The sequence below is a fragment of the Dicentrarchus labrax genome, unplaced genomic scaffold (genome assembly GCF_905237075.1).
Source record: "Dicentrarchus labrax unplaced genomic scaffold, dlabrax2021, whole genome shotgun sequence".
Taxonomy (NCBI): domain Eukaryota; kingdom Metazoa; phylum Chordata; class Actinopteri; family Moronidae; genus Dicentrarchus; species Dicentrarchus labrax.
In genome coordinates, this window is record NW_026136718.1 from 18,033,514 (window position 1) to 18,321,871 (window position 288,358).

General features: G+C 41.3%; 14 protein-coding genes and 2 long non-coding RNA genes across 30 annotated transcripts in view; 6 read left to right on the plus strand and 10 right to left on the minus strand.

The window, feature by feature from the left end:
* Window positions 1-6,265, minus strand: part of tle2a (TLE family member 2, transcriptional corepressor a) — a 37,743-nt gene extending 31,478 nt beyond the window's left edge. For 2 of the 3 annotated variants that reach the window (XM_051377291.1, XM_051377290.1), the window contains exon 1: window positions 5,705-6,264. In XM_051377291.1, coding sequence (XP_051233251.1) covers window positions 5,705-5,728 — 24 coding nt within the window. In that variant the 5' untranslated portion in view covers window positions 5,729-6,264. Of the gene's footprint in view, window positions 1-5,704 lie in introns of all 3 variants that reach the window. The other variant, XM_051377289.1, reaches the window with a different exon arrangement.
* Window positions 6,266-21,150: 14,885 nt separating this feature from the next.
* On the minus strand, window positions 21,151-40,062 carry plpp2b (phospholipid phosphatase 2b). Its single transcript, XM_051376758.1, has 6 exons — window positions 39,585-40,062; window positions 27,427-27,578; window positions 26,902-27,164; window positions 26,708-26,765; window positions 25,272-25,448; window positions 21,151-24,218 (listed from the first exon to the last, which is right to left on the minus strand). The coding sequence occupies exons 1-6, from the start codon at window positions 39,643-39,645 to the stop codon at window positions 24,060-24,062; spliced, it is 870 nt and encodes a 289-aa protein (XP_051232718.1). The 5' UTR covers window positions 39,646-40,062; the 3' UTR covers window positions 21,151-24,059.
* A 1,334-nt stretch (window positions 40,063-41,396) lies between these two features.
* Window positions 41,397-44,889, minus strand: LOC127350278 (uncharacterized). Its single transcript, XR_007880541.1, has 3 exons — window positions 44,775-44,889; window positions 44,386-44,520; window positions 41,397-42,979 (listed from the first exon to the last, which is right to left on the minus strand). It is a non-coding gene; the product is annotated as an uncharacterized LOC127350278 (long non-coding RNA).
* Window positions 44,890-53,842: 8,953 nt separating this feature from the next.
* mier2 (mesoderm induction early response 1, family member 2) lies at window positions 53,843-67,526 on the minus strand. The gene is given in 13 exon segments (XM_051377057.1): window positions 53,843-56,191; window positions 56,193-56,611; window positions 58,232-58,374; window positions 59,366-59,496; window positions 59,582-59,676; window positions 61,119-61,200; window positions 62,143-62,294; window positions 62,617-62,686; window positions 63,193-63,269; window positions 64,788-64,899; window positions 65,008-65,121; window positions 65,953-66,118; window positions 67,373-67,526. Coding segments are annotated over 12 exon segments (1,512 nt in total). The 5' UTR covers window positions 65,980-66,118; window positions 67,373-67,526; the 3' UTR covers window positions 53,843-56,101.
* Window positions 67,527-67,683: 157 nt separating this feature from the next.
* LOC127350425 (uncharacterized) lies at window positions 67,684-74,610 on the plus strand. Of its 2 annotated transcripts, none has more exons than XR_007880564.1 (3): window positions 67,684-68,908; window positions 71,382-71,490; window positions 74,264-74,610. It is a non-coding gene; the product is annotated as an uncharacterized LOC127350425 (long non-coding RNA). The 2 variants fall into 2 exon arrangements; XR_007880563.1 differs by lacking the exon at window positions 67,684-68,908 and adding an exon at window positions 68,942-70,561.
* Window positions 74,611-85,558: 10,948 nt separating this feature from the next.
* s1pr3a (sphingosine-1-phosphate receptor 3a) lies at window positions 85,559-89,004 on the plus strand. The gene is made up of 2 exons (XM_051377464.1): window positions 85,559-85,845; window positions 86,589-89,004. Exon 2 carries the CDS (start codon window positions 86,719-86,721, stop codon window positions 87,916-87,918), a length of 1,200 nt encoding a protein of 399 aa, XP_051233424.1. The 5' UTR covers window positions 85,559-85,845; window positions 86,589-86,718; the 3' UTR covers window positions 87,919-89,004.
* A 6,657-nt stretch (window positions 89,005-95,661) lies between these two features.
* On the minus strand, window positions 95,662-120,890 carry shdb (Src homology 2 domain containing transforming protein D, b). 3 transcript variants are annotated; one of them, XM_051376772.1, is made up of 8 exons: window positions 120,761-120,890; window positions 116,894-117,279; window positions 114,859-115,009; window positions 111,918-112,139; window positions 103,173-103,250; window positions 102,213-102,387; window positions 100,115-100,234; window positions 95,662-97,230 (listed from the first exon to the last, which is right to left on the minus strand). In XM_051376772.1, exons 2-8 carry the CDS (start codon window positions 117,224-117,226, stop codon window positions 97,044-97,046), a joined length of 1,266 nt encoding a protein of 421 aa, XP_051232732.1. In that variant the 5' UTR covers window positions 117,227-117,279; window positions 120,761-120,890; the 3' UTR covers window positions 95,662-97,043. The 3 variants fall into 3 exon arrangements, with proteins under 3 accessions (XP_051232732.1, XP_051232731.1, XP_051232733.1); XM_051376771.1 differs by lacking the exon at window positions 120,761-120,890 and adding an exon at window positions 117,954-118,275; XM_051376773.1 differs by lacking the exons at window positions 103,173-103,250; window positions 120,761-120,890 and adding an exon at window positions 117,954-118,269.
* Window positions 120,891-121,047: 157 nt separating this feature from the next.
* Window positions 121,048-135,163, plus strand: ankrd24 (ankyrin repeat domain 24). Of its 4 annotated transcripts, XM_051376765.1 has the most exons (23): window positions 121,048-121,266; window positions 121,507-121,587; window positions 123,470-123,600; window positions 123,970-124,058; window positions 124,153-124,217; window positions 124,354-124,411; window positions 124,665-124,735; window positions 124,938-125,044; window positions 125,677-125,849; window positions 126,549-126,571; window positions 126,823-126,915; window positions 127,339-127,455; window positions 127,562-127,681; window positions 127,865-127,994; window positions 128,257-128,435; window positions 129,477-129,640; window positions 130,183-130,925; window positions 131,033-131,349; window positions 132,047-132,280; window positions 133,253-133,429; window positions 133,515-133,682; window positions 133,839-133,904; window positions 134,701-135,163. In XM_051376765.1, the coding sequence occupies exons 2-23, from the start codon at window positions 121,552-121,554 to the stop codon at window positions 134,767-134,769; spliced, it is 3,330 nt and encodes a 1,109-aa protein (XP_051232725.1). In that variant the 5' UTR covers window positions 121,048-121,266; window positions 121,507-121,551; the 3' UTR covers window positions 134,770-135,163. The 4 variants fall into 4 exon arrangements, with proteins under 4 accessions (XP_051232725.1, XP_051232723.1, XP_051232722.1 ...); XM_051376763.1 differs by lacking the exons at window positions 121,048-121,266; window positions 121,507-121,587 and adding an exon at window positions 122,841-123,203 and having other exon boundaries at window positions 133,262-133,429; XM_051376762.1 differs by lacking the exons at window positions 121,048-121,266; window positions 121,507-121,587 and adding an exon at window positions 122,842-123,203.
* A 203-nt stretch (window positions 135,164-135,366) lies between these two features.
* Window positions 135,367-152,033, minus strand: shc2 (SHC (Src homology 2 domain containing) transforming protein 2). Of its 4 annotated transcripts, none has more exons than XM_051376769.1 (14): window positions 151,809-152,033; window positions 149,065-149,859; window positions 145,434-145,504; window positions 142,172-142,232; window positions 141,768-141,887; window positions 141,175-141,228; window positions 140,922-140,973; window positions 140,470-140,596; window positions 139,540-139,720; window positions 138,832-138,925; window positions 138,270-138,443; window positions 137,824-138,152; window positions 137,553-137,704; window positions 135,367-137,177 (listed from the first exon to the last, which is right to left on the minus strand). In XM_051376769.1, the coding sequence occupies exons 2-13, from the start codon at window positions 149,830-149,832 to the stop codon at window positions 137,576-137,578; spliced, it is 2,160 nt and encodes a 719-aa protein (XP_051232729.1). In that variant the 5' UTR covers window positions 149,833-149,859; window positions 151,809-152,033; the 3' UTR covers window positions 135,367-137,177; window positions 137,553-137,575. The 4 variants fall into 4 exon arrangements, with proteins under 4 accessions (XP_051232729.1, XP_051232728.1, XP_051232730.1 ...); XM_051376768.1 differs by having other exon boundaries at window positions 149,065-149,877; XM_051376770.1 differs by having other exon boundaries at window positions 149,065-149,325; window positions 151,809-152,030.
* Window positions 152,034-153,702: 1,669 nt separating this feature from the next.
* Window positions 153,703-156,561, plus strand: cks2 (CDC28 protein kinase regulatory subunit 2). Its single transcript, XM_051377545.1, has 3 exons — window positions 153,703-153,901; window positions 154,407-154,534; window positions 156,023-156,561. Exons 1-3 carry the CDS (start codon window positions 153,843-153,845, stop codon window positions 156,064-156,066), a joined length of 231 nt encoding a protein of 76 aa, XP_051233505.1. The 5' UTR covers window positions 153,703-153,842; the 3' UTR covers window positions 156,067-156,561.
* Window positions 156,562-156,611: 50 nt separating this feature from the next.
* On the minus strand, window positions 156,612-159,432 carry odf3l2b (outer dense fiber of sperm tails 3-like 2b). Its single transcript, XM_051377544.1, has 5 exons — window positions 159,006-159,432; window positions 158,762-158,855; window positions 157,980-158,090; window positions 157,369-157,482; window positions 156,612-157,118 (listed from the first exon to the last, which is right to left on the minus strand). Exons 2-5 carry the CDS (start codon window positions 158,808-158,810, stop codon window positions 156,631-156,633), a joined length of 762 nt encoding a protein of 253 aa, XP_051233504.1. The 5' UTR covers window positions 158,811-158,855; window positions 159,006-159,432; the 3' UTR covers window positions 156,612-156,630.
* A 1,169-nt stretch (window positions 159,433-160,601) lies between these two features.
* On the minus strand, window positions 160,602-202,233 carry cpamd8 (C3 and PZP like alpha-2-macroglobulin domain containing 8). The gene is made up of 44 exons (XM_051376828.1): window positions 201,714-202,233; window positions 199,337-199,488; window positions 198,761-198,783; window positions 197,925-198,090; window positions 197,451-197,503; window positions 196,816-196,833; window positions 196,210-196,264; window positions 195,846-195,959; window positions 195,543-195,627; window positions 195,297-195,405; window positions 194,824-195,051; window positions 194,526-194,696; window positions 194,307-194,435; window positions 193,919-194,117; window positions 193,451-193,617; window positions 191,874-192,023; window positions 191,372-191,533; window positions 191,113-191,255; window positions 190,248-190,310; window positions 188,688-188,919; window positions 187,073-187,226; window positions 185,712-185,842; window positions 185,518-185,569; window positions 185,091-185,389; window positions 184,107-184,184; window positions 183,867-184,023; window positions 183,501-183,677; window positions 181,425-181,506; window positions 177,663-177,819; window positions 177,003-177,077; window positions 175,129-175,294; window positions 174,386-174,472; window positions 174,156-174,292; window positions 173,818-173,973; window positions 172,950-173,012; window positions 170,811-171,076; window positions 170,627-170,714; window positions 167,624-167,698; window positions 167,222-167,327; window positions 166,896-167,006; window positions 166,601-166,813; window positions 164,720-164,794; window positions 162,289-162,490; window positions 160,602-161,714 (listed from the first exon to the last, which is right to left on the minus strand). Coding segments are annotated over exons 1-44 (5,613 nt in total). The 5' UTR covers window positions 201,800-202,233; the 3' UTR covers window positions 160,602-161,713.
* A 500-nt stretch (window positions 202,234-202,733) lies between these two features.
* On the minus strand, window positions 202,734-206,550 carry sac3d1 (SAC3 domain containing 1). 2 transcript variants are annotated; one of them, XM_051377329.1, is made up of 4 exons: window positions 206,349-206,550; window positions 204,679-205,090; window positions 203,939-204,221; window positions 202,734-203,797 (listed from the first exon to the last, which is right to left on the minus strand). In XM_051377329.1, exons 1-4 carry the CDS (start codon window positions 206,375-206,377, stop codon window positions 203,331-203,333), a joined length of 1,191 nt encoding a protein of 396 aa, XP_051233289.1. In that variant the 5' UTR covers window positions 206,378-206,550; the 3' UTR covers window positions 202,734-203,330. The 2 variants fall into 2 exon arrangements, with proteins under 2 accessions (XP_051233289.1, XP_051233288.1); XM_051377328.1 differs by lacking the exon at window positions 206,349-206,550 and having other exon boundaries at window positions 204,679-206,323.
* Window positions 206,551-206,692: 142 nt separating this feature from the next.
* haus8 (HAUS augmin like complex subunit 8) lies at window positions 206,693-210,638 on the minus strand. Of its 3 annotated transcripts, none has more exons than XM_051377333.1 (10): window positions 210,543-210,638; window positions 210,112-210,176; window positions 209,685-209,711; window positions 209,363-209,489; window positions 208,858-208,968; window positions 208,663-208,766; window positions 208,374-208,532; window positions 207,526-207,667; window positions 207,271-207,412; window positions 206,693-207,048 (listed from the first exon to the last, which is right to left on the minus strand). In XM_051377333.1, the coding sequence occupies exons 2-10, from the start codon at window positions 210,157-210,159 to the stop codon at window positions 206,922-206,924; spliced, it is 987 nt and encodes a 328-aa protein (XP_051233293.1). In that variant the 5' UTR covers window positions 210,160-210,176; window positions 210,543-210,638; the 3' UTR covers window positions 206,693-206,921. The 3 variants fall into 3 exon arrangements, with proteins under 3 accessions (XP_051233293.1, XP_051233292.1, XP_051233290.1); XM_051377332.1 differs by having other exon boundaries at window positions 209,685-209,746; window positions 210,543-210,637; XM_051377330.1 differs by having other exon boundaries at window positions 209,685-209,746; window positions 210,525-210,637.
* An 8,331-nt stretch (window positions 210,639-218,969) lies between these two features.
* foxe3 (forkhead box E3) lies at window positions 218,970-220,579 on the plus strand. Its single transcript, XM_051377485.1, has one exon. It carries the CDS (start codon window positions 219,128-219,130, stop codon window positions 220,391-220,393), a length of 1,266 nt encoding a protein of 421 aa, XP_051233445.1. The 5' UTR covers window positions 218,970-219,127; the 3' UTR covers window positions 220,394-220,579.
* Window positions 220,580-226,435: 5,856 nt separating this feature from the next.
* On the plus strand, window positions 226,436-228,896 carry foxd2 (forkhead box D2). Its single transcript, XM_051377486.1, has one exon. It carries the CDS (start codon window positions 226,922-226,924, stop codon window positions 228,023-228,025), a length of 1,104 nt encoding a protein of 367 aa, XP_051233446.1. The 5' UTR covers window positions 226,436-226,921; the 3' UTR covers window positions 228,026-228,896.
* Window positions 228,897-288,358: the final 59,462 nt, after the last annotated feature.

The following is a 288,358-nucleotide window of genomic DNA, read 5'->3' on the forward strand; positions in this document are numbered from 1 at the left end:
AGTTTAAAATTCAACAAAACAAATTGCCCAAAAGCAGTCTGCAGTAATGCTAGCAACTTTGTGAGAACATACTTACAACTTAGGCATGCTTACAATGACAATTCTGACATTGTGATGCTAAGCAGGTATAATGTTTACCATGTTAAGTGTGTTCGCTTGTGTGTTAGGATGCTAACATTTGCTAATTAGCACTAAACACAAAGTATAAATGAGAATGATGGGAATATAATTTGTTTTACAGGTATTTGTTCATAGACCAAAAACTACTGTGACAGATTACAATTTTGACCTGATGATGGGGCTGGATGAAAAGTTCCGGGCATTACAAATATTATTTAAATTCATCCTGAGGCTAACTATCTATGTCTTTTTGTATGGGGCAATCCATCCAATAGTAGTACAGACATTCACTCAAAAGAACACAGATGTCAACCTCATGCTGGCACTAGAAGAATTCAGGGGATCACAAAAGCCAGTAGGACTCATTCACTGGCCACCATGAATGTCTATACGTGTCTAATGTGTGACAGTTCATGTAGTAGATGTTCAGATAGTTAATTGTAACTTTTGACCTGTTGGTTGCACAACAGGAAAAGTCCCCAGATTCCTTAGGATTCATCCTCTGGGCACCACAAATGTCTGTACAAACTTCCATCTAAAAATCAAGCCAATGGTTTTGGAGATATTTCCATCTGGACCAAAGTGGTGGATCGACTGACTTGACTCACTACTATTCCTAGAGCCATGCGGATAACATGGCTAACAAAATACCATGCCAAATGTTTAGCTTAGTTTTTTATTTGTTTAATCGGAGCTGGATCTCTCTACTGTCTACTTTAGCTGGGAAGATGCTGTGCTGCTGCCTCCCTTCATACAGCTCGGCCCATTAGTCAGGCCACTAATTACACTGCTTACCCACAAAGTCAATCATCAGAGTAAACACCCACCAAGCGCTCTTCCCCCCCCTCTCTCTCTTTCCCTCTCTCATCTAACTACCACCAAGGACGCAGTGACAGTAGGTCTAACCCAGAATAGCATTCCTGAATGTGTATCCATGTATCCACCCACACACACATGCCTAAAAACACACCTCCCCATCTCTGAGGGCCATGAAACATGTCAATACACTGTCCTCTCTCTGAAGCGTTTGAAGTCAAAGCTTCTTAATTCAAACTCGGCTGTCAACATTCAGCGGTGATTTGCATTGTTAAAACGGCTTGCAGTGAGACAGAAAAAAGACACAGGTTCATTGCCCCCCACCCCCACCTCACATCAAGTGGCTATCTGCTTGGCTTTGCGCTGGAGAAACGTGCTGGTAATCTCTCAATGATTCCTGCACTTAGAGGGGAGGGGCTGCCAGGCACCTGTTTCATTAGCACCACACATCTTTCTTTCTCAGTTTTCTCCCCCCGACCCCCTCCACCTCCTCATTCCTCTCTCCTTCCTCCCGCAAGCCTCGTTATTCAAATTTCCCTGCTGTCAGCCCACATTAGCGGAGCGCCACAGTTTGCCTGTCAGCTGGCTTAATTGCTGGAGGTGCCTTCTTTTATTAGGTAACCCCCTCCGCTCGTTTGTTCCTTCCACCGAGACGCACCTCCACAACAGCTTGTGTAAACCTGAGATCCCTTCAGCCTCTTTGCCTTCATTTTCTTCTGCTTCTTTTTCTTTTTTTCCTCCCTCTCTCTCCCACCCATCTAATCGGTGGCTGAGCAAAGCAGGCGAGCTCCTGATCGATAGCCACACTCTCACCGCTGGACAACAGTGGTGATAAAGAGCTAAAAGCATGCTAGGACTGTGGAAGTGGAGGGTTGCTTTATGCTAGCTCTGAGGACAGAGAGGAGAAGGGTTCATCTTCGTCACTCATTCAAAGTACTCTTCCTACGACAGTCCCTGTCTCATACCTGACCCTATATATCATCACTTCCTTGAAATGATAAGAAGAGATACACAGATGATGATTTAGGCCATGCTCACATTTTTCCTCACTTCCATAATGAATTTAATTTCTTGATTTTATTAAATGGACCCCAAATTCCCCCAAGGTCTAGCTTCACTGTACGCATTCAAATCAGTGAGCGAATCTTTACATTAACATTACCGCCCTATCTAGAGCCAGTGTTTGGTTTGTCCGTTCTGGGCTACTTTAGAAACATAGTGGTTAGAAAAATGTCTCATTCTAAGGTAACAAAAATATACAGATTCTTATTTTCAGGTGATTATACACTAATCAAAACATACCTATGAATATTATATTCAATTTCTGCCAATAGATCCTCCTAAATGTTACATACTGGTCTTTTAGGATCGTTGACACCCAAATACTGATCTTTAAAAAATAAAAAATAAAAAAATAAATCCATATATGGCCAATAGATGTTGTGGCAATGATGAGTACAGTGATGCCTACATGGTCTGACATAAAGCCACCAAGTATTACTTGCACTTGAAAATCATTTAAAAACATGAACAATGGCATCATAAAAGCACACATAACATTCAGTTTGTAATATGCTATTGACACTAAACCATTATATAGCAAAGAAAGGGTGTAAAGTGTTTTAGTGTGCCTGCCAACAGGTTCATTTTATAAAGAAATTCACAAGAAAGAAATTCTGACTTTGGAATTAACTCAACTAAATTTGTACAGTTTAAATCCACAGGGACCGTGCTAGATGAAATTAAGTTTTCAATATGGTCCATTGGGACATGCAAGAGCAACAGTTGGTCATACACAAATCCAGATTAACTGTTTTCTAATCCAACATATTTGGAACGAAAGATTGAGGCAAACACATCCAAACGGGCTTCAGTGTTTGACAACAACTATAGTACGTACATATAGTAGCTAAAATGTTGAACCAGGAAATAGCTCTGAAAAATCGAATGGACAGTCTGGGTAGCAACCAATTTTGGGGTTTACAGAACAGATACGACAAACATGATGACGTGTTAAAAACTTGTGTGATCACTGTTTGCTAATAGATTAGGAAACGTTATCAAGATGGGTATGAACAATGGCCTAAACTACAAATATTTAACCCAAGTTCACCCACAATATTCATCTCTTAAAAAACCCTTCCCCTAGGCCGGGGTATTGTTTAGGATAAAATGGTTGGTTGAGGACTGTTGGTGATATTAAGACCAATCTCCTACAGATCAGGTCTACTTTGGCAACAGGAAGATCTTTAAAACTTCTTTCCCCCAACAGAAGATTTTTAGATACTAGTGAGGAACAGCAAACCTGCTTATGCTTCCATTTTGTCTTTCTAAATGTATTCAGTTTATGTCTTAGTTGTGTGTTATTTCAAGTGGATCATGCATGTATATGTTAACATAGTTAGTATCATTACAGGCCAACAGAACAAATTGTTAGTTTCTGGTTTGAATACAATTGTACATTGTGCTTTGATGTTTTGCTTTCTTCTTCTTTATCCATTTCTGTCTGTGTCTACAGTGCAGCCGTGTATGTTTCTCTCACTGTGGCAGATTTTAAAGAACATTAAGGATTTAAGACAGCCAGCCATGCCTGCCACGTCCCATATACTTCTCAGCTAGTCTACTGTAGTTGGCAAAAATCCCAAAATGATGCGGGCACATCGAGGGCCAGAAGCATTTTACATCTGTAGACAAATATTTTTTATCTCAGGTGAGGAGAAGTTCAGTTTAGGTATGCACTGCATTTAGTCAGGTCTTACTAAATGTGCAAGATGTGTAATTACAAACACTGAATACCATTTAATGTTTGCCTGTTGCACTTTACACCATAGACAGTAAGCCTTATGAATCTGGGTGTGCTCTTTAAAAGGTTGAAACAGTTTAGCACAGAAAAAAAAAAAAAAAGATTACCAAGTTCATATGAACAATGCTGAAAGAAGATCTGTTGTAAGACGCTATAAACATGCAGGTTAAATTACATGCTAGAAGCCAAGAACTCTCTTGTTCAGGATATGAAAATGCACCCAATTCTTAATTATTGCTTGATAAAAACACAACTATATGTCTGTTAACATGGGTCACATGTTTATGTAATATATGGGTCACATCCTTCACAGCAGACCAGTAGCCAGTGATGACAGGTTACTGCCAGCCTAGCATTTCAGAGATTAAACAGTTTGCCGGGTTGAGTGGCCCTTCACTCCGAGGTGCAAACAACAGCTCCCGATGGCTCAAGACTTTCTGAGGACGGGTGTCTCACATGGAGCTGTTGAGCTCTGCGGAGGGTTGAAATGAAACGGGGGCCGCTGGCCTAAACATTCCACTCAGACCCGCCGCAGTCTGCTCCTCTCACCCTGGGACGCCTGCCCATACATTAAGATGTGGTTTGGAGCTCTCACAGGAACACAGCGAGGAGAGGCTGGATGAGAGGGATTGGGTTTACAGTGCAAACCACAGACCCACAGTCTGCCTCTTGCCCTGCCTTCCTGCAGTCAGCTATACTACATACACAGCTGCTGGTGTGTGATGTTTGTGTATGTGCTGTATGTTAGTGGGAACTCACAAGATCCCTGTATCACTAAAAGAAAGAATAGGCTGAAATAAAAGTTACAATGCATGATGGTAGTGCAATTTAAGCATTATGCAAACACACAACTCTGCATAAATGAATAAGTGAGAAGAATTGATTAAAGTGGCATACACACACACACACACACACACACTCACATGAAGTTATACTTCACAGTGTGCTTAATCTGGTTTCAATGTATGGGACATGAATGTCAAAACACTGTCAGGGGTGGGGTGCAGGGTGGCATGGCTGAGGGATGCAGATGAGGGTTAGGCAAATGAGCAGGTCTTAATTGATACTTCACACAGCTGGAGGACCAGTGTTTATGTATTTCAGTCTGCTCAAAAGCTCTCCACCTAACTCGACTAAAACAAATTAAAGCCATGCAGCATGAATATCGCTCCTAACCTCGCACGGATCTGTCTCCAACACAGACAGCATCCCAATTTCTTTTTCATTTTTACAGACACATTACAATTATATTAGACTTTTGCAAAGGGACAGCTTCTAGTTTTCACTCAATAAAATCTGTAAACCAGGGACATGAACCATCCCCTGATATGAATAAAATGAGATATAAAGCAAAAAAAAGCTGATGATTTCTTTTTTGAAAATGAGTGGCACTTGAGAAGGGCAGACCATTGAGTGAAGGTGTCAACAAGCCAAAGCTGACTCACCCCCTGCCCCCCTCTCACAGCCCATGAGGAAAGGGACAAACAAACACACACTTCATCATCTGGGTCAACTCCACAATAGTGTGGAAATAGAAGGAGGCTCCATGTTTCTAAACTGGTGGTGGTGGTAGCCACCAAGGACATGAGATTCACACACAAAGACACTCGGCAAAGTTGGACGTTGGGCTTTGCCTCACTAAACCCCTACTGACAGCAATCTGCCTGACCTTCATGAGACAAAGATTACACAGGGCGTTAATACAAAGACAAACAAGATGTTATGTTATATGTAACAGCACATATAGGATCATATTTCCCCCACAAAGGAGTCCCCGGAAATACACATTAAGGATGACAAAGACAAACAATTTTGGCTTGCACTTTCTTATTGAGGCTCAATACGGTTTAAAAATCAACCTGCCGCGTATCACACACACGTTGTATTTGATGGAGGTTCCGGATATAAGACAATAACCTCGCTAAAGCCGCTGTAGACGGTTACATAGTAGCGTAGCCTACTTACCGGTGGTCGGTTTTGAGGAAACATTGTAGCCGCCGACTTGTGTGTGTGTCTCCGTGTGCGTTGTTTTTTGTCCTTCTTCTTTCTACCTTTTGGGGCGGAAAGCTTCGTCGAGAAATACGAGCAGCCGATGTACTATTGTTGGTCTCAGAGAGGCATTTGGCCCGGTTTCAAAGGTAAAGGCAGAGCTAGTCTCGGCTCGCTCATTCCTCGCTTCAAGACTCCTTTGTTCTGGGTTATATCTCCAACCCCGAAACCGCACCGCACTCGTCGTGTAGTAAGGACGGGGGAGAGGAGAGGAGAAACACCCGGGTCCAAGCTTTTTCTTCCAAGTCCTCCAACTTCGCGCTTCCAGCAGAATTACAATCTCGCAATTGGTTTCCCTCTCCGATATCTCTTCGCCGTCTGTAGCATAAAGGCCAGAGAGGGGAGAGGGGGGGGTAATGTGGTTTTGCTTGTGGCTTCGGAGACGGACACACCACCGGCACATTCAATGCAGCCGCAGCCTCTTTTGTCTCGCTCGTTGGCCTGCACTCTTTTCACACAACACTCCCAGTCCCTCACTTCTCTCACTCCCCCCTGCTCTGATCCTCAATGGGACATAACATATGAGTAGCTTTCTTTAAGGAGAAGGGGGGGCTAAAGACACGGTTTACTGCTTCTTCTCCCCTCCACAGTTTTTGTTTGATCAGAATTAATAACCTCATGATTATTTGCTAATGTCCTTTTTTTTTTTTTTTTTTTACCTAAAGAAACATTTAATCCAACCAACCTTTCTTAGTTATGGACACTGTGCATATCTGAGCATTGAGCATATCACACAATGCTGATCTTCAAATAGCCTGATGATATAGTTTTTTCCCTCTTGTTATTGTTGCACTGTAATTAGCCTCATCCTCATATTGGCATGTAATTGAAAATCTATCCACACAATTAGGACATTTAAATTTTATTTAAAAAGTGCAACATATTCTTTATAAAGAAAAAAGGGGTTCAGAGGAAGTGTTCAGTGATTGAATGAAATCTCCACGTGGGGCTCGGCCTCGGCACAGTAAACACTGGTGAAATGAGCCAATCACTATCGAGAACACCCACGTGGGGCGTGCTGACCGTTCGCTGATTGGAGGGTACAGGTAGCACAATGCTCCGCACGTCAATCAAGCAGGCTACAACTGCTTGGTGAGGTTAACCCCTTCCTGGGCAGAAGGAGTGATTGAGAATGCGAGGAGTTGTGTGGTGGCTGTATCAAGATTCAGTGGTTTTCCTTTTGCTCCCCACAAAACCGTCAGTGCATTGAAAAATCTTACATTTCCCCCATTTCGTCCTTGTTGATGTGGAAATAAATAGACTCTGTTCTAACTTTTGCACCATCCTGCTCATTTCAAGATGTCAAAAAATTAATCATGACCACAGGGAACTGACCAAACATGAAAAGACTAAATAGAGCCAAAGAAGGCTCCAGAACCCACAGAAATACAATGGTGATAATGCTGCAACGCTTGCATGGCTATATATTGAATGTGCGCTTTGTTGTTACCTGGGAAAAAAAGGGGGAATTATTCTGGAGACGAAGAGAGAAATGGTGGAAAAATTGGTATTCTGGTGGCACGACCCCTTTGGCGGGGCTCATAATTAGAGAGAGAGATATTGAAAAAGCAATTTCTGACAGTGGAAATCACAACCTGCCAGAGGTGGAGTTGGAAAATATAGATGGGTGTGCGTGTGTTTGTGTGAGAGTGTGTATGTGTGTGTGTGTGAGAAAGAGACAGAGAGAGGAAAGGCAGAGGGAGGGAGGGAGGGAGGGAAGGAGGAGGAAGAGAATAAAGGATGAAGGACAGCAGGGGGGATGCTGAGAAAGACGGGCCAGTAGGAGGGTTAGAGATTGAACGAGAGGGAGAGTGCACACGGGTGATGAAAAAAAAAAAAAAGTGTGTATGTGTGTGCCCGCCTCGTGCACGCATATGTGTGTGTGTGTGTGTGTGAGTGTGTTGAGCAGGCAAGTGAGGGAATGAAAAAGAGAGAAGGGCGAGGGGTGTAAGTGGGGAGAGGTGGAGAGGGAAGGAGAGAAAGAGAGGAAGAGAGAGAGAAAGAAAGATTTTATTGCCATTTTTTCCCATGAATTTTAATGCACAGCACTGGTCTCCCTCCCGGATTCTGGGATCACATTTATTAGAAAAAAAAAATCATGAGGAATGCAGTGCTTTGCAGTCTGCTGCTGCGCAGGGCGATGTTTGGTGTGTGTGAGTGTTTTTTTCTGGGGGGGGTTGTGCTTGCTGGGCTGGGCGGTGTGGTGGAGGTGAGGGGGGGTTGCACAGGATGTATGAGGGTGCGTTACGTTGTGCTGGGGGGGGCATAATAATATAGATGATAGAAAATGATAAGTGAAGGACACATATTATTGCTATTGGCAGGTCAGATGAAGGAGCCTGCTAGGTGTGTGTGCATGTTTGCGTGGGTGTGTTGGCTGAGCTCCAGTGATTAAATACCCTACAGTGCCCTTCTCTCCTCCACAGAGGCTCAGAGCAACGGGACATCAAAGTGGCCCCACAATGGGACGGGATACAATGGTCGTAACGCTACAGGAGCTTTTGGTTTTAGCTCAGTCATGTGAGGTTGTAAAGACACAATTCTGTCAAACGTATGTATGCTGAGTGCAACTAAACACCTACACCCACACACACACCTGTCTCTGAGGGAAAAACAGTGGAAAGTGCCTAAGGGATCCGCTGCATCTCTTTATAACCACAACTTACGCCAAGGAAGAAAAACAGCAGTGCCAAACCAACAGTTATCTATTCAGCGGGCAAATTATCACCAAGCAGCAAAACATCAGGAGGGAGTGGTTTTTGAACAAGGTGATGAAAACAAGTTTGTTTCCCATGAAACTTCAGAGACAATTTCATTCCTTTGTGGTTGCCAACAGCAATATCAATGTCAAGCTGAGACTATGATATTAGCACTATATGATATGGCCCGATAACGCTGGGCAAGGCCTACCTGACAGACATCTGGTCAGAAAGATGAACTATTGTGTCTTTTCTTTTGTTCATTGGAAGTCAGCAGGATCAGTTTGGATCAATAAGCTTCACTTGTCAGGTGCTTGCTGGATTTTATACAAAAATCCTTCAAAAACAAAACTATGAGGTGCAGGAACTCTCTAAAAATGAAGCTCAGAAAGGAAAAACACACTCAAACAGCAGCAGAATGGGCAGTATGGCTGGTGTACCGTGCATTTATTTGCACCTTCTTGTTGTTTGGTGTGTTGGTGTTTTTTTATTTATTCTCAAGTCACTTAAGTATATTTCCACTAGAGCTACTTGTACAATTGATTTCTGAACAATGTTCAGCTATGTAAAACATCAACGGTAAACATCAGGACTTGACATAGTCCTTCAGAATCAAAGAGCGAGGCCTTGTTTCTAGACCTACAATTTTACAACAATCATACTGGTGGGAGACCATCATGGACACAGCAGGGACACCATTTTCTCCAAAAGCAGTAAAGCCTCTACAGACCAGAATGCACTGGAGTCACAAGACAAGCTGTATTTTGAAGGCTGCCACTTTTTTCTTGACATGGAAAAGCCCCTGTTCCATTATTTTCATTTCATTCTCCATTATTCTCACCATGCACAGTGGGTCATACATGTATGTGAATGCAACTAATTAATTCCCCTTTAAATATGATCTCCAATCAGTCAAATACATTACTTAAAGGTCCAGTATGTAACATTTAAGAGGATCTATTGGCAGAAATGGAATATAATATTCACAGGTATGTTTTCATTAGCGTATAATCACTTAAAAATAAGAATCGTTGGGGTTTTGTTACCTTAAAATTAGCTGTTTTCAAACAACAGAGTCCGCAGATTGCCTTCGGTGGTTGCAAACTGGTTGTACATATGATTGTTGTGTCTTTTGTGGCCACCGTACATAGTTTCTCCCTCACGCTTGGAAAAGGAAAGTGAGTTGCGAGATGCCTCTAAATCCTACACACTGGTCCTTTAAAATGAACATTTAATTTAAATCTAAGCCCCAGAATATGACCTCTGACCATGGAGGCAAGTTAAAGAGTGGATTTTTCCTTCAGTTCAACTCAACAGCAGACAGAGCTCCTCTATAAAAAAAACAGCACCCCGTGGGAAAAGGGATGATACTGGAGGAAGGTGCTTTAATTCAGCTCATAAACTTTTGGTTTTGTGGTGTCCCTATTTGCTCCCCACCCTTCCCAGCCCCACCTACTCTGCCCTGTTTCCCCAGTGCCTTTGGGATGGGGTTTAGAACGGCTCCTCTCCAGCGTGAGCTTGAGTGACAGTAAGACAAGGCCACAGTGTTGTCGTGTAGCCCCCACCCCCACCTCACGTTGCCCCCACCCCTTCCCTGTCCCTCATCAGACAAGCTGGGTGTCAGCGCAGAGACGGCATGGTGATTTATTGGTCTCTACTCCTCTGGGGCACCAATTCCCCACTCTCAACCCCCTCCCTTTTCCTCACACTCCCACCACCCCCCTCCATTTTTCCCATCCCCCCCTCTGCCCCCAATCCCCCACACCCCTCCATCCATCCCCTCCCCTTCTGTCCTCTCCTGCTGCATGGCCCCTGGGGGAAAGAAGGGGTAATGACCCACATCAGCAGCAGCTATGCTCACATGCACACACAGACAGAGACACACACACACACACACACACACACACACACACACACACACACACACACACACACACACACACACCCTCCTCTGCTCCTTGCAGGCAGATACAAATAAATACCCTCTGTGACACACATACACACACGTTCGCACACATAAAACAGACGCTGACACATTTACGCCCACAGGCATGTGTATCTGGGAATTCCAGTGCTGTGCTCTAACGTAAAGTCTCCCCCAGTCTTTGGACCACATAACACAACACTGAAGAGATCAATATTACACCATCTTCTTCCTTGGTATTTGCTAAATAGTTCTTTCTTTCTGTAAATAGGACACTGTTTTCATCGTGTTGTAACCTTGGGAAGAGGGAATGTACACCTCTCCTTTTCACTGGCATTCTTTTTCAAAATCAGAACAATGGGATGATTTGTGTCTCTCTGCAGTGAAGTGGAATAAGATCTCTGTTTGACTTTCCAAAAATCTGCGACTGCACCAGCTTGCACAATTTGGCCATGGAATCCTAAATTGTACTGCACACTCACAGATGTAATGATGAAGCAAGAGGACATTTAGAAAACAGAGTTTCCTCATGGTGTCTTGTTGCCAAAGGATAACTTCACATGTGCAAGTGGAATTCAGAGACGAGGTCAATGCAATGGTTCATACACTCACATTCTGTTGCTTTTTAGGGCGGAGTGAGATAAGAGCATCTTCTCAGAGGCTGATTTTGAATTCAGGCAGCCGATCCACACTGAAGGGAGAGTGAAGAGGTTAAATCTGAGCATTGACTTGCAAATGCTACTGAAAGCACTCTGAGTGTGCTGTCACTCATCTCTCACACAGCAGAGAGATGCTCTCTGGCTAAAAGTATGCAGTTACTGCCACAGGTTTCCACTTTACATGAGTGTTGGCAAGCTGGAGAGTGCGGGTCAGGTGTTAATTTGTGTGTTAAAATAGGAAGAAGAATACATAAATTATTTTTTCAGGCACAGGAGGACAAGGGATGTAGTAAAGAGTGAAATGATCTGTTGGATGTTCACAGAGTCTGGCTTCTAAATGAGGCCAAACAATATGGCTTATTTTTTTTTTGTTGTTGTATAAAAACCAGCAAGCAAGCAGCAATTAACAAAAGATAGTAGACATAGGCACAAAAATCACAAGGAAACTCCAAATAATAAAGATGCCTTTATTGTCATTGTCAAGTAAAACTCTGACATGTGAGAGTTTTCTTCACATTTTTGTGCCCATGTATCCTCATCCAAAGAGCACATCAAACAAACTAAAAGTCCAGTGCTCCTACCAAAACTTTTTTTTAGAATTCATGTTAATGGTTGAGAAAATGTCAGTAGAGATACTGAACTTTCCCTAAAATTAATAAGTAGCACCAATTTGTAAAGAGTGAGATGTTGAATAATATAATTTCATTGTTGTTGTAGGATACAGGCAGTAAACCGCTCACTTAAAATGGATCAAAAATAATGATAGCTGCCTTTCAGACAAACTCTATGCATATGTTGATGCTGAGTGTCTTGTAAATGTCTACCTGTAGACGTACAAGCAACAAGCTAGATCACTGCATGATACTGCCACCTGCTGTTCAACACACACATTGCAGCCAGATTAAACTGAATGAAGCTGATAGGATGTGTGTGGAGTATGTGTGTTAGTCAGTATACTGCAATTTCATTAGGCTTGTGGTTAACACTATAGGATAATATAGCGGATGAAGTTTTATATGTTCTCTTTTATGGCAGCAATTTGGATTTTTAATTCAGCGATAATCTGACTTCAAATGTCTGCTTTTACCTGCTGCTGAGCAAAAAGTCCAGGAAATCCTGTGGTGAACAAAAATCAAATTAATACCGTCGAACATCTCGCCACTGAGCCTGCAGAGTGATTAAATACATATATATAAAATATTTAATATCTACTTGTCAGCGTTTTTGTAAGATGTTTAAGGCAAAGCATTGAACTGGAGGATCCATGCTGTACTTGCCGTCATAAAGACGCCATTTTCCGGCAGCAGACTGCAATTATACATTTGCACCACACGGTGTCGCCATTACATAGTAAATACCGAGCAGTCTTAAGTACTCAAGCATACTCTCCTAAAAGGTACATGTGCACAAAACTGTATTTATGTGTGTGTGTGTGTGTGTGTGTGTGTGTGTGTGTGTGTGTGTGTGTGTGTGTGTGTGTGTGTGTGTGTGTGTGTGAAGATGGTGTACGTGAGCGTATACACACATGGCACACCTGCAGTTAAATATGGGAGTATGATTTCCTCACAGCTGTTTTCACAAACATGGAATCTACTGAGGGCCTTGGCTTGTTCCTTCACCGGTACCCTTCATCCATATGGTGCCTATGGACAGAGCTATAGACCGTGATTTTAAATGGGAGGCTAGTTTAATTTTAGATGAACTCAGAAACTGATTTATATAACTCCTATACCAATAAGTCAGACCCCAATATTTTCACACAATATTTATTATATAGGGTTACAATTTATTTTGGTATTATTGGTGACAGTCAAAAACTGCCTTTTGTTTACTAATAAGAAAAGTATAATGTTTTTTAATGAAAAAGTGCTTCTAATGAGCTTGCTTTACAGTAAGACATCTATGTTAAACCTGAGAGCAATTTGGTAGAGAAGCAAAACATTTTTAAACATTTAGGTTACCTGTAAATGTAAAGAGACAACATCAGCTGTCTGTGAACACCAGACTCCTCCTCTTCCTCTTCTTCTTCTACCTCCTTCTTCTTCTTCTTCTTAAACATGGAGCTGAATTCAACACTTATTCTTGAGTGAGTAATTAAATTACAATAGCCACAAGCTTTAATGAGCTCATTCTCCATTTTATAACGAAACCAATAATTGTCTTTGTGAGGGCTCGTTTTATTTTTTATTTTTTTTGCAGTGTTAGAGTTAACTCTTGCAACTATTGGTTGAAGCCATTTTATTGTGAATTTTATTTATAAACTGGTCATATAAGTAAAGCATCAAGTCCCTTAATTTGTATTGCACAGTAGAGTAGTAAATGTACTTGGTCACTTTCCAACAATGGAAATTATCCCATTGGTCACAAGTCTCGGCCCCACAGTCTATAATTAAGGGAGAACTTTTATTCTAGTGGGTTTGATTCCTGTTGTTTTACCCTCTTATATTCTGTTTTTTAAACTTTATAAGTGCTGTATCATAAGGTCAAACAGAGTTTTCAGTGACACTGCGGTCCCTTTGAAGCCATAATGTCTGCTTCATGACAGCTCAAGAAAGCAAGCATTCAATATTATAAGTTTCATCTACACCACGTTTTATAATGTAATCGGAGAACTCAGCCACAGAAGTTTTTGTTTGACTTTCTTTAACTACTTCACCTTCTTATTATTGTGGTAAATGAAGGTGATTTTTTCTTCCTTCTCCTCCTCAAGGTCTTTTTTGCGAGCATGTTCCCCTCTTGAGAAGATTGTTGAATTTTAGGAATATGAACCACCTTTTCCTTCTTGGCTGGCAGTATGTACACTAACATTTTCCCTTCTTTTGTGAACTGTTACCTCTCAATCTGCAGATTTATGGCACAGGAAGGCTTCTTGTATTTTCCAGGGGGAGACAGCTGGCTGTCTTGAGTAGACCCAGGCCTCCTTCTTTCCCTTGTGGCCCTTCGCTTTTTGCTGCAGCTACATGGACAACAGCTGAACAAGAAGAAAAAAGCCAGTTTTAAACCCATCGTGGTTAAGATTAAAGACAAATTATCGTCCGTCTAAAGAGGGAAAATAATGATTTGATGTAATTTATGGCAAAATGTGATCTGTTCCAAGACTCAGATGTCAGATGCTTGTGTTGATGAATCCTGACTCTGCTTCTGATGCTATTGTGTTAACAGATGATTTTGAAGAGAGTCCAACAAGCGTGTTGAAAGAAACTCTAGAGACTTAAAGCAATTGCCAGCTCAGCTATAGGATTTATTATCAGCATAAAAATATGTTATCACAAAGACAGAGCATATTTGGAGTACTTATGTAAACAGAAGTGTTAAATGGCAAGTTCAGATTGATATACCACACCCTTTTACCCCACTGGGGGTGAGTGAATGTGTATTCAATGCAGCTGATTTAGTAACAAGTCAGACAGTTTCGTTTGGGTTCCACAGAAATGTAGTTAAAGTGCCATTAAGAAAACATGTTGGTTTTTGTGAATCACCATCCCTAAACAGTGCACATGCTGAGTTAGAGTGTTTGAATCGAGTGTGTTGAGCTCTCTGATGGGTTAAATCCACACACACACACACGTTATACTAGGCCTGTATCTCCTCTCTGGCCTCATAAGATAATATATAACTCTCTGTAAACTAAATCTGGAAACTCAAACAAAGCAGAACAGCATCATAAAAAAATATCTATATAGAAAAATACTGTGTGAGAGACACATATAATCCTTGGCTGATGAGATGGGTGGTCTCCACATGAGGTGCAAGAGTGTTTTACAGTATGTCACTGTATATTAGTGTATCATTCTCTTGTGTAAGCATAGGACAGAAACAAAACTCCACCTTTCCTGATTATCGCTCTTGCGCATTAATAACTACAGCTTGTATTCATCTGCTTGGCCTCGGCCACACGGTGAAGGTCCCTTCAGAATGACATCATTCCAGCCTGAAACAGGACCTTGGGCTGTTTCCCAACAGAGGCCCTGTCACATACAGCCTCTAGCGACGTACCCGAGGTTTGTTTACCTCTCCATTTCGCTACTATTCCACAGCGGGACACGTTTTCCCCTCGACCATAAATCTATAAAGTCTTGCATGACTTGCATGGTCGAGGGGCAGGGGGGTGGGGGGTGTGAAGCCCTTGGCCTAGGCAAGAGGAATGGTGTGTGTGTGTAAATATATAAATATATAAATCCCTCATCAGGGTCACTGGTGGTAGTGGTGAGGATGGCTAGCAGCCAGATAAGCTGCTTCTGCTCTCTCCCTCTCCCAAGGCTGCCTGAAAGAAATGTGCCATTATCCAGCGAGTCCCCTGCAGCCGGGCCCCCGAGCACAGAGCTGCTGTCCAAGACAACATGCAAAGGCCAAGAGACTGGAGACTGGAAGCTGGAGACGAGAGAGCTTCGGATACCTCCTCAGACTGTTTACGACCACCTCTATTACGGCCAAAAGCTTGCTCCTGCTGGGCTACCTTTCCCTCACTACTTCTTTCTTTCCAGTAGGTCATTGCCAGTGAGAGTGAAACGTCTGCAAAACACACCAGCTGTGTAGGCATTCCTGATTTCAGACTAGACGGATCTCTAGAAAATGAAAAAACTTTTGAGAGTGCATGTGCATGGCTTCATCACTCCTGCCAAGCTTCTCCTGAACTCCCTTTCTGAGATGCAAAATCGCAAGAGACATGAGTACGGTAAAATAATTCTCGGGAATGAGCCAGGGGAATACATAAATTACAGATAGTAATGTGGGCTAGTGGTTGAAAATGCTTGCAGGAACCATTGGCCCTGGCTCATTGCTCCCCAGACAATAAAATATTACTTTCTCACATTGTTAAGAGCATGATAGATAAATGCCATACTACAATCTGATAAATCACATAAAGCCTGACATTATAATACACCTTAGAGTATGCTTTTTCTATAATTTTCACTGATCTCAGTATGCTTTCCTCACTTATTTATCTTTTAGTTGTTTTGAGTCACCTATCCATGTCAGAGCTCAGGTGGGAAGTGGAAGCAGATCAAAGAATGAAGCTTTGTTTAAAACCGAAGCATGAGGTCTCACTAATGGAACCAGGAGTAGTGTCTGCAGACTAGTGCTGGCGGCCCAAAGAGCTGGCTACAGCTCAGCATTGGACAATTACCTTATTGGCTGAACACATGCAAAGCAAATTAAATATCTGACTCGAGAAGGTTAGAAGGAAATTTAACCATTTGTGTTTATCATGAAGTTGAGGCTTAGGTCCTTTATATATGGACCTGGTGTTTACAGAGTTGTACCAAAAAACAAAAGCCCCTGAGCATTAAGCACACCTTTAGTGAATAATACAAATATTACAATAAGGTAATTGTATGAAATCAGTGTGACGTTTGCTGAATTTCTTCGTGCAAGGAAACAGCAGCCAACTGTATACTGGAAGAGAAGATTTAGAGATTAGATGTGGCTAATCGCTTGTTCCATCGTCACTTTCACTTTGTCAGCAGCCAAGGATGTGCTGGACGAGCACTGCTGTACATAAGAGCTGGGAATTAACTGCTTTTGACCCCTGATAATTTCTACTCAGAACAAGACCGACATTTACACATAGGATAGATACTGTAGGTTATTATAACAAGATCATTACAGATAAAACTCTTTAATAATACGATCTCAATAAGGCATCTCACAATATGCCAGGGAGGCTGGATCCAGTCTGCAGGTGCATAGTGCTGCTGAACTTCTGGCTGCAGTTGTCTGTCACAGTGGAGGGTCCCCGCTGCCACCAACTCAGGTCAAAGGTTAATATCATCATCAGTGTTGCTATCATTACCATCATCATCTCCCTCTGTCTCGATTGCAGTCTCCCACAGTTTAGTTGTGTAATTATACTTGCTACAAACTAATCATTGCTATGGAAGACTTATCACAGGTGTAGGGTCATTAAAGGAAAAAACACCATAAATACATTCAATTTGATTAAATCTATGGATGATTTCCAAAGGCAAAACAGCTGCAGGTTAGTGGGCTGGACAAAATTAAACTAAAAATAATTGCTCTCAGTGAGTTAATTGTAAATGAAAAGGAAAATAGGATGTTGTCCAATAGGTACAAACTTCATGCTCCATTTAAATGTATATGGCAGCACTGTAAATGTGGAAAAATGAGCTGGGTATTTTGAAGGATGATGCTCCCTCACCATAAACACGTATACCTAGGTAAATAACTGTGGTGGTGCTGGTTAGTTTAGACACACATTTAAATGGAAAGCTCACAAAGGAGGGATTCAGGCCAAATTGATAAAATAGTGGAAGCTGCTGTCTATGATTTTTTAAAAACTCTGATCATAAAATAATTCCCTCAGCTCAAAAGGGCTAAGGCAGACAATTCATCAGATTTGGGTCTTGTGGGCTTAATTATGAAATTACATATTCATACTGTTATTTCGAATTACACAAGGCCGTGGCATTGGCTGATGAACCTGCATTGCATAATGTTGTTATGTGTGTTTTGTGTGTGTGTGTGTGTGTGTGTGTGTGTGTGTGTGTGTGTGTGTGTGTGTGTGTGTGTGTGTGTGTGTGTGTGTGTGTGTGAATGTTTGTGTGCGGAATAGAAAAAGGGGTTAATTAGTGTGCCTCTTCGCAGAAGCAGTACTTTTGGCAGTGGAGCAGGAGGACCAGCTACTGTCTATAATAGGAAGAGAAAAACAACAGAGACTAGCTGCTCATTTCTGGAGGCATTTTAATTGCTAGAATACAGCGCCAAGCTAAAAATGTCTCCACTGGCCTCCAGCATGAGAAAGTAACTGACGCTGCTCTCTGTAACACCTCTGAATCAATGCTGCAGGACAATGTTAAGTGTCAGAATATAAGTCATGAATAAAACTAGATCTTCTGACGACTGTAACTTCCACTGTCATAAAAGTGACTGTTGTAGGCCTCTGATACTGTGCACATCTGAGTCTAATCTGTACAAATTCTTCTCTCCCTCACTCAATTCATCACATGATGAGAACAGAGGACGTGACTCCACTGTTGGTTTCCGACTACACAGCTCAGCCAAAGGCCCCTCATGTCCGGGTCAGAAGCACCATTGGTTCCTCAGGCTGCAGTATTGACTGTCCGTGTCACTGTGTGCGACTGTGGAGCACTAAGTGACTTTTTCAGAAGCGATTTCCCCCTTTGAGTGCTGAAAACGGGATGTAAACAGTTCCAGCTCAATGGAAGCCGCAAAATAATAAAGTTAAATTTAACACAGGTTGAAGAACAAGACCATGCCTGTGCCTCCCATTTATTCACTTCTAATCATGTGAACCAGCTCTACTCCATGTCTGTTTCAGTTTTACACCCCCCTCCCTCGATTTATTTTGCTTCTTATGTTGCCTCTATTTTCTCTCGTCCTCTCTGTCAGTTTCTACAGTTTCTTCAATGCCCTTAGCTTGAGTCTCAGGGCTCCCTGATTCATCTGACTCTTGCTACTGATTTATACCCATCTGATGATACCAATTTTCCTTCAACTTCAAACTCATTAAATTATTGAACGCTTTCCTCTCTGGTACACACTCTTTAACAGTTTACAAGGCTGAGAGAAAGTGTAAGAGCCATCCACACCACATAAGGGATAATTGGGAAAAAAAACTTGTCAGAGATTATAAATATTCATCACCTTGAATCAGCTTTATCCTAGAATTTCTAGCTGCACCCCTGTCCCACATCCAGTTCCAGGCTTGAAACCAAATGGCCGTCGCCCACAGGGACACTGAACAAAGTGGTTTGAAACGGTCGAGTATATGACATTCAGCGTCGCCTACCGCAGCATCCAAATACTGGCGACCGAGTCTTTTCTGTCATGCTTTACTGCTTCCAGTGCTGAGGTTTTCCCAAAACCAAAAACCAAAAAGAGACACTTCTCACCAGGCCCTGGTCATTCATATCCCTGTGGACCAGATCATTCATGATTTGTGATGGTTTCTAAGGAATGATCTATTCGCTGTGTTTCTGTCAGCTGACCAGACATAACACATTATTTTAATATCAGCCTGTTTGAATGTTGGTTTAAGACAAGGCTTTAATCCATATTTAACCTTTAATGAAAGATTATCATGATTAAGTGTGCTGACTACATGATCAAATATGCTGGTTATTCCAAAATTATAAGGTTATTCACAGCATGCTGATGGTTTGGTGACCAGTTATGGAGATAATAATGTAAAACCACAGGAGTGTGTCTATCTACTCCAGATATAGTATCTATTTCATCTGCCTCATTAACCCCTCAGGCAGATACTAGATCTGATGTATGTGTTAGATAATGCCCCTCATATAGATAGTCTATTTACAACCACAGGCGGGCATGAAGTTTAGCAAGCTCAGAAATGCCCTGGTTACCATAGAGATCATCTCTCATAATGTAACAAGGTACATTTACTATTAGGCCTGAAGTATAATATATTCAGCAAGGGTTTATTATGCATCTCTGGAGAAATTAATGATGAAGCTGTGAACTCACATAGTGTAAATCACCCTGAAGAATAAGCTAAATGGTTAAATAGTCATGTAAATAAAATACCTTAATGCTTTCCATTCCCAGTTGTTTTGACACCACGGTAAAAAATAGCCCCACGTACGCACAACTTTCACAACATGCAAGTGAGTAATATTGTTTTAAATGAAGGATGACAGTGGTTTTCAATACCGCTGCCAATGAAACTCCCACAAATGTCCCCATGGGTCTAGTGTTTATTTCGTTATAAATACATGTGTTTATTTTTGTGGAGCGTTCCATTCTCCGGCCTGGATGCACTGGGGCAGCAGTGGAGCCTTGATTAACCCCTCCTGAATCCTCAGCACTTGGTTTTAATTAGTCTTGTTGAAATAAAAAGTCTAATGCAGAAGAAAGTCATGTCATGAGTTAGTTACTTGACAGCATTTCTCCAGAGGTGAACTGTAAATCTTCAGTGTAAAAACCATATGCTCTTAACATTATACATGTAAATCTGTCTCTGAACCTGTGTTGTTGGCAAACTAACAGAAAGCAAATTTGGTTTCACATTTCACATAAATAAAGAAAATGCAAGGGAATTGTGTTCCCCACACAATGTAAAATATTGCCTGCTGGAATGATAGCTTGAACAGGAAAATAAATTCTCAAATGTATGATTTTAAAGGATCAGTTCACTCAAATTACAGGAAAAACTATGGATCAGTCAGAGCAACTCTGACTGTTTCTGGAAAGACGTATTACTGTACAATTTCCAAAGTTTATGGACTACCTTCCTTATACCAGGTGGATGCACTAATCTTAAGGAGCCAGTGTGTATTTAGTGGCATTTACTACAACTCCCTTGCTTCATCCTCCCCTTCCAAGCGTGAGGGAGAAATACAGTGGCTGTGAAATGGGAATGGCCCTATGTAGATCCAGTGTTTGATTTGTCCGTTCTGGGTTACTGTAGAATCATGGCGGTTCAACATGGCAGACACCATGTAAGGCAACCCGCAGTGTCTGTAGATTAAAACAGGCTCATTCAAAGGTAACAAAACAAATAACGATTTTTTTTTTGTGATTATACACTAATGAAAAGATGGTTATGCACATTATATTCTATTCTGCCAACTGATCCTCCTAAATGTTGCACAATGGAACTTTTATGAAGATGGATATCTTAAAACCTGAATTGAAAAAAACAAAACTGTTTGCATGGCGAAATAACACTGAGTGAAAAAAATATGTGACCTTTTATCAGGTTTCTGAGAGCAGGGGCAATATGTCAAGTTGGTGGATTCACTTTGAAGATAGTAAAAACTAAAAGAAACCAACAGTGCCATCCACGCATTTGTACAACAATTTCAAGTGTGTTGACCTTCTGACTTCTGGGCTGAAGAATTGCTTTTAATCAAGATTACAATAAACTCGCCAAGAACATCTTGAAATCCTGATGCTGTTATAAAGCATTTTTCATTTCAATGATCCCTTTCTGCTCGACATGTGTTCACAATCACCATCTATCAAGAACTGTGGACATAAAATAGATTATGCTTCAAGTCTTTGTAGAAAGACCGGAGTAATTCCATCATAACATGAGTGATATTAAATGTATAAATTAAAACAAAACAATATAACTGAATGTGGATTATATCTTTATTTAAAGTTCTCTAGTTTAGAGTCTATAATCTATATACAAAAATCAAACAACATAAATCATACCTACAAGCTGATATAAACAGGAAATTAGCCAACCAGTTCCTACTTTAAGGCACTAATTCAATAAAGCATAATAACACATGGAACCACATCACCAGCTGAGAACCTTGCTTTCCATGAAGCTGGAGGGGAATTAAACACTGTGACGTTTCTTCATCCTCATCCTCATTTGGGCCATTAGTCTGGCTGTAGTAATACACAGATGATTTAAATGTATGGAGCAGGGGAGAGGGCTGGCACAGCACTTCACCGCAACCAGTTCCAGCTGTTTCTTGTTGTAATTTTGTGTTTTTTAAATGTGTAGAAGACCCCAGGGACGGAGGTTCACCATGGGATACCCCACACCCCACCCCCCACCCCCTAAAGTACCCTGCCTTTCTCCAGTCCCAGCTCAGCTTCAGGGCTTGACAATCACTACCAGGTGAGATTCTCTCTGTCTTCCTGTTTCCCCCCTATCAAGTTTGGGGTCTGTCTGATCTGTTGTCGGTCTTCCAGGGGTCTGCATGCTGTACAAGAACTATACAGGAGACCTTATTCACAAATTAACCCCATCTATCAGCACAGGAAATGGAAAAGGAACACAGACAAATCTTTGAAGTGGGAACGGCGTTACTAGCTTCAAAAACACAGTTGGGTATGTAACTCTTTATCATTGCAACAGCCCTTTAAAAGCTCTGCCAAGGCATCTGGCTTATGTTTGGACCTGGAATTGGATCCGTTTGTGTGGCAACTCCAATCGCTGCCAGTCGTAGCAGGCATGGGCCAAAGCAGACTGTACAGGTGAAATTAAAAGTGTACAATAAAAACATACAAGCATGTATATACATCCTTCACGCATGTCTCATAGCATTAGTATATACAGTATTTGTGGCTCATAGTGGCAAGCAGGGGTGATTGCACAAAAATCTTAACAGCGCTGGCATTTCCAACCTTGTAAGAGTAAATAAAGAACTTCTTGTATTTAAAATAAATTAAAACACCATTTTCAAAATGGTTGTCTCATCCTTCTTTGATTATTATTTTTTGAGAAATAACAAAACACAATAAAAACAGAAAAAAGAAGACATGGTAGAGGCCAAATTTCTTAATATTTGATTGGCAATATAGTAGTGGTATGACACATAAAATCTGAAATTAAAGCTGCATCAATGGTTTCTTCCTCTGCAGTCCATTTCACACAGGGGAAACATAAATCATTAACAACTCCACAATTAAATTTATACATTTTAGAAAAGCATCACTAATGTTGAGGGTGAATCTGACCTAGTCTTGACATAAGTCTAGCCTTAAAGTTTAAGACTCAGTTTATGTCCTATAAGTAGGCACTTACAAAATCATTCAACAAATCAGACTCCTATCTGGACACACTTCGGCAGTGATACAACATGACACTTGAGTTGCCAGTAATGATAATTGCTGGGTGTTGAATCACTGGTACTAGTGTGAATCAGAGTTGATCAATGTAGTGTGAGTCACCAGGCACGACAAGCTTGTATAGTCACTTTTAAAAACATTATATTGTTTGTCAGAGTAGATAACCCAGACCTGTTTGTGTGGCAGTTACAAGAGCTGGCAGAAACGTGTTTTTCGGGTTCCTGGGATTACCCCTGAATGTTGCTTTGGCAAGCTGATTAAGTCTCAAAGTTTCAAAGCAGCTTTTTGGTGGCCTGCAGCTGACGTTTTTAGTTTGTGAGCCTTTCTGCCAACAGGATAACATGATATATGGAGAAATTTTGCTCCTCTACTGTGTCCTGGCTGCCATTACAATAAATTGTTATGATTTGCAAAACTCCTCTAGTGTGTAGCCAGTTTAAGGTGCACTAAGTGAAGCTAATCAATCAATAAACTGTGCCTTTACCAACACCTATAAACATTCTCATCTTTCTTTCTCCTTATTCTTACATTTCTTTCATCACTGCCAACACACTTGGTCCTCTACATACAGAAAATCTAAAACATACGAAAATTGTTAAAGCTCCATTAAGCGATATATTTGACATCAAAATAATTTCTGGTGATAAAAGAGTTGCTAGTACTATCAATCCCACTGTGAATCAACATCATCCCATCTCTGCAGTTTTCAGGCACTTTCAGGGTGTTCCACTTAATCAATCCATATGGCTAAAACCCAACCACTCTCACTGATCCACTACATAAAAACTCTGGACAGCTGTTTCCTATATCATTTCTATATCTCAAGCCAAAGAGAGCAGAGGTTGTGGCATAAAGACAAACAAATATCAGACTTTCATTTGTCAGTTGGCAGGAAAGGACTCAGGTTTGGATGTCCATGTTCCTCTGTTTCTGCTGTGTGTAACACATTAGCCACAAGCGCTTAGTGTATCATAGCTCTATCATAGCTTTGTTGCTGTGGGTTTTCGCTTAATGCAGCTTTAAGCATATACACTTCAACATCAACAATGATGTCTTAAAAACAATATGCCCCTCTCTCACTTATAGGAGAAAAGGAGGTCATCATGGTGTCTTTGAGAGGGGGCTTAGGCACCTGTAGATGGGATGCAGCCCCCTCAGTCAGTCCAGTGGTTGGGGAGTAGGTGGGGTGTAAGTGGTTGATACAGAAGGAGGGAGCTGGTTGCAGAATTCATACAGACACTTAATTTAACATCTCACACTCATAGGGCTTCTCACATAGCATAAGGAGTCTGCAGCAGGCAGCCTACAGAGTCAGGACCGCAGATGACCCAGGTTATTCCCTGCACTAAACACTGTTAACTGCACAATCAAGGTTGAAGGCCCCAGAGTTGGACCCTATCACACAGGTTTGGGGTCTGCAGGCTGCAGCCTTTGTTCCCTAGCGTCACCTCCAATCACACAGGCCCCGGATTGTGGTGATAGTTGTAATGGTTGCTGTGCTCGGAGTCTGCAATCTGCAGGCTGGGTTTCCTCTCTGGCTCTTCGCTATCAGCTGTGTCTGGCCTAGTGCAACGTGGAGGACGCTTCTTAAAGAAGTCTGACACAAAGTGCACCTGCAGAGGACAGGAGGAAAAAAGAGCAGAGAGAAGGTTAGCTTTGGCACTTTGGGATATTTCTCCCACAGAGATTGGAGTATAAGCATGTAAGGGATACAATGTAAGGGCTGGGCTGGAAATTGTGATAACATATGTCTGGACAGGTCTGTGCACAGCTGTTAAGTGACACTCACATTTACACACATCTGAGAGGAACACACAGAGAGCAGGCACAACCCCTGTAGGCCATAAAATGCTATGCCCAGGAGGGTCTCTAATTGCGCACAGCACTGTGAAGGCTGGGCTCACTTCCCAATTAATCATACATGGACACACACACACACACACACACACACACACACACACACACACACACACACACACACACACACACACACACACACACACACACACACACACACACACACACACACACACACACACACACACACACACACACACACACACACACACACACACAATTTCCAAGGTGGTGCTGACAGTGTCTCACTCAAAACAGGGAAGTGGCCAAACAATAAAGAAGCCCAGCTGGATGAAGTGAGGAGAATGGACTTCTTGCCTGAGAACATGCCAGTCTAAGTGTGTGGGTTTGTCACACTTTGCAGCCATCACACTCCCCTCATGCCTCCTGTCTATATGGATTTTACTGCAAGACTGAAATAAAGCCTAAATATGGATTCTTCAGTTTCCGCTTTAAAGGGAGTATAAAGATTTCCATCAAATAATATTTCTTATGATCTGGACAGTTCCGCCCATGTTTGCCTTTCCTTAAGCCAGAAACCACAGGAGTAAGACTCAGAGTTAAGATGTCATCAGGTCGAGGGCTGGAGCTACTTCACAGAACATTTCATTTTCTGTGTGAGCATGATTTGTTGAGATAACTGTTTGACACTATGACATCATACTATTTTCAGTATAAATGAGCAGCTCAGCATCTTGATAGGAGATCCCATCAGAAGTTATGACAGTTTTACATCATGGAAATATCATGTAGAAATTCTTAAGTTTGGCAATGTTTGCCCTTGGAAAGAAGTTGTCTTGGAGACTCACATTGAGCACAGCAACAAGCGCTCCCTGCAGCAGCCCCACCAGCACGTCGCTCCAGTGGTGCTTGTAATCAGAGACTCGGGTGTAACCCACATACACCGCAAAGGCCACCAGGAAGAACTGGATGGTGGGCCGGAGAAGTCTAGCCCACTTAGCCACCAGTCTCGCCTGCACGTAAAGCTGGAGGGGGAAATAGAGTGGAAGGAGAGCAGAGGGTGGTAGATCGTGGGAGGGTTGAGGGGAGAAAAGATGGGAGAAACATGTTTATGTAGGGATTCCTTTCTGCTTTTATTGTCAACCTGTAATTACACTGAAAAAAGATGTAAGTGGTTTTAAGCCCCCTAAAAGGTTATCACACCATAAAAGGTTAGGAGAATGTAATTTGTGTGTGGAACAACATCTGCAGCATTTCGCATTGACACAATGTGATGAAATATGCTGACAAAGCAGTGAAGTAATGCAGCAGTCAAATTTCTGCTTTGCAAAAGTAATCTCTATATTTGTTTAAATGGACAGCTCGCTGTACTGTCAGCTTTCAGATGGTATCTCACTTCAAACAAACCAAAAATAAAAAGGTAAATTTATTTGGAGCATGAGTTTATGTCTCTCTAATGCAAAAGTAGTGGCTGGTATGACTCAAATTGGATTTCTATAAAAAGGTGTTGAGTACGAATCTAATTTATAACCACTATGGACTGAAACCCCTTTTTTACTGGAAAACAGCGGCCGCCAAAAAATTATGAACCTGGCAATAGTACAGACTTCTCTGGGCTTCTGCTGGGCTGCTGTTGAAGGTGCAAACATTGGCATCACACCATAGTCCCCCTGCCACACAGCCACACTCTGCACCGAACACTGCAGGACACAGGCTAGATATCACAGCTTAGCTCTATTTGTTTGCAATATTTTCCTGGCAAAACAGAGAGTGTGAACTGAGCCACAGACAGGAATGGATGCAAGCTGGAAATGTCTTTTCTTTCAAATATTGTTTGAGCTGAACAATGCCGCTTTGCTTGGCCTCTTGAAGCTTGCTGCCTAGAATTGGTGCCTGGTTTTTAACACAAAGTGATGAGGCCAAGGGGTAATGAACTGGATAGGCCTGGAAGACAGAACACAGCACATGCTTTGCCTTCGTCGTTGCTGGGAAAAAGGCAGCAGAGGCCTCCAGATCACTTCTCTCAGTATACACATTCTTCCTCTGAACTCTTGCCTTGTCCTTTTATGTCCGCTGGCACAAACCGCCTCTATGAGCCTTTTCTCTATCTCAACAATTAGCCCTTGAGTACAGATCCAAATGCATAAGGCTGACGAGCTCATCTGGGGACTGTTATCCATGATTCACACTGAGATATTTGCATGTTTACTGTACATAGAGATGCATATTTACACTGTATTTTAGGACTTTTAGTGATGGATTTAAGCTTCTGCGCTGTACTTACCGCTAGAAAGAGCATGCAGTACATTCCAAAAGAGGAGTGACCAGAGTAGAAGGACAATCTGGAGAATAGAAAGAAACAAATGTAATGCTTCATTCAGTATATTTAAACAATAGACTCTTGTTGGCATCATTATCACATAAAATGTGTTCAAATTTAAATGACACAAGTATAATACTGAGATGTTCTCCTCCTACCTTGACTCTGTGACGTCCTGAAGCTTGCCAGTGCAGTTGATCCTCTGCATGTATCCCGTGCAGATCTTTGGGGCACACACGGCCATGAAGTTAGGTCTCGGACGACCGATGGTGAACTTGGCAAGGTCGGTCAGAGACTGGCTAACAGCTGCTCCAAACAAGAAGGTGCCCACTACCTTGTACAGCGCAGCTACATACTGATTGAAGTCAGAATTAGAGTAAATCCTCTTGCTGTAGACCAGATAAGCTTCTCCAGAGGAGATCTGAGGGAAAAGTGAAAAGAGTTTCTTTGAGACTTTGTTCCATTTCCCACCACCACAATTTTTCGCTTCATTAGAACGAAACAACTTTTTCCTCCTAATACATCTACACTTTCCTCAGTTCCTAAAAGCCATTCAGTAATGGAGCAAACAGCACAGGATGTTGTTAAATGAGTTAAGTCCCGTAAACTTTCCATGATTTTGGCAAAGGTGATGTGTAATGAAACTCGCTGTGAGAGCAGAGGGGAGATTGATGAAAACTTACAATGATAATGGTGCAGGAGATGGTGACAGCCGCTAGCATGCCATGGGTGATGGTGTCTGGTTTCATGGGGTACATGATGCTCTCATCGTCACAGTAAACCCCTCTTTGATATGGCTTGAACACGATGGTCATAATGATGAAGGGCAGTGCCGCTGTGGAGAAAACAAACCAGAAGTCCGATGAGATTGTTCAGAATATTCACCATATTTGGAGAAGTTGTGCTTTTGGTGAAATTAAATTTATGCATTGGATGTTGTCAGAGATACGTAATGTTTGGTCTCTGCTAAGATTATAACTGGGCACACAGACCACGAACAAGGTTGATCCAAGTTAATGGTCATCAATATTTGAGAAAAAAAATGTTTTGCAATAACATATTTGTCTCAGTTTCTGCAGGTTTTCAGACATTACATCATTTCCAAAGCTGGGAAGTGAAAATGTTTCTCTAAGGATAGCTAAATTGTTCTCTCTCTCGTTCTGTCTTTCTCTCAAGGTCTAAGGTCTCAAATCACAATGATGAAAACAACCCACAAAGAGAAAAAAACATTCAGTACTTAAATGCCAGGGTAGAAATGCACAGCAAGGAATTACAAAAATAAACAGTTCAAAATAGTATTTATATACGCAGACATGTGGGCATATGTAAAAAATCACACATCACACACAAGCCCAATAGACACAAGAGTGTATAAACAAGACTGTACACACATTATTGCAGACACGACTCACACAACTGCAGCTCTCTTGAATGATGTGGCTCTGTCCAAAAATAAGTCCAAATATAGCTGCTCAAGGCTCCTGAGTGCACGAATGATGTCCTTGAGATATATGGAAACATCCATCCCAAAAATACTCACTCACCCTCTTCCTCTCTGTCTCTCTCTCGTACCAGCATACACACTCACTTCACTGCATTTTGTAGATGTACAAGTATGTGTATATGTGAAATCATATGTGAAAACAGGCTAATTATTACATTGTGCAGATGCTCTCTCTGTTTAAAGTCAAACTCTTCTTAAACTGTCAGAGACTGAAAGAGCGTCGAAGGCAGATTTGTTTCTATAAAGATGAGCAGCAGAGAAGTAGACTATCGGTGCAAGGAGTTTGAGAGGTTCTTATGGATGTTATTTTTTTTCCACCAGCAGTGAAAACTTTTCACCACTGGACTCAATTGTAACTGACCATAAGCCTGCTCTTTTTTTAAGCCTACAGTGGTGAGCGTTTCATACTTTGAGTTTGAAGTAAGACTTCAGTAGACACAGTGTATGGGAGAAGACCTTACTTGATCGTTCATTTATCATTTTAGTCAAAAATTGCTTGTAATTATCCATCTTATTTAACTGTAAAATGATTGTTTTTGGTTTTTTGAGTGTCATGCGGAAAAAAGGGTACTGGTAACGTGTAATGGGTATTTGTCATTATATTTGACATTTCATATACAGCTTAAACAATTAATTAATAGATGGAAATTGAGTTGCAGCCCTACTGAGGAATGTACTCTCCACCCTGACATCCACTACCACTATTCATAATAGGCAGACAGACAGTCTTGGGGCCACTATGGAAATGCCATATGGCCACATACTAAATGCAAGAAAAACAGCCGTGAAAAAACACTGCATACACTTGAAAAGCGCTCTCACCAATAGTATTACATTCCTGTGTAAATGAGCAGTGCACCCCTCCCATTCTTTAAAAAATGTCTGCAGCTGACATAATTCCAGGAGGACTTCCAGCAAGACTGACTGATGAGAGACCAAGAGTCCACACACTGAAGACTGAGACTTAAGGAAAATATACAACTGGATGGTGGATCAGGATTCAGCTGAGGTGAACATCGGGTTCAGTTCCACCCTGAAACCTCTCAGGATGGTTATGAAACAACAGCCTACTGTAAATGTATGAATACTGACCAAAAAAAAAATACTAAAACTTATGGCACTTGTGTCTTGTGTATAAGTAAAACATGTTAATGCTTTGAATTTTGTCAATACTTTGATGTGAGACACGTCAGCTCATGGCCTGAGATTACTTTCATTATGAGAAAAAAACAACAACTTTATACTAAATTACTAAAACTGCTGAAGCTTTCAATGTCAGTAAAAAGCACAAATTAACTAATGAATCAGAGAAATCCCCCTAATAAATGCTGTGATTCACAATAAACAACAATGCACAATGACACCTGCACGATGACGTGCAGTGTGTGAGTCTTGCTCTCGTCTGACATCGCGTATATCCGAGGTGACATGAGATGAGTGCGGACATTGTTTCGTGACATGCCAACTGCACACATGTTCCACACAGACACTATACAGACAAAGAGTCTTATTGGCTCAGTAAGGAAGGCAGCAGCAAAATAGAAGCTTTGTGCTGAGAAGAGAATAAACAATAGCGCTCTATAGGATAAACACATCATTGCACATTGGACTCCTGGTAACCCGACCTTGGAGGAGCTGGGTTTAGACTAGACAAACAGGGAAGGAGAAAACACAAATTCAACTGACTTCAACACGGTATTCATACACAAATCTAATCTAATCTTTTTTATGACATTTGAAAAAGGGAGGAATCACAACTCCCAACTTCAAAATTTCAACACAAGAGGTTTCAGTAAAAATACACCTGTCTTATGAAGGGTTTACACCACCAAACTGAAATTGTGTTTGCAGGTTTCAGCACCTATTCACAATGCAAATTACAAAACAAAACTTCAGGCTGAAATAAAAAATTATTCACTTTTGCCTTCCTCTGACTTGAAAGCAGCAAGCCTGGATCTTTACAAAAGGTAAAAGAAATCTTCCTACCAGAAAAATCTATAGCTTACAAATTAACATTATATCTTTTTTGGTTAATCTGTACAAAAATCAATCATCGATGATGTGTGGGAGAAGTAACAACAACAATGGTGGCTGCAAAAGAGGTTAGCGTAGATGCTGCTACCATCAGTTCTGAAAGTTTCCACTATTTTCCAAACAGTATCCAATGGCAACTTCCCTGTGCTTGTTACCTGTGTAACTAACAATCTGAGGTTGTGCCAGCTAGCGCTTGAATAAATAAATAACTAATAAACAAACTAATTTTAGTGTTGATAGGCAATTTCAGCAGCCAACACCTGTCCAATATATCTGTTCCACCTTCCCCCCTTTTTGTTCCCCTACACTCTTGGTTCCTTGTGAACAGCAGCAGCTGGATGACACCTGTCGCTGCACGACAACATCCCACTGGCCTCCAACCACCAGACGCCTACTGTTTACACATGTACCCGCCATGTTAGGACGTGGTAAACCGGGTGCATAAGGCCTTATTCAACATATTTTCCTCTTAACACCACCAAAATCCTGTTTGTCACAACAGCACAATATAAGGTCTCTTGCATTTAATTAACAACCTGTCTCAGCCGCCCCAATATGAATTTACTGATGTGGCTTTTGGGTGGCAGTTTCTGCATCTGTATCCTGCATCCTGCTTCCGGCTGGCTAGAAACCGAGCAGACTGTCTCTAGTTTACCTTTCCATCTCATCCTAGCTGACAAGTGTTTGAACTTAAAAACAAACATAGCCATAACGGATAGAATGTCATTACAGGAGTTATTATTGTGACTACTACTCTGACATATAAGGACCAAATATCTCTGTGCAATTGCCTTGATTTTAAAAACATATTTAATCTCTGTGAGAAAACAGAAAGAACTGCTCAGAAAGTCGTATTTCTCTGCACAGTTTCTTTCAATGGCCGCCCTGATTCTAGCTCTCTTCAAAATATTATTTCAAACATTTCCAGACTGCTTATATATCCAGTATGGACGTAGATGAAATTTACACAGCATGTCAAATACCTTAAAACGTTATTTGAAAACATATTATCATCAGGGTGTTTGCATTACCACACATGAAAATAAACACTTCTTTTTTTACATAGCTTAGTATTATATTATATTATAACTGAGGGAGACACGATGACATAAAATCTCTCATTTCCACTCAACATATTACGTCAGCCGACACAAACTTTTCATACAGTGTGGAATGTTTGCCTTTACCACAACATTAAAAACAAAGTGCAGCTGCAAACAAAAGCAAAGGAAAGACTTGTTTGACCGGATACTAACACATATTATAACTATAACAGCAGGTTTTAAAGGTTTGTGTAACACTGGCCTGGACAAAGTCAGGGAGGAATGTTTATTTACTTAATACAGCATGGTAAATGTCACTTTAAAATGACAGAAAGACATAATTATTTCTACATTGGAGTCACATGGTATAGTAACTTCAAACTGTTTTATAAAGCTTTTAACACTTGCCAGAGCAGGGCCATTAATCACAGGAGGAGGGTGAGAGAAATTAAGTGAGAAGCTTCAAAGTGCCAGCAGCTAATGAAATATACTACATTTTTTCCACCTAACAAGCTCCCGAAAGGCTAAATAGCTTTTGAATGTACATCAAAAACATTACATTCTTGAGTATAATTTGTATTAATCTGTTACATGTTACCATACACTAAAGGTTTTTAGGAGGTTTTTTTTGCACTTACAAAATCCTCTTAACTAAACTTGGATTTTGCCAGAGTGCCACATGGTTCATGGACTGAGTGAAGTCAGGGCACCTGGCCTTAAACAACCCTCCCCAGGCTTGTAAAAAAGTATGAAGTTTTTATTCCTGTATTCATAAATAAAGCACTAATTCAGCTGACACTTGTTAGTCATAAATTACAAGTTTGGATGAAAATAAAAGCGCTCTAATAAAATGATGTAAAGAGTCTGGAATGCCCTCATGGGCATAACGGATGCACATCCTGAGGAGTGTCAATGTGTCTCATGAGCAGTGCCTCTGTAGATAGATATCTGCAAGAAACAAACCAGCCACTCTCTCGAAAAGCAGACACACACACACACACACACACACACACACACACACACACACACACACACACACACACACACACACACACACACACACACACACACACAAACAGCTCCCAGGCAAAAATAGACCCATCAGCAGAATACCACGAGACAGCCCCACAACCCGAACTGACTTAGAGACACTAAGTCACTTAAAGACCAAGCAATGTCTCTCTAAACTCAGACATTATGGCGGATTTTACTGTGGAGAAAACCCAAAGGAACATATATACATGGAGGGAAGTTAGAGGGGGGAGGTGGAAGTACTTATTCAGGATACAGGAGAACCTTCTTTCTAGACACCTGCCTCTACAGATGGAAGGAAGGGAAACGCTGCCTGTTTGGAATGTAGCCAGGAAGCTAATCTCCAGCTGCCAGTCAGAAATCTCCTCTAATGGGAGCCTGTTTGAAGTCGCAGGATGCCGGGCTCAGGCTTTCTTAGCTCAGATTTTAAAAAAGCCTGTTTTAGAGGCTTCCGTTCCATTTTGGGAAGTTTAAGGCTTGTCATTTGCCTGACCTGCAAATTAGCTTTCATTCACAGTGGCACCTCAGTGTCTCCCCCTGCGGAAATGGGCATTAGTGCAACAGAGAGCAATTGATGACGACAGTGTGTCAAAAGGGGTCAGAAGAGCATCATGGAAGATTTTTAGCATGAAGTGATACCAGGGACAAACAAAGATGTCAGTGTAAGAAGATATTTGCACTCTTTCCTTCATTCCTTCCACCACTGCTGATTCACATCCTCCATTCTGTTTTTTTTCTCTCTCTTATTCAAAGTCATTCATTCTTCTCTCTGCCGCTCCATCTTTCTGCCTGTCATTCTCTTGATCGCGGCGTCCTCCCACACACTTCTCCCTCTGTTGTAAATATAGAGGCCTCAATGGGATAGTGCTTTATTTAGCTGGCAGATGTGCAATTACGCAGGACCAGTTGGACCACAATCGCACTCTGGGACTGAGATTCGAGGCTCGTCACATCCTCTCTCGTTCTAGTTGTTTTTCTGTCTTTGTCCTCTCTCACATTTCAATTTGCCTGTCCTGCTAGAGAAAGGTCGAGGCCTGCACTCAAACTGCCGCAATCATCTGGAAGTTGTTCCAATGGTTAGAGAGTTCTCCCACACCTACTTGCCCTGGTTTCTCTGACATAACCTGCTGCACCTGCAAAACCATGTGGACGGACAATTATTCCCCTCAGTTTGAAAAACACACAGTCTGGTTTTTCATTATGCATATTTTCAAGGCGTGTAAAGCTGCGTGTGTGTGTGTGTGTGCGAAGGGTGTTCTCATGCCCTTGGGCTGTCGTGTTTGGTCTAAAACTTTCCTCCAGGGTCACAGCTGGAACATTTGCCTTTTAATTTCTTCCACTCTCATTTCTCGTATTTCCAGCGTGGAAATCACTCATCGAGTTGCTTCTTTCTGCATTTCTCTGCTCCCTTTCAATCCATCTTATCCTTTTGCGGATAGCTCTCGTTTCCTTGCGCATTAACACTGCTCCTTGCTTATTTTAGTTTTCATCCCTGTGTCACTCTTGAGTCATTTACTCCATCTGACTATGCCTCTAACTCCTCATTCCCTTCCACTGTGGACGAGGACAGGGGCGGGCATTTTTTTCCTTTTAGCTACAGTCAGTGTTTCCACTTTGTTTTCTTTCCTGCTCTCTTTTGTTTCCTCCCTCCAATTCAAACATGTTTTGTTGAAATGACAGCAAGACACCTATAGCAACAAGTTTCTTTGGTGTAACAACATAGGTGATGCTACAGCCCTTTAAGAGATGGTTTGCAGTAACAAAACAACTAAACTCTCCTTCTTTATGACTTCTGGACTGACTAATGTGGAAGGTATGTGCTGAGCCTACAACCTCTGCCGGCGTTGGCCTCTGGAATTCTAATTCACATGAGGAACGCCCAACTTCACCAGTCACACCAAATCCTGCTGCTGCCCATTCTTTATTTTTAATCCTGCTGTTTCGCTCTGTACATCATTTACGCATGCTTAGCTCCAAGCAGTGCAGAAGGAGACAGGGTGGAGGGCAAGGTCGTACGAGTGGTGGGAGGGCAGCTAAATCTGGGTTGGCAATCAAAGAGTCTGGAGGGGGTCAAATAAGTAAGCCACACAGGTTTAAACCTATAAACCATAGAGGTCTGCAGGAGTTAAACTGTAGAAATATCATGAATGGTGGTGAAGTACATGTGTTGCTGTGTCGTATCTTACATTTTTACAACTATATAATGATGCTTCGGTATAATTAAGAAGAAGAAGATATACTTTATTGATCCCCTGAAATTGTTCTTTTCACTCTTTTTTATACACAAACACAGGCTGAAATGCACACATCATGCTCTTGTGGACATGCAAAGGGGAGAGAGATGGTGGAGTGATGGGGCTGCAACGTTACCGGCGCCTCATGAGCAGGTTTGGGGTTAGGTGCCTTGCTCAAGGGCACCTCGGCAGTGCACAGGAGGTGAAACTGGCACCTCTCCAGCTACCAGTCCACACTCCATATTTTGTGGTCTGTGGGACTTTAACCGGCGACCCTCCGGTTCCCAAGTCAAGTCCCTACACACTGAGCTACTGCTGCCCCAAACTGAGTGCAAACGGGACTAAGTCTAACACCAGTGATCTTGTTAGTGTTTCTCCAAATTATGAACACATTTTGTAATCAGCCTTTCTTGCATGCAAATGTTTTACGACTTTACTGGAATGAATAAACATGTTTGCAGGTACTTCTGCTACATTTTAGTCATCTGGAAAGGTACATTTGTGCTGGGAGAACAGCAGGTGTGAGCTGTTTTGCTGTGGAAAGCAATTAAGAAAATTTCTCATGAAACCTATAACAATGTAAGGTGGTAGCTGTCAGTTTCCCCATTAACAATGTCTTAAAAACAATAATAATTATTTTATTTTTCTGTTTCTGAAGTCCACTGAGTTGACTGGGGGATGCGGCTTTAATGTCTCAGAACAAATGTGGTAATGATTTTGTTTTTTAAAAAACGACCACGACAAAAGATCCTCATCCACTTTAAAGTATGACTGATAATAGACTCACCAGTTTACCAGAAACCCCTTTCGTACAATTACGATAATTAGAAAAACAACAATGAGAAGAAAAAATAAACTAGGCTCATATTTCTCAGAGGGATGTGCCTGTTTGTTCAAAGGGCTTCAGTTTCCATGACTGAGCTCTCCTGAGGAAAACGATTCCCATCAAGTGTCTTCACTGCCTTTCTCTGAGAACTCGGGACAATCAGTCTTCCCAACACGACCGCATGAGAGGCCCGGCTCCCTGGAGACACTGCAGCAACGACGCTGAATCACCAACAAACTCTAACCTACATCCAACAAGGTCAAAAAACAGAATGTGGGCATTTTTACATGTAAAAAGATGAAAATAATGGGAGGAAATGCGTAGTAACTCCTTTAGAGTTCTGGGGCTTTGGGAGCAAACTCTATTGTGTCAGGTAATGTATCAGTCAATAACAAGCTGCTAATATGGAATTAAATAATGAAAACCGTGTGTAGACCGGGGTAGGCAGCTCTTTAGCCCCTCTCCAGTGGCTCCACATTTTCATTTATCATTGTTAGCCTAAAGGGATTTTTATATTCTCCAACTGTAAAAATAAAAACTGCCATTACAAACTCAAAATGAAAAGTTCTGTTTACTAAAATGTACTAAAATGTGGGTCATACCTTAGGTCTTGACCTGCCGCCTTTCTTCTATGTTTTGTCAAACCACAATAGCAGTGGCTACTAGTATTGAGTCTGCCTAGATAGGTTAGCTATGAATTTCAAAATCCCCCCCCAAAAAAGTCTCTGAGGATAATATAGAATTTGTGTTGTTTTCTGCTGGCTTATATGTATGCTTGATCTGTGGCAAGAAATTAGCATTTTAAGGCTCAAAAATCCAGGGCTCCAGAGAGGTTTTATGATAGTAGAGGCTATTGACCTCTGGTGTAGACAAAATAAACTGATGAAATACTATTACCAAGTGTCATCTTTCTAGCACTCCCTCTGAATAGAGTAAACATGTGTGTGTGTGTGTGTGTGTGTGTGTGTGTGTGTGTGTGTGTGTGTGTGTGTGTGTGTGTGTGTGTGTGTGTATGTGTGTGTCTGTAATTACATGACATAATAGACTTTTAACAGAACTGGTTTATCACAACATACTTTACGGCACAACACAGAGCACACATGGAAAAACAAGTGTGAGCATGTGTTGCACCAATGCCACAGCCATTAAGTCACATATTATTAACTCGGAGTATATAGCACATTACTAATAACATGCGGCTCATTGCCATTTATATTGCCTACAGCAGCGCCCGAATCGTGCAGAATTGTGAACCTCGCTCCTCCTCTGATTCCTGCAAAGTTTACACCTGCAGTACTGCACCTAGAAATACGAGCTGTGGGCAGGGAGAGGTTAAACCCTGGTCTTTCCTCTCTGTGCTCTCAGCCAACACCCACCATCTATTTGTGCTGAGTGTAGGCTTACACCGACGGAGGAGCACAGAGGAAGGGAGGGATACAGTTGGGAAAGAATGGAGAAGGTGGGAGAGGGAGGTCAAGAGCTCACAATGAACAACAAATACAAGACTGAGGCAAATATTGAAACAGCTCAAATATCCCTCAAAATGAATCACACAGGTTTCTTAACAATAAACTAGACAGATAATACAACAAGACTCCTTGGCTCTAGGCAGCCATTTTGCATCAGATTTCTCCTTGAACAGCTTCAGTGGTTGTGTTTTACATTGTATGAACATAGAGGGAGGCACATCTATTCATATAACATTCATGTTTGGTTTGACCCAGGCAGGGCAGGGTGTGAGTGACAGACAGCATGCCAGAAAAATTGCTTTGTGATAGTATCTGCTGCTTTTATTTGGCTTTTGAATTTCACAACAAAAGATGATTGGAGAGAGATATAGTATGCTGCCAAAGTGGAGAACAGGAGATTAATATTTAGAGGTAAAGGTGACTGTAGTGGAGATAAACAAAAGGCTCCCATTGAAGAGCAGTGAGTAGGAAAGTAAAGAAGATAATAGAGAAGAGAACCTTCAGCATCTGGAGATTAGGGCTGCACAAATAATCGAAATATGATCAAGATCCAAAAATGGCCAAGTGCAATATCCAAATTGCTAAGTTCTTTTGGTAAAGGTTAAATGTGCGACAAAACAGCTTTATATTAAAGTACTATAGTAATGCCCTGGCCTACAAATCTTGTTCTCCAGATGTAAGACCCCCCCAAAATGTCATATCATCACGATATTGTTTTTTCTTTTTTTTTTTTCAGGGAAAATTTAATTTGTGATGCAAAGATTATCATTCCCATTAATCGTGAATAATGTCACAATCGCAATATCTGCCTTCTGTAGATTTAGATAAATTTTTTGATCTACAATAAGAATGTAAATAGTCCCAAAATGCAGACAAAACCCCACTCAGCCTCTGTTTCCATATAGGCTAATGGTCAGCATAATTACAAGCTCTACCATGTTGTTATTACATGGTTGGGCCAACCTTACATAAGCTTGGGGTTGACTTGATGATTATTTGGGTAGGTGACGTGGGTGGCAAAAGGGAAGGGAGAGGCAAAAGGGTGGGATGCAGCAGCTACCCAGACCTGACCGACCAACCCAACCCAGACGTTAATCCCAGACTTGTGACAGCGAAATGGTGAGGCTTATCAAGTTCAGCAGTCTGTGGATGTTCCCAGAGATGGAAAAATACCCCTAAGCTCTCTGAAAAGCCAGGGGGGAGCTGAAAGTGCACAGCAGAGCAGATCTGCACATGCATGAGCCACCATCCCTCCAACTTTACCACTATCACCAGTACTGACACAACAAGGGATGAACACGCCGCCGAACATCAGACCATTATGCAACACACGTCTGTCTAGGGCTTGTGGCATTAATACAGAAAACCAATGCTCCACCACTGTGGTACATTCCACATAAACACATGACCTCTGGGACTTTTCCTGAGGGTGGTGGTGTGGACTCACATTTGTGATTATCAGAAGTTTATCAGTATCACTATGGAGGACCAAAGGTGTCATGTAAATGGTTAAAAAGCTGTTTGATCTAGAAATCCCATTATTTATTATGGTAGCCTTTTAATTACTAAATGCTGTGTTTATTGATTGTTTTATGTTGGTTTCTTTAAACTATTATATCAATGTAACCTATTTATTGATGGATTAATATTCATTTGTAAGAATATGTTTTATTACCCATGTATACATCCACAAATTAATCTCTAGTAACTGAATGCATGTAATAATGGATTAATTAATGAATTTGTAAAATATCTGATTAATTCCTATCCAATTAGATATCAGTGACTTGAATGCTTTCACATGACACCTGTGGTCCTCCATATGCATTTAACCCATTAAAGGGTTAACCATAACCCTTTAATAACCCCATTGAAGATTAATGGCAAAAGCCAAATGTTGACAACTATAACCACAATATGTGTCACTGATATGATTCATTTTCCAACATGTCATTATCTGTTGGTTGCTCAGGCGGAGGAGGCAAAACATTCCTAACTGAAATTAAATGCTAAACAATGGTCAGTGGAGCAAAGTAGAAGGAAAATCTTGAGAAACGGACTGTATGTGGGAAGTGGGGACATTCTTGAGAAGATTCCTGGCAGACAAAATATTGAAAATGAGGAATAAGCGGGGCGCACACATGCATATCAAATTTCCATAAACAAACATTCTGCTTCCTGAGGCTCTGTAAAGTCCTGCAAAGTTTTTTGGTGAGTATGATTGGAGCATGCAGCAGCCCTGTGAGCAGAATGAGAATATTTCCTCTTGTGTTTGGCCATTGTGCAATTTAATGTCACATTTCAGCCTGGACAACATTGCAGTTGGGATCCTGCATAAACAAAAAGGCTGCTCTTTAATATTGGACTCAGGTATGGAAATCAGTTGCCTCATTTGCCTTTTAAACGAGAGACTGGGATAAAATAGCCTCTATACTGTCCTGAGGATCTTTCGTCTCATTAAAAACATGTTTCATTGACATTTTAAGGGCGTAAATAAACAATCATAGCTGAGTTCCTATTATTTAACAAATTCCTGAGTTGCTGTCATCATGTGCAAAACACACAAACACACTGAGAGACAGGCAAGAAACTGCTGACAACACCACAAAGGTCATCTCTTCCTCTGGCTGATAACACTGAGGCGCATTTACAAGATAAAACAACGCATTATGCTGACTTACTTAGTGTCCATAACTTACCAACAAAAACGCACAGCACGTCCATCACCACGTAAAGCTTCTTCTTCCTCAGCTCCTTCATCCTCTTCCCGTTTACTTACTTTCAAATCGACAACTTTAAGAGAGAATAACTACTTTTGCAAAAGGCTAAACAAGTCCATCGGCGCTTGCTCGCTTTGAAATAAAAGTACAGGCTATGAAAACAACCTGGTAACCTGCACTACGAGTTCTTCCGGGATCCTCTTCTCTACCTGTGCTGTCATTGGCAGCATAGGTGTGTGACTCTCTTAAAAAGACAGCGTGTTAAAAAGAAGTTTCTGAGCAGATACGCGGCCCTTTTGCGCGCATTACTGCTTTGGGTACAAAACCAGAACTGGAGAGATCCTCCTATTTCACGGCGCTGAAGGCGTCCGGAGAATCCAGTTTTAAGTCTTCTCTCAGCACACACACCACGCCACTGCACTGGTCCCTCCTCCCAACTTCCTCGTCTGGCTCCTCTCTGGCTATCTGATTATCGACAGGCTCCAAGTTTTTACGCACAGGCGTGCAAAGGGGAAGACAGAAAAGCTCTCAGCGGTTTGCTTTATATTTTGCAAACCAACTTGTTAGAAAAATGTCTTATGAGTAGAGAGGACTCAGACACTGTTAGGATTGAACCAGGAGGAGGCGCCTGACAGCAGTAAACCAGTCACAAACTGCTCTGTCAGGGCTAAAATACTTAAAAGAAATTGAAAAAAAAGGGGGAAAAGTCAATACCTGAAACAAATGGCTGTCATTACACCTGACCTTATAAACTGAGGTAATATGGACTTAATCAAGAACATACAATCATGGGATTTAAAAGGCAATACAATAGGGCTGTTGCTTTAATTGAGGACTCAGCACTGCCCCCATTTCTGAAATCTTCACATAGATGAGAGCCCTACATGATCTCATCCCATCATACACTTCAATTTCCCCATGAAAGCCCGGCAGGACAAACACTTGAACTGCTCAGTCCCGTTGAGAGCTTAACCTTTCCCAGAGTGCACTCCTCTTCCCATATATGAGAGAGATTTATATTGAAGCTGACAAAACGGGTTCCTAATAAGGTCCAAACATATTAGTCAACACCTTCATGGCACTGGGAGGTGGACCCACACTGAGCACACTTGGTGGGTGATTAAAAAATATAGAGGACAAAACCTCTAGCCCTAAAAAAGCAGGGAGACTTTTATAAGCCCTGCTGGGACTGTAGCAAAATTAGCATGACTTAACACCAGCATGACTCTGGGGCCACACTGTTATTTTGCTCCAAGCAGCCAGGATGTTTCCCCACCAGCAGTCAATACCAGGCCACCACTTGCTAGCTGCACCGTGCCATGTGTATAGAAGAGTCATTTGTGTGTATTAACAGTTAACTCTGTTTGCATGACTAACACTACGTTTACCCCAAAGTCTATTAGTTCAGCAGCCTTGAGTTAAGTAGGTAATCTTACATGCACAAACTCTGTCTTGCAGCTTTATTTGACTTCCTGCACGTTAGCAAACGGTAGAATTAAATGTATTAAAATAAGATTCTATCCAGCAATGTCCAATGCCAAACGTGATGGCATGCACATGAATGAAATGTCAATAACATACAGAAGAATATAGGAAAAAAGGAACAGTATGGAGACACAAGTGCAACTGTACAATGAACACATATAAAACTGAGAACCCTCTGCCCCCTTCTGGTTGTTTTTTAACAGCAAGCTCATTTCAGCAGAATATCTAGTAAAATGACAGATTAACCTTCTGTAAAGCATCAACTTCTTTTTTTCTTTTTGTAAATTACAAAGCTAGACTTATAGACAGGGTTGAGATTCCCAGATTTATTCAGACATTTTGCAAGAAAGAACTTAACAAATATAGTCCTAATCCATAAGGGAATGCCTTTTAATATCATATTTGTTATTTTAGCAACCTAGTTTAGCTTTGTGAAGTAAAATAACACCAACAAGCAGATGGCTTGTTGAGTTAATGTTGAGAATATGCTCTACGTAAATTCAGTTTGTTTGAGTGAGCATAAACTAATCTCCTGGGTAATTTCATAGATAAGAGGAGAATGGCATACATTTGAAACTGCTGAGGCTGGGGTGGAAAGGATGGGAATAGGTCTTGACTACAGTTGTTATTAAATGTAATAAGAAAATGACAAGAATCTGCACTGATAGCACTGATCTTTAAATATCCCCTCCATACATGTATTAAGACATATATAAAATAGTCTGCTTGAAACAATAATGTGTGTCTGATCTGCTTTTCCTTTAAAAAAAAATTCTACATTAAAATCCTTAAAAAGACATCTACTCATTCTACCTCATTAAAAATTCCAGAATCTGTGAATGTGCTAATTTTGTTGATTTGGAAAATGTTCCTGCTGGACACAAGATGTCTTACTGTAAAGCCCATTGTACACCACTTGTATAATTTGCATACAAAATACTTAACACTAAATAGCTTAATACTTCCAGTGTCAAACTACATACTTCATTCTGCACAGTGAAGCCCAAACATCCAACTTTAGGAACAAGAATCAAACTATTTTTGAGTGGAGGGGGACTTTAGGCATGATTTTTTTTCCTTGGTGTGTCCTGCAGCTCTCTGTGGCATGGTTCATGTCACCTGTTCAGTGTCTCTGTGATGTCTTACTTACTTAGTTACTACTTGTTTTTGCAAAAAAAAAAAAAATTAAAAAACATTAAATAAAAATAAAATATTCCTATCAGAATGTATAGTTGTCTGTTGTCATGGCCAGCAAAGAACCGCCATCATATTAGCAAAAGATGGTCCTTTCTGGACTAAGTCAAATTTGAATTCACTGTCCATGAAGCTTTTCCCTGTATTCACCTTGTACAACAGTACAAATGATAAGTCTAAACTAAACTAACAGTGTAATGTGTTCTTAGCTTGTTTTAAAGGATGCCATATTCATTTCAGTGCTGCCTTAAATGTGAAATTCGGAGTTAAAACACAAGGGACTACATAGAAAATGGAGAAATGTTATTATTACAAAATTGCCTGAACTGTAGGCAAATTGTCTGTGATGGCACAGAAACACAAAATGTACACTGAAACTATTATTATTTTGGTCATAAAGTAAAACAAACAAACAAAAGGACAAAGGTTCACCAAGAATCCCCATGTGCTTTTCTTTAGCTATGCATGCTCATACATTTAGAATTATTTAGAGGATGCACATATATTTCCAAATGGAAAACAATGAGCTTCAACAGTGTTCTTCATTATGCAGTTCATTTGTTATTTTTGAAGTTGAAGTGTGATCCACTTCCTCAGAGTAGAAGCTTTCTGTTGCGCGTTCAGAGTTGGAGATCCAGGAGGTCAGACTGCTGAGTGCAGGGTCAGGAACCAGAGGCCAGATAGTCTGCTTTATCCTGGCAACAAGAAACAGACTATAAAGTTCAGCAGGCCATTAAATACAGCAAATATTTTGTACATTGACTTGTTAATCTTTGGAACAAATGAACATTGCTAGCTGAATGCAGGTTTTCTAAAGAAAATAATCTTTAACCTGAGATAGCCAATATTGCGGTATGCTAGGGCCTATTAGATATTGTCAATGCAAATTACACATTTCAGCATTTGTCTAAGCTATGATAAAAAGAGCAGTGTTATACAGTTCCACGTTTAGCCAATAATAGGTACCAGTCACACTGTTAGCTGTGGGCTTTTTTAGCGTCAGCTGAAATGCAATAGACTACACAGAATTACATTCTCAGTCTCACACTCACTCATACTCAGGCAACTCTGATACTTTAAGCATCTACTTTTTGCTTGTGCACAGCACCTTTATTAAAAAACATCAGAAAAACACAAGATAAATAAAAAAACATATTAACTTTATGTGTCCTCCCAGAACTGTCTAACTGTACATAACCACTTTGCATTTATTCTCCTCAAATAAACAGCTTGCATTATTAGCAGCGTAGCTCCTAATCAGCCAGAGAAACCTGGGCTGGAGAACAGGAGGCCAGAAGAGATAAAAAGACAGTTGCAATAAGGGCTTTTCCTGCTGTACTGCACTCCACTCTTATTCTCTCATATCACTCTTATGTATTAAAAACATGTGCTAATGTAGCTGAAACTAAAATCTAGAAATGAATTAAATTGTATACCTCATGCATACATTAAGGAACTTAACTGCTACATTACAGCTCTTCATTAGAGCGTATTGGTGATCACCAATACTGGATAGTTCTCTGCGAGTAGGTGAACCTGTACAACATGGACATGTACTGCACATGATGCATAATTATGACAATTTAATCAAAGTTACTCAAAGAGGTCTCAGTCTATATTTCACATTATTATATATTGCTTAATATATTGTTTTTTTTATGGTTAAAGGCGACTGGAGTTCTGGTCATCTTATAAAAAGACTAATGATCTGAAAAATACCTAAAAGATGAGACTACTTCCCTTGTTACCTTGTAAATTCACAGTTTTTCTAGTTATAAGTTGAATCAACTGCTTTATTCTGCCTTGTTTGGAGACACTTAACACTTTTCCGAAAATCATAGACTTTTTATTTTGCACAATATTGTTGCTGGTATACAACTGAAGTGCTAGAATATCACTCACTGTCTACACACAGCAAGGATGAGGAGCAAGACCACAATGAACACAGGAAGGACGACGCAAACCAGGATGGTCCTTTTTGAATAGTCGTCTTCTGACAAATACACAGATTCATTCATGAGCACACACAAAAGTACAAGGAACACAGCAGCCATGTAAAGTTTTTATTTAAAGCAATGACAGTGCATGTGTTGGTTCTTACCTACAGTAACCCACTGATGTGGACTGGCTCGTTCTTCTCCTGCCACCGTGTGAGCTGTCATATAGATCTGATAGACTCCCGATAGATCAGTCAAACGGTAGTTCAGTGTCTCATCTGACACTGTGTGCACTTCACCTGCACCACAATATTAAAAAAAATGGTCCACTTATCTGCAGTGTACTGACATTGGTTTGATAAAGATTTAGCAGAGACCTAATGAAATATATAATTTCCCCATGCAATCGAAAATAAATTTTATTACCATACAAAACAAAAATACTGTTAAAACTGTTAATATTTTCATGTCACTGTATAGTTTCTGTGGGCTGTGTGAGGCACAACACAGAGTACAGTATGTGGGCCAATTCTCTGTGTGAGTTTAAACCTACTTGTTGCATTGTTCTCCTTCTGACAGTAGAGGCTGTATTGGGGATGAAGCCATGCTGCTCATCCACAGGCGGAGGCTCCCGCACCACGAGGACGGCATTGTTGCTCTGTTCCTTCACCTGCAGCCTGGGACCAGTAGAGGGCACTACAGAGCCAGGCAGAGGGGAGCAAATGAGAGAGTGGGATAAAGTGGTGCTTGTAAAACCTAGCTTGTCCTAAAAACGTAGTAGAGCTACATCATTTGATCAGATAATTGCTACATTTTCTGTGCCCCCTTGCTGTCTGATAAAGGCGGAGCAAATCTGCATGTTAAAAGCACATTACTGCAGTGATACATTATCTCCCAGATTTAATTTAAGAATTGATACTCTTCTGGCCTAGGGAAGGCAATCAGGATTTGAGATCCATGTTGATTCTCTAGACTGAAAAAAATTAATTTGCGATGCTCCCCTAATGGCTTATACACTAACAGAAACAAACCTTACAAATGTAGGCAATATTTATGTGACAGGTAATAGATTCTTTTTTTCTCTCTCCTTTTTTAAGATATTTTGGGGGCTTTTATGTCTATATTTGATAGGACAGGTGAAGATAGGAAAGGGAGGAGAGAAAGGGGGGACACCATGCAGAAAGGGCCGCAGGTTGGAACCTGGGTGATAAGGGCTCAGCCTACAACGGGCTTGCGCTCTATCTCCACCATGCGCGCCAGGTAATTGATTCTCATGACAATTGCATAAAATTAAAGAACAGTTTCTTGCATTAAAGGCAGGTATTGCATCTTGCATCCTTAATTCAACACTCCTGTATAATAAATGTAACTGTATGATAGAATGAGTTCAAACAACTAATAGGAATGTAAGTCAGAGCCTTATTGCCCTGGCAGTTACCTTCTGAACCCAGAAGTGTCAGAAATATGATCAGAGAAATACTGTATGAGTTCTCAAATTATCTGTACAACCGGAGCTCAATGATATTCTTCATTTTTGTTTCTAAGATTAAATCTGGTTAAAGCTATGTTGTGCCGATTGATAATTAGGATAATTAATATAATTAGTATTATAATTAGGTTGCCTTTCCAGTCTTGGAAAGCCCTGGCATTTCCTGTTTTTCAGGAACAGGTTCACCTTAATAGTGGCTGGATAATAAACTTACCAGTGGCGATCATGCTGCTGGTGTTGTTGTTCAGTCTCTCCCAGTTCAGATTCTGTTTGTCGGCCTTAGTCACTGATTCCCATTCCAACAGGAAGCCAGTAAGCGAGGCATGTGTGAGTGCTGACCATGTAAGCTCCAGACTACAGTCATTCAGGGCTTTTACATGGACTGTTTTCAAGGCTCTGAGTGCTGAACAGAAAATATGAAAACATGCAGAGTATTAAAAAACACATATTTACACCAGCATTTGCTCTAAATTCTGATACATTAGTGACGGTTACAATATAAAATATTTTTGTGAACAAAATATCTTTATTTTCAAATTATTCATCTGTGAATGGAGACTTAGTAATACGTGTGTCTGTGGGTGTTGGTAGCCTAAGCCAAGCTGCTGGGGAGCTGCTAGCAGAGTTACACATAGTCAGGAAGCAGGATGTGTCTGTCATGTGGAAGCAGCTCTCAGTTTGCAATACAATGTGGGATTCTTTGGAATGACTACGCATTGAACCACAGGCTGGTGCAGGCACTCTGAGATTTGCAGGAGACTGGAGGGGAGAAAACATTGAGGTTACCACAGAAACTGACTGGGCTTTTCAACATCAGCATAGAACTTGGCTATGCTGATGTATCACCATCACTGACCATCTCCTTTGAATTCCACACAAATAAATTAGCACTACCAACCCAGAGCACATCAATGCAAAAACTCCATGACAACTTAAAAAATGCCAGATCACGCATCAACTTCTCGTTCTGTTCTAATCAGCCATCACTGAATCCATCGTCACATCCTCTATTACAGCATGGTACTGCAGCACAGACTGTATTGTCACCAAGGAATTGAAAATCATAGACAACATTCTCCCCTCAGCTGAATTGCTACATACTCAGCAAAGTATGTGTAAAGTGAGCAAAGAAAATCATCTCCGACCCCTCACATCCTGCTCATCACCTCTTCTAGCTCCTTCCCTCGGGAAGACACTATAGGTCACTGTCCACAAAGACTAAGCTCTTCATAAACGGCTTCTTCCCCTTCAGGATTCTGAACTCCTCCCTCCAGCCCCGTTCTCACATACTAATGGTTTTATGTATCTACTGTAAACAGCCATAACATTATGGGGAAGTGAATAACACCAGGATGCACTATGGGGAGAAGGCAAGCCGGCGGAGGCAGTGTGATGCTTTGGGGCGATGTTTGGCTGGGAAACTTTGGGTCCTGCAGTTCATGTGGATGTTACTTTGAGACATACCACCTATCTATGCATTGTTGCAGACCATGTACACTCTTTCATGGAAACTGATGGCAGTGGCCTCTTTCAGCAGGATAATGCGCCGTGCCACAGAGCAAAACTGGTTTAGGAATGGTTTGAGGAACACAAAAAAGGGGTTCAAGGTGTTGACTCCACAGTAGAGTCACTTGTCTCTTCTGAAGATCATCTATAGGTTTTAACATTCTCCACAGCTGTTTGCTGGTGATCGGGGCTGAGGGACATGAAGACAAACAAGTATAGTTTCAGCAACAAAATTCTCTTTTTCAGATGACTGTTGAATGTGGTTTAATTTTAACCGGAAAAGTTATTTGAAGTTATTTGGCCAACTATTGACAGCAGTATTATACTTAGTCTTTTGATTAAAAAAATTTGAATTACAGAGAATTACATTGTTTACATTTTTGTGAAACTAATGATCTGACACAAACACAAACTCACACCTGCCATCCCTGTGCAGCTCGGTAGCCAGTCGCTCTACTTGCTCCAGATACTGAGGTTGCGGATGCGGAGTCGGACTGTGTATTGAGTAAATGGACTGAGAGAGAATGGGCTTTTGAGAAGGATGGTCCGGTTTGTCCTCAGAGAGTCTGTACACTGCAGAGGATTAAGCTGATCACCCAGATAACCCTCCACTGTCTGGGCCTCGGGCTTAAAGAAACATGGAGGACAACACAATAAGAAAAACAAAGAAATAGATTAACTATGCCTGCATACCATAATTTATTTCTCACTGATCTGAAGATTAAATGCAAAACGTTGAATCTATCCCTTCATCTGTCCTATTACCACACCTGATCATCCGTGCTGTATTGTAGCTGGTAGGACAAAAAAGCGATTGCAAATGTTTTCATTAGAGCAGAATATACTGGTGTATGCCACTGCAGCTCTAGACAACTGGGTTTATCTCTGACTGGTCTCAGATCAGTCACATTTGGCCTACGCAGCTTCACTGATGAAACAAGAGTCAGGGTGAAGTCAAGGTGTGAAATATTAACTGTAGAAAGTGAATGAGTGCTGGGCATGGGTAATTAATCATATTTTTTCCTAAATTGAATCAGAGGATAAACCACTTGAGATACATACACATAAGGGCTCTCCCTCCATCCCAAACCACTGTGCACACTACATGAACATACCAAATAACTCTAGGAATGAAAAAAAAACTCTATAAATGAAATACGATCAAAATAGATTTACAGTAAACAAGAAAGAAGTCTTGAAGTGACACAAATAAGAAATTGATCTGAGTGAGTTAGGCAAATTATTGCAGTCTGATGGTGCTTTAAACTTAAAAGTCTCCCAATTAATTTTTTTAATTAAGATTGTACGAAAGGTGAAAGCTGTTTTAAGTATTAAGGATTGGCCAGATAAGTGTATCATACAGGATCTTGCGTGTGGTAAGGACAACTCAGGTCTACAAATCCACAAATCTACAAATGTTAACATTTGTTTTATTACTAATATAATTAACATGAGAACTACAATACATGTTTTTGTGCACGGAGCCAAATAGGTTTACAACAGCCTAACTAAACCTACTGAAAACTATTCTATTTTACTTACAATCACCTATAAAGCTAACAATAATTCAAGAGTGTCTTTCCAAAATAAAATACATAAGTACATATGTATTGTTACCTGCATCTAAAGCTCTGATACAGAGGGTCGGTGAGCTGGCTGTTGCTGCAGCGCTCTGGGCAACGACTCTGACAGAGTACAGCCTGTCAGGACTGCTCATGGGACCGGAGCAGCGTGTCTGATTTATCCTGGTGCAGCTGAAGGCACGCTTACCAAAAGAGTCACAGGTAAATTTTGTCCTGTGTACACAAATAAACATATATGCATTAGCATTACAAGCATGCACATACATGCACATGTGACTTCAGACAGAAATATAACCCCGCACCTCTGCTAGAAGCCAACAGAGAGGAATATACTTCACATTTTCCCTTGTTTGTACTTGACACTGTAAGTGTTTCAATTAAGCATACCTCTGCAAATCTACATTGAGAAACAATAAAATTGAACTTCTGTGTTGTTTGTTCACTAGAATGGTGCTGAAGAACCTACATTAACATTTTGGAAGTAATGTTGTTGAGTACATGATGGAAATGCAAAACGTCTCCCTGTATAATATAAATATATCACTAATAAATAAAAATAAATGATCAAATATTGGACAAGGAAAAACTTGTAATCAACCTGGTCACAAGGTTCAAGAAGCCAGCAGGAAACCACAGAAACAGGAAGTGAAGACTTTGTGTAGTGCTGCAATATAGCTGGTCAGTGGCGAACAGCGTAAGGCTACATAAGGTATGTTTGTGTGTGGTGTACATAGATCCATGTAAAACTGAACATAATCATCTATACAGCTAGTACTTGGTAAATAGCAGTCTCAGCCCCCTCTCACCGAACATGTAGTTATTCTGAAAATGGATGTTGACGATAGCTTCTCATAGGTTTGTTTACAAAATATTAATATTAAAATTTCACTCAGCAGCAATGATTCACTAAGTGCAGAAGCCAGTGCAAAGATGTTTTTTATAGTTGAATGTACTTCAGAAATAATTAGACTGAACATTTACCAGAGCACATTTCATAGTTTTCCATGAACTGATAAGGTCAAGTAAGTCATCTGACTGTCAACTGCTTAATATATTGAAAGGGTCTCATATGGACGTACTCTGTCATTATAATAAAAGGGATGTGAGGAGTTATTACTACTAATTGTAACTGTAGACCTCTTCAGTGAGCCATGATGCACTGACAACGAAATGTTCTCACTTTGTTTTTTTATGGAAAAGTACCTCTGCCAAAATAATTGGACTGCGTACCTTTACTATAAACAGGGAACAAAACATGACTAAATGGTCCTAAGGGAGTGAGACTAGGGCAACATGATATTAAAAATAGCTGAAAGATAGTCTATGAAATGTGTTTTAATTTCTTCACGTTTTTCGTCTCATCAATAACAATAAAATACTTCAGGGTTAATATACTCTGCATACAACTAGCGCCACCGTGCACTACTTTCCTGCATGTTTCAGTCAGGGGGAATATTTACTATGATTGATATGATGTTGATATGCATGATCACATCAGTCACGAAATAATTGGACTACCCTGCTTTATTATGAACACAAGTTTACATCAGCATTGCTCTGTAATATGATTACACTAGCTTGCTAAATGAGGAAAAATAGGACTATAACATCTGTTTAATATGAGAGTGACATATTAAAGAGACAAACTGTATTTCCCTTTAGCAGCTGCACAATAAAAGCCAAGGTAAAATGCCATTTGGGTCAGGTACGCTCATGCTGGAGCTGAGAAGAATTTCCTCAAGCCCTTCCAAGGATTCAGGTTTCTGTTCTTGGATGTTAGAGGAAGCAGTCTAGGCTCTGAGAGATGACTGTCTGCCTTTCCGCTCTTTCTGCATGAGAAAAAAAACACCAGTGGAGCTCAGATGGTGCACAGAAAGTCTTAAGAGCACAGCAGTCAGTTGCAGTGGTTTTCCCTACAGATGTGGATGGGTTTTCAAATCTCCAGGTTATATGTTCAAATGTTGAGATATGGACTGTACAGATTATTTATTTGTACAGTAAAATAACTTGTATTTACTGAATTACAGTGGTGGAAGTATTCAGATCTTTTACTTTAGTAAAATTAGCAATACCTCACTGTGAAAATACTTCACTACAAGTAAAAGGCCTGCATTCAAAACCTTACTTAAGTAAATGTATTTAAGTATTATCTACAAAAGAAGAAGAATTAAAAGTAAAAGTACTCATTGTGAAGAAAAATGGTCCCTGTCAGTGTTTTACATACATGATGTTTTTGGATTAATATCACAGCTGCATTACTGTTGTATTTTACAGCTGTAGATGTTAAAGTTTGAGCTAATTTAACTTCTTTATATAATGTTGTGTAGTTTAATCTACTGCAGTGTATCATATTTTATAAGATCATCAAATGTCAGCTTTTTATAAACAGCCCTGTTTTCAGCTTTGTGACAATGCTTTTTCAAGCTAATTGAAAAGTGTTTTTAAATAGTTTATTTAGCTTATAAAGGAACTCTTATTCATAAAGTAACATTTAATCCTTCAGTTTATCAGAATAACTGAAATCCAAGTACAGTACATTAAATGAACTCACAATCCATCACTGCTGAATTGTCTAATTTAAAGAATTGCTCAATATACCAACAAAAACAGTAATAACTGTATGATGATACAAAACCAGACACCCAAGTTACCATGCCGGTAAAATAACACCCACCCTCAGCCAGAATCTAAAAACATTTTAAAACTGAGTGTTTCGAGTAGCCAATGTTTTGAGTGTCAGATTCTCACCATTTACGCAACAGACACAGCAGCGTTCACTTAAAATCTCCCGACATGCCAACAGGGTCTAATGTTAATTACTGCTGTGTGTTAGTTTACACAACCATAAGGTCACACACAGCCCAGGTTCATAAAGGAAAATTGTTTAGAGTAAAACATCAGTCCTCCTGATAAATCCTCTGGGGAGTTTCTCTGTTTACTTTATGACTACAGGTTTTAAGCATCCTCTCTAATCATTATAGTTAATTAAATAAACACTCAACAGGCAAAACCAGTACAACACAGAATAAATAAAAAAAATCTTGCAAAAAGAGGCACATTAATCATTTTTACTGGCAGAATGCGTTTATATTATTTGTTCATTATGAGCATCTGTATTTATTGATATTGTGCTTTTAAATGATTGAATAACCCAGAATAGGACTGAGGTGTCTTTTTTACATTGGAATATATTTATTAGGCTAAATGTTTTTGGGAAAATCTCATATGACTGAATGGAAATGACGATAAATGATGTAAAAAGCATTTATTGCTGACAGACTCTCTACTGTGTCTGGCTGTAATATGATCGTATGAAATCTGCTGATAGCTCATCAGAGATCGCTCCTAGGTGCAGAAATAAGCTTTGGGACATTCTCGATTCCTCTCCTCGCTTCCTCGCCTCTCATCTTAGTCCCTCCCACCAGAGATGCGAGCGCAGGAGAGACACAGGAGAGAATTCAGTATGAGAATGAGATGTTGTTGCTCCAGAGTCAACAACTGCACAGCTGTATTTTATTATTTCTGTCAGATAAGCATAGCAGTGTTCATAATAACAATGATTATAGGCTACACTGACTTTTAATTCAACTGACAACGTGGCATAATGAGACAAGTATAGTCTACAGATGGCATACTTTTTAAATTTTAATCACGACCAGTAAAGCTGCTCTTTCACTATAAATCTCAGTTTATTGCACTATTGTATCCTTTATAAAACATTTGTTTTTCATTCTGTTCTGTACTTTAAAGGAATATATCACGCCAAACTCCCTTTAAGAAATATGACATTTTAACAATGCCTTACGTGTCTGCAACAACACGTAACTCTAGAAACACAAGATAAAGTGTGTCATATGCGGACAGTCTTCTTGTCAATTCGGCATCAATATAAACCATAAAGATGAACTTTTTGACGATTCTGTCGCCTAAACTGAGTCTCAATTGTCAGTGGGAATGTGAGGCGGGCCGTTTTATTATATTATCATTTCTCGCTAAAATAAGTGCTGACTGGTGGATTAAATATAAGCCGAAGGAACTGAGATGTCCTTCAAGGTGGTGATTTCCGGGTCCCAGACAGGAGGAGACACAGTACACATTGAAATGAGAAAGGCCCAGAGGGTGACCCATATGTCTTTGCTGTCCTTCTCTGTCAACTCGTCGTTTTGCAGAGAGGATAAATACTCTGCTTCTGTCACATAGCGCCACCTTCTGGGTTTAGATGAACATTTTGACGCTACAGTAATTATTATTATTATTTTTTTAATTTCAAAGTCATCTTTATTGCAAAAAGGGGGGTTACAATTCAGATGTGACTTACAGAAATATATATATATATGTACAAATACAAAATACAAACAAAGTGAAATAAAGCTTTGATGCTACAGAAATAGTTTGTGTATGGAGTCCCGATAATGACAAAAGCCAGCCAGAGCTAGGTATGTGAGATAAGTAGCTCTGAATGCAAATAATTGATTGTTGTACGCTGTTTTGACGTGTTGAGAGAAGTTTCATTAGAGAGTGAAAAAATATTCATGCATTCAGTTCCCATTTTCAGCTCTTACTTAACATTCCCAACTTTCCTTGCTGCAAGTAGGTATGTCCAATGGTGGATCCAGATGTTTTACTTAAGTAAAGGTTGTAATATTACAGTGTAAAATACCTACATGTTAAATCTTACTTAAATTAAAGTACATAAGAACTGATATTAAAATAAATCTAAAGAATCAGAAGTAAAAGCTTATATTATTGGATTGTGATTTATTGGTGCAGTTGGTAAAGGTGGGGTTAATCTGATACTTTATATACTGCCGGGTAGCTTAATCTCTAACAATATATCATCATTTATCATCTGTTTTATTTAGTTTTAACCATCTGAAAAGTTGAATAAAACTGGAGTAAAAAGTATAATATACTGTATGCCCCTGAAATGTAGTGGAGTATGACATAACTAGAAACAGAAATACCCAAGTACATCAAAATTGTAAAACAAACAAGTGCAGGTGCTGTATCAGCTTTCAAAATAATGAATTCAAATACAACACATTTTAATATTTCACCGATGTTCATTTTAATCTTTTTTTTTTTTTCCAAAATATAATAATTATAAACAAACATAACAGAAGCAGTACAATATATAAATTGCTAGAAATAAAAGTGAAAATAAAGAATTAACCAAAGGCAGTGACTCTGCGCCTTTTTCCTGCCTTCATGGTCTCATCCTGAACCACCCTCATGTAAACAAAGACAAAACAAACATTGATCGGAAACCGGCTTGGCTTTTAACAGGAAGAGCTCCCACATTTACGAACAACAACAAGGAATAAACAGAAAGACAGATGGAAGGAAGGACATTGGGTTCCTCTCCTTCCTTGTAACTTTTCCTTTACTTCTTCAGACAGCGTGACCAAAATACACCGACATTCACAAGAAAATACCACATATGTACGAATGCATACACAAATCAATACATGAATTAATGAAATGACTAAAATTGTAATGTAATGTAATAAATTGTTCCTTTTAAGATGCATCTTAAAGCTCATCCATTTATTTTGTGTTACATAATGTTAAAAATAATCAAATCATTTTTACTGTAACTTTCTGTATTTTCTCAACCTTGAACTGGCAGATTGTTTTCAAATATGAAACTGTAGATGTAAACAATAGAATTTTATCTGTACTAATTAATGTGGAGCTCCCTCTGTGCTTCAGAAAAGACATGAGATAATAAACATACACCAAGTTTGTTATTCTCAAAATTCAACAAGTTTTACATCTCTGATTAACAGGGCCATGAGGACTTTGGGAAACTGGTCAGAAAAGGTTGAGAATCTGTTGTGCAGTTGTTAATAAGCAATTTGCACTATAAATATATTATTATTAAAAATGTAAATGGCTATACATATGTGACATTTTTCAGTATATTTCATTATGTCTGGCAGAGGTCAGTGAAGGAAACATTTCAGAGGAAAAAAAGAGAGATTTGTTTAATCCACAACTCAGTTTGGATCAATCGCACTCTGACACTAAAAATATCACAGTTGTACCTTTGTTCATACATGTTCACTGATTGGACGTTACGCGGATGTAAAGAGCAAGGAGAAGGTGCCAGAACTGTTAAATTCCATGTTAGGATGATCTTTAGACCTCGATATTAGTCACTTCATATGTTTTTTCCACTCTTACACCAATGAGCTGCAGCTTAATCCAAAAAACTTCTAATAACACTCCCTCTTTTATCTGATCTGTATGTATGACACCTGTTTAGAGTAATGTTGACTGACTCTCACTGATTAACGGTCTCTGAGATCATCAAAGGTGCAAAACCTGAGAAACTGTGTTTGTATTCAGTGACTTACTTATGTTCACATGTACATTTTACATTTACATATTTTATTTTATGCCTATTCTGCCTGTCAAACAGGCTCTTGATGGTACCAAATATTAAACATTAAAAAGGTGATCAGAAATGATGACTAAGCGATGCACCTTTATAAATCTCTATGTGAATCTTCAAAATAAAGAACAAGGATGAAATCTTCCACAAAAGCACAACTGAGAATAAAACTTGCAAAAATATTACGCTGCTTTTCCTTCGATCATGTGCGAATCTCAACCTTAGAAAATCTTATTTAGTTTCAACTCTTCACATATAAACAAAATTCTGGAGGAGTGGAGGAGGCAGGAAATAGAGAAAAACATGAAAGGAACTGAAAAGGGAGAGCCAATCACAGACTTAATGTTTAAATGTATTCTATATTGTTGGAAGGGACAGATTTTACTCTGTGGTCAGACTTCTAGCAACCGTGTCACTGTGGCTGCAGCAGCGAGTGTTGAGCAATATGTAAAGACACGTAAAGAAACACACAATTGGCTCTTCCTGGAAAAAGGCGGGAGAAATCTGAGCTTCAGTCAAACTGATAAATAAAAAACAAAGCAACAGTGGTTAACATTGGCAGTCACTGATTTGTTTTAGCCACACGCATCTGGTTTGTTTGCTAGGTCACAGCAGCTCTCATCAACTGCACTGTGCTTTGACAAGTATGTATTAATTATAGCCAATCAGTGAGCAGCTTGTGGTAAGAAACTGTTAATAAAACACATAATCAACACCTGAAAGTAGTGATTAACACTCTTCATTCCACAATGGACAGAGGGTTCAAGTGTCTCAGTTTAAAAAGAGGGTTCAGACAGACGAGTAATCGCCCAAACACAGGTAGTAGGTCCATACGTTTTCACAAAGTTAAGTAAATGCACTTTTTGTCCTGGTTTCTTCGAGACCTGTGTAAATACCAACACCGATCAAAGATCTTGACACAGGGCAAACCATGAAGAGTACCACTCAGTCCCCCCCCCTTCACTGTGTGAGGGAGCGGGGATGCTGGACGGGAGAGGGGTGTAGCAGGCTGCCAAAAGTCTGGAAGTGTGACGGGAGGACAGCAGATGAGGGAGGTGAGGCAGATGGAGACAGACTAAATTCCACCTGCAGCCCATGGGGGGAGCCAGTCCCGCCGCCTGCTGTACCACCGTCAGGGCCCTCAGAAACGAAAGGTCCACCAAGCATGTGTAGCTGGTAGAAGCAGGAGCCTTGGAGGCGATTGTCGTCATGGCAGGACGGAGGGCTCCCGCCGGCCCACTGGGAGCTCTGGGGGGAGGGCTGGGACTGGAGCTGAACTGGAGCTGAGGGACAACAACTGCCTGAGCTAGGTTCCTGCAGGTCGTCCATGGGGGGGAGAGAGAAGGGACAGCCAAACAGCTGCTGCGGACATCCGTCACCACACAAGTCTGACAGCCCCATCACCAGCTCACCATCTGGACAGATATGGAGGAGTTCATAGGATGAAAGATCAGCCTGTAACTGCAGTCATGTGAAGTATTACTGCTTTATTTGTTCCAAAAATTTTCACATATTGTATGTTTTATGTATGTTTTTAATTAAATTAGCGTCATCCAAAACAATAATGTATTTATTGCCCTTTTATTATAATAATAAAAGCACTAAAATTGAGATTTGATAGAAATGTTGCACTACGAATGACTTAAACCGTAAATGATGGCATCAGTGTGTGGAAGCAATTGACAGAAATGTATAGGACAGTGGCTCTTAGATAAATATATTTTAGGTGGAAGATTATAATTCTTAATAAAGCCATATGATTTGCCCTCTCTTGCCAACCGCATGTGAACAGTTTATCTGCTTAAAATCGGTCAGCACAAGAGTAATATGTTAGTTATTTCATTTTATTTTGTTGGTTTACACTGAAATTTCCTTTTAGGTCATACTGTGTTAGTGTGTAAGCTGCCAATATGCACCACAGCCCTTACAACAAACAGTAAACATGTTCTTGGTAAATACAAGTGATTTTAATTTCAAATTAGGGTTATGGTTAAATGTTATTGCTATTAAGGTATTTTTATTTTTATTTCCATTTTGGTACAACAGAGTTATACTTGATGATAAATATCAAATGCATGAAACTGAATTTTAAACACATACTATATACAGTCAAGAGAGTATGGGCTGAATTCATTCAGAAAAGACTCAATATATCTGACATTATCTGTAAGATAATTTGTGGCTTTTACTGAATAGCCCACGCAGTCCTGTACCATTTGGCTCTAATTAGTTTGAGTTTTAGAGTTTGACTATCTACCACAGGCAAGTTTTTTTCACAATCAACACATCATTCACATTCTCTCTCTAATTCTCTCTTCTGGGCTTCTTTACCTGCAGGCCCAGCCTGCTTTCTGAGGCCTGTATGGACCGAGGTTATGGCTTTAAGAGAAAGCGGGGAGTTCGTCTGCGCCGGGGACGGCCCTCCTCCTCTGGAGCACCATGTCAACAGGTTTGCATGCACATACATACAGATACAGACATGCATACGTGCATGCACAAACACAACAACACAAGACACAAAAGAAGCAGGAAAATAGTGGGGAAAACAAAGGAGGTGAGACATAAAAATGATTCATAAAATAAGATAATGACAATGACAATATGTGATGTCAAAATAAAAGGAAAACCATGAAATCAAAATAAGACATTCAATATACAAAATTAAATCCTTAGAACTGCGTGTAAAACATGATGGACAGTGGAACATTATTTGATTTGTAAAATGTGACTGACATGGTATGTAAATGGTTTCTATACAGAAAGATGGGTGGACATATACAGCTCTTTCTGATTTCAGCACTATTAGTAAGCAAACTAAACCCCTAAGTCCCACTGTGTGTGGGATTGTTTTACTATATGCTCTATTTGTCCAATGGTAGAGCTACGTGCTCTTTGACTGGCTTCCACTTCCAGGAATAGCTACACTATTAGTTATGTTGGCCATCTATAAAAGAGAAAATATACTCTACTGTGGCAACAGTTTCTACAATTTAAGCCTCCACCATTCGATTCTTGAGAACACCTCTAAGTTTTACCTTGTTTGTCCAGGTCCAGGCTCGACTGTGGAGGTAATGGGGACTCCAGCTGCCCAGTGCCCATGGAGCTGTGAGACAACAGGCCTGAAGAATTGTTGCTTCCCTCCAGCTCCCCAACCTCCCCGTCCTGGTCTCCATCCTCCCTGCAACACAGAACACAAAACATAGCCAGTAAAGTATGGTGTGAATTGACAGTGAAATGCTGGTGTGTGCACAATATCCGATTAAACACACAAGAAGAATGACACACCCCAAGGTTAAGTTAGTGTTCAGAATTCCAGGAAACAAGCATTAAGTCTATTTGTCGTTTTTCTTACAGAACTTTATTTTACATTAGCTTCAACTAATGCGAATAAATAAACAAACAGATGTACATTTAATTTAAGAGGTTCTAAGAATTGGACCTTCATAAATTTTATGTAAAGTTCAAGTGACAACATACAGGAAATTCTGAACTCCAGGGGCAAATAGAAGAATGTATGAAAATGTCTTTAATAAGAAATGACTCACAGCCTAAAAATTCTTGGTTTCTTTCTTTTATAGATTTCAGAATTCCTAATAGCAGAAATTACTAAATGGACTGTAAAAGGTAAATGGACTGTACTGGTATAGCGTCTTTCTAGTCTTCTTACTACTCAAAGCACTTTTACACTACATGCCACATTCACCCTTTCACACACATTCATACAGTTATGACAAATGCTCATTACAAACAGAATCTAATTCCTTCATTCACACTCACACACAGATGCACAGCATCGTGAGCAATTTGGGGTTCAGCATCTTGCTCAAGGACACTCCGACTTGCAATGTGACGAGCTGGGGATCGAACACAAACCTTCTGATTAGTGGACAACGTGCTCTACCCCCGATCCACAGCTGCCCTCTAGTATGGGCTCTTTTATGAAATCAAGAAGTCATTATATGATGATAAGTCGTAAATATTGCCATCTCTTCACACCCCATCTGTAGGCATATTGTAGGGCACGACACAGGGTTGCTCATTGCAAGACCCAGCCTGTTTGCAGATTTCGATGCCTGCTCACAAATCATGTACGTTTTGGCTCAGGTGTGATCTCTCTTTCCATTCAGCCCAACTATGAATATTGTCATTAGTGTTCCAGCAATACTCACATGCTCCCTGATTGCAAGCTGTACTTTTTGCGGCTGAGCCTGGTGGCCTGCTGGGTAAAGTACTCGTGACGTTCAGACTTCTTCCACATGTAGTAATACTCCACACACTCCCCAACTGAACGCGTTCGTACCTGAGGAAGAGGAAAACTATTGTTTTTGCTTTGAGAGGCAAAAAGATGACCAATTCAAAGTTCAAATGAATACAGCAGCACTCACCTTATTAGCCTGAATGAGGTGGAAGTTTTTCCCGTAAACTCGATAGCCATGCTCAAAGTTCCTGCACTCCTCCTCACTCCAGGCACACAGCTCTTCTAAAGAGAGGGAGACACATTCTTTCATCACTATGCATCAATTCTAATTCATACTAATTAATAGAAATAAATTGATTTTTTTTAATCAGTACATTGCAACCACAGTGTTGTGCTGTAGATTATCACCAAACAGTGCTTTGAGAATGCAACTCAGTGTTAGGTTTTGACCTGAGTTTTGTTTTGATTGAGAGAGCTGCAGAAAAACTGGGAAGGGAAGTGCCAAAGGTAAGAGTATGGCCAGGGCTCTCTGACCTAGCAGTGGGTAGTTTTTTTCACTCCAATCCAAACTATAACAAAGGTCTTGGAGTTAAACTGGAGCTTTACTTCCAAATATGAGGTCACACCAGTGAGTCAGCAGCTGATAGGGTATCAGATGAAGTCTATAATCAGATAAAGGTTTTCACACATGGGATCACTGTGTTCTGCAGTTTATTTAACTCAATTATCGACTCCAGGCTCCAAAATGAGTCTATTGTACATCCCATGTTACTACAAATGTTACCACATTTCTAGTTTCCTTGTGAAGGATGTTATATCATCTATGAGATGTCAAAGGTACGTGTTGGTGCCTTTCAACTGCAAATTTAGTTCACTGACTTTTTGAAACACGTAACTTCATGAGGAAGTTGTTATTTTGAAACTTCCCTAAAAATTCCCTACTTACATCCTTTATATCCTACAGAGTGTCAACTGACTGATTATCATATATATATATATATATATATATATATAATACACAGATAGATAGATAGATAGATAGATAGATAGATAGATAGATAGATTCCCCGTTTTACTAGCAATTGCCTAAGCCCAGTCTTTGCTGATCCACACAAAGTCCTCCAGTTTCAAATCAGCCTCTTTCAAAGAAGTGAAATAAATGAAAACCTACTGTAATCCTCTTTCACATCATCTGTATTAACACACCAGACAATGCATCAAAAAACAGCTTTTGTTCCTCTGATAATGTCAACACTACACCCATTCCCGCTGGGAATTCCCTTCATAAATAAACACAAATACACATACATCCAGCAGACACCTCACCAAGCAAACCCCACATCCCACCTTTGAGAGTGGTCACTTTTTTAGGCACCAACAGAAGACACATACCTACAAGCATTTCGAATATACACTCATATTAACTTTAAAACCTACGTATGTGCACCCACTTAACACAGCACATTTTTAAGTCAATCTCACGTTTTGGTCAAATAATCATTTCCTACACACATGAATTTATCTCTGTTCCACTCTCCTGCTTCGATGTACATAAAAGGTATTTTGCACAGAACATGTCTCTAACTAGTCCCCCCACAAAACATTGGCAAATAAAATTTTTATAATATTTTATTATTTGTCATTTGTCATTATCAAGGTTGTGATTTACCGTACAAATAAGTATGATAACTGGTTGGACAGCAGGACGACAGGAATGTACTTACCGCTAAAAACTTTCACATTGAAGCGTAATCGTCTCAGTGCTTCTTCTGCATTGAAGTTGCATTTCACTAGCTCATACAGTGCCTGAGGAGAGAAAAGGCGGAGGATGAGCCAAAATGGTTAGACTGTGTTTCTCAGAGTGGAATACAGAAGAACTCCTGTTCACTGAATGACACAGAATGACTGATGACCAAGCCATGATCCACAATCAAGTGTATTTAGTTGAAGTATGTTAAAGGACCAGTGTGTAGGATTTGGTGACATCTAGCTGTGAAATTGCGGCATGCAAACAACTGAATATGAGAAACTACAGTGAAACTCTTAATGGTTCTTTATCCATTCTGGGCTACTGGACTCTGTTCCGAGCCGAGAGAGCACAGGACGAGAGGAGAAGGACTCTGTGTTTACATCGACATTCATGTGAAGATGAAACCATATTATCATCACAATCTTGTTGCTGCCGTTTACAGTCCCCCAGACACAAATTCAAAAGATTCACTGCAGAATTATTTCCTGGGTGTAAACATATATGTATATAAATAACTGTATATTTTGATTTATTTTATTTTTATTCTATTTTATTTATCTTTCATGTTTTTTAGGCGTTTAGCATGGAGGTACGACAAACTCTAACTTTGTTATAGAACCTTGTGTTCCTAAATGTTACATACTGGACCTTTAATCATAAGGGGAAACATGCTTCAAGAGAGATTCTCAAGTCACAGACACAGTTTAAGATAAAAGATACAATTGGGTAATAATAATAATAATAATAATAATAATAATAATAATAATAATAATAAGGTACAATTGATTATCATGGCAAGTACTAAGTCAGCGAGTACACATCTTCAGATACTAGTAGATCTAATTTCTTTCAACACATTCAAACATCATGTCCTTTTCACTGCTCAACAAATAATACTGAGCAGAATCTTTGACTGTTTTATACTGGAAACAGCTGGAAAACACTTAACATAGCTGACCGCTGTTTCTCCTGGGATGCAGAAATTAAAATTACTGTACCTGTTCATTGTCTCGGACAGTGTCCCCTTGTGTTCGCGTGCATGCTGCCACCTCCTGGCAACGTGGTCTCTGTGCATACAGCAAGAACTCTTCCACTTCCTGCACCGGCAGAACACCTGGCCTCCACAGCAACTGGTCCTCACTGCTGTAGGCTAAAGGGACAAAGAAAGGTAGAGAAAATTAGGTGACATGTAGTGGAAGAGGTAGCGAAAGAAGATCAGGTATTAGAAATTGGAGGAGGAAGAGAAAACTGATTAAGAGACAGAAATAGAGATGGTAAAGGTAGATAGAGATGCGTTTGGCAGTGTCCTTTTGAGTTGCCAAAGTCAGTTTTACATAGAGGAGCTTTAATCAACAAAAATTATTTGTTGTTTTGAAGACTAAGTTCATAAAACATGATAGACTTAACTCCATAAAGTGGCAGTTAAATCTTGTTTCTAATCCCAGCAATATATAACATTTTCAGTTGCTTACCTCTCTCCTGGTAGGTATATGGACCAAATGGAGGGATTTTTGCCTGGTACATAGAGCCAACCATGATCTCCTGAGAAGGAAGACACAGTCTGTCAAAGATCGGAAATGTGTCATATATGCTAATTAAGGCAGAAATGTCTGAGCTGTGTGGCAGTATTTCTCTGCATTGCATGAATGAAAATAACTAAATGCTGCATCTTTTGACAGCCAATGAAAACCAATAAATGAGTGGCTTGCATGTGGCAGAATAGTCCCAGGAATTTCCGACTGTGCGATCCTACATCATTTATGCCCAGTGGCAAAGGTCAGTACCAATGCAGAAAGAACTGTGTCATCAGAAGGATGTGTACAGCTTTTGAAGCTCCCACTGCTCATTGGATCAAATGCAAGCTAAACCCTTTACCAAAGAATTCATTAAATATCTTATTATATATAAATATATTATTTCCTCATAATCTCTCCCATAAAGAAACACAAACTGAAACATACTGTACAACATTTTTAATGTCTCTTACTTAAACTGAGACAACTCGTCTAGTGGTCATGAGATGTGTGTTATTGCCCTCAGTGGCCTACCTTGTGCTCTTCATTGGAGGGAATAGAAGCATCGGAGTCCTCATCTGATGAGCTGACTAATGTGTCTTTGTCTCCACCTGAGAGACAAAACATCAGAGAGGAGGATCAGTCAATCATTTCAAAGACTGTACACAACCTGAATGTCAAAAGATACTGTCAAAACTCTTGATGCTATATTAAAGTCATGTCTTTCTGCTGACAAATCACAATAACTTTTCTGAAAGTTTTAACCATTATTCAACAATTACATAATATTGAGATAAAAATCAGTTTCTCAAGTGCAACCCACCAAACACAGCAGTAGGTGGTACTGAAAGTAATAGAAACAGGGTGGTGAAAAAGTCCAGTCTAACTCAGTATAAAATACAATTGAGGATAAAGCAGCCAACAGAAAAAAGAAAAGAATCAGAGAGGAACGGGCTCTCCATCTCTTTTACCTTTAGAGAAAGTGCATGTTAATGCATCTCTCCTGGATCCATAAAGGATACAAAAGTGTTCCTGCCATATATTCGGTTTTTATGATTTTTGTGGACTCAGCAACAATACTGTCACTCAGTTCAAACAGAATCACTACCAGGGAATGGCTGTTTGAATATATTTAAACTGCTGTAGTTCAGAAATGAGTGTCTTTGACATCATTCAGTCATATGGAGAGAGACACATAAAGCAGTATGCTGTCACACAGGAAGGTCCCATAACCAATAACACAAACCAAATTAAAGCTTTTATGTTATTTCATGACATTATAAACTCTGACATGTCATGTTATTGAAATGTCCCGCCTAGCTGTAAGTAACAAGTTGCAGTCTCAGCAATGCACTGATTTAAAATTGGACTATGAGAAAATATTTCACCAAAAAACAAAAGCCCAAAGAATGTCATTTCTTTCAGTGCAACTATACATTGTTCCATCAGAAAAAGGCAGAGTGGGCATGTAATAATAATAATAAACATTATTTGTATAGCACTTTTCAAAAACACAGTTACAAAGTGCTTTACAGAACAAGATGAAATTGCACACATAGTCAAGACAACAAAAACACACTATAAAACACAGGACCTGATAAAACAGTGTGTGCAATAAAAACAGGTAAAATAAAAATGTGGGTTTGAGGAGTGAATTAAAAGAAGGTACTGAGTAGGCTAACTTAAGTTCAGTTGAAGGTCCAGTGAGTAACATTTAGGAGTATCTATCGGTGTATAATTACCTGACGATAGGAATTGTTTTTATCTACAGATACCTTTGCTGGAGCCAAACCCTGATGAACCACCATGTTTCTACAGTAACACAGAATGGACTAACTAACCAAACCATCAATAGTTTCTCTTACACAGTTCACAGCCCGTTCTCATTCCCAAGTCGTCATATACAGATGTGAACAGTATTCAGTTAGTTGCAATCTGCAACTTCATGCTAGGTGCCACAAAATCCTACACAGTGGTCCTACCTGAGGAGGCAGCGGATAGTTGACATGGGTTTGTTCCATTTGAACTGAATATATAAAGCTATCCCTACATTTTTAACTTGCATTGGAAGGGAGATAATTTAAAATGTCATATAGTCATGTGTACGTGTACGTCCTTGCGTGAGTTACCTCGGAAGCGGCGGAGCAGATCTGAGGTGTTTGAGGTGACTGAGGGGGTGAGATCATCAGCTGATGATTCTGCTTCCTCCTCCCCAGGAAAGAGATCCTCAGTTATCTGATCCTGTACAATAAACATGAAAAACTATATAACAACAACAGAACAGAACAGAACAGACTAATAATATATAATAAAGTATTGGTTTTCCGTGTTCTTGGCGTTGCTTCTCACCTTGTCCAGTGTCATATCTGGCAGACTGGCAGCCACTTGACAGGTCTCCTTCTCTGGATTGGACACTGTGTAGCCGTACAGAGCCAGCAGCTCCTCCAAAGGAAGCTCACTGGCCTACAAACAGAGAGTTACAGAGGAAGACAGGGACAGGTGGAGGGAGATGATTGGGTTACTTCTATATCTTTCAATTCAAGGAGCTCAAGGACACTCTTGGCAGTTGTTCTTCCTTGGCCAAAATATTTCCATAGCTCTCACTCAGTTTGGAGAGTTGCTGTCAAATGACTAAAACATTTCGAAAATGAACAAGGGACAAAACGCAGAACAGGTCAGTCAGATTTGAGGAGTTGCAGCAGATGTGATAATCAACATCAGTGTGTTTTATATCATTTCCTGAGCTTTGTTTTTTTTAAATCTTAAACCGTCTTGAATGTGATATTTAAGGACGCCATCTTTCTTTCTTTGCTTTGCATTGCATTTTGTGACAATGGGCACAGGTAGGTGCATAAAGCAAATCTATTTTCTGTATCTGTTGATCAGCTGCTGCTGAATAGACAGGTGCTAACAGATCTTACTGGGAGCTCTGACACAGAGCTTTCTACCTGTTGCAAACTTGATGCACTGTCAGACTGCTATGGGATATATGATGTAAATGTGGCTTTCTGTCTGCAATCTCCAGAAAGAAGATGCATAAAAACAATGCCAATTATATCTTTTTAGAGTGCTTTATCTGTTTGTAACCAAATAATGTTTCAGTAACATAAAGTGATGGATGATTCTAGTGCTCTGACTAACTTATTAAAAACTGTGTTGTTGACATGTTTTTGCAGTATGAATATGAATACTGTGAAGTGATGCAGTAAGTTTTGCAGCTATTACATTCCGATAATCAAAGAAGAGACAGCTACTAATTTTAACATATACAGACATGGCTGAACTTGACCGTACAGTGTGGGACTGCGCTGCCATCTTCATGGGGCGAAAGTTCTCCTCCAACTCCTCTAAGGCCTGTTAAGACTTCTGCTTCTCCTGCTGAGGGCCTTCATCACTGTACCTCCCCCACTCTCCACTAGGCCACAACCTCCACACTTATCTTCAGGGGCTTTTCACCCACCTACACACACACACAAAAACAAACAAAAACACACCGCATTATTTGTATGAACATTCGTGTAAAGTCATGTAAAAGCAGCATGGGGGTGCATTACAATATGGCAGCACATTCCTCAGTGCATCTGTGGCGCACGTGCACACATGTGCACACAAACAACATGAGGGATCAAATGGTGGCTGATCCTGGTTCATCCCATTACAGATCAGCTGATTCCTGATTTTTTAAAAAGCTCTTTTGTAATTTATGAGATCTGCTGCAGAGATTAAAGTATCATTCGAAGAAACATCTGCAATAATTGTCTGTGGCACTCAATTGTAACTTGAATATAGTCGTACTTTATAGACTTTTTATAAATAATAAGATAAAAATCATATTGACTGTTTGGTTTTGCTTAAAAACATAAAATATAGGAGTTTTTCATAAAAGAACAGCACTTTTTTTCTACTGTGTCAACATGTCTTCCAATATAGGCTTTGTGCTAAAAGAATTAAGTCAAAGTGGGACATATACCTTTGATGAAGACATGCAAGTTGAGGCCACATGAGAGTTTACTACAGAAGTGGAAAAAGTGGCAGTAGACTACAGGACAGGCTGTAAGAGGGTGTAAACAATCCCACCCTGTAAGTGTAACACTCACTGAACTGGATTATACCTCTAAGGACACTATTCCTGAGCTAATAAGTTGTAAAAGTGCAGTGAAAACCTAAATATTCATGCGGAGTGCCTCTCCCAACCCATCGGGCGCTGTCTGTCTGACCAGGGGCGCTTTCCTGTGACTTGGTGCTGAACGTCTCTTCCTCTCCCCGGCTCTCTGCGAGCGGCACAAGAAGGAAATAACTAGTTCTCAATATTTCCGAAAGAGACGGTCGGAGTTTACCGCCGCCGAGTAATGACATCTCTCCCAACTTTTTCACTCAACCCACTTCGTCGGCGGGGGCGCACCTGAAATAGTTCAGCACCACCGTTGTAAAACCCCGCCGGGCTCCCTATTGTTTCTACGGCTTTACTATCAAGGCAGAGGGAATGGCTCTTTAAAAGCCAAGAACGCGGAGAGAGGCGATACGCTGGAGAGGTTCTCCATTTCTTCCCCCGCTTCCCAGTTAAAATGCCCACAGTAGCGCTCTTTCACCCGGGGTTCACCGGCCGGCGACACCGCCGACAGTCGTGTGTACCTTACGGAGTGACACAAGTCTTAAATTCGGTCCAGTTTCTCAATCATTTGGGTCATTACATTCCTCGTTTTCGCTTACTTACCTCCGCCATTCCGTTTCTGCGCAAGCTGACTATTGCCCGGATGTTGTAGGTCTGCTCTGCTGTACAGCTCCGTTTATTACTGCCGCAACGATTCAGCAACAGCGACGGTGCTACAGTTAGGTGCAGAGTTATATTGACTATTTCCAAGTAATTTAGCTATTTTTGTCTCGCTCGACAGCTGGGATTTGCGAATTTCACCATAGTTTTGGATAAGTTCCCTCCCACTTTCGGTATCACTTCTCAAGTATGTTGTTAGTGCAACATATAGCTTATATTTTAAAGGAGAATGTGAAGCTACAAGTCTTGTTTAATATATTTTTACGGTCGTGTCCTATTTTATAGGCTGTTAATATTATTTGGCTCCCGTGTTGCGCCCTCTGCTTGTTTAAACAACAGGTTGGCGCTGAATATCATATTAAAGTTAAACTTAAATGCCAATATGGTGCCTATAGGCTCGTGTTGGTTATGATGTGCATGAGGGAGGGGACAGGACATGGTCAAAACAGATAAAGATAGGCTATTAGGCTCTGTCCTTCAGCCAATGACTGCTTACAGCTCAAGAGTTAATGTATATGTTTATCAACACGTGACATTACTCAACCACAAAAAAATACCAACCAGATCATATGATCTGACAGTACTAGTTTTGATAGGAAACAGCCACTTCAAGTGAAACACACATTTAAAAAAAACAAATATATAATCCAAAATTAAAACAGGTAGGCATTTCTTTCAATGATATAAATATAATATTTTTTATGGGTAACCCGCTGTAATAAACTGTACATATTATGGATCCTAATTTCTGGAGTTTCTTCGTCCTTACGATTACTTGCAAAGTAAAACAAGAAAAGTTATCACACTGGTCACATTACTTAGTCTACATCTAGATCTTTTTTTAGAGATATGGTAGTTTTGGTCCCTATATGGATCATCGGTACAGACCTGAGCACTTCCCTTTCCTAAAAGTGTTTAAATATCAATGTAAGGGTACATCTACTTTAATATGATGTTATTGAACTAAAGTGTCTGGACAGTTAAGTGAAGTTATAGTGGCTCACTAATGAAGTTGTAATGCATAAACTAAACATGGACCTCACATCGTTTTCACCCATTTCTTATCAAGGGGATCTTTGCTTATTGTTGTGTCTATGGATGTGTTTAATGAATAAAATAAAGTATTTATCATTTAGAATTAAAGATGCACAATGGAAATTACACAATTCAATGAATATGGGCTCAGTCTAAAATGTATAGTACAAATCAGACCAGTTTTAACTCCATGCTTTCAAGCTTTCCAGCTGTCCTCAGTTATTATGCGTCAACAGGTATTGCAGAGAAAAGAACTGGGTTTGTGTTCAACAAAAGGCTAAACCACACAGAGAAAACAGAACAAAACACAATTGTTTGCAGGGAGAGTGTGACTGCATACTCTGGGTTTTCTAACTGTGTCAGGTCTACTTTTAGTGTATAGAAATGTTGTAATCTGAATGGCATGAGAAGGTATGGTTTGTACTGCCCAGGAAAGTATTTGGGGTGAGTATCTTTGAGTATGTGTGTGTGCTTTAATTTCTCATTGTGATGGGTATGTAGCTGGTTAGTTGGTTTTGCTATTTAGAGTTTTGCACAATAAGGATTTGAACCCTAAAGGATAAACAGGATATACTGTACAGAACAATAGATGTTAACCTACTGGAAATCAATTCAGAGCCACACAATTGTCACAGTGTTTAACAACTGACAGGATAACAAAAAGCTGCTGACCTGTACACACAGTGTAGACATTTCCAGACAAACATGGACTTTTTAAATAATAGAAACAGTCAGTCATGTAGCAGACGCGCACACATCTGCTTCATTAATTAATCTGCATATCTAATATTTTGTGTTTCATGTCTGCAGCTGGTATGAACTTGTGAGAGGTTTGGGTGCAAACCTGGCTGGATCAGGACAGTATATAAGGTGTTCATCAACAGATAGTTCCTCCCTCACTGAAAGACCTCTCCTCTCTTTAATTACCTCCAGTGAAAGGGTTTTAGGGTTATACGAGCAAGAGCACTTTGTTGTGTCTCTTGTTTCGTCAGGGTCTTTAATTCTGTGTGGGTGAAGAAGAAAAGCTGTTCACAAGAAGAGCAATTTAATTGTTTGTGTTTTGATGAGGAGAAAGAGGGCAATTGTGTAATACTTTATATTAAAGCCCAAGAATGTAGTGAAATTTTGTTTTGCTGTACATATGAGGTAAATGCTTACCAGTCGAACAAGTCGAAAAATCGAAAAGGGAAAACAAGAGACTTGGAAAGAATGGTTAATAATTCTCATTTACACAAAAACCTTTTTTATAATCAGATACCTATAAAACATTTGCAGGATGCAGTAATATCACCACTAACAAAACTAAAAGTGTGGGGAAAATGAGGTAGCAATACTGACATTCTGATATACGTCAACAGTAGCTATGGTATATATTCAAAAATTGTAAAGAAAAAATAGTTTGACAAATAATCCCAACTCAAGGTCCACTTGCTAGCTTTTTTCCAAAGCCTTTAATCATGTCACATGGTTTTTAAGTCAAAGTCAAAGTCAAGAATGACCTTAGCAAAGATAAAACTTGGGAAACAAATGTTAGTTTTTGGTAGGTACTGTGATTAAGTGTATGGTGTGTAAATATTAGTTTGTTTTTAATTACCTAAGGGGTACATTAATGTTGTTACCAGGAAACAATTTTAAATTAAAACACGTCTTTGGTGTCAATGTTTTGTTGTGGTACGGCATGTGTGCATTCTTGAAGTTGTTATTGGGAAACAAAACAAGAAGTCTGGGGAAAAAAGGGTATTGATGAATCTATAATGCTGTTTGGTTATAAAATGAGGAACTTACTAAATATACTATGATAATGGGGGAGATTCTGAAGGAAGCTTGTGCAAATATAGTTGCCCAAACACACACGTGTGCAGGATATATGCCTGAGTATTCGTTTGCATACTCCTGAAGAGTGGAGGGGTTTTGTGGTTGCGTATTTGTCCTGACATGATATGGCAGTATAGCATCTGTTGGTGAGGGCTTAAGTTAAGTAAGATTGTGGAGCTCTTCAGATATACCCCTGTAGTATGTGTAGTGATAGATCAGTAAGGAGAAAAACTCATTGTTAGGAGGCTGCTCAGGATACTGGAGTACAATGACACAAAAATGGTGGGTTTATTTAAACAAATTTAAGTGTAAACTTTGCATGCTTTTCTCCCTTTTTCATGTAAACATAATGTTATGTCAAGTTCTTTCTTTTTTTCAGGACAAATTATTATCTTGCTGTGTTTTTTGCAATGGGATAGTAGATCATAATAGGAGAAAGAGTGCATTGTAGACTTCAGCCCACAGGGTGCAGTATGGACATTGCCACATTCTGGATGTGGCAATAATAAAGAAGAATTTGCAGTGCATCATGGTGAACTGGGCATTGAACCATGACCCAGTGGCAGGGAGCACTACCTGTGTTCCCAGTGATGAAAGCTGTATGTCAGGCAGAGATTATGCTTAGCGGCTGATCATTGTTTTGTTTTTATGCTTTAATGCTTTTATGTGTGTTTTCTCAGCCAGTCTTACTTTTTATATGCCTAATCCCACTTTTATCCTTCTCTCACTTTCTGTCTCTCTTCATGGCATATTTACTGTGAAGTGCACTCTATGTTCTGTGGTCTGTTATGCTATAGTGTAAAGTGCTATGTGAGCACCCATAAATAGCACATTCCACCATGGTTGTCTTCATTATTCAGTCTGTGGGTTATGACTTAGGCCTAGTGATAGTTACATTCCAGTGTGCCTCGTGGACTTTTTTGCTGAAGGGAGCAGAAAGTGAGAAAACTACAGATACAGAGAGGACAATACAAACTGAGTCCTGTAAACATTCAGACTTTGAATTGTTCATTAGAGCGTGCAGAGATGGCACACTGTTCTCATACAGTTTAATAAGCATGCTTTTCATTTCTTTTATACCTCTTTCATTCTTTCTTTTAAGATGGCGATTTGGGAGGGGGTCTAGAAGCAGGTCTGCCCGTCCTCCCTGAGACTCAACTGAGATCAATGCTAACCTGCTACTCCCAGGCGCCCCAGATGTTACAGTAGGAGTGAGCTAACAGGCCTTACTTACAAAAACAAGAAAACTAACCCTGCTGCGAGATAAAGGTGTTTGTATGTGATGATGGTGGTGATGTATGGAGGTTCAGGATGGCTAGATGGGAGTGAATGCTGGTCAATCTCCACACAAATAAGAACAAATTTGCCATTTAAAATGTGCTTATATTATTGCCAGTAAAGATGAAGAGTTTCTCAGTGTGAACCAGCTGGACTGGGGTTGACCTTTTCCTGCATCCATCCATGACTGATTTCTAGAGTCCCGCGACTGTGCATGCGTCTGTGAGTCACCATGGCAACCACTGAGCTGTCATAAGAGTCTGCCACAAACCGAGATGTCACCCATACAGTATGTCACCAAAACGAGTGATCCCATGAGGCACCATGTGACCCTATTCATGACCAAAGTATATTGATTCTTTTTAACCATGAAAACTATTTAATGGTTATTTAATGCACCCTGAATACATCCTACGGATGGGGGACAATTTAAAGAGAAAAACCAACACAAATCTCCTAGTCTCTGGAACCCCCTCTATTCTCCCATAGGTGTTCAATTGAGTCACATAATCTTCATTCTCATCAAACCATTAAATTAACCCTTGTGTCCTGTATGAAAAGATTTGCATTTGTCATGTTTCTCCTCTCATTCATTTAGGTTTCTCCTTTAATTTGTCCCCCATCTGCAGTTCTGGGCTGTTATGATAGTGACACAAATACATCTAGCTCGCTGCTATAACCAGACCAAGTAGAGAATGGAGAAAGAATACGTAATTCTATGTTAGTAAGTATTTAAAGGAACAGTGTGAAGGATTTAGTGGCATCTAATGGTGAAGTTGCAGATTGCAACTGAATACAGCTCAGCCTTCCAGGCGTGTAGGAGATACTACGGAAACTAGCTAAAAGCATGACAGCCCCTATCTAGAGCCAGTGTTTAGTTTGTGTGTTCTGGGCTACTGTAGAAACATGGTGGCTCAACATGGAGTGATTATACACAAACAAAAACATTTTAAATGTTGCTTTAATTAGTGTACTGTACTGCAAACTTTGAGAAATACAAAATAATACAATACAATTGAATATTATACATATTATATTCAAACGTCTAATGTAGTTCCTTATTTGACCAACTAATTGGAAAAGAATGGAAGGAAGGAGTCATTTCCTCATTCCTCAAGGTAGTTCCTGGTAATGACTTTGCATTTTCTATGCTTGACTGGTCAACACTAACACGTTCATCAGCAGACTAACCATTGCAGCTCACCCGCAAAAAATGACGCTCGAAACCACAGGAGAACATACACATATTTGTAAACTTTAAGTGCTTTTGTCTCTTCTCCATGTTGAGAATAAGGTGATTGTTGTGTTCAAAATTAAAAGTAAAATATACTACACACACTACACAAATACTACACTCAGCAGTAAAGTGCTATTGTTCCATGTAGACAGTGGGGAAATCTAGTAAGTCAGTGCATGTGAATGTTATACTGTATACATTTCTTGGTAAGCCACCCGTCATCATGCAGATCATATCATTTTAACACATAGCTCTGATACATTTACAGTTTCTGGATCAGTGGCTGTAAAAACAAACTTCCACATCCAATTTTGAATCCCTTGTGAAAACACATCAGTGTGAACTGTACACATAATGTACCTATAGGAGGGAAAATCATTCAGCTTCTACATTGTTTGTTTATTATTTCTGGACATTTCTTTGTGATTTTAGAAGGGAGTTTGGAGGTTGTGTCAGTCTTGCATATGTTTCGTTATCCACCGAGTCGTGGTTTAGATTAATTGATCATTTGTCCTCTAAATATATTTTCAAAATGAATATAATTTACAAGAAGGGATTAACATAAATATGACTCTAAAGTTAAATGTCTTCACAGAGACCAGAACACAATACTTGAAGACAAAAAAATGTCTATTATACAGACACAGTGAATAAAACATATGCGTCTTTGCTTTCAGGAGTTCAATTTTACAGAATTTAAATATATAATGGAAAGAACCCTAACCCACACCCATTACATAGTTCATAATGGAGTATACAATACAAAAGTCCATTATGAATGCTTCTCTTGCTGTGATTTTCTCTTTTGTCTTTAGTTACATTACATTGCATTACATTAGTTAGTTAGTTTACATTACGTTTGCATGTCTGTTTTAGGTCCAATTTAAGTATAAGAGTATATGATTATATGTTCTAACTCTGTAACTACCATTCCACAAGGGGGCAATGCTGTCCTGTGCATGGGTTGAAACTTCAACATGGCAGCAAACTATTTTCTCATATCTACAACAACAACTTCGCCAAGTTGTACAAAAGAAATCAAGTGTCCAAAATGGCAAGCCCAAAAATGGCAAACGGTTTGGTAGTCTATCTTCTGTTCGTTTAATATGTGGTGTATGTGTTTAGTGCCTGTCTGGCTCAGAGATAAGAGATTACGAGCAGATCAGTGGAGTCATAAGTGGACTAATTTTCAATCTGCAGGCTGCTCTGTTTGCTCTCAGGTTTCTGCATGCATACTAATATGACTCATGTCTCTGTCGCCAATTTGCATTTTTTATGCATTGAAAGAGTTGTTGTTTCATAATATAGAGTACACCAACACGACTGTGACTAACACAGAGTACCTGTAAACCTTTCATTGTATAATTTTCACAGACATACCAGTCAGTACCCTTTTTTGTTCATTTACTGACAATGTATACTGTTATTTCTCTTTCTGTCTCTTTCTCTCCCACTCCCTCTCTAAACAGGATGTTTGTGTCTCAGAGGGGCTGCCGGCAGCAGACCAGTACAAAGCTGATGATCAGATAGCGTGGCTGTGGATTGCCCAGTTCTCCCAGCGCTGTGACAGATTAACTGGGATTTAGGGCTTCTATTCGGATTCCCCACTAAACCAACACACCGCAAGAGACAGCAAAACACAGGAGGTCATGCAGCCAACAGCATGCTTCCCCTGGGCTGCTGTTGCCTTGACAGTGAAGCTCCCCTGCCCCTCCATGTTTTATTTAAAATTGCTTCTTATCCTCACATTGTTTTTGCCAGACAAGCAGTGGAGTGATGAATATGACAAAAAGAAATAATAAAGGAACTGACCAGAGAGGTCTGAGTGTCCCACTTCTTATCTAAAGGTGACAATAACTGACATGTTTGTGTGCTCAAGCACTCACAAGCATTGTCACACAACAGGAACCAATGTGCTTTATGATACCTAATAAGTCAGGCTACAATGATGGTTACACTCAAAGGTGATATCATGAGACTCAGGAGGCTTTTGTTTCCGTGTATTGTACTGCTGTGCGTGTGAACTCACCATAGTTAACATCAGATGCCTGGCTGAGCTGGGGTTTGTGGGGCACAGGATCTGAATCATGAGTACAAGTTGTTTCATGGAAAAACAATGTTGCACAAGTGTGAGTTATCTAAGTACAATTTGGTGCTCTGCAGTCACAGTAAGAGAGCTTATAATTAAAAGTGTGACAAAATTATTATTATTTTTTTCCTAAGCTATTGAATAGAATTCATTGTCTGATCATTTATAGCAACAACCAGACTACAGTGTCACTTTTAATCAATTGTGGGTATAGATTAGAGTAAAAGCAACAGCAGGAAAAGGGCTGTAGTTGCAGTCATCTTATAACAGTGTGTTCTGTTCTCTTGTTTTATTAATAGTCTGATTCACTTTTACCATAGAAGAAGAAGTAGTTTTCATGGAAACAGTGGAGGGCATTTCCTGTGAGACGCAATGCGCTCAAATAAAAACACAGGAGTGGAAAGATGTGTGTGCCTGCCCTGCGACTCTGCCCTGTCCCGTTTTAGTCTCTCTCCACCCTCCAACCCCTGTGTCGCTCTCTCTCTCTCGTTTGTGACTCTCTGGCCAAACCACTCCTTTCCTTACATTGACCATTTTTGGCTCTAATTCACTTCATAAGTAGCTCAAAAGGAAAGTTGGGTGGAAAAATATTCCGTTTTCGAAAGGTGTCACTTTTCAAGTTGCTGATGTGAAAACATGCCTAATGATGTCTGTCCGATAAAAGGATAAACAGAATTCTATTTTGACCCAGAAGAAGCATCAAAGGAGGTCAAACATGGGCCCTAGAAGTGCTCACCTACAATCTGACTGACACAACCAATTCTCTGTTGGTAGGATTTCCTTGCATGTTGTTTTTTTTCAAATATGCACAAGAACCTGAGTGTGAATTAAACCAGTAAGTGGTGTCATTAAGTCACTGACGCCCAGACACATAGGCCTTTCACACAGAGGACTCACTGCTGTGTGTACACACATGTGCCATAGATGCAGCGCACAACCAGTCTACTGTTTGAATCCACAGTTAACCCGCGATCATAACCAGCCCCCTTTTACCTCCCCACCATCATATGGGCTGAGAGTGGATATGGACTGTTGAAAATATTACATCACTACTCAACGGTCACTGGTTTTTAAATACTCTGAATCATATGATATTACCACTTAAAAGGTGGAACTTGTGGTACATGAACATGTTCAAAAAGTTTGTAACTGCTTAATTTAAATGAGTCTTGCTTCATCTCACAATATCATGTGGCCAAATAGAATTTTTGAAGTGCATTGTAACAACTACCGTAAATAAATAATAACAACAACATCAACAACAACAACAACAACAACAACAACAACAACTTTTTAGGATAACTGTGCCAGGCTTTAGTGATATATATTCATTTACACAAGCTCAATGTAAAAAAAAAAAAACCTCCGTAGGCTGTGCCTTCCTCAGTTGTGTTTTTCAACAATTGTAGTTTGTTAAATTTCCACAAAGACTGCTTCTCTTTCAACCCTCTAAAGCTATATTTGAACTGAAATTTTCCAGGGCAGCAAGAATGCCAAGTGAGCGAGTGCCTTCGTGGTGACGGTCTCGTAGAGCTGGCAGTCCACTGAGAGGTCACGTCTTTATCTTTTGGTCTGCATCCATGGAAAACAATCCACTAGGCTGAGAGCTGCAGAGAAAACATGAAGTCCAGCAAGCCCTAAACTTTTTGGAAATACCAGTTTCGATATGTTTTCCTTCACTCCATCTTGATTAAACTTTATCCTGAGGAGTACCTTAGCCTGGTAATGTGGACCCAAGCAGTTCTGGAGAATGTCACAGTGTAGCAGGATTAAATTGAAATATATGTGCCGGGGCCAGACACATTCCAAAATACACAAGATAAGATCTCATTTGCCAGCTCTCGTGTTTCAAAATATTTTTAAGATAATATCTAGAACTTGGACTATGTCTAAGAAATGCATGCGTCAGAATGGGTTTTAAGCAACTGGCAGTGTAGTGAAGGTGATAGATGTGTTGGAGACATATGTTCACTTTCCTGTGTTAGTGGTTTGATTGTTTTGGTTTCGACTCCAGGGAACACAGTGCAGAGGTCCAAGGCAAGGGAGGGGTTGTAGCATTTGTGTGTGTGTGTGTGTGTGTGTGTGTGCATGAGTCTGTGCATATGTTTGATTTACTTGTGGAGATATTGGGTTTGTGGTGGTCCAAACTGCTGGAAAGGATGATCTCAGAAAGCAGACAATTCTTTAGTGTTTATATAGAGGGCACATAAACCATAGACAGACCTGGATCTGACACACCATTATTGGCTCCTCTGTTTGCAGCCCTCCTTGTTTATTTTCACACTGCATTCCCTGCATGTAACCCCTGCCCACCTCTTCCACCCCTCTCTCCTCTCCCTTGTTCCCTTCACACTCCATCAATAAACAACTCATGACCATCACAGTCACTCTTTCTAGTCCACCATTGAAGCATGCTGCTGTTGGACCCCCTCCGGCTGCTCTGCACCACCAAACTCCCACAGCACAGGGACAGGGAGGACAGATGTGGGATGGCTGGTTTTGGCTGGGTAGAAGGTGGAGGAGACTGCTGTGATCTCAGCAATGTGCTGGACCGTGATGTGTGAGACTTATAAACACAGGTGGACCGCAGCACTGCAGGCCAGGGACTCCAGTGTGTGTGTGGTTGTGTGTGTGTGTGTGTGTGTGTGTGTGTGTGTGTGTGTGTATGTGTCTGCTAGTGTGAGTAAGGCGTGTGTGTGACTCCACAGATAGACTGCAATGACATATGCCCCACAGATGCCTAGAACTTCTACAAAATACAGTGTACAGTGGTTGAAAAGAGGATTAATTAGTGCTGTGTGCTGTTCCATATGAGGAACGCTTGACATAGCATAGACCTTAAAGTCATTGTGTCAGTATCAGAAACAGAGAGGATTTTAAAAGGAGTAAAGTACTCAAACTCTTCCCTTAAATAAAACAGCACAATAGAAAAGATTGCTCTGCTACAAATAAATGTTCTTCATTGAAAATTGTATTTAAGTAAATGTCTAAATGTTTTCATAGTATTAAAAGTACTAAGCAGAATGATTCCTTTCATAGTGTTATGTTATTATGTAGATTATGAAAGTAACTAAGTACTGTACTTAAATTCTCCTCTTTTATTTTGCTACATTTAAAGGCAAATATTCTTTGTTTTACTCTAGTGGAATACATCTTTCATCACTGTATATCTTATCATATTATTGGATTACTATTGTTGATGCATTTACATGTAAGCAGCATTTTATTGTTATAACTGAGCAATTACAGCAGTGAAGTGCAATATCACTTTTTAAAATCTAGCCAAGTACAAACTATAATGTTTGAGTTAAGTACAAACATCTCAAAAGTGAATTAGGTTCAGTTGAGAGAATGTATTTAGTCTTTGTCCAATGCGGCTATTTTCTACAACCTATTTCCAAGTATTACAATACAAGGAAATGTATGGTGGTTGTTAAAACATCTGGCCTTAGAGACCAGATGTGGGATACAGACCTTGACCAAAAAGCCTATATATATAATACTAAAAGATAAGTTAACTTTACTTCATGCATGTTAAAAAGACAAAAGCAGATCGACCATTTCAAACTTTTGTCACTCATTCACATGCATTTTATTGGGTTTACTTGGTGGAGTTTTGGGCCCTCAGTCAGCTGTCACAGTGGCCCTGTCTAATGAGATGTGAAGTGTGTGTTTTTAGCCTTTATTTTGTCCAACGTGTCTCTGGAGCCAGGGAGCTTTAGGATGGCCATGCCTGATGGCTGGCCTGTCTTATTGTTGTTGCTGGTTGAGCGGTCACCATGGTAGCCTTTACTACCTCTGCAGATCTCTATCGAGCCTTTCTTTATGTGGAGCATCGCCGCGTCACACAGGCCACAGAGCCCACTGTCACTGAGAGGCTGTTAGCCCGGCTGTGACTGATTGCTATTCACACAGTAATTCATTCACAAACATACACCATTCATTTCACACAGCCACTATGTCAGGGTCACATGCTGGGAAAATACCTCTTTGAATGAGCACACGAATATGCCAACTAACTCCACTCTTAGATCAGTAGCGTCACATCCACGATGCTTTCCTCACAATGTTATTCATGCATTTAATTTCTTGGTTATAAAACTTCCTGATAGATTTAAACACTTCATGAGAAATAAAACCTCCTGAGTCATATAATGATTCAAAACACATTGTGGTTGTGGCTTGTAGCAGTAACTCATAATAGGGAGAATGGTGCCTGTTTTTGCACTGTACCTCGGGTTGTAAAACTGAAAACCCGAGCTTCGACCGCTGGTTTACACCTCTAGCACAGGAGCTTTAGAGAGTGGGCAACAGAATCTCTATTGACATCATATAGAGAAAGTGACCGACCAAGAAGGTGGATAAGAGTAAATCTAAAGTCTGCAAGACAGACACCAAGCTGCCCTTCTAGCTATTGGACTAGAAAGTATAGCTTGCTATGCACTCTGAAACTGTAGGGACGCTAAATCACAAAAATACTGCTTGTAATATTAATATTATTCTTAAATTTGTTGCTTTAAAAGGAGACTCTTGTCCAAGTTGCCATATATTTGTGTATCTGCATATATGCATTCAGCAGGTTTATATAGGCACATAAAACATTATATGTATATAGTATATGATATGCTTATGTAGTTTATCTAATTTATGTATTTATGTTTGCAGCTTTTGTGAGGGGCTGTTGTCTTTACACTATGTTATAACACTATCAATTGTAAAATGTGGTGACTTAGTACTATAAAGACATTAAGGGATAAAAAATACACAAGCTTGTCTTTAAAACACTGAAGTGATTCTAAATCTGTACTGATGGCATTTGGAGTTGGAGTCTGGTCTGTTTCTCTGTGGGTTACTTCGTTCTCAGGCTCCTGCTGCTTTTCTTGGAGAATTGAGGGTGTGGGGTTGGGGCAGGGGCAAGGGGGGGTCTTTGGACTTTGGAGATTGGTGGGGAGATGGGTGTTGGAGGTGGTAGAAGGTGTAGCATTGGGGGTTAGTGGAACACGTGTTCAGCACCACACACTGGGCTGTGTGCCCATTAGTCCTCGCCTCAAGGGAAATGTACCCTTGACCCCTTCTTATAGAACAGACAGACTACAGCCCGCCAAGATATACAAGCTGCCCAAAATAGGATCCGTAATTCATGTTTTCTGCTCAATCCCTTGATGTTTGTGTTTAGTGAATAGAGAGTCATTCTGGTTCTGGTGTGAAGGGAAAACAATAACACAAACACAGATAATTATTATATAATTATTGAACAGGTATAGACACACATCATGCCCACGTGTCAACTTATTACTTAATTTCTGCAGAAACTAATTTATCTGGAATTTACATATCTCTCTCTCCCTCTCTCTCTCTCTCTCTCTCTCTCTCTCTCTCTCTCTCACACACACACACACACACACACACGCACGCACACACACACACACACACACACACACACACACACACACACACACACACACACACACACACACAGGAATCTTAGACAAGCTTTCCCAGACATCAGAGAAGTATTTCTGAGAAAATCGGGCATGACTGTTTACATGACTGAGGTCAAAGTTATTTTTAATGTTTTTTGGCAAAGCATGGGCTTGAAGTGTATTTTATGTTTAAGGCCTCCTATTGTAAAGAAAATAAAGGTCCAGAGTGATTGTTTGAGAACAGACATGATGACATTTCAAAGATTAAAGATTTAGAGATGGAGGGAGCCATGATGATGAGTTCAGATGTGGTCCCATGTTTAGGCTCTTGATGTCATTTTACTTTACTGTAAGGATTGTGGTATTTGAAATTCACCAACCATGCAGCTTCTCAACATATATATATATATATATATATATATATATATGAATAATAACGTGACTGATCCAACCCTCCAGTCTCTGATTTCTAATAATTTCTAAATCACATTTTTAAAAGGTTGTGTATGTTGAGGAGCAACCAGACTGTATTCATTCAGGACTGCTAAACCTTTGTTGAAAGATGCAAAATAGAGATAACCAATAATTCCTCTCTTTTTCACCCTACTGACAACTGCTTACAACCAGGGTAAAATCTCTTTTTGCCTTCCATCTACAGTTGCTTATCTTTTCACAGGTATCTCTGTAAAAAAGAGGCATTGAGTGAAAAAATAACAACATTTTCTGCACAGAAAAGTGGTCAAAATAACCAATTTACCATGAAAATACATTGTAGATGCATCTGTCCTCCATCCATCCATTCATCCTTACATCTGTGCACCCTTTGATGTCACTATTTTGAGCTGGATGCAGATAAAAAGGTTATCTAAAAGAACCAGCAAGCCTGTTTCTCAGACAAGCAGTCACCTTGTGCCCTTAAAGACTTCAGACCACCACTGATAACCCACCAGCAGCACCACTGCTCCAGATACATTATCAGCCCTCAGAGCTCTACTCCCGACCTCCAGCAGAGACGTACCCCATATGACATGCAAGAAAATATGTGATGGTCTTCCAGCCACAGATAATGTTGCCAATAATGCAAGCTTAACATGATTTGGTTTTTTTTTTTTTTCTGTTGTCGTAATATTTTGCTAAGATTATACTTGAGTAATAAGAAAATATTATTTATATCACACATTTCATGCAACACAATACAATGGGCTTCACAAAAAAAAAAACAACACATGAAATACAGATACAAAAGATAGGAACATTAGAAACATACAACAGCAAAAAGGATTATATTTAAAAGGAGACTTGAAGGACTTAAAAGCAAAGGAAACTAATAATAAATAATTCTCAATTAATATTGTTGGTGAGGTAAACGTAAAGTAAAGGTAGTTAAAACATGTTAGCAGATCATCTGTTGATGTGTTGGGAGCATAAACTCTGAGGCTGTTCACAGCTTGCCTATAGGTGTGAACTTCCACATCATGCCATATCTACTGTACATCCATGTCTACGACATATTAAAATAGTATTCTGCTGGAGCTTGTACCACTGCACAAACATTCTTGTATAAAGATTTTTCAGTGGGTGTGGGTAAACTGCAGGAGTGGAGGTCAGTGGGGTGACCTTCCTTTTCCACCGCTGCTGCTTCTCCTTCGTTCCCACTACACTTTACATTCCCAAACATCTAACTCACCATCTGAGCCTACGTCAGTGCGCCCTGACTCACAGCGCTGCACACATACACACACACACACACAAATATGCAGAAACACACACGCAACAAAATCACAATTACACAAACTTTTACAGGACTTGGCAACAATGCCATTTTTCATGATCTGGTGACCTGCAGCTACATTTCCTATTTCCACCACAGCACCAACCATCCAGGAAGTCTGTATCCAGCTTGCAACAACACAGAGCCAAGGCCTTTGGGGTGTTTTTGTATGGTTATAAATGGGTTGTCAGAGTGTCTGTACATCTCTTGCTACTCAGGGTAAAGTCAACAGCTCTGGGGGTCATTCATTAATCTGCAATGCCTGGGCTGACATGTGCAAGAGTGCCAGACTGCCTGTAACCCTTCACAATCAGTGATACCAGAGGGACCGAGAGAGGAGAGAAGAATAAGGGAAAACTGTCAGCTCTGCTGCTCCTTAGTCTCGTGCTCTTTCTTGTCTCTTTCCATCTCCCCTTCTTTTTATCAACATTTGTTACGCCGTCGGTCTCTGTTAGCCCGTTCTGTCATCCATCACAGTCTCAATTCCTGGCCGGTTCTATGCTATTTTAGCCTATTACATCCAGCAAAAACAAAGAATATGGATAAAAAAAAACCAACAAAAGAGATGGACAGTTTGAAAAACAAAGCAGACATCAGCAAAGAGAAAAGAAGAAAAAAAAACACAGTATAGCCCTCATAACCACAGTTGATTCAGTATTATTTTAGAGACACTTTCCAACCATGCTTTCAGATATGGATGGTCACCTTACCTTGGCATCACCCCTTTATTGAGCTACTGTTGAACTGCTGAATCAATACAAACATCCAATATCTATGGACAGAGGTCCTGCTCTCTATAAAAGTTGAAACTGAAAGTACATTTTTTGGTTTAGGGTTAGATCATGGAAACAGTAGGCAACAATATGACTGTTGTCTGTTGAGGAACGTTATACAATGTTATACAATCAAAAGATCCAGAACAGCAATTAAATGGACACTGTGGTTTTACTTTCAACCCAGTTGTAGATTTATTTCCAATCCATGAGAGCTTGAACAATCATTTCTGTTTGATACATACTGTTTCTATACAAATTAAATTGAAGCTGAACAGCTTCGTCTTCCTTCCATTATGTATTATGTATCATATTGTACCATATCGTGTATTATACTATATACATGTTGGGCTGGTTACTCAAAAATGTCATTTATTCTTCATTACTTATTACTCTTTTCAAAAGTAATTTATTTAATTTTATTTCACTTTTAGCTTAGCTACACTACTTGTTATATTACTTTCCTGATAATTGTGTCCCTTTTCCCCAAAATTCAGACCTACAACGATTAAAATCAAGTTTTGTTTGTTAAAATCAAAAGTAATGGAACTATTTCCAGCCGCTGAATGAAAGCGTTTCCATCTTCCAACCTAGTCTCCTCCACAATTACAAAAATGAATCCATCCACATGAAGGATGTGACTGGATTGATAGATTTAAAATCAGTAGGGGATGCCAAAAAAAGTAATGTTGTCACTAATTATTTTGGAGGGTGTAACTGTAATGTTATTAATGAACTCTATTAGTAAATAATTACACTACTAGTTAATGGGTAAAGTAATATTATTTATGTAATATTATTACTAGTAATGAGTTCCTTCCCAACACTGATTTCATATTGTGTGTAATCTTTTAAAAATACATATATTTAGTTCATTTTATTTCTTTATCGGCACAGAGACACAGCTGAAGTTTTTACCCTTTTAAACCCCTCAACCACCTGGTAGTTTATCTTTAACAATATATATTTTGAAATGGATCATATGCCTTGTTTGTAAAATCTAGAGATAATATCTGAAAAGTAAGTAATTAAAGCTGTCAAATAGCTGTGGATTGGAAGTATAATGGAAGAATTTAAGTACTTGTAAATGTAAATGTATGTTACATTCCACCACAAATGAATCTAAATCAAATCACGTAGGACCTCCACCTCCTTTTCAGTTCTCTGGAACTTTAGCTCAGCCTATTGCTCAGTTCCTGGTAAGATTTATTTTGCCGACTCTCCCACCGTCTGTCTCTTTCTCTTTCTCACTCTCCCAGGCTGAATGTGAAACCATGGTACCTAAAGTCAGTGACCGTCATGTGGGAAAACTCTAATGAAATGCATAGTGTAAACACTCATTGAGAAGTAACAGCCCCTACCCCACTGTTTCCGCCCATTGCACCATCCAGTGGTTGGAACAACTGCTTTTGGGAATTTGATGGGAATGTGCGTTTTACACAACACAGAGCCAGCTCAGAGAGGGGAAGGGGGTGTTGGATTCGAGTTGAAGAGGAAGGGCTAGCGGGTCAGACACGGTCCTCAGTATGTCCCAAATCATCCACATCGGGCTGTGGCTTCTCTCCTGTGTTCTCACCTGTCAGTGGTTCCTCAAGTCAAACAAACACCAGGAAATTGTAGTAGGAAAAGCTTGATTGGACAACTTTTACTGCTGTTATATTTTCTGCTAATTTAAGCATTTCTGTGTCCTTTGACCACTTCTGTTTCAGTTCATCGAGCTATTTCTGCAGTGACTGAACATCACACTTGTGTTGTCTCTGGCTGCCTTTGACCAAATGACCCCACTCTTTGTACTTAGACATACAACTCTATGGGTTGCAGATAAAACTATACACAGTGTCCCGTTGGAACATTAAGCCTCCAATCTGTGATATATTTCTTTCAAAGTTCATAAAAGGAGAAGGAAAGTGTGACTCTTCCCTTCCCGTATATTCCAGTTGGCTCCAATGGGAGAGGTCTGACCTATCTCACACTCTGAAGGAGCAAAGGGACCCAGTCGTCTTTTATTTCGACATGAAAAACAATGAGTCATCAAATCACAGATGTAGAACGGGTTGCAACGTCTTGGCCAATCACTAGAGGGGATGAATTGCACAGAAAGACAAATAAACATGTGTCAGTTTTTGTTTGTTTATGACACTGGGGTCAACGTTTAGACAGGATTTTGCTTTCTGTTCTCTAACAAAATGTACTTATGGGGGTTGTTTGGTTGAGTATCCTTCATTATTTTCAAACCTGAAAATATGCACAATTTATATATAATAAAAAGTCAAAATGAACCTATGAAGTTGATCCAGACAACTACTGTTCAAGGCGATCTATTAGAGAATGACACAACTTCAAGGAGCACAGCCTTGCAAGGCCTCCAGGCAAAAAACTGTAACATGTGTTGGGACAAGTAAGTGCATCAATTTTATGACACAGACAAATTAATTGTTGTTGTTAGAAATAGTCAGCTGCTCTTTGCTCATGGATAACAAAAACAAAACTCTTTAAACTACACAAAATACACACAAATTAACCAAATCAATCAAACTCACTCTGGGTGCTTGTTTGAAAGTGCCAAGCAGCCTTATAAACATAAAGCGACACTTCTGTACGACACTTATGCGTCTGGCATAATGAAACAATCACGCGTGGCTTTGACCTCTCTCCTCCTGACTCATAATTAATGGTAGAAAGAGGTGAAGGAAGATCCCGCCCCGCAGGCTGGGAGGGGTGAGAACTGAGAGAGTCACAGAGCTGGAAAGAGTCACAGTCCGGAGAAGGAGCCGAAAAGTTCAGGACATAACACATGTGGATGTTTTTTGAGTTTCCAAAGTGTTTTGGAAATTGTTATAAGGGCGAGGACACAATATTGACTTTTCACCTCAAGTGAAAAAAAATCACATATTTTGGACCAGGGCATCATTACGCAGGAAAGAAAAAAAACCTTCCAGATTCTGCGATCTTTCCCCACCACCGGGATGTTTAGATGTGAGAGCAGTGACTTCAGGTACGTTAAGTTATTGTAGCTGTGGTAAAGAACTGTAGAGAATGTAGTATTTTATACTGCAGGTTTTTCCGTTTCAAAATGACTCCTCCATTTAACTTTGAGCAACTTTCAAAACAGGGAAAGTTGCTCATACCTCCATGAGTAGGCGTGTTGTTTGAACTTAAATTGTGTTCAAACGTTGGCAATTATTTTACTTTGATAAACGAGAATTGCCTTTGTTACAGGCTGTATTGATTCGTGGTACACATAATTAAGAGTAATTATGAGGAAAAACCTGTTCATCCAATCTTACACAAACCCTAAAGCATTATTTCAAGATTATTATTGTTTATTTTCGAGTCACAGCCACTACTATCACTGTAGAAATGTATTCAATCAGAAGTGATAATGCCAAAGGATTTATAAACAGCAGTAGCTGCCACAGCTGTTTGTTCAACAGGCTGCTATTAATGGGGGCAAAAAGAAAATGAGAACTTGTAAAGTCCTTATCTATAGGTTCTTCTTTATTTATTAAATAGTTCTCTGTGTGTTTTATGTCATTTATGTATTTTAAGTGCTGCTGTCATCTTGGCCAGAGAACCTCTATTAGAGAGATATTTAATCTCAGTTATGCACTTTTCTAGATTTTTTCTTACATAAATTAACCAAAATGTTGTTGAATGTAACTTTTGTGACTTCAAGTGTTATAAAAAAATATACATTTTGTAAGTAAATGTTATGTCTTAACTGCATTTGATTGGCAGGTCCTTTAAGAGGCTCTAAGATGACAGCTGTGACCCTGCCAGGTTGAGCAGCCTCAGCCTCCCTCTGCTGTGTCCAGTGCTGTGGCGCCCTCTGCTGTGTGACCGGGGAAGGCCAGGAAGGGCAGGCAGTATGGGGAACATACTGGAGGAAGGGATGAACACTGTCATCGTCAGCCACTACAACCACTCGGGGAAGTGGGACCGGCCTCGCAGCAGTGGGGCCTGTAAGATGGTTGTGCTGCTCTTCATCTGCGTGCTGATTGTTCTGGAGAACGTCACGGTCCTGCTCGCTCTCTGGAGGAACAAGCGCTTCCACAGCCGCATGTACTTCCTCATTGGTAACCTGGCTCTATCAGACCTGCTGGCTGGTGTGGCCTACGTGGTTAATATCTTTACCTCAGGGCGCAACACCTTCTTCCTGACACCAGTGCAGTGGCTGGCCAGAGAAGGGAGCATGTTTGTGGCCCTCAGTGCATCCACGTTCAGCCTTCTGGCCATTGGGATTGAGAGGCACATGACTATGGTGCGTTTGCGCCCATGTGAGACAGCAGGGCGGGGGAGACTTCTAGGTCTGCTGGCAGCCTGCTGGCTTGTGTCAGTGCTGCTCAGTGCCCTGCCCAGTTTGGGATGGAACTGCCTGAACAGTATGGACTCCTGCTCCACAGTGCTGCCACTCTATGCTAAGAGTTACGTGGCCTTCTGCATCAGTGTGTTCAGCGCCCTGTTGGTGGCCATCATCATCCTCTACATAAGGATCTACCGCCTGGTGACCTCTAGTGGCCGCAGGGTGAGCAGCCGGCCTTCAGAGCGCTCACTGGCCCTGCTGCGGACAGTGGTTATTGTTCTTGGAGTGTTTGTTCTGTGTTGGACCCCTCTCTTCCTCCTGCTGCTGCTGGATGTTGGCTGTAGCCCAGATAAGTGCCCTGTGCTTTACCAGGTGGACTGGTTCATTGCCCTGGCTGTGCTCAACTCTGCCCTCAACCCTCTGATATACACTCTGTCTAGCAGGGAGATGAGGGCGGCGTTCTTCCGGCTGCTGTGCTGCTGTCAGACCAACATGGAGTCCTCTGGGACTCCTGTGGCGGGCAACCCCCACCTGGGCACAGTCATCCCCACAGCAGAGAATAGCAAGACCAGTTTGGGTGGAGGAGGGGGCAGTGGGGCTGGCAAGTCCACGCTGAACAGAGGGAAGGTTTCTACACCTATCAACTCTGAAAACAAGCATGGAGATCTCTCAGCCACTGCTGTGCCACATCCTTCTGGACCTGCAGACCTGCTCTCGGCTGTGCTTGTGAAGGCTGGGGCGCTGCCGCCCCTTGGCAAGTTCTGAGTGGAAGCACCTTAATGAGGCCTTACAGTCACACATATGTAGACATAGAACTGACATAGTCCTGCTATTAGCCACTTTTTGTTAATGCACTATGGCCAGTGTAGCATGGATAGGATGAAGGAATAATATTCAGTTGGAACCACATAAGTGTAGATTGCAAATCCGAGTAAAATCAAATTCATCCAAAGCCACTATTTACAACAACTCAACACTATTATTCACAACACTAGAGTGACTGATATATTGTGTTTGTCTTACACAATGATTAATGTTGACTTTTCAAAACTATGAAATACAATAAGACAGTTTCACAGACATGGACTAAATCAAACCCCAAAATACATCTCTTGGCTTAATTAATGTCTGTGGAACTAGTATCTTGTGTCTGTCAGTGTGTTTATTTTTATTTTGTCATTATAACAGCAGAACAGATCAAATTGGGGCACTTTATTTGCATGTGCTATATGCAAGTACTCTTAAAACACCTGCATTTCCATCACAACATGACTTGGTAAACTTTATTTTCTGTGAAAACATTTGCCATTTTAATACTATTGATATAATTTTTTGGTATAGTTTGTATGCATAAAAAACATCATGGTACTACGGTTTTATTATTGATTTTGTTATGATTTGAGCTGCACTGAGAGAGAAAACAAGACTAAAAGTGTATTTGTCAGACAAGCGGCCTCATGAGGCTGTGATGCTCATTACGCACCAGAAAACATATTGTTGGATGACTGAAAAATGTAGAGACAACATTGCCATGTTTTTACTTAAACCAGTAGTGTTCAACTTCTGTACAGTTACCAGAACTGACTTATCTTTCATTGGTTGAAGCTCCACTCTGTCAGCACCAGCTGCACTGTGAGCTGAATTAGCGTGGCTAATAACTACACTCATGGACATTTTTGCTCCTCATCAGCACATCTAGAAACCACTCACACGTCAACTAACCACTAGAGAATAGGAGTGTTGGATGTGAATTATTTAATGGCGGTAGACAGCAAATTACATTTCTGTCTAGGGTGGTGTAGTGCCTGATACCATTATATAGCAAATAAAATAAAATCCTATTCCCTTTTATGAGATTTTCACACGTGTCATTTTTTTATATTAAATCTTGCTTGCTTTTAACCCTCTTCCTCTCATCCTGATCCGGTCTCTGTGTTGATCCTCTGCATAAATTGTTGAGTTACATATAAAGGATCTAGGATCTTTTGCACCACATGGATGGTACATGTTTGCTCCTATCGCTCTGTTGTTGTCGAGGTTCACATGAAATTTTCAGTCATACATATATTAAAGCAGGAATGATTCGTCAGTTTATCATTTGCTATTCAGAGAGTAGAAAGAATTGTCATGTGATTTAACCTGCAGCACTGATCTAATATCCTAATGGGAAGCTGATTGATGCTCTCTTATTGCCATTCATAGGTAGACCTCGTTCAGCCAGTGATGAATAATGCAGAGAAACTTGTGATATTTATTTAACAAGGGGTTTCCATCTCAGTGAGGTCAGGTGGCTATTAGTCACGAAAGGTATACTGCACAAATCTCACTTTGAAGAGCTTTCTGTCATTGTGAAGTATGCCCCGTCATTGTATAAATTATCTGGAACTTGACAAAGCCCAGTGAATAAGATAACCGAACAGTTTGGCTTAGGTTTTTGTTACATTTAAACAAAACAAACTGAGGTGGCATTATTTAAAGGGTTTAGTTGTCAGTGTTATGAATTTTGAGAAATCAGATCCTTGAAGTGGAAGTGGACATTGTTTTTTTAGATGCTGATAACTAAAGACATTCGATTCATGTGTTTGTTTTTGTTGCAACAAACCCGCAGCAGTGAAGGTTGCTTTGCCTTGAACCGAGAGATGAGCTGATTGCAGCAGAGTTTGTTGTTCATACCACATTGCACAGCATAGACCAGACAGGAGCTGACAGACTGGCATTTCATACTCACCTCAGCTAAAGGATGTGTCTCTGCTCCGCACCTCCGGATCTGATGAAAAAGGACAGCGAGGACGCAATACCAGCTGAGCATTTCCAGCTTAAAGGTCACTGACTGCTTCCTGTCAGAAATGTTTGAACACTTTTCCTGAATATGCCATTAATAAATGGCAAAATGTTTGTAGTCAGGGAAGCCCCCCCCTCCCCCCTTATGAATCCCTGCCCCCCCTTATGAATCCCTGCCCCCCTCTTCCATTTGAACACCATAATTATCCTGATCCCAATCTTCATTAGACTTACTTAGATTAAAAAGTAAAGTTGGTTTGCAAATAATTAAAATAAATTGGAACTTTTAATTGTTGGTGATTTAGCTAACCAGGTGATCCACTCATATTTAAAACATATGACAGTAGACTTACTTTAGAAAGTATATAGGCATTGTTGCAAGATTTCAGTTTTACTTTTAAACAATCACATGGAGAGGTAAGAGCTAATAAATACTAGGTGTGCTAGCTGATTGCTCAGTGGCATCAGTTAGCTTTGTACCTTGCGCTTGTGTCCCCATGTTCAAAATAAATGCTGCAAAAGTGCCCTCTCTGATGCCCCAACGGATGAAACATGATAAAGTGCCCTATGTGGTGGCCCAGTGTGCAAGAAAACACAATGCAGTTCTGTCTTGGGTGCTCTTCTAGTGGAGAAAATGCAATGCCATACTGGCTGCCCTACATACTAGGAAAGGGTTTGGAACTGTTTCACTGTAAATGCTTCACGACTTACTGCCCGCTGTTGCTCCAACGCATGCAGCCGGTGCCCTTTTTATTTTTTCCGCTCTTGCTCCACCAGGATCTGAGCCCCCTACTGATACCTTGGAAATACAAAATATCTTGGATCAGAAGTTCTCTCTGTAGTCCCAATCATGTCAAAAACTATATTGTGTGAAATGGATTCCCAAAAAAGGAAAGGTCATGATAAAATATTGTTAACTTCCAGTAACATCAAGATGAACGGTTGATCTAAATTATTTATCCAACTACCATTTAGTAGAAAATTTGTTGAACAAATCTTAGAAATGTCTGTCAAAAATGAAGAAGAATGTAACCAAAGAAGGAGTTATGAGAGTGCACTAAAGGTCTTAAACAGAATGTATTTAAAAGCTCAGTTATATATCACCTAAAATGTCCTAACAGTAATGGTGATTACATGAAACTGAACACTGCTTAATTTCCAGATTAAGTAAACACACAAGAGGATCCAACACTGCTGAGTGTGAATATTTAACATATCATTTGATGAATTCAAATATGTGATTGATATAAAGATTCTTCCTGTTCAATCAGACTTGACATGATGAACAAAGCTGAACAAAGATAACTCGTGTAAAATCAATCTATGGACAACACAGACCAAAAAAGACCAAAAAAGGAAAATAAATTAGTCACACAATAAAGATGAGGCTTACAGACGCAATATTGCACATCCCAACTGCTGTCATCCTCGGACTCCGTCGTTTCATCAGCCTTTCCTTAAAAAATAACAGCTTAAACATGTTCATTGAACATGTATAATAAAATAAATTCCTTTTCATTTTAATCTTTTTCATGTCCCCAAATTTCCTGCTGTGACAGATTCCATTTCTCCAAACACCTGAAACAAACACCATTTAATGGCTGCATGTGCTAACTGGGTCAAACACCTTAATAAATCATGTTAACTAAATAGCCGTCACCAGTCTTCTTTGAGGATTTAGACATGGCGGATTTGTGTCATTCTCTGTGCACAATGCCTATTTGCATATGACTAATGTGAACACGACAGAGGACAAGAGAATCACACCACCCTCTGTCATCATGATCCTGGCTTTAAACTGCTGTGTGGTGAGGAAGAGAGCATGCATGTGTGTGTGTGGGTGTGTGTGTGTGTGTGTGTGTGTGTGTGTGTGTGTGGGTGGGTGTGTGTGTGTGTGTGTGTGTGTGTGTGTGTGTATCCATTTGCATGTGTCACGTTCATTGTGCAGACAGACGTGTATGTGTGTGCGTCCGTGTGTGTTTGAGAGAAAGAATAAAGACTCCATCTGGTCCGAGCCACTGAATGTGCCAGTATGAAACACTTCTGCCATTCTGAAGTCCCCATTTGAAGCAGCTCGGAGGTGGAGTGGGGCCAGTCGGGGAGCAGCAAGGGGTCCCATTTGAGGCGGCCACTCACGCAGGGAGCCCCCAGCGGAAGCCATTCTCCCCTCTACAGCTGAGTTGTACCACTCTCACCAGAGGAGACACACACATTCATCTGGTGTGTGATGATTCTCCTCTCCTACTTTCACCTCCACAGCTCTCTGATTCAATACGGTGTAATTACACGGGCAACAAAGAGAGTGGAGACCCGGGCAGACTTTGGTGATAAGCTTGCAGGGATCAGAAGGCTTTATCCAGGGAGCAGCTGGGGGAGCGAAGGCAAAGGTCATTTCGTAGGAGGATAACTGAAGGAGCTGGCTGAGACTTGGCTTGGTGGACACCTATTCCAGAATCCCCCTCAATATCCCCCTGCCATTAATTCTCCGGTCTGGTGCTGAGCAAGTGGACTCCAGTATATTTTGATCTTATAGTAATTTCAACATCTAAAATACGTCATTTCTACATTTTCTTTTTCCTGAAGCAACAACAAAAACATCATTTGCTGGGATATCTGATCAAAACACAATACCTCTGGTTATTGGTACAGAGACATAAGAAAAAGCAGCAAGAGAGAAACTGAAACCAGCAACCATTGTTTGCTTTTTAAATGACCTAAATTTCAATTAATTTTTTTTCAATTGAGAAATCAATGTATGTATTGTTATTTATGTTTTTCTCTTGAGGACAGAAAAAGCAGCGTGCAATTGATCGCCATGTCAGACACATATTGTACCGTCATGCTGCTTTTTCCACCTTAAAATAACTATAGTACTATAAACGTACTATATACAGTATGTGTAGTGCTATATGAAGAGGTAGTCTGGTCCTCATTGTCAAGAAGAAGAGAACTACACACTGCCTTCTAGTATTTTGCACCATTGAGACATAAACATCTCATGCTATTACATGAATTTAATCACATTTCTTGACCTTTTTAGAGATGTGTTGATTGTTTCGGATGGTATTTGTGTGTGACTGGTGAGTTTTGTAATGTGCCTTATCTGTGTCACCTTTCTTCTGAGATGAGAGATGTTGACTATCTGATTAAATAAAGGTTGTACACTGGATTTGCCTATCTCTGCAATGCCATCCTATCATAACAGATAGATGGCAGGAGTGGATAAGCAATCTCTTCCAAATTCTTCCCTTAAATATCACTCTCGCCCTCAATCCCCCAAAACAGCAGCTGCTCTCTCTCCAAACCTTCTCTGATTGCAGTCTTCTGGCAGGGCCTGACGGCATGCACACACCTGCTCACACTGACCTCCAATCTATCTCCTGCACGCCTGCCACAACTGCAGGGATTAGCATGTCTGGGATAGGGGATAAGTAAGAGGGAGGATGGCGGCCTTTTAGTCTGACATGTGTGTCCCGTCTCCCTTACTTGTGGCATTGAGCATGTGTGCACAGCTGGCTGATTCCCTGCCCTGAAAGACCTCAAATGTGAATCTCATGTAAGAGTTAAAAGCCCTCTCTAAAACATTATACTCATGACTAAAAAAAAGTTAAAGTTCAGAAAAAATATTTTCAGGTATAACATACCAAGAGGAACTAGGGATTTTAAGGGGGCACTGCACAATTTTAGTCATTAAGTCCAGTTTAGTTGTCAGGAGGAATGATACTCAGCCTGTGAAAACAGTTGTATAACAGTTGTCATCTGTGGTTGGGGAGGCTGAAGAAAACAAGGTGTGTGTGTATATTGACATTTTCAAGGTTTGACTAGTGACAAAAGTTTCTGCCTCTCATGGTTTGATTTTGGAAATTCCTTTTTAAAAACCCGTCCCTCAAAAGTCGCCCCAATTTTGTGTAAATGCAGTGCTAAATTGATGCATTACCCTTATTTTAATATGAAGTCAAAATCAGTTTGTCACTGGAGGATTTAAATGTTTTATCTTATCTGATCTTTAGCCTCGGATGGTCCCCTGAGATTACATTTTTCTTTCATAGAGTCCTGGGCAAAATGGCATTATATTTGTTTTCATAGCAACCATTTAATATCAGCAGGTGTCCCTTTTTGATGTCATACGTTTAGTGACCTATTTTTAAAATGGTATTTTATGGTTCTTTTTTTTCACTGGCTAACTTGTTGGTATTTCTACAGGACAATAGTCACAACAGTCTTTTTTCACAGCATTTTGACTTGCAAAAGCAGAGAAAAGGGACATTGATAGGTTTGTTCTATTCAAGTGTCCAAGTCGTGACAGTGAGCCAGTGTGTACATTACCAGGACACTGAAACTGAAGCAGCTAAATGGAATTCATCCGTCATTAATTTGATTAATTATACCTGTGCTTTTAATAATGTGATATGCAGAAATGTCCTCTGTGAAAAAAGGTATCTAGCCATCGAACACAATTATTTTAGGGCCATGCGTGTGTGTATGTTATGTGTTTTCCTAACACATTCTCTGGCTCTGTGGTGATCACAGGTGTTCATTCCTCCAAGCCTGTCTGATAGATTAACAGCTGCCGTCACCGCATAATCGTAGACACCCCCCAAATCTGACATTACACACATTCTGATTTGGATATGACAGCTGCACACACACATTTCACAACTTACACACAGCAGACTTGTGGCATAATGCTGCAAGGACAGTTGTTCCAACCTACACAAATGTGCTCTTGAAAATATCTACTGATATCTATTAACTAAAAAGAAATACTTAAAAAAGCAGACAAGGTAAGAGCTATACAAATGCCAGAGAAGTGTGAGCGTGGTATTTGTTTGATTTTTACATGCAGCACTGCCACTGTCGTTATTATTCATATCCCTCCCCAGGGAGCCTTGTTTGAAAAATGGGACTACAGCCCCCCCTCCATGTCACCGTCTCTCTCTCTTACGCTCACAAACACCCACACATACGTACACACACACACACACACACTTGTTTGGAGTCTTGTTGGGAAAGTACAGCCAAGCAGCATCTCCCTCCTCCTCCTTCCCCCTTCCCCTTTTTTTTTCTTCCTTCACTCTTTCTCCCCAATAGAGAGTGATCCAGCTCGTCTCCTCTCTCCGTCACGCGGGTAATCAGCCTCTGCTATTTCATTTGGCTCAGTAATGAAAGCAATCCCAGTGCTTTTCACTGCAGCGCAGCCCAAATAATGAGGGCTGCCTCACCCCTCCTCAGCCACACCTCACCCCCAGTCCTCACTCTCTCCCTCCCAACCCTGCTGTTAATGGATGAAGAAAAGCAAATGTGTGTGCGTTTGAGTGTGTGCAGCATGCAGTCTTGCCAAGTCCTTTGTGCCTCTTTTCCTTTTTTCTGCATAGCAAATTATTCTATTGTATAAAATTTGATCAGCTATACTCTGTCAGAATATTTTGGAAGTGTTTTCTTTTTGAATATAACACTTATAACACTAATACACAGCAATCGAGCAATCACAGGTTGCATGTCTACAAGTTGTGAGCAGTACAGCAGTAATTTATCCTCCTCCAATTATTTTTGATTCATTTTGAAAAGGAGGTTAAAAAAAATATTCCTGCCATGATTCATCTCCAAACCCTTTTGTGGGGGCTCCGAGCTCTCAAGTTGGGAACCACTGATCTATGTAAAGATCTACATGTAGTCAAGACTCTTTAGAAATGCTTGGATACAGATGAGATGCTTCAACACAGCAGGTAAATTACACATCCTGTCATCTTTTACTAGTGACAGAAAATGCCAATAATAATAATAACACTTAATACACCCCAGTCAATAAAGCATTTTGCATTGAGAAATACTGATTTAAATAATGTTTCCATTTGTCATTTTCAATGGTCATAAATGTGTTTGGCAGAAGTTGTCTCTCCTCTGAAATCATTTTTTGCCACACAATGCTGCAACCAGGCAGCAGACATGGGAACCCATTCCAGATGGCAAGCATTTAACTCAAATACAACTCACCAACCAGCATGTAATGACTTGGCCAGCCGAAAATATGTAGGAAGTGTGAGAAAGTGGCAAACAGTCACAAAGTTTGAAAGTTTGTTCGAGAGCGTTTCCTGATTAGCATCTCTTGGCTTCAGATGTAGCCCACAGCTCAGTTTCTGAGCTCAGCTTCAGTGAAACGACAATGACAGCAGTGACAGGTTGCTTTTTACAAATCCAGCATTGTCTACCAAATGCAATGTAGGCAACCGACAAGAGATACAGGTCAGCAAGGTCAACACAAGTACCAATACAACACAGCTTTTCTGTTGATTACGATGAACAAACAACAAGTAACATGGACATGTGTCAGGGAAATCTTCAACGTACAGCAGCAAGACAGAGCAGAACAGACTGGATGAAAACGAATAGGTGTGGCTTTGTGTAGAAAAGCATCTGAAATATAACTGCTGTTGGTAAAAACCTTATATCTTTGAAAATAGCACTGTTTTTTTTTAATGGAAAATGTGAATTTTCCAACACTTACAAAAGGGTCTCCTAAGCCCGAGGATGAAAAGGTTTCTCATCTTATACAGTACAACTGAATTTATTGATTCTGGTACAAACATGAAAAATCAACAAAATATGACTAGTGAGGTTTTCACCTTACAACAGCAATATTTTTACAAGTGTCAATGAGGTGCTTTTTGTGGAACAGCAGTAATTAAACCTAAATCTTCTGCAGGTCTTCTGTAAACTGGGGCATCAGAACATTCAGAATATACACACTTTCTCCCAACTACAGCTCTGCATTTGAAATATATAGTAAGGAAAAGCAGAATTTGAGATGTCCTGAAGTCACCCCCCTTGGTTCAGCAAGGTGATGAGAGAAAGGAGTTACAGCAAAGGTTGGCCTAAAGTTCAGGTATTGCATTTCATATGAATCAATCCACTGGATGTTAGAGACACTTGGCACAGGTACAACAGCAGTGGTGGGTGAGAGCATTAGCCCCTGGTGTGTTGAATCATCAAAAGTAGTCCAGTCCAACAAGAAGAGAGAATCCACTGGAAAGATCCCGTCAAACATTCAAGTTTTTTACGTGTCCAAACACAATAAAATCCCAGAGGTCCAGGAAGACCGTTAGGGTCAGTCAGAGTGTCTGCACCAGCACGGGGAACAGCAGGGACAGGTGCTCGGCACCTCGGATCGGGAGTTTGTGTGTGGTATAGAAGTGGATGACTTCTGGGATGGTGTCAAAGGGAGGGCTGTTCTGTCCAAGCACGTACTTGCCATCTTTGCAATGGGTGAACTTCATGTGCATGAAACCCTGGCAGCTCCTATGAGGGGGAAAAAATGGAAGAATGGATTGAGAACAGAAGGAGAGAAAAGAAGAAAGAGAATGGGAGAGATCCAATGTGAAAGTGAGAAAAAAAGTACAGAGGAGAGAAGAAAGATGACATGAAATGTGGGGCACATAAAACATCATGCAGCCTTCCACACATTTTGTCATATAATGACACAGTGGAGATGACAGCCTGGATTTATGTTCATGTCTTTTCCCTGCACTTTGAGGACATGATTCTAACCAAGATTTAACACCATGTCACAAATTAGGAAGGAAGGGACATTATGATGGATGAATGAGTGGTGTAATAGCACACGGAAGGAGTAACAAAGCCAGAGAGAGTGAAAGAGAAGAACGCTGGACTGTGACAATGGCTTAGCCAAGAGAACCACGCTGGTTCCTTCCCTTTAAGAGTCAGGCAGCCACAACAGGACTTCCCCTTTAAGAGCCAGCCAGCCAGTCATGATGTATGTCTAATTATAGAAACAGAGGGAAAGACAAGGGCTGAAACAGTCACCATAATTGTCATTGTTCTAGTAAACCAAATTAAATTTTGAAGAGCAGCAAAACCCCAAACACTCACTGTGACTACCAACAGCCAAACAACAAGCAATTTATGATCGTCCCACTGGCCTCCTGAAGCACATGCTTCATAACGTCAGCTTTTATCCAGTCCTGTTTGTTTTGGGGACTCTTTGTATCGCTATATTAGAAGCTACCTGTGCTCTTTCATAAATATTCATGTTGTTTTAAATCTGGAAAGCCTGTCAGACTCACTTTGAAATGTCTCTTCATTTTGTCTCGATTAAATATCCTTTGTCATTCTTCCCAATGTCCACATTACTGTGCATTGTAGTATGTGTAGGAACCACCACAATGACAAAAGCACATAAATGCTGCATTATTTCACTAAATGTAGCTGCTATTGGCTGTATTGGCTGAAGCTGTCCTTACTGAAGGGCATATTGACATCATGAAGGTAGTTTCAGTATCTTACAACAACAACTAGCAAACCAGTCACAATACCCTGATAAAGTCTGACCTTCTGCCTCTTTCCAATCTAGACACAGACATGGTGGAAAATTATACTTTCTGAGACAAAATTCCAATCTATTACAACTTGCGTGTTATTTGGAGAGTTTTGGATGCCATTTCTATCTTGTGATAACACTGTGCTCACCAAAGTAATTTCTAACATGTGGGAACCCGGCAGAATCCCAACAAAAATGTCCAACACCAAGAAACACAAGTGATCAAACAAAAAAGCCAATGGTTTAACTGTATAATCTAAAGCACTGTGTGGAGGTAAAATGATTACAGTGGCCACTGCTCACCTGACTGAAAGGCTTTGCTAGATGCTGGCAGGACAAATACAAGTGGAACAAAAAAACACCTTCAATTTCCATTTAATTAAACACACATGCTTTTGGTCATAACCCCTCTTCAGGCATACAAGACAAACAGAACGCAAGAGCACTTAAGTGTTTATACATTCAAGTAAATGGCCCTGATTCAAAAACATCTGACACAAGATTACACTCAAGGGTACTAGTCCAATGGCATGTGTGGACTAAAAAGATGGAGGACAAGGGATACAATGTATGAGACAATGTAAAGGGAGACACACATTTTAAACATGCAGACAGTTTCATACACCATAAACAACAATGCTATGAAACACATTGGGCAAGAGGGCATTTAGAGTTAAAAGCAAAAGTGAGTGCACCAAAAACGCTGATAATAGTGCATAACTGCACAGAAAAACGACAACTGTGGAAAGTAAGGAGGGTCAAAGGAGGTCAAAGGATTTTAACTGGGACAAATGTTTATGAGTTTAGGTAATTCTGTATGGTTTATTTAACCAGGAGTTGACCTGCATGACCAGACTGTTTTAGTTTCTTGCCCCAACTGACTTTTTTTTTTTAACAATGCTTTGTTCCTGGATCTTAACAAATAACTTTGTGTGTACAATGTTATTAGCAATTGGGCAAAAATAAGAAAAAGAAGGCTATACTAAACCAGAGTTTCCCTTCAAGCTGGTTAAAGATCTAAGTGGCGCCAACTCTTTTCAGATTGGGCTTTTTTTTGTGAAGGTCAACTTCAATGACAGAGATCCACCTTCTAAACAATGGAAATAATGTAAGGTTTATAGATTTTGTAGTTCTAGAAGAGATATTACTTTTTCCAAACCCCACATGCGGCAGCTGGGGAACCGGTGCCAGCAGTGACCTTGTTGCTTGAATGCGCGTGTGAGTGTATGTGTGTGTGTGTGTGTGTGTGTGTGTCAAACCCACTCTACTCATGTAAATGAGTAATGCATGAGCTTGTTTATATGTCAGCACAACACAGTGACACTCCTGCACCCCCCCTTCTCCCCTCCCTCCCTGATTCCCGTCTTGTGTGGCCCACAGAAGGTAATTCATATTCATTAGTGATTATGGGGAGGATGATGTGTGCACTGAAGTGTGCTCTACCTGCCTGATTACCACTTAGAAGGCCCGCTGGGGCCAAAGAGGGAAGCCATGGAGATGAGCCAAGGATGGGGTGAGGACAGAGGGATGGTGGGAGAGGGATGTGAGGCCAGGACGATGGATCATGGTAGTAATTATAAGGGAGAGATTTGACCAGATAAGCAGTATTGTGCCCTGCAAATGAGTATCGGGAGAGGAATCAGTGCAGCAGTGATCTTGAGTAGGGGTGATGGTGGAGGGGAGGTAGAGACAGATGGAGAGGTGTGGAGACTGCGATATGAGATCGGTAGCTCAGGTGGGTTCACACATACTTTGCACACTCTCGAACTACTCTCGAAGTATGCAATTAAATTATGGTTGCTGTTGCTTTTTAAGTCAGTGTGTGAGTGTATGTCCGAGTCTTACCGTAGAGACAGAGAGTACTCAGAGCGGTTGGTCTGACTGTTCCTCACCAGGTAGCTACACTCTTTACACAGCGTTAACAGCGACTCTGCCTCCGAACGCGACAGTGAACCGTGGTACCATCTGATAGACAGGACACACACACACACACACACACACACACACACACACACACACACACACACACACACACACACACACACACACACACACACACAATAAGATATAGTAAAAAGGGTAATGTTAAGTGTGATTCCAACATATTTTTACATCTCTTGATGCTGGATGTTGACACAGGCAAAAAACTCTGTAGTGTTATATTATTAGTTTGATTCTACATGTTGATAATTATAGTAATATATTAGCCCTCCACAGTGTAACAGTGATCATGGGCACAATGATGATACAATAATTGTTAGTAGTATAAATGCTTCTAAAGATTAATATTCAAGGTTAAAAGAAAAAAAATAATACACCACATAATTCCAAATAAGAAATGGCCTCTCTATTTTCACAGCAGTGAATTGTCAATAACAGCCGTCAACACCAAGGTGGAGTGTGTTCTCGCATTTGCACCAGCACTCACTGCTGCTGGTCTTTCCATCAGGTCCTGAACATTATACTTGAACAACTGTTCCAACAAGACACAGTCTACAGCCACGCTGGCAGGTCTGTGAAGCTGCATTATGTTTAATTTCTGCATCAGTATGGTAACATCCTCACAATGACAATAGTTGTGGAGACATTTCATTAAAAACTACAAATGTAAACCTCATGGTGGCGCTAAAGAAGAAATCAGGGGATCACCAAAGTCATTAGGATTTGTCCTCTGGGGACCAAGAGTTTCATGTCAATACATCCAGTAATTGTTAAGATATTTCAGTCTGGACCAAAATGGTGGACAAATCAACCGACAAACAGACCAACATTGCCATCCACAGAGTCACGTCTCTAGCATGGCTAAAAGTACAGGAAATGTTTCTCAAATGCATAATAAAAATAATATAATAAAAGACACATCCAGTAAGTAAAATAATTTCTGCCATAATGATGATGTTTCCCAGGACCTGACTCGGCTGAATGTACTGAATGCTACAGGTTGACAATAATGCTGTTTCTCTGTTTAAAGCAGAGCTGAAGGAAACACAAAGCTCATCAGAGATCATCAAGGAGTAATGGTGTATAATAACCAACTACCATCCCCAAGTCAACTTGTGCACATGCATGTGTTTATGAGTACAACACTGAGTGTGTCGCGTGTGTGCGCATATGCATGTGTGCTTAAAGGGTGTCGTGTGTTTGAATTTCATTAGTAAAACGGCCCTTTATGTGCACAGAAATAGCACATAAATTACACCAATGATGTCTGAAATTACAAGACCAAAGTAAATGTGTGTTTTTAATGTTCTGACTTAATTAGTTCTCATTCTAACCTTTCACAATTCTGTAAGCTCTGATGAGTGCTGCTTAGCTGAAACACATAACCATTTTGTTTTAATGTGTCCACGCCCCTTAATAGATCAAAGTGGTGCAGTAAAAGAGGATTTTTGGCTTAATTTGTGGGATGTACAACCTCATTCTCCATCAGACTTTATATAATGTATGATAAATGTATGTGCTTGACAGCCATGCAGAGACATTTGCAGCCTACAGGGATTAATAGAGTACTCTAATTGTATTTACATGCAGACATAATCAACCTGGCATAATGAAGGTGTGTTGCATGCATTTAAATATCATAACTCAGAATAATGTCTAACTTCTTACTGTACTTAGATTGCGCCTTGTGTAAATATTCAATCTTGCACAGTATTGTGGGTACAGTTAGAGGTCAGCTGACCAGGGCTATTACTGCTATATTTCTTTTAAGACGGGGAAATTGCTTTATACTGTATTACAACACACGACGTCCTGGGAATGCTACTCAACAATCAGCTATCTTTCTTGGCTCTGATTGGTTGAATGCCATTAGTAGCACAAGGAGGAGCCAGAGGAATCTGATTATTTTCACAGATAGTCCATCTCATTTACAGGATATAGTGAGTAAGTTTCAGCAAATAGTCTCCAAATCCAAGGGTTTAACAGAAGACTGCATACATACACCTGCTTCTCCAGAGGCAGAGTAGGATCCACTCTCTCCCCCACCATGGACAGGCCCTCCTGTGGCATTCGAAACTTCATCCCCCCTCCTGCCAGCGGGCTGGATCTTGGCCCTGGAGGACGCAACCGGTCTGTGGGCGACGAGGAACGGTCCCACTCTGCGCCATCAAACTGCACTGTTGGCAGACAGGGACAGAAAAAGTGAGTCACAGTATTTACACAGTGCGATGATCAAAAGGGATTAAACCTCACAGCCGTACTTGGGTAAACATCAGACATCCGGCTATTGCAAAACCACGCACGCAGCAGAGAGACCTCTCATGGATGGGTCGGACTAGAGGACAGCAGGTCCCGGTATGACAGACTCCGAAACTATCAGCATCATCACAATTACCATCATCAACATTTTTATGAGTCCCTGAGGGCAGATAGAGACAGGAAGTTGGCATCTTCCCTGCCTGGCTCTGGTTCACGTCCTTGTCTTTCAGTTGTCTACACTGCAGATTACTTGATGTTGACTATACTGATTCTATTCTGGAGCAAACTACATGCACAGACCGATGTGTTATTTTCCCCTTTCGTGCCTGATTTTGGTGCAATTCAATATACAGAACTTGTAATTAAATATTAAGTGTGCCATAGCACTACTAAGTACTCTGGCACGAACAAGGCAGACATCCTTTACAGGCAGCGTTTCATGCACGGTTGATGCAAGAGGGGAATATGGTAAGAAGGGAGTGCTTCAAACCCAGAAAAGCTGAAAACACAAATGCTGTAGCAGGCAGGGACAGATGCAGGTGGGGCAGATGCAGGCCCATGGGGGTTTAGGAATGAGGTAGAGCAGATGTAGGACAACAGCTTGGGTCATGAAGGTCAGGGTGACTGCATATGAGTGCGTTTGGGGTGATAAAGGACACAGCAGGGTGGGGGTGGGGGGGTTGTGTTCAGGGTGGGAGGTCACCTTGCTCTCTGACGGGGGGCTCCTCCTCAAGCTGACCCACTGGGGCAGGCCAGGGCAACTCCGACAACTCCCTCATTTCTAATAGAGGGGAGGGGAGCGGGGAGGAGGGGAGAGAAAAAGGGAGCAACAGAGTGAGAAAACAGCAGATGGGTTTGGAATAAAGTTAACTAAAGGAAGATGTGTGAGAAAAAATGGTGATGATTAAGAAGTGAGACTGAAATCAGGTGCAAGATTTTTTAATTCAGGGACCAGAGAGTGTAAGCGAGAAGTGAGATGTGGAAGAGGTGCAAGAAAAAGGGAAGCCCTGCTGAGAGTGGGTGGGGTGAGGCAGCATGTGTGTGCAGATGACAGGGATGTGGTGTCATGAAATGTAGTTAACTACACCTCCTGTCACAAAGAGAAGTAATATATTCTACCTCCTGTCTCCTTGCTTCATCACACTTAAAAATACAGTCTCAGAGTTTCTTACCCTATATTTACAGTAATTTATCACGTGCGATAAGACTGCAGACAGCAAAGGAGATGAAACAGAGAGGACAGGAGAAGTCAGAGGCTGCATTATTTATAGTTATCTGAATGAATCCACTTTAAGAAGTCGTCTACTAGCAGGAGACGCAATGAAAACAAAATGTGACTTCTTGTGCACTCCAACCCACAGTGTGACAGAGGAACTGAAGAGTGCGGGGGCGGAACAATGCTCCATTCACTGTCCTACCTACAGGAGGAGAGCGGCAGAAGGTGCACTGTGAGAAAGAACTGAAAATAGCTCATTATCTACCACGGCAGGCGACCATCTACTGTAACAGTCTTAGCTGCAGCCTTACGCACGCACACACACACACACACACACACACATTATGCGATTTGCCAGTTTCACACCGTACATTCAGCTCCTGCTCACAGCGAAAACGGATTACAAAACAAATAAAAGGAAAAGAGGGGTGATGTCTTAATGAGGCGACAAATTCAAAGACCCCCAAGGCCCACGACATCAAAGGCCATTTGAATGGCCGTTTGGAGAGAGACCCGGGCTGTACATACATGCCTCTCACCCTCCCTTGTTAATTATTGAGCAGGCAGACACACTCCGCCACTTTCTCTGGCTCTCTGTGAATTATTGATGCATGGCGCAGTACAATGGCCCCATCTGGAGCGGTCCGCACCTCCGCTGAAGCCAGGATTAAAGTGTGGCCTGGCACCCCTCAATGGGAACCATGCACGCAAACACGCAGGTCCACACTTGCGCGCGTGCGCGCACACACACAAACACACAAACACACACTTGACTCCCCGAAACACCACCACTGCCACACTCAGCTGCCTGTCCGTTCACCACCACCACCACCTCTCATTTCACACCTCTAATTCTCAAGCAAAACTGAGAGAGACGCATGGAAAGAGAGAGGGGTGTAAATGAGAATCACACACAAGCAAGTGAAGGGTAACGAGAAAGGAAAGAGAGAGAGAGAGAGAGAGAGAGAGAGAGAGAGCGGAGACGGCAAAGACAATTTATTACAGATCAGAAATGTGCTCAGCCATCTGAGCGAGAGATAAGCTCAGGTAGTGGTGTTACACAGGCAGAGGGCAACATTCCATCAAGATTCCTTTCTTTCAGCGTTTGGCTGGCTGTTGTTCCTCCTCAACAAATTAATTTTGTGTAGTATTCTTGAATCTTAAAATTGTATTTTCTGCAAGTAAAAGATCTGCCAAAAGAGGCGAGATGATTTCAATTGTTTCCACTGTCTGATCCCATTTGCTGCTATTTTCTTTGGACAATGCACTTGTTTCTGGCAGTTTCATCCATTTTATTTATCTTGATCAACAAGGCAAATCACTTAACTATCACTACTATTGCTAGTTTTTTTTTTGGCATAGCAGGTAGTTAACTGCATTCATCCTGCATTTTAGCAGTAAAATCACTCCCTGTTTAGATGAGCAGAATAAAAACCAGTAAATGACTGGGTCCTGAAGTCCTGGATTTAAAGTTTAATGGTTCTAAATATGAAGATAATCTTACAACACAATTGAAATCATCAAACAACAGACTTTCATGTCTCTGTGGCTTACAGTGTGACACACACACACACACACACACACACACACACACACACACACACACACACACACACACACACACACACACACACACACACACACACAGCGAAGACACAGCCAACAGTGGCCAGACATCAGACAGACAGAAACACAAGTCAGAAGACATTAATAGGTATTGCTGTGTATATTTGGCACTGCTGTGTGTGCTCATAATATAGCTCAGGGATTTGGTTTGGTATGCTGATAAGTATGCTGCTAGTTAAAGGTCCAGTGGGAAGGATTTTAGTGACGTCTAGCAGTGTAATTCCTGATCGCAACTCTGTCACTTTACCCTGACATTCCAAGCGCAAAGGAGAAACTGTAGTGCCAGTGTTTGGTTTGTCCCTTGAAGAAACATGGCGGTTCAACGTGGCAGAGTCCATTTAGGGGCGACCTGCAGCATCTGTAGATAAAAAGCTCATTCTAAGGTAACAAAAACAAAATGATTCCTCTATTCAGGTATACACTAATGAAAACACAACTATTAATATTATGTTAAATTTCTGCTAATAAATGTTACACACTGTACCTTTAACACACAGCATTAAAATTGTTGTTACCTAATGCCATGGGATGACTCATTCCACTATCTGCCAATTATATAAAATCTATAAACAAGATATCCATATTCACTTACATTTTTATTAAAACCTAATACTTTTCCTTTGATTTAGGGTAACCCACATAATCCATCCTAAACCTGCAGGGTCTACCAAGCTAGCTATGACTACAGGCAGCTCTCCCCAATGACAAAGGCTGAACACACACACACACACACACACACACACACACACACACACACACACACACACACACCAAACCTTGCCTGAGCTCTTCACTCTAATAACAAAAGGCTAAATACCAAGCTAACACACACACACACACACACACACACACACACACACACACACACACACACACACACACACACACACACACACACACACACACACACACACACACACACACACACACACACACAATCACAACATGTCCTTCATTCACTAGCAGGGAACATCTGGCTTCCATTCACTTCTAAATGGGAACCTGTGGATCTGTCAAATATAGAAGGCTGTTAGTGCTCTGCTTTGCTCTCCAATACAAGACAATGAGACACACTAATGTTCTACGGACAAAGGCCTGCTCACATTAGTGCTCACAGCCCATATTCATGATTTGTATTTATCTACTACAATGTATTCATTACACGCTAAAACAAAGGAGTGTGTTTTTCATCGGTTCTGTCCCCAATTTTGACCCCACTGACGAAACAGGTGATAGCAATTCAATCATTTGTGGTGCCCCAAATACCTGCTAACAATTACCAGAAATTATCTGAGGGGGAGGGAGACCAGACTAGGTTTTCCTTTCTGTGTTGCACACAGGACACATCGACATGAGTGAAGGATAACTGACTTTCCAAGTACACCAGCTGTTTTCTGTGTCCTTGTACTAAAGGAGGAGCAGACAATAGAAGAGCTTCATTAGGTCCATTAATGAAGACATCTGTTTTTCAAAACAGCCCTGGCATCCCATCTTCTCTCCTGCACAAAGACCTTCTGCTGGGCAAAATAGCCCCCATAAGGACAGACAATTAACAATTAACACCTATGCCAGAAAAGGAAAAAAAAATGCATTCACACAAGTTCCACTTCCAAAATATGGATCCACACCATTTTGATTTTGATCTTATGAGCATCACACATTGGCAGGGTTGTCTGCGGATCCATTTTCTAGACATTCATTATATCCATTCCCCTGTGGCTTCATGCTGCTCTCACCGTCTTTCTCTCTGTATTGAACATCCCTCTTTCTTCATCACCTCTCTTTCACCTATCTTCCTCTAAGTGGGGCATTATATCTCTTTCCATATTCCCTTGCTCCTCTCTTGCCCTACTCTACTTCCATCATATCTGCGCCCCGTCTCTCATATTGGACAGCAAGAGGGAATCACGAAGGACTTGCCTTTCCATTAATGTCAGAGAAGGTTCACGCTGAAGGAGGAAAAAAAAAAACAGGGAGTTATGGGTACGGGAGAGGGAAGGGGCGAGAGAGGAAATGTGACAAAGAGAAAAAAGAGGCAAGAGTGAAAAAGAGAGAGAGTCCTTCCACTGTGCCAGTAAATTGACGAAGAGGCTGATCAGATGCCCTCAGGGCCTGCTTAGAGCAACAGAGAGCAGCATCACGCCAGAAATGGAAATGAAATTTTTTTTCTCTCTCACGTAATGTCTATACACACACACACAACCATACATTTTCAGTCTCCTACGGGGACAGACACACACATGCACAGAAGAGCCCAGGAAACCTTGTCGTGTCCTCAGAGCACATGTATCTAGACAACCAGACACAAAACACACACACGCTGACCATCTCTCAAGGTGTCTCTGCAAGCTTTGCTAATCTTCTCTTTTAATAATAAGTTGCGAAATGCCAATGCCAACAATGCCAATAGCCTACTAACAGGCTGATGTTTAGCAGGTTAAAGCATGTTCAGTCTCTTAGTTTAGCATGCTAACATTTGCCAATTAGTCCCAAACACAAACTTCAAACAAGCTGAAGGGATCACCAGCATTATCACAGTTCATCATATCATGTATGATCGATATCACTGTTGTATGGTCGGGATCAGATTAAACCCACTGTCAATGTCAGAGTAGGCCTGGGGGAAAAATGGCGAACAGGACCCTGCTGGGAAGTAGTAAGGTCCCGTTTATGCAGAAAATAAATTACGTGGGTAATAAATATTTTAGGTAGTTATTGGAGGAATTTCTGATACTGCTGTCGGTATTGGAACAACTATAGTACAAACATTTAATGGCAATCTATCCAATAGTTGTTGAGATATTTTAATCATGGGATGGGCCGACCGTCCAGCTGCCACTGCCATCCCTATTCCTATCCCCATGCTGCAAGCATGGCTATAAACAATGACTTAGGCTATATGGACAGTTCAAGAAAACTACATATATCTCAAATGCATATGAATTGAATTTATGTCTTCTGTAACAGCCATTTGTTTGGAATAAATTAAGTGATTCCAAAGGTATTCCCAAAAAAGTATAATAAATAATAATGTATATCAAATACATTACCACAGGAAAGGAAAATAAACTAAAGGATCAAACAGATACCTAATTAAGCATCTTATTGTGCTGCAAACAGTTTATTTGAACAGATAAAAGAAACCTAAAAAAAACGTCTTTTATGCCACCCTCTTGCGTTTCGGATGCACACATTCGTACTCGAGAGCTGCCTTGCATAGCACCCTGTCTTTTGTTGCTGCCTAATGAGCAGCTGCACTGGAACAAGTGGAGGATAAGTGCTTTGCTCAATGGCACCATAATAGTAATTGCTAGGGGTGGCAATGTTATTCATTCACCTTCCCCATCCAGATTTCCAGCTGATTTGCGGCTCTCTCATCATGTGCCCACTCTTCCACCTTTCGACGATCATCATCTGCATCTAATAGCTCAAAGCTCCTGTGCTGGACTATAGAACTTAAAACATGAAATACCTGAAACACCCATTCATCTGTTCGTTAGGTGTGGCCATCAGAGAGCTAATGAGACTGTGCCTGTCATTAGCTACCTAATTGCTGCTGAATGACTGCAGGGCCAATCCCTCACTGCTGGACTATCTATTGACTTCCAGGAATTAATGACTGCTGTAATTTGAGCTGGATGGTGGTGACTGGTGACAGCTTTCTAACATTGTAATTAAACCCCACCGGACTGAGAGGGGCCTGTCACGACCGACCCCTCAGGCACTGCCAGGCTCACCCCCACACAGCTGGCTGAAGTGGACTCCACGTGCAATGGAAAATGACAAAATGCTTTAGAGGCAAGCTTATATTTGAAAGTATTCGAAAAATAGCATTCACCCTGGCGATTACATTTAAGCGTGGAGCTGTGAAAATCATAATAAGGGAGATTCTGTTCAGGATGGTTGCATAAATCCACTATATGTGACAGCACCCCCCCCCCCCCACACACACACACACACACGCCCACACATTTGTGCCAACATACACAAAACCTCTTCTCACCCCTGAATTAGGTGCCTGATAATCAGAGCTCGAGAATCCACACGTGTGTGCGTACGGCATGCGCCTGTGGGAAGGTGATGATGAGGGGCTGCTGGCAGATTGCGATGCCCCCCTTTGCCCCCTGTAGCGGGTTATCTGAGTGAGTGTGTCACAACTGCAGGGAGGGAGGGCTGTGGGGACAGCCCTGTCACTGCTGCTGCGTTGGTGTATATATGTGTGAGAGAGTATGCCTGTGTTAGCAGGATGACTGATTGCACCCTGCCACAATGGCCCTGACTCCCCCTCCTCTCCCTTCGCCTCACCTCGCCACAGCCCCCGACCATTAATTCTCCTCAACGCCCCTCCCCTCTGAAGCACTGGGCCTCCACAAACATCCATTGAGCTGCCACAAAACATACCATAACCTTGGAAGTCCCTTTCCATTCCTCTCCAGCTAGCTTTTTCGAGAGCCTCTCTATCCATTTTCTCTATCCTTTTTCTCTATCTGTCCATCTCTCTCTCTCTCTCTCATACCTCCTCATCTCTCTTTTTCCCCTCTTTCCATCTTCTCTTTTCTGCTCCATCCTCGTCCTCCCCATCTCTCCCCTCCCTCGCATGTGGGCCGTGCCTAGCAATGCTGAGTGGGTCTGGGAATATGGATTAAATGTGAGAATGGAAAATACTGTTTGTGTGTTTACACTTCAGTGCTTTGGTCTGCTCAGAGAGACAGCACGCCAGCTCAGAGTGCTGACTCCAAATGGAAAAAACAAGGGGTCAGACAACTCGAGCCTCACAAGCGTTTTCCTCCGCTGCATTCTCTAATGGTGCTGTAAGCGCTCCTCTGCAGGAGTGCATACTGTATGTGGCACAAGGAGAGGAAGAAAACGACAGATAAAGCAGAAATGGGTGCTAAGTAGGTGAGAGGTGATATTGGCTTTTAAATTAACTGTCGTGCACCTCCTTTTGAAATCATCTCCACTCTCACATAAGTTACGGTGTCTCTTTGCTACTCCTCTGGTTAATGTGATTTGAGCATGAATGCGGTGTGAATGGATATGTCTGTATGTGTGTCTGTTCAGACAATGGTGTGCTGACCATGACTCTCTTATTAGCACTGGATCAGTCATGCACATGTAGGCATGTAATTAACTGAGGAGAAAAAAAGGGGGGGGGTTCACACAAGACGGGAAGAGGGGAGGAGAGTGGGAATAGAGGGGAGTGCATACGAGGCAAGGTTGATTTATTATCCCATCACCTTGACCTCTGTGACTTGGAGATGCAGCTCAATTAAGGCAACTTGGCCCGGCATGCCTTACACTGATCCACTCCTAAATGACCTATCAGTCTGGTTCTGCTCCTCTTTCCCTCTCTGTCTCTCTTACGTCTGCTTCACTTTCTCCCTCCAATTATATTCAATAGATGGAACACAATGGGATAAGATGTGACATGTGCTGTCAGTGCAACCTTGAAAAATAATAATCATGTACTATGCCAATTATTTAAAAACTACTGCAGATAATATGATGATTATTGAACAAAATGAACCTGTTTGTTCCTCTGCTAACCTTCTCATCATGACATCTACTGTATCTCTCTCATGCACACACACCCAAACACACACACGCACGCACGCACGCACGCACGCACGCACGCACGCACGCACGCACATCAGTTCTAATGATCATCTCAGAGGCTGCTGTAACTGTCTGACATATGTGTGAGGGAGAAGAAAGAAAGAAATCAATAGTTACCAGAAGGTGTTTAAATGTAGTAAAAGAGAGAGAAAGTATATTTGTCATTTGAGCTGACACAGTGAAGGTCACAGCACTCTCCATATTCTGTAAGAAAGGCTTCGGAGATGGGGGGCAGACAGTACATTAAAGGTCAGGACAGTAAGATGAGTATTTCACCATGTAGTATCAGCAGCAGGGCTCTCTGTGTGCTCCTGTGAGGGCTTTGACCTTTGAAACAACCTTTTTAGAGCATGGTCTTAACCGTTTTCACTAATTCCATTGAATGATTCCCTTTCTAAAAAAAGGCCTACTTTGCAAGATACCTTTTGGTTTTTGCTTGACACCCTGAGGCTCTCAGAGCTTTCATCTGTATAGTAGGTGATAGGGATCCATGGTCATGACACTTCAATACAATGGATGTTTGCCAGTGTGTGGGCTTTAAACTGGGTGTTCAGTTAAAATACTTTTCCTGCACACTGTCTAGCCAACTGAAATGTCACAACCTCAATTTTTGCTGAAAGAGAAACTGAGTATTGATTGAGCTCGGCAGCTGGAAGCCAGAAGAATCAACAAAGTATGATAAGAGTTGTAGACCTCTTATCATACTTCGGTGATTCACTGCCTCTTTAAACTAGTAACATATATGTAAAGCCATTTTAAACAGAAAATGACACATGATTCCTGCAGCTCCATAGCCTAAACCCTAACTTGAGTTTCCTGTTGGTTTTTTTTCAGTTTGAAAATTATAAGCACAGACCAGTGACAGTTCAGTTTATGGAGTATTCATCTAAACAGGTGTAGGAAGAGTTCACAGCAGGAGAGTTTATCAATCATATATGATTTGTAGATGGGCTCTGTCAGGCTATCCTCCACTCTCATAACTCCAGTTACCTGCAAAAGCTTTGGAGATGTTATCCTTTTTCCATTCCCAGGGTTGGTCATACTCATCAGCTGGTCTCTCATCATCTTGCGGCAGCCTGCTGCTCTCCTTGCCCTCCTCCTGAGGTTCTCCATACATCAGACCCAGGCGCTTGTCTCTCTCATCTTCGTAGGGGGTGTCGTAGAGTTGCACTCCGCCTCGCGGCCGTCCTCCTCCTGGGCCACGCTGCAGCTCTGTTGATGCATACGCAAAAACAAAACAAATTCATAAATGCACAAATGCAAAAATTCGTATTTAAAACATGTTTGCAAGAAAAACCGGCAACGTTAAGAAATAATATTTGCCAGTAGCGATGAGGTTCCCCTAAACACAACACTAATATTATTCTGTACTACAAAGTAAATCAAAAAGCCTGTTGAGCTCTGACATGACTAGAATTAGAGGAGGGAGACAAATTATGTTTGCACAGCTTGCCGTGGGCTCAGAAACTCATATAGGGGGGCTTAACGAGGCCTTGGGCTAGATGCTGAGTAGCAACACTGTAGACAAACCAGCCCCCCTTCTCTTGTCCATCCTGAATCCCAGCAGCAATCTAACACAGCTCACAACAGCATCCATGTTGCCTTGTTAACATTTTCATCACTTTCCCAGTGGGTTCCAACCACGAAATGTTTCTCAGCACCTGCAATTGTTATGTGGCGTCAAATATGGCCGTGAGATAAAAGGCTTTAAGATTATTGATGCAAGCAAGAGGGTGAAATCTGATTTCTGAATGCATCAATAGAAGACTCTAAGCTGCAGCAGCAGAAATCAGAAATGCTGCTTTTTATATGTTGACCTCAAAAATGTACTCTTTAAAAAAAAACAGGTGGTACAGAAGATGAGAAAATGGGGGAAAAAATGAAAGAGTAGGCATCTTTTGTGTACACAGCCAGCAGCCTTGCAAAGGAGGTGCACTCACGTGAGAAGGGAACAGGACTAAATGGAAGGGTTCGCTGGTGAGAGGCAGGAAAAAACTTTAACCTTCACACGACAAGACACCACTATTGGGCGGCCCTTTAGTCACCATGGCGACCAAGTGGGGGCCCTGGGGAAAGGCCCTGAGGTTATGAAGAAGAGGGTGGAGGGGAAATGAAGAGAGAGGAGGAACAAGGCCAGGGGAGGAGGGAAAGAGGAGGTGGTGGGGCGAGGAGCAGGAGGAGAAGGAAGAGGAAAAGGAAGCATTGAGGAAACAAGGGGAGGAGTGGGGTGATGGAAACGAAGGACAAGGGAGGGAGGTGAGGGGAGGGTGTTCTGTCAGCGTTTGATGTTAAGTCATTGAGACAGAAGCACAGCGGGGCTGAATGCTGCTCTACCTGCGCTGGGAACCCGCAGTGTCAGCGGCAGCCTGGAGATGGAGAAGATGAAGGCGGAGAGATAAAAACATGCATACAGGAAATAAAATATGAAATTCATGGGAAACATGATGGTGGAAAATACAAGCAGTAGGGAAAGAAAATAGCAATTTGACAGAAAGGTGACAGAGATAAAAGATTTGAGGGAAATGACGACAGGAGGACGGAGGAGTGTTTAGGCATATAGATGGATGTAGGAGCTGGAAATCAGTCTTTTATCCTCATAAACTAAACTATGAAGATGATTTCCCCCTACAAGTACAGTCTAAACAGCACACAGGTGTCTTTTCAGGACAGTCTTTGTGAGAGATAATTACTATTCCGATCTCACATCTGTCTTTTGCCGCTCTGCTGTGTTTTTTAATGAGCAACAACGGAGTAAGAGACAGACAGACAAAAGCAGGCAGACAGACAGCCTTGGAGTGACAGGCGCAATTCAAAGTCATTGAAAGAGCAGTGACAATGCTTTGCCAAATGCTCTGCCATAACCGCTAAAAATCTAATCTCTACAATGGCTTTATCCAGCTGCAGCGAGAAAGGTTTTCTCGGTTGAGCAGAGGAAGGGATCCTCCATTCACTTTAAGCCCCAAATTATGAACTTCATTTTACAACCAAAAAGGCAGCGCAAGTGACAAACCGCGAGAGGACAGGACATACAGATCGCTAAAGGACAGATTAGAGGGACAGCCAGACTCCCTTCAGGGCCGGGGAGAGCCCTCGAGATGAAGAGAGATAGAGAGATCGAGAGAGAGGAGGGGGTAGGCTTTTACACTAAATGACTGGGACAGACCAGGGAGAAAGCGGGGGGAAAGAGGCAGACAGAGACGTTATAGGAGGAGAGACAAATGGAAAACGATAGATGTGAGCTAGATGAGGAGGGAGGGTCTGAGACTGGATAGACATCTTTAAAAGGGACATTTCGTGAGGCTAAGAGCCGACTCAGCCCGATAAACTAAAAACACAGTGGAGTGGACAGTTACAACACTCTAGTGTAGAACTGTCTTACAAATGGAGCCATTAAACTGGAATTACTGAGCAATGCTGCGTTTAACAACAGAGTTTTAGAACATAGAAAAGATGGAAATGAATGATATATTATTCTATGAAAGGCAGAAATACTTCTCTATAAAGAAAAAGACGAGTGATAGAGAATGATAAAGTTATTGATCATCTCTGTGTTGTTCATCAAGGAAATTCCTGACAGATTTCAGATCAATGATGATATTACTTCATGCCACAGTTACATATTTTATTCATGATTTGGTGCACCTGAAATGCAATAAAATATCTGTGATTTTTATGTTAGGTAAGAGGTCTAAATTTAACCCTTCATGATCTCCACTTACTCTCATATTATGGAAGCAATTCTGATTCATTATTTGCATGGATGCATGGGTTTACTATACGCAGAGATAACTAAAAATGTTATTAATATAAAAAGGAAGCAGTAAAAGCAAGAGGAATGGAACCTAAACACCATGCCTCCATGATACCAATGTTGCTCACTGAAACACTTTAATACTGATAAAATACTGACTGATGAGCAATATTCACCCACCTGTTATGACCCTCTGGGCCTCATACGGTTCCATGTAGCCGTTGTTCTCGCAGGGAACAGGTCCGAGATCTGGTTCTGGCCTGTGGTCCAAGCGAGCATCGAATGGGTCAGAATAATCTGTTTCGCCTGCCAAGGGCGCAGACGGTACCACCTAAAGGACCAAACACACTCTTACTCAAGAAGAAAAATGGGGTTTTGCTACAAGACACGAAAAATGTCTGACTTCATGAGATTTACATACCAATTGTTAAATGTTTTTTACTTGCAGGCACATGTGCAAAAAGAAGTTGAAATTTCAATCAAAAGCTATAATTAGTTTGACTTTCATCCAGCGTATTCAAATCAGCATTGTGTAAAAGCTTCAAATCACACTTTGGAATGAAACACTTGAATTAAAGCATCCTAGGATCTGAATGTTTTTTGGTAATTAGGAGATTTCAGTCTGTAATACGTGTATAAGTGCTAAAAAGGAAGGAGTGTTGCACAGACAATAGCTCATCAAGAGCAGGGATGGAGAGAGGAGTGCAACACTCTTAGAAAGACATTTCATCCTCACTGAATTGCACATGTTTGGTTACAGACAGCTTGTGGACTATCATCATCAAGACAGTAATTTGCACCTTTAGTGTGGAACATCACAGAACCACACCAATTCTATGTATATTAAGTAGCTACGCAATATAGTTCTCTCTTAAAACCTTTGAAGAGAGAACTACATTTACCGGTATATGCAATACAGCTAGAAATCATCCTGTCTGAAGAAGATGTGGCTTTAGGAAGAGAGCACAGAGAGTAAAGAGGGAGCAGGTTAGTGGTCGGGAGCATTTGTTCCTTCATGCAAGCACAGGAGGAAAACAGTGGTCAGCTGGCACAATGACAGCTACAAAGGCAGCCATATGGTCACACACGCGCGTGCACGCACACACATAAACATGTACACATACCTAAAAACACACACACACCCTTTGGCAATGTGCTCTCTTCCCATGTCTCTCTCTGACAAAGGAAATCGCTGTAGCAAGGCTCACTTCCTAAAATCCTGCTAAACATGCACACGCCCTCACAAAATTACACCCTAATCCCATGTTGATTCAGTAACAGGTTACCCATCGATGCACAGGAATCTGCAATGTTAATTAGCGTGCGGATGTTCCCACAGACCCTGGGAAATTAATGAGAGCAGGAGGAGAGTGGGGTAGAGAGGGGCAGCTATCGACTTGAGTTAAGACTATTACTTCAATCCACTTCAGGACTTTCACACTTGTAGCATTTTCCATGAGCGGAGTCATGGATTTAACTGCAGCGATGAAAAATCCTGAAATACTCCTCAACTTACTCAGCTATGTGAGCTGAATTAATGCGAAGACCGTCTCCTTGTTAAACCTTTGCCTCTGCTCCAGTCTCTCAACATCTGTTTGCCTTTTTTTCTTCAAAGTAGCTGTGCATGTTTTCTACAGCACAACATGCACAGTAGTAAGATATATAGCCGGTAGAGCACTGCAGTCCTGATGACAGCAACAGCACCACAGTATAAATTATACCTCCCTGTGGCCCTTGGCATATCACCACGCGGCACACTGTATACGGCCCCTAACATGTGCTCATGCGGGGGTCTCTCTCAGCTTGCAAAACCAAACCCCATTTATTATTTATGGAAGGACATAAACTCAAGGGACTGTGACCCCCTCTCCGACTCAACGGTCCGCTCAAGCCATCAATAATTCTTTCTTCCATCTCGGGTAGCGAAATTTATGTGGCGCATGGGATGTAATGTGATTTATGTAAACAATGCATATTTGTGACACACATTACCAGTCACTTGCTTATGGAGTCTGATCAATAAAGCTGTCGCAGTGATGGAAATGGAATGAGAGAGAAGAGTCTTTTCATTCTTCCCTACTTACTTGCCTTCCCTCCATCCCTCCTTCACACTTACTTCCTCCACTTCACAAGACAGGAACCACATAAAAAATTGTCATCACCTGCTTTTTAACACCGACTGTACAAACACATGCTGAGAAACTGAGGCTCTTACAGGCTCTTGCTGGTCCTCTAAAGAGATGGCACTGAGGAGGATCTTGGTGCGCCCCAGCTCCTGGGAGTCCACTTTGATCAGTCTGTGTTTGGGAGATTTCATGTCCACAGTAGATGACTTCATGGGAGACCCGTAGACAGGCGTTGCGGGGTCAGAAGCCCCAGACTCGCCCCGGGACCTGTTTTCGGAGTCCTCGTAGGGATCCTCAAAGTCCAGGTCCCTCTGGAGCCGGTAGGCTTTGAGGATCTCACTCTCTGTGTAGTCTGGTGTGGGCGGCTGTGGAGGCACCTTCCTGCTGCCAAAGCTCAGGTAGTCTTTCAGCCACTTGGCCATGGCAGCTCTGCTTCCAAACGAGCCGGTTTGTGTGGTGGAGTGAGAGCAGGAGGCTGCAGGGGGCAGACAGGGACAGACATGGGGGTTATAGCTTGACCTTGTTTCTTTTCTGGTGAGACTGTGTCATGGATTGGATTTGCGCTGTGCGTTTGTGTGTTCATTTGATCGTTACAAGACAATCGAAAGATTAAAAAAACAATTCAGCTCTTTTTTGGTTCCAAAAACAATATTAATACACAGGTCCTGATCCTCTTATAATATTTGTGCCGGACTACTTTCTCCTGATCACAGACCCAGAATATCAGTGTGCGTTTGCATGCACTCGTGTGACATTAAACTACACCAACAGCTGGGCTTTACGCACTTCTTTTGTTTTACGCAGGGAGCAATAACGTCTGGCATCTGGACTTTGCCCAAAGGCTGCAATTACATTTCACGCCCCTGCAATAAAGTCCGACGTTAACATGCTGATAAAAAAGGAAGACAAAGGCTGAAGAGAATATGAACACAAGGAGGAATCAAAGTTGTAATAAATAACGTTTTTTTTCCCGCTTTTCTTTTGTAATCAATATGAAACACAACATGTTTAGTTTTGGCACAGACTTATTTGTAAAGCTGTGAAAGCAAGCTAAAAATAAGATCATTTTTCCTGGACTTCCACTCAAAACAGTCAAACACTGGATTTAAATAGCACCGAGCGCTGCGCTGGCAAGGCACACTCACTTACCAACCCTATTCAGTCCTTCAGCCACTTTGGATGCTTTATTTCGCGTTTCTTCATGTCGATCACAATAAATTGACACAGACAGGTGACAATCTCCTCCACTGCTCGCGCTTTTTATTCCAAAAAAATGAGAAGAAACCAAAAAAAAAAAAAAAAAAAGAGTAGCTTTTCTGGAACAAGACAGGAGAGCTGAAATCCGCCTGAGTTCCTCTGACGACTGACGGCAAATGTGCGAGTGAAGAGAGCGACTACAGCTCCGAGACAAACTCAACCGAGCGATTAAAGGGGAGGTGCTTCACTCCCAGTGGAATACTATCCTCCTATTCCCTTTCGGAGTCAGCCGACCGTTCATTCATTGAAATATCTGCACATCATACCGGCGGCAACAAGAGACACATCCTCTTTCAAAAGCACAATAACTGCACGGGGGGAAACAGATGAAGAACAGTAACTGGCGGGTTAAATAAAAAAATAAAATAAAAAACAGCTCGCACGAATGTGCTCCAGAGATGTGCATTATTTATTCGCATGACATCACTGGAGAGTTTTCCTGTTTTAGCTTCACTGAAGGTTTTTGAAATTATTTAGCAGGTTTCCTTTGGAATAAAGTCTAACTACAAAAGCCTGAAGGGTGAACAAAACTGTTATCTGGATCCTTATTTAAAGGGTTTGGTGGAATAGGGGAATCCCATCATCCTCTGGGCGACATGAACAGTGTTGTAATGAAGTTTAGACTGAAGTGGAGACACAATAACATGTTAACAAAAGCACTGAGGCCTATCTACTCTGACAGAAAAATAAGGCCATTTGTTGAGTGTTTGTTTCATCCCTTTTATTTGATCCTTTTCGCCCTCTCCTCTCACAGATGTCCCATTATCCAAGGTCCAGGCGGGTAAATGGAATCGTGTGCTACGGTGGGTAAGGCCATCTAAGTCTGTTAAAAGGCCGTAAATGCCTCTTTCTTTACGACACTCATGAGCTCACTTTCTCCCAGGGGCAGCAGACTGGATGAGGTCATTGAGCTAGAATCCACCCCCACTACCGCTATCACCACAACCATCAACATTATCCCATCAAGACCTTCACATCTTCCTCCTCCTCCTCCTCCTCCTCCTCCTCCTCCTCCTCCTGGCTGCATAGTCTGTCTGCTCCAGTGTTCACCAAATGTCAGACCTAAAGGAGGGTCATGGGGATCATAAATAAGTCTCAAAGTGTTTGTGAGGGAAATCTGAAGTCACTGAGTGGGATGATTGCAAACATCTTGCGGGTCCCTGCAGTCCGATTTAAATCAGTTACAGAGGTGAAGGACAGGATCAATTTCATGACATCGGCCAATACAAAGGGCCTGTCAAGATGTTCTCTGTGGAAAATAAGTTCTCCAGGGTTGGACACCTGTTTAATGTCTTACTGTTCTAGTCCTCCCCCAAAAGATTGTTTTTTAAATATTAACAGATCAAGATTGTAGGAACAAAATACAGTGGGAACAAGATTCATATATTGTAACAACCTGTCATTATGTGGGAACAGGATCAATATGTTGTGCTAAAGGTCTTATCTTCTGGGAATAGATCCATTCATTCAATACGTTTATACAGATCTTGTTGGCACAACATAGGATCTTGATACAAGATAGACTATTTTCACATGTTGTCCTCCTAAGATAACTTCTGCACACAAGTTAAAATCTTTTTCCTCTGATCTTAAAAATATCCCGTATTTTGATTCTTCAGGGACCTTTCCTCTATCTTTCTGTACTCCCCATCTTCCTCTGCCATTCTTTCCTATCTTTGCATTTTTATCTCGTCAGATCTCTAAATGTAACAATAATCTTCCTTCTCTCCCCCTTCCTCTAACACCTCCTCTAACCCCCCTACAACCCAGTAACATATTGAGCATACATTAAATGTGTGTTTCCATCCTGGATGGGCTGAGAGCCAGAACTGTGTGGAAGAAAAGATTGAAACTGAGAAAGAAATGGAAAATCAGAGACAGGCAAGCTGTCACACTCGGCAAGGGGAAGACGCATGGAGAGCACAGGGGAGAGAAAAACAGAAATGGAAAATCAGGATCTCTCACAGTGAGAGACAATCTCAAACAGACAGACAGACAGACAGACAAAAGTCATTGTGTTTTTTTTTCATGCAAAATAAACACTGTTGCGTAGGAGCCAAATTTTTAATTGAATCAAGCAGAAACAACACGGCGCTGTGGAATGTTTCAGAGAATTAATAAGACTCGCTCATTATAAAGGGCTAAATATGGATGTGACATTTTCTCTGAACTTCACGCTTTGGGTTGTTGCTCTTTCCCAGTTGAACAGCATCACTTATGAATCTGAAAGGTACACAAACAGGCTGTAAAGCACCAGTGGCTGTACACATTCATGTGCAACCTGACATCGACAAAGGTTCTCTTTCAAAGCCATGAATGTAATCTGAATATAATGAGTCTCAGTTGAATTTAGGGGCTGGAGAAGAAGCTACACACACTTGTAATGTGGGAATAATTGATTGCCGCAGTTTCCTCTGCTTTGCATTTACTGCCCTCATTTGGTGGCTCGTGTGTATTGCATGCATCATTTAGAAATAACAACAGAGCCAGGGTCTCATGTAACTTCATAGTTTGTGAAAATAAAAATAGCCTGTTAGTATCCCACAACCCGGGCAACGTAGATGGACATTAAAAAACAGAAGCATTAATGCCAGGACCTCAGTGAAATGCCAGTTTAGTAAAGTATATAAGTTCAGTAGCACCCACAACAGCAGAGTCATATTTAGGATAGCCCTACACCTAGCTTTACTTTGACTCACCTCTCTCTCTTTCATTACACTACAAACGTGTTAACTTCCGGGGTCAGCTCTTCCGGTGTTGCCATTGGTTGAATTCACTTTTACGTTTTAGTGATTGGCTGATTAAAATGTCCAAAATGAGGAACTTTCCCAACAACCCCCATGATGAGTTGCGAGCTCGAGGTGCAGCTGAAACGGGGAACACGGACAAAAGATGACAAGTCGTACATGACTGAAGGCTACTCTACAGTGTCCATCCGTCTGTCCAACACAAACCAACAGCTCTGCACTTCGGCACGAGCCTTTGAAAAGTGCTCCACGTTGAGCTGGCTGTTCTGCGCGCGACAGTCAGGATATATCATCCATCATCGCCAATCAAACGCTGATCCGGCGTTTTGCGCATTGCTGATTGGTTGATTTACGATAGGGGCGGGTACACTCCTGCTGTCCGCCAGACTGCAGTGACTTCACAATTCAGCTGATGGGACAGAGGAAACACTCACCTGGACCAGTCCTGTCCGCCACAGGTAAGCTGCATGTATCTGCAGGTCACTTTATAGTGGTGTGTTCACTGCATTAGGTTTTATGTTAGCCTGGTGTTGGTATATTCCTTATGTATTCCTGACATTTTGGTACACCCACGTGTTGCCATGTTGCTGGGACCACTGTTGATGGTCTAGTCATCATGGGTAAATAAGTTAGAACCCCTTGAAGACACACAGAATAAGCTGAAACTTACAATAACACTCAAGTTTGTTCCTTTACAGTGTTCACTGCAGTGTTCCTGTTGAGACAGAGGCCATCAAACCATCATGAAGAGTCTGAAGGCAAAGTTTAAAAAGAATGAGGTAAGAGCCATCTGTTGAAGGGCATGTGAAGCTTTACAGGTGGGAGTATTTGAAAAGTAGTACACCTGTTTGCTATTCCTACAAGCTATTTAGAGATATGAGTTCTACAAGCTGTGTTTTAACCTACTATTACAGTTGTTTGGCTGTTCTACATTAAGTAGCCATTTATATAGATCCCAGGTTGCTCCTGTGTGTGTGTGTGTGTGTGTGTGTGTGTGTGTGTGTGTGTGTGTGTGTGTGTGTGACGGGGGCACTGGGATTCAGTGTCACTGAGCAGCAGCAGGAGAGCAGGGCTGTCTCCAGACTGCTGCTATAACCAGAGATCTCAGGTAGCCCTCAATTATTCACACGTACGTGCACACACACACACATACACACACGCACACACACACACACTCTCAAAGAATCCCTACTTTCCTGCTGTCATCCCGGTGCTACTCTGAAGGGCTTTGTAATGTGGGGGTTAACCTTGTATTTATTTTTACAATTTTTATGTTTTTGCCAGCTCCATGTGGCTAATTGCTTATTTACATACTGGGGCCAGTGATCTTGCACCCTCGCAGCACTGGGGCACTGGTGCAAGCAGATAAGGTGGCTCAGTGTTGTCTGAGCATTTAGTTCCTGATGATGCTTTTAGCACCATTACAGCCTCTTAGTGTCCCTCGCCTTAAGGAGAAATTCTACCTCTACGCTATTACTGGTGACTAGGATGATCATCTGTCTTATATTATTATTGTCCAACTGTCAGATGGGCTGATGGCATGGATGGATGCTAAATATCCTGCATACACACATCTTCCCCACATACATAAACCTCTCCATAGCCCTAAGAGACTTTTTGCTTGTTTGTGAGCCTCTGTCCCCTCGGTCCTGTAAATGATCATCCAAACCAGCAGAACAGAGCCAGCACCTCTTTCTGCTGAGTCCTCACATCTCACAGGCCCTGCTCTGTAACTGCAGAGAAACAGATCTACAGTATGACGCTGCCAGGAGGGGGTACCGTGCAGGAATTGACAAAAAAAACAAAAACAAATGGAGAGAAGGAGGAAGCCTGCTACAGAAAATTACTAGGTTAGAGAAAGGAGGACAGTGAGGAAAGGAAGGAGGTGGCGGTGTGAGAGATGCAGAGAACAGACTGGCTATGTCCCTGCTAGCAGCCGAGGCAGAATGATGGGATAGCGTGTTGGCTGCGGACAGGGAGCACTGCACAGGCAGACTTTGTTGTAAGGACAGCAGATAGCAGTGATATAGTGTGCGTATATGTGTGTGTGTGTGTGTGTCAGAGTTTTTGTGTTGCGAGCTTTTTAGTTTGTGTGATTTTGTGAATAGCATATATTCTCTGGTATGTAGGTCTCTACTGTGACGATGCTGTGACCTCTAAAGGGTATCGGGTAGAAACTTATGGGTAGCAGAGTTCCCTACAGTATCTGATGTAATTGTGTAGATTTGTTATGTAGCCAGACGGCAGTGTGTAAGGACACACAGCGGTGGCTTGGTGCTCTGTAGCTGCATTTAGTTGTGTGTGTGATGCCCTGCTAGCCGTTATGGATCCTCAGCAGCCGGTTTTTAGCCTGATGAAGCGGCTCTGCCCTTGTTTCAGCCTGCTGCCGCTGCCAGTGGGTATCTTCTCTCTCTATCCACTCTCTCTCTATCCACTAATGTTTAATGAAAAATATTTAGTTTTATCCATCTTTTCTTATAATATTTCTGTCTTTAAAGTAGTTTATTATAACTTGTCAAAACTGGTATCTCATCTTAATTGTATTATATTTATTTTAATGTCATCTATTGTTTTTTATGCAATGAAATATGCAGTGTGGTATCAGTTTTCATTGGGGCTAGTCTGGGTGGTGACCTGTTCTCTGGCTTTTGCCCCCCTCAGAGTCAGGACTGGAGTAAGAGTGATGAGAGGCTCCTGCAGGCTGTGGAGCAGAATGAACCCGACAAAGTCTCCGCTCTCATCGTCAAAAAGGGCCTCTGCCCTACCAAGCTGGATGCTGAGGGCAAGTCAGCGTAAGTTGGGCATCTACTTTTTACGTCTTAGTCAATGGAAGGAATTCAGTTATTAGAAGTAATTGTTTTTATCTGAGACATTGGAGTTTATATTCTTTTTAGTTCTACTCTTTAGTGTTGTAGTTATTTTAATAAGTAATTTGTTGCTCCTGGTTATGTAAAACACTTTTCAGTGCCACGTGTTTAAAAAGATTCTATAGATTCCACTATGAATTTGGCTTGTCTGTCCAATTCTTTATCATCCTTTTTCCTTGTTTTATTACCTACGAGTAATCAGTAGTGGAGCTGAACAATTCTCACATTTTTAATGGAAACCTATTCTCATTTCTCTCTCTAATCACTAGTGACTATGTGCTGTCCTTCTGGCAGGTTCCACCTCAGTGTGTCTCGAGGCCGGCTAGATTGTCTGGAGGTCATCATCTCTCAAGGAGCAGACCTCAATGTCACTGATGGTGTTGGTAGGGTATTTTATTATCAAATAAAGCTTTATCTCATAAGCCAAGGCTGTTGAATCACATGTGTCATGGTTAATTTATAAATGTCTGTTTCCAGGCTTCACCGCCCTTCACCTCGCAGCCAAAAACGGCCAATCAGAGTGTTTAAAGAGACTTTTACAGGTAAAACACAGGATGACAGCATAGCCAGGATAAGCAATAAAAATACAAATGGAATGACACAAAAATTTACTTTAAAACTGCATTAATTAGAAATGGTTAATCTTTTGTTTGCTGTTATTTCTATTTTCCCTGACAGGAGAGATTAACAGTAGATTGCACCGACAGTATTGGTAGGACACCACTTCATCATGCAGGTATCAGTTACACAACTTCAATATGACACAAGATTGGTTACACTACAGTCATTCTTTGCATACAACAAATTCTTCTCATAAATCCCAGTGGATATATTAAAAGTAAGGTGTAAAGGAACACACAACTCTTTTATCTACCATCCAAACTGCACAGAATAGTGCTGTGAGATTTCAGTTGCATTACATGATGCAAATACAGCACATGTTATACTGTAAACATCAGATTGACCCTAATTCTGATGATTTCCTGCAGCGGTTAGTGGCTGCTTGTCCTGCACTGAGACCCTGTGGGACTTTAAAGCTGATTTGGATGTCCAGGATGGGGTAGGTTAAAGAGTTAATCTACAGTATATTCAGTTTGGTTTGCTGTTTTTGGGGAATTGTTATGTGAGACGAATAAATAAATGATTATCAGTGATTTAGTTTTTATGTACTCTGTCTCTTATCTAGTACACTGGACAACATTATCAAACATCTGTGTTACTGCTCTGTGATGTTTGAATGATCACGTGTATCTCTCTGTCAGGACGGGGCCACCCCTTTGATCTTAGCAGCCCAGATGAGCAGAGTGGAGCTATGTGTCTTTCTGTTGGGTCGAGATGCCAACGCAAACATACAAGACAACCAGGGAAGGTACTGGACTGTTAATCATAGTCTCCCAGAGATATTTTCTACTTCTCCACTGTTGTAGGTGAGGCAGCGGGACCACCGTCCTATGTCTATCTCACGGGTCCTCTCTTGTAGCTGACGCTGAAGCTCTGACAGATGGAATGACAGAGAATGTGAGACAGTGGGAGGCCTGCTGAGGCAGACTGGCGCTTGAAACAGCCTTCTTACAGTAGCTAAGCTAGAACCAAAAAACCTCTTCAGGATTATTCTCACAGCAGTGGGGTGGTCTGGGTCAGCATACAGGAAGGATTCCCATAGTCTCGAGTGCGAGGGGTAGATTTGGAAGGATGCAAGCCAGGACCTCCAGCAGGGACCAGCAGCTTTCAGTTTGTCCTCGGATATCTTCTTGGAGAGGATGATTAGAGAATTATTCCCTGGTTAACGAGGTGAAAGACCAACATTTTATGGAAACATTTTAATGCCTTGTGCTTAAAGTTATATAAATCCTGTCCTGAAACTGATCTGATCTTCTGGAGTTCTGTAGGTTTATGTTTATATTTTATATTTCAAGTGAATTTATGCCTATTGCATTGTTAGTTGACTCAATGCTGCTGTTTTCCTGTTGTACTATGATATTTTTTTGTTTGTAATTGCAGGTCAGCATTAATGCTGGCGTGTGAGAGTGACAGCGTTGAGACCGTAGAAGCTCTACTGAGGGGTGGGGCCAACACACAGCTGGTTGATGCACTTGGACACAAAGCCACTGACTACAGCATAACCACGGGCAACCAACACATCTTGCAGATGTTGCAGAATGGAGCACCTCCAGGTACAGTATGAGGCCCAAAGTCTTTTTTCAGAGACATAGAAGCGACCGAAGATTTCACAAGGCCTAGACGATTCACTCTCTCTGTTATAATATTATTATAAATTAAGCCTAGTTAGTTCTGTTAAATCAGGTGGAATAAATGAAACCGCTCATGACAGCAGTTGTTTTTAATGTGAAGTGGCAGCGTCACATGAAACACGTGGCAGTAACATCCAACAGATCGTCACACCCGTTATATGGCTTCTGTTCGTGTACGTGCTGCTCCCGATCCTGGCTGTGTCTCCGCTCCCCCAGGAAACAGCAGTAATGGGAGGAAGTGGATCAGGAGGACAGCTGGGTGTGATTGTGTGGTGGGATTAAAAAAAAAAGTAAAAAAAAGAGTAAAAAGAGACGAAAGGGTTGTTCCACTTTTATCTCCCAACAAAGACGCTACTGATGTATGAAAAACAGATGTCTGGCTGTTTTGAAAAGGAGATGAAGGAGAGAACATGGTGTGCATATGATGCCTGACCACATTAGTCCAATTCTATAATTGGGAGATTTTGGTGGATTTACTACAAGATGCATGGATGGTACTAATATAAACTGCATGTTAGAAACGTGACAGGAAGTGAGAGTGTATATACCGTGCCTCTAGCTGTTTGCTGTACCTTTTAGGGGTTAAAGTGTCTTGTTGTGTGTCTCCCTCTGCATACGTAGCCTCTGACGGCGCCGGCGAGGAGGTAATGTTGCATAGCTGTGTGTTGGATCACTCCCTCCATTAAATGAGATCATGGCCCACTTTGGCTGATCATATTGTGCATGTTTTCCAATATGAGGTCACTATTTTTGTGTGCTCCTTTGTTTTTCGTTGGCTTTCATTCCCCTTTTGTTCCTGACCTGTCTTATCTTTTGAGTTTCCTCAGTTTTCCCATTTTAAGTTGAGCTTGACCTCTGCTTGTCTGTGATTCCCCCTGCCCTCACCCCCACGCAGTCCCCCCAAGTCCCCTCAGGCGCCTCATCAATGCAAGGGGGCACTACCCCCCGCAAGCGGAAAGCTCCTCCACCGCCTCGCTCTCCTCTCCAGGTACTGTGAGAAACCTCTCAGTGGATGGAAAACACTATTTTTAACCACAAGTAGAGGCCGGCCGTACAGTATGGTTAGCGAATATATATACCGTATATCACTGACTCCCAACCTTTTAGAAGCAGTGGCTATTACTACCCCCAGTTGCATTGCAGTGGAGTGATTATTTGTTTTAGTTGAAATCGTTTTAGAAGAGAAAAGGTACAACCAAAATGAACAAAAAGATTTATCTCACATTTATCTTGCAACTCTCAGTTTTAAAATGGTTGATCTATAATGTACTGCGTGACAGCAAACAAGATACAAGGATGTTTAAGCTAATTTCATAATAATCCCTTTGGAAATATTGCTTCTCAAGAGATTAACTAAAGAGTATAATGCCTTTGATGATTATTCATTTTATTCTGTTTTCTCATCACAAAGATGCAGGGTTTGCCACCCTCTCCACAGCCCCGGAGTCCTGCTCCACCTGCAAAGTCCCCTGAGCCCCAGTCCCAGTCTTCTTCTCCCCAGCCTCCAGAAACACAGCAAGCAGCCCAGGTTAGCACTGTAAAATTAGATTTTTGTTTACTTGTTATTATTTGCTGTTTGTCCTTCATATTACATGAAATGCAGACCTTATTAATATCATATTTATACATACAAGGCAGAGGATGAGGAGGTGTTTGAGGAGATTCGACGGCTGCGTCTGGAGAGAGGCCGTTTGCTCCAGAAGATCAAAGCTTTGGAGCAGCAGCAGCAGAGCGCCCTCTCTGCTATGGAAGAGGTACTACGCTGCAAGCGGTGCAAACGCTCTTTCTTAATCACGCCTCTGCAAAATATGATTTTATGTAAACCTATACCTATTCTTTTGAGGTCTGTGTGCATGTACCTGTATCGGAGACAACAATGTGTTTGTGAAGACTGAGGGTTGCTTGTTATAACCACCATGTGTGTATGTGCACTGTAGGTTACCCAACTGAAGCAGCGTCTAGAAGAGGCAGAGACAGAAAGAGACAAGTTGCTTGAGGAGCTGAAGGGAGCCCATGGTATTGGGGCCAGTGACTCTGAGGACATGGATGAAATGTTTGACTTCCCAGGTATGCAATCTGTGTGAACATGTACCTCCCACACCCCGGCAGAGAGCATGCATGTACTTTATTATTGTACATTGCCTCTGTAAAGCACTTTGTGACTTTTATGTCTATGAAAAGCGCTATATAAAAAATATTTTACTTACTTACTTTACTTACTTCCATGCATGTGTCCTTGCTATTCCACATGGGCATTCCTGTGGGTCTATGCCATCAGGAAGTACACAGATTGATCTTTGTTGTGGTTGCTCTTTAACTTTCCCTCTAGAGAAGCTGCTCTCCAAGCGCTCCAGAGCCTCCCCTGCTCAGGATGAGGCCACTTCTCAAGCGGACACTGGCTCAGCCAACCCTTCTCCTGACCCTGCAGACCCAGGAACTCTTGCTGAGCTGCGCAAACAAATAGAGGAACTTACCTCACAAAACTCTGAATTAGCTCTCAAGGTGCAGGTAAGGTTATGGAGAGTACAAATGCACAAATACACACCTACTGCATGATCACACACAACAACTATGCACAGATACATGCACACAATGTCCCACATAAGAGCACACAATGTCCCACATAAGAGCACAAACATATAACACGCACACACACACACACACACACACACACACACACACACACACACACACACACACACACACACACAGTCCCAGGCCTCTTTAAGGAGGATAAATTCATAGTGATGTGATTATTAAATGGTTCTGAGGCAGGAGATGAAGATGCTGGTTGAAGAGTAGCTTAATGTGCCTGACTCAAGCATTAGTCATGACCACTTAAACTTTATGATGCAGCACTCTGGTACACTAATGCACTAAGTGTTCATACAGGTACAACTAGAGCAGCATCCGATGCAGACATGGGGGCATTTTGTAGACATTCTTCATTAGCTGCGTCATGCTGGTTAAAGCTGCGAAGTTGTAGTATTCTGTTCTGGTGTGGTTTGTTCAGCACTGTGTGAGAAGCAGCAACCTAGGCCAAGAACAGTGGGAAATCTAACTCAAAGCTCCTTCTGTGATTTATATGGTGAAGGGCAGACTGAGATTTCATAACTCATATTGAATTTAGTTAATTAAAAGGCAGATCCACCAGTTTTACACATAGGAGGAGCTTTGCCAAGTGATGGGATGATGTCATAAGGGTTACGTCTTTCATTTTTCCAATAAATTATACATTTATGGCAGAAACCCTTTGTTATGAACACAAGATACGGGAGTTTGGTGAAATGTTGTGCAGAGTGCAGAAACTGTATAATACTAAATTACTTGAGTACTCTCTTAAGTAATGAGTACCTCAACCACTTACAAGCTTTTCTTTTACCACCAGAAATGTTTAAAAGAAGTTTACTCTAAAGACATTACATGTACATTCTGTGCAATTTTAGCTTCCAGTACATAGCTTTGCATTGACTGATAAACTGTGCAAGGCATATTGTTGAAGGTGACAACCTCCCTAAGCTACAGTAATTTCCTCTGTGTTTTATACAGATGTTGGAGATGTTTGAGAAGGATGACACAGACATGCAGACCTCCAGCTCGGACTTTGTCCCCATCATTCAGTATGAGACCCTGAGGAAGGAGTTTGAAGTCCTTCAGGAGCGCCTCTCTCAGGCCCAGGCTTCAGACGAGGCCTCCAGCATGGCAGAGGAGCAGTAAGATTGACTGATTTATACATTCAAGCATATTTGTAACTAGCAAACTGAAGTAACCGTCACAGATCACATTCGTTTAAACTCTACTGTATTAGATCAGGCCTTTATTCTGAGATGTGCACACCTTGGGGCCTCTATCAGGGCCATTTTTGTTCTTAGCATTTACATGTTGTTGCTTATCTACTATACTGAGGTATGATAAAAATAAATGTGTATTTATCACTGGTTGTACACTGCAGTAATACAGTGTTAATGTGTTATATTATGTATGATGTTGTACTGAAATGATTAGTTGATTAATAGATTAATGGATAGCAAGCCATTTATCAAGCAAAAAAGCCCCAAAATGTTTTGGTTTTGCCTTCTGAAATGGGAGCATGTGTTTTGAGAATGTCACCATGAAAATCTTTTAGACTAAATCATAATCGATCAATCCAGGATATTATCCACATATTGATCAGGACTGGAAATATCTCGTGTGATGATTTTAATGTTTGAGTTTGAAATATTGATAATCTTTGTCTTCTTTCTTTGTTCTACAGTGGTGATGAAAAGTCTGTGGAGGCTCTGAGGGAGAAGCTGCAACGCATGGAGGAGCAGTTTGCCTCCTCCCAGTCTGAGCTGGAGGAGCTGAGGGAGCAGATGCGCCTTGGGGTGCTTTCTGTGGAGTGTGGTGAAGGGGATACTGCCACGGCAGGTGCTGGGGCTGCAGAGGAGGGTCCAAGCCAAGAGGCACAGCAGCTGAGAGCGAGGGTGACGGAGCTAGAGGAGGAGCTAGCAAAGAGACAGGGTGAGGCAGGGGGTCAGAGCAGCCAGGACAGTGACACAATCAAACAGCTGACAGAGCAAGTAGAGGAACTCCGTGCTGCTCTGGCACGAAAAGAGTCTACAAAACAAGAAGGGGAGAAAGACGGTGAAGAAGAAGAGACGGAAACAGTGAAGTGCCTCCGTAACAAAGTGGCTGAGTTACAGGCAGCCCTGGCAGAGAGCAGGACGTCGGGGAAAGAGGGAGGATCAGCAGGAGATGGAGATCAGGTCCGTCGTCTCCAGGAGCGTTTGGGAGAGCTAGAGGGGGAGCTGAGAAAGTGTGTGCCCCGCTCAGAGTTGGAGGAAGTGCAGGTGACTCTGGGGCTCCAGTGTGAGCAGCTGGCCAGGGAGAGGGCGGATGTGGCTAGAAGGCTCAACGATGCTCTCCTGGATCTGGAGAGACTCAGGCCTCCTCAACGCGGAGATGAGGAAGATGAGGAAGAAGAGGAGGAGCATTCAGAGAGCTCAGAGCCCTCAGGTGTGCAGTGTTGTTGTTTTTTTACTTTTAAGATTTTATGTTCCAGAGAAAAAAAGTTAAAATGACTGACTTTTCTGTCCATTTTGTGAACGATCATGTCCAATCAGAGCACTCCAGACGCTCCCTGGCAGCCGTGAGAGAAGAATTGGAGGTGGCGAGGCAGGAAGCAGCCCAGGCTCTGGACTGTCTGTGTGCTGAGCGGGAGGGCAGGGCACAGGACGCCCTACAGCTGAAAGACGCAGTACCACTCTCAAAACATAAGGAGGCTCTGTCTGCAGTATCAGAACAGCTAGCTCAGACCCTGCAGGAGCTCCAGGAGGAGAAGACCCTTCGTGGTCAGGCTGAGGAGCAGGCTGCCAAACTAGAGGGCCAACTACAGGCCATGCAGGATGCCATACCCAAAGAGGAGCATGAGAAAGTGAAGGTCAGCTGTATTTAAGAGCAAAATTAGAAATAAGGGTGGGGTACAAACTCAGACAAAGGACATGGTTGTTATTAAAAGATGAAATGTTACTACTTCTTCAAGCATTTCTCATTGTACTATATGCTCTTGCTTCATTAATAAAATTATCCAGAGGAGGCAGAGTCATCCCAGATTCTTGACCCTGAAATGGCTGACCCTTAGTTGAGATTTCTCCGAGTATAACTTGTCCACTATTTGTAAAAGGCTTTTTTGAAAGGGAAACACAATTTAAAGCAGCTAGTATTGTTTGTATTATTTGTTTGTAGCATCTAATTTTAGGTGTTTCCAGTGGGTTGTCTAGTTTAAATTAACAGGGGAGTACAACATTAATTGTTTATCATGATTCAATGTCTAATGTTTACAGTTACTAGGTAGGACTAAAATAAATTATAATCCGGACAGGGTTAAAAGCATAAAATAACAGATCAGCACAGTTTTCAGCTTTGTGATAATGCATATTTCTGATAATCCAGTGGGTTGTTACAGGATTTATTTAACTTCAGACGGAGGAGAATGTTGTCAACCCTAGTCATGTACCCTGTGTGTCAATAACAGGTGTTTAAAACAACATTTCAGTGTTTCTTAAGAGTACATTCTGCTAATAAGTTTGTCATAACTGTTATTATATCAAGTAATCCTTGTGCTTCCTGCATTCTAGGCAGAGCTCCAGCGCTCCCTGCAGGCCAGTGAGAGCAGTGCAGCAGCAGCTCAGGAGGCTCTGAGTGAGAAGGAGATGGAGCTGAGAGAGCTGAAGTCCCAGAAGGCTGCAGAACAGGGTCTAATCTCCAAGGAGGATCATGAGGCCCTGCGACTCTCTCTGCAGGCTGAGATCAACGCCGCCACAGCCCGATTCAACGATCTCACTCGCAAACATGAGAAGACCTGCACTGAGGTGTGTTCGCATGACGTGGTGTGTCATTGTGTCTGCCTTCTCCAGTCCCTTCTTATGCCATCTAAAGCCACATTAGATGTTATTGTGTTTGCCACAAAGTGAGCTGTGTTCCATGAAGGCCTCTTTCCTCCCTCTACATTATTCATATGTGTATTACTTTCTCTATTCAGTGCCTCCCTGTTTCATTGATCCCTCTGTATATTTGCTTACTGATGCACTGAAGTAGCCTTGTATGTGCACTATAGGCTCATGGTGAAACTCCACAAGTAATTTCCCCTCCATCTTTGTAGTGACATTCAGATATAAAAAAGTCTCACTTTGTGAGGTAATTGCCTCTCTGACTCAGGTTGGCGGACATAGATTGATAAGAGGGCACATTTTCTTAAGAAGGGCTTTTGGAACCCAAATCCAAGTGTTTGTGATATACTAGCATGTAAATTTGTGCTGGTAATGTTATGAAGTGCCTGGAATTTCCCTGGAACAAAAACATAGTTGAACATGGTACCAAAAGCAAATGCATATAGATTTACTGTAGCTTAATTTACTGCATTTGTTTGCACTCTTGGTTGGGTATATGAAGATCAAAGGGAAACTGGAAATTCCCTTGAGCAAAAACTCAGAGGTTCGGACTCAGTGGTTTTGGGAATAGATATTTGAGAATTGCTGAGAAAATTAAAATGGGAATTAAAATGATTATATTATGTTCATCCACCAAATCAGGAAACAAGACAAAGTATAGCCTGAGATTTTACTATGTAAAGGTTAAAGGCAAGTAAACAGCAAAGTAGTGGAGAAGCTTTTCTACAAGGGAACATGTGTTTGATCTGCAAGCATGCATTTCTGTCTGTATTACCCTGTCTGTGTTCTGCTGCCACTTCTATATAAGCAAAAAGCATCTGAATTGGAGACATGACCAAACATAGACACCCTTGCTGTAGTGACAGGGTGCCACTGGTGGTTTTACTGGTCTAGGTGTTCCAGGTGCAGAGGGAGGCTCTCTTTAACAAGAGTGAGCGGCAGGTTGCGGAGTCCCAACTGGCCACAGTGCAGCAGCAGCTAGCCGAGTTACAGTCCCAATCCAACCACATCCAGGAGCTCCACAAGGACATCCAAGAATCCCAGGGCCTGGTCAAGGAGAAGGACCGCAAGGTGACATTTTGGAGAGCCAGTTAATACAAGTGCTGTTGAAGCACCCATGAGGTGGCCAAACTGACTGTTTCTGTCTTTCGCGCAGATAACAGAGCTGTCCAAGGAGGTGTTTCGGCTAAAGGAGGCCCTGGGAGCTCTGTCACCTCCTCTGGGCATCACCTCCTCATCGTCCTCCTCATCTATCCATCATGGTAACCCTGGGCAGCAAATGGCACTGCAGAACAGGATCGCCATACTCACCCAGCAGCTGCAGGTGAGGAGAACATTGACACCAAGGATGTGTGGTGTTAGAAAAGATATTGTGATTTCCAAAAATCTTTTTTCTTTAGCAATATCTCTGAACATCTGTAAAAAAAAATTACTCTTAAATATTCACATGACAGTAACATCTTCTGTGGTCTTGTTGCAGGATTGGGAGAGAAAGCACAAACAGGTGGTGGCTATATACCGTTCCCATTTACTGGCAGCTGTCCAGGTCAGTTGAATGCCAGAGTGCAAATTAAGACTTAAATCTTTGTTATGAGATGTAATGAGTTCATTTTATTTAGGATTTCCATGTGTGTATGTGTGCACTTGATCCTACGGTCTTGTCTATTTCCTGTCTCAGGGTGGATCAGAGACATTTTCTATGTTTGACTAGCTGAACAGTCACACAGAGCCTGCACCGTGAATAGAACTGACTCACTGCTGGATTTGAGTTTGTCCCCCTTTGTGGTGCAGACAATAAAGAGCAGGACTAATCTGTCCACCATCTCTGTTTACCAGACAAACTGGATGAAATTTCAGAAGCGCTGCAGGGAAAAGGGGCTCACTTTCTGGTTCTATCAGTTTCATCATATTCCACTTCTTTTTGTAATGTTGGTTGTAATGAGACATTGTTCGGGTATTGGTGACCTTTAGGAGAACTTTGGCAGGTAAAGGTTTTCATTGCAGTTATTTCCAGACCAGACATGCGGCCCTCATCTGATGTTAACACCTGTACATGTTTTGTGCTTTAATCTTCCAAGCTTCTCTCTGATTTGGGGCATGGTTGAGTATTGAGCAGTCTATCTAGTGAGGTTCATCTCTCTTCTAGTAAATTTTTCACTCACTTTGCATTGCCCCCTCTTGATGGAGGTCAGAGACAGAGTTCTTTCTGTCCTTGGCCAAATCTGCAGATTTCAGTCTGCCTTTCTACAAGGATGACCATTATAGGGGGTCTGCCTGTGGAACAAATGTGAAGTACAATGTAGAACTTTAATTTTTTTACTTTGGTGTTTGCTGCCCAACAGGGCCGAATGGATGAAGAAGTACAGGGACTGTTACTCCAAATCCTGAGGATGTCACAGCAGGGACACTGAACCATCTGCAAGCCTCTTTACACCTCCAGTCCCTTTACAGGTCAGCATATAACAGCTCCAGCATAGCAACCTGTGGGACCAGCATTGTTGAGACCTTGTCTAGAAAGCCAAATACATCTGTTCAGACATACAGTAGCTGCATGTGTTCAATACAGTAAACTTAAACAACAGCCTTAAGGCTTTACTGATAATCAAACAGGGAGAACATAGAATTGTAGAGTGCCTTCATGGCTGGATAACTGAAATGACAGCAGCCTATAAGTCAGGGGTTTATGGTAGCAGAAATTGAGTCTGAATAGAGAGTCGTTATTTAGAAGATAGAATCAAGTGCATTGATTGTGTGACAAGCCTATTGATTTTATATTATATTGTTATAATAAAAATGAGAAACAAATGTCTCGTCTGTTGTTCCTGTTCTTTGTACACCGATACTGTAGATTGAACCAACCACAGCTTCCACACTGTCCCTCACATCTATTTTTGGTCGATGGAAATCTGAAGTCTTAATTTGGCTGAAGCATGTGTGCACGGAAAATTGGACAGCTGGGTTTAACTGTGGTACTGCTACATTAGACTCACAAATGACAAAATACCATCTGAATTGTACCCTTTTTTCCAGATAGTTTTATTGACAAACGGCATTAAAGTCAATTAAAGAGAAAAAAGATCCAAGAAATTCCTGAGAAAGCAAAAAGGAGATCTGAAATAATTACATTAATCATTTGGACCTCACCAAACGCCTTGTAGCTCACCGTATCTCTCTGTGAATTCATGAGGCTACAGCTAAGGACAGGGGAGGGCCTGTTTAAAGATATGTTGCTAATGAGACAAATGCAAAAAGCATATGACTTACCTCTAGCAAGATTTCAAAGAATTAGGTAGAAAACTGCAGCCAGGGAGCAGAAATACATGAGTAAGTCACTGACATGTAAAGACTCAGACGTGGGATAAGGACAATCTATAAAGTGATGTATTCCCCTGAACTTGGACAAATAAAGGATTTAATTTCAAGTCAAAATCCCCTGTCTTTAACATCAATCACTGTAGACTAGTGCTATCTATGGCTTGCCACTAAGAACAAAAAGATTCACTGAGGGGATTGTTGTGAGGGACGCACATAAAGACAATGACAGCCATGACACATTAAGACAGTATTAGAAGTATAACAAGAGCAGCTTACGTGACTGTTCACAAGAATAAGAGCTTAATCATCCTGAAGTTTGTTCAGTCATTTGTTGGCATGGCAAGAAAACTAATGTTTCGCGTTAGGAGCATAAATGCATTATACATTATATACACTCTGACACAAATGCCTGTCTCTGTAGTTATTAAGGCACTGAAGTTGTGGAAAAACAGGCGTGGATATACTGAGTTTGTATGCAGAGTAGTTTTAACCGAGGACATAGTATTGATTTGAGTACAGTCTGGCCAATAATGTTCACAGGCTTATACAACACAAACAGTATGTCTTTAACAAATTATGAACAGCCCTTACAAACACAAGACAAATGACTGATATTAATGGTAAATGTGATCAAACTACCCATTTTCAAGACAATGTAACATATGTCCACTTGGCTGTCTATATGAAGAAAGTATGAATGCATGATTTTTTCAAGACCTTGATTATCATGGAGAAACAAAAAAAAAAAAGGGCAGAAGAATGTGTGGCTGTTTTATAAATCCAGCACTGAATCATGTCCAGTGTGTTTCCATTGTGCCAAATCAGAGTCAGGTACTGCAGACCTGTCAACATGTAGCAACAAACAAAACAGTCTTTACATTCCCATGAAACAGACATTTCTTCACTTGTCTTTTATAGTCACAGTATTTTCATTTCTGCCATTTAAACAGAAATGAGCTACTGAATAACCTGACATCTTTTGATTTTTAAATACAGTATCTGTACCAGATAATAAGACAGTTTTGTTCTGGCGATGTCCATTATTGTTCGGTGGACGGCCTGTAGACAGACAGGTCGGGAAGCCGTGGTCTACTGGAAGCACTTCACTATTACAGGCATTGTCGGACGTTACATCTCTGTGCATCAAATCCTTATTTGATTTCCTGAAGTTGGGTCCTCTTCAAACAGTCGTTGCTTTAATTATTGACATCAGTTGACAATCCTGCTCTGAAATGAGTCAAACTGTGGATTCTGGTTGGTTTGTTAGCTTATAATATCTGCATGGTGAGGAGTTTGTGACAGATGAGAGATAGTTTAGTTGATCCTGGTAGGCAGGAGGCAGAGAAAGTACAGGGATGTCAGATGCCTCACTCTCCTTAGTAAAATTGTTTATGGAAAAAAAAGTATTAGTGATATCTTTTATTCCAGATAAATATCCATCTGGGATAGAGGATTTCCATATTGTTTTTTTCAGTGGTTTTTGCATGGGAGTGCAGGAATTCAGCTGTGAAGTATAGTAGACAAAGAAGGCACAGATTACAGGTCAATACAGTCATTATTTAGGCTTCTAGATACAATAGTCAGATGCCTGCCACTAGATAATCTGTCAGTTTATTGCATGCAGAAATGTAATGCTGACATTCACTATAGTTCATAAAGAAGTGTAAAAAGTTCACCCACACAAGGTGAACAACAACCAGTTATATTTTCTTTAAAACATGCACATTTGATGGGACCTACACCAATCTAACTCTTGTTAACATATGGTATTTTAAAATGCAAATTAAGGTTTACCATCCACTGCATCCTCCCTGATATACTTTTTAATCATTCAATCATTTTAGACATCCCACACATACGTAGTATACTGCACACTTACCGTCCCATGCAGGGTCAAGTGGCTCACTGTTTCCTCCTGACCACCTGTTTGAGGTGGAGCTCACTCTCTGCTGCCACAATAGGCAGCTCATTCTTCAGGTGGTATGAAATAAGGTGGCTAATGCTCTCAAATAACATGTCTTTGGTTCGGACCTGTGTGGAGGACAAAAGATGGTTTCAGTTCAGATCAGTTGGTTTTTATATGAGACTAATATGAACTTTGACAACTGGCAAACATATCTAAGCTGTTGCTTGTTTGCTGCATTACTCACCACCCCCTCTGGGTCCACCAGCAGTAGGTGTTTGGGAAGGCCACAGTGCATGCCAGTTAGCACATACTGTCCTGGGTTGGTAGTGCTCTCCCGGACCAGGAAATCTCCATCTCGGACCAGTAGTCTCTCTGCGTCCCGTCTGCTCATGCGGCTGTGGTACCACGTCTCCCTGCGGAGCTGCTCCTCATTTGGGGCCACTGGAGCTCGACGGCGTGGAGGGCTGGGCCACTGGTCCTCCAGAACCCGGACACCTCCAGCTGCAGCAGACATACTGGAAACAACAGCTCCACCACAGGCCTCGTGGAGCTTTAGGGCGTCCTCGAAAGGCCCTACAGGGATGTGATGTTTCACAGTTACAAGTGTGGTGACTACAGTATTTTTCAAATAAAAGAAGTGAGTTCATCTTTGCTGTGTCATAATGTGTCACACCAACTCTCTGGACTTACTCATGTCAAAGAGGTCCTTTTTGGGACTGTCGGGTGCCCTGGCCCCTCTGTGTCCTTCGGGCCCCCGTGAATCCAGGTTTTCCAGAGTCTGGGTGTTAACGTACTGATGCTCCTCATAATCTCTGCTGCCTGGTGGCTGTCCATCAGCACACAGGTAGCCATCTGATGTCAGACCTGAGAAACACATGTGCTCTTAGAACATTTCAGACTCCCGTCTGGACATACGGATATCTTTGTGTGTGTGTCATTAACAAATTTAGGTTCTTATGGCCCCCTCTAGTGGTTGAAATCACAACTTGAATCATATGAATAATAATGAATAATGATCTTGAAAGGGGTCCAAACGCTGTTTGTGCCAGAAAGTAAGTAAGGGCACAGAATTCAGTGATGACCTGACTACCTCAATAGGTCACCAAACGATAAACAAACCACAAACCACCCAAAAACCTTCAGTTTATTCTCTTAAGCATACTAAATGACAAAGCTTGTATCAACTAAAAGCTGGTGAGCATGTTTTTTCCCCCTAGATGTTATACCTACGTACCACCACAGGGTGTCTCACCTGAGCTGCTGGTCGTCTCAGTGTCCCAGTGAAGTTCATAGCACAGCTGACCAGGGGGATAAGACGCTTGCTCCCTCCTTGCTGGAGAGCCCATCTGCAAACCCACATACACACCAGAAGAACACATCCTAAATACATTTGTGTCTCCATACCTGAATTGACATCTCCCTCATGTCTTGTCCCTACATAATGTAGTTTTGAAGCACTCTATTTGAAACATTAGCTACAGTATGTCACCATATTTTGAACAAGCTGCAGAGAGAGAGAGAGCGATGATTTCTCTCACCCGGAGGGGCCAAGGCTCTTTATCTAATCATATCTATCTTTGGCAATTTAGTGCAGGCACATCAGGAAGAGAGTTCTGGAGTATATTTCCGTGCTCCTACTGTTTAATTCCATGTAAACAATACAGGGAAGAAGCAGGAAAACATATCAATCACCAGTTTATGAGTGAGGTATCAAAGTGTTTAGCTTGAGTCTGGCTGTCATTGTCTGATAAAGGTTAATCATGCATTTCTTGATGATGAGCAGATGTAGCTTCGATTACATCCGTGATAACATCAGATGGTGAGGTTGCATCTCACGCTTACATGTTTGGCAGTGTTGGCAAAGTCAGTGGTGATTAGTGTAAAGGAAAAGAACTATGCCGCACAGCACACCAGAATCATCTAGAATCTGACCTTTCTGAAATCATGGCTGGAGATTCACCTGTGCTGCTGTCTTGCTCTGTGGTTGGGTGTGAATGTGGCCCAGCAGGGCTCCACTGGGCCTGAGCCTGGAGTCCACAACTCCCCCAACAGGAGGCTCCTTCCCCGGGATGCTGTTGTAGTAATCATGCTCAGCGAAGTCCTCATCTTCCCCCCACATCGGCTCTTCTGTCCTCACAGACCTGAAGAAGGACATACCTTACGTGCATAAGTGAAAAGATATATTTTATTCAGGTCCAACACCTAGAGCTAAATGTCTGAATAAATAAAGTGAAAACTTCTACAATCTAGACAACAATGATGTTGTTGTTTTTTTTATCACTTTTAATAGTGATCATAATGATAATGTTCTCAAATTTATTCAGTCCGATCAGATGACATATCCACATCCGAAAGTGATCTATATGAATCTGCTAGAGATTTATGGGTGAGAAGATCTGTGAGGATCAATATTATAAGATGGATTCTGAGGTAATACAAGAACAAACTATCACATCTCCTTGTAATAAATAACAAAGAAATCTGAGAGTTGTACAGTGGATCAGGTTTTTGTGGTGGAAAAGGCAACTAAGCTCTTTTATGCAGGATGTCTGTATTTATGTCAACGTAAGTATGATTGATAAGTAAACAATAATCACCTTCACTTCCTCTGAGTGTCAGTCTCCCTAAAATAACAATCGAGTTTTCATTTACATTTGTTGGAAGTGTCAACAAGTTTAAAGCTTTAATGTATACAAAAGTTGTATTGATGTTTACATTCACTAATTTATATTAGCAGCATTATAGTATTTTTCAGAATTTTGTGATAGGGAGACACTTTATCAAGTTATTTCTTAGCACCCGCTCCACAGATGCCACAGATTTGGAGCTCAGTAACAAAAACTCTTAAAAGGGTATTCATCTTTTCATAGAACACAATTTGACATGTTACCTCTCCATAGACGCCATGGTTTTGGGAGGACTATGTAGATACTGTTTGAACTGCAGCTCGAAGGCTTGGCCGATGGTGCTGATGACACCCTGGGCTAAACCATCTGAGCACTCCAGGATGTGACATGCTGAAGGAGACAAGAAAAAGAAGACATTTATTTTTTACCACCTGCCACATACTTTTAAAACTAACATCATGGCTCAGTATTAATGCCACTCTTTTAAGCATTTCTTTCCAAAACACTATGGTGCTTTAGATATTTCTTTCTTTTTAATGGGGCTGATATCCTGCTATAAATAGATGTCATTGTAAGGTCTACTTTTAAAAAATAAAGAACAAATAATTTTGTTTTCAAAAGATCGATGGGCTATAATGTAGCCTAAAATGTTTAAGATACAATCCAGTATATAAACCAGGCAGTGAACCTGAAGGAGAAGCTTTTCAGGACATACCTCTCTGATTCACTGGGTCTTTGGCTACATACGCAACATAATCAGGCGTGTCCTGCAGCAGACAGAAGGAAAAATTCAATTAGACCACATAAATTAGACCTATATAACTAAATTAAAGCTCTCATTGATTATTTGGTCATGAGATTGGAAACCAGTAAAATGGAGTCCAGTCAGATATGTGCAGTCTGCCAAAATGTCCATTCCAACAACAACATAAAGGAGAGGGGGAGAGTTAAACAAACACTGCACTCACTGTGTCTCCCCCAGAGGCAAATGAGATAGACTGCATGGGATGGTGTGCTATCACCTGAAAGAGACAAGAGGATGAAACACTCCGAGGTTTGCCAATATTCTACTTTCATCATTGATTCATGTAGATATAAACACAAATGGACACGAAGACTAGAGATGCCAAAATACAAAAGAACTCTGACGTACAGAGCAGGGTTTAAAAGATACAGGCTTTGAAGTGATATCAGTACACGTTGACTAAAGTGGAGAGCGGTTAAAGTTCAGTGTAATTATGTTTTCCCGCATTTGTCTTTACAAGAAGGCGGAAATACTTCTGAATATCATTTAAACCACTGTGGATCACCACACCAAATGAGATTATCAGAAAAATTAGGGATTGATTGCAAGAGGAGAAATTATTATATTCATTATTATATTTGAATAAATATTTCATAAAGAAAATGATAGTTCATCACATTTTGAATACTGTTTAATTTGTTTGAGGGAGGAACCTTCTTTATATCAGTTGATAATAACATTTAATGAAATACTATTTGGTAAAATATATCAGTTTAATCCTTGTACAGATGAATTTATGGTGGTTTAGCATCATACCTGTCGTGTGGTAGGGATAAGCAGACCAAGGCCATCTATGGAAATATTGACTGCAATACTCATGCCTGCAAATCGCAAGTTACTGTTCCCCATAATGGAGTGGAGAGCTTTGTTCAGGGCCTATATGGAAATGGAAAGAAAAAAATACAGTGGAAATTACATATATATATAATACTTATAATCACATATATCCAGAAACAGAAATGTTATCCTGTATTTACTGTATTTGATATGAGAGACAAAATATTCAGAGTGCATTCCACGAGACGTCATGTGTACCAAAGTGAGTGTCACACTGACACAACCTCTGTGCTCATCTGTGTGGTAAATATAGTTCTCCAGTTTAGTATTTAGTAACAACAGTACATTGAGACATGCACAGTAAGATTAAAGTTTGTATTAACCTTCTTCCTCCAAGCTCCCCTTCCGCCTGGCACTGCTTCACACAGCCTGTTGATGGCTTCCCTAATTAGGGGCATGAAGAAAGGTCAAAGGTCAGACTATAGTGGACACTGTCATCTGTCGCTCCTATTTGTGTAAATGCTTTGCTGCTACTTCTGTGTTTGTGTGGCCTGTCTTCTTTCCAGATCTCCATGCTGGAGAGGAGGTAGTGTGGCTCAGGTCCTACCTGCTCAACATCCTCCTGGATCCGAACTCTTCGTGTATATCTCTATTTTGTCCTAATAATTTGTATAATGATTTTTTGCTGAAACTATTCAGTACACTATTGCATGTCTGTCCATCTTGGGAGACGGCTCCCTTTGTGGTTCTCTTCTTGAGGTTTCTTCCTTTTGTCCCTGTTTTTTTTTGGGGGGTGGGGTGGGGTGTTTCTTAACCAAATGAAGGGTCTTAGAGGATGTTGTATTCTTTAAAGATTGTAAAGCCCCTTGAAGCAATTGCGATTTGTGATTCTGGGCTATAAATAAACTTGACTTGACACACTGGCCACTGTTTGAAATGGCTACAAGGACACATTCAATATCTAAAAATTATGTGGATTCCTGTTTACTGTGCACCCAAATATTAAAGTACCCCTACACTCAAAAATATATTTTTCTTCTTGTTCCTAAAGTTGGATGTTTGATCTTCAATGTGCAGGATGATGTATGTGCAGAGTCTGACACTAGAAGCATGTTTCCACATTCATCTGCTGAAAGTGGAAAGTTTCTCTGTGCTCATTGAAAATCAGATTTTAAGGGGCGGGGCCTACAAGCCTGAATTGTTACATCACAAATAGTGTGTGAGTCAGTCCTGTTCCAGTATGTAACTTATATGAGTGTGATGCAGAAACTTGAAGCCACCAGTGCACATACTGTACACTGAAAATTAACTTTACAGGGAGGTAGGAGACATCTTGTGTCCAGCAGGAAAATCTGACACTTAAAAATTAACAAAATTAGCGTATTCATAGATTCTGGAATTGAATGAAGCAGAGGGAGTGGATGCTATTTTAAGAACTTTCTGTTCCAACCAGAGTATGTCTTTACATGTCTGGAGGGAATCGTTACCGGTCCAGTGACAACAATTTAGGATGTATAACTGAGATTAAAAGTTTGAAATGTTAAACTGTTGTTCAAGGTTAGAAAAGACTGCTGAATCACCATGATGGAAAAAACGGAGGTTAAACATGAACAGAAGCTTTATGTTCCCTCCCTCAGGCTGAAGTCATAGGTCACAGACCCGACACAGTTCACAGGTCAAGAAAAGGTTTTCAGCAGGTCTGTTCACAAGTACTAATCTAGTTTCTTGCCACTGATGTTCAAGGACTTTACAAAGAATACACTCAGTCATCAGCGGTTTTGTTTATCAAACTCATATTTAACTCCCTGCTGAATTAGGGAGGAAGAAACACTATATTTTGAGCCAAAACAACGTGTCATGGGTCTGTGCAGTTCCACATCTTCTGCTGGTTCTTTAGGGCATCATTATTCACATTTATTTTCTATAAGGCAATTCTCTCTGCAGATTTGTTACCACTTTGCAGTAAAGCTGCCATAACTCCTGGGAACAGCTGCCTAATGGGCGTTTAAAGCTTCTGTCCCCTGTGTGTCTGATGGCGGGAGTGAGGCATAATGTGGATTTCAGGTTGCAGCTCGCGCTCTCACTGCCAGGGGACAGCGGGGACAGCAGTCAAGAACCCAGCTGCCCCTATCAAGTGGCTCGTAAATATTTAAAAAGCAGCGTCCCGGGCCCCATCTCGAGTAAAGGTCTTCTCAGGGATTTTTGAAAAAACACCACAATGTTTGAATGACTCATGCTGATGAGAGGGCAGAGGGAGGAGGAGGAGGAGGAGGAGGAAGATAGATGGGCTGTTGTTGTTGTTTTTGTCTGCAGCCTTGGTATCTTTCCTGCAATAAAATGCTGGGCCTCATTATCACTGGTGTTGCTGTTTAACACCGTGACACAGGGAGTACTGTTAGGAGAATGAGCCTTCTTCAAATCTAGGAGCTGAAGTACATTTTTGAAATTCTGACAAGCACTGGATGTTTTGTTGTGGTTTTCCAGGACTAAATTGAGTTGTGTACAAGTCAGCAAGCTGAAAAAAAGGCCAGCTATGGATGCATAATAAAGGCTCTGACTTTAGTATGCTGCTTTTGAAATCCATCCAGCAACAATTAACATACAGAGAAATATCCTGTAAAGTTGCTTAGATTAATTGTCATAGATTTTTGGCCTTATGGGACAGATGGCCCGTCCCATATTCCTCAAGAAATCAAAAACCCCTGTGTCGTTAGCATCAGTGGAAAATTTGGATTCAACTAAGGGCAAGCACACTGAAAAGTGACTATATAGTCAACAAAACATCATCAACGCACTACTACTACAAGATAACCTGATGTAGTCAGCTCATGCTCTGTATAGTTTCTCCCTTTGCTAATGTTTTGTTTTGCTGTTTTGTTTTGAACCCCCCCCCCCAACAAGTTACAACCGCAGACATTATCCAGCAGGGTGCGTTCATGGGGACCACTGCAGCTTTCCACAGTCATTAGCAAACATCATCAATAATAGATCTGCCTCTCTATCACTCCATCTCTGCTGCTGCCTCCCCCTGCACTTAAGCCTTGGATGCACGGTGGGCTCCGATTACTGCCCATCGATTGTGGAGGAGAGAGAGGAGGGTGAGAGACAAGGAGGGAGTGGGGAGAGTGCACTTCCCCCATGAGGCCGAGGATTGCAAAGAACCCTGCATTTATAACAATAACATCACATGTAGGGTATAAAAACACACCGACACGGACGTACTAAGACCCTGAGGTATAGTTTCATACATAAACATATCATGACCTGTGATTCTACTGAGCACGTGTACAGTAGTTTTGTTTGTCTCTTAACTGGGACACACAGCACTTTAATGCTGCCATTGTGCAAAACCTTGTGACTTTAGTTTTGATTCACATTTTTTGAGCCTTGTTTGGAGAAATGAACTATAATTTCAAAATTGTGTTGCTGTCAATGAAACAAGAATGTGTCTCTACATTTCCCTAAACCATATTCCTTTATCTTCTTTAGAAAATCTAACCACTCGTACTCTAAGTAATAGCCCACAATTGACACACCACTGCTAATTTGATTTCATCGTGATTGATTCTTCAGTTAATCCTATACATCTTGAATCAAATTCTCCTGACTCACCACCACTACCACTAGAGATGGTTACCAGCTTACCTTGTCACCTGAGTCCGCGTGTTGAAGTCCAGGGAGCGCATTGACTTCAGTACTTCAATGCAGCCCATGTACTGCAAAAAGAGTCAACCCAAACAGTAAAATTAAAACAAATTTTTAAATGTGGATGTGGACAGTTTTGGTCATGATTAGATGCCCCTAATATGAACTTGTCACATGAAGTGTTGTAATAGCAGTGGGATGTAGGATTAAAAAATAAATGCTACAATAATAAAAGTGACCAGCTTCTGGAGGACATTAACTTACATAATAATAATAACAATAATGATAATAATGTTTTAAATGTCAATGATAATTATGCATAGCAAATGTTACATTTGGCATTTTAGTATGTCAGGGTCATTGCAATCATCTAAAAAGAACATTTCCAGAGTATAGTAGAGTATACAGTAATGTGTAATCCTCTATTGTTCAGCATGACAATGTCCAACAATGCATCATAATCTAACTCAAATCCACATAAAGGCCATTAAAGTGTTCTCCAGTGGGTAGCAGCCAGCTGAGCAGCGTCTTAATGGCTGTCAGGTTGAGGTGCTAATGGCACCTTGACTAGATTAGCAGCACTAAGAGCTCCAAATCATGGACAAACTGCAGCGCCTTAGGCCTCCAGGGGATGGTAAGGGCTTGAGTGTGTTTGTGTATACAATAAGTGTATGGGAGGATGCCCGGTACTTATTTGCATAACTGTGAGGTTTACGTGAAAATATGAAGTGGTGAGTGAAATCTATGACATCACATTTCTGTAAATACCTGTGCAGTACATCCATATAATGAACATCTTTCCAGGAGCAACTGATGAAAACTGACCTTCCCACTATGGTACATTAACAGCATTCATTTAAATAAACCAATAAATAAACCCATATAAGTAAAAGGAGTCACACTGTGACCACCGACTGTAGCATTAGTGACTCTCTTCTAGTGAAACTCTTAAGCAATATATGAGCTTGTGTAATTCATGAACTCTTGCATCCTCTCCCTCTCCTACAGCACTTTGTATCAGTCAATGTCAAATTTAGTACAGTTTCCAGGATTGTTAGTGACTGCAACAGACAGCAGACAAACAGCATGGCAGCCGTGCAAACAAATGCGAGAGAGAGAGAGAGAGAGAGAGAGAGAGGGAGGGAGGGAGGGAGAGAGAGAGAGAGAGAGAGAGAGAGAAAGGGAGGGAGGGAGGGAGAGAGAGAGAGAGAGAGAGAGAGAGAGAGAGAGAGAGAGAGAGAGAGAGAGAGAGTAACCTTTGAGCCTGAGAGCTTAATGAGCTTTCTAACCAGATTTGGAGACGAGGGGAAGTCTTCCATCAGGAAAATTGTCTCTCTTTTTTCTTCCCCGCTATCTGCCAATGCCTCCATTGTCACACACTCATCTGCTGATACAACGCATCCCCTCTTCTATCACCCTATCTGCACTCCTATCCTTCTGGCCAACTCTCCAACACAGACTGTTCCTAGGACTTCAGGGACACTGACTTTCCAAGAAGCATTCCTTAGAAATTGAATAACCCCGGCCGCAACGCTCAAACTTTGTTGCATCGTAGCTTTGAGATCATAGCTGTTTCATAGTTTATCAATGTAAAAAATGTCCTTAGTCTAGTTCATCATCTAATATCTTCTCATTTTACCACTAAGGCAAGGCAAGATCAAGAATATCTTTTGTTGTGTAAGGAGGGATGGACAGATGACGGACAGATACTGACGACAACTGGATGTTACCAAACAGTATCTGGATCATGTAGATAGTGAATGATTACATTCAGTGCAAAGTAGGCGAAAGTAGTACATTTTTCAAGTTGTGGACAACAAAAGTTCCTTCTCATCTCTAACTTTTGTACACTTTTCAAAGCAGAGTTTAGACCACAAAATGTACTCACATCACCATGGAAGGACTTTTCAGGAAACTGCACCAACAGTAACAAAAAAATACATTACAGATATTAATTAATTAAAGAGGGGAATACTGTGCACCAGCTTGTAAGGGGACAGCACAAAATGATAGCAGTCTGGTTTTAATATAGCTCTCTAAAAGATAGCTGCTTTGGCAGCTGCAGTGCTTTGTTTGATGGTTGCTGCAGTGTCCTGGCTGTCAGAGATGGCAGATGCAGGCCAGACACAGCCTGACAAAGAGAAAATGTAAAGAAGGTAACAAATACTAAGAAACATTTTGTGTCTCTCTCAGCAGAGGTGTGACTGTGTGTGAGTGAGAGAGAGGGAAAGGGAGAGGGGGGGGGGAGGCACTGAAACAGAAATAGAGGGAGAGTGAGCTATGGGCTATGGTAGCTATGCTGATTAAAAATGGCACAGCGCAGCAGAAATCTACTGTCACTTTGACACTAATACATGCAGCAAGTACTCCTCCCTGCATAGATTTACCACCGAACTGCACGTATAGTACTGCTTTCACTGCCGTGAAATGCATTTCAAGCATTAGCTTACACAGGTTATCTAAAATGATTGCAGTATACCTTCAGATGTAAAAGCATGGCCTGATAATTAACTGAGATATCAATCACATATTAGAGCAGCACATGTTATGAATCTAGGAGACCCCTCCCATACTGATCCAACCGTCCTCTTCCACATCACATGATGCAAATGACTGTGATTAAATGTAATTGAATATAGGAATGAATGGTGCCTGTATAATGCCATTAGAAAGTGTGCTTGGGGCCCAGACTGGGCTAATCAAGAGCCATGTCATTAGTTTGAGGAGAAGAGGGGGAAGAGCAGTGCAAGAGGGGTGGAGGTGAACAGGCATGGGGGACCACTGAGGAGATCATTGACACTGACGTCAAGCAGTCTGCTCAGGATGGTAACCCTTTGTAAACACACTGATAAAGATATCTCTTCATGAGACAAAATTGCCTTTTTTATTTATCACTCGTATCTCTCTGGTGAGACAAGCAATCACCCTCTTTCTATTTAGCCTAATCTTATTTTTAATAAAGAGTTTGTTTACTATTTGTCATTCAAGCATACTATAATGTTACTAGCTTTAATACAGGCTAGGTTCACTATGCTGGGGGACTGTAAATCACATTTTATGGATAAAGTCTTTGCACATATGAATGTAAACAATCCTGAAACCACACAAAGAACACCACTCCCACAAGCACACAGTGGGAGCTCACAGACAACCATAGGTTACATGCGCTATAAATATGGTTATATAGTAATAGTATATGACGCATACAACCTAAAGTAAACAATGCAACAACATAATGATCCTGACTACAGTCTGCGTACGCAATTTCATGGTTTATCTTTCTCCACCCAGTGTGCTATCCTGACGCAGTCTCCCTACCAGCCACACCAAGCCATCTATCTGGATTAAATTATGTATTCCCCTGCCCTCGCCACATGAGCTGCATAACAAACTGCCTGGCACTGTGGTGTCCTTTTGTTTCCCACTCAGATAAAGCAACCTTTAAACAGGGTCATTAATATTACGTGGTTCACTGATTCCTGTGAGCAGTTAATTTATATGTGAGCACCACTAAAAAGAAAAGTTATTTCATTTTGCTGTACACACATTCAAACACTGAATTGGGTGGATGTTTAAGTGGGTGTTTCTTCACAATAGATGCATTTTTAAAAAAAGGTGCCCACTGACTCACCCTGACAATGTAAGAGGCCCCTGGTCCTGCAATCTTCTTGTCAGGGTGCAGCCAGCCTTGAGAGGGTTTGTGGATGAAGCTACCTTTCTGGGTGAAGTCCTCTCCCCCTGGCCACATGCCTTCCACCCTTGTCCTGCGGTTCAGTCCTGACCTAGAGCTGCTGGAAACCCCAGGGCTCGCCATTGCCTCTGTGGCCCCAAACCCGTGGCACCCTGGACTGGCAGAGTTTGCAGCTGCAACTGCTCTCTGCCCTCGAATGGCCTGCAAGGAACAGGGGGTGACACAAACAGGGTCACAGGAGTTAAGCACTGCTGCAAGACTGGCCACTGGGCCACTGGCTGAGGTCGCACCACTGGACCGGTGTGATGATGAAGAATGGGAGATAGAGGCCTGGGAAGGGGCTGCTGCTGTTTTGCCTGAGTCCTTGCTAGAGCTAGAGCTGGAGCTGGAGTTGGACGGGCTCCGGCTGAGTAGGGAGTTAGAGAACTTCCACTGGGGCATCTTAGGGATGAGCATGCAGAAGGTAGTGGTGGCATCTTGATCCCCATCCAGGCAAGGGGAGTCGGCCAGGGCTGCAGCCCCAGCAGAGGAGGATGATCTGGCACTGGGATCCAGAGGAGGCAGGGGAGGCAGAGGAAGGCTCGGGGTGGAGGAGGGGACCACCGGTGTGGCCACAACTTTGCCGCTCATGGCTAAGCTCTGCATCAGGTCGTCAGAGGAGGTCACAGACTCGTTGCGAAAGCGGCCATACTTTGGCTTAAGGAGCATGCCCGGAGGAGTCGCCTGAAGCAGGAGCTGTGATGGGGGGGATAACTGCCAGAGGATGAGGAGGGGAAAGGGGAAAGGGGAAAGGGGAGGGGGGAGAGGTGTAATGGAAGCCGGGGAGAAAACTAGAGAGAAAATCTTCCAGGTGGAGTCCTATATCCTTGTCAACTGAACGCTGTCTGGTCCTCTCCCGTTCACACACACGCACACACACTGTCCCACTCTCATGCCACTCTCCTCTGTGTCTGAGCTGGCCTGCTTCCTTTCACTGCCTTAGGCATGCTCACTCTATGCTCGCAGTCTCTCTCTCTCTCTCTCTCTCTCTCTCTCTCTCTCTCTCTCTCTCTCTCTCTCTCCCTGGATGATGTCATTGGGTCTATTAGCCCTGCCCTGCCCGGCTGCTCTCAGACTGTATTAGCCAAAACACATCTGCCTGAACCACCCTACTCTCAGACAAACGCGTGCACACACACACACACATACACACACACACATACACACACATACGCATACACCCCACACTCTTAGAGGAGATTCTGTATGAATAGCCCGTGTCAGTGTACAGGCTAGGCTAGGTTAGCAGTAACGTTTCAAACGTCTCAAACTGTACAATGCTGTCAATGTATAAACTGAGACAACAACAAAATAAATATACTAAGGTTATCCTATAAATAGAATCACTCAAAGCAAAGTCAACACTCTTTTTCTCTCTCTCTACATAATAAATATTTGAATTTGTAAAGAATGTCCACTTGCTCTTTTTATGTTAATGAGGTGAGAAAACATTTGAAGAATAAGCAGGCATTCCTTAAAATAAAATAAATAGGTCTCAGTGTATTTTGTATTTTATCTGTTGATGTATTGCACTCATTTGTAAAAAGCATCTGCCATAACCAGTGTCATTAAAGGAATTTTATTAATGTGTAAGCTCAAATGTTTAGCCTAATATCTAATGGAATGTGTAATATATATATATATATATATATATATATATATATATTCTTAAAAAAAACGGTTGTGAATGTGAGTAAATAGCAGCATGAGTCTCATTCAAGTATTCAAGTAGCTAAAGAGCATTTTGTGTGAGTCTATGCGTGTGTGAGTGAGTGTGTAATTCCATTTGTCCTGGCAATAGACAATAACTTAACAGAGGCAACAATGCAGCTACACTCATGAGGGACTTCATGTCTGAAAACATCCACCCTATCCCATCTGTCTGAATTCTCTTCCCAACTTCCCTCCCATCTGCCCCCCAGAGAGCAATCAGCCATCTCAGCATGATCCTTTTTTCTCCTCGCTCGCACCCTCCCTCATGCCTTTTCCTCACTCCCTGTTTTCTAATTCACTATTTTTCAGTGAATTATTACACAAAGGTAACAAAAAGTATGCAGCAGCAGTCAGGATTCCCAATGTTTTCTTCTTTTTATGGTGGTCGAATTATACACACAGGTGGAAACAAATGCAAGGTATTAAAGGTATTATCATGTCTTGAATCATCCACCATAGCCACAGAGGTTATTCAGTTTTGGAAAATAAAAAAGAGAAAAGTGACATTAAATGCAAAATAAAAATGCCAAGAAGTCTTGGTGGTCAAAAACATGTGTCTGCAAATACACACAGATGTGAGCAATGTCTGCATTGATTGTGAAATAAGCCAATAGTCAGGGTCATCAGTTACGCAAAAAGAAAGTTAATCTATTGACTAAATAATACCACCTACGCAGACAAGGAAAGGATCATTAGGTTCTTGTCAATTGCTTAAATTTAATAAAGCAAGTCATTATGATTTGTTTCATCCCATAATCAGTTTTGACAGTGTTGTCTGTCCAACAAAATGTTACAGAAGTTACACAGTAAACAATGAATATGAGCAAACAAACTAAACTGATTCAAATGTGTTCAAATTCTGCACTACCCTGACTGCTATACAAGCGTAAACTAAAAGTTATTCAGAATGGCAACAAAGGCAGGAAGCTTACCTATATTCAGGCTCTGAGGAGAAAGAGGATGAAAAAAGATCCAGCTCAGTGAACTTTCAGTGACTTTTACAAGAGAAAAGCAATATGTTTGCCTCAGCTATCATAGTGCAAAAGAGCTGCAACTATGGTTGAATAAGAGAACAATTTAATTTCACTATAGTCAGGAGACCACATTACAACAAACCATACACACTGAGAAACCCACACAAACAAACCACCATCAGAAATGCCATGACACCTCTACCACTGCCATCCCACCTTCCTTCAAACAGCCAATCACTTCATGTTTGTTTGCGAAAGAGTATAAAAAGTTACTGATAAACCAGATGTAATCAGTGCATGTTGACAGATACACAGGTAGCTGGCCTTTCCTCTGTATGTTCTGTTCCCTTTTCTGTCAAAAAACAAATATCTGCTCTGGCAACATACAGAATAAAACAGATATGGACCCACTGTTCCTTCAAACCAAATTGAATGAAAGTGTTTAAACAAACAGATGCAACAGCAATAATATGAAGATGCTACAAGGTTTAATTTCCATAAATAACAATAGGTTAGGCTACTTTATTGCATCTGATGTTACACTACAGGTTCAATCACTCAATTATACTATGATTGTCTGTATGTGAAGAGTTAACATTTACCTCCTGACTTTGGTAGTTTGCATAATACAAGTGGAACAAATCATGCTTTGAATACACCACCACTCATTAGCAGCCATTACCTTGACAACAGTGATTACAACTAAGAACAACAACATAGGTTACTTGCAACACAGAATCCTCAAACCATACTGTTTGGTTAAAATGTAAAGACAGAGCTTATTTTTTTTACCGTATTACAAATCATTGACTGAGAAAAGTAAGCCTATATTTGTGTAGAAAATCTCTTAAGTAGAGCTATCATGATCTATCTTTATAGTGAGTGATCAAAGTCTAGTTTAGAAAATATTAAATGGCAAGACAAATTCACCTCCAGTCCCTGCATCAAATTCAAATCTAATATCACAATACAAAGATATAACTGAATACATAACATTGTTTTCCATACGTTTTTAGTTATTTTACTAAGACCTGCTCCAAAAAGCAATTATGATTATTACTAAATGCACATTATATTATTTTCTGGAATAATCCTTTGGTCTCTTACAAGTCAATGTGATCAGGAAAAAACATGCCCCATGCTGTTCTATCATGCAGTTCAAATAAAAGTTACAATTAACAATTCGGCAAGCAAAATTAACATAAAGTGAAGCAACTACATTAGCAAATACAAAAAATATGCTGGTATATGCTGAAAATATAACATCAAATGCTAGTTATACCTTTATACATTATGCTCAACAAAATATGATTTGCAAACCCCTCTATGTATGTTTTACCCACCGACTTAAATGCTTAGGGTCGATATTTAATTCCAAAATGGTTTGTGGTAACACCATATATATGATATGTTCTAGTATGATCGAAATTTTGCCTAAAATGCTCATTTTAGTAGATGAATTTACCACCAAATGTGTGCTTTTAGCAATACTTTGCAGCAAGGGCTGGCTCCTACGTCACGACGCAGCAGCCGGACGTAGTGTTCTCATTAAAACGCCTTTTCGCTTTCACGAAACATTTTCAAAAAACATGACATATCTTCCGTTCAAACGCCTTAAACTTATTTGAATTATATGACACAAAAACTGAACACTTGAGATAATACGTTAAATGTCATGTTTGTTTTTAAAGACTGTCCTGTATTGTTGCAAACCGCGTTTCCCCGTTGTACAGTTGTGCTTTCACGACCGAGTGCGTCATCTTCGCAGACATAGACGACCTACGCAGATGGAACGTCCACGTGCTTCTGCCTCGACCAATCCGGGGAGTGCGGGCAGCCGTTGGGGGTTTGAATTGTTCTGTGAAAACAGCGGCAGATGACAGCAGCTTGTTGCTAGTAACTTAAGTTTGTGAGCTAGCTACTACTTCACATTACCCCACCAAGAAAGTGCTTTATCTGGACTTCAGCCTTGACTGCTAACATCGACTGAAAATGTCGAAAAAACAGATTTACTATTCTGACAAGTACACCGATGAGGAGTTTGAGTACAGGTATGATTAACGTTTGTTTGGGCTAACATTAACGTTGTTTTCCGTTATTTTGTGTTGAGGAGCGTCAGTTAACTTAACGTCATTTTACGGAAATATTGGTTAAGTTCTCTCGACATAACACCAACGCCTGCTGGTAGGTTAATTTTGATAGCTGTGATTTAATATAAAGACAGTACTGAGTGAGCAAGTTAGCTATGTAGTGATTTAGCTTAGCGTTACATTGAATTTCGTAACTAGCATGACTCACAGCACTCAAACAAAACAACTCTACCACTTAACAGGTAGCCATGCTAACTGTTACCTAAACTTAATTAAAACCTTATGAGGACGATTAGTTAAACCGTAACGTAACTTACACTAGTAGTATCGTAAATTCAAGCTTTTGATAACCTAAAGTTACCTGAAATTGTCTTCCTCAACGTTAAGTTACTGCTTGACCAACTGCTTGTTAAATATGTGTTTTTGTGTTTTTCATTCTTAACAGTGTTATTTATCTTTCCCACAGGCATGTCGTGCTTCCGAAGCAGCTGTCCAAACTGGTGCCCACCTCCCACCTGATGACAGAGGAAGAGTGGAGGGGACTGGGGGTGCAACAGAGCCAGGGCTGGATTCACTACATGATCCACAAACCAGGTGAATAACTGTGGACTAAAAGGATATGTTCACGTTTTGTTTTTTTTTTCAGATCTTTTCTTAAAGGTCCAGTGTGTAACACTTATATCTATTGTCAGAAATGGGGTGTAATATCGCTAGGTATGTTTTCGTTAGTGTTAATCACCTGAAAGTAGGAGTCATTGTGTTTTTGTTATGTCAGAAAGAGACATTTTTATCTACAGACGCTGTAGGTCGCCTTCCATTGAGGATGCCGTGTTGTTTGTTTTGCAGCCACTGTAGTTCCTCCCACAGACTTCACAGCATGTTGTCAAATACAGAGGCAAGCAGTGTCCCTGCTAGATGCCACTAAATCCTACACACTGGTCCTTTTTAAAACAGTGCTCACAAGCCCACATGTATATTGAAAGAGCTATTGATCGGTGTAATCATTCTTTCTGTCCGTACTGATTGTGAAGTAGTCCTGTCTTATCATGTCTATAAGTAGGGATATAAAGATATGCTGAACTCAAGACTGGGGTTTTTTGTTTTTTTTTATAACAAAATTATCATGGAAATTTCTCAGACAAAATCGACAAAATATATTTTCTAATATATTTTCTAATTCATAACATCCCTTTTTTATTTCTGTGGAAGGATATAAACTAGCAAAACTGCCTATTTCCTTTTCTTTGTGAAAAGGAAACTGAAGTCTTTGCGCCTTGATACAATGATTGATGTGATGGCAATTCATTTTTCATCTCACCGATTTGAATCATCACATATTTGTATTGAGATTGAACTACTGCAACTCGCAATATATCTTCACATCCCTATCTACAGGAGACGAGGGACAAAATATACACTTCTTATTCTGTGCAAAAAGGCATGTTCATGCTCAGCCCAAGCAAATGTATGGTTTCAGGTATCTGACTTAGTCAGATCAAATGGGTATTTCCAAAGTTGTGGTATTTTAAGAACAAAATTTCCCATCATTCACGGCAGCTCAGCAGGGAAACAGTCCAGGGAAATGCAATGGTGGAATCCTGTACTTTAAAGACTGTAAATTTGGAAAATATCGGACTCCTTTGTTTTGACTCCTGAAGCCTCATTTTAACTTTAGCTCAGCTTTAGAATAGAGTTTTGTGCAGAAGGTGTATATTGTCCGCCATCTTTCTCTTGTAGTCTGCCGTGACGTAATCTCTTCTGTGTGTGTGTGTGTGTGTGTGTGTGTGTGTGTGTGTGTGTGTGTGTGTGTGTGTGTCACATGAAGAGATTATATATTAAGAGGAATGATTACAGTGACTGGTAACTCTTGTTTTACAACAAATGTACCTCAGCATGTGAGTACTGTGTAAAGGAGACATAAAAATGTGTGAACCTATCCATTAATGCGTCCTAGCATGTGCCATATTAGACTGTGATCAAAGCTGTATGCACATGGACCACAGCTATGTGCATGACACTGTACACTGTAACCAATTGTATTGTAGATGATGCTGACAAATGCTTCTTTGCTTTACTCTCCAGAGCCACACATACTGCTTTTCAGAAGACCTCTCCCAAAGGATTAAATGGGACCCATCTGTTAAATGCTTGCTATCATCTTTGCTGATTTGTATTGTCTTTGGAACCATACATCTCTCCTAAATACATCTCTACATATGTTCTTATTATTGTGTAGAACCCCTTAGTTGTATTGTGTGTTTTTTCTTTCCTTTAAAACTCCCTCAATTTTCAGAGGTAATGAGAGGCAAATAGTTTGATTCCACTGTGAATGATAACCTTATAAACAATATGAGGGTGAAAGTTTGCCTGTCAATTGTATATTTTAATACATTTTTAAATGTCTTTTGTTATGATTGATTTATTTACTGAGTGGTCATACATGTTTTATTTTTCTCAAGCCCATGATTTTCCTAAACAAAACTCTTTCTTAATCTTTAAACTTTTTATTGTGTTGTGTACATAATATTATTTCTAGATATTATACATTTTGACAGTGAGTCATGGTTGATTCAACAAGTTCTTTGTTGCCGAAAGAACAAAATAAAATGTACTTCTTCACATATGTTTGCTCATGATTTGTTTTCCTACCATGTTAATTACTGAATTATTTTTGTGGGAGTGGGTGACATTCAGTCAGAAACATTGACAACTAGTGGAGTAACAAATTCTGAGTGTCTGATGCCCAAAGAGTAGGCTGGTGCCCGAGCCTTGTGAACAGTCACTTTCTCTGGATTATAAGTCCCAGGACCGGGTTTCTTGGTGCCATCTCTGGTTAAATTGTGTCGTCCCAGCATGGAAAATGCTGGCTGTCGGGGTAGATAAACACTTGGGTCTGTACTGTTGTACCTGCAAGGCCCTGGCGTCTTGGCTAAATCCACAGATGGTCCCCCTGTGCTGTAACTACCTGACATTGTATAGCTTGCACTGGCTGGCTTGTTTGGGACTTGAGGGCCCATGAGCGGAGGGAGACAGTACTTGTTAGGAGCAGGTACTGAGTCGATTCCCCTGTAGTGTGTTCGAGAGCTCATTGTGTAGGACGGGGGTCTGCGCTGGAGGTTGCATGGTGGGGCTTTCTCTGGGCTGTATGCACCTGGTCCAGGTGTCTGGAATAGCTCTTCTAGTGAACAGAAAACAGTCGAATAATATAAACCATCTATTCAACACCATATGTTCTTAATGGGGGTCAGATTTTCAGTTGCTACAGCTGACACTGGATCTCTTGAAGTAATGTCAAAAACAAATGTTTGTGTACAAGGGTTCATCCTGTCACAATAACAGCATTATTAGTTACTAGTTCATCATTATAACATACATTAATGTGTTAAACAAATGATACACTCATTTTACTATTATGAATTGGAACTTACTCTCTGCTTTCATTCGGCCCAACATTGAGTATGCAGGTGTGCCATCCCGTCCAAAACGAGTGATTTTTGCATCAATATGATACTGAGGCCCCGGACTTGAGTCAATACAATACACTGCAGGGATTAAATACACAGTTATGATCAATTCTATATAATGTCTCCTGTTAGGGCGATCATGCAGTGGTCCTAAAACAAACCAGCTAGATAAACACAAGGTGTAAGAAATAACTTCAGAATTATGAGGTGTTGTCGCCCTCTACTGGCTTTAATCTGACATTACATCACTTAGGACATATACCATTCAGTGATTTAGCTCATATTTGAGGAGATTAAATCATTCTGAGTCTGAAAAGATGTAGTCATCAATACATAATTGTTCCTGCTATGCTGGTTTATTAGCTATGGCAAGATTTCCTTGCGGGAGTCATCCCAAAGGGATCAATAAAGAGAAGTCTAAGTCTAATATATGTCTTTGACCAAAACAATATCAATATATCAGTGTTAAATTACATAAGGGGTATGGGTTAGGGTTAGACATAATACATGCTTCCTGTAACAAATGCATCTACATATGATAATCTAAACGTTAGAGAAAGAGATGAAGAACTCACTATTGTCACTCATCCTGCCATGGAAAGAATAGGCAGGGCTAGTTGGCTTGGTAAAATCATGGCCAACAAATCCAATGGTGGGAGGAAGCCCATAACGTCCAGGTCCTGGCCCTGGAGAAAGGGGGAAATATCACACACACACGTACACATTATATAATATAAAATATATTTAGGGTATGTAGTGAGGGAGATTTAAAGCAGTAAGAGTTCTTCTGCAGCTTTGTGTATAAAAAACTGAGCTTCTGTGCAGTTTATTTCAGCATCAGTCAGTGAGTAATAATAAGGATGCAATGTCCATTCATTTTACATAACTGTGACCACTTATTTGACCATCAGATGAACTCCAGTATAAGTAAAATGTCATCATTCTGCTCAGGGACCTTATAACTAGAAGCAATTAGCCTGACTTCATCTGATTGTTGATTTATTGTGTTCACTGGGTCAGACAAACAGCTAGAAAGCAAGACGCAGCACACATCAAGACACAACCTAGGGCAAGGAATTACATCACCATACAAGTGTTCAGGGGCATGTGCACAAGCAGAGCAAGTTGGAGCATTTTTCACAGATGAGAGCGAGTCCTGGCAGGTCTGCACACTGACAAATCCTCTACTCTGCTCAAGTCACTGTTCCCCCATTGAAATCATAAATTAAAAAAACAAGTGACCAAAAATGACCCACTGGAACATAACTAATGATATTGATGCCTTTACACAGGGCATACAGTTTTATACTGATGGAATAGTTTTTTGTAAGGACTCATCTACCATTGATGAACTTACCTTTTTCTCTTCCTGCAATTACTGGGTATTTTTTCTCCATTGGACTCATTGTAGAAGAGGTGAATGCTTCAGGAATCCCTCAATGATAGCAATACTACCAAAATATTCATACAGCATGTCAATTGTATCAACAAGACGCTGGCTAAAGAAATAATATAATATAATGACTGACAAATAATAATAATTTTTTTGAAAAGCTGCAGGTAATTTGCCCTTTCAGCCAGATACGAGGCAGGCTGCATACTTTGAAATACAATCGTGAGATGAGCTTCAGAAGTGCACCTGACTCCTTAATCCATATCCATCCATGGTGGTCTTTCTTCAGATATCACAGTATTATTTCTCCATGGATCCAGCTCCACCCATGCCCTGGCTGACACTGAAACCCAGAATCCTGGACGATCCAGAATCAATCCCTAATTTCCTCTGAAAACAATCAGGAAACCTGACACGCTTAATACATATCAAAGTGTCAACAGCACAGCAGACTCTACACTGGATAGGGTTTTCTCTCTGCCTGTTTGTCCCTTTGTCTAAATGTTCCATCTGTGGTGGCTCAGACAGGTGAATAGCCCTTCCTCCACAGAGGTGGATGTATAGGTGCACTCAGCTGGTACTTAGGAACAATGTCATCACTCCGATTCACTCTCATGTAATGCTAGCTCCCCCCCACAAACCATGAAACCAAGATCCCCTTCTCCCTCCTTTCTCTTTTCACTCTTTCTGCTCATCGCAGTGTGGAGACGCAATATCACTCTTCAGCCATGCATGCGGTTGCTATAGAGACTGCTGTGGATAGTGTGCTGCAGCCAGGTCCCCTGCACTGCTGGCTTCTTGTCACAACAGGAACAAAGTTTTTCCACTTGGACTGGAGGAGTAAATCCTGCTGCATCTGCTCAATGGGTGAAGTTTTTGTGAAGTTCTGTAACTTTTACCTCCAAATTTACCTGAAATGTGAGCACATGCACAGCACTGCTTTGACACTGCACACACTGTTGTTTGCATTTTCTTGATGGATGCCAGGTCGGATACAGTGCAGCACACCTGGAGCAGTTACAGGCCAAGTACCTTTATCTGGTCGGCCCCATTGACGTGCCAACATACAACCCTCTGGTTTTTCATCTTTACCTTGAGGTCAAACTACCCAGATGCAGTTACAGTTTAGCTCTTTCATCTCCTCTAATCCCAGCAATGATTTGTAGTTGGGATTTGAAGGACTCGTTTAAAGGCCCAAGTTACCAGACGCCATAGTAACTGAGAGGGTCGACAAGTGACATGTGCAGAAAACAAACATTAAACTTTAACAGGCTCAGACTCTCTCCCCCCCTGCTGCCCTGGTAACCCGAATCTGTTGTTAGCAGTTACACAAACACATATGGAGCACATTTAAACTGAAGAGATGTATACAGCGCGTATAAACTGATACACACACGTACACGCTTTTCTGTCTCAAACACAGAAGCATGCCAGGGGTCAGAGAGTCAGTTACCAAAGCATACGGCCCTCTGAAGCAGCAGGGTTGTAATACAGCTCACTGCTGACAGGAAATTATCTCCAGACTTAACTAGCCTTTCAAAGGAAATGGAGCAACACAGCTTTCATAAACAACTGCACTGCATCTCCTCTTCTAGTGTAGCAGATAGACGTACTGCGCCGCATCTGCAGAGATCGTACTGTTCTAAAAAGTAACAAAAGTATTTCTTTGGACAAGCTGAAACAGAAGCAGGAATTGCAATATTAATTAATCCCATATTAATGACTAGACACGTGAACCACTCTGCTTAATAACCACAGCCTCAAAACTTGAGTTAAGAGCATCAAGGCAACAAAACCAAAAACCTTGGATTGTATACAAATTTTATTCTCGTTTGTTTTAAAAAGCACAATATTTGATATGAATAGGGGCTACATTTAATCAAATTTGGTACATTTACAGAAATTCAAAACTTCATTCTTGATTTTTAAGTTGATTGCTTCACGAATCAAAATTTAACAAAAACAAAATAGCTTATGAACTGTACAATCAAATCTCAAGGTAGGTAAGGTGAAAGGTGACTTGAGAGTAGATGATGTTGGTGTCTTGGTACGATGGTTCAGGAAAACATTTGGGCCGGTGTGTCCTAGTGGTCAAAAGACGCATATCTTGTAACTATAAAGTTTGTGGTTTGAGTCAGCCAGAGACCTGCCAGTCAGTCCTCTTCTCTTTCCTTATATTTCCTGCCAATCTCTACTGTGCTGTCTAATAAAGGCAAAAAATGCCCACCAAAAATCTTAAAAATGAAAAACATTTGAGCTTATGTTTCTGTAAAGCATATGGTTAGCATATGTCTTTTTCCAGCAGGACACCAGCACAGGAATTTCAATAATTGGGTTAAAGCTTGCTATGAAAGGAAAAAAAATACCTTTGACAGCACAATACCTTTGTTTGAACTCAAAGAACCACAAGGGCAAAAAAGTGTATGGGCGGGCAATGACAAAAAAAATTAAAAATAAAAATGATATGACCTCTAGCTACAAATAAATACCACAGATAGAAAATATAACAAAATATTTTGCTTAAAGTCAGGTGTAATTACAAACATAAATACTTGATTATTTCTTCTAGTGATTATAAAGGCAGTACAGTGAATAACAAAGACGCTATGGTGCCTATTGGTGACTAGGAGTCTGGAGGAAGAAAAATTAAAGTCTGGAGGACACTAGCGTCATAGCAGTCACACACAGTCACACACAGTCACACACAGTCACGCACACATGTATAAATGCATCCACACAGACTCCACTCAAAACACTTCATAACATACACTCCACGTCACACTCTCATTCTCCAGACTCCACCATCTCTTCCTTGCAGGCTGAGCAAAGTCCCAAGTCTTTCTTCTCTTTCCATTCACTAGCATATTCACAAATAATGTACAATTTGGAGGTGGGTATGGCTTCACTCTGAGCGTTTCTGTGGACGACAAGAAAACAAGAAACACTTTCATTACAGGATCATTTCAGAAATCTCTTTCCCTGAGCAATCTGTAACCAGAACCTTTGGAAAGGCTGTTATTTAACTGCTCTACCACAACAGCTCTTTCTTTAACTTTATAACCGGGGACAAAACATCATACCTCTAAATAATTACCCATAAAAGCTATTGATTGGTTGATTGATATGACTACTTCTGACCAAATGATATAGCTGTTTAGATGGGACATCAGACCTCAGTTCAATGATCCTACCAACAGGTATTGTCTGTATAACCAGCCAGATAACATTACTAACATTACCTTTGTGCCATAGAGAGCTTCATTATTGTCCCAAAACTATTGAAAACACTAATAGACCTTTTCATAGCAGCCATTTGACATGGAATAGTAGGGTAAATACAGGTGTTACCATTATACAAATTAAGGATCTTAAGATTTGCTTTCGTAGGAATGCATGTTACAGAATGCTATAGACGGGGAAGTAACCCACAAATTCTGATTAAAACCCCCTAAAACAAAACGAACACAAAACATTGATTGAGCAGCTCGTACCATCGCTCAGGGGTGTTTTTTGTGTCCAGTGTGGGTAACTGGGTATCTGCTGGCAGGAGCACCTTCTGCTCTATATCCCCTCCACCTCCAGGAAGGTCAAAATGGTCCCCTCCATCTGCATCAGCAAGGAAAGGCTCAGAGTCTGGGTCGTATTCATAGGAGTAGTAGGACACCTCTGCCATGGACCCCTGCTCCTCTTCACCTGAGAGCGGGAATGGGGTGAATATTGGAGACACATTAAACCAAATAAGAGCCGGTAGAGACCAGGCACTGATGAGGTAGCCGTCGTACGGTTGATCACAACATCTGATATACGATGAAGTACTTGATTCAGTTGCTGTAAATGAAAGAACCGGGTGTCATGGAGACTTAAACCCTGTGGAGTCTGACCACATGGGTCCCGTTTTTGTCTGAGAATGCATTTGCATGCAGGTGAGCTGATACACATTCCTACCAATGGTGTTATTCTACTTCATTGATCTATAGGAACGCACAAATAAACACAGTAAAGCACCAGCAAAGGCAGGAAAGAAGATGGCAGAAGACATCAAACATGGACGTAAAGTTCATTTTAAACTTCTAACAAAAATCATCTTCGCATTGTTTAGGATTAAGAACATGCCTCAACCTGTTTGTTAGACCTCAAGGATACACACAATGCCCTCTGGTAAGAAAAACTAAATGTAAACATAACTTTTTAAACAACACCTTTAATATCCTCTACATCTGAAGCTCTTGCAGCAATGCCCCCTCACAGACAGTAGGGGTCCCTCCCTGCTTAAAATGTTGTATTCTCACATAGCATGCTACTTAAAAAAAACACAAGTACAATCAGATTTTGCTTCTTTAAAGTTTGTGGAACACAACTGACTTTACGGTGAGAACCAAACACACACACAAATAATATGTACACACTGAATCTCAAAGTGGGAAATTAAAAGTTCACATGCTTAAAGTGCATGCACATAAAGGCAAATGTCTTCTTGAATGAAGCCAGCATGTCTGTGTATCCATTATATTGTATGTTGTCCTCTGGTACAAGTTCACTAATAAGACAAGTCTGCACAGGGAAGCTAATTCCAGAGCTTCAGCTTCCTTCACTGTTCCACTGGAAACTGTCATTTCCTTGGCACAACCCGCCTTCACCTATTACACTCTCAGTGCACTTAGCGGGCATATCGTCAACATTATAATGGTTTACAATGACTGTGTTTTTACAGTACTTATTCAATCTAATCATCCCAGGGTTATCATATTGTAGGTGAGTGTGTGTGTGTGTGTGAGAGGGCGTATTTGCCTGTGTGAACATGCAATACGTGTATGTGTGTGTGCATATATAGATATATATGTGTGTGTGTGTGAGTGCATAACAGCATTCCTGTGGTGAGTGTGAAGCGTTAGCTTTTGTACTACGAAGACCTTTGACTGAGAACAGCTTTGTGAGCTGCAGCTACCGGGAGCTGCAGGCTGGGAAACAAGTCAGTGCAGGCTGTGCCATATCACACACACATACACATGCACATGCACACACCAGTACACAACTCAAACATCCATATAGGCAGAGCTTAATGTTATGTATCAGTAACAGCTCACATATTACCACATGCACTGTATGCACACTTCTGCAACTTGTGAATGACGGCAGTGCCTTTATATGTTTTCGTTGCCAAATGTAACACAGCCACATCCTCCCTCCAGACGCAGCCAAACATCCTATCAGGAATTCTTTGGCTGCCTCTCTGGAAGTGGCAGCTGATCTAAGCTCATGGCAGAGCAACAATCAAGCCTGCAGTGTGAAACCTATCCACCTATTTATCACACCGATTGTAGACATGATGTGGTGGCAGGGGAATGTGCTGCCACACACCCACCTATGTATCTACTTTCTTCTTTTTCTCAAATCTCTCTCTTTCTACTCTGCTATTTTTTCTCTCTTTCTTCTTTCATCTTGTCTCCAGCTCATCCCTCTTTGACTATCTTTCTCCCCCATTTTTTCAGTTTTACACTCACACTTTCATCTCTTTTTCTCCCTGCCCTTGTGAACTCCCATTCTCCACAATACAAAAGGAAACACACAACTGGTGGAATATGACTGAAATCTTGACTGTACATTTAAATTTAGCTGACACAGGAGCACATATTGACCTATAACAGATGCAGAATCAGATTGTATTCCTACAACAATCATATATGTAGCATTGAGGAAGCAGATATAACATGCTGCTGACTCTTAGAATATGTGCACAATCAAGACAACTATCAAGTGAAGAGGCAAAAGCTATTGCATTCAGGAGTAGTACTACCTCTGCTGCTGGCCTTAGCAGGCAGATGAAGGGATTGTAAGTAACAATTGAGAGAAGAGTGTATGGGGGAGATGGGAGGTGATGCATATGTGTATATGAGTAGGGAAAGGTGTGGTAGATGAAGTTACCTGTGTGTACAGGCACTGAGGGCTGCTCAGTTTCCTGGCTTGCTATTGGTTGCCTGTCCTCCACTGTGGTCTCCACTGGAAATACACACACACACACGTTAGAATATTCACATTAATGTCGCTGCCACAGCACCTAAAAAAAAAAAAAAATAGTAATGAATTCAACAGAGTTTCACTGTTGCATAATCTAAATACTGTCCAGAAGCATTATCCACCCCACTGAGCAACACTTCTTGGCAAAACAATGATGTACACTCAGTCTCAACAGAGGCCTGCATTAAAGTCTTCCCAAAAATAGCAGGGGCCAAACCATAGCCAGAGGGGCCGTGTGTGGAAACAAATTGTATCTTTTTCCTTTTCAAAACAGGGAAATGGTGGCATGTCCCCCATCTCCCCCGCACAACCATACACAAACAAACAAGGTCAGGGAGCTTGAAACAAAAATACGATTCTTTTGATAATCTACAGCATGAACCACTTGGCACAAACTGAGGTCTTTTCCCACCAAAGTTTTGTCTATGCCTTTTCCCAATCTGCTCCACAACATGAAGGCTCCTTTGTTGTTGGGCTGTGCGTCGGAAAGGAATGTGACAAGGATTTCAAAGGGCTGGACAAAAGCACTCTGTCATTTGGAGAGAGCCCTGTAATACAGCAGAGAGCGAGAGAGGGTGGGGTGGGAGGGGGGGTACGGTGGATAGCTCTCCTCTGAAAACTCATCCAGTAATCAGCTCAACACCTGAACAGCTGTTTCTACAGCTCAGATCATGGCACACAGAGAGCAGCATGGACACGCTCGCGTGTGCACGCAGACAGACACACATAGAGATGCATTCACAATGGACACAGTGAGTTACAGTAAAGCCAAATGAGTGTATCCGATAAAATACACAAGGTCACAAGGGTTCCTGAGAACACACACACACACATGCACATACTAGTTTCCTCTGAATGGAGGAAAAGTTTGGAGATATGCTGTCAATGTCTGTGAGTTACATCCCACCCATTGTATAAATTAACTGTATGTTCATGTTCACTTTAACAGAGCTAGATATGATAAGCACTACAAGATTGAGGTTGTTTCAAAATAAAGTGAAATGTAGACATCTAAGTAGTAATTTCCATCTAAGTCTTAGCATTAGCATGTTAACCATGTTAGAAAATCAGGCTTATTTGCCTTTTTGGTTCACTTCATTCATTCAGCCCAACATTGTGTTCACATTAACCAATTTCTTCTTTTGTTTTACCCTAATAATCAGAAGTGAGTGACCTATCTGTCCCGCCAATTTCAATTTCAGATGACCCAGAACAGAACAGTTAACATTTTTCAACATTGATCAAACAAATATGTTGATTTAAAAGTCCATTGTGTAAGACTTAGGGATCTATTGGCAAAAAAATATTAGCAGAAATTGCGTATAATATTCATAGATATGTTTTCATTAGTGTATGATAAACCGAAAATAAAATGGTTGTGTTTCCGTTACCATTGAATGAGCTGGTTTTATCTACAGAGGGGATGGGGCCTCGTCCACCAGCCATGTTTCCACAGTGGCCCAGAATGGAAAACCCAAACGCTGGCTCTAGATAGGCCCTTTTGCAAATTTTGCACGTTTCGCAGCCACCATAGTTTCTCGTACACGCTTGAAAGGCTGAGCTGTATTCAAATAGTTGACATAGATAGATAGATGACACCCCACCTTCTTAATCCTGCCTACTTAGCTCTGATTGGATGACTGTTTCTCTAACCGGCAGACCTATTTGAATTGTTGAACAAATGTGAGATGTAGGTCTGGAACCAGGTTATAGTTGTGCAAGCAACAGCCTGAGTGAATTATGGAGCCTGACTGAAATCCAGGTGTTGTGCAAAAAGAGAGCTCTTACTGTTAGGACATTGGGACAGCGGAACCTGCTTGATGCGTGTCCCGTTCCGACAGGCAAACACCTCCATCTGACACTGGTTCTGGTAGAGCTGCCCGTCGGACCCACAAACTGGCTCCCCGTCGTAGCCGCAGTCCCTGTAGCAAGTGCAACGTTCAAACTGCTCCTCCTCCAGACAGCCAAACACATTGTTGCACTGGTTCGCCTGCACAAAACCTGCAGGGAAAAAAACGTGTTTTTAAGAGACTGATGGATGTGAGGTGTCTGTGAATCATTAAGGGCATAGAACGACTCTCACCTATCCACTGATTGGTTGAACTTTCCACCTCATTGCAAGTGGGTCCATCACACAGCTCCCGTGCTAGCGGACTGGTCTCGCTAACGTTGTAGAACCGAGTGGCCTCGAAGGCTGCACGACAAGCACAGACCCACATTCACGTTCACACATCCACACACACAAAACAATGATGACACTCACCATAACTAGGTCATAAACTTAAAAAAAAAAAAAAAATCCCATTTCCACAAAAAAGAAGCCACTTCATAAATCATGCTGAGTTAGAGGGGTTTCCTGCTCTGTAACTCTTTAAAGAGCAGTAGTTAAAATATTCATCAGAGGCACACCTGGTTCGTAGTAGTCATAGATCTTGACCGGAACAGGCGCTGTCTTGCCCACAATGTATTCCCTAACAGCTTGGAAGGCCACACACGTCATACACTGGCTAGGGATCTAAGAACGGGTGACAAACATAGAAAAAAATATGTACCAAAACACCCAGAAACACATAAAAATGTAGGAAAATACAAATATACACAGTAATCTACTTTCTCTCTCTCACACAGACACACACACAGACACACACACAGACACACACACACACACACACACACACACACACACACCCCTCCCCAACCTTGTGCTAACACTGGTGAGTAACCCTCTCCTCATCCACTATCACAACACACACAGTATTCTTCGACACTGTGCCCTGATGGACATCAAGGAGGTCTTTTGCTTAAACTCACCTCATCAAAGTAGAACAAGACTTTTCTCCCATTCAACTCATATCTCTTCAGACCCACTCGCTTGTCCATCAGCAGCTATTGAGGAAGACACACAAGTTTAGTATTTAGAAAAACACAACTAGACTGAAGCAAATCTGTGCAGACACAGACTTTTGGCCTGGCCTAGTCCAGGAATTGGTTCAGAAATGTTGTACGGTGTGTGTGCATACGTGTGTGTTGTTTATATCCTTGGTAAAGCACTATACTGGGACATATTTTTTAAAATACTTTTGTGATGCCTCTCAGTAGTTTCCAGCATTACCTTGTGGAAACCTAATGCTGGAAATGAGCTTAACATGCTGAGTCTTTACCACAGCGGCCTTGGGTTCGATTGCAACCTGCGGCCCTTTGCTGCATGTCATCCCCAAGTAGACTTACAAATAAACTTGCCTTGCATTTGATTCTAACATTAGTGGACAACAAGTGGTCATGGACATAAATAGTAATCAGCACCACAGCGGATTGGACAGCTCCATCGCTCCATCTCATGCTAACAAGGGTTTACTATTTACTGAGATTAAATATAAAAAGTTAAACATGTAAGAAAAACCCTGGTTTGACCAAAGTAACCAACACTGACTATCCTGAATCACCACTGGGACTGACCACATCAGTAGCTTTTAGCAAAGGAGCTCACTGGTGAGCATTGTTGTCTGTGATACACATTACTTCCTCATTAGAATCTTATTATCATTACGTAATTAATGGCACAAATACATGACAGGTAAGCTATTAATCCTATAAACAGTGCGTGTATAGGCACTGAACTGAACTAGCAAAAGAGTGAACTTACTGACGTTACTGAGCTGAAGACATGTCATAATCAGCGCTGAATGTCAGTATGAATGGTCATGTGTTTACTTACTGCTGTACATAATGTACATAAAATAAGTGAATTTGTGGTGTGATCGCTTAGCTCAGACAAAAGGTGAACAAACTGCATAATGACATCGAATCTTCAGATTGAACTGAATGGAACCATTTGAATGAGCAAAGTGATTGAATTTGCTCTGTGGGCCACAGCTGGAATGCAAACAATATGCACTGTACCACGACATGACGGCCAAGGTGGAAAATGTACAGGTCACCAATCATGGACTTGGCTAGGCTTTTATGAGTTGAAATCAACAAGGGATCCTAGCTTTCCTCTGGGATAGCCTGATCAGTGTTTTATACTTAGAGTTTCTGGGTATTGTGAACCTTGTGCACATACGTATAGTTGGGTCAGACATGCATGACCATATCTAGTAAATATGAGTGTATGAATGAGTAATGGGGAAGCTGTGTACTGCAAATTTGAGTGTGTGCATGGAGAGTCAGCAGAGTTAATTCCCCCCACGGGGGGATTTTTCATTCTGTCAAAGGTGGCAGCCTTTGGACAGCAGGGGTTTATGAGGTGCTCAGCCTGAGCTGGCGCCACCGAGAGACACACACACACACACACACACACACACACACACACACACACACACACACACACACACACACACACACACACACACACACACACGGTCTCTGTGTTTACAAAAGCATTGTTTGTCTATCTAGCAACTAAACATTGCCAATGAACTCCCATAGCTCAAATGTTATACCCGCAGTGTGCTCTGAGTTGTTAAACAAAGCTCATTATATTGGGTGATAAGAGGCCGTGGCTGTGGCTGCTCCCAGTCAGTCACCGTACTAATCATTCATGACTACAGCTTCCATGAAAGCAACTAGACATGACTGTAGAGGCCAAGCTTGCCACCATAAATTGAGGAATGTAAGTGGCAGTCGGGCAGGCAGCAGTAAAACTCCAAGGGAGGCCAGCAGGGGTGTAAACTGAGCTTGTTAGCCACTACAACACAGGTCAGCCTCAACTGACAAACTCACAGCAGTATATGTGTGTATGTATGTGTGTGCGTGTTTAACATCTCCCCAGGTAGCCAGAGAGGTGGCTCTTTTAGGGGTGGAAACCTGCAGACTAAGGCCCTATAACTGTCTAGTAATGAGGGACAGGCTTCTGATGGGTGGCTGGGGAGCTGACCTGGATCCAGCCCCTAAATTTATCATCACTTTCTCTAGCTCTCCATAAATATCAACCGTTACTCAATTCACCCATCCATCCCACGTTTGTTACTCCTTTAATCCAGTACTCTGTTTATTACAATACATCTGTCTCTTCCCTCTGTCCTTAGAAGTTTTCTTGAAGTGTGTACCTCATGAGGCCCAAGGAGGTGTGTGTGTGTGTGTGTGTGTGTGTGTGTGTGTGTGTGTGTGTGTGTGTGTGTGTGTGAGGCCCAATGGCCTCTGACCCTAAGACATTGCTTGAGCTGGCTGGTCTTTCTCTTATCATACCTAAAAAAGCCCCGTAAAAAAGGACCCTCACCTTAATGACCATTCCTGTGCCTATGACACCATACAAACATGTAATACTTTCACATTGCACACGTGTGTAACACGCAGCACACAGAGGGTCCCATTTGAAGAAAGTCTTCAGGAGCTGTTTAGACCAACTACTTTGTACAGCAATGGGGGGAATAACAGATAAACACTTACTTGTGGTCTGATAAATATTTACACACCACCTTCCACTCCATCACAGAAATAATATCCATGTCCAAAGTATGTGTGCGCTTGTTTCTGCGAGTACATTAGGGGATGCATTCTGTGTGGGTGTGAATGTATACAGCCTGAAGTTTGCAAAGAAGTCTGCAAAGGAAACAGGAGGAGTCTGATGAATTCTATGACCTATTGCCTTTAGTCAAATTGCCTCCAGATGTGGATACATCTGTCTCTCTTTCTACCTGCCTTTCGCTTTGGCCACTTACCTGACTACTTGTCCTGCCTGTCTAGGAATCTGTGAGCCACTATGACCAACAATAAAAGCCAATGGGTATCTATGGGCCTGTGTATGTTCAGGATGAAGCCCAATCTCTAAACCTCTGGCAACGTGTGTGCATGTGTATTAATGTGATTACGTACCCTCTCTAGACTTTCAACATCTGCCCGGAAACCAGAAATCATGGGAACTTCTATGACGGCCATATTGGACGAGCCTGAATGGAGCCACCTAGACAGAGTTGGGATGAAGGTGAAAATGGGGGGTTGTTAGAAGCTGAGCTGTGTAAACGTGCTTCTTTACTCGTACACAGTGTGTGTGTTCTACCTGGCACAGACTTCTAAGGAGATGTGGAAGTCCATTTTGTCCTGGTGGGCTGCTGGGTCGTCGTCATCTATGGGTGCCCGCCGCTTCCGGTTAAGCTCAGAGCGGTTGTCAGCGCGGCTCCGGGAGCGCGACGAAGGATGGCGGGAAGAGGAGGAGGAGGAGGAGGGGGGCTGCAGGTGTCGCTCCTGAAAAGGTTCTTTCAGATCCACCTTGAGCTGGAAGGCTGGCTTGGATACTGGGTCAGGTAGGTTGTAAGACACATCAATCTACAGATACACAGAGAGCAGTGGGGGTGAAGTCTTTAAGAATGATATCCATGAAATTGAGACTTATAGAGGTAGCCGCAAGGCTTCAGGGATAGCACAGTCAGCCTGTCTGTCGGTCCACCATTTTGGTCCAAGCTGAAATATTGCAACAGCTATTTGATGAATTGCCATGAAGTTTTGTACAGACATTCGTGATTCCCAGAGGATGAATCCTACTGACTTGGGTAATACACTAACGTTTGGTCTGGTGCAGAGGTTTATATTTGTGGCTTTGAATGTCTCAAATATTCTTGGTTGAACTGCCATAAAATTTTGTACACACCTTCTGGAATTCCAATAACTTTGCTTAACCCTTAACATTTAATCTAATGCTACCATTAGGTAAAATTTCACGATGTACAGTAGTTTGGTAAATACCTTAACTCAAAACCCAAGATATACTATATGTTTGGAGCCAATTAGCAAAAATATTCTCAGCTGCAAGCATGGCTGTGGATTTTGTTAATTGTTCCCTTTGTGATTAGGAGATTAGGTCTACTATTTTCAATTCTCCACCTTATTTTGGTTGTGCTTATGAGGATATGACCAATAGCAAGCAGTGGCATTATGTAATCCTGATATAGAGGCATACTGTATGTCAGATGAGTGGATAGTTTGCCATAAATGTCGGCTATCAAAGCAGGTTTTCATTTGTGTGCTACATATTTGGTATGTGTCTGAGGCAGCTATTTATAAAAAAAATATTTTTGTGTGAAGAAATAAAATTAATATGTTTTGGCATCATCAATTGGAAACAAACTACTTGGAGTTCAAATATTTAGGACCTCCGGCCTTGAAAAGACTAGAAAGTCAGGAAAAAAAGACTTAGGCAGCACTTTAAAGCATAAACCACAAATCATATTCACTGGACACAAGAGATGCATTCAGACTACTATTCAAAACTACTATTTCAGCCTGAGGACAACTCACTGCTTTGATGCTCATTTTAATTTCACAGAAGACTATTATTCCCAGAACTGTACACATTTGGAATAAATCATCCAGTCTGATTTCAGACCTTTGCAAAGCTACTAAATAATAATCCTGAGGACGTATGCTTATCACATACAGTATGTCTACACACACACACACACACACACACACACACACAGAGGCAGGTCTCTTTGATTGCCCCGCTCTTGTATTTCATTAGAGCCCAGGTGCTGCTGGCCCGAGGGGCTGTCAAAGGGCTGTGTTGACGCACAGAGAGGTGTGGATAGAGAGAAAGTAGAGAGGGAGAGAGGTGCGAAGAAAGAAATTGTGTGTTTGTGTGCAAGAACGAGTTGGAAGACGTTTCAGGCCCTGCACGGTAGAGCACAACATCTGCTGCTGTAGCTGGCTCTGCCTCAGTCAAACCGAGCCATATCTCACATACAGGTTTCTGAAAACAGGATTTTAAACATCTTTGATCACACATGCCTTTTCATTTACGCCTTGTTTGGTTTTGAAGCAGACAAACGTTTAAACATGGGTGATAAGAAGAGAGTTCAGCATATTATCCAACAAAGGGGGAAAATGACTCCTACTGTTTATGAAAGAGGTTTTTGTTTGTCTGTGACAAGGTAGGAAGTAAACAGCATCCTGTCCAGGGGACCACAGGAATAAACAGGGATGATCAACACATTCCAAAACAACTGGCTAAACTCTACCAGATTACTCCAATTTACAGAGGAATTTGGGCATTATGTGTCGATGGTGACTGACTCTCCTGTACAGCTAGATTGCTTGCTGTAAACCAATGAAGTAAGCATTACAGTTCCTTTTTGGGCAATGTTCAAGACTGCAAACGTGTCTGTTTGCGTTAGCTTGTGTGTGTGTGTGAGTACTACAATACCTGCATGAGACAGCAGCCTTCTCCTTTAGCGCTGACAAAAAGGCCTGTGGGGATACTGGGGATCTGAAAAAAGAGAGAGAAGAGAAACAAAGAGAGTCAGAGGGGGCAGGGAGAGGTGAATGAGTCATTTATCAAGTGAATGAATGCTGTAGGCTGCTGCACTGCCACTAGTGGTTCCCTGGCTACTAACCAGCAGGCCTTAATTGCCCCCAATTAAGCTGACACCACTAATCACAGCAGAGAAACATGCCCGGCAGAGAGAACGTACTGCACTCTCACCTGAACCACTCTGGCTGTCTGATAAGAGAATTTTTACACACGTGCACACTCACATACGCACAACAGCTCTGACCTGACGCCACAGAGCCACAGCCTAGGCAGTTCATGCCCACACTGTCAAGTTTGTAATGTTTAGACAAACAGGCCAATAAAACACAGTTATTAAATTAACAGACCAACAAGGTGCTTTTGGGAAATCCAGTCCAGTTAAGCCTGGTTTGGTTTGGCAGTGTGTAAAGGTCCTGGCTACTAAACAGCCAGACATAGAAACACAGAGATTAATGTTTAATGCCAGTGAGGCTCTGGTACACTGTCGCTCATCAATCACCGTGATAAAGAAACCGTTTTCTAAATTGCATTAAAGCCTTGGGGTTTCTCTTAAGTGAAATACCCCCTCTGAAGTACTTAGAATCATTAGCCGAATTGACAATTAATGATGATGAAAAGCTGTCAAACGTAGATAAACACCCTAAAAGGCGGCAGCATGGCAAATCGCTTGTCGTGCTCATTTGCACGCAAAAACACTGAGGTGCACTCTTGCCATAAAAGAATCATTTCTTTTAATCATTGTTTCCATGGATGTGATTACCTTGGCACTCTGGAGGAGTTTCTTGTTGTCCCTGTTGAGTTCAAAGGTCTCCTGGAAGTCGAGGTTGGTGGATGCCAGTGAGATGGTCAGGTTGACGCCTCCCACGTAGGACAAGATGGCATACTCCGAAAGAGCCTGCAGAGCTACACACGTGTCCTGCACAGGGGTTTCAGAGACATCTACTTTACATTTCAGCTTTGGGTTCAACTAAAATATTCTATCTTTAGTAATAATAAGTAACTAAAATCTGTTGTCAATCTTAATTTCTGCGTGAAACAAATTATGCTGCTACACGTGGTTAAACCAAAAGACAAGAGAAGCCAGAGAAACAGGGCTACCTGTGTGGAGGAGAAGCCACCCAAGGCATTCCTCTGCTGGGAGAGCCATTTGACAACAGGCAGGGCAGAAGCCACATCACCAAGGAGGGTGTAGGTCAGAAGACCATAAGCAGTCATCTCCACCTCCGCTGACACCACTGGGAATAAACGAGAATTATTTATGACAATTCATATTTGGATTCTGCATTTCATTTTCAGACAATATCAGATCTATGTGGTTGGCAGTATACCGGACTGAGAAAGGCCATCACTGAAGCCCATGAAAGTGTCCTCATCTGTCATAGTGCTGCCAGTCAGACTCCAGTGGGTGAGTCCATCTACAAAGACAAACAAAGTGAGATAAAGAGAGAGAGGGGGCTCAGGGGCGGCATCCTGTATCATGACTCATTGTATCAATATCCTAATTGTCTGAATCTTTCAGCAACTATGCAACCAAGCCCTGTGCCTTCATTGTACTTGGGGAATAAAATTATTGTAATCAAGTAAGAATACTGTTGTGTTCTCCTAAACTCTGTGAAATCTGCCAAAACTTGCAGAAAGTTTCAGTCAAGAGGAAGAGAAGGAAATGGCCGAAGGAACCCAACAGTGAGATAAGAAACAGAGGGGGAAAGGGAGGAGTGGATTGAACTACTGCTGAGGACTACAGCAGCCTTTCACAGTTGTTTCTGCCCTGTATCTTGTGCCTGGCTGCTGGTTCAAATTGCAAGCAGCCTTAGGGCAGGAGGCTTCAACTGTAAATCTGTAATTGTGTTGAGCTGTTGCAAAAATCTGATCAAAGAAATAAGCCATATATTTCATATATTTCTATAAATCCGTATATTCTTTTTTTCTCATGGTGCATTAGTCTGTAACAGATTTAATTCAACATCTGGTCTTTGCTTGTCACCTGGTAAAACATCTGTTGTCCAGGTTACTAAGCTCTGAATGAATGACTTGCTGACTGCGTTGCTCACAGTGATGAGTGTTGCAGTACCTTGTGTGATGGCCATGTGGTTGAGGCGGCGCAGGGCCACCGGGGCGTAAGGGCTGCGTAGCAGAGCCAAGGCATATGCAGACAGGGCCGTGGTGTAAGGGTCATCGGCAGAGTAGGTGTTGCTCTCCAGGAAATCCTTCGCTTTCGCCACTGCCACCTTCTCTTCCTGGACATCACATAAGACAAACACAAATTAACCTTTGATAATGGGTAATGATCAGTAGCGTACAAGACATGGCAGAGATGGAAACAGTTTGCATTACTGGACACATTTATGTATATTTGTTCTCCCAGTAGTGATAACTTACTGTTTAAACTTATAAATGTGTAAAGGTTATATATCTGTTTTGAGTATCCCCCCCCTATTTTTTGGTAACTGGTTAAAATAATAAAGCACCATTCAATACTTTAATTACAGTTTGCTTTATTATGGCGGTGCTAAAATATATAAATACATATAATCATATAGTTATTTAGGAGTTTTAAGTGTGGTGTTGATGGTAGCTGACCTGCAATGCAAATACTGAAATACAAAAGTGACTCTGATAAAACTAAAAACTGTGAATGGTGGTTTCATGCCTGCACAGAATAAATTAATTAACATATATATATATATATATATATATATATATATATATATATATATATAGTACAGTATAGGTTATTGTACAAGTACTGTAGTACAATACTTATTCCATTCTTTATTCTTTGTTGCGGCAACTTAATTTCCCCACTGGGATCATCAGATATGCCTCTTACATTACCTGACCTTTGGCATACCTTTTACACACCCACGCACGCACGCACGCACGCACGCACGCACGCACGCGTTATCATTGTCACCATCATCATCTATTTCAGCGTTCAACTGTTTAGAAGTTGCCCTGTCCAAACTCACAACCTTCTCTTCTGCTCAGTTGCAGTTATTGAATAAACATTCATTTTGGCCATTAAAAAGTTGAGAGTTGACTTTCATCTCATGCAGATGTGACCTTCCCTCTCATCCCTGAGATGATAGGCCTCCAGAGCCACTCACTGTAATTGCAGCAGTCATCTTTTAATTAAGTGAAATTGGAGGGGGGTTGAAGGTTCTGCTTTGATGTGAAGGATACCTTTTCAGTTTTTATCAGTTGTAAAAGGACAGACTCTCAGAAGAAGCCCTTTGGGATAGATAGCAGAGGAAAGGGGAGGGGTGGGCAGATGGATGGAGAAGAGCCAGGAAGAGGAAATGCTAAATAAAGAGTCAACTATGTGGACAAATGGAGAGCAAAGACAAAAACAATCAGAGGTTTAGAGGCTGTCATATTGCCAGAGTAAGTAATTATATTGTAACTCTTCCTTTTCCCACGTCTTTTAGTGACTGAACAGCAGATATGGTGCCAATGTTTAATCATTGAGAATAGCTACCAAGTTGTCCGTCACAGAACTTAATTGTCCCTGCACATCAGCCGAAATCTTTTGATGTAGTCCAAAACGTGATTAGATATTAGATTAGCAGCACTGGGGCATAACAAATATGAGTAGGCAGACTGCCAGCACATCCATCTTCACAACTATCAGGAATTCAGAGATACGTCCACACACGACCTGTACTTAAATTCACAACAGGCAGGTAGGATGGGCTACAGGAATAAGTGGTTCAGGGGGGACAGGTAGTGCACTAAGTGTTGCTGTGGATGATTAAAAGACTTTCTCCTTTTAACCTGCTGAGATCATGAATCAATTTTTACACCACTGCATCTGCTGTAGGTGACAGATCAGGCAAACTGAAACATTTTAAGTTGTTTTCTTTACTGTGCTTGTTAAAATACCATCAGGTTAAACACTGTTTAGCTCAACACCAAGCAGTGATGTTATTTTATCGAACTGCTTACCTCTGTGGTTATCCCGGTCTCCAAGAGAGCTGCTACCACATAAGCTGTAAGTGAGATCTTCCCGTGGATCCCTCCCTGCGGACAAAAGCACACATTAGCTTCCAGTTAATTTCCCGTCATAGAGACCTCCAACTCGTAAAACAGAAGTTTGAAGAGTATTTCATTAAAAAATTCATGTCGTTAAATCGTTTGAATTCTCGGGCAGCTATGGGGTTGGCATCGAGTTCAAAAAATGCCTGGCTCAGGAAAAGGCATCTTGGTAAACAGAACCTCAGCCTTCAGTTTTCCCCCAATGTAAATATTTTTGGTTATTTTGCCCAGCGACTTTTGGCCATGAATTTTCCCAGACCTTCCTGAGCTTGGTTAGCTGGAGGTCTGACAGTCCAAATTTGCTTTCACCTGACACATAAACACACTGAAAACATAATCATACAGAGGGATGTAGATTTATACAATATGTTTAAAGAAATATAGAAAACCCTGACAGTATTGTCCCAATCCATACTGTCATTGACTCAGGGAGTAATAAGCAATCCCTCCCCTTCTTTTAGATTGCTCCTTCATGACATATAATGTAATTAAGTCTTTATAAAATATTGGTGTATCTATGTTTGGTCCTGCTTTTAACCCCACCTCACATCCGCCAAGACACAAGCCTACCTGCAGGTCCTTGTTGAGGATGCGTCCCATGGCAGGGAAGGAGCCATCATCTCGCTGATGTTTGATGAGCCAGGACTTGGCTGCCCGAAGCTCCTCGGGGTCAATGAAGATGAATCCCCGAGACTGAGCAAAGGACTTCAGCACAAATGCTGTCAACCTAGAGGGAGAAGAGATGGATGTAGGGGGGAAGGAGGCAGATAAAGATGGGTGAGGGGGAAGGAAAAGGGAAGGCGATAAGAGAGGAGAGATATCTAAGATCCTTTAAAACATGTGCTGGCAAACCCCGCAAAAATATTTAACTATCAAGAGTTTGACAGCAATCACTTTTTCAACAGAGAGAGAAGTTTTCTGAGTCACACTCTTTCAATCTGTCAACAGAGGGGAAGGGGGGCTGAGAGAGAAGAATGTAGATGGAGGGATGTTTTTGTCAAAGATAGAGGAAGAAAGGACTGGTATATATAGATGGATCTGAGGAAATGGAAAAAAGAAAGGAAGTAAAGAGGGGAGCAGATGGGTGCAGCAGGGTTTGATCACCGCTACAGGATGCGTCAGCTGTACCTTTGAGAATGTAAAACCTCACACAGGCCAATCGTGCATCTTTCTGCATGTATGTTGGAGATTCTCCTAAAGCATTCCGCAACTTATACAAATACAGATCCCAGAGACGAAGGTTGTGAATCTGGCTGGCCTGGGAGTGCAACTCAAAGTTTATGAGCCATGGTTTTAGTGGGCCACGGTGGAGAAGGACCAGGGGAACCACTGAGAAAGGCCAAGGTCAGCCCTGGGGGACACGGCTGAGCTAATAAATACACACTCATCCATAAACAACAGACCTCCCGGTAGTAGTCGAAAGCTGCAGTCTTGGGCCAACAACTCCTCAGTGACAGCAAGAGATTCCATTACAGCACCTCTGACCACGACTGACATATAGGATGAGGCAAGCAGCTTACCATAAAATGACAGAAACTCAAGATGGAAATGAAGAAATAAACAAACAGGTCGTGCTCTAGTTTCTCAACATAGCTCGTAAGTGAGAGTGCAATCCAAAAAAGAGCACCAGGGGAGATGAGTAGGGAAAAAAAGAACCTCGCTCTCATAAAGCGAAACATTAAATCTTCCCTGGCTGGAACCTGGATGTTATTCCTCCCCGGAGACAAAACTAGGGATGAAGGCGCAAGCCTGTTGGAATTTTTATAATGTTAAGTAATATTGTGTCACTGGCTTTAAGTGTTGGGCCCCGGGGAAAGGTACTGGAAAGTGTAAATATGATTTAGTTTGGGGAAGGAAGGAAGCACTAGACAGGCTTACTTCCACCACTCAGCCCTTGGCCGGGGTCACCCTCTCCGGATTCTCCCCTTCCCTTATTCTTTCTCCTGTTTTCTGACTTCCCACTTGCAAACCCCCTTCTCTGAACTAGTCTTATCCAGCTCCATGCTTCAAAGGGAAGCTCTGACAATACATGGGTGTGCTCAATGATAAAGCCTAGGTTGACAAGCTTAAAGGGGAATGTTATGAGTTGGACCTGGAGAAAGTGTTTCCCACTCCAGTTTAAGTGTTTTTGCCTTGAGGTGTTGTGCTTGTGGGTTGCATCCATAGGTCTATCACTGAAAGTCAGATTTTACTTGATTATCCCAACATATTACTAATGAGGGGTTAAGGTTAGGGGTAGCTGCCTTGATGCTGAAATGATGGATTAGGTGCTACTGCTATTACTATTTCTAGCAAATTGGGAAATTAAATCACGACATCAGTAAAATGTTAGCAAATTTCTGGCTGTGGCTGATCATTTCTCTACTGTCATATGGAGGATATTTCTATATTTCAAATTCTAAGCATTACTTTTGCAGGCTGTCTCTGGATAATAGCTTTGTGACACGCCTGCATGACTACAGAGTAAAGATGGCTTTATCTTTTTTACAAATACACACCCCTTGAATGGCTCTATAGTAATGCTAAAGCAAAAGACAGAAAGAAACATTGGCTCACTACTTTGGCACTAGACTGGAAATAGCTATTAAGTTAATACAGCAGCAGATATCAGTTCCTTCAATCTCTGGTATTCAGCCCCCCAACCCTGCTAACGCTGTCAGATCCGTCTTTGGGCAGACACAAATGCCATGCCAGCCTCAACATGCAGAGCCAAGGAGTGCGACTGTCAGAGAAAATGAAAGAAATAGCTGCTCCCCTCTTAAAAATAATTATATAAGGAGGGAACACACTTTTGACAAGTTTGTTAAAGGCAATTTATTAGTTTAGTCGTGACTTCAGCCTTTTCTGCTCTCTAAAATTGAGGAAAACATGGAAACCTGAGGGCTTCCTTTATTAGAAAATTGGCTTTTAACAAGGTTTGTAAGAGAGTTGTGGTTTATGCACTTTCACTTTGGGCTGGTATTATAAAAAAATAATACGACATAAATGTTTCAAAGTTGTTGAATGTTTCGTAAGGCTTGATGATGATAATGGTAGAAGATGGAAAGAAACAGACTACAAAATCCAAAGGGGCAAATTTATACTTACATATTTATTTATACATATTTATTATTTATACATACTACTACAATCTTGGAATTCTGTCACCCTTATCATTCCTCGTCAGTGTCTCCCTGCTTTAGATTACATTAAGTCAGTGAGCTTTCAGCCAACTCTGTGCAGTGTTAACAGCCTTGGCAACAGAGATAGCCAGCACTGCACACCAAAACATTACTGCCAGCCCTTGTCATTATGTTCAATCTTTTCATTAGATCCTGTCAATTTCCACTCAGATACACTTTACAAGCTGGAATACATTAACACTGCATTACGGGTGCTTTTAAGCAGGCAGTAAATGCACTGCTCTACTCGTGAACTCTGGAACTAAAAACAAAACATGGGCTTGTTTTGGATGCAAATATGTTGTTGATGGATTCATAAAGTGTCTGATGCAGGTTTATTGAAGGTTCACCATCTAAGTTGTGCCCACAACCCACACTTGTTGCCCTGGGCGCCAAGGAAAACTCCAAGCTGCTGCTTGTTACATCCTAATATCCTCTCACAGTCATCACGGGAAGAGTTCAAGGTTTCCATAGCAGTTTAATGTTACCAATTACACCCAGGTAGTGAGTCATTAAGAGGTATGCTCCACGTCTATTTTCTAAGCCATGTCAAAAAAAGGTAGAGAGCCATTTGGTGAAGTGGCTCCAGACAACTTATAAGACTGTCTCCAATAGTGGCATTAAGAGCTTGTCTGTGGGGCCAACGCAGCATGAGTCCACTCAGTGCCACGGATATGAACCCTGATTAACTGCAAATAAATCTTGACAGCTTTGCCTACCTCAGGGATCCAATTATGCAGTTTGTTTATGATTCTTTGTCGTTTATGTAACCTGCTGTTTCACAGTGTTAGCTCTATTAAATATCATAATACCCACCTCAGCTCATAAATCAACCAGAGGTATGCACATTGTGCGTGGGCCTCAAAATGCAAGTAGTGGAGTACCCCACTGAGACCATTGATTTCAGTTTTATAAATACCATGAGATGGTTCTGTCTGCCTGCCTGCCTGCCCCCAGGGAGTGTAAACATGATATAAACACTCACCAGTGATTTAAACACATCAACAGGAATAGATTAATTTGAGCACAGCGTACTGAGATGCTGATAAAAGCTTCATTGCTTTGGCCAGCAACCTATGTCCCAGTTAAAGCTGAAGAATGTGGCTACAGCTAAGCGTAGTTTGGCTGGTATGAGTTGTGTAAACTTTATCAGCTACACCTACTGACTTACCACATACTGCCAGAGGAATCCCTTTCTCCAAAGGCACTGTAAGATCCATCCTGCCGTTTGTAGGTCAGCTGTCTCTGGTAGCCTGGATAAGAACAAAGAATGTGAGAAAAACGTTCAGCAACAGTAGTCCCTCAAAATCACTGAGAAATTACCAAAATAATTTACATAATTTTTCAGGTTGTAGAGAGCCTGTCAAGTCTGTAGAACATATTCTCTATCCAGATACTTAAAAAAAAAAAACTCTTATCAGTGCCACTGCACAAAAAAATCATTCCACAGGATCCTCTCATACTGTATGTAATGGGATAGATGTACACTAACTGTAAGCCATGAACTCATAATACAGGTTTTAAAGTAAATGTATTTAATGCTCTACAGAAGTGTCAGGGTGTTAAGTACGGGTTCTTCTTTCATCTTGTGATCTTTGAAGTTAAGACAGGAAACGAGAAGCAGCAAGGTGAGATTGAACTTTGGGCTATATTTTACAGATGGTGCAAAGACTGGCAAAAGCAGCCCTTCAACATGTGGTATTTTCCTGACCTTGAAATGCTCTTTGGCCGTTCATTTAGTATTTTCTTGCAGTGCACAGTTCACGTGGTGCAAAGTTGGGAAGAGGGGTGCGTGCAATAAACAGCATGCAAATGATGTGAGGCATGGTGAAACTTCTTTTGTGCAGAGAGAGCTATGCCTGTATATACAATATGTATGAAAACACCAAGTGTGCTTGGACATGCCCTGTTGTTCTTGTGCACACGACAAAGCGCATTGCACTGGTCAATGCAATTGTGCAATAATAATAGAATCACTGTGCAAAGATGTCCAGGTTCTCCATGGTGTGATCAAATAAGGTGATCCACTTGTTTTTGGTTAATTGGGAATCTTAAACATTTGTTCCTATTCTTACTTCCTATGTATACCACAGCAGCCGAATTCCTATTTTTATGACTATATGATATGTGGTTTTTAGACAGGAGGGTAAACTTTGAATTCTTCTGGGATCTTGAATTCAAAAGTTGTTCAAGGAGGCTTTTTTTGGGTAGCAGCTTGGCAGTCTATTCTGCCAGCTCAAGGTCAGCCTCAGTGTTATTTCCACTGTCAGGATGGTAAAAATAACGAACTGAACTTTGCCACCTGCCTTGTGCACAACTCTTTTACATCCATCTGTGGGACGGCCTGTCCCTGGTATAGCATGCTAGAAAAGGTCTAGCGAGAGTTAATGAAGGTGAGCGAGTCTTTCTGAGGCTAAATGGAGAAAACAGAGGAGGTGGAGAGAAGATTGGTCTGGGTAACTCTGAGTAACAACATCCAGGTTCTTGTTGCAATCCATGATCTAAAGTACCAGCCAGGCCAAGGCTCCTCTGTCAAGAAATCCACAGTTCCACAAACAACCTTTATCCAAGGTAAACTTTAATAGTTTCCAGAAAACCCAACAACAACGTACAACTTGCCAACAATTAGAAGGCATTCCTTGCACTCAGCATTAAGTCACTTAGCTCACAGTCGAGCCAGAAGAGATTTGACTTTCTGAGATTCACGGCACATTCTGAGCGCTTACTTGATGCTTGTTTCCTCTACTTAAACAGCTGCTAGGTAATTGGAAGAGGGTCAGCAGGATTTTGGGAATGCAGCGCATCTTTGGATAAACATGTCATCAGTTATCTGACCAGTAGTCCAGACAGGTGGAATCTGTGGTACCGAAGCGATCCTTCATCTCAGTCTCAAATATTAGATCACTTATTCAGGTTTTTCCAAAATAAGTACTCGAAGATAATAGTTTGTATGAATTAAGAGCTCCTGATACTTCTAATAAATTAGACGTTACACTTGAAACATTCTGCTGGACATCTTAATCAAACCAACATTACAGTGAGTACACCAGAAGAACAAATTATTAAAAGACTGATTATCAAAGCAATCAATAGTAAAGTGTACAAAACTGAAACCCATAATTCCCTCAAACTTCTTAATGTAGTACAGTGTTTATAACCCACAGGGATACATTTGCATTAAAAGTTTGATCTAGGGGTAACAATGTGTTATGAAAACCAGTATGGGGTTCGATTGCAGTTTCTTTACCTTGCAGCAGGTAGTCAGTTGCCTCATTCTCAACCTCAGGGCTGAGCTGCCTGGTCTTCTGCAGGTACTTGAGAACAAAGACATTGGGGGCAAAGTGGATCATGTTCTGCTCCCCACATCCAAAGGGCAGCCGCAACAGCTTGTCCAAGTTGTTAAGAGTTGGTCCCATCACATCCCCTAATACCAGTGCACACATACACACACACACACACATATACAGACAATATAAAATTTATTTTAGTTTCATTCAAATGTAAGCTTTAGTATGTAGATAAAAGTATATTGGAAATAACATATGTAAATGTTTTTTGCACACAACAATATGTAATAATAGTGTGTATGCATGCACACTTAAAAAAAGTTTACCAATCATAAATGCAGTGGCCCTCTCAGATCCCGGCACCATGTTGTGTGGAACCCCCAGAGTGAAGGCCTCATTGTGGTTCTCATCAGAGTCTTCCTTCCTCCAGATTTTAAACTCCCCAACTGAGCCCCAGCCTGTCGAGAAGCCTATGTGACGCACCTAGATGAATAAACACAGCACATTTTCTTTAATGATCTCCAAATATGAATGACTAGTATATAAAAACCATAAAGGAGTCAAACCTGTCCAGGGAACTGCCCATTGCCCACTGCCCACTGGAGGATCACTGATTCATTGGATGGATGTAACCCATGGCCAACCTGGAGAGAATAATGCAGTCAGGCTGAAGGCAAACATTTCTGGCAGAATACACATTTGGAATCAAAAGTCCATCTGTCATATTGCATTTGTTTGTGCTATTTTGTTATACTACAACTGCCCCTTGTAAGAATCAGTACACAAACAGATAGGAGTCAACAACAAAACATTACAAAGCAGTGAACCCACTTTAGAAAGCAACTGGTGCTTTTTTTGGACTCCCTCATACTGAGCAGAGCACTAACAATGTCCTTCTGCCAAGTGTCGGTGATGCCAGTGTGATTCACTCACCTCCCACACACAATCACAAACACAAACATACAAACAGACCCATGTAGAGCACATTTCCTCTCTCGTACTAGAGTTTCATTGCATAATCCCATTAAACCAAAGACAAGCAAGGCCCAGCTCCACAGCTCATCCAACCCCAAAAATGCCACCGACCCCCCCTCCACAAAAAATATCTGAATCCTATTGGGCTGTAATATGCAGGCTTTTAACTGCAGCCTTTGGTGAATGGTGCGAGGCTAATGCTGGGGCTGGGGAGCAGGGTGCCAGCTAGAGAGTGCCATGCGAGCACCAGGCCATGGATCACTGAGTATCCTCAGTGACATCAGCCCGTTAAGCGTGACCTTACAGGAAGGCCTGCCAGTAAAAGTGGCGCCAGTCCTCCTAACACACAGACCCCATGGCCTGCTGAGTCTTTTAAACTCTTTTCTCTTTGTGTCTGGAGCACCCACTTATGATCTGAACAAATCTGTTGCACTTGTCTGTGTGGGGAAATTCAGACCAAACCAATATATACCTGTGTATTACCTGTGATGGGTGTTGTATATCCAAACATTAGATGTTCTCTTAGTATATACTATGGAAAAACATTTTCTTCTACAATTCCTTTATCTCTTTACCTGTACCACGCCTCCCTTCCAACTGATCCAAAAGCTGCGGAACTCGTCCCAGGAGAGGATGCCTGGTGTTGAGGCACTGACCAGGGGATCGCCCATCTTGCCCAAGGAAATCCAGGAGCGAGTGTTTTGCCTACCCCCGAGTACAATCTCTAGCATCTCTGCACTGTCATGGGGGCTGGCAGAGAGGGCAAAATGGGCATCGTTGTGGGTCTTTACTGCCACCTGGAACTGGTTCATCTTGGCCGGCTTTTTCACATACTGGTACTCATACTTGTTTGGGGTGGAAATGTGGATTCTCTCTGAGAATGGAAATATTAAATACACTCCAGTGAAACTGACAGTATTGACTTTCTACTAGTATAGGCATGCATAAGATATTCCAGATGTAAAAATTATATGATTTCTGGAAAAAAAATTATTCACTGACCATTGGGACAGAAGAAGACACTGTAGGTGTATTCTCTGGGCAGGCCTTCTGGCTACAAGCAGAGTGACAGGCAGAGAAAAAGCGGGACAAATTAAAAAAATTTAAAAGGTTCTGACAGATTATCTCCACAAAATCTAACCTAATGTTAAATAAATACAATGTATAAATCAAGTATTCTCTATCAGCTCTCTTACCTCCACCTGGACAGTCCGGCGGACATAGTCCAGGCCTATTGGCGTCCTTCTTTCGTCCACGTCATTGCCTGTTTTGCCTGTCGGGAGTCCATCTGAACAGCAGCTTGGTTCACTGTAAGCAATCGCACGGGCTATTGGGGCAGCAGAGAACAGAATAAGCTTTCCTTCTTTCAATTATGTCTCAGCACAATATCACCTTTGTTGTCTCCAAGCCAGACGCTAGGTCCTTAAAGAACCTGAAGAACATGTGAAAGCGGCATTGCACTCCAAAGCCAGAAGGGTTACTAATTTTACGCACTCAGGGGACATTTATGTTTGAGTTACTGTTCACGGCTTAATAGAATACTAATATTAAAGCTGTGGGTATTGACTACTGGGTGATAATGTTTTGACTTTTGCTAATCTAAACATTGAGACTCATGCTACTGAAGTGCTTATAAGTCACTTGTTAAAGGGGGGATTTAATAAAAAAATATATATATATCATAATTATGTTGGCAAATTGTCAAGGGATTTGGGGAAAACATCAGAAAGTGTTTGCAAAGTCAAAATTCCCCGTTACCTGGATATGGCTGTATCTCTAATATCAACTGTGGACATCAACATATGTTACACAGGACAAACATGTCTGTAAGAGGACTCCTAGTTCTCTTGATGGGGAGCACATTGGAAATGTGGCCCTGTGCCAGTGGCGTCTCTTTGTGTGTGTGTACTGAGAGGGAAACACAAGGGGCCAGGGGACTAGCAGTGGGGCCATGGGGGGCCCATTGACCGCCAGTGACCTGCAAACTCATCAACATGCCACTGAGTGTCACAGCACAGCTCTGGTTGCTCCCCCACTGCCAGCCTGCTTTGTTCTCACATGTGCTCTGAAGGGGACTGTTTGTAACTCTAGGTGGGTGACCAGATCACACACAGGCCGGCTCCTTGGCCAGCAGAGCTTCTCAAGTCAAAGGCTTGCCTTTTTGTGAAGCATCACACTGAGGATATTGACATCCTGGTGAAAGGTTGCTATTTTTTGTGCCATGCCACTTAAGAGTTCAAATAATGCTATTTCCATGATCTAGCACAATCTAATCTGTATTGTTTACATGAGCATTAAAACTCTGAAGCATACCTTTGAAACAAAGGCTGAGCCTGCCTGCCATAGGGATTGTGGAACATAAAAGTAGATGATACTAAATTGTGGCAGTAATTGAACTTATTATCTTCAAGTAAATATAAAGTTGCTTTGTTTCTATTTTTTTAGTAGTAATATAACTGTGTGGAAAATGGTGCTGAAACATCTGATAATGTTAAAAAGGTCATGTTAAAACCCTTCCACCCTGGCTATAAAGGTATTTAAACTTATTCTATGGTACCTGTAATGTTTGCTGACCCCAGTTCAGTGAAAGACAATACAATTGATGTAGGTGTAGCCTCTCCAGGAGCGACACACTTCTTCCTGGTAAGGTGGTGCTTTCCAGGGTGGCCAACAAACTTTATGCCTTTCGGAACTGAGACTTTAACATGAACCTGTAAGAGGAAAAGAGAGGAAGAGACAAATGATCTCCTCTGACAGGCCACAATGACATCATTTCTGCCGGCACGCCCCTCCCTCATATAACATAGCGTGTTCTCCTCAAAGCTCTGAAAGCGAGGGAGAATTTTTAAATCACATTGTGAATTTTCCATGCTGACTGACTCATGCTTCTCAAGCTCCCTGAAGGATTAAGTTCCACTCATCGTCCAATTTTCACAGAGGGCTCGGTAAGGCAGCGGGATCTTTTTAACTGTTCTTTATCCACACGCCACAAGTTGTAAATAACTGAGCAGAAAATATAGGAATCACATGTTGCTGGGGTGGACATCAAAGGAAGGGCTACGCTGGTTTGCATATTCACCTAACATGACATCAGAGCAGCACACGCACAGGCCATTTAACAGGCTCATCTGCAAACATCATGATGTCATCCGTGTGGAGCGCAGGATGGACCCATTTAAGGCCAAGACAGAGCTTAGAGGGTTATTCAAAGTGAGCACTAAAACATACGTCTGGGCTAATCTCTATCTCCACATTACGAACCTGTGATTGCTTTGGCCACCATTTCCAATCCCTCAGTACCCCATGTCATACCTACATAGTTATTCTATAATAAGGCTCGTTTATCACATACTTTTTGACATCACAATGTTCTGCTAAACTCAGAAATAAACTTTAAGGACCATCGCAGTGGGTTGCATCTTTTAGCCCATCAAGTGTGAAGTACATCATGTGTTTTTAGGTTGGTTTCCAGCACCTGAAGGGTGCTTTGTGTCTTCTCTGTGATCCACAGTCTTCACTTCAAACACTTTGCCTAACACTGAGTGTAGAGTGTGTGGTAAATTGTTCAAATTGTAAAGCCCTCCAAAATGAGTTTGTATTATTGGGTTGTATAAAACAATTCACTTGACTTTCCTACTTTCCAGACAGCTTGTGTTATTTACAAATGTAAAAATAAATTTCAAATTCAAATCAAATCAAATACTAATATGCAGTTATGACGCAGCAAATGTCATGACAACTCCTGGTTGAGCTGACTAATAAGACTAAAATTAGACTCAACAATACTTGGCTGACAGAGTAACAAACAGGATTTGGCAGCTTGTGGAAGACATATAGCCATTACTGCCTGATTCACTGTCATGCTGTTTGTTCCCACCATCATATATGTGGGATCTGGCTATGTGGTCCCTGCAGATACCCTGAAAACCTTTGCACTGACTTTCAAACCACCTTTTGGAAAATGGCAGTAACAGTAATGTTAAATGCACACACGTAAGTAATGGGCTAAAACATGCATGGTTCCCTTGGCATCTTCAGAAATATGGTTGAGATAAAGAGTGTGAAGTTTGTACTGTGTGGAGGCGACTGCTGATGAACCTTCTTGCACGTATGCTGCACTGTGGAGAAGAAATTTGTTTCCTGTCCATTTGCCCTCTCATTCATCACCTTACCTCAGAGCAGGTTGGCAGGTAGTTGTAGACAGTGAGGGGGACTTTGGTCTGCTCCCCTCTGATTAAGCTGTAGGGCAACGTGAAGTCAACAAAGAAGGGCTTGAACGTACGAAGCTCTGCTCTCTTTGCTAAGCCCAGCCCCTTTTCCTCTGACAGGCCAATAGCTTCTGTCACCCATGTGGTAATCGAATCCGGCACATCAAGTCGCAGCTCAGCTTCCCCGGTTTCAGAGCTGTAAGTGACAGATGTTGAGATACAACTTGAGTGGTAAAACTTAATTGGACAGTGAAGCAAAAACGATTTTAGCATGCTTTCATGGTTTTATACAACACAAGCAATAAAAAAGGCACTGCAGATTAGTTTTATGTTAGTAACACCTGTGTCAACATCAACACCTGCACCTATGTAACTACAGCAAATACTGGATATGGATAGGTGTGACGGACAGTCAGGTGCTGACCCGATCTGTTTCTTTGAATAAAATGGGCTGAGATCATTATTGGCAACACATATTTAATGTTGGTCTTGGCAAACTGTCACACAGCATAATAAACTTGAAAAACTGCATGTACGCCCTTCCTTTTGATCAAAGTTGCCCAAAATCCACTTTAATAGACTTTTAAGGGAAATCAGAGCTTTGGACTTCACAGGAAATTAGGCAGAGCTGAAGTCCCATCCAAAGGAATCAAGCATATGGAAATCTATGGGCAGTTCATTTATATTGGCAGAAAATGAATGGAAGGAGCTGTTGAGAAAGTGACAGTCTGTTCCAAGATTGCCCAGTTTAAAAGAGGCACATTCACACCCAAAGGGGGGAAATGCTGGACGCTGCTGGAGTGATGGAACATCCGTCTTACAGGCTTGACTCGCACCTTTCCTCTCCTCTCTTCTAACTACCATCTTTCCTTTCCAACCCTTTCTTGTCCTTATTTCTCTTCTTCCTTTCTTCTTCTGCAGAACCCTAAGCCCAGAACCACATTTTGGGCAAAATGAGTTATATATATATATATATATATATATATATATATATATATATATATATATATATATATATATAACAGCTTGTGATGAGCCTGTTCTACTGGCAAAAGGACACATTTAAATTCTTAACCAATCCAGAGTTATTAATCAAAAACTAAAAGTTCATTAAATGTTTATAAAGTTTTTATATTAAATATTTAAAAGTCAGAACAAAGTATGGTCCATTTTTGTTTTGGCTCTCCTGTAGTAAGTTGTGAGTGCCCCTCTGGTTTCACCGCCCAAATATTCTCCTCTTCACACCTCGATTTTTCTTTCCCCTTCCTGTTCTACCATACTCTCATCTCCTCTTTCACTCTATAAATGTTTCTCTCCTGTCTCCATTTCATCCTTGCAGATTTATGTATGTTTGCTCCTTTCTTCACTTATTCTCTCAATTTCTTAGCTCCCCTAAATGCTTCAGATTGTGACTAAATCCCATAAGTATAGACAATCTGGTGCCCCTGATATATCTAGCCACAGGCATGTAACACACACACACACACACACAGAATTAAAATATTTATATAAAGATTTAAATACCTGACGTTGAGGCAGTGCCACACCCAAGTCTCTGGGAAAAATGTACGCCTACGCTTCTCTGCTCTGCAACCAAAACACAAGCTGACATCAATAAAAGGCTTCAGCTGCTCACAATAAAACAATACCATAATTGGAAAATGTATTATTCTGAATTCCACACTGACATTCTCTAAGTCACGTCATGTGTTTAATGATCATCACTACAATGAGAAGTATTCGTGGCATTAAGGAATGCAGACCTAAAATATGGACAAAACAAATTTATTTTGTTTTGTTTTTCTCTGCTGTTACTCATATTTGAGACGTTATTCAACCCAAGCATGACAAATACTGAAATGTGTATAATTCTTGGGAGCATTAAGTAATTACTGATCTCTCATGGGTTTGCTTTCAAACTGTTTTCAGAAAAGTAACACACATGTATTTGTGTGTGGTCGAGTCACAGTGTCAATAACACATCAGTAACTTCTGCCACCCAGCTTTAAGGAGAGTGGAATGAGTAAAAGTGTAATTGAAAAAGTGATACATTCAAAGACAGGGACCCTTAATGGTTAAAGAGGCCTTTCTAACACATAAAGTAGGCCATAATAATGATCTATTAAATAGCTATTATGTTCTCATCAGCAACAGAATTTCCTTGAGCAAGACAAAAAATCTCAACCAGCTGACTCTCAGTGACACATAGTAGTGACACAAAGCTGTAACATTTATATTTAATAACTAACTTTTAGGTAAAAAAATTACAGAATTTCTGAGCTTGTCATATCAGTTAAGAAAACGTCTCTATAAGCCACACCACAGAGTTGGTGCATGGTTAGTAGACGCCCAGAGACTACCTCTGACCTCTCTATAGTAGGTCCTTTACCTGGTCGTAGGTCGAGAGTGCATGGCAGCCACTAAGGTGGATGTGTGCGGCTGGAAGGCTGGAACGGCCTCGTCTGTGTACATGCCTCCACTCTGTCGGTGGTTTAAACTCACCATATCTGTCATCACAACCAGCCCTGTTTCCTGAGTTAAACATACAGAGAAATAAAAACATACACATGCACTAAGATTACTATTTTTTATTTTTTTTTATCCCTGTACAATCACTGCGGCCTCTTTAACTAAGTGTGTTTTCTCACTGTGAAAGCGAAGCGGGCGTCCTTGGTGATGTCCCAGTGCCACGGGAACACAGAGGACCGCCTGCGTCTCTTTGATGACAGCCCAGGCCACCAGAAGTGTCCATCATCTTTAGTAATGCCGAAGGCATCCGAAACGTCAAAATCTGCAAGCTCTTTAAACACCTGCGCAGAGGAAACACATTCATGTAAGCAGTTACACAGATAAATGCAGCTCCGAGTTATAAATATCTTGTAAGGTAAAGGATCTATTAGTAGGACGCTGCCCTTCAGATTCACAGCTCTAACATCTATATTCCACAACACTTACATAAATGTATTATTCTTTAGACAAAGCAAGATGTGTGTAAAGTAATAGTAAAAAGAGAGAAATATATGAAGCTAGATTTTTACTTTGAAATGAAACAACATCACTTTAATGCCAGATCTTCCTTTTACTACTTAAACAAAAATTAGATTTAATTAAGGTGGATTTAATGATGGTGAAATATCACTTAGGACCAACCTTGTCTGGACTGAGCTGGAAGTCAGGCTTCAATAGATAAAGGCTCTTATCCACAGTGGCCACACACACACAGGAGCCTTTCTCTCCCCGGACGTGCAGAGTCACAGGGTCCCCTGGCATGGACTCATTAGCTGACAGAGAAACAGACACCTGCAAACCAACCAACATAAGTCAACAGACGATATGTTAACCATACATGAGCATCTCTATGGACCAGCATGCATTTATACAACAAGTTCTTTAGACCACAACCAATAGAAGGCAGTAGGGATGCAGCTAATGATTATTTTAAAAATGGATTAATCTGTGGATACATTTTTAGATTGATCGATTAATCATTGTGTCTATAACCCAACGTGGCATCCTTGAATTTGAAAAGAAATGTAAAAAATCCAAACATTTGAAGAAAGTTGGAACAGCCGATAGGCATTTTTTCCTGATAAATGATACACATGACAAATCAATTCAAGTTGTTGATTTATTTTATGTTGATCTATCAATCAATTAATTGACTAACTGTTTCAGCACTAGTTGGCAGTGTTGCCTGATAGTTCTTCAGTAGCAATGTTTGTATAGTGTTAGACAGTAAGATCTGGTGGGAAACATAAGGTCAGAGTGGAAAACTACAGGCTTTGAAAGAAGGAGGGACGGTGAGAGTCAGCCATAAACTTTCACACTTCAAAACTATTTTTCAGCACTGCACAGTCACAAATTAGCGCTGTTAATCGGTTCCGCTGCCCTCCTTTCACCACTCTGTAACCTGTCATCCTCTCCTGTCACGACCCCACTCATCTGCCTGCGGCCTGAATGGCCTCTGTCTAATCATGCCCTCGCAACCCCCTCCTCCACCACACAAACACACAAACACACATACGCGCTCACACACACACACACACACACACACACACACACACACACACACACACACACACACACACACACACACACACACACACACACAAACAAACACACACACACACACACACACACACACACACAGAGTGTTGTAATGGCATACCAGGGAGCTGTAAATACTTCAGGGAGTTAACTCCACCTAATGCAGGCAGGAACTGGGGAGCTCTCACAGGCCAACACAGCTGTTTGTTTACAGACATTACACTGTGGACAGAGCTGGTGCATGGATACTTGGGCTCAGCTCCAAAATGTATACACAGACTGCACCGCATTTTTCCAGGTTTTTATTAATGATTACATAATAAAGCTATTTTTATAACTCATTTATATCCAACATCAATGTTTGGGCAAGAAATGTACACACAGTTTAATGTGTGTTAAATAAATGCAAGGTATTACAGATCAGTGCTGGGCCGTATGAACAAAAACTCATCAAAAAAGATCATGGCAGTTTAAAAGAAAAAATAAAACTGGTATACCGGTTAATCCATCTGTGGATGAATTTGTCCAATCTGTTTTCATTGCGACAATAAAAACACAAATCCTCTTATCATGCTGTTAAATCATATATCTACAAGTAAACCAATAGGCAGGAGAAAGCTGGGAAAAAGGCCTCACACAATTTTTTTACAATGTGCAGTATGTTTCAAGATAATAAAGACCTGGTTCTCAAAGTTGGGCTGGATAGGGATTTGGAGACTGTCCGTGACACCTTCACCATTTTCCCTCACGTAGTAGACCAGCAGACGGCTGAGGGGGGCCATGTTGTGGCTAACAGGGAAACGTAGATATGACACACAGCTGTCCATCTCGGCCTGGGAGGAGGAGCCTGTTGACACAGTGACGGCAAAGACAGTGACTATTTAGACTATCTGGTAATCTGACATTCAAGACATCTGTGATAAGGATGCTGGGACACTGTATCGTACTCATTGGAATAGGGGCCTGTTGACGCTTTAATAAAGTACTGGTGTGCTGACTGCTACTATGATGAAAGTACTAACACCATGTGCTAAACTTCTAGCACATAAAAAAACATCCTAAAAGAAATCCTGAAAAGACTGAAGTTTTCCAATGGTTTTCTGTACATATTTAATCTATCAAAATCCCAGGGATAGAAACATATTTACCAGAGGCAGAAGGGGGCAGGTGGGTGGTGTGAATATTCTTGTCAAAGGTGACTGTAGCCCTTTTTCCTCGGTGGGAGGCTGTCAGGTTGGCTGATTGTTGGCCTGATTGGATGATGTTCCCCCTGGATGTCAACTCGTAATGTAGAGTGAAGTTACAGGGACAGGTGGATTTGAGAGCAACTTCTGCTTCTTGGCCGACCTACACACACACACAGAACAATGCAAATATGTTTATATTATCATGTTACTGTTCAAAACCACAGCATTATGTTTTTGAAAAACGGTCCAAAATGACATTTTAACTCAGAGCAACAACACTGATGCTGAACATAACAACATTCAAAGGATTTTGCCTGGAAATCTAGACAGAATATAGGGCAGCTCTTACCTTAAGTGGGGCACTGGGGCTCTGAATCTGGATGTGACACCGACTGGGAGAGTACCAGCTGCTGATAGACAGGTAGCTGGGCAGGTACTGGTCTCCTACTGTCTTACCGTCAATGGATGTCACCTTGGTCTATGCCATACAAAAAATAAAACGCTCTAAGTTTTCATAAGATTTGAATTTTAAAATTACCTTCTCACTACTGCTACTACAGCCACTGACCTCTAGCCAGACATACTGGGCAGCAGTAGGGATAGAGGGGATCTCAAAGGTGGCCTGGCCGTCCTTGGAGATCAGTTCGCTGGTGTAGACATTGTCCTTGGGGGTCAGCTCTGCCTTGACACGCACCCTCACCCCATCAGCTGGGCTCCCATCGGGATAGGTCACCTCAATCTACAGGGAGCGGGTTAAAAAACAGTAGGTGGGAAAATACAAAAAGCAAAACTTATCTCTAGCCATCAGCTGACAAATATTAAAGCTGGTAGTGTTGTGAGTCAAAACTAAAATTTTGCTGTCTCACCTTCCCTTTGTAAGGCAGACCAGGCTTAAACTGCTTGCGTGTGTCCTTGGAGTACTTGATGTCGATGAGCTGTTTATGGACGGGTGTTGAATCGTCAAATGTGGTTTGCCTGCTTCCATCGACGCTGGTCACTGACGCCCAGATGCTCACTGAGCCCCTGAAGTGATCTGCTACATCCAAGGGCATCATGTCTTTGACACACAGGCTGAAGTTGGCAGAGCCTTTGATCTGAGAGAACAGCAGAGGAGTGATCTGTTACTGTGGACGTGCAGAACATAATTCTAGTGCCAGGGTTTGGATCAGCCATAATAATAATTATGTACAATGTGTCTATGGTAATAATAGTATTTTGAGGGGAACACAATCAACAATCTTATTTCAACACCAGCCTTGAATTTGCTAATAAATTCATCAACAGAAGCATTAACAAGCAGTGTCAGGATATCTGTCGACCAGGGAATAAATAAACTGACCTCCATGGTTTTAATCACAGGATGGCCCATCTCATGACGGTAGTAGCCCACTCCATTCACTGTCATATTCACTGTCAACTTCCCTGTCACTGGTTTCCCAAAGGTATACCTGTGCAACAGTGACACGTCAGACCTCTACATCTACAAGGCAGTCAAGGTCAGTGAATGAATGAATAATGAAAAAGCATAATGAGTACAAAACAAAGCTACAGAGGGTTAATCTATGCTGAATTTTAAGAGACTCACTTGGCTCTGACAGTAGCTTGCTCGCATGAATTCAGATCACGGATGTAGTGCGGTGGATCAATCACCAACTCAAACTTGGGCATCACTGTGAGGAAGGTGACAAATTATGACAACAGTTACACATTCTATGTTGTATTTGGTGTATTTTTTGTTGTATGATCTAAATGGAGCTTTTAAAGTTTCTTTTGCTCAACAAAGACAATAAAAAAACACAAAAGAGATCTACAATGTAAAAAATAGTGATAGTGAAAAACAATGCTATCAAATGTTTTCCACAACTCTATTGTATGTTCAGGGCCTCACCATATTTCTGCACTTCAAACGACTTGTTATAGGTGTGGCCCTGCACCTCCACAAAGATAAACCACTCTCCAAACACAGGCTGGTCTGACAGAGGGAAACTCATGTTCACAACGCCTATGGGACAGAGAAATCTAGTCAACACTTTAAAATGGCTGTATGCTTGCTAGCGATTAACCATATAAGTACCACCGTATACACTTCTGGTATGACAGTTACAGAGAACTGGACTAGAATTAGAGCACACATCTAAAATGGTAGAAGCTTTATCACTTCAGCAAAGATATTACCTAGAGAAACACTGCAATGTAATCTGAATCTACAGGCGGCACAATGATGTAAATACACTGTAGAAGATGTAGCTCACCACAGCAAATAGATTTGAGACCTTTCCACTGGACCATCCTGGATCCTCTTGGATCCTGAGAGATCAAATTAGAAGTTCAGAAATCAGTGTTATAGAGTTGAAGTGTTGAACTACTGTATGTTCATTAATTTGCATATTGGCATTACACAGTGGCAATTTAATATATTGTAATTGTTGAGTCAGGTCTAACAGTGCTTGAACAGAACTTGACCCAGAGACCCGGCTCTTGTTTCAGACCACTGTCAAAATACTTTTACAACTTTGCCTCAGGTTATACATTGGCTGCAGGTAAGAACATTGATGTGCTTGTCACTAGCTATAAGTCATGCATACGCTTCCCTGAGTTTCTAATGAAGCAGCAGCTTGTTATTTGCCCTACAAACGTCTAAGGATCTGGGAAGACAGACAATAAATGAGCACTTCAGGTCAGTAAGTAGGAGAGGAGAGAAACAAGGAGGTTCCTTTCATGTTGTTTATCCTTGTACTGTTCCAAAGAGCACCCTGTTATCTAGGTGAGCTGCCCTGACTTCTGCTCTGTAATCTCCGACCAGGCTGGGAACTAAAATTGCCACTGTCCCCTGGGTGGTCCCGCCAGCCTCCACTCACCAAAACATACGCCTCAATCTGCGAGAAAAAAGAGAAAGATAAGTATAAGACATTATGAAATAGATACAAACTGTAAAGTCTAAAGGATCCTATGCCTCTCTTCTCAAAGCGTCTCCCCATTCCTTCCTTATCCAACAATCATCCATCTGTGAAAGTGAGTATTGCCCTTTACCAGCAGCAGACCTTTATAGCTGCAAACATCAATAAACCGTCTGTCTGCACAGTTGCACAGTATATTTGGAGCCATTGCTGACATTCCAGGATAAATGACTCTAGCTTGGCTTCTGTAAATAGGTAACTGTACATTTCTCTGCACTCATGGCAGAGATTGAGATTGAAACATATTTTTGTACTAAATATTATGTCGTCTTATTCAGAAGTGATATGAAAAAAAAGTTAATGTATCTATTGAGTAATGTAAACTAAGATTTGGACATTCAGAATTTGTATTATTTGCAATACACAACAAATCCTATTCACTTTTACAAAAGACTGTTACTTCATTGTTTATGTGCCTGCCATGAGTGGTGTGTAATGTTCGCAATGTTTTTATGTGTGAGCGTTGGTGGATGTGCAATTTTATTGGCTTAAGTTTATTTTTTAGCTTTTTATTAGCTAAATCAATTTTGAATTACCTTGTCATTTACTGGCTTCAGGTCGGGGGTCACTGTGTAGACATTGATGAGCACTAAAGGTAGAAAAAGACACACGGTATTGTAAATACAGCAGGTTTGCATCCTTTAAACATGAAAACCTTCATGCATACGGATATTATCTGGTGTTTCTGAAAATCATGTTCAGATAAATGAATCTTGGGCCCATTACGGACCAAATTCTAAAATCTTGTTGCTTAAATTGACTGTCTAAATTAATTTGATGGATAAAAATGCTATAACCCATAAAAAAAAAACATAATAACAGGATCAGAATCACCTAAACAACTTATTTACATCTTTGTTCTTCAGTTTGAACCCAGCATCAATATGACAGCATCTTTTGGCTCATTAAGAAAGTCTTATTCTATGACAAAACCCTAAAAAGTAGCCTCAGTTCTCTGCATTTCTGTGCAGTGATTAACTGATTAACTACCAGGTGCACTATGAGGGAACCTTTATGTTTGGGTTTGTAGACGGGCTTGTCGGTCTGGATGAAGACAGTCGTGCCCTTGCTCTCCACTGTGACGGTGGTGTAGTTGTGGAAGATGTAGCCTCCTTCTGTGAGGTGACGGTTCCCCCACACCTTCAGATGGGCCTGGCCTCTTAGCCCTGTGGGAACCTGGTGGCGCACACACACACACACACACACATAAACATGCACAAAAGCAAACACAAAGAGGATCAGGCCTGGATTTACCAAAAGTAAATTAGGTCAGTGGGGCAAGGATTGAAATGTTTACTGCAGGCTGCTGTACACTATTTGAAATTTATCACCTTGATTCAACATATTTAAATACATTTTCACGGAACAACAGCTACAGCGTAAAAAAGAACTACATTTAAACACCAGAGGAAGATGCCAAGCTATAACACAGCACACTACACATGACTGTATTTCACGAGAATGAGGGTGGAGGTTACAGGGAAGGAGGGAGAGAGAGACAGAGGGGAAGAATCGAGTTGTGTATACTAGATTGATCTATTCCAGCCTTCGGGGCGGCGGACCATACATGCACGTCAACAGCTGTTGCATATTATATTGAGGCTGTTACCTTATTCCCAATGAATGAGCAGAGACAGATGTTGCATTACAAATAATGTTAGTGTTGATTTGCATGTTGCCTGAGGAATGTGCACACAGCAGACAAGGGGCTCTCACTACTGTGCAGCTGTCACCGCTAAACAGCGCTGTGCATTTTAAACATCTCTGGAAAGCAGCATGCACATACTGTAGGACACTGCTGAGAAAACACATGCAAACTAAGTTGTACACACAGTTAAAGACTCACCTTTAGCTTGATGGTGCCTTTGCCTAAAATAGAAACAATGCGATATTTTAATGTGCGGCAGTTTTTAGACAATTTTCATACACTTATCTCAATTCTCTATACTTCTCCCAATTCTCAGAAATCTGTGTGAACATCTGCATAATGCTATTAATATCCAGTGGGTATGAGAGCTACTAGACTGTGGTTGCGTTTGCCTGGAGGTGTTCACCCTGGGTTAGCAGGAGATCCAGCTGCAGCCTGTCTCTATGCCACTCTGAGGTAGAGCAAGCACCATCTATTACTGGTGCTGTCAAACAAATCACACACTGTATACACTAAGTGGCTGGTGGGATGGGCTGAACTGATGCCTCCGATCAAAGACAATGTCTATGAAAAGCATAGATGGTAAGGAGTGCACGGTGAGGTCAGAGGTCAATCAGGCTTACGTTGTGTGTGTTCTTCAACCGACATCTAGGTTTTTGCCAGCCTGTGTGATCTCAAAATCACACAGAAGGTGGTGTCTCATAGCTCAACTTGTTAGTGCAAGTTTTCTCTCCAGAACTAAAGCATTGTGCCAGTGTAACCTTAGCTTCTCACCGAGCACTGAGCCATGGCTGTGGGCGACCGCCTGTCCCTTCACCGACAGCTGCACCTGGACGCGTGTTTCTGCTTTCGCATTAAAGATGGTTACGCTCACTCTCTCCTCCACGCCTGCTCGAAACACAGAGGGTGCAGCGACCAAATAGCCCCTGAGAGAAGAAGAGCAAGGTGGAGAAAGGGGAGATGGGAGAGATAAAGAGGTAGGAAGACGTGGACATAGGAGCACACAGGGGAGAACAAAGAGGACAAAAAGTGTAAGTGGAAAAACAGAGGGAGAATTGGTGGCAGGGGATAAAGTAGAGGTCAAAGAACAAAGAGACACAAGGAGGACAGAGGTAAATTACGCTGCATTTGAAATAATATGAACTGCATCACCGCTCAGCTTTGAGGTGCACTGATACTATTTCCCATTCCTGATTTGAAGTGAATGTAATTATGTTTTTTTTTGTCATACAGGTGAACGTTTCTCGCTTTCTTCCTGAGCCACACGCACATCCACGCACGCATACACAACAAAACATGCATACAAACAGGGACATTCCACATGGATTTGTGCAGCAAGATCAGGTTTAATTGCAATGGTTACCAGGGACACAGTACCTGTTGGCCAATGAGCTTGCTGCTCTAGTGTTCTCTTTGGGTGGTCTGGCACCTCTGACAGAACCTTGGCGTCTGTTTTGAAAAATAACGACTGAGATTCCACACAGTCACTCTGACATTTAATTGAGGGAAGGAGCCTGTCACTGAGGTCACAGAGCAAAGGTCATTCTTTGATGCTTATCAACAGTGTAGGGGGGGTAAGCCCAATTTAAAGTTTTATTTGGATGAAAGAATCTGCCATCTGGCACTGAGAGGCTATATCTCTCAGGTAACAAAGATAGATTAGTAAGCGTTCTTGTTAGCATGGTCCTGTATAACTAAATTGGTATGGGAGTGTGGTCTGTTAGGGGTTATGTTAGGGGTGTGTGGAGCAGTTGATAAAAGCATCCACTCAACATGTGGCAGACTATGTATCTAAAATAATATAAGCCTAAATATCTCGTTTGTTTCAGTCTCGACCCAGTCATTCCAACACTAATCTTTAAGGCAAATATGCCTACTCACCCCCTGGAAACTTAACTGAAGATCACACAAATTAGGAGTGAGCAAAGCCTCAAGCGCAAACCCAATTGCATGCTTGAAAGAAGGATCAGGTGGTTGGCATTACGGCACTACAGCATTACAGCCGGAGGCAACTGCAGTTCCTGAGAGAGAAAGTCATGAGAAAATCCCCTGGAAAATAAGGCTTCGGGAGAAGGAAGATAATACGAGGAAATTGACTCTGTGCGTTTGATCTACACTGAGTTTAACCAGCTCTTGGATGAGCCTGGATCAGGTGGTGGAGACCATGCTTATTTCAGTCACATGGCTTCATGTACTCAAGTTCTCATTGTTTTTGCCCAACTTTTGTCCTCAGTTGAGAGCTGCTCAGTGCCTAAGGATTTGTGTTCTCGTTTGTAGGTGAAATCTTTAACAGTCAGTTCTTTTTAGTTCAGTCACATGGTTTTACGTTCTTAGCCTTTTGCTTTCTGCCCAAATTTCAACCTCAGCTGAGCGGTTTAAGATTTAGTACTAGATTTAAGTTTTTTTTTTGTGAATCAAGCCTGCATTTGTCAGTAATTCAATATTTTCTGTTAATTCACTACATAGAGCTGCACTCCATCCCTCCCATCTGGACAACCTGGAAGAATTGTTTACAACTCTTTACTTACACAACTCTCAAGGTCAGAATTAAAGCTGACAGCAGCCTGACTGATGGCATCAAAGAGCCAAAAGTCAATTTGCCTCTAGAGGTATAAACTGAATAAATAAATAAATAAATAAATAAATAAATTATTTGCCATTAACTGGCATGAGAAAACCTCTCCAAAAGCTGCCTATATTAGAGCAATGACCTATCACAACAAAATCAGCAGTGCAAGCTACCTTTCAATATATCACTGCTACATTAACAAAGCAGTGAATGAAAAACTGGAAGAAAAAAAACATGAATGGCAAGGTGTTGTGATAGTACAAGTCATTATCTGTAATGACATGGCATTCTCACATAATCACAAACAATATGATAGGACAGATTGATTGCGCGGTAAATATATAAAAGTAGTGTAGTAATGTTCAAGATGCTTTGTTGCGCATATTTGAATTAAAATGTTAATGTTGCCATGTCCACAGGTCACATAAATTGAATAATCCCCTTACATTTGATTTCAAACTTTGCGGTTGAATTTAGTGTTTTATATGTTACAGTATCCAAGTGAGAACATCGGAAATATTTAATGTTTAAAGCACTGCACTACACTTTAAACACAACACATGCAAACATCAGGCTACTTACGGTCTTTCTTGTGCACAAGTTCTGCTCACGCTGCAGATGAACAAAGTCCATGAAAGACTCAGAGCTGTCAGAGACAAACGCAACATTTTGGCTTCAGTAACCGAGATAATGCTGGATTATCGGCTCTCCCTTCTGAAGGAGGTTGGATCTTCCAACTCTAATGAAAAGTTAAATGAAACTTTAACAGTGTGCGTCTACAGCCCTCTCAGTCTGTCTATCCATTGAAGTTGGTTTGGCGTGATAGGTGTGCAGAGCTTCGTCCGGAACCAAAGATCAACTTTTTGTAATCATCCCACTTCGCTAAATCCAGTTCCAAGCAAATCGTGTTTTTTTTTCCTCTTTTAGAGCCCAGAGTACACGGACAGTCCTCTTCCATGTGCCTTCACCCGCCCCGGTTCCGTTCTCTCATATTTCAGCATTACAAATTGTGAGCGTCCTCCCACTTCAGCGAGCAGAAATGTCACTGTAAAGAAATGTTTGACATGTAAAAAAAAAAAAAAGAGTCCGTCCGACTTCTTGCTTCCCCCCCACCCCCCACCCCGTTTGTTCCTGGTGATCTCTTTCAAGTCAGGGGATCTTTTTTTTTTTTTTTCGCTCCTCCAGCAGCGAGTCAGGAGGCGATCGGCGTCAGGCTGCGCTTCATTCACTTTAATACCTCCTCTCACTTCTGTGCTGCTACTGCGAGAGCACGACTAACCCCAGACCGCTATAAATTACCTGCACATTTCATATTCTTTTAGTTCAGCTGACATCTAAAAAAAAAAAAAAAAAAAAAAAAAGGGATCTACCGGCTACAACCAGTTCCTTAAGAGTCGGAAAACATCACAAGACTGCCAAGCTGGAAAACGTTTTCAAAATCAACACAAAAGAATCACTTGAAGAAGGATTATCTTACATTTTAGTCGCTTATTTTTGTACTTGCTGGAGAGCGTTACTGTCCTCTGCAGATATTTGCTGCCCTCAAGTGGTAAAAGAGGTTAGATGCAACAAAGTCTCAGTTCAAATAAAAGGACCAAGGCATTCCCTTTTAGGTAGCAAAATTTATTGAAACGGTTTTGAGGTACTGCATTGATAAAAAATAAACACTGTTGCACGGTCGCTTTTCCAGCACATTTCCTGAAATACTACACAAAAACATAATATGGTATTCACATAACATTTAAACAGTATCAATATAACCACAGACAACAATATAAAAGTAATTCACATTTTAAAGTGATTGAGGCACCAAGTGCGAGATGAGGATGAAAGAAGCACTTCCAGACCCAAGAGGAACATTACTCTCAGCAGTTCAGTCTCTCTCAGGTAGAGCGCAGCAGACCCTTGGCTCCACAACAACCCTGACCCTTGTGTTGAACATATATAATCTGAATTGGTAAAACATATGGACATACTGGTTGAGCATCCTAGATGGAAGCCCAAAGGCTCAAATCCAATAACATTATAAAAAAAGAGCAGAAAGATGAACGAAACAGCTTCACTGCTTAGGTGTCCTTAAAAAAGCCTTTAAATGCCTGCCAGTTGCACCGTGGAGTGACAGGAGCTAACAGACATTTTCCCTATGAATGCCTTAAATGTCACATTACGTGTATTACTGATTTACTCCTTTTATTTGTATCAAGCGCAGCCATGGATGATGTTCCCAACAGTGAGGTCTCTCTGTTTTTCAGCCACTATGTTGTGATAAAGTTTGCAGTGCAGTTTCCCTGGCTCAGGCTCAGTGAAAGCAGCCTTGGAGAAAACCACCTGGTTGTCCTGGTTAACCTCCACTCCGTATGCCTGACAGAGTTGGGCTGTGAGTGACACGTCTAAGGACAAGAGCTGAGCCAGTCTGTCAAGAGGAAAGCGACAGTTGCGGCTGCTGTGTCCGTGGCTGTACACTAGCAGCAGATCTCTGCGACATGTCACCAGGTGACGGTGTAGAGCACAGCTCTGCAGGAAGCTCAATCTCTGAGCCAATCGGAGCAAACACACAGGGTTTCGCTCCAGATAAGCTCTGTTGATGGAAAGAGCGAGTGTGATGGCAGGAGAACTGCGGAGCCTCTCAGGGAGCTCCATGATGTGCTGTTTGGCACGGGCAGAACCTGGGGGAGGAGAGGAAAGAAAAAAATAAAAATATATATCCTAACCATGTCCCAAGAACACCTTTCCTATTGCATTTTTCACTGTTTTTATTTTTTTAGGGAATTTTTAAATGTACACTGTACACAATACATGTTACCAACCCAAGTTGTACAGCAGACCAAGAGCCTGGAACTCTTCCTGGTTGGGATGCGGTCCTGTTTCAGTTGCGTAGCAATCCAACAGCCAGCTCAGATTCTCCTGTAGGTGCGTGTCATTGATGCGTGGGTCGTAGAGCCGCAGGGGCTCACCACAAAGCCGATAAGAGGCATAGATGAGGAAACGCACTGCTCTCTCCAAAATGGCCACACAGTTCAACCCAGACACCCTCTGAATGATCATGTCCTGCTTCACACCACGCAGGCGATCGAAGACAAAGCTGTACACCTGGAAGACAAGTTAGATTTTAATAAGAGTTTATGTTGTGAAGACTTCAATATTACAGCTTTCTTACTGGGCTAGTAACAAATTAGCCATGTGAGAATCATTTTTACTAGTCCTCAGCCTAGATCCTTAAATTATGTTTCCCCCTAGTTAGCTTTTCAATAAAAGATATAATTCTATGGTCAGTGAAAGTTTTATCACCATAACACACAGCTTGTGCTATGTAAAAAGAAACAACAATTGCACTCCCTGTTCCGGGACATGTATGCTGTTCTGAGGGGAAGCTTACATGAAGCTGCTCTGGCTAACTTTTTGCATGTTACAGTAAAATAAAACATCATTTAGGGTGTATAAGATAAAGCCAAAGGTTTCCTTGATATAGAAGATGCATTTTTTTATGACCAAACTGTAATAAACAATAGTAAAACTAAGTGGTAAATTATGTGTAAACAGTACTAACCTCAGTCCATGGATGCAGGTGGGGGGAGGCAGCGATGTCATCAATAAGGTAACACACAGTTTTCAGCAGCACAGCGGGTGGACGGAGATCAGTGGGGTTCGTTGAGTCTTTCCCAGCTGCAGGTCTGGAATACTCTTTGACAGCACGCAAGGGGTCTGCCCTGGGCCGTCGACCTCTTTCTGTGCCTGCTAACATTTCAAAACGGTGAAGGCGGTTTTGCGCTTCACGGTTCTGCAACTCACGAGCAGGGCACATGGACTGGCAGGCCCCCCTGGGCACTGTTTCTTTCCCCTGCCGTCTCTCACCCTCCTCCACCTCTCTCACCTGTGCTTTGCCTTGGCCTCGCCATTGCTCTTCATTCCTTGTTCTCCATTCTCCTCCTGCTGGTGCATCCCTCCTCTGAGAGTGAGAGCTGCTTGAGGGAAACAGGTTGGCCATGAGCCATAAATCTATAGTCTGATAATCAGATACAAAAAGCATACACAGGAATTGCTTCTTCTCTTTTGTGGCCTTGATTAACAACCAACCACTGACAACTTTTTTGCTGTAGCTATACTGTAGTAAAACACAAAATTGATTTAAATGTTACCTTGTATTGTAGGTTTTCTTAACCTCTTATTATTTTAGTTTTACACTGACAGAGGTGGAGTAAATACTCAGAACTTATAATACAGTAAAAGTCCTGCATTCAAAACTTTACTCAAGTAAAAGTACAAAAGTTATTCCATGAAAACATACTTAAACACCAAAAGTAAAAGTGCACAACATCCATGGTCCATTTCAGCATAAAATATACATTGTGTTATTGGAATAAAGTTATTGATGCATTACTGTGTTCATCACTTGAAAATTGCAGCTGGTAGAGGCAGGGATCATTTTAATTACTTTATATACTGCTGGGTAGCTTGTGAATTTCCCCTGAGCATCACTTTGGTGTTTTTATCTTTATCTATGATAACACATTATCATTTGTTGCCTATATTCTGTTTTAATAACCTGAAAAGAAACTAAAGTCATTCAAAATAAATGTAGTGGAGTAAAAAGCACAATTAATCCCTCCTAGATTTGGTAGAGTAGAAGTATAAAGTAGCAGAAAATGTTAACAGTAGAAGTAGTTAAAATTGTTCACAAGTACAGTACTTGAGCAAATGTATTTCAATTACTTTCCACCAGAGACTGCATGCAGCTACCACTACCTGTCAATCAAAATTTGGGGTAAAGTTAGTTGCATTTTGTTCCTTCAAACTTAACGTTAAGTTAAAGTTAATGTCTCTGTCCTTCTTTAAACAGAATAGCTAACTGTGACATCTCTGCTCTTTGTTTTGTTTGCTGTATTCGCTTTATAATGCAACAAAGGACACAACAGAAACATTTAATCAGTTGTTAGTGGCTGGTAACCACTATAACACACTAACGTTAGCTACAAGTTCACTCATCTGTGAGTAGCTGCTAGAAGTGGTGACTATACTTTCAGGCTAATGTCAAATCTTCAGCTAGCTACGACACTTAGCTAGCTAGCAACGACATATAACAGCGCGAATGTCGTTTCTACTATCGAACAACACACAAGTTACACGAAACAAGCTGTCGACACACATTAAAACACTTGGCTTTGAATCCCATTTTCTACGAAACACTTTATAAAAGTGAAATAAATGCCGTGTACTCACACGCGACGAGGCGCTCTCCTGCGGTTCATTGGTCGTTTAGAAAAGAACCGGTCGTCACTTTCCAGCGTCAGCCAATAAGAACCGTCACTGTTGTTTGGGTGTAACGTCACATCCGGAATTGGACGCGATAGCCAGTTGATTGCAGGCTTTTTCAATTAAATTAGGTTATGTAACGTTATAGATTGAATTATTTACTGACATGTATAAAACTAACTTGTTATCAAGCGTACGTACATCTAGCATGCATTTCAACTTGTCCTCTAAACCTGCTTACTAAAGTAAGATATATTCAGATATAGATATTTTTTGCTGCTGTATTTAACACAACATAAAACTAGAATATGTTCATTGTTCATGTCTATTTTTAATAGTTTTTTGTTTTATTAACAATGTTACATCTATGAAACAGTATCAGGCATTATTCAACATTTGAGATATGTCATAATAAAGCTGCAAAAAACAAACAAACAAACAATATACATAAAAACAAGACACAAATGGCACAAATATAGGAAGGGGACGAGGGGTATCCAAAGTGCATGTACTGTGTATCCCATGCTGTGTGGTAATCCTTCACTGTTTGGGGCAGTAGAGCTCGTTGGTTCTTGCAGTGCCGAGCTGTTCTTCCTCCGTGGACTGTTGGACATGGATTGTGTGGCGGGAGACCAGTGACGACAGCTCCAGCAGCTCGGAGAACGTACTAGGAAAATTGAAAACACCGTTTATAGCCTCTAAGGAATTCACGCTTAGGTTCAATTCTTAACAAAAAAAGTAATTATCTCGGTTCAGCCATATAAATACAGAATGAATACCTCTTTAGAGAAGACTTCGCAGGAACAAAAGAGGAATAAATCAAACAGGTGACAATATATTTAGAGCATCACCAGATTCCAAAAGACAAGTTCTCCATTTATGTGCCTACCCTGATAGCTGCTGACTGATGCCCTTCGATGTCATTTTTATATCCCTGAGGCACTCTAGAGAGGTGCTGTTGTCCTTATGATCTCCCTCTGTGCACTCCTCCAGCAACTTCTCACTCTCCTTCAGGCAAGCCTCAGCTTTATCTAGAATGGGTAAATACAGGTGGATATGATTATCGTAACATTTGCCATAAATTCCTGCAAAATACATATAACACGTGTCATTTGGGGTTACTTTTAAATATAGTAACCACAACCTAGAAATTCCCCTCTGTCCCCGTCAATGTAGAAATTTTTGACAGGAAGCTCATGTCGGGTGGTGTCAACAGCTGTGGCAAAAGTCTTGTAGTCCTTTGTGAACTGCTTGGCAGCTTCTGCCACAGGAGTCAGTGCAGCAATCTGATAGAAAAATCATAATAATAGTAGGATGACAATCTTGTACTCATACTATCTTACACACAAACGCACAGCACACACACACATATATATATACACACACTACTCACAAAAAGTTAGGGATATTCGGCTTTCGGATGAAATTTCAGAATGTACATAAAATGCGCTATAACCTTTCCAGGTGATCTTAATTTGACCTTCTACTTAAATGCCCTACTTTCATGATATAATATCACTGTAGCATCAACTTTTTACATTTTCCATAAATTTCACCCGAAAGTGGAATATCCCTTACTTTTTGTGAGTAGTGTATTATTTAAAATATTATTCCAAAAAGTGTTCAAACCAGCTTTTTATCAGCTGTTTTGATTGACTGTAAACAAGCCTAAATGGAATATCAATACACAAGAGAAGTAATTGTTTCCAGCAATAAGTGTCTCAGTGTTTGCGTTATTTGCATAGAGATTTACACATTTTAAATATATGTATTATGTAAGAAACATTATGATTTCTAGCTATAAGACACTTCCACACTTAAATATTCAGCTTTGTTTGTTAAGGATGTGGCACTCACATGATGTCTGTCATTACAATTGTGGAGGAAAAAAATTATAAAAAGGAAATTTATGTTCTTCCTTCACTTCAGCATGCAATAGCTACAGGCTACATATTGAAAATGTTCACTACAAAAAGGAGGTGGTTTCCTCACCTGCAAATCCAGCATCTCATTCACTAGTCTTTCCTTCTCCATGAGGAGGTACCTGCGCTTCTTCTCCTGGACCTCATTATGCAGTGCCTCTTCTTCCACCATCTCCTGCAGGATCCTTGCCTCCGCCTCAGCCTTAAGCTTTGCAGTATTGCTCTCCATCTTAAGTAAAATATCAAAGAGTTCATTCACAGCATGGGACAGAACACTACTCTCTACTTACTACTACTACTACTACTTAGATGATAGTGTTTTAAGATAGATGATGTTTTATTTGTCAGGACTGACTCACCTTAGCTGTGAGGTAGGCCAGTAGGAATGTTTGCATCTCAATGAGCCTCTTCTCATTCTCTGGATTTCTTTCGGGTTCAACTGCATTTTCAATCACTGTTTTTTCTTTTAGGGATAGATTTAAATAACTGTTAATGGATATGGTTATCCCATTTCTAAATAACTTCCAGTATTTTAGGAGTTTAAATCTGTTTACCTTTAATGACGGAAATATCAAAATCTGGTCGAAAGCAGTGTCCATCTGAAAAAGTGGACTGCAGAATACTTTTCCCCAGCAGTGATGGTCCAGTTTCACTTGACACCATTGCTGTAAGGAAGATAACATGAACATATATGCAAAAGTTATTCATAGTTCTTATTTATTTAGACAATGTTACAGACTCAGTCAGAAAGAAAATATCTTTACACTGCTAGGTTTCACCACAAGATACCCACAACTGACTCAGCTAGAATCATACAGAACAGAATTATCAACAACATACTGCAGCCTTTACCGTCAGTGCTTTACACCTAAAAATGAAGCCCTTCTTTCAAGCAGCTAAAGTACTTGGAAGTTAACATCGCTGCTGCTAGGGCACACTACAATGACTATACTTATTGGATTTAAATTCTAAAATTCACATGATCAAAAATGAGACAGGTACTCATCTAAACAACTGTGAAGATACACATTCACAATTATCACCATAGGAAGGACTTACATGCTGCTAGAGCCTGCGGGGCCATTGAGCGTCTTGGTGGGGTGCCCACCTTCGGCCTGACACCACTGGGTTTAGGTGAGGAAGGCCTCGGTGGCGCAGCAATAGATTCATTGGTCAGTGAGTTACTCTGTTAACGGTTACAGGGGTGCAATGAGATAGAAATGTGGAACATCAAAAGTGTGACAACAACAGCATACAGACAGAAGAAGACACAAGCGAGGCAGAAGACAAATATTTAACTCATCATTCACAGAACATTGGCAGCTTGGGCTAACAATACTACGAATGAATCTCATACAGTGTTACATGAAAACAGAATTACCTTTGAAAGAGAGGTCTTCTCAGCAGCCTGCATATAGCGAGACTTGACAATTGTCACAGATGCTAAAGATTGATGAAATTATATTAACAAAGCAAGAAGATTGATGAAACTTAGTTAACCAAAATTCAACATATCTGTGCATGTCTCAAATCTGCTTTAAAAAGGGAAATCATTCCAGAAGAAGCAGGTCAAGATGATCTGTCAATTTGTCCTGCAAATGTCATTATGTGTGACATTAAATACTACAAAGCTTTGAGGATAACAGCACAAAAGCGTGTATAAGAGCATATTCAGAACATAAACAGGAATGCACATATAGATATGTATATATAATACAATTTAAGATAATTTACAAGGTAATCATTGTAGAGGACTTTGGAAAGATGGTTTTATGTTATGTCATCATTATGCGAATAGTGTTACTTACGTTTAACACTTTTCTTCCCAGCTCCACTGTTGTTGGCTTTACTAGCATTGTTCACACTTTTCGAGCTGACAACAAACACAGAAGTAACTTTCAAATTCAATAATGCACAAATGTGAGCACAAAATACGACAGAGGAGTAAACCCGAAGCTAAGCTACAATGCTAGCTTAACTTAGCTACCGTGACGTTACTTTTTTTGTCACAATTCAAAAAGCGAAGGTATTTAATGTTACTTGCTTTTATAGCCTACTTATTAGCCATTTTATGTGTGGTCCAGGAGTGTAAAAAGATGAAGTTATTTTTAAATAAAACCGTGTTAACTAAAATCTGGGTTTTCTCCTCGTCAAAAACTCAACTGAGGACAAATCTGTGAAACACACGACACTTTATTAAAAGAAGCAGAAGAAAACCAACCTCAGACTATAACTATACCTTTTAGCCTCGGTGGAAGTACTTTTAAAACTACTCGGCACCGTTGATGTTCTTCTCGACGCCATAATGTTTTGAAGCAAACCGCCTGTGCGCCAGTTTTGCCAACCGACCGAAACAAGAGGCGATATTTTAGTTCCGCTCTTTTTCTTTGTTAATTTGTAGCGGATCTCTATGCAACATTAAAAAGTGTATGCTGAAATTTATTGTAGTGGAGTGTGTACAGTGATAGTCACGGTACTACGTAAATCACCTTAATATTGTTTTTAAAGAAAATTTAAAAATCCTGTCTTTAGAGGATACCACATCCCCATCAAGTTTTCTTTGATTTAACAATCTTTAAAGGTCAATTGCTTTTCCTGTTTTGTAACAGTCCATGGTGGGCCTGGACTATATGCTACAACCTGTATGCTAACAGTAATATTTACATAAACCCCATACTGTATTTGATGACCCAAGTTATCTTCATTATATCTCAAGTTATGGTATGAAAGCGGCCACTCTACAGTCAGTGAATGGGACATGACAGCATCCATGATGATTTGACTCAGATGTAGTTTAATTTTCTGATGCACAGCTGGAATCCCAACATTCAAATTATTTACATTATAATGATGATGACATTATCATGTCTTATATATTCTGATTTATTTTTATTTTAGTTTAGTTTATAATGATTTTTTTTTTAATTAGGAGACAGTCTTTATCCAAAATTATTATATAAGCTACAGTTTGTTCAAGGGGGGGTTTTCCTTTTAACTTTGTGATACTTTCCCATACTTCTACATAATTTTTAATACAACACTTTTACTATAAAAGCATCCATAAAAGCATATCGTTGTTGTCAGTTCTGCATTACTTGTGATTTAGTAAAAATCTCAGCTTCACTTGTCCTCTTACGCAGGGATGTTTTCGTGCTCATGCAGGGCATAGACATAATAATATGAACACCTGTACAACATAGCTAATGCAATATTTAATCTTAGTGATGAAGCTCACAGTGTTGTCTTTTCCGCTGTGACTGAAACAGAGAGTGGCTGATTAACACATATTGGACTATTGCATTATATTGTACATTGTTCATATTATTGTGTTCATACTCTATAGGGGCACCGGTCAAAAATATATGTGAGATAGAGAATGCAACATCTGCTTTGCATTGACTTCAATGGAAGACAAAAACTACAGTTACCACTAGTAACCACTAGATGGGTGTAAGGGTATGCACTCACTGGTGAAACACACATTTGGTGACAATCCTTTCAAGTTAAATATACTTTCATACTGGACACACTACATTAAAGATTGTGTCTCCCTGCCATGTGTTGACTGACCATAAAATCAATAAACATATTGTTTACAATTTATTCCCTTATCAGTGCCATGCTGTGAGTGGAGCCAAGCCAACAGTGCATGGTTGAAAGGCTGTGTAAACACTAAGCTGGTAATCAGACCATCACAGGGATAACAGAGATACATTCAGGCAATTTAGAGCATTCAGTCCGCCCCAAGTTGCATGTCTGTGAAACACGTTAAACTGAAGCATCCAGAAGTATCCCACACAGACACATGGGAGAACATGCAAACTTAAATCTTTTTGTTTGCTGTTGTAAGCCTGTGGGGATGATGACCACTCATTTACATCTTCATCGTCACCCTGTGAGTGGGGATCCGCTTAGTAAAGTTCTTTTACCTGCTATTTTGTGTGTGCTCAAGTCTTAAAGAAAATAATGGGTGCTGATCCCACCGGCCTGGGCTGGTCTCAGACAACAGGAAGGACAATGGTAAGAGAGAGGGTGTGGGACAGGGTGGTAAACATTGGCCAGCAACCTCTGTCCTATAAGTTACTTCCACAGACATGGGTGGATAAACCATCGGCTTTACTGTTGGGTTTTAATTACTACTAAAGTCAGTTTAACATTGTTTTTAACATTTTATGTTTCCTAGCATCCCATAATAGTATTTTAAATATAATTAAGTCAAAGTGTTAGTATAAATGTCTCTGCTGGATAACATCCAGGTAATGAAACTAGTTTTATTCTGACCTTTCTGCTTTAATGAATTTTCATGTAAAAGGTTGAACATTTGGGCTTGGCACTAAAACAAATCTCTCACAAATACATGCCTGTATTTGTGTGTGCGTGCGCCAAGCATGTGACGTGTGTGTGTGTGTGTGTCCTACTTTATCAGTCTGTGTAAAGGCCGGGTCTTATCATTGCTCTCCTCTCTTTCTCTCTCCAGTGTAATAAAGCTTTGAGGCTGGCTGCTGTGTGTCTGCATGCTGGCTGTCCATCTCTCACCACTAAGCAATGCCAGGACCAATAGCTGCTTTGAGGGTGGACAACCAGTGCCGTTGATGGTGGTGATATGAGCAGTATGGACTCTCTTTTGGATTTAGTCACTAAATGTTAAATAATATAAATGTTTAATTGATACAGTGGTTTCCTTTTTCTTTTCTCTGGAGTACAGGAGGAGATCCAGTCCACGGCTGAGGATCTGAAGTGAAAGAATGAGAAGTGCATGTTGAAAGACAGCACTATAAGGACCCATGGAGTCACTGAATGAAAGTCCTTGTCTCTTTTTTGAGCCCACCTCTCTCGCGTTTCTCTCTGCTCCGAAACTCTGACGTCTAATGAAGGATCCATCTATGTCACTGTGACCTCACTGATACTCTGCTTTGCCACTTTTCAGCGTGATAAAAATGCAAGATGAAACAGCTTTAATTTACATTCTGAACGAAGTGAAAGGAAAGTTGTTGTCAGCTCGGCTAACACATGTATGTACACATGATTACACACACACACAACCCACCCATGCAGCCCACACACCAGTCCTTCTTCCCTTTGCGGTAAGCTGTTACTCATCACTACCCAGTCTGCCAGTCTGGTCCACATAGCCTTCCAGGAATGCCTCAAACACACAGTGCCTCATACAGTAAAGCCAACAGGCAGTGTTTACAGCATTCAGCTGGATATCTGAACTAAATCACACCACTTAAATCTGTTCTTGTGGGTATATGTACTCAGTATTCGAGAATTTATTCACACAGTTATATAATTTGGTTATCTGACCATTTACTGAGTTACAGTTACTGTTTGTCTCGTAAAACATTTAAACATTTAAGATCTTAATAGGCGGAGGGGATATGTTTTTTTTCTGATTAAGGAATTTCACATCATTACACACTACATTAGTACTGGCTACCTCAGCTCTCCAGAGCAGACGGGTGTATGATTTCTACTGTTTGCTCTAGTCTTGGTGAGAAAAGACCAAACCAGTCAACCAGGGGCTCTCAGTATTAAGAAGCTTCTCTCTGTTGGCTAACCATTTTAAGCAGTATTAGGACAGTGTTTACTTCTTACCTTCAGACTATCCAGGCTCTGCTGGTCATTTTGTCCCTTTAAAATGCAAATTCTAACACTTTGGGTGTATCACGTTGGGTATGTCACAGTGATAGTGAGCTAAGCTTTATATGAATGCACAAACAAGTATTCTCACTGAAACTCTACATTTATCAACACTGGAATCAATTAGTTGTGTAAAGCAATATTTTTAAAGGAAAAGTTTGACATTTGACATTTTGGAGAAGGCTTATTTGCTTTGTGGTAAAAGTTAGATGAGAAGATTTATACCACTCTACCGTCATGTGTGTTCAATATAAAGCCGGAGCGAGGAGACAGTTTGCTTAGCTTAGATTAGCATAAAGCTCTTTTATATAGATGCAGATATAATATGTAAAATTAGTGAGATTTAGAGGTGCTGGTAAGAAGATTTTTAAATCCATTGGACAAAGTCAACGGAAACCTTTCTTATAAAATGAGCTAGCTGCTGGTTTCAATCCTCTTATCTAATTTTTGGTTAAAAATAAAAAAATAAAAAAATACAAAATGTTACATCTATTTCTCTGATGGTTTTGCCCATTATTATAATTTTGTTAACCTTGAGTTCTGATGTCAGAAATAAGAGGTAAATGAAGAGATTGTTGTCTTATTCCACCACAATAAGTTGCAGCTTAGTAATGAGGAATCCAGCATGGTCTCAAAGCAACACCACAGACTCCATTAAATCACCTGGAGTCTTGTTTTTCACCTCCTCCTAATGTTTAATGACTGGGCTTATCTTCATAGGATGTGACCTCAGCTTGGTGTTCACTCTTGTGGATGAACCTTGCAGCATCCCTGGCGGCAGTGCTGGAGGCTGGGGGATTTCCTATAGGTGTCTTGGGGGCAGTGGGATGTTTATTCAGGCAGACACTTTAAGAACAGTATATCCTAAATCACATCATTACAGGTCAACAGATTTCTCCCAATAAATGTACAACTACAGGAGAAAATTGTTTTTGTATATCAAGTGGAATGTGTTTCTCTATGGACAATCTTAACATATATACATTAAATACATTAAACTGAGGCAGAAAATGACATTAAAATTAAATTAGAGATACTTGTATGTGCTGCTTAATAATATGTATATACCATTAACGACCTAATAATACTAATAATATTTATATAACGTTATTAATTCCTAAAAAGAACATTTGCCTATTAGTTTGTGTGTGTGTGCATCTGTCTTTTTGTATCTATGTGTTAAGCATCCATGTGAACTTTTTGCAAATCAGAGAGACCATAGAGCAAGCATGACTGGTTGTGTGTGTGTGTGTGTGTGTGTGTGTGTGTGTGTGTGTGTGTGTGTGTGTGTGTGTGTGTGTGTGTGTGTGTGTGTGTGTGTGTGTGTGTGAGAACCATGTGCAGTGCTTTAGCAGGGCAGTGTAGCGTGCAGTGCAGGAGTGAGCAGAGGCGGCCCAGGCCAGGACAGCCCTAGTACCCTGGTAATCCCTGCGTTTTCAGGAGCCCTGGCCCGTACTTGATGAGCTTGAGCAAGAAAAAGGTTGCGCTCTCTCGTGTGTTCCTCTCTCACTGTCTCCCTCTCTTTCTTTTTCTGTCTCTCACTCTTTTATTCCCCTGCTTTTTCTCATGCCCCCCTCCCTCCCTGTCCCCTGGAGCCACTTTGCGAATGAATGGATTCCAAGTGTTTACTCAGCACTCTGTCTGTTCCTCTATATTTCTCAGGATTTCATCAAAAAGAGGAAGAGAACCTGCAGACCATCAGAGACCAACAGAGACTTTAAGTGTACATCTGACAGAAAACATGTTAGAAGATGCATTGCTCATACCTGCAAATGTGACTTCAATTGCACACATGCATACTGTCTGCAGCTCATTCTACATTTTTAGAAACATATACAACTTGTGATTACCCTGTCACTGTGTCTGTTTGAGTCTTACTACGTTTAAATATCTCACAGAAGTAAAAATGAAACCTTGTATTTTGTTGTAAGATATAATTTAAGGGAGAAGGAGGAAACCTGCCTCAGCTCTATAAAACAAATTTATTTACACATTTATTTATAGCTTCATCTTCAAAGACAAACAAAACTACAGGTTCATGATTTTGCTCAATTTTCATTGATTGATTGAATCAAAAAACAAAATGTGGCTTCAGAGTGAAGCAAGACATCAAACAAAACAAGAGCACTTTCTTGGCTGACAGATTGAGGACTATATTAATTGTAAATGTCTGTTATTTTTTCCACAAAATCCATCAATGCTTCAGCAACATTTTGAGAATGTTTCTCTATATAAGGTACATATTTGTGTTGTATGTTTATACAGAATGATAAAATCGATACACTATTAAATGTATCAAACTCAGTGCCAGTCTAGTTGCTTATGTTGAATTGATTTATTTGCAATGTTATAAATATACCAAAACAGCATATCCATTTTTGGCGTTGTCTTAAATGTGATATTCTAGCTTTCTGATCAGTGTTACACAATAAGGTGTGATTCAGGCTACAATTTATCAGGCTAAAACAGCCACCACGGCCTCTGAGATAGGCAAGCACAACTGTTTAAAGCTCTACAGTGAGATGGAACCACAATACCCCAAGTTATAATTCACATCATCAATATGAACATGAACCTGTAGCACTGCAGCTCCTGTCCAGCTCAACTTCTGTGAAACCTCCACCATCTGATACGTACTGTATATTTATTACTGTTAAAAAAATCCCTCTTTTATTGTATTGCCTGTATTGCATGAGTTAAGCCACTTGTGTGTGTGTGAGTGTGTGTGTGTGTGTGTGTGTGTGTGTGTGTGTGTGTGTGTGTGTGTGTGTGTGTGTGTGTGTGTGTGTTTATGTGTGAATTAGTGTAATAGGCTCACACTTACGCTGTTGCGTAAGAGGATGCTGAAGAAGCACAAAATATAGCAGTGAAGTAGCATAAATATTTTCAATAATATTTTCAATCCTCTTTTTTTTTTACTTATAGATCCTAATGTGGTTCCCAATGTTGCCAGCAGCATCATCCTGGTATTGGGTGGGGGGCGGCAGTATCAGCCATTATATCATATTAACACAGGCCCACTGCATGTTGGTACATGGATGTGTAAATCTGTCTAAAATCGTAAATACATAAACTGACCACAGTACAGGACAAGTGTATAGGGAGTGTAGAGGTCCAGAGAGGTATGGGGAGGCTCTGGTGGGGTGGTTTAGGAGGAGAGGGGATTAGCAAGAGGCTGCAGGCCCTGAGGCAGAGGACCCGTTTCCTGGCCTGAGCCCCTGTTTGTCCTGCCTGACCTGGCAGCTCTGGGGGCAGATCCTGCTTGGATACAGCACCGCTCCCACGCCTGTCTGAAGCTGTTAGCCACTGGCTGTGAGTAGCTAGCTGGGCTTAATGTTGTCTGAGCTGCGGCTGGGTCGGGAGGGGTCCAATCATCTGTGTGTGTGTGTGTGTGTGTGTGTGTGTGTGTGTGTGTGTGTGTGTGGGGGGGTGCCAGCTACTTTGTGTTGGCGGAGTGAGGGTGACAGAGAAACAGGCATCCAGTAAGGCCAGGCAGTTATGACTAATGACTTTGGTTTGGTTATTGCCACCACATTTGTTCATTTCTCTCTATATACAAATAGCGTGGAAAAATTAAAGGAAAGACCAACATAAAGTTTCTTAGTAAGATGTTGGACAAATACATATTGACCAGAACAGCTTCAGTGAACTTTGGCTTAGTCTTCTAAAAAGTATCCCCTCATTTAGTGTCTTGTTGATGGTGGTGGAAAACACTGTCTAAATAAATCTGGTCCAAAGTCTCCTAAAGGTGTTTAATGTGGTTGAGATCTGTAGATAGTGAAGACCACCGCATATAAATCACATATCTCACATACTCTTCAGACCCTTCAGTGACCCTATAACCCTCTTCGGTCACTCATCTATTCAGGTTTTCCTTTAATCTGTTAACCATCTGCATGTCCTCAAGTGATTTAATGTACATGCAACATGATGGCATTATCAGTTCGCCTTGCTGGGCTCAGTCCAGACATCGCATCAGTCACAACAGCTCTCCCCGTGGTGTTAAAAGTGACGGCAGCAGGTCACCTCTCTGTGTATCTTACCCTTTATAATTAACTCCAACCCACTATTTTCCTAAATAATCAATTAGAAACACTATCACATGCTTGTATTTAAAGGGTGTTGTCTGCATACCAATTGTGTTCAGAACTGTGTTTTCACTTAAAGATCCATAAGATAACACCTCTCCTCTCTGGCCAGGGGACTGTTTGATTATCACTCTCCAAAAATGAAAATGAAATGAGGGGATATTTACTTTTCTTCCCCAAAAGCTTTGATAGCTCAATTGCTTGTTTTCAGTGGCTTGTTATTATTTTTCAATTGGTGGATTGGCTGTTGGGTTTGGAGTAGCACAGAGCAGCTCTTAGAGTGTTGTTTCTGCCCTGGATATACACAGAGCTGCCTGTGTAAGCTGGGGGGGAGAACAGAGAGAGAGAGAGAGAGAGGGAGAGAGATAGGGAGAGAGAGAAATAGAGAGAGAGAGAGAGAGAGAGAGAGAGAGAGAGAGGGAGGGAGAGAGAGAGAGAGAGAGAGGGAGAGAGAGAGAGTCATCAGTAAATTTCAAACATTAAAGTCTACATCTATTAATGTTCCTGTATGGCTTTCATCACAGCACTATGTCAGGTTTTATGGGTAATTACTGTGCTCTATTCAGGTTACCTTTTTATACTTTTTCTAGGCTCCATGTTACCACAGACATTCAGCTGACAAAAGGCCTTTTCAAAATAAAGTATTTTGTTAAATAAATCCTAAAATCCCCTTTTGAAAACTGACATCTGAGTAGAAAATCAGCTGGAAAAAAATGTAACATAAAAAAACTACCCTCACTCCTTATAACTGTTTGTCATGTTATGTGATCTTTCTGACAAATAGCCTGATGGGTCAGAGCAATATTAAAATGTTCTTCTGGGTTTTGTCCTCCTACCTCCATCGTCACTGGCGAGCCGGTGGCGTCATTCCTGCCCTGCTTTATAAAACTGTCAACGCCTTTCTCTCACCTGGACTGACACACACAACCCAAACACCAGGGCAGGACAGGGGACTATTTTTGGCCAGAGCAAGGGGGGATCAGTCACTGGTAAAAAAAAAATTAATCAAAATACCCACCTAACTTGGGTCTTTCGCGGGCATTTTCCCATCTGATCATTTCGACCAAAAGAAGACCACTACTCTGTTTCTTTTATGAATCTGGCAAATTATTCATACTTCTCTGGCATGTGCAACATGACCGCAGAGACGCAGCACTCGCCCGCCGAGGCAAGTCCTGTTGTCATGTCTCCAAACGTGAGCCTGGACTCGCCGCTGCCTCCGCCGCCTCTGATGCTGCAGGCCCGCTCCAAGGACAACGTTTTGATCAAGTCCGAGCCCCGGGGGAACAGTCCGAACACGGAGGATGGAGGAGCCGCTCTGGGGCAGACCGAGGAGCACCTGCCCACGGGGAGCCGCCGCAGGAAGAGGCCCGTCCAGAGGGGGAAGCCTCCCTACAGCTACATCGCTCTCATCGCCATGGCCATCGCCAACTCCCCCGAGAGGAAGCTCACCCTGGGGGGTATCTATAAGTTCATCATGGAGCGCTTTCCTTTCTACAGGGAGAACTCCAAGAAGTGGCAGAACTCCATCCGCCACAACCTCACCCTCAACGACTGTTTTGTGAAGATCCCCCGGGAACCCGGCAGACCGGGTAAAGGCAACTACTGGACTTTGGACCCTGCCGCCGAGGATATGTTTGACAACGGGAGCTTTCTGAGGAGGAGGAAAAGGTTCAAGCGCACAGATGTGAGCACCTACCCCGGCTACATGCAGAGCTCCAGCGCGTTCACCCCGACCCCAATGGGGCGGCCCTCGTACCCCAACACCCTGTACGCCGGGATAGGGTCTGGTTATGGCTCTCAGCTGACCGCAACATCCCCGCATCCGGCCATGCTGCATCACTACCAGACCTCCGCCGGGGTCGGCCAAGGACAGCCGCGCATGTTCAGCATCGACAACATCATCAGCCAGCAATCGGTGGTGCAGGGAGGCCCGGGCGGAGAGCTCAACTCCCAGGCGCTGGGGCTGGGCGGAGTTGACCTGGGCACCATGACCTCCAGCTGCTCGGTCACCGGCACCACAGACCCGTCTGCGTGCTTCCAGACGCAGACTGTTAACCCGTCGGCGAACATGCTGAGCCGGAACAGCGGGAATCTCTCATCCAACCTGGCCGCCGGGTACCCGTACTCCTCTTCGGCCTCTCCTCCGAACTTGCCCAGCATGACCCAGTCCGGTTTCTCTCCGGGGAGCTCTCAGGTGTACTGCTCCGGCAACCGGCTGTCCCTGCCGGCCCTGCGCCCCGGTTCCTGCGCCGAGCACACAGAGCAGCTGCTGGGCCTCTCCAGTCCCATGAACTCCTACAACAACACCTACATGAGACAAGCCAACTTCGCGTCAGGATTGGAGCGGTATATGTGAAACATTATTTGCCAGATAGTCGCATAATAGCCTAATGACATTTACCCTCAATGAGCCCATATGAGATGAAACTGGTACCATAAAAAGTCGAGTACTACTGGGAAAAGGCTGTTATAGACTAATATAATGCCTTACATGAATGTCACCACATACTCAAAGGGCAGATTGATAAGTTCCTGTAAGAAATTCGGTGATTTATAGATCGGAAAAGATATGACACAAAATGACCGAGCCTCATAATAAAACATTCCTATTTTAAAAGGTGTAAAGCCATTTAGATCCGTTTGACACATTCCATGACTGTATCTCAGAGAGTTTAATGTGTTTAACTGTGCCACATTTCGTTCACATCTCCTGTGGTTTTAGAGTTCGTTTCTGAGTTTACATGTGTTTGTTACATCATTTAAGTCTGACGGTTTTCATGTAAATAGTTTGTTGATGTATAAAAAGTTAATTAAAAGAAAAGAGTGTTAACATTGCTGACGACAGGTCGCCTGAAAATAAATTCATTTTTACAGTAAAATAAATGTGGTCTTTATTCGCATTATAAAGCAACAACCCCACACATGGATCTGGTCACACTAAACCAAATCAGCCTTCAAAAATCAGACTTCATCCATTTTTAAATTACCCTCTTATACAAAAATACTTGATAATACATTAAATGTCGCATTAATTGATTAATTTCCACATTTTTTTGTTCATGTGGATGAAGGGTTATAGTTCAAAAGAAGCATTTGATTTAACAAAAGGTCTAAATGTGCTTTGACGTATAAATGTAGTAGCTACAAATTAGACACAACGCACAAAATTAACATTTACACTGATAATCTAAAAATAAATAACACATTATTCATCATCATCACACACAAATTAACACTAGTCATAACCACTCAAATATCGCACAAAGGATACGAAATGTTTACATTTATTTCGTTATAACTGGGTTTGAAATCTGAATGAAAGAATCTGAAATACGTCTACAGGCCTTCTGAGAGAATACACGGTTTTTACCAACAATGAATAGAGGCTGTTGTAGCCCACTATGTTGTACAAGTCTTCGTTACATCTTCAACACCTCAATAGAAAACACAGCTGAATGGTTCATTTGATTTTATTCGTAGTTATTATCTTTATTTTTAATGCCACCAAAGTTCTTATTCAGAATTAATTCACTTTCTATTTCCTCCTTTTTTCATGATCATTTTAATTAAAATGCTTTATTGCTACTTCTGAAATAGATGTTTGTCAGTTTTATGTTCCAAAACATATTATTTGATTCAAGGGTGTTGATGCACCTTTCCGTTTTCTCTGAGTATCAAATATAACAGATCTACTCACTTTACAGCAGTTATTATCAACTGTGTTTGCATTTTATTTGACCTTTGATCTATTAGCCTACTTTTTTTGTTGAAAATATCAAATAGGCCTACTTGAATAGCTCTCAATAAATATACCTTAATTGGCAAAGCCTAGAAAACCAGCAAACAAAATAGAACCAATTTGTTAAAATTGCTTCCCTCTGAGGTCATGTAGAAATGTAGAAAGAAAATCTAATACTTGGTGTTGGTGACAGAAATAAATACTATTTAGATACAAAGGTAATTCAGTGACTGTGCAATATGTGGTTACATCTTGGTGTTCCTGATTGAATGTTTTCCAAAACACATTTCACAGAAACAAAGATGGAGAGAAAGACAGAGAGAAGTTAAAAAATAAAAAAATAAAAATGTGTGGAGTTTATTTTTGCTCAGGTTGTGAATATCTATTAATAATATGGTCAGATGGAAGTTACAAAACTGCTGGTGGTAGGATGATTACTGTTAATGACAGATCATTTCTAGTCTGATAATGAGGCCTCCAGACTCTGCATCTAAACCACACTATCACACAAACTATCAGTGCAAAGGGGCAGAAGTATGTTATGGGCCCATGATACTATTAGTACTGGTGTAAGGATTGCATCTCAAACTCTTACATGGAGTCCCGGCTACTGTTCCTCCCACCTGTTGCAGAAGAAACCACAGTACATTCATACCTCAGAGCCACCTGGTGGGTCAGTCTGACCAGCACATTATCAAACACAGGGCCAAAGCAGTTAGCACATATGTAGCACTATACATAAGTGAAAACTGACAAGACTTGTTGTCTGGTTTGAAGACAGTCTCTGAGAAGGGAAACAACACATTAATAATAAATAGTTAACAGCAAAGCCAACAGCCTTTGATATTCCACATCCACATGTTGCATGACCTGGGAGTGTTACAGATATTATAAAGCAGTTTGTCAAATTCAAAGTGTAGGCCTGCTCTTAACCAGCTAAACCTTATTATTCTAATACATAACCAATGAACAAACTGTTAGGCAACATCTGTTTGTTCACCTAAGTGCTGAAGGAACAGGTTAAAACTTTCCACCACTAGATGGAAGCAAAAGCATGATGTTCAACCCATGGGACTGCTCTCACTCTTCTAGAATGAAGATTTTCTTTTGCAATTTGTGGTTTTGTTGGGATTGTGATTCGGCCTAATTACACTAATGGTCAACAGTTAGCTGCAAAATCACTGCTGAAGTAAGAAAATTATAGTTTCTTGTGTTCCAAATGCTCGTTTTGTAATTAAGTTGGTTGGAAAAACAGATCAGATGTGATCTGAATTTTTATTGGGGGAAGAGGCATTTGTTCAGTTTGTGACTTCCTCTGTTACCCAGTTTCGTTTGTTCATTGTCAGAGAATAGGTGTGACTTTTTGAATTCACTAAGCTTTGGTTTTACACAAAGAGAGAAGGGCAACAGTAGAGCAAGAGAGAATAACTTTTTCCTGTTGGGAAATTAACTGTACACTGATGATTGTTCATGTAGTAGAATTTGACTAGATTTGTGTTTTTTGTGCTAAATATGAAATCTTTATAATGAAATGATAATAAAGTAAGTACATGTGAAAAACCCGGACCCAAGACTCGGGGCTTGCTTCAAACTGGAGCATTACCATTAAAATCTCAAACTGAAAATGTTTATGCCACAAAACACATTGCGTTGGAAATGTTGTGTCTGGCCAGTTGTTTGAAAAACAACAAAATACACAAAACAAACAAGATGCATTCAGAAATTCTTTTCAAAGTGAGTGTTTCTTTCTCCAACTCAAAGCAGAAGATATTTAAAATATCCAGGCGCTCCTTTATAGTTTCTATCCATTTTTGGCTTCATAAGATATTTTGAACACTGTGCTCCAGTTGCCACTTGAGGTTTCAGATGTTTGACATTTAAAGTCATAAAGTCACGGTGCAGTCTGCTCCCTTCATTTGAAGCCGAGTCCTAGTCCTCTATTAGATCCTATTTTGGACAGTTTGGTTCATTCAGCCTCAGTGTTGCAAGATGCTGCATGATGTTGATCTCACAATGCAATGCAAATCTTATAATGTATAATTGTTAGGTACATTAACACTTGTGCACACAGTTAACACTTTATTTAGGCCTACTGATAATATACTCTGATGTGTTTTAATAAGACAATATTTCCATATTAACATGTTGCATTTTATTAACATATAATGGCTGATTTAATTGACTTTGAACTTAATTTGCCACTTTCTTAAAATATCAGAATACTTTAGCAGCGTTCAGAAGTTCAGTTTAGTGGAAATGTTGTTGTTTTATTTGCCCCAACTTGTGTCATTTAGACAGCCAATAATAATAAAATTATATTTCTTTAACAGCAGCAGGGGGCGCTTCAGCACCACAAACTGCAATGATGAGAAACTCCTCCATTCGGACAAATCACGGCTCATAATAACCAAAAACCCCCACTGGAACCGGAAAATCTTGAAATATCCACAATGCTCGTTTTGTAGGTTGTTACATTTTAATTATTTAGAAAAATTAAGCAAATGAAGTTTCGACAAAATAATGCCCTTTCAGCCATAGGTCATGATTGAATATGCGCAGGTAGCCTACACTGATAATAAAAACAGCTGAAAACAGGCCTGTAATTTTACAGCTACACAAAATAGGATCATAATAATAATCTTTTATTTATTGATTGTCAGATACAATATAGGCTATAGATCTTTAAAAATACAATCATCAACTACTCCAACAGCATAAATCAATAAGTCTAAGCATACATCATTTTAGTTTCCATATCCAGGTAACTAGCTATGGAAGACGGTGTGAGAGGTCAAATAAATAAATAGATAAAATGTTTTCCATGGCGCCAAAACCTTCTAGGAATCAAAATAAGTGAATAGATAAATAAGTTCATAATGTAGGGTGCTGGAGAGACCTGGAGAAAGTAATGTGTCATGTCTGTCGGGCAGCTGTCAGGCAGGTGTCAGTGAGTCTATTTCAGATTTTAAAAGGCTTGTGGCAGGCAGGTCAGAGAAGAGGACACGCGGCTCAGTCATGGTGTATTAAACGAGTTGCATGCTTGACTTGCACTTGATTCCTCTGTGGAACAGTCGTTTCCTCCAATAAATAAAAAGCAGGCTTGGATAAATAAACCAGCAAACAAACAATGCAGAGATAGGCTTTAATTGTATCGAGATTGCATGAAAACTATTTTGCTTCCCGATAAGAAAAAAAAAAAAAAAAAATGAAACACAAAAGATATGACAATCTGTATGTTGTTTGAGGCGTAGGATGAATGGGATGCTGATGCAAACGCTTTCCAATAATATTTGTAATGAACTGGAATGTCAGCCTGCTGTGAATAAACCCGCACACATTACAGACACATTACACATTGTCATCTGCTGGCCTTTCCCCTCCTGACGGAGACAAACTGGAGCAGGTTGCAGCTGACTGCACCCCTGTGCACCCTCGTGAATTATGCAGAAAATGCAGATGGATAATGTTGTGACTTCTTGACAAGGAAAACACAAAACCCGTGAGAAGTGATCAGGGAATTAGGCTGCTGGCCAAGACCTCATTGAGGGGGAATTCAATGCGGCCGAATCAGCCAATTTATTAGGGAGCAGAATATAAGCAGATCAGCTCCGTGTGTATAATTGATTTATCTAACACCTCGAATAGCTCAACAAAAACTGATGTCACAGATAGAAATGTTACAAATCAAAACGTTAAAAGTTAAAAATAGCTTTCAATTAAACGTCTTAAGAAAATAGTGACAAGACGTATTTTAGCAGCATTTGGCATTTAATTTTATTTTCCAGATTAAAGGAACACAATTTATTTTATTTCTCAATTCAACAAATACATTAAATATGAAAAGGAACGGGGATAATAATAATAATAATGATAATGATAATAATAATAATAATAATAATAATAATAATAATAATAATAATAATAATAATAATTAAATGTACCATTGACTGTCTGCATGCATACTTGCACGTTACACGGTTTTCTGTGGGGGTTTGACTTTCGACCTATGTCAATATCTCTTCCTTCGATGATCATCCATACGGTTATGAATTTGCATATCTTACTCGTCACTGCATTACAAACAAATGGGACACTCGATTAGACCGTAGAAATGTTGATATATGCTTTGCTGGTGTTTGCAGGTTATTTCATAAAGATCATAATCACCAGCAGCCGAGTACACCTTATACTTCTCTCACCTTACACTGCAAAAAAGTTAACAATAAAAAAGCCCATTTAATTGAGTCACGCAGTTCAGAAATAAAATTGTTTTTAAATGAGAAAGGTAATCGATGGATTGTCAATGAGACAATTTTGTTTTTAATGCATTTTTATCCATATTCCTATTTTTCTAAATAGGTTATATATATTAATAAAGCACAGAATGCGGGAGATTGATCCTCAACTAGGCTATATTAAGAAAATTTAAAAAATCTTTAAAACAAATTCATATGCATATGCACGTTGGATATTATTCCATAACAGGTTTTAATTATTTCTTCTTCATTTCTTTTTTAACGAAATGTGGTTTTGAAATTTGAAAGATCAAATCCAAATAGGCTACTACTTTTTGCAGGGTAATTTCATCCAGTTCCTGGTAACGGTGACTCAAAGACCACGTGATCAGCGTGGTCCTATAAATACCTTTTGAGCGCTAAGGAGGATAGTGTGATAGTCTGGCTGGATACCTACCCAATCCCGTGCGTAAAAGATATTTTGGAAAGCTACTTGGATATCCAAAAGTAGCTTTTTAAATGACCTACAACATAAACTGATCACAGACGGAAACAATCGTCTCTCAAGAAAGCACAAATCCAGACTGGTGCGAGATAATCTTTGACTGTTTTTCTTTCACGCTTGAAAACCAGAAGTTTTCTGCTCGATGAGAACCTCGCACGGCCCGGCTTGACCAGCTTCGGACGACCAGGAGGCGCAAAATCTACAGGTCAAAGAGTTATTTGTCTTTTCAATAGATTCTAGCCATGTGTGCATTCAGTAGTTGGAGATAAAGCTGCAGCAAAAGTCTGGTGTGGTTGTAAGGGGGAGAGGGAGAGTGGTGTGTGTGCGCTCTCGCTCAGTAGCCTCACCGGACTAGGGGAGGAGGAAATCTGGGAGAGAGGGGGAAGACAAGCGGTGTCTCCAAGGATGACTTTAGGGGCGGATATGTCCGACAGCTCTGCATTGTCCGAAGATGTGGACATCGACGTGGTTGGGGGTGACATATCCGTAGGAAAGGACGGAAAGTACATTCACCACGAGTTCAACTTGGACAATGACTCGGATGATAATTACTCCCAGAACGCGGCCGAGAGGGTCTCCTCACCCGGGCTCAGCAGCTCCGACTGCCCGTCAGACCAAATGGGGTCCAACGCAGAGGTCGGGACCGTGATCGGGGACAAACCCAGAAAAAGTGCACTTGTGAAGCCACCCTACTCGTACATCGCTCTGATCACCATGGCCATCCTGCAGAGCCCCAAGAAACGTCTCACTCTCAGTGAGATCTGCGAGTTCATCAGCAATAGATTCCCTTACTACCGGGAGAAATTCCCCGCGTGGCAAAACTCTATTCGCCACAACCTTTCCTTAAACGACTGCTTCGTGAAAATCCCACGAGAGCCTGGCAACCCCGGAAAGGGCAACTACTGGACCCTCGACCCAGATTCCGCAGACATGTTTGACAACGGGAGCTTCTTGCGCAGGAGGAAGCGCTTCAAGAGGCACCAAGCCAATGAAATCCTCAGGGAATCCGGTGGCTTTCTACCCGGGTTTGGATACGGCCCGTACGGATACAACTATGGACTTCAGCTGCAGAACTTCCACGCAGCCCACAACCCGTATCACCCACACCACACAGGTGGTTCATTCCCGTTCCCTAACGCCCCCTGCACCTTGCCCCCATCAGCCTCCATATTCCCTGCGCCGCATCCCCTGCCCACCCTTTTAGGGGCAGATTTAAGGAAGCCCTTTTATCCTCAACTAAGCCCGTCTCTGCCGCCTCTCAAGACGGACTCCAGCACCCCGAGTCGGCCTTCATTCTCCATTGACAATATCATCGGTGCGGCCAACTCCACCGCCTCTTCCTACAGCGTACAACCGAGCAGCCAGGCTCAGATCCTGGCCATGTTGACCCCAGCACTGGCCTCTGCTTCCAACCATTTGAATCTATCACAGGACAGCATATTACAGCCCGGGCCACACAGTCAGACTTTTTCCAGCAAAACTCCGAATATGAACACTTGTCCTTTCTAGAAAAAAAAGTGGTGATATTGCCCGCTGAAAATTTTTATTAAAAAGCCAATTGTGGCGTCCTCCTATGTGAAGGTAGGCTGTACATCCTTGGTGAAATAAGAGTGTTTTTGCTCTCCCCGTTTCCTAACAATGTAATAGGAGAGAAAGGTTTATTTATGGTTTGTAAATATGTGTATAATATTGAGAGACAAAAGCAAGAGAAACTCTGAGAAGGATCTTTTTTAAACAACGCTGGCCTGAAATCTGACATGTGGCCTTCATTTGTCAGTGGGAGAAACAGATCCTGTTATTTTTAACATAAGTTAAAGGTGTCACCAGATTCTTTAAAAAAAAAAATACAATTGAGAAATTTATTATGATTTAAATTGTTTTTATTTTGTGCGTCATGAGAAAATGGCACTGTTGTTGTTGACATAGGCTGACAGAGACGGCAAACTCAGGTTTTACTTAGAAAGCGCATGGAGACAAAAGGGGGGTGGGGGAACACAAAAATAACCATATCCCATATCCCCCCCACCCACAACACACACACACACACACACACACACACACACACACACACACACACACACACACACACATACACACACACATACACACCTCCTCTACATGGTGAATTTGTGACAATATCATTTCCTGTTGTCGGTGGACACGTAGGCTATGTGTTTTTTAGTATAAAAGAGCGCATTACCTCTCTCAACCTTTTTATTGTTGTTCGTTCCTATCTATTTCACAATTTAATCTGTGAAACATACAGTATGTCATGTGTTGCCAATAGAGAGAGACACCTAAATGTTCATAGGTCATTTTTTTTGTTGTAACGACAAGAATAATAAATGTTTGTGAATTAAAAAAGAAAAACAATCGTTAATTTATTTTATTGCAGTTTTTTGACACACAGAAAGGGTCTAAAATAGACTTAAACTCACATTTTAAAACAGTTTTATTTTAGTAAAATATGTTTTTTATTTATTTACTTTATTTAACTTTAAATGTATTCTTGTTCCTGTCATGCAGCTTCTAATATTAGTTCATTCAGGCGTGGGCACAGCAACCACACAACCAAATTACCTTGTCTGGGACCAAGTCTCTTAGTAATGCAGTTAATTAAGACTCCTTTTTAGGTGTGAGAAACGCACAAAATTCAGTTTAAATATTTCAAACACGACTTGATGTATATAACAGTCATGAATATCACGCAACAGTGGGCAAGTATTCCTCTTGTGTGGCTCTCGCTCGCTTGTAAAGAACCATTTTCTAGCAAGTTACAAAGGGCCTAAATGAATGGGGGACGTTAACAGGCCTCGGCGGTCTGTAATTGAAAGTGAACAAGGATATACCCACGGTCTTTTGGGGTTTTCGTTGCTAATTTGTAGCAGCATTTTTCATCAGGCTCCTAATCCACCATAATGCGGCTTTTTGGCCGTTTGTTGATGTTGTCAGTGTGGACCCCTGGCCCAAGGGAGTGAATGTGCGCACAGCGAGCGGTCCCCCCTGTGAGACCAGCCACACACATTTAGACCCTGAAAAGCAATCTTCTCTAAAGGCCCTCGGTTTGCTCCGCTTTCATGTCATCTGTGTTGTCTCGGGATTCATATAAAAGAAGCAGTGGGACTCGTCCGGCTACAGAAAACAGGCCTATTGGTCTTTTTCAGAGTTGTTGGAGCACATGTTTCCAGACAGAAGGGGGTGTAAAGCTTCCTTTATTTACCAGATCTGTGTGCAAATGGTTAAATTAGTTTGTGGGTGTTTTGACAGATGATTATTAAGGATGAAGGGTGGGAGGGCTGACTCCTCTGTTTTCCCTCAGCACAGCTCACTGAAAGTCTTTGAAACGAAAACCAACACATGACTACTTTCTTTATCCAGACCCAGCCTTTCTCTCCCTCTTTTTCTTTTACTCAGCCCTGTAAGTGCAAATTGGACAATTGATAAATATTGCATAAGGATTTGGGATTTTCTATTTTAAAATTTTATTTGAGCTTCTCCCGCTATATCCACGATGTTAATTGATATCCTGCTCATATAATTTGCAGAGTAAATGAGGGGGAAAAACATTAGCAGACTATTGAAGTTTTCTGCGCATACTCGCCCTGACAGGGAGTCATTACTCACCGCATCAGTCCATTAAAATCCACATGAAGCGCTTGCAGAGGTGGTTAAAAAACCATTTAAATAACGGCAGGAACGAAAACTGAGCCAATAAAAATCACGAGACACAAAGCATAACGCACGCAGGCACGCACACACACACACACACACACACACACACACACACACACACACACACACACACACACACACATTGGATCTGCTGTGGGGAAGTTCAGCCAGAGGCACTGGCTTTGAAAATGGACGATTTGAGACTGAACCCATTTTTACAGATTTTCAGCTCAAATGCGCACAAACGACCCAACTCTGCTGTAAGATTACAGGCTTGTGACCAGAATAGACCTGGAACTTGCTCTTCCTCAAACCACCACAAACACGGAACACGTTAGACATCCGGGGTGCATCCATCCAAACGCCCTTTCATTTTTCATCGAAGTCCTAATGGTAGCCTACATCATTATATGCGTATATATCGACCCGTTAATACTTGAGAAAGATTTCCGTGCGGGTTTGTCACTTCAAGACCACCCACACTCCCGGCAGTCACACAGTGTGTCTTTATTTAGGCGCCGCGACGACATTTGTCATTTTGTCGTGACGTTTTTCAAACGAAATAAGAAGTGAGTGATATGTGAAGTGACAGCCAAATGACTCAACCGTCACCAAAAACACATTTATACGATTCCCATCTCTTTTTTAACCGCTCCCATCTGCTCCGTTTGGGCGTAAGCAGACTTAAACCCGTATTTCGTCCCCTCTATAATTTATTTATAGACTGAGATGTCAACATACATGTGGATTTATTTGCTTATTTTCACCCTAAATAGTTTCTGCTTTTAGGATTCCCGGGGGTAGTCCTCCTAATGCAATGACACATGTAATTATAGCAAGATATCACTATCATCATTTTTCATTAGGACTATTATTGTGATTATTGTTATTATTATTATTATTATTATTATTATTATTATTAGTTTCAAAAGCGCCTGACAGCAGGGGATTAAATGAAATCGTTTTTGTTTAAATCTTTCACTGCCTTGCCAATAACGTTAGGTCCCTGATCGATGCACTGCAGCTTCTTGAAGGACACGAGGACAGAGGCTGTGCTGACACCACGAGGAAACGTGTGTGTGTGTTCGTGTGTGTGTGTGTGTGTGTGTGTGTGTGTGTGTGTGTGTGTGTGTGTGTATGTATGAGGGAATAGAGATGTCAGGCTACTGCTCTTCAAGGTCGCGCTCGACAACTGATACTGTTGAGAGTCATTCTTCACTGACTGTAGAACTATAATATATAATATAATAGAGTATAATACAATAATAATATACAATGCATGCCCTCCATTAATTAAGCTACAACGTTTTGCCCTGCACGTTAATTTAATTTATAAAGGTCTAATGGTGGAGTCTAACTGAAGGGTTGCATCAGTATCATAGTGGGGATAAACAGGGATACGCAACTATTGGACCTTAGCCTCTGTAATAATTAATGTAGCCTTTTAACGGACTGAATTATCATTATCAATAAGATGTAGCTATATGACAGTCAAAGAACCGTAAATGGCAGTTTACCAAATACCTACCATACAAGATATTTTGATTCTTGGAGTTATATTTTCTCATTCACCAAAAGGGACATTTTTTTTGTTTTAATCTGGACCTTAAACTGGAGAAAATTGGACTTATGTTCAACTGGAAACTGCTGTAAATGGGCTGTATTTTAGCGGGTGTACTAATGATCACAACAAATTCACATTGCACCTTTTGTGTCATCCTGGAAACCCTCATTTTCAAACCCTATCACACACACACACACACACACACACACACACACACACACACACACACACACACACACCACAAAAATCCTACTAGTGGTCCCCGACCGTTGGGGACAGTCGCTCTGCGCCTCTTCTTTCACTTTTCCATGAAACCAGGTCTAGGCTATATCTTACCCCTATAACACCCCCCTCCCCTCTCTCTCTCTCTCCCCCTTTCGTCCGTGTGTGTGGCTGTGCGCGCGCTGCAGACGAGCCTCCTCGCCCCCACAGAGGAATGTTGGCCCGGTCCGCGGCTCCCCGGCCTGGAGGAGAGGCGAGCCGCGGCCCTTAGCTGTACAGCCGCTATAAATCACAGCCTCCCCTCGCTGCTCCCAGTCATCCTCCAGCCTCCGTGTTTTTGCAACAGACAGAGGAATCCTTCGCTTAATTAATTTAGAATGTGTAAATAAAGCGAGGACAGTGAACTCCCCATCATCTCTGGAAACACAATATTAACTTTGGAAGATCTTCGCCCCGCCGACTCTGACACACTAAACGAACACCTGCTGCAGGGGGAAAAAAAGATGAGGACGCGCACACACACACACACACACACACACACACACACACACACACACACACACACACACACACACACACACACACACACACACACACACACACACACTGTGTCGGTGCAGGGGTATTAATGACTGCAGATATTAGCCTGCAAAGATCACCAGAATATGATAGCAGGTGATACCCGTCATTCAGGCCTGTTTTAGGAGAGTGAGAATGTGTGTTTACTGTAAAGTCTGGTTGGTGTGTTCAAAAAAAAAAGTTTTTCAATCACGCCTCCTGATTAGAATCAGAGGTTTTGATCAGATTTTTGTTCCTAAAACATTTTAGATCCATTAAGATCAGATGGATTATAACACTGCTATTGGGTTGGGGCAGTGTCCAAATTAAAATCTGGCTTTGAAGGCTTCCTGTGTGTGCACACCTACTGACAGTGAGTGATATGAGAATAAAGCACTATCCCCGTTTTTCCTTTCCAGACGCACACAACTGCCATGTCGTGGCTGCATCTGCTTTACATGACAATGAAAACATTCACATGCAAGTAATCCTATTGTGAGTGTCCACACGAGGTGGTCAGAATGAGTCAGATCAGCCATATCTGACAGTAAATTACGCACCTAACAGGCACACAGCATAATAATACATAGAGCACTCGAGGCATGGCTCGATCCATTGATACTATTACTATTAACACAAATGCCAGGAAATAATTAAACTTAACAGACAGAGCTGGAGTGCACAGAGCCGTACGCACATTTAAAACTGACCAATGAGATAGAAAAACAACAATAAAAGCTTAACAATGTGACCACTGAGCAGTGTTAAACAATTTAAAGCCTCTCAAATAACAGAGACCTCATAGAAACACTTACTGAGAAAATAGAGTTGTACAGTGCACCATAGACCATCTCAGTTGTCTGTCAGTCGTATCACCTGCTGAAACTGCATAACATCCGGCTTTGGGCTCCTTTTTAAAAAACATTCAAATATAAATCTCTTTCTCAACCTCAGAAACACAGAACTATATTGGAGCCATGCGAGCACAGGTGGTCCTCTGCCTCCTCTAATTCCAACACTAAAGTAAAATCAGAAAGATGTCATCCAAACACTCACTTAGGCCTATACTGTTCTACCGTTTAATGAAATTAAACTATTTCTTTCCCCAATTGGGACCTGGGTGCCTTTCAACATCACCTGCTCACGGTCCTAGGACCTCACATCGGGAAACATGAATCAACTCCTCTCCGAGGGTTGGCTTTACCAGGACGCACTAAAGGAAAGGCGAGTGTGCAGCACTTTTCTCTATTGCTTTGATAGAGAGGAGCAGCTGCTGTTTGCTCGCTCTCTCCCACAATCCGCAGTGTGTCATGCGGGCGCTTCTACTCGCTTCTTCCATTTGACCTTTGATGCCAGCGCGTTAGACTCACAGCTATGATCCACTGCGATTAATGGCAGCAGCCCGACCCAATTTATTTCCCCCCATAATTACTGATTTAGGATTTTTTTTTCACTTCTCGGTTCATTATATGCTGCACGGTGCAGAGAAAGTGTTCAGTTTTGTCTCTACAGGCCAAACAAAACAAGTATTAGCATACCTGTACGGATTAAATGAAATTAGTCATTCAGGCTTTCTGAGTTGAGAAAGTAGAAGGCGATATGTTTAGTCCACAATAAACCTTTGGACTTGCCCTTTCATTTCATTCTTCATTAAAGCTTTCTGTTTCAACAGATATTAAACTCAGAGCATTAAAACTAAAAATAAACAGGAGGCTGTATATGTATATTTATTCCAAGACATTTGAGCCTAATAGGCCAAATAAATACAGGCCTAATTAAAATCCGAGGACAAACGTTGCCTTTTTACAAATTTTGTGTTGCACATCATCAAGCCTTTTTCCATAGCGAGCAATCACTGTAAGACAATGTAGGTAAGCCTGTTTCAATTTGTCTGCTTTCTTAAACTATCACAGGAATCGGTATCCACCTAATGGTTTTTAAGTGTAACGATTATACTTCAAACGTGGAGGTAAATCAGTCAAGTAAAACAAGTCAGCCGGGGTGTGATATAAGAAATACCAAGGACACTGCAGCCTCTTGTGTCCCTCAGAAAAAGGGTGAAAATGAAACTTTGTTTATGTAATCTTTTTCAGCGTGAAAGTGTGTTTTCGAAAAGTAGGGGAAAACCTCGCGATAAAATTGAAGTTTACTATCCAGAGTGAAATGCGATCATGCTGAGGTCGTGGGGCCAAACTTTTTAAGACTAATGTTTATTTAGAGAAGTGAGCGCTGTCTATGGGACTCCCCGTTCTCCCAGAATGCTGCACTAATGTCTTTACCAGGCCCTGAGCAGACCACCAGCAAGACTGCATGCAGCTCTCTGCAGCCTGTTGTGGCTTTTCTTAAAACAGTACTATAGGCTACTATTTGGAGCAAGGCACTGTGTCCCACAAACACAACATTAATACCAGGCTGAACATTAGCAAGTGGATACAATAACTGTCGTTCTGGATGAGCTGCCTTAAAAAAGATTTCGACCCCATGATATCCTATTTTATAAAATAAAAGCACTGAGCCACTTGCAGCAAAATGGATTTTCTGATAGATTAACTTTAGACTTTCTGGCTATTCTGCTTGATCTCTGTGATTTTGATAAAAGCTGCTAGATCAAACCTTTAAATTCCTATAGGCAAGTATACTGCTAAAATAATAATATCTTCTTTAGAAACAATCCTTTCCATATTGAGTCCTAAGCTGATTTTTTTTGTAACTAAAAACAAAACGATAATATTGAGCAGGTTTTCTGAGATATTTCAAGACTATCTTTCTTAATCTCCCTTATGTCAAAATATTGACACAATATTCAAAATATTCCTCGCAAAACAGCATCGGAGAAAAAAGAAGCATTATCTCACCAGTGTTTTTGACTAATTTAAAGAAGAAAAAAAGTTTCATTTGGAAGTGTAAAAAGGGACATATTTGCAGCGCATTTCCCCAGTGCTCGGAGAGCAGCAGCGTGTTTTCTTACAGTTTGTAAAATTGAATTAGATACGGTGGGGAATCTGACCTCCAGCCAGACCCGCATATTTTTCACCCCTCAGGTTTTAGTGTTCCTTGGGTATTTTTGTTTTCTCAGCTGGAACTGCCATTAGACATTGTGTCCGTGCCGTCCATTTCTATCTTTACCATCTCTCCTTTCTAACCCACTCCCTCAAAAGGCACCCCCCCCCAACACCTCACTTTCTCCTCCTCTGGGCAGCTCACACCCCGCCACCAACGTTGATCTGACACGCAGGCTGGACAAGACTGCAACACAGGCAGCTCTGCAGACTACGGGCATGCGCACTGTGCATACAGTATACCCAGAGGAAAGCGTCTAGGCCCAGGGCCTTCTGTCAAGTGACAACGCTAATCACATTGCAACTTTGTGTCTTCATTGACATTCTTCTGAGAGATTAGACAGGAGTAGTATCATTTCAGTCACTCATTTCATATCTTTCACAGTTTTACATATATGTGTTATCCTAATTCTGTATGGGATAAAAGTGACCTTCCGTAAGTATAAAAACATAAAATATTGGCTTGTGAGTTGTTAAAACTGATTTTATGTTTCAATTCTCAATGGAAATCTACACAAAAGGAAACCAGTTTCTGTATTAAACAAACATTAAACAAACATCAATATAATGATAATCTTTACCTCAAATTTTGTTAGTGCAGGAGTATGAAAATCTTCAGTTTCCAAAGATGGATGCCTTTTTCTATGCAAGTTATTGACCAAAAGTGCCTGTACAATTGCACACAATATAGCCCCATATGATTCTTCAGCACATAAGAGCCCTGAGGAGCGACAACAGCAGTTATGGAGTCAGCAGCATTGCAGCCTACAAGCGCCCACTTCATTCAAGAGGCAGAGTGTACAGGAAGAGTCAACGGGAAAACAGGGAAAAGTGCAGTATGAGAGATTAATAAGGAGGAAATCAAGCTCTGTTATTGCTTTATATTCTTATATTTATACATTTTTATAGTTGATTTTAGTAGAAAACAGAGTGGTTTCCATCTGCAAGGAAACATAATGCAGATCATCCTGCTGTATATGGTCTCATGTGTAGGGGGTCCCATGCTGATAGGTTGTGCACACATGTATATATATATATAAATATATATACACACACACACACACACACACACACTGTTATGTTTTATATTGATAAACCTTCATATAAGTTCATGTTCATGCTTTTATGCGGTTATGTGTTACCATGCAGATAGACAAAACATAATAAAAGTCTCATGAATCACAGCCTACATATTCCCTCTTCAAAGAGCTGCTCTTCAAATACCACACACGTGTTGACTCAGACTCAAATGCAGAAATTCCTGATATCAAACTAAGCAGCAAGGCATGGATAGCCTTTAATTTCATTTAGTCTACTAATACATAATAACGCAATGAAGACAGCTGTATGTGTTTCATTGCAAGACTATGTGCTGAAATCCAATAAGTACTGATGTTTCATAAATGGAGTGTATTTTTACATCTGTGAGTACATCTGTGTGTGTGTGACTGCATGTGAGTGCAAGAGAGTACACAGAACACCAGGGTTCAAAGGCGAAGTGAATAAAAAGGCCAAAGATGATAAGGCCACTCTGAGGCTCCTTATGGAGGAGCAATGTCACACATAAAGGAAGGAAGGCAGACCAGAGAAACAACAGCCTCCACAGTGAGAGGCTGATGCCAGGGTGAAGTAGCCTGAGATTGCACTCTGAGTAGAGGTAAAGGGGCATCTGATCACATGTATGTATGTGTGTGTGCATTTGGATGGGGGAAGGTTAATGTTGTTCATGACTAGTAGAGTCATTTCAAAGGGCTAGAGGCGCGGTTGGATGATGGATTGGAAGCTGAAGGGGCGAGCAGATGGGTAAGTAGAGAAAGTGAGGTTAAGTGGCAGTTAGATGTTGCAGATCTAAGCAGATCAAGAGTAGGGGAAAAGAGAGAGAGAGTATGCGTGTGAGAGAGAGTGAGTGAGAGAGGGAGAGAGAGAGAGAGAGAGAGAGAGAGAGAGAGAGAGAGAGAGAGAGCAAAAGTACAGTTGTAATGGTGGTCTAATGGTGCATTCTCACAATGAGCAACAGGGTTGACAGTTCACCACAAGTCAGTTTAATCTGTTATAGTGGAAGTGAGTGACCAGTGTGTGGACAATAAGCAATGAACTTGATGTGTTAACTTTTCCTGGTCATTAGCCATCTGCAGCCTTTAAAAAGCCAATCTGCACTCTCTGGTTTATATACTGGTGTAAGTTTAATGAACAATAATGCAATCTGGAAGCAACAAAAGGGAAGAAAAAATTGGCTATAATCATTAAAAGCTTTTCCATTTACTGATCATGTTTCAGCTCTAAGATCTGAAGTCAAAGTTTTGTTCTGCTGATTGGCAAGAAATTCAATGAATTCAACCTAAGTCCCATAAAATTTCAGTCCACTAAGGCCCAAAAATATTAAACTCGATACAAAGTACAGGAACACTATATTCTGCCAACACAAACAGTTTTTTGTACCAATATCACTATTTTGCAATGTCAGTGTATTGTTTTCTAATGGTAAAATTTAACTTCAGTAAGAAACCATAAACTTAGATTAAAGGTTAAGGTAATGTTTAGAATTACAACTTTATGGTTGCTTTATGGTTTGCAAAATAGTTAAAAATGTTCACTACAAATTAAAGGTTAACCAACAGTAGAAAACCTCTTGGTATGAATTGTGAGACAAAGCTATAGGAGATTAGGACAAATTTAGACGTGACTCAACACCACAAGAGAAAAACAGCCTTAATAGGCACTTGCCACCTAGCTAATGAAGCTTGTTGAATTTATTATGAAATGCAACATTCAAATGGGAATCTGGTCGAAAACCTTTAGTTTAATGGCACCAATAAACACATTTATACAATAACTACACAAAGCGTCTACAGCCACTCATTTCGCTGTTTGAGGCTGTAGTAGTTAGCAGCTAAATGCAAACATCAGCATGTTAGGGGTTGATGTTTCCCATATTTTGGCATCTTAGTTTAGCATGTTAGCACGCTAACTATATATCTTTATCAATAAACAAAATGTACAGCATTGACTGAATGTCATTCATTTTATATGGTGTTGGACACATTGGACACAAATTTTACCAGTCAGTTGGCTTCATCCCCTGTGGACCATGGATATAGAGCTGTACATGGCAATATACCAATAGCGGTTGAGATATTTCAGTCTGGACTAAAGAGGACCAACTGACAGGCCAACATTGCCATGGGGAGGTGGCTGTGGCTCAGGAAGTAGAGCAGGTCGTCCACTAATCAGAAGGCTGGCTAGAATACTAGAAAGGCACTATACAAGTACAGTCCATTTACCATTTACCATTGCTGGAGCCACACTGCAGCATTTGCCCAGTATATGAGGGAGTATGTGATCCAGGCCAGCAGGCAGGTGAGCAGGCAGTGCTTGTGCCAGAGAAAGAGGCTCTAAGGGCTGGCCCACATAGCCAGGCGTCAACAAGGTTGGGGAGGAGGGAAGTCAGTTGTGCATGTTCACGTCTGTTTGTCTTCGCCTATGTTGTGGGCTGGCTAGCTGAGACAGGCCGTCAGGGTGGCATGCCTGTCATGGGCCATGCAGTGCGCTGTCACACGCCATTGTGACAGTGTGGGATTGATGAGGTGCAGCAACAGGATGACTAAAGGGGTGCTGGGAAACAGGAACAGGAAAAGGAGGAGATGAGCGGAGGAAGACGAGGAGGAAGAGAACTCAAGTTGCAGGTAGAGATCTGAGGCACAATAAAAATAGAGATGAGAGGTTTGGTGTGTCTTTGCAGAACATCAAATGGGAATGAAGACATGACAGACATTTTTATTGTTGATAATGGAAAATTTCACAAATTCATGTCTGTGGACAGGAATGTGAACCATTTATTTAAGCTTTCAAGCACTTTGCTATATATTAGTGTCTGCTGGACATTGATCAAATCATTTAACTACTGTGGCCTTGAGGCTCTCCCACACTCCCTCTCTTCTTCTTCATGTGTTATCAGGAAATTCCAAGCAAAATGTCCTTTTAAGTCAAGCTCCCATTTAACATCTGCGGAATAGGAACTGCCGCACATAATGTTGGTTTGAAATCAGACTTAGCGCTAACCGTTTTTTCTTTTTTAAAGAGCAAATAATTCAAACCATTTAAAAAATATTCAGTCCAACTGTGATGATGTCATGTGAGTTATTATGTTAGAGAAAGGAAATACTAATTTCTGACACTGTTTACATGACAAATGCCACCCAGGACCACCATAACAGAATATGGGCACACTGTCAAGAACTCAGAAATAATGACCTATAATCCCTGGCATGTTTCAGGGACTCTGTCCGGCTCTGGGGCCCCAAAACTCAGTCACTTCCCCCTTGCCCTAGTAGTGCTTCCAACTCCACCCACCTGCTACTCTAGGAAGGTTAAAACAAACAGTGTTTGCAAATAAAGTCTGGTCTTAACCTCTCTTTCCGCTGAATCTGCTCTCCCTTTCTTACTTCTCTCCAATTATCCTAATCCTTCCATCCACTGTGTGATGTTTCCTCTCTTTTTTTCCACCCAACAGCCGTCAAGGGATGTAACGGCTGATGTACGAAGGGTAATGGTCCTCCTCTTCCTCCTTGCACCCCTGCTTTCCTCTCCTGTTGGTTTGCTCGGTGGCTCTCCCTCCCCTAATTCAATTCTACATGCTTTTCTTGGCTTGACCGGCTCCTGTCTTCATTCAACAATTTTTCTTCTCTGACCTCCTTGCTTTCTCCATTAAATCCTTCTTCACTCTTTTTTTAGACCTCATTTTTAGTCTCTTCTTCAACTCCCTGCATTCTCTGCCTCTCCTCTCTCCCCTCTCTCCTGCTCCCAGTTGCTGTGTTTTTAGTGCTGCCTCTGATTTGCAACCTCTGGATGTACCCCGTCTTGCTCTCCCTCTCTGGGCCGTCTGCCTCCCTCAAAGGGAGCTGCTCACTGGGGCTGAGAGGGGTCACGCCTGGGTGAGGGATATCACTTCTCCCCTATCTCCTTCTATCTTTCCTTTCCTTATTCACCATATAACTACCTCAATCTTCTTTATATCTCTTTCTCTCCCTTCTTGTCTTCTTGTTCTCCTCTCTAGACATCCCTCCTTCCTCCATCCTTTTTCTCTTCTTCCTCATTTTCTTTCCTTTTACTCTTGAAGTGACACAGTTGATTTGCTGAATACCTCCAGAATCAAGCCAAAATCCAATTCCAAACCCCCTTTTTAAAATGTCATTCCACTACGATGAGCATCTATTTGGAAATAAAATAAAATGTATGACTTCAACATCTCCCATATATTGCATGCTGTATATGCTCCATATTTAAAAGCATATACCTGCATATATCTATTTTATGCCAACACCAGAATGATTTAGGCAAGAAAGAGTGAGTGTAGGAGTGTGTGGAAGTGCTGATGAATGATTGTACATGTGTTAAGAAGATGCTGTTGAAAAGGTGTGTGTACATACATGCAGGAAGAATTAAATAACCACAAAGAGAGAGTGACAAGGAGGAAGAAGACAAAAGGGAGAAGAGAGAAGATGGAGATAGAAAGAGAGAAAAAAAAGAGACTGGTGTGTGTTCTTGTGGGGGGCAACTGAGGGGATCGTCTTCCCCCCTCTGCCCCTCCCTGGCCCCAGCCAGAAGCCTCCGGGGGTCCCCGGGTTCCTGAGGAAAAACATCTCGGCCCCCATCACCCCTGAACCCAGCGCTGGGCTGTTTACCTTGGCCTGGCTGCCTGACAGCTTTACTGATGTTACATACAGGCACACAGGGACTCTGAGTCAGAGAGGGAGAGGGAGCAGGAGCACAGGGAGAGGAGGAGGAGGAGAAGGACGAATGCATGATAGATGAAGAATGGAGGAGTGAGGAGGATGCAGGACGAGTGAAGAGGATGGAGGGGAGGAAGAATGATACAAGCTGAGGTGAAAAGGGAGAGACTATAGAAGAGTAGAGCAAGAGGTGTGAGGGAGCGAGAGTGTTAGCTTACTCTGATCTTAATCACCACAATCAGATCCATTTGGGGAGATCTCCAGAGGAGAGAGCTGTTCAGAGGGCAGCAGAGTGCACACTGAGTACACACTGTGAAGAAATATTGCCAGCAAAAAGTCTGCGCTAGAAATACAGGCATTAATTTTCATCAGCTTTCTAAGGAGATCACTGTGTATATAAAGCAATATTTTGTTTTTAGGTTCATTGCTCAATGTAGTATGTGAGATTTGAAAAGCAAATGTGGAATGGAGACTCAATATTTTTACAGGAGGTAACCTTACTCATTACAGTGTGGTGTAGAAATGTATACACACTTTCCATACTGTTCATGGGGAGAGAATGGGGCAGGGAGGGGGCCACTGCCACTCACTATACAAATGTTGACACAAGTATACCATATCTATTTTAAATAAATGATCATTATTAATTTTGGAAACAAAGCTTTGCATCATGGAAACTCCTGCATGCATCCAACTAGAGCACATATGAGTTATGAGGCTGATTGTGAAAGAGGGAGCAGATTTGGTAGAAATTCAGTAGAAACATCCCAGAGAGCCAATTTCTTCGCAGTCAGTAGGAAGAACAAAAAACACGGAAACATGCTCCTTTTAAGGTGAATTTGCATTCATCCTTCATCCTTTCAAGACATAACTTCCCCTCATGCCTGGCAGTTTGTCTATTTGTAGGCGTTTGTTTGTCCATTTCTGAGCCACAATGCTGGGCTGGGCTGGGCCACAGGAGTTTCTGCGATGGGGTGGGAGGTCTGTGTTTTGCAGCTCAGAGCTCTAAGTCTTGTTTGTCTGTCCTGAGCAGCTGGACAAGCTGTAATAATACAAACGGGCCTTTGAACAGGCTGCTGTGTTGTGCCGCTCTGGCTTGGGTTACATCCCACACACGCACTTGCTTGCTCAGAAATGCACACATATGATGGGGCAGCCGCACAAACATGCACACAAATTCATACCGAAATCGAATGTTCACACGCTTGTGAATGCAGGTGGATGTTCAGATAGCATGCAAGCTCTAATATGCACAGACACACACAACGATACACCCTTGATTACTAAGTCAGCCTGCACTGATCTCTGCCTAACTGTGATTGATCATTTTAAACTCGGCTGTCACTCTGCCTGACGGCCTCTGTTTGTTTGTCTGTTAGTTTGTTTGTGTGGACAGACGGGTGGCTTGCTTGTTGTTTGTTTATGGCTGATCATTTGTCACAATAAATCATTAGGGAGGGACACACACACACACACACACACACACACATACATATACACACGCACACGCACACGCGCGCACACACACACACACACACACACACACACACACACACACACACACACACACTTTTGAGGCCCCTGGATTGTTTCCACCCCTCTCAAACTGATTTAGGCTTACACAAACACTTCAGGCTCACCGCACTGTCACCCTCACACACTGGAAGCTGCAGCTCCCACAGAGAAAAAAATGGGACATAGTTGAGTGCCACCCCAATCCACTACACTGACGGATGGCTTCCTCTGTCATTATGTAATGGAGTTCAGGGTTTCACCTGCCCTGGCCGGGCCAGCGGCCTCTGTGCACACACCAGGATATGAGAGGATGGGGAATTGGCCTGCAGGTTGCTGGGTCACTACTCTGGGGATCTACATCAATACCAGTGGGGGAGGAGGAGGGGATGGGGCTATGCGCCTCCACGTGTACAGTAGGTCAATAAAGATTTAATTTAATACACAAAACCATTGAGCTTAATGTTTCTTCACTTACATGTTAATACAATCACTGGTTGCCATGAAAATACTTCTGATTTCTTTATGGTAAACTTGACATGCAACACCAGTGAAACAACCATCTCCAGTATTGTACATGCTGGCTCACTGGAGTGGATTCCTGGGACACCCCAATCCCAATGGAACAAAAGCCATCCAATCCAATCCAATCCACTTTATTTATATAGCATGATTTTAACAAACACAAGGTTTCCAAAGTGCTGCACAAAAAGATATACAGAATAAATAGATAACACAATAGAAGCACAATAAAAAAGATGAAGGACACAGTAAAAGATAAAAGCAATAAAATAATAAAATAGAATAAAATAAGTAAAATAAATAAAATAAATAAAATAAATAAAATAAATAAAATGCACTGCCCGCACAAAATATGCATGTATACACATAAAATCAACACTCTACATGGGGTCAAAGGCGGAAGAAAAGAGGTGGGTTTTAAGAAGAGTTTAAAAATGAGACAGAGAGGAGGCCTGTCTAATGTGCAGCGGCAATCCATTCCAAAGTTTTGGAGCTGCAACGGCAAAAGCTCGATCCCCTCTGAGCTTAAGCCTAGCTTCAGGCACTGTCAGGAGCAGCTGGTCAGCTGACCTGAGAGATCGGCTGGGAATGTATGGGTGCAGCAGCTCAGAGAGGTAAGATGGGGCAAGGCCATTCAAGGCTTTAAAAGCAAATAAAAGAATTTTAAAATTAATCCTAAAATGGATGGGCAGCCAGTGGAGTGAAGCTAAAATAGGTGAAATGTGCTCATACTTGCTTGTGCAGCAGCATTTTGTACCAGTTGAAGACGAGCAATGGAGGACCCACTAACACCTATATAAAGTGCATTACAGTAATCCAGCCGAGTGGTCACAAAGGCGTGGATTACTGTCTCAAAGTGCTGTCTCTGGAGGACTGGTTTGATTTTTGCCAGCTGCCTTAATTGGAAAAAGCTAGATTTCACTACAGCTTTAATCTGGCTGTCAAATATAAGGTCTGAGTCCACTTTTACCCCCAGATTGTTCACAATTGGCTTGCGATACTGCGCTAAAGAACCCAGATCAAGAAGTGCCACCAAAGACCATGACTTCTGTCTTTTCTTCATTAAAATTCAGAAAATTCAAAGACATCCAAGCTTTAAGGTCGTGTAAACACTTTAGGGGTGGGTCAACAGAGTAGGAATCAGACTTTTTGAGGGGGACATAGATCTGGCTGTCATCCGCATAGCAGTGAAAAGAAATGCCATGTTTCCTGAGAATGGAACCAAGTGGGAGTAGATAGAGAGAAAATAAAAGAGGGCCAAGCACAGAGCCCTGTGGGACCCCGCATGTTAGCGAAGCAGTGGAGGACACAGAGTCATCAAGGCTGACACAGAAGTCCGATGTGACAGGTAGGACCATCATTAATGTTATTAGTTACACCTTATTCCTTAATATAAATACATATCTCCTGTTGCAGCAGATGTTTTTAGTCAAATAAGCCACTCTGTTCTCCACACATAATGAGATGATTTTTAAAAATAATTAAATATGTTACTTTGCTATTTATCAGAATAACGTGAGTACCTGTGGTCTTCTTACTGATCTGTCAAAATGTCCATAGTGAAAAAAGGCCTCTTTGCAAATATAATGTTGCCCTATTCCATAACATAATTTGCAATTATTGACATTGCTGTCTCCCCCTATAGATGGGGTTTGAAATAGCAGGGGTAAATTGCTCCTAAATATGAATTATAACCAATTATAACTGTTACTGGTTCAGTCAATCAAAATAATTGAAAAAAACAAACAAACATGTGGATGCACCATGGGTGTGAAGGTTTAGTGGGGTCAGCAAAATTCTTGTATGTCGATAAAAAATGTTCAATATGATTTATTTCACAAACTGAACATCCTGCGTTGGATAAAATAAATGGAAGTTCTATTTGGAACTTTATTCAGAGGTGATTTGATTTAATATCAATGGAGAGAGAGCAGAGGAGGGACTCGGGCTGTGATCTGACTGGATTATCCAGCCGTGGGCTATGCAGAGTTGAACATCTGGTCACAAAGAAAGCAGAGATAGAGTTTCTCATGCCTGACAGCAAAAGAGAGACAGACACAGAGATGAGTAGACAATATTATTCATGTGTTAAAAAGGATGTCAAAGTTTTTTTCAGTTTTCAGTTTTATAGTTAATCTTGATGCCAACCACTATCAAACAGTAACATTGGTGGGATTCATGATTTTGAGTTGGCTCACCATGATGGGCACCACTTACTGTATGATGTTTTGTGCAACTAAACCAAGTTAAAATCTTTGTTCTTGTTTTTGAATCAAAGAATAACATGGCCAACAACTGATAATAATTTACCAAATACATTGCCAACAGCAATACACACAATAGCATTCTACCTTTTGCTTTATACTGTACATAGAGTAGACTGGTGCAATTCCTTTCGCTGTTCATGACAAATCCCCCAAAAAAATAAAATCACACAGGCATCAAAAGAGACAATGAGAGACAGAGGGAGAGTGTGAAGGGAGGGAAACAGAATGAAACAGAAGGACAGCAAGAAAACATTGTAAAAACAAAAGTGCGTCTCTGTCTTGTCCTCCCAGCCTTTCACTGCCCTCTGCTCCTGACCTAGAGGCCTTGGGGTGAATTTGTAAACTGTTTCTCAGTGACCTCAACATCTGACTACCCTGTCCTCTACCTGCAATAAAACACAGACTGGGGCACTACGAAAGCAAGCCAGCCACATCAGCAAAGACCAACAAGCAGGCCCTCACAGTGTCCGCTTCAGCAGAGAGAGAAACCCCTGCCAAAACACAAGAGTGTCTTATCACGCTGTTCGTTTGTCTGCCTCTGTTTGTACTTCCTCATTTTTATGTTGAATTTATGTTGTGTGGAGATCTGTGTGTATGTGTATCTAGGTGCACACAGGAAAGTCCACGCTCCATTTATCAGCCTCATATTTACTTGAGAACTTTTGTGGGAGCGCACACAGTTCATTTTTTCAGCTCTCTCAGTCTCTCTCGCCAGTTTTGTTTTAACATGGCGTGCTGGGATTGGTTGTTGTGTTTAGTTTGCAACTCCTCAGCCAGAGTCTTCATGATATAATGAAGGGGAAGGGTATTTGTGGTGGGAAGGTGGAGGTCACAACTGTGTTTAGAATACACACGCATGACTGGTCAGTCAGCCATGTTGTGTCATACGGACGCTGATGAGTCAGCAAAAACAACTGCTGTATGGTTTTGTACAGAGAAGCTAGTTAGAGGTCAGTTTCTGCTTTTGTTAATATTATGTGTTAGATTTTATTTGAGCTCAAACTAAAAATCTGTGATTGTGTTTCCATCAAATAGTTTTGCAAGTTTTAAATGAATTTCTGAAATTTCGGAAAAACAAAGTGTGATTTTATTTAATAAAACTTGTTATGTATGTATGCAAGGGGGCATTGCAAGATTACATAATTAATCGAGAGTTAGTAAGACCATTTAATTGCAGCTATTATTAGTATTATGTGTAGCCCAGTTGCAGAAAAAAAATATGTAACACTAAAAGAGAAAGTAATTTAGTTTTGAATAAAGTAAGATGTATAATAGTTGATTAAGGGACTGAATAGTAATTCCCTAAATATTCACTAAAATAAAATAAGAAAAAAGTTTACTAAAATAAAAACCCATATTGCGCCTTTAGTTTAATCACTTCCTATTTGTATTGGTCGTTATCAGCGGTCAGTCAGTGACAGAGGTTGTGATTGGCTGTTGGTGAGGAAGTTAAATACACAGAGGGCAAGAACGGTAAAAATAGGAAAAAACATTAGCAGCAGGTTAATACGGCAGCACGCATTTTTAATGACATAAATTCAGCAGCTCAGGCTGAAGATTAGTGCCTGTGAGTGTCTGTGCAAGATTAAAAACTCCTTAGTTACTATAAATGTGGAAAGAAAGGAAAATAACTAACACAATTAATCTAATGGGGGGTCCATGTGATCGGCATCCTGGTAGCTCAGCAACAAAAGATAAAGTCCTACTACAGCAGCTCTTTTATATCTTTATGCCACTCCCTGTCCAGGTGCAGCCAACAGTCTGAGGCCCTCTGACACTCAGAGTAACTAGAGAGGTAGCCGTATATTGGCAGGACTGGGAATAGTTGAGAGCTTAAAAAATACAGTGTTTCCCACAGAGTGACAGTGAAACTGTGGGGGGGAGGTGAGTATAAGTAGGTACTTTCTTATTTCACCATTTTAAATGTACTTTATTAATGTCTACTCAGAAAGTACTATAATCTGCTTCACCTCTGTCTCACACATAACACACGCCTCTTTCTGATTCGCCCTCCATGTGTCATGTATATGTCTGCTCTGTTAACTAGCCTTGTGTGAGGGCTTGTTAATGACGTTACCTACTGAAAACTAAACCGCTGCTTTACCTGTTCAGTGCTTATAAATATGCCCATCAGATAACGTCTCTCTTTCTCAGTTTCTCTTTAAAATGACAAAGTGAGTCGCTAGGTGACCCGCCCAAGTAAGAGTGTGGGAAAGACTATAACCTTCCTGTGGAATAAAATAAATGTGTCATCTGATAGGCTCTTCTGATTGGCGTTTATAGAGATGGAGCACCTTTAGCTTGTTGGTTTTGATGTAAACTACAAATCAAAGCTAAACCACCAGTGAATTATAATTTTCCTTTTTATAATGCTGCCTGGAGGATTTAGGGGAATAATGCTGAATATGAGATGAATAAATAATTCTGTTAGCAGGTTGTCTATCAAAGACCTACCAGAGGTGTTTCTGTCAATATTCATCATGTATTGTCTTTTTCAGTAAAGCAACTTTTGTAAGGTGTACAAAATTTGCATAAAGACTGGTGGGTGGAACCATACTGTTAGTGTCACAATGAGGGTGAATGTACAGTAGAAAGGATGTGTTATTTTATGGCGTCTGGGTAGGTTTTTCTTCTTTAGACCTCCCATCATTATTGTGTTGGTGTGGCATCAGTAGCATCATGCTTCTTTTTTATGTCTCTCACACACATTTGTGCCTTTAGCTGGCCTCTTCCAGTCCAACCGCTTTGAGTTGAGTATATAACGAGAAATGGAGAGAGAGAGAGAGAGAGAGAGAGAGAGAGAGAGAGAGAGAGGGGGGGGAAGATGTTTTCCAAAGGTTTGCTGAGCTCAGTGCCTTGTAGGGGAGTGACAGATGAGACAAGAGGGAAAACAGATCAAGAAGTAGTGTGGAAATGACTACAAAAGAAGAGCAAAGGGGTGCAAAGAGGAGGATGAGTTGATGGGAAAGAGCAAGAGGGCATGTGGAGGCCACGCACACCACAAAAATTGAAAATTGAAAAGTTGAAATGAAAAATTTGATAAAGCCGCTGCTGACGAGTGGGGGCTAGATTGTGCGAGTGGGAGGGATGGGTGGGGATAGGGCTTTAGCAGGGCTATCGGGAGCAGCACATCTGCAAAAGCCATTAAGGAGTGTGTATGCATGCGGCGTGACACTGTGTTTTCTCTGCCAGGCCTGGCTTGGGCCTGCGCGGCAAAACTGGGATCAGGTTTCGTCAGCGTGCAGTGGGGGGCCGTCTCCAGTTGACGCGTGATGATTTAGTCAGGTGTGAGCGTGCACTTTCCAATTTGGAGGGAAATAAATTAGAAGTGATTTTTTATGAGGCGTCTGTCCCAGGCTGTCTTAAAGCTCTCTCTCCCTCCTGCTGTGCACTGTCAGCTCAACTGATGTGTTTATAAAGAGTGCTGTAGTGGGAGCTGCCCCCACATAAACACACACGCACACACTTGCACAGCAGATAGGATATGCAAAAACACACATGTGTACGTCCAGACATGAGCAATGCAAACAGTGGCATGCATGAAAAACATATAGTATGCATGAACGTAGATGAGAAACACACGGTTGTGGCTGTGCCTTTGCACAGAAACACAACTTTGCAAGCTGGGCACAATATCACAGATGACATGCTTTTAACACATGTTTACTGTTGAGAAGCTGGGCAGTAGTGGAGAGAGCAAGAAATGTAACAACCATTTTATTTTCGTGAACTCTACCCTGTAACTTAATCACCAAGCAGGGAAAACAAAGGAACAGTAACCTCAACCACAGCCGAAGCTAAGTGTCCTCATTCTCATCCTCATTTTAAACAATTTCTTGGGCAGTGTGTTTTGTAGCAGCATTTAGGCACTCACAAAAATAACCACTGCAAAATTCTTCCAGGTGCAGTAGCAGCTCGGGGTAATAGAAACAGAGAAACACAGGCGTGTCAGTGGTAGAGGATGCAGAGCAGAACCGATCCAGGCAGAGATGATGGGTTTTCTGAGGCGAGGGAGACACGTTTGAGCTCCACTGGGGTCTAGAAGCCGGAAACCCAAATCCTACCTGACCTCTGACCTCTGTTTGGTTCCCCTGCTACTGCTCCCACACATGGCTTTAGCTACCTTTACTAAATGACTGCCTGACTTGTCTTGTCTGACTGACTCTCTTCATGCATGTTTTTTTGTTTATCCCTGTCTCTCTGCCTAACCCGTCTGACTGATTAGTTCTAAACAAATGACACCAACTAATTAATAAATAGACTTAGTATTATGAAAATATCATTGTTGGTCACTCTTACTGCCAAGTCCTCGCATAAAAATCAACTATTCAGTGCATTGTCTAAACAATGTCATGTCCTCCACAACTGCAGAAGAACATTTTAATACACTAAAATATAGATGCTAATGAAGACTACTGGAAAAAAACAAACTGAATGCACCCAGTGAATCTGTCATAATTGTCCACTGTACTGAAGAACCGCATGGACATATAGCCACGGGACATACTACAGGTCAGAGTTGAATATTTGAGATAATGTTGCTTAGATTTTAGCTTTAGTGTTTTGGCAACAGTTTAACAAAACAATGTATTTGTCAGCAAGATATATTCAGTAAAGTTAGTTTTACAGTAAAGGCACTTCTGTTTGTGATCCAGGGACAACCGATAAGACAAAGAGGTCAAGGCAAGTTTATCTGTCATGTTAAAGGTGACACACCTCAGTCAAGAAATGATGAAATTACCATATGACACAACAAGTCCAGCAACATCAGGAATACATAGCATGCACATCCACTCTGTTGTTAAAGAAAAAAAGGATAATATATTGTTTCCATTCAGAGAATTTCTAAGGACAAGACAGTCCCTTGTGGGTATATTGCCTTGTTCCTCCAGGCAGACGGGATCATGTTCACAGGTCACTTAGTTACTGAGTCTGTGGTTGATTTGTCTCTGAATTGTGTCGCCTATTATAAAGTTGTGTTAATACAAACACACACACACATCTTGTGGGTGGCAATTCTGAAACACTGTCTGTAGCACATTGTCCTTATTGCACTGTGTCCGTTTGTTCTTCTGTACATCCAACTCATCACTTCCTGTCCTTTTCTTTCTATCATCTTTCCTTTCTTCCATCTTTCCTTAATTTCCTTGTTTCTTTTTCCTTCCCTGGTTCTTTCCTTCCTTCCTCCCATCTTTCCTTTCCATTTTTTACTTTCTTCATTCTTTCCTTGTTTGTTTCATTGTTTCTTTACTTTCTTGTTTTCCTCCTTGTTTAGTTCCTTCCTTCCTTCCTTCCTAATTTTCTTGCTTTTTTCCACCTCCATCTTTGTTTCCGTTCTTTCCTTCTTCCTTTCCCTCCTTATCTTCTTCCTTCTGTCCTAACTTTCTTAATTCCTCCTTTGTTTCCTTCCATTTTTCCTGCCTTCCTGCTGTTGTTCCTCGTTTCCTTCCATCCTTTCTTCTGTTCTGTTCCTTCCTTCCTCCATTCACTTCCATTCCAACCATGAAGGGTTATTCCCCCTCAATGTCTGACTGACGATTTAATTTTTCCCTTCGACCCTTTAAACGGGAGAATTTCGAGACAGTGTTGTGGCTGAAGTTCAAATTTTCTCAGTTTATGGTTTTACATTTCATTCACTGTAGGCTGAAGAGCAAAATCTTGTCTCATCAGCACACCACACAACTAAAAACACATTGCCTCTTTCAATACCTCAATTGAAAACATCCAGTTTTAATGTCAAAGCAGTGGTTGTTCGACTTCAGAGTAATACAGTACATCAGTAGACTAAACAATATGATGCAGTATCCATCTGTGAATAAAGTTTATTTATTTATTTATTTTTAAATAATCTCTGGGCCACTTTCTGCCTTTATTGGATAGTGACAGGTGAAGAGACAGAAGAAACGTGGAGAGAGATCGGTTTGACATGGAACCAGATTTTTGGAATGACCATGTTACTAAATTAAAGCTCTAGTGTGTAACATTTAGTTTTTATGGTTTTTGGCGGCCACCATAGATTCTCCTAAATTCTTGACAGGCAAGCGTTATTTATTTGGGGCATAATATGCAACTTTACCACTAGATGGCACTAAATCCTACACACTGGTCCTTTAATCTGAAGATTCATTTGTTACTATTGTTTTTTAATAACAATACCAGATTGGTAAAAATCTGAGAGGTTGAATTAGTTTCCTTTAATATTGTAAAGGTAAAGATTACAGTTCACTTAAAGACTTTGTTGTTGTTTTTCTTGGCTTCAAAAGGTATGGCAATGGCATTTGAAGTAAGCCCTACGCCTTTGCAAAGGGTTATCATACAAGTCAGTTGTTTATTTTTCTAAAAAACAGTTTTAGCAGATTAGAAATTTACAATGGAACTTTGGACAGGAAGTCAGTACACAGCCGTCATCTCCAGGAGAGTCGGTCTGAATTGGCCTAACCCTCCTACACAGAGCAGATGAACGAAAGAGATTGGGAACTTTTTACTGAGGGGGTCAAAGTCTCCTTCCTTTACGAGTTGTTACAACATGAATGGGAGCACTGAGAGGGAGGGAGGAACTTAGTAGGGAGGAAGGGAGGGAGGGAGGAAAAGCAGAGGAGGAGGGGATGGAGGAAAGGAAGTGAATGGTGTAGTTTTTCTCAGCTATAGCGCCCCTGAGCAGGGTGAGAGGTGGGGGCCAGGGGGCACTGGCTGGGTGGTCAGCATGATCAGCGACCTCTGTGTGTGTTTATGTTTGTGTTAATGGCTGTGTGTGCATGTAAGAAAATCAGAAAGAGAAAGGAGTTCCGTATGCTCAGTTTCTAACGATGGGAATAATCAAAAGCATCTCATATTTCCCTCAAGGCTATTTGATCCTTTTTTCTATTCTTGTTTTTTAATCAGTTTTCTTTTCCTCAGACTACTACTTCTATTCTCGTGTCATTGTTATTCCACGCAGAGCTTACACTTGCACATTCTCTGAGGTTTTGCTCTTTATGGGCTGCAGAATGAGGTGTAGACCAAAATGACTACTCTAATCGAGTAGCCGCACGGGTCCTAAAACAACAGACTGCATTTAGCCAATATAATTCATTCTTCTTGACCATAAAATATCCAGGCTTAATAAAAATGGCATCAAGTATTGAAAGCTTAAGTGTTTCAGTTCATACAGACTTGCTAAGAAAACACAGCAAGCAGAGAATTATATTCAGTTTAGGGATGTGGGATGATGCTATTAAAGGAATAGTTTGTCATTTTGGGAAATATGCTTATTCACTGTCTTGCTGAGCATGAGATAAGAAGATGGAAGCCACTCTTGTATCTGTACGATAAGTACGAAACTACAGCCAGAAGATGGTTAGCTTAGCATAAGGACTGGAAACACAAGGAAACAGCTAGCCTGACTCCGTCCCCAAAAAAAATCTCACTAATTAACAGTGTTGGTCAAGTCACTTAATGGAATTTACTACTCTTAAAAGTACTTACATTGCATCACTGATTATGCATCAGTGAAAAAATGCCTCAAAACATGCACATTTTACTCACTGCTGCAAAAACAAAATGTTTTTCATTGAGGCTGTTCTTTGACGGCCATGCACTTACGTCATGTGTGTATAACTACTTTCCTATTAATTACACAACCACAAAAATAACTTAACCCTGCCTCAGAAACCACCCCACTGAACACACAGAGGTGAAACTGGTATCGAAACTCCATCAAACTTCTGGCAAGAGGAGACCGAACTCCCAAATTATCAAAGTAACAGAGTAAGTGAGATAAGGAAGAGGTAATTAACACATTATACAGTATCTCGTTTGTTTAATGTTAAAGTTTCACATCTTTACGCTAAGCTAAGCTAACTGACTGCTTTCTGTAGCTTCATATTTACCATACCATCTTGTCATTAGTCTCTGCAAGAAATGAAGTGAAGCCTTTTTTCTAAGCTATCGAACTATTCCAAAGTCAAGAGAATCACAGAAGTGATGTGCATTTGGTTTGAATTGTCCCACATTCAAAGCTCATTAATAGGTGTATCGACATACCTATTTATTTGTGTATACATTCACCCAGTCATACTCATCATCCATCAGTCGAGTCAGTTGTCAGTCATGCTGTAACATACAGTGTTCCTGCAGTCTTTTGAGTCTTTGGTAATTCATATTCAGGCTGTAGTAACAGTGTGGGCAGCTTGTAGCCACATTCAAGAACAGCTAGCTGTCATCAGACCCTGTTAAAGCTAAACACTAGCAGCCACAGACCTTATTCCCTCTCACCCTGTTACTACACTCCTATCAGCTTCCCACACCAACATTAAACAAGCACACATGTTCTTGCTCCTTTACTCTCAGAAATATTTTTTCATATCTTCCCACCCAGCTTTTTCTCTTATGCCATCCACACCCAACATCTTTGATCTGCTGATTCCTTTACTCCTTGTGCTGTCGCTCAAGTGGATATTTCTGTCGAATGCACACATGGTAAATAGGCCTACATGAGTCAAACACAGCCAAAAGTGAAGCATAGTAAATTTATTAGGCTTTGATCCAAAGGGTTCATGTGTGACAAAATTTGTTAGTGAGGGGGGAAATCCAAACCTGGCAGGAGTAAGGGGATGGATCAACAAGATCAAGCAATGTGGGGCGAGAACATTCATTTCAGATGGCCCGGGCCATGACAGAACTGTTCCTGCATGCTGTTTCCACCGAGCGCCGGTGTCATGTTCGCAGGTTCCATGTGTTGTAAAGTCAAAGTGGTTTTGGCACGGGGGGCTATGCCAGCTCCTGTTCTGAGGGTGAACCCCATCCTGCCCGATGCGTGGTGGGCCACAGAGCAGCGCAAAAGCCAGGCAGAAGGAGTGAAAGTGTTGACAACGCTGAAGCTGGAAACCTAACCCAACCCTGACACTGAATACTTGGTCTGCCACTTCATGTTCCCCTTCACAAACATCAACCCCCTCCGTATCTGTCTTTCTTCCCCTCTCACTCTTTGTCTGTCTTTTTGTCTCTCAAGCTTTTTCTTTTTAATTGCTCCTGTCTCTTGGATTGTGTTTTCAGTTTTTATAGATAATCAATGCCAAATTCAGGGAAAAGGAAGCAGGATTTTTCCTGTTGTTTGCTTTTGTTTTAATTCAGACTACTTGTGGCTTTGCTTCTTCTGTCATGGCCTCTTGCTCTGTTACTGTCTGTTGTCATTGTGCTTCACTCAGCATTTTGCATCATCATAAAACCGTACAAATGCTGTATAACCTTGAATGACTGAATCATGAAAAAAGTCATAGCATAATATTTGCACTTGGAAGACACTTGCCTTTCTGGTCAAGGTGTTTGAAAACATTTTACACCACCTCAGAAGATGTTAGGGTTTCCAAATACCACCATTATGACTGACATTAAAATATAGTATTCAGTATTCAGTATTATTCAGCCATGGGCAGTTTAAACTAATTTGGTGGAGGGGGTACTTCTGGTCCACACTTCTCTTCCCAGTAGTTCCCATTTGGACCTACAATTACAGTGTTTTTGAACCATTCATTTTACCTCTGTTTACTATCTTGCCATCACATTTCAGCGTGTAACTAATCATGGATTTATGCATGCAATAAGTGCATGAGCATTACTATGTAGCAGGCTGATATTAAAACAAAACATAATGGGAAATTCAAAACTTAATTTACATTTCAGTGGTCATTTTTTTAAATTTTATTTTAATTTTAAACATTGTAGTATTTTGATACTACTATATGTTTTTTAAAATAATTTTTTTTAAAAAGAGATATTTTAGATTCCTCCGTGTACCACTAGAGGCAGCCTGGACCTGTGTGATAGTTTGAGAATCAGTAGTCTAGGTCATTATACAGACAGACAGACAGACATACGGATGTGACATTCCACTAGGGCTGGGTATTGTTACGAACCTCACTATTCGATTCGATTTTGATTCTTTAGGTCACAATTCGATTTGATATCGATTCGATATTGATTTAAATGCTTTGATATCGATTCAGTAGAGTTAGACAAATAATTCATTAGAGTACCTGTTGATAATTTTACGGGACGGCGACTTCCGTCATGTGTTTGTGTGTTGGTATGGCGTATCGTGGTTCAAGTGTGTATACCATCTTCTTAAAACCCCCCGTTTTCCACGACACACGGTCGTAGGTTCTTACATATGAAGACGGCCACAGACTCTGTTATATTCTGTGCGCGGGCAGAGTTTGGCGGCAGTTTGCAAAGGAAGGATCTGTCGAGTTGCATCTGTTTTGAATCCACAGGCTAGTTTACAATTGCTGCTACCTGCTTCGGTTGCCATTTTGCTGTTGTTGTGTGGTCGAGTGCGGCCTCCGTCCTTACAACGCAAATCACACACTGGTGTTGCTCACCGCGCCCCCACTGGCCAGGGGCTTGAATCGATTCAGACGATTTAATGAATCCATATTGAATTGGGAAAAAATATATTGTAATGCATTGATGAATTGATATTTTTACCCACCCCTACATTCCACTGTGACTGGAAAGGGAAAGATGACTCCACAGCCATCACTTCAGATGCTCCTCATTCCTGTCCACAAAAAATTATTGTTCCTCAGAGAGAAAAGAGACAGGTGGTCACATTGACACACACCAATTCATGTAGTTGACATACTATCAGCCAACCTTAGAGTGTAGTTTAAAGCCAGCAGGATGGAATAGAAAGACAAAAGATAACTATTCACATGGAAGACAACGGAGAGGACAGTGCATCCTCACCAGCTGCAGTAGGCGCTGTATTTTCACCGACACAGCTTGTACCTCCTTGCTTGAAACCCTAACACTGTTGGACACAGTGATGAGTTCTGATGCCTCCATGCTGATGACGATTATGATGGTTGTGAAGGTGGAAATGGTGGCAAGGATTTATGTTAACTGGCATTGTAAAAAGCTGATAAGTGGCAGTCAGGCGTGGCATCTTATTCTGCAGTAACTGCAGATTACTGTTGTTCACAGTATCAAAATCTGATAAGGTTTGAAATATAACATGGTTAGGCTCCTATGATGAGGAGATGAATGGAGTAGAAATGGAGAATGAATAAGTAGTTGAGGGAGAGGCAAAGAAAGTAGGATAGTAAGACGGAGGAGGTCAAGGATAAGGGGGGATAGAGGGAATGACAAGAGGAAATGCTGACATGAGTGATTTATTGCTTTTAAAGCTGGTTGGTAAAAGCAAAGAGCTGGGGACATGGGTTAATGTTTAATATAAAATAGCAAGAGACTTTCTTATAGATGTTCTTATCATTATGGTCCAGAGACAATATAACTACCACACACAGCACAAACACTCCGCATAACATTTATTTTTCTCACAACTGTAACTCTGCTCTCCCAGGCTAAGTGATGATGTAATCAATACGGTTTGTTGCTCCCCAAAATAACCCCATTATCCTGGTGTACAGCTACTCTTAGGAAAAAAAACAGTTATGACTCACATAATATCTAAAAACTCTGATACAAACACTTGAGCCCCTACATTATGTGACTGCACTTTTATGCTTTAGCACACAAGTGGGTGACACATTGTTCATTAATGTGCATCAGGCCTCTCAAATCCATACCTGTAACAATGCTGACCCCTGACATTCTCCATCAACCTTTCCATTTCCCCATCAGACTTGTACAACAGTAAGCTGTTTTCCTATAGACGTCTGTACTATTCAAAATCATTAACATATAGATTACAGTGCAAAAAAAAAATGATGTAGCATTGCTGTGATTTGAGCTGGTTTCCCTAATGGTGAATCAATTTAAAACGAGGTCAACAGCTTTATGTATATAAGTGATGGAAAAAGGATTAATGGAAACCACTGATTTAGAGATTAGCGCTTCTGTAAATCACTTATAAATCAGAACTTTGACCTTGAGCAAATTTGTGCACGAGAGACTTTTATAAATAAGGATCCTGATCACTCGTTGAGCTCAAGTTTGTGTTGTGGCATGGAGAGAAAGAACCTAACTGCACAACAGCTTAAGATAATCCTCAAGATGGCTCTTTCTCATCTCATCATCTCCTCTTCTGCTTAATGAGACACCTCTCCTCATATGTCTGAGACTCTGGTTTGATTAGCTAATGAGGCGACGTTACACGTGCACTTGGGGCTAATGATTTGGTGTCGTGCATAAACACTCAGGCAGCAGAGGAAAAGCTAGTTAGTCCTTTGGTGTTTTTGGAAATTTTGTTTATTTAGTGATTATGCGGTATGTTAAGAAACTGCATAAGGATGCAAGGAAGGAGATTTCAAATAATAAAATTGATTCTGTATTTAGAATTAAACAAGATTGTCTACAGTTCCTAATTTAATAAAAAACATTCTAAAAACATTTATTTGAAAAAATTCTTCTGTCATAATGGTGAGTTACCATTATTGCACTGCTTGTAACCAGTTTGCCATATTAAGCTGCACTATAAGGAAAAGAATACACTGTATTTACACAGTCAGGTGTCAGTGACAAAGAAATAACAAGGCGTTAGCAGTGGGGTCATTCAACTCAGTGGAGTCTTGCTCAAAGCAGTGATTATCTGTGATGGGAGGCCCCTTTCTCTCTATCGCCGCATGTTAATCTCAGCTGTGGGTTCAGCTGAGAGCAGGTCAAGCTCTACGTACTACTGTAGCCTCCATTCATTGCTGGTTCAATGACACTTTACCTGGAAACTCCAAAGACTTTCAGTCCAGACATGTTGTCCGTAACACCAGCACATACAGTATAGTGTATAATATGTACTGGTCAGTTCAGCTGCAACCTTCTCTAACAAATGGATTAAATGGCACACAACTGAATGGTATAATATATCATATGGCACACTTAATATCCAGACAAAAAGGGGCTCTCATGCACTTAATCACATTATTAAAAATTATCTTGTTATTGCCGCGTTTCCACAAAACGTGAAGAAGATTATTTGTGCGTGTAGATTACATACAAAGTCAATGCAAAGACGTGAATAAACGTGAATTCACGCCGGGCGATACAAGGACCCAAATTCTCCCAATTTGCGATTTTGTGTCAGTTGAAAATATTGACCTTGAGTGAAACATTTATGCATATCGTGGGGTTTTTCAGTGTTGTGTGGGGAGGAGTGGAGAGACAGAGCTGCTGCTGGCCCACAGATAGCTGCTGGAGCCCGGGTAGCTCTGCAGAAGAGACCCGAGGGCAGAGCCGGAGCTTCTGGAGGAATAAACACCCTTAGTCACTTCAGATTCTGCTTTGATCCGGAGCCGTTTACTGGCGAGAGGCGAGCTCAGAGTTTATTTTTAAACTTTTGGGATTAAAAAGTGGATTTATCTTCACTCTCTCTCTCTGAGACAAACCAGACCCTCCCCTCTCTACCAGCATTAGCTGCAGGGAGAGAGTCCCATCAGAGCAGCACAGAGGACAGGCTGAATGACTAATACTGATACTCACTCATTTTGACGTCAAGAATATTATTTATTTTACTGACATTTTAGATTTCTTTACAGTAAAATATTATTGAGTTTATATAGTGACTTTACTTTTGTAAACTTTGCCATTGCTGCTCTAGAAACAATATCTAGTTTTATTTAAAATATTCAATATTCTTATCTGGTTCTGAATTTAAAAACAACCACACTTACATAGGAACTGTATATCTAATATGAACTGTTCAATATTTATTTTTTTATTCGAGTCATATTGCCATGGCAATATTAAACAGTGTTATCACACATCGCAGATTTTGCCAGCCTTCTATCCTACCAGGATTTAGTTTTATTCATATTATTTAAAAATAAATTGAAAACAAGGAAACAAGAACCCCATAAGGTAGCTTACTTTTTAGGATAAGATGTGGCAGAGCAGATCTGGAGGAGAGAAGGTTCATTGTGTAACTTGTGTAATTCATTGTTGGAGAGTAGTTGTCAACGTTTTCACTTTCAGTGACCATAATTATGGTAATAAATAAAACTTCTTACAAATCTAATTACAAATGTATGTATAGGATTAACACATGCTATCTTACCTCACTGCAATTTGGGCTTTCATTGACATCTTTGCCTTTGTTCTGAATTTGTTATTCCATACTCAAGCTGCAGGTTATACATTTCAATCAGATTTTAGGTGACCAAGACACCGTGTGTTGCCTTCAAATGGAACTTATGAGTTTGTGACATGAAGTACAAAAGAAGCATGCCATTGTGGTTAACTTCTGAAAGCACTGTTGCAAGGCAACATAAAAGGAAACCCAAACAACTCTCCTGGTTCTCTTTTCAAAGCCTTTGTAAAGAGGACAAGACAAGTATTTCTGCCCTTTGATCAACAAAAAACAGTACATGAACAAGTATAAAGGAGTATGCTGAAAGTAGATAGTATACATGGACTAATAGAAGGACCAGCAAAGGAAAAACAAAACAGACAGAAAGAGACTGTATTTCAAGAGTAGTATATTGTTTATTGATTTAGTAAAGGAGAAAATATGCTAATGTTGTACAACAGTTACAAGTAGACCAATAAGACCACAGATTTCCTACCTAGATTATTAGGATATCCAATAATCATATATAAGTCTGTTATTTACTGGGTTTTTTCCCTGGCAACATTTTGTGTAATACAATCAATTCTCTTCATGTTTGAAGTAAGATTTCCTCTTCTCACTCGTCTCTCGCCTCAGACTTTTTAGGGAATAAAGAACTTAAAATACCCACTCTCAAAATCTCAAGCAGCCTTGACCTCCACCTTGGATTTCTGTGCTTCCCCTTGTGGCTCCACACAGACACACAGAGACACACACACACACACACACACTCACCCTCGTACAGTTACAGAACAAGAACAACAGCCTATGGTGGAAATAGGCTGGTAGGGGGAAGAACAGGGTTTTACTGCTCTGACTAAAATAAAACATGAGGACTTTGTGGTCCACAGTGCAGTTGGAAAGACAAATATTATTTTTTTTACGAGCGAGAGAAGTCCGGGGACAAGCTGTGTAAAACGCCTTAATGATTGAATGGCTGAAGTATTAAACCTTGTAACTTTGGCTGTGGGGTCCTGACCTGGATGAGGGGGAAGCGAGAGAAGAGAGAGACGAGTCCTGTCAGTGGAGTTTGATAGGGTAAAAATCCTATTCAGAAGCACACACATCAACAAGCAAATATAGTGACTCACACACTCTTACACTTACCTTGGCAGGGGATTTGCCTCAGTAAATCTTTATGTTGGAGAGAATATTGGACTTTAATAATCAGTTCTGAATGAAGACTCTTGAATCCCTCTAAACACAACAAACTGTATTCTGGTGAAAAAGGTTGTATTTATTTTGGGTTGGGCTTTTATAGACCTTTTGACCCTTATTTTTTATTATCCAGCCTAATATAAAAATAACAAGTTTCAATCCCTTACCAATCTTTCATCCTGTATTTTCCTGACAGAAGTAAAAAAAAAAATACATTTCAAGCATGAGCTACCCAGTGCATGCTTGAAATATTTTTTTTGGGGGGGGGATTTTCTGACCATCGTTTTCTGCATCGTAACAATTAGAAGTCCATAATCATTTTTTAAAAGTATATTATTGTTGTGACGGAACTTTGAAGCACAGCCACTATGGGGCACCATCAGGTTCTCTGATCCCATTACAGCCAAACCTGAGATTTCCTCCAGCACTCAGGCACTTTGAACTCAGTATGCTAATGTTGACATACCAGACCGACAGCTCTCCGTCATGAGGCTCATTATCCGTCTGCTACCCTGTAGGATGATCACCGTCATTACTCCAACAGAGCCAACACATCCATTCAAGGTGCTGGTCAGCATTTCAGGAAGGGCTCAGATTCCAGGCGGGCTTTTTCTCACGCGTCCCCCGGGGGGCGATGGAGGGATGGATGGGTGGGTGGATGGAGGGATGGATGGGTGGGTGGATGGAGCGATGGGTGGTAGCAAGACAGGAGGCAGATGAGCCTGCAGGCATGTCAGATATGCCAGGACTTTGAAATGTAAGCACATACACAAATAAAGGCATGCATATGGTATGCATGAGAACAATCTTTTACTGTCTTTGTCTCTCCTTCTCTCTCTCTTTCACACATACACACAGACAGATACGTGCAGCCTCAGTCGTCTGCACCTATCTCTACCACAGGTGGTAATGGCAGACACACATTTTCTTACAAACATTAATTACAGATGCAAATGTGCCAGTTTATTTCAAACTGTCTTCATAAAACAGATAAAATTAAAGACATTTTCAGCCACATGTGTCTGACATTTGAATGAAAGACTGAATAGTCTGTTGCACATGCGCCCCACTTCAGTCTGTGTAGTTTGTGTCACTTGATTTGCGTGCACGTGTGTGTGTGGGTCCTTCTCCCTTTCCAGCTGCAGCTCTCATGCTGGGGCCTCCTCCTGGTAGCCATTATGGGTGTGTGTGTGTGTGTGTGTGTGTGTGTGTGTGTGTGTGTGTGTCTGGGTGGTCTAGTCCCGTCTCCCTCCTTCTAATAGTTTTATACTGTTCTGCCCTGGCGGTGCCCGAGGGCAGGGGAGGGTAGGGAGGGCTGGGTAAGGTAGGGTGGTGGGTGTTGCAGGGGGGTGTGAGCGGCCCCGTTGAGAAGAGCAGACGACAGGCCTAATAAAGCTTCACAGGGTCTAGGCCCATCGCTCTCAGCACTTCCTCCCCGCTGCCCTCTCTGCTCCCTCCTGCCCCCTCGGTCCGCCACTAACCCCCCTGCAGGCACATGTGGTCCGGCCCTAATGGGACCCAGCTGGACTCCCACCTTGCCTCTCTTACGGACCCCAGCCCCGGCTCTCCTCTCTCTGTTCTCCTCTCTTCCTTTCAACGTTCAGCCCCAGATGGCACTCCTTCAGGCAGAATATTCACTGCTAGGGGATGTGTTTAGGATCCTTTTCTTTTTGTTCCCCTCTTCTTTTCCTCCCTGTCTTTTTTACCACTTCTCTTGTCAGAATGTATGGCGGCCGTGTGATTTGGCTAAAGTGAGGATTCAGCCTCCCAAGGAGACTAAACCAGGGGGAGAGAAGAGGAGAGATGAAGCTGTCTTGTCATGTTGCAGACCCTCACTGATGCTTGGGATCTCTAGACTCTCCGAAGTACCACCACAGCTAGTCGTTCACACGTCAGATTCCCCACGGCTGCCCTAATCAGTGCCCCTCTGTGGTGAAGTAGCGTGGGGAAACATTTGTTCCCCAGACCTACCCTGCTTCATCTCTCTGGAGTCGCAGCCTCGGCATGTAAACAGGGCGGTGTCAATTGCCCGTCCCTTAGTTTTTATGGTACCAGGCAGAGCAAACAAACAAACTGGAGAATTTTATGCAACAGCCTACAAAACATTCTCACAGTGCTACAGGGGACAAGTGTTGCCAAGTCCCCTCAGCTGTAATTCAAGCATGTACACATGGAAGCAGGCTGACATGAAAGCAAATGTGCATGAATTCGTGCACACACATACCATAGCCTGTGTTCTTTGCAGCACATTTGACAAAATTGCCAGAATTTTATGATAGAAGTCTCTTGTCATGCATCACTTAATCATTGTGGTAATCCCAAAGTGCCTGTGACAGCCTTTTTTGGTTTTTATAGATTGTTTTTGACAGTAAATATTTAAAACTTCAGAACGAATGAAACCGTGACAACTAGGACATCATATTGTTGCGGCTGGTGAACACATTTTTTTTTAACACACTCTTTGCAGCAGTACAGGCAGAAAGAGTGGGACTTTTATCAGAATCGCACTGGGGACAGACAGCCCATAGTGCGCAGTTTACCATAACATCTTATCATTCTCAGACCATAACTAGATGTTCACACTGATGAATGGTTGAGCTCCTGCTGTGTGGTCTATCTCTGGTCCCTTGCAGATGGTGTCATAGTGGTTCCCCTCCATGTCAGAAATGAGAGGGAGTTGGGTGCGGCGACACTGGGTTTGTGCTCTTGAATTCATTATCTTTGACCAAATCCGTCCCTGTGATCAGAGCAGGATGGTGGCGGAGCAGGATAGGGAAGTCGTTCTTCCTGTTCATCTTTTAAAACTACAATCTGTGGTGCCCTTGTGCACGCATTCACCGTCTTAGTTGCTGTCAGTGCCATTTGTATGGGAACGTGTCCCCGGAACTTTTCCACTAGTGCCACCACTGACCATACCTTTATTATCAACACATGCATTAATCTTAGCCTGACTTCGAAAGACAAACGGATGAAACAAGATGCAGATATGCACCATGTAAATTGGAAAAGTTAAAAGCAGCAGTCAAAGCAAATGAAAGGGACACTCCTGCATGGGCCTTTCAGTTTTACGATATTCAACAAATCGGCTATCTGTGGTGGTAATGCACCATGACATTTAGCAAAGCTTCAACAAAAGTTGGGAGAAGAAAACTAGAATGAGCACACTATCAGCCATAAAAGTATCACCACCTGGGCACGCAGCCACACAGCCCCATATGCAAAAAACTGACTTCTGACATCTTTCTGTCAGAACCACCATCAACTTGGCCTCCCATGACCCTGTTGCTGATGAACCACTTTTGATAGGTACTGACCACTGCAGACTGGGAACACCCCACAAGAGCAATTTGACCCTTCTCAAAATCCTCACGCTGCCCATTTTCCTGCTTCTAACACATCAACTTTGAGGACAAAATGTTCATTTGTTGCCTAATATATCCCACCCACTGACAGGTGCCATGACAACGAGATAATCAGTGTTATTCACGTCACCTGTCAGTGGTCATAATGTTGTCAACCTGTCAATAAGAAAATTACTACCTGTTAAGTTTAATTTTTTCATTCTCATCATAATGAAGGAAAGTGTCACCTAGTGCAAAGGAGTGGCTCATTCCTTTTTCTTTTTTCTTTTTTACTTTTTAGTTGGATCAAATATGGTTGGTTTTCTTTTCATGGGATTTGTTGACAGCAAGAAAAATATAGAATACCACGTGACTTATCCTTTGTGTCTGAATAATGCACACAATGGTTAGGGGGAGAATCAATTAATGTGAACACACTATGAGGAAATTCCATAGGGTATCTTAGCACAGAGGAAAAGGCAAGTTTAGTTTTGGGGTGAGTTTAGGTTAAGGATCATCCCTCCACAATGCCCCCTCCAGTCTGTACACTGGCCTTCTCTGAGGTGGCTTTTCAGGGGGATTGAAACCATGACTCTTGCCCCCCACCACTCCAATCTCCATACGTCCACATATCCTGGAGCAGGGGAGGCCCCAGAGTGTTTATGTGTGGCAGACGCCCAGGCTAAACAGGAAGGGACAGGAGACCGTCACTGGGGACTCAGAATGCAGACCCACATCAGCAGGCCCTCTCAGTGTGGATCAAATTTGCCATTGCTCCTTTAAATGAATATCACAAACATTACCGTAGGCCAAACACCCACATATAGGCCAGAGCACTGTGGGTGGCAAACGTGCACGCCAGTACGCAGCTGTGAATGAATGTGTGTTCACACCTGCAGTGTGTGTACGTTTGAATCTGCGTTTGTGTTTGAGTGTTGATGTGTGCCTGGAGCTGGAGTGTAGTAACACTCACGACAACCCAGGCAGAAGGCAGACGCTACACTGTCCATGCAGGGCTTTACGTGAGCTGTTCAGACAGAAAAATAAATACTGCCAGAGGAGAAGAGGAAAGGAACGCGAGTCTGTTTGAAGTCAGGGAGCTGCATAGTGAAACTGAGAGACAGATGAACCATCCTGTTTCAGAAACCTGAACACACCCTTGTTAAGGACCAGTAATATGTGTTTGTGTGTGGCAGCAATAACACAGATCCAAGACTTGGCTCTGTGTGTACACATAAGCCTGTGTAACCCTACACACGTCTCTGATGATGTCAGATTAGCATTAAGCGTGAGGTTTGGCCTTGTGTTTATATATGTGTGTGTGTGTGTGTGTGTGTGTGTGTGTGTGTGTTCAGTGTGGTGAACAAGATGTCTGGTATTGTTTTTTGGGCAGTAAGAGAAATGTAAACAGCGGAAGGTAGTGGCTAAGGGAGAGTGGAAGAGCAGAGGCGTTTCATGCGTATGTTTGTGTGTATGCGGCGGAGAGGGATGATGACATCAGCGACTGGGCAGGGAACGGGTGAAGGGGCTCTGGTCAGTGTGAAAGTCGAGTCTGTCACACAGACGTCGTCTGAATGCACGCCACGCTCGCAACAGAGCACTCAGCCACTGGCAGGGGCTTGAGGACTGGCTGATGGTGGTCTGCCAAAGCCTGTCAGCTCCGTGGCAGCTTAAATGTTTCAGCGCAGCAGTCTGGAAAGAGAAAAGTAACAGTCACAGCAAAAGTTGGCATTGGATTTCTACATTAAAAGGTTTCCATCTGAACTTCATGGCCATACAGAAACAAAATGGTGTGTACTTTTCTACGGCAAATTGAACATTTTAAAGTCAATTAGGATGCAGTTGATTAGAGTTTTCTCTTTTAAGTAGATTTTAAATGAGTTCAATTTCATTTCAAACAGCCCCACTCCCTAAAGGAAACTGAAGAAAAACAGAAATATAGTTGAGGGGTAAATCCCTGTAATCTGCAGCGTAGTTCTGCGTCTAGAGTAGCAGTATACATGTGGCTGGGGGCCAGGCTATAGTGTGGATGCTGCCAATTCCAGCAGTGAGACATACGGAAATGCCCACCTGTTTCCTTTCCCTCAGTTTTTATATCCATTAATACCAGATGCTGCTGTGATGAGTGCTCACTTTGCACGCGTATCAATGTTTGGGGAATAAAAATTCTCCCTTTTCTATAACCTGCCACTTAAATCACAGCCCAGACAGTGATCTTTTCTCTTCACTGCCAAGTTTTTTTTCCCCACTAGTTTGGCTTCTGCACAAGCCGCCTGCCTATATAGCATTTGCAGGGTGGCTGTGCAGTTACAAGCTAATGTCAAGGAGGAAGCACTCATATCAGCGCAGGGGGTGTTGCTCCACAGCTGAACCAGTGCTGTGACCTCCAAGGGTGAGGGCAAGTGTAAATAGTATTCCCTACAGGGATCGATGAAGTATCACTTTTACAGTAGTGTTTTTATTAAGTATTTTGGTTGGGACCACCAGTGAGGGCCAAAATGCAGACTGGGGAATAGTGAAACTTCTCTCAGGCCAAGGCTCATCGGTTCTCTTTCTCCCTCCATCAGAGGAGGTGGTCCTTGCTTTTCTGTAGTCTGTCTTTGATCCCCATTTCTCTTCTTTTCCTACGATTCATCCTCCTGGTGCAGACAAAGACTGCCCTTCCAACAAACGCAGCCGCTGCCTTTCAGGGCCAAGCGTCAGGCTGTTGAGGAAAGGAGACAACTGGAGAGAAGCAGGGAAGCTGGGAGGACAGAGAGGGGAGGAGAGGAGAGAAGAGCATGCAGTTTTACCCACCCCGGAGGTCTCCGGCTGCCCCCAGCTCTTAGTAGCCTACCTCCAGAAGACCTTATTCAGAGACTCACCTAATGAACACTCCTGCCCTCATTCAGCCCCACAATGGAGCTCTCCACTGCCATTGAGCCTGCTCACAATGGAGAACATCGCTCCAATTAAACCCCAGAGACAATGAGCTGGGGTAGGTGAAGGGGTGGAGGTGTGTGTGTAATATGTGTGCGTATGAGGGGTCGAGCTGGGGGGTCAGCAGGGTAATGAACAGGCCCAACCTAGCGGATCTCTTCGGAGGTCCACTGAAGTGCTGTTGCCTCTGATGTGCTATTTGGATCAGTAAGAAGCAATTAGGTGCCCATTCCCAGCACATCCCAAACCCTTATCCTCCCCCAGGCACATCTAGTGTGTGTGTACGTTTGAAGGACGAATAGGAAAAAAGAGGAGAGGCAGTGACAGAGTGTAGTCATGAGCCTAGGTTTGGCCACCAGAGCAGACAAGAAATCAAAGCCAGGTGACTTAATCAGACTTGATGGCTTTAAAAAGGAATTAAATGTCAAATAAATGTTTCTGTGTAGTGATAATGTATGCCAAACAGCTGCGTGGCTGTCAAATCTATGCTTTTGTCACTTAGTCATACAAATAATAAATGCCAACATGACTAGTGTATTACTTTAGTTGCATGCAGTACAGGCTTTCTTTGGAATGTAGAAATTGTAATAAAAAAGAGGATAGTGTGAGAATAAAGTTGCTATTTAAAAGTATCTTTAAATAGCAACAAAATCTAAAGTAAATCCTTTAAAATAAAAGCCTCCATTAAAAAAAAAACAACAACCCAGTGATATTGATGTGAGGTTGTGTTTAGGGAGGTGCAGAGAAGAAGGTAGAAACAAAACACAAAACCACACACATAAAAAATGTATGTGTCCGTGAGCAAAGGGTCCACAGGCTTCCATAATGTTGTATGTCTAATTATTGACATTGATGCTCAAAATACATGGTCTGCAGAGACATGACATTTGACAGAGTCAGAGGGAGGCAGAGGCAGGCAGGAGAGCCAACAAAGGCCAGAACAAAGGCAGGATCTGGGCCATGATAATGCAGCTCAGTGCTGATCCCACTCATGAATATGGCAGCTGTGGTGGTGACAGTGGTGACTGTTTTAATGTGTGTGTGTGTGTGTGTGTGTGTGTGTGTGTGTGTGTGTGTGTGTGTGTGTGTGTGTGTGTGTGTGTGTGCACGAGGCATGCATACACTGTATCTTACTACATGTGTTTGCTTTTGTGCCCATATCATTTGACCCAGAAATTATGCATGTCCTCACACGTCTGCTTTCTCACTGTGCATGTATTACTAGATAGCTAGCCCACTGGTGTTAAGGCATTTACGTGTCTCTATCTGCCTGTAGCCGGCTCCCACTGGGGCTAAAAAGTCAATCAACTAGTCTGTCAGGGCAGCAGGACACACACTCTGTCCAGGGATCAATGCCCTTCACCCCCGGGACTCTCGCTTAGTCAGTGGGGGCATCGAGAGCCCCGCAAAGCTCCTTAAATCCCTCGTACTGCTCTGACAGCTGACTGCAGGGGACACCTTTTTGTGTGTGTGTGTGTGTGTGTGTGTGTGTGTGTGTGTGTGTGTGTGTGTGTGTGTGTTTGTATTTATGCTTACGTGTGTGCAGGTCTCCTTTTGCACAAGCAGAATACCTTAGTGTGGTGTCACTAATAATTAATAAATTTTTCTATTTAATTTGGTCTTGTCTGTATTTATAAAATACAGTAAAAACAATGTGTTGTGTGTGTGTGTGTGTGACTGCATGTATGTATTTATGACAGTGAAGGATATGTGTGTACATCAGATTTCTTTATAATTTACAACATAAAACGGGATTTTGGCTTGCCTTTGAACCAAAGGCATTTAGAAAAGAAAGTGCTTCAAATGCTTGAAATCATTTGTTGTTATTTATCCTCTATTAGAAACACATGGCTTTGTCCTGGATTTTTTGAAAACCTCATCTCTCAGAGGGAAGACTAATAGCCTTGTCTCTCCGTATGCATAGCCTCCCTTCAAGCTGTTCAGGAGCAACGGCCTCCATTCTCTCTACCCAGGCAGTTTTTGTAGGAGCTAGCCTAGCTTTGTTCAGGATCTCATCTGCCCCCAATTTACTCTCCCAGTGACCTCCCAACCCTGACCTGTCAGTGCAGCGTTCCTTTCTTTATTACTGAAAGCCGTATTGTTTTCAAATGAAAAAAGGACATAAATACTCGCTGATATTCTAGAGTCTCACTCGAGTGGAACTGAGAGTTGTACTAAATCAAAGGCCAAGAAGAGGAGTCCCACCACTGTCTCCATGTGTCCATGCTGTGTATGTGTGTATGAGCTGTTTCTTTGTGTATCAGTGTGTGTTTTTGTTCAACTGACTGACTGTGCATGTCTCCACTGAGTGTGGGAGGGTGTTCTCTCCTCTTTTTTTTTTTCCTTCTTAATCTCAGTCGTCTTCCTCGCTGGTGTTGCCACAGACCTCCTTCTCTTTTCCTCTCCAGTTCCTGTGGCCTCCCAAGGCTTCCTCTAGCCGTTAAGACATAGGACTGCTAAGGGACTTGGGCGATGGTGGAGGGGGTGGAGGTTTGGAGGAGTAGGGTGGGTATCATGTTCTCTCTCTCTCTCCCTACTACAGATTTATGGGGGCTCAGACCTTCTCTAAATATTTGCCTTTCCCCCTGTACTGTGGGAGATTGATGGCCTTTGATGTGGGGGGGGGGGGGGGATGGAGGTGCAGGGGCTCAGGGTGTTGGGATGGAGGACGGGAGGAGGGTATGGATAGGTAAAGACCCGGTTTAGGGCCACTGAGGGGCTGAGTGGTGGTTCTGGTGTACTGTATATGGTTGTCTGCCTATATTTCCTGAATAATCCTCATTTCTATAAGTTTAATCACCTGTGTTGGTTCAATATGAACATGGTTTATACATCTTTGAAGTCTGGTACATGATGAAACCAATGAACCGATGATTTTTTACATAAATGTTTTGAAGTAATGGAACAAGGTCTGCCAATTACCTGTTCCGTGGAGGATTATGCTGAAAAAACCTGAGCGGAGCTGCTAATAATAATCCTATCCAGAGTCAATCACAAGTTACAAAAACATCTGTTATAAAGCTAACTCTCAATCTCTCCGAATCTCCTTTTGTAAATAATTGGTTTCAGATTGCCAAATCTATTTCCAGATCCAACAAACGTTGCATCATCTGGAGTTAAATTTGTCGACGTCTGTTTTCTTTTTGAATACAACCCCTGCTTTCACTCCCCCAAAGCTAATTGCACACTCCCCACAGCAAAGGCCAACTTATCCCAGACAATGATGTTTATGTATGTGTAATTGTCGTAACTGCGCAGCATAGTGGCCCCATTCTTTCTCTGTCTTGTTGTCTAATCAATCCAAATAAATCTTCTATAGACGCGCAGCCAAAGTAGTAACTGCGCTGTGAAAGCAAATAATTGCTTTGGTTATTAGAGCTGAAAGGAACATAAACAATTCATTTCAGCTATCATGGTAGTGGTGACACAAACTTTCTTTCTCTCTCTCAGTTGCCTCCTCTCCACTGCACATCTCTAATTCCACACCCACCATGAGACACACACCCACATGCCCACACCCTCCACCCACTCCACCGTGCACATCTCCTTTTCTACTTTCCCCAGTTAACAGCTCAGTGTCAGGGGGTAAGTACTGGGGCCCTACCTCTGCACCCCGCTGAGTGGGGGAGCTTCCACCTCTCTCTCTCTCTCTCTCTCTCTCTCTCTCTCTCTCTCTCTCTCTCTGTCTCTCTGTCTCTCTCTTTCTCTCTCTCTCTCTCTCTCTCTCTCTTTCTCTCTCTCACACACACGCTCACACACGCGCACACCCACAGATGCCCACACATCCATTATACTCAGATTTTCATACTTGTAGGCATGGCTGCATTTATAAACACATTCAGATAAACACAGAAAACACAAAATGTCAAAAAATACAATAAGTAGACATTATTTTGCGCACACACACACACACACACACACACACACACACATACACACATACACACATACAAACACACACAGACTCACACTCAGCTCAGCTCTGGTTCCTATTTAGCTCCCACCTCCCCAGGCAGCCATTGCTCCATAGCAGCGCTGTGCTAGTGACACGGAAGGGAAAGGGGAGGAACAGAGAGGTCATTTGGATGACTAATGGTAGAATTCACAGGAAACTCCAGGAACATTCTTCCTCAAATTATGCTATTAGCTGCTTGGGGGAGCAAAGAAATGGAGAGAGATGGAGGGAGAGAGAAAAAAAAAGGCGAGGATAGTGTGTGGATAGGAGGAGGGGGGCAGTCCCTAAAACAACAGAAACAGAAAGAGAAAGGAACTTGTAGCTGTTTGGCCTCCTGTTCTTTAACGGAATGTGGTGCAGTGGCATTTACACGTTCGCAGTGATTTATCGCCGTTGGCGTCCCCCCCTGTCTCTGTCAATACAGGCCTCTCAGAGTCAGGAAAAGGCCCTAAGCCCAAGGAGACAGTGGGCCTGAACTATTCTCCCTCTCCCCCTGCACCTGTTCCCTCGGCGGGGGAAATGAGAGCCTGTAATTATGTGTGAAAGGGGCTCAGCCGGATAGTCAGTGTGATAGTGTCAATCCGCTAATGTTTTGTATGAGGGGGACTATATGATCCTATGAGCACAAGGGGGGAGCTGTTTGAGCATTTGTCTCAGTATTGTGTCACACAACAGGCATTTACATGTGTATGGTTTGTGAGATACTGTTTTTTTTTTTTTTTAGTGTGTGTGTGCATAATTGTCATATTTATCTTGATTTCTGTTGTTGCCTGTACATGACCATTCCCTAGGATTAGAGCTAATAACCTGCCTGAGAATCACCTTGACTACCTTCTGTGCTCGCAGTGGCAGAGTGTAGCTGCTGTGACAGTTGGGAGGTGTGACAGAGATGGAGTATTGCCAGGTATTGCTATTGGCCAAGTGAGATTAATCTTTTATAAATAATTTCTATTGTACTGTTGAGTCTGTAGCCCAGGGTTTACCTTAAAGCCAGAAAACGAATATGACACGGAGCAGTGCAATGCAATTTTTTGTTGTTCTTCTTTGTTCCATTGACTTGCATGTTCAATGCAAGCAGGAGATGTCTCTTGACAATAACAAATAATAGACCTACACAGGACCTATATAGACTTAATTCCCACAACGCTGCATTAATGTTGTGGCACAGAATGTAATAAACAATGATTAATTCAGTGAGTTGCATACATTTTATTAGTCAGTGCACAACACATGATGGTGATGTTGTAAAATGTTCCAGGTTTTGTTGCTCTTAATCCTTTTATGTTCTCTTCAGAAAACCTAAGATATTGACATAGATGTTACTTCTATGTTGATTATACACAAGAAACATGGGAAGTGAAAGAAAGGCATGACATGCAGTAAAGGTCCCTGGCAGGAACCAAACCAGAAACATTATGGCTCCATGATATGTGTCTGAACCACCAGGCCCAAAACACCCAGCAAATTCCAACTTTTGAACGATGATGTATGCTTCACATCATAATTTGGTAAAACATAATTTTAACATTCCCCACTAAAAACGTTGGGTTATTTCTTTAGAAACAGCATTGCTAGATCATTTAATAGCAGGTAAATCTTTTAGCTGTAATGTTGGTTTTACTTGGGTCAGGTTTCCTAGCCTGAGCATGACTTAAGTTGAAAATGGCTGCAGTGGGAGTAAGGTCAGTTATTAAATACCAATTTCTGTCCTCCAGGTATAGCAGCCTCTATATTCAGTGGTCTGAGGAAGGCTGTGCTAAGTATAGAAGCTCTGATGTCTTTGCTTGGAAAAATAAAAGGCTGGAGCAAAGAGAAGGACTTAAGAGTATGCTAACCCCTGTTGTGGCAGCCAGGGTGGGAAAAGACATATTCTCTCACTCATCTATGACAGAGACAAAGAGACAAAAAAGCTTATTTCAGTTTTTCCAGGAAATGTGTCAGTATTGTGCATATACGTGTGTATGTGTGGGAATGTCTCTACAGCAGTCAGCATATACAGGAAACCACAGAAAGCTAACATTTATCTCCATAAAATGAGGGAAAGGTTTTGCTCCACCTGCCTGATGCAGAGAAAATCACAAAGCACAGCGGTCAGACAAAATAACCAATGATTTCTACAGCCACCGCTAACTTTATAAACCATCTGACCCTGTGTGTGTGTGTGTGTGTGTGTGTATGTGTGTGTGTGTGTGTGTGTGTGTGTGTGAGAGAGAGAGAGAGAGAGAGAGAGAGAGAGAGAGAGAGAGAGAGAGAGAGAGAGAGAGAGAGAGAGAGAGAGAGAGTGTGTGAGTCATAGCAAGGCAGGTGATTGGTCAGGAAGTGGTCATGTTATTATCTCTAATTGAGGGGTAATTGTAGAGTTGAGTGTACCGTACTGTATGTGTGTGTGTGTGTGTGTGTGTGTGTGTGTGTGAATGTGTATGTGTATCTTTCTATGTGTCTGTGTTTGTGTTTAGGTGTATGCAGAGTGGAAAATTACATCTAGAGTTTAGGCTTACTGTGATTAAAAACAAAACAGAATAAACACTAGGCTTTGGTGGGCCGCAGTGGGAAGGGCTGGATGTTGTGTATCCTGTGTGTGTGTGTGTGTGTGTGTGTGTGTGAGTGTGATAGTGTGCAGCTATTGTCTGCCTGCAAACTGATGAAAAAAAAAAAGTCAGCGCACAGGCAGCCAGTTCGCCTACTGTAGTCATCTACAGCGGGTGTTCAAGCATGTTATCGTTTTAAGCTGCTTTTTTATTATTTTCTGCTAAATCATTTAGTCCACTGACAGATAATCTGATTCAAACAGCAAGTAGTTAGACTGAATTTACTGATTTAAAATGCATTCTAAAACATGTTCATACTGTTAAGATGGTGCATTATTCTCATTTCTGCTATTATTTATATAATTAAGCTGTTAAGGTTTTGAGAAAACCATCTCTGATATACCTGCTTTCCCCCAGTAGGAAAATGTCATTTTGCTTGCGGTGCTGAAACCATATATCTTATGACTTCAGCACATTGATAATTTAAGTATTTTAATGGGCAGAAGCCCTTCGGAATAGGGGAAGATGTGTTTGTTTGTTGGCTTTTATGTTTTGGGTAAACTGATGCCTTTTTAAAAATCAAGGACCTCTTACAATGCTTAACATTCAGTCCGGTTGCTTTTGCTTAAGTCGGGATGGGAATTAAGACCTGGATCTATAAGGACCCAGTTCCAAATTTCTCAAAAACTATTCAAATTATGATGATGTGAAATTTTTGGGGTCTGTACCAAACAAACGATTAACAAAGATTTGTAGACCAGGGCAATTCTGCAGCACTACAGTACTTCATTATAATGCTGTTTTGTCACACATTTTACCTTCATCAAAACATTACAGCTCTTGTGATTTGCATATTGCACTTTCGATAATATTTCGATGAACTGTGCAGCCCTAGTTGTGATGTTTTTATTTTTTGTCTGCATTTTAAAATCAAACCTCTGTGTTAAATCATGGAGTATAATAAATAAATAAATAAATAAATAAATAAATAAATAAATAAATAAAATATGATATTGTTTAAAACAAGTGTTCTAAGTGGGCGATTCCTTTGATATTCCATGATTTAAAACAGAAGGTGTGCCTTGTTGAATATAAATCCTGGGTTATTTCAAATTGGGGTGAGTTTACATGGTGTGTAATTGGGGATCTGGGGAAACAGAGTTGTGTTTTTGTTACAGTTATGCTTTTTCTTATTGTTGCTTAGAGAAATTGGAAATCTTGGCTAGAGTTTTGTCGCATTCTGAGGCCTTGGGTCTGGCTCTTGGTGGATGTTGGATGGATGTGAATCCATTTTATAAATACGTTATAGTGGAGGAAATTTAGGGCATTTAAACCTCAAGCTGTTTGCTTTTCTGTAGTGTTGTGAGTTTGATTCTAGGTTGTTTATTTTTCCAGTAGAGAAGTGTATTGAACCAATTGGGTGTTGGTTGGACAGGGTCGTTGTGAAAAGGGGGGTTGATTCGGGTTAAAATTGACATCTTGATTGTTGCAATGCGGCCCACAAGGGAGAGTGGTAAATTATTCCAGAGGTTTAACTGATCGTTGGATTTAAGCATGGGGGGGTGGGGGGTAAAGTTGAGGTTGAGGTTAATCCATTTAATAAATGACTCCAATACCAAGCCTATTTAGTGTTGTAAATAAAAAGGCCCAGTTTACATGGTCAAAGGTTTTCTCTGCATCTAATGATATGATGAATGTATTTTTATATATATTTATTAGGTTGAAAAGGCGCCATGTATTGTTTGAGGAACGTCTACCTTTGATGAAACCTGTTTGGTCTGGGTGAATTTATATATGGATGACTTTTTCCAATCTCATAGGTAGTGCCTTATTAATAACTATCAGCACAGTTTCTGTATTGATAAGAGATAAGGGGCAGTAGCTTGTGTAGAGATTAGGATCCTTGTTAAGTTTGAGGAGAACTGAGATGTGTGCTGTGGAGTTGGAGGATTTGTAAATTTCTGTTATCATCTTGATGAATGGTGAGTGGTTGTTTGGGTCGGCTATTCAAAAAGGGAAACTTGCAGGGTAGCAAACTTTTCTAGCATATATGTAGTAGCAGTGTGCCACCATGTTGGAGTCAGGTATAATCAATTGGCTCAGTGCGGTCTCCTCTGCTTCAGTCAGGCATCAGTCCGCATATAAATACCATAGTCGAGGATTTTTGTTGAGGTGCATTCAGCATAGTATTTGTATTAGCTTTAAAAAACAGTTGCATATAAAGACACAGGGTGTTTATTTTGGTATCATCATGACAATGGTTGTTGCTTTTCATGTGCTGGTAAGATTTTTGAGCACAGGAGGTCTTTTCACATGTTTATAAAGCTGCAAGAAGAATATTTTAATATATTTTATAAAATAATATTTGTCTATCTACAGACTCATCATCACAATCACTGGGGGAAGTTTCTTCTCCCTGCACCAGCTGACTACTTTTCCATCAGTGTGACACAAGTAGGAAGAGTTTTTCTCACTGCCTGACTCCCCATCTCTCTCTTTGTGCCCCCCCTACCCACAACCCCACCCCAACTGATAGTGTCTGTTCTCACCTACTCTGAGCAGGGATCTAATTGAGGGCAATCATTCAGATAAAAAGCCCCTACAATGATGCTGCTGTGCTTGCATGTATGTGCATGTTTGTGTATGTACTTGTTTTGTGTGTGTGTGTGTGTGTGTGTGTGTGTGTGAGAGAGAGAAGAAGTGGGGGGGGGGTCCTCTCTTTGCTTCTACCACCATCCAACCCCACCACCTCCTCTCCTCTCTCACTCTCACACTCTCTCCATCACCATTAAAATGCCATGCCGCTCTCTCGACCCGTCTACCCTGCTATCCCCCCAACGAGCCTTTTGTGTGGCACGGAGAAGAGGCACTGAGGGGGGGGGCAGCTCCTGTTGTTGACTGGTTGTCTCGGACCTCTGGGAGCACCTCCTTAACATCAGGAGAGCCGGGGGTGCTTCCAAAAGCGCTCCACTTTTCACTCCTCTCTCCTGTCCTCTTAGCCCCCGAACCACCACCCTGACCCCACCCTGATTCTAACCCATATCATGTTTTTTTTATTACGTTCCTGGAGTTATTTGGGGATCTCGTGCCTTGTCTGGCTTTTAATTTTGTCCCCACTCCCTGTCAGTCTGTCTTTCCTACATTTCTTACATGTTGCTCTCAATAAAAGTTAGAAGTATCCATTGCATTCAGGTATATCGAAGCTACTACTGGCACTAAAATTGGCGTTTCTGCCTCTTCTGCAACGGTTTTCTCCCAGAATGATTGTTGGATGCTGTTACAGAGTAGACTTTCTATCAAAGAGGCCCTCACTTTTTGTTCCTCACAGCCAGACACTGAAACCTCACGTTTGCACAATTTATTAGAGAGCTGAAAATGTTCCTGCTACAAATTCCACTTTGCTGGAGCATGATGTTACCTCGCCTATCAGTGGGCCAATTATCCTCTGGAAGGAGGAAAGTAGATTCAATGCAAGAAATGCCACGCAGCATCTAATAAACATGTTTTATATGTGTTCGATTTCCAGTAAAATCAAAGCATAATCCCCTCAGCGGTAGCCACCCAGAGACGTCTGCTACAATGACACTATGCACCCATAAAATATGCGCAGTGATTGCAAAGCCCTCCATGTGAAGAGCACCCCACCGTCCGCTCTCTCTCTCGTTTTCTCTGTCTCTCTCTCTCCATTCACCCAGTAAGAGCCAGTGATGATGTCGCTGTAGTGCGACTGGTAGTGTGACCCCACAGAGCAGGGGGACACGGTGGCGGTGGTGGTGGGGAGGTTTGGAGAGGGTAGAGGTGGGGGAGCTCGGAGGGTAATAGGGTGGGATAGGCTGTTGTCGAGTGATCCAACCCCACTTGGCACCACTCTGCTCCCCATAGTGTCCGTATCCCACTCAGGGTTCTTCTCATTCCTCTGACGCTCCTTCTCAATTCACTTTCAATTTTATTCAAGAAGTTTTATCAGCATGAGATCATGACAACATTTCTCCCATTTGTTCTGCTGTGTCTGGGGATTTCTTTATTACCACAGCACTATGACATACTTTCTGTATTATATAACTGACAAGGAGGAATAGATTACTGAAAACAACGTTTGTACAATCATTATTGTGAACTTTTACCTAAAATGCAAACATCACTTGTAGAAAACTGAAAGATAGCTTTAAGCTATTGATATTCATTTTCTAATGACTGTAGCAGTCACACTCATTATATCTTCAATCCACTTAAAGTGAAATCTCTCTTAAATGCAGTCTGACTGTAGGGGCTGAGTAATTTTTTACATTGTTATGAGCCTGTCTTTCTCAATCCACTTTTAAAGTTATAACACCTAAGATTTTCATGAAATCAAACCCTGTTTTTGATACTCTTCAAGGTCTGTCTTTTTTAGAAATAGCCATTCAATCTATTTACGCTCAGTAATTACCTCTCTACAGGAGTTTTCATTGTTAGTGACGGAGTCCGCCATTCCTATGCTGAATTCAAATTGCCTTCACACGCATTCAATTCACAGGAAACGGTGCTGCATGTAATCCAGAGTTACTTGTAATTGTATCTCATTCATGTCAGCCGTTTTGTCCTAATGCAAACCAAACCTTTGTTGCTGCTGGTAATTCACATTAAAAATATCCAGTTGGAGAGGAAGCTCTTTTGTGAACTCACTGGAAACAATATATTTGGCACAGAGTTTCATGCTAACGATTGTTTAGCAAAAATGCATCTACACAACAAGAAAACATTGTTTTTTTTTGTTTTTGTTTTTTCATCACTTTGAAACAAGAACAACAAGAAGCTACAAGCATTGCGAAATCAGCCAGGACTGAAATCTTAAGAATTACAACTTCAAAGTTTTCCGCTTCCTATTCCTCTAATAGTAACTCCTGCCACTTTCATTTCTTTATACTTCCTGCTGATGTTTAGTGTCTCTCAGAGGTATTGCGGCATTCCCCACAACTCTCTCCTCCCATATCCTGGTACTCTAGAAATGGCTGGGAGTTCAAAGGTCATCTTCTGACCCTGGATCCTCTAACTTTGTGTCTCCCTGTGCTCCATCAGACCTCCTTCTCAGACACCATGAAGTAACTCCCTGGAGACTGTTATGTTCACTTCATTTTCAAGTCAAGTCATGTGCAAGTGAGAAAAAAGGGAAAATAAAAAGGAGGAATGTTACGAAATCTGAGGTAAAGGGCCACTTTGGGAACCTTATTCTGCATTTACTTACATTATAGTTGGCAAACGCAAGAGCCACAAAGTAGAGCTGAATGAAATTTCTGCTTTGGCTCTAATGTGATTTGGAGCTTTGGCTTGCATGTGGCTGTGCATTCTGTGGGTGGCTACTGTACTCGTAATGTGGTTTGTGTGTATGTGTGAGGGAATGAGTGTGTTTGGCACTATGGGCTGTTGAACAATCCAGCGAGAAGACCCCTCTCCAGTATCAATTAAAGTCACCAGCTCACTCCACTTGCTTCTGTCACCCAGGTTTACCCAGCTCTCTACTGCTGCCAACACACTAGCAGGGAAAACATTAACATAAGTAAGCCCTCTACTGACAACTCTCTATTCTCAATTCTCTCTCTAACTCTCTCTCTTCTCATATTGTCCTCTTTTCCACATTCTCTCGTTGCCTTTTTCTCTTTTGCAATCTCTCCCTTGTGTCTGTCTGACTCTCCATCCTTCTCTCTCTGTCTCTCCAGCAGGGAAAACATCATTGTCATGGAGAGAGGGATGACAACAATGAAGCGGCTGCAAATCACACTGATTGTTAGTGCTGGACCTGGTGGATGGGGAGAGGGCTAATGTAATTGTCCAGGCCCTTGTCACTGTTGATACAGGCTCTTCAGAAGGCGGGGTGATTTAGCTAAAAGCTATCTCTAGGCCAAGTAATTAGACACACCATTCAGGGTGGCATTAGCTCGGGCTGCTGCCACTGTGTTCCTCACACTGTGTGTGAATACACACACACACGCACAAACGCATCTCGCTAAGGCCTTGTCACGCCACTCTGGGTGTTATTCAAACCATTAGCAGGGAACATGGTGTTCTAGGCTGGGAACAAGTGTGTGTGAATTTGTGTGTGTTTATATGTGAGAGAGAGAAATTCATGCATGTGGCTCTTCCTGCTTGTGTGTGCTTGCCTGTTGTGTTTGCCTATATGTATCATTTCTATCGTCTGTTTCTGCCAGCTGACACGGGCTGTCTAAGATCGAGTTGAGGTAGTGCAACACACTTGACTTCCCTAAAGCATCCTGTGTTCCCCATCTCCCACTGTGACTCCATGCTCTCCCATTAAATCAATTAAAGCAATCCAACACTCAGCTCAAAACAGACGGGGCAGAGTAGAGCAGGCACTGTGCCCCCCTGTTCAACGTGTACTTCAGTGGCATTCTAACCTAAAACCCATGGGAATTGGACTGAAGTGTGTTGGATTGTTTAGCTATACTCACTCCAGGATAATGCCTTCTGTAGAGGCCCGTTTTCATTTGAGGCCTTGAGATGAATAACAATATGTCCATTCTGATTTCTATTTTTTTACAGTTGTATGGTCAATCCAGATTATTTGGCGCATGAATGACGGAATATTGCGTGACAGAACATGGTCTCTCGCTTTTGTACCCATCAGTAATGTGAAGTGATATTCACTAAATAAGACTAAGATAGAGAAACTTCCATGGATGGATCCATGTTGATTAGCCTGTGTCTGTGGAATCCCAATCACTTTCTCATCCGCCTCATTCAAAACAAGCCAATAACCAACAGGTTTCTAAAGACCAGAAGAACAAGGAAGCAAGTACAGCCACTGTAAAAGCTTTGACAAACGTTCAGCTTTTCCTGCTTTCTTCTTTTACAGTGACTGCTTACTGTAGGTTGGTCCATAGTGCCCACTAAAGTGTCGGAGAGCAATCACGATAGGGAGCATGGTGCGGGGAACATGCTGAGAGATTAAAATACCTCTAACTGGACCCTGGACTGTACCAAACGCCAGCCACAAAAAGGGAGGGCACTTTTGTTTGTGCATATTGCCGTTAATTATTCAAATTTACTTGAGAGATGTTTTGTTAATTTTTTGCATAGGGTTAGGGTTAGGCGTTAGGGTTAGGTTAATAAATCTATTAAACTGGCTTTCTAGTGTTTATTTGTAGTTATTGTTTATGCCAGTATATATGTTCCCCCGTTTGGTCAGTTTAAGTCACTTAATTCTGTTCAGATTGCTATATTTCGAGTTCCTTTTTTATGACCTATAAATGATCTAGTTAATAAGGACTTTTGCTTTGCATCTTTAGGTCTCATTTGGTGACATTTGAAGTTGTTTCAGTGTCTTCCTGGATCCACATTTTTCATATTTTATAATAATGTATCAGAAATTGTATGATCAAAGTTTGGATATAAATTGATTTTGTTGGTTGTGTTCTGAACACTCTGCATGTATTGTATGTCCGTCCATCCTGGAAGAGGGATCCCTCCTCTATGACTCTTCCTGAGGTTCTAAGGACAGAAGGTGTTGAATGTTGTACACATTGTAAAGCCCCTGTGAGGAAAATTGTGATTTGTGATATTAGGCTTTATAAACACCTTTTTGAAATCCAAAAACCAGCTTTCTCTGTCTCTCTGCTTGGTCCTTAACATAGACAAGAAAGAATTATTGCATGTGCATACTCTCATTCAAACCCTGACATTAGTCTGCACTATTTACTAATGCACTTGGGCAATTGAATTATATATATATAAAAACCTTTCATTTTTGATAAATTTTCCTTATAATCCTTCTTTACTCCCACTTAGATAAAATCATGTGGAAATCCCACTGTTGTGGATTCTTACTCTTGTACATAGTGTTTGTATTATTTCCCTACTCTTACTGTTTTTTTATACAGTTTTTTCTCTATCCACTTTGCTGCTGTAACATTGGAATTTCCCCATTGTGGGACAAATAAAGGAATATCTATCTATCTATCTATCTATCTATCTATCTATCTATCTATCTATCTATCTATCTATCTATCTATCCAGCTCTTTCACCGCTGACCATTACACAGCCAAATCCAATCATGTATTTTGCCCTGATGTAAGCCTGTTAAGATATCAACTATGAAGACTGTCACATATTGGGCTGTCTCTGGTGTCAACAGACAGTAAAATGGTGACAACCACTTTGTAATTCTAACAGCCATAAAAAAGACTGGTAGCATTTCTAGTTAGCTTTACCCTGCAAGCATCCGGATGGCCTGAGGGATTTGTGTTTAAGTTGAGGCCAAATGGAAAGCACTAAAACTCCCTACTAAAAATCATTCCTTCTCTATTTTCCACCGTTCACCCCTCTCTCTTCTCTCCCCTCCTCTCCTCCTGCTCTGCTCCCTCTTTATGGGGACATCGGACTCCCTGACAGTTTGTTTTAAATTTGACCGTGCAGATGTTTCTCTGGGTGACTGACTTTTATAGTTTAGAAAAGATTATATCAGCTTTCCCTAAGATTGTGTTACTGTATTTAAAAATGGCTGGAGATTGAAACAGCAGGGTTGGGGGGGGGGTGCATTGGGAAAGGGAGGGAAGGGGAAGGGGTTTGTACTGTAGGTCTCTAAATCCTGGTTCTCCCTTTTGGTCTTAGCGGCACCGACTGGACAGGGAGTTGCTGGGGAGGATGGAGGATAAAGGGGGGAGATGGAAATCAGGGGAAGGAGGTTAGAGTTCACAGCAGCCAGGTTTGGCTTATTACATTAGACACAGATTCTTTCTAATTTCAAAGGACAACACCAGCGTTAAATTTGAGGATATTAGTTTTTGATAGGCAGCTGGGGCAAAGCACACAGTAAGGGGGGCGTGTAAGGAGGACATGGTGAGTCCTACTTTCACTTTACAGGCCAGACGGTCACTCCTCTTTCCCTCTGTTACTTAAACACTTAAAAATGATCTTTCTGTAGGGTATGTTTGCAGGGATCTTTTTCCCTTTCTCTCTATATATTCCTCCAACACCCCCCCCCTTTCTTGTTTTATTATTTTTTTTTATTTTGTTAAAAGGCCCCAAAATGCGTCAATGTCCTCTACTAGAAACAGGTTGAACTTTCTCTAAGGGCCATCAGGGGTAAAAAAAAGAGAAGGGTTAAAGGAGGAGGCAGACGGACCTGAAGTGAAATGCATATCATTTATCTGTAATCTTTATATCAGACAGTCTTCCCCTTCCGTATTGATGTCATGATGAATCAGTTTGGTCATTCATCCACATTCTCAAAAAGGGATAAACCCATCAGCAGCAACTTCTAATGTTTCCTTATGAAAATATGCACAATAGCAACAGTAACTGTAATTGAAAGATTAAAGAAATGGAAGGCGGCCATTGAGTCTGGCTCCTTCTGTAGGTCCAAGCGATTTTAATGAGAGATGAAGAAAGGGTAATGTGGAGGTTCTCTTCACAGGTCCGGCCTGTTTGTTTAACAGGGAGCTCTGGTTACGTTCATTAAACCACAGGCTGCTGCTCGACTGTAAGGGTGTAATGCATACGTTATCAGACTGCGTGGCAGGAACAGTTTTGTATTTAACTCTGTGTCCTGTCTGACTGACTGCCTGCCTGCCTGGTGCACTGGCTGACTCTTTGCTTGGTGGTCGGCTGATTATCTGATGAACCCGGGTGGCTGACTGAAAGATAAAAAGACAGGACACGAATGTAACTTGAAAAATAAAATGTCTTTTCGTGCTTTGAAAAAGCCTTTCTTTGAATGAGTAATACAGGACAACAATGCTTCTCCAATGACAGTTCAGCAGCAGTGCTGTCTGGGGCTAATTACAGTTAAGGTTAATTGTCCATCAGTTCCAGTTGTGGTTCTGGTGCATGTAGCAGCATCAAAACAGCTCTTACCATTGGCCCTGTACTTACTTGCCATATGAGAGGAAATTGGGCTTAGCGCTGGTAATTTTCTCCCTGCGGTGGCCCACCACTGCTGAGGAAATGCATAGGTAATGCTTAAGGACAAGACAATGACTACATAGGCTGTGGTGGACTTACTGGCTCCCTGACTGACCTGATGTCTGACTGACTGGTGGGCAGTCTGACTAATCCATGTTGCTGAATCACCACTTCCTCCTTTCTCTCTGATGGGAGGTATTATGGGTGCAAGAGTGAGGATTACTTCACGATGCTTAACTTGAGATATGTGATATGTACACAAGGGGTGAGGGATGATTGCTATCTAAAATACACAGGCTGTGTGGAATCTGTATTTAACCAAGACCGCAGTCTTTCCTTAACCTTAAGAAATGTGTATAAAATGTATAATAATGTTTTAGCTGCTACAATTGGATATTACAGGGAAAATGTGCAAGGGCATTTTGTGCTTTGGAAGATGCAATAATGTAAAATATTTCCTCATAACATAACTCTGTTCTACTGTTTCAAATCTAATGTAAACAAGACAGGGTTGAAATTACATGACAACAATGTGCCCTGTGACTCATATTTGACTTCTTTTTCCAAAGCCAAAACCACCAAAGGAAGAGGAGAAAAAGTATTATGCAGGAGTTAGTTGCGCCACCACCTCTTCACTTCTTCCTGCCTTTTGCTCCGTCAGTCGGAAGCAAAGATTGGTAGTTGGCAGTGATGTACATGTAGAACCCAACGTGATTGTCTTGAAATAGATGAAAGGGCACCTCTGCCTTGAACTTTGAGTGGCTTCCATCTTTTTTATCATCTCCCGTTCAGTTCGCCCCTCCAGGCTACTCAGAGATGAGGAAGATGGCAGGGGAGACAAAGAGCCTGTACCTCCACCATCTCGCCTTCCCTTTGTAGCGTTCTCTCCATCACTGTTAGTCACACATGATTATGCCCTGTCGACTGCCGAGCAAGTGTTGCTATTTGCCTGTAAATAGCATGACAATCAGTGTCAATCTGTGCTGGGCTTCAAACGTTGTACACACTTTGCGTCCTTTGACTGCGTTTTACATATGGTTAGCATACACAGTTGTTGCCTTGTCCCCACCCTATTGATCCTGTTTATACATCTATTCAATGTATGAGAAGATGCGCTGTACATATACACTGTTAATAATGATCTACATTTTTCCATATAAATACCCACTTGGCGCAATATTGTAGCTTACGTATAAAAAGGTAAACAATTGACTGTCTGCACTTGTCGCATCGGTTATGTTTCATTGGTGAATACGTCGTTTTGAACCGTTTTTCCATGATCAAAACCAAAGATGAGAATGAGATGAGGGTTAAGAAAGAAAGGACTGATGGGGGGGGCGATATAGAAAAGAGATATGAGAGGAGACAAGGCAGTGAGGGATCAATGTTCATCTCCCTTAAGTGTTCCTGCTTCACCTTTAATCTATGGAAATGTATGGAGTAGATGAAGTATAATTGTAAGGTGGACTTTGACCGTTAAAATCTCTCAAGTGCTTGTTGCAGGAGGGGCCAGAGGGAGACTGGGCAGTAATCACTACGGGTTCACTGCGCTGATGATGGGGAGGGAATTAATTTGCCCTGGAGAAAAACAAATTAAGGCTCTACTCAGCCCAGCGCTCCGTCACACAATAGCATATATAAATATTTTATCTTGGGCGATCCAGGTTAGCAAAGGTTTAGTACATCTCCATTTTCACAAGGGCCCGCTCTCCACGCTGTGGCCTCCGCTCCCCTCTCTCGGCTCTCCTCCTGATGAGTGCCTGCTGTCCTCTCCTTCACCTCCCTGTCTTCCTCCTTTCACTTTCCTGCACCGGCCTCTCCATCTTCCAGCAGCGTCTTTCTCACTCACGTAGGTTATTTCTCCTCTCGCACCCTCCTCCACTTGAACTCCTGCTGTCTGAAGTCTACACTTTTTCTCCACCTCCTCCAGTTGTTAAATAAAAAAAAAAATCCAAATATTCACTCTGAAGACCAACTTGCATGGCTCCGATGTCTTAATCCCCTCTGACACAGACGTATCACTTGTTGACAGACAGTGTAGAGTACACCGTGAAAAACAGGATTCAGCTGACACAGTTGAAAATGTCACAGTGATTTATGGACCTGTGTATAAATCAATTTTGGGGCTGCACTGTATTATAGAAACAACTTACTTTTCCTATTTAAAACGGAGCACCGATCCTGTGGATGTTTTGGATTGCAATAAATTTGCCCTGGCAAAAAATATGGGGTTTGTTATTTTAGCTTCCTTTTTCACTTGCTTTCCAGTTGAACAATAAAAAATAAGAGCGTGTCATACTATATTATAGGAAATAGAATAATACTGTAAAATAGCTTTCCACTGAATTGGACCTTACTATGATTGCTGCTTGTAAAGAAATACCTTCAGTTATAGGTCCCCTGAATGCGTCTTCTAGCCCACAGTTGGATAGGTCCAATATTTATCAAATTAACAACTGCTGTGTTTATCTTAGAATAAAATCAATTCTTGTTTATGTAAGTAAAAGTTAACCCTGTGATACACTGGTGACCTGCCCAGGCTGTTCTTTAAGTCTCCCCCAATGCATGCTGGGATATAGTGGTACAGAAATGAGGTTGGATTTTTGACAGTGCCTACGGGGAGAGATCATAGTTTACCCAGTCTTTTTTATTAAACACTGCTTCCCCTTTCTGTTACTAGCGGTGGAATGTATTTAAGTAGAATTACTTGCACTTGACTGGACTATTTCCATTGCATACCTCTTTATAATTATACTGCATTAGAGGGACATTTTGGAAATATTACTTTTTACTACTTTACATTAATTTGACTGCCAGAGCTACTTAACAAATTAAATTAATTAAATTAGTATAACTTTATATAGATTAAACTAGCTAAAGGTGTAAAAGTAATTGAGAATTAGCACCTGGGCCAATTACAACAGTAATTTTGCTTTTTTATATAATTACATAATATGTAAAATTATTTTTTTTACTGACAAGGTTGACTTTTACTGTTGATTCAGTACATACATCGCAGATAATACCTTAAATAACCTAATACTTAAATAACATTTAAAGGCAGGTCTTTTACCTGTTTCTGTGTCCTCTTTCTACTTTTAGACTTTTGATGGGTCGGTTCCAGCTGCAGTTACTCTGGCGTTGAAATGAGCGTAGCGTGTGTTGTGTTGTGTCGTGTTGTTGTTTTCGTTGTCAACAAAATGAGGCAATTAGAGCCACAGCAAGCCGGTAATGAGGGGAGCGAGCGAGGGCAGGGCGACACCCGGTGTGAGAAACAGCACGCGCCCCTGCTCCGCGTCCCGCCTCGCAGCAACGAGGCTCGTGCTCTAATGAGAGGGATTTAATGGATTTATAGCGGTTGAGGATTCCTGCGTGTCCGCATGCTCTTGGCTTCACCGGCTAGAAAACGTCTGTAATAATTGGTGAGCCGCCTCCACATTAACAGGAACCATAGAGGGAAAGAGAGAGAGAGAGACAGAGAGAGAGAGAGAGAGAGAGAGAGAGAGAGAGAAAAAAAAACACTACTTCTCCTCTTCTCTCCGTTTTCCCACGGCCATGATGAAAACACGCAGGTAGCCTAGGCCAACACAGATGCTGAGCAGTGAGGAGAGGACTGTGGTAGGGTGAAAATTTGCGTGTGAAAATGTGTAGACGTGAAAGTTCGTAATGAAGGTAATTTTCTCACATTTTCTATTTGGACGTGGTTTTCCCATAGAGGGTTCTGTAGTCTACAAAGTCGGGGTTTGTTAAGGGTGGAACCAGTCTGCTGTGAATGAACATTAAGGCAGGTGTATTATAGGGAAGAACCTAACATCTTCTATTAATCTTTTTCTTAATAAATAGGCTGAAAAGTAGTACTTTTAAAATGTGCTCTTAGGTGGAAATGGGTTTTCCTATCTTTTAAGTGCATATTGTTACTGATAATATTATGTGCTCAGTAGTGTGTGGGCCCTTAGACAAATAAAGATGAAGAAATAAAGAAAGACAGCCTCATTGAAAATGTATTTGCTTTTATTAAATAGATTTTTATTTTGTAATGGTGAATGTTATTTAATTGCCAATTGAAGGTCACACGCTCCCTTCCTTTTTCTATTTGCCACAGCATTAGCCTAACTTAGCCTATGTTTCTGCCAATAATGCTTTGAATTTAGAGGCACAATTCATGGCTCTGGTTGCTTGTAATTCCTCTTTGATCCAACCTTTTCAGACTGAGCTACTCAACAGCTGTCACTGAGTCACAGTGTCCTCTGCTCTGTGAATCGATAAACCCAGTCTGCTAATTTATTGTTAATATGTCCATTGATCAAGTGTCCTCTGGGACCAGATAGAGAAACAGCACTTAAGCCTAGTTCAACTAAATCCTTAAGTAGCATCACATCAGATAAATACCATTGAGCCATGCCATTATAACTGAATGAATAGATTAGAGCCTCATTAAGAAACTATATTAGCACTATATTTTATTGGTACTGTGTAACAATTATTATCGCTACACAGTGGTAATATATACTGTTACAGTAATTTAAAAGCTATCAAATTATATTTTATAATCATGACATTTTTATGACATTTTCGTGTTCATGCCAATCTGGCGTGAGCAGAAAATATGTGATTTTCTATTTCCACATACATTCATAATGGATAACAAGTATGAAAAACATTTATATCACATCTGACCCAAATATCCTGTCTCCCAAACCTCATCTGATTTTAATAAATCACATCAAAATGAAAACACCGGTTACAAAACCATGAGCACTTATTGAGTTAACAAGTCAAATTCTCCTTTCCCTCCCAGCTCACCACTCGCAGGCTGAGGAAAATTTCAGGACAAAAGAAACATTTAGTGTCTGCTTGTTTATTCCTGTGCTCTCTCTGTATTTATTCGCTCCTGTCACTC

Coding starts and splice junctions, on each gene's coding strand:
- plpp2b (XM_051376758.1), bottom strand. CDS start 39,645: ATGAAGGAGCTGAGGAAGAAGAAGCTTTACGTGGTGATGGACGTGCTG. Junction 27,165..27,426: donor TCTCCTGCACCATTATCATT/GTAAGTTTTCAT, acceptor CTTTTCCCTCAG/ATCTCCTCTGGAGAAGCTTA. Junction 25,449..26,707: donor ACTGCATGCTCTTTCTAGCG/GTAAGTACAGCG, acceptor TTCCCCCTCCAG/CTTTACGTGCAGGCGAGACT.
- s1pr3a (XM_051377464.1), top strand. CDS start 86,719: ATGGGGAACATACTGGAGGAAGGGATGAACACTGTCATCGTCAGCCAC.
- shdb (XM_051376772.1), bottom strand. CDS start 117,226: ATGGCCAAGTGGCTGAAAGACTACCTGAGCTTTGGCAGCAGGAAGGTG. Junction 112,140..114,858: donor GGCCCAGAGGGTCATAACAG/GTGGGTGAATAT, acceptor ATGCATCAACAG/AGCTGCAGCGTGGCCCAGGA. Junction 102,388..103,172: donor GCCCCCCGTCAGAGAGCAAG/GTGACCTCCCAC, acceptor GTCTGCCAACAG/TGCAGTTTGATGGCGCAGAG.
- ankrd24 (XM_051376762.1), top strand. CDS start 123,132: ATGGATCCTCAGCAGCCGGTTTTTAGCCTGATGAAGCGGCTCTGCCCT. Junction 128,436..129,476: donor AATTAGCTCTCAAGGTGCAG/GTAAGGTTATGG, acceptor TGTTTTATACAG/ATGTTGGAGATGTTTGAGAA. Junction 133,905..134,700: donor ATTTACTGGCAGCTGTCCAG/GTCAGTTGAATG, acceptor GCTGCCCAACAG/GGCCGAATGGATGAAGAAGT.
- shc2 (XM_051376769.1), bottom strand. CDS start 149,832: ATGCTCCTTAAGCCAAAGTATGGCCGCTTTCGCAACGAGTCTGTGACC. Junction 142,233..145,433: donor ACGCGGACTCAGGTGACAAG/GTAAGCTGGTAA, acceptor GCCCCTAATTAG/GGAAGCCATCAACAGGCTGT. Junction 137,705..137,823: donor TGGTGGACCCAGAGGGGGTG/GTGAGTAATGCA, acceptor TCCTCCACACAG/GTCCGAACCAAAGACATGTT.
- cks2 (XM_051377545.1), top strand. CDS start 153,843: ATGTCGAAAAAACAGATTTACTATTCTGACAAGTACACCGATGAGGAG. Junction 153,902..154,406: donor GATGAGGAGTTTGAGTACAG/GTATGATTAACG, acceptor TCTTTCCCACAG/GCATGTCGTGCTTCCGAAGC. Junction 154,535..156,022: donor CTACATGATCCACAAACCAG/GTGAATAACTGT, acceptor TTTACTCTCCAG/AGCCACACATACTGCTTTTC.
- odf3l2b (XM_051377544.1), bottom strand. CDS start 158,810: ATGAGTCCAATGGAGAAAAAATACCCAGTAATTGCAGGAAGAGAAAAA. Junction 157,483..157,979: donor TGGCAGGATGAGTGACAATA/GTGAGTTCTTCA, acceptor TAATCCCTGCAG/TGTATTGTATTGACTCAAGT. Junction 157,119..157,368: donor GGGCCGAATGAAAGCAGAGA/GTAAGTTCCAAT, acceptor TCTGTTCACTAG/AAGAGCTATTCCAGACACCT.
- cpamd8 (XM_051376828.1), bottom strand. CDS start 201,799: ATGTTGCGTTTGTCTCTGACAGCTCTGAGTCTTTCATGGACTTTGTTC. Junction 184,024..184,106: donor ATGGGCAGTTCCCTGGACAG/GTTTGACTCCTT, acceptor TTATTCATCTAG/GTGCGTCACATAGGCTTCTC. Junction 167,699..170,626: donor ATGTTGAAAGTCTAGAGAGG/GTACGTAATCAC, acceptor CTTCCTCAATAG/CTGCTGATGGACAAGCGAGT.
- sac3d1 (XM_051377328.1), bottom strand. CDS start 205,158: ATGCTTTTTGTATCTGATTATCAGACTATAGATTTATGGCTCATGGCC. Junction 204,222..204,678: donor ACCTGCATCCATGGACTGAG/GTTAGTACTGTT, acceptor CTTGTCTTCCAG/GTGTACAGCTTTGTCTTCGA. Junction 203,798..203,938: donor TGGTCTGCTGTACAACTTGG/GTTGGTAACATG, acceptor CTCCTCCCCCAG/GTTCTGCCCGTGCCAAACAG.
- haus8 (XM_051377330.1), bottom strand. CDS start 210,607: ATGGCGTCGAGAAGAACATCAACGGTGCCGAGTAGTTTTAAAAGTACT. Junction 209,747..210,111: donor TGGGAAGAAAAGTGTTAAAC/GTAAGTAACACT, acceptor ATCAATCTTTAG/CATCTGTGACAATTGTCAAG. Junction 207,413..207,525: donor GGACAGAGGGGAATTTCTAG/GTTGTGGTTACT, acceptor TACCCATTCTAG/ATAAAGCTGAGGCTTGCCTG.
- foxe3 (XM_051377485.1), top strand. CDS start 219,128: ATGAATCTGGCAAATTATTCATACTTCTCTGGCATGTGCAACATGACC.
- foxd2 (XM_051377486.1), top strand. CDS start 226,922: ATGACTTTAGGGGCGGATATGTCCGACAGCTCTGCATTGTCCGAAGAT.